At 42.4% G+C, this 281,987-nt stretch overlaps 1 protein-coding gene and 1 non-coding gene across 5 annotated transcripts; one reads left to right on the top strand and one right to left on the bottom strand.

The window, feature by feature from the left end:
- The first annotated feature begins 68,287 nt into the window (after positions 1–68,287).
- LOC132503340 (U6 spliceosomal RNA) lies at positions 68,288–68,394 on the top strand. Its single transcript, XR_009534588.1, has one exon. It is a non-coding gene; the product is annotated as a U6 spliceosomal RNA (small nuclear RNA).
- Positions 68,395–120,106: 51,712 nt separating this feature from the next.
- On the bottom strand, positions 120,107–218,970 carry SMAD2 (SMAD family member 2). 4 transcript variants are annotated; one of them, XM_060118111.1, is made up of 11 exons: positions 218,620–218,970; positions 190,928–191,211; positions 158,009–158,098; positions 156,764–156,957; positions 155,840–155,974; positions 153,147–153,221; positions 129,576–129,629; positions 128,164–128,376; positions 124,821–124,958; positions 124,493–124,637; positions 120,107–121,206 (listed from the first exon to the last, which is right to left on the bottom strand). In XM_060118111.1, exons 2-11 carry the CDS (start codon positions 191,161–191,163, stop codon positions 121,083–121,085), a joined length of 1,404 nt encoding a protein of 467 aa, XP_059974094.1. In that variant the 5' UTR covers positions 191,164–191,211; positions 218,620–218,970; the 3' UTR covers positions 120,107–121,082. The 4 variants fall into 4 exon arrangements, with proteins under 4 accessions (XP_059974094.1, XP_059974091.1, XP_059974092.1 ...); XM_060118108.1 differs by having other exon boundaries at positions 190,928–191,216; XM_060118109.1 differs by having other exon boundaries at positions 190,928–191,216; positions 218,565–218,970.
- Positions 218,971–281,987: the final 63,017 nt, after the last annotated feature.

Raw genomic sequence — 281,987 nt, forward strand, 5'->3', positions numbered from 1 at the left:
TTGCCTTGGGGGAGGACCAGAAGATTAATGAGAAAAAGAAAAATAAATGGAAACCACCACTACCACCCCATTTTCTATCCTGCAGGATCCTCCTCCCTAGTCCATTAACCAGAAAGAAAGAGTTTTTCTTGGAGCTTTTTCTGTCTGTGCCATTTGGGGATTAAGGCTCCACCAGAATATGTGCCAAGATCCTATGAGAGAATAAAAGGTGGAGAATTTTCTGTGGTATGGATCATTCTTTGGGTTTTTATTTCGCTCTTCAGCTCACCTACTATTATTTACTTTTCAAAGGCCTCTGATAGTTTTATGTATTCTGTCCAGAGTTTTTCATCACATTTTGTGGGAGATGTAGGGTGGAGTGTGCTTACTTCATCTTAGTTGGATCCAGAAGTGCCCAATCTGTTTCTTTGGAAGGAGAAGCGAAGGCTTTTCTAGAAACTCAAGAGAACAAGCAAAATCTCTTTAGCATGATTATGTCTCATGCTCCTGGACACCCTTGGCTGGCAGGAGGCTAGAGAGAGGGAAGTTGAAGTTGGATCAGCCAACAACAGAGCCAGCTTCACACAGTGATGTCTTGTCCAAGTGCTTGGGCACAATTCTCATTCTGGCTGATTGTCTACCTCTGCTTTCTGAGTCTCCCTCTCAGAAAACAAGTGTCTAGGTGAGGTCAGTGATTTGTACTTGATATTTACAATGGCAAACTTTATCAGGTCTGTGTAATGAAATGGCTGGGCTGTTTATAGAAGGATGGAGGACTAAGATGGGGAAAGGAGAAGGTGAGAAACGGTTGCTAATTGCAGCTTGTTCATATTACTAAACTAAAATTTCTTTTAATTTTAACCTTTGGTGCTGAAATTTTTTTAAGTGTTTGTGTCCACTTCTTGGCTTTGGTAATGACAAAAAAATAAAATAGACTCTAAAGACATCTCTCCTGTCTGAGAAGTATGGAGCCTGTGGTGGCTAATTTTATGTGTCAGCTTGGCTAGGCTATGGTGCCCAGTTGTTTGGTCAATCACCAGTCCAGATGTTACTGTGAAAGTGTTTTTAAAATCTGATTAACATTTAAATCAGTTTACTTCAAGCATATTACCCTTCATAATATGGGTGGATCTCATCCTATCAGTTGAAGAACTTAAGATAAAAGACTAAGTTCCCTGAGAAGGAAGAAATTCTCTGGAGAACCCTGACTAATAAAGAGCCCAGAACCCCAGGTCAGTTCTCAGTGTCCAGGCTGGAGGTAGAGATTAGTTTGAACAGGTATTCATTCCTGATGTGCCTAGAAAATTATCAGGTTATTTTTAGTTGTGTTTGTAATAAACACCTAATTATTTTCCAGTTTGTGGTTTGATTTGTCTATTCCTCCCCCAAATGATATAGGGGATATCATTAGAGATAAGAGCTAACTACAATCTGGTTACTTGAAGGTTCCATTTAGTGAAGTTTTATTGGTAAAATAATATTCAATATTACAGACACCTGCTAGGTACTTTGGTTGATTGGTTATAGGTATTTCATGGAATAAAGAGATTTTTGCCCAGTCTAAGATAATTGAAGCATTCCTCTACTGAAAGTACTCAGAACTTCCTTACCTGAGATATAGAGTGGGGCTGGGAGAAGGAGGAAGGTTTTTAGTTATGGATATTTTGGTCCAAACAGACTTCTGCTTGTCCATGGCCTTGTGCAGCCTTGAATGGCAGTGAGCAGAGAGCTTGGGGCTTCAGCTCATGAGAGCAGGGGAGCCTGGCAACCCTCTATTCTATCCCCAACCCAGAGCCAGGGAGTAAGTTTACCTTCAGATACATCAGTGGTGGCCAGTATTGGAGCCCATTCCTGACACAATTCCAGTCAATAGTGTGTGAGTCTTTTACACCACTGGTACATTGTCAAAGTTGAGAGGACAGGAGCAGAGAGTGTGCATGTGTGTGTACAGAGTTGATGCTGATTAAAGGTTTATGAGAAGCAAGAAAATCTGATAGGATTTGGGCAGAATCTGACCAGTTTTAAGTTTGCCACCCCTAAGCCATTAAGTCTTCACAAGCCATTATTTTTGTCCTTGATATAGAAGGGAGACTAAGTTGGGGAATGTAAATGGAAAGGCCCAGAGTTTTTTGAGATGATTATCAGATTTGTATAAGATTTACTCTGCTCTTTAAAAAAGATTACACTCACACACATACACACACATACACTGGTTTTCTACAACCACAACACACAGATTACATCAGTAAATTCTACTTTCAAGTGTGAATTGTGAGCAGGAGAGCTGGCAGATCTCCACATCTAGGCAAATGAACTGGGTGGTCAGAGAAGAAGCTTCCAGGGGTCTTCCAGACCTCTCAGGGGCAGCCTTGCTCGCGGGAAGTCAAACAGGTCTATCTCTCCAAAGAAAAACCTTCCAGTTCACCTAAAGTTTCACCCCAAATGAAGTTTCATTCAATTGTGTCTGGGGCCTTTGGGTCCTTCAGAGTTAGGTAAAAGGCAAACCCCCATGTGGGTGTACTTCTGAGGATGAGCAGACAGCCTGAAAGCCAGATGGTCATATTAGCTACCATATTTTAGCACTCAGCGGGCCAACTGCTAAATGCTCTCTCCTGTCATTCAGCCTTTCCAGCTATAACCCCAGGTTGCCAGTTCCCTTTCCCAGCAAACCTGTGGGCAAGCTGACTTGTCATCACTATCATCACCCCCTCACCTCACACTATGTCCACAATTCACTTTGCTAGGGGACCAGCTGCACATCACCAAAACCAAAACTTGTTAGTGTCACCAAAAGCTTCAATGTTACAATATACAAGTGTCATTTTTCTACCTCTTGTGCTTAACCTCCCTCCTAGAAGCACTGCAGCCTCTGGCTTCCATGGTAACCCCTGTCCAGGATCTCCTCCTCCTTGCTGTCCGCTCCTACTCACAAGCTCACCCACCCCCTTTACCCTCAATCCCACTCCTAAGTGTTGGCATAACCCAGGGCTCAGACCTGGGTTTCATTCTTTTCTCTGTCTATACATTCTCGTAAGGTGAAACTATACAGTCCCATGGTTTCCACACTATCCATTTACAGATGCCCTCATTTATTTCTCCCATCCTAACTTCCGCCCTGAGCTCTGTACAGTCTCATGCTTCCAGCTGCCTGCCTGACCTCCGCACGTGGATATATTACAGGTGTGAGGGACTTGCCCCAGGTCACACAGTCAGTAAATGGGGGAGGCAGGACCTGAACTTGGGTAGATTTGATCTCAGCGCCTGCATTCTTAACCACTCCTGGACCAGAATCCAAGCAGATGGCTCTAAACCCTCTAAGGGAAGAGCATCTTCATTCCAAAGATTTCCAGTGAAGATTTCCTTCATTCCAACATTTACCTAGGACATAATTATTCCATCATTTCTCACTCTGGGGGTCCACCTCCCCTAAGTCTAACTACACGATTTCAAATAGGACAGATGTGCCAGAGGAAACCTGGGGCCACTGTGGAAGCCTGGCGTGTCTTCCTGGAGCGTGAAATCTACTCAAAGATTGATACAGAATTGTGGGGAGCAAGAGGGGCAGGTGAAATCATTTTCCTACAAAAACAAGATGGATACATCATGAGGAGCCAACAAGATACATCTTTTCATAAGTTGAAAATGAGACTTCAAGGAGACCTCAAACTAGAAGTGGGCAGCTTTGTCCTGCCTCTCCATCCAAAGGGTAAGTCTCAGGAGTACCAGTCACAGACCCCTGGAAAGTGGAAGAGAGGGAACACCCATGAGACTCACAACCTTGACTTCCATAGAGCTCAAGTTCCACTTTCCAGAAGCTTGTTTCTGATATCTGCTCCCATCAGCCTCCCTTTAAACAAGCTGGGCAGTACAAACATTTAACCAGACGGTCAGTGCACTTTGGAAAGGGGCTGATAAGCACAGAGACTTTTGCCAGGTCTCTGATGTCTTCAGCTGAGCAGAATAAATCTGAAAAGAAAAGCAGAAAATTACCCTAAAACTTCATACAGGAAGAAAATAGAAAGCCTCCCAGAGATTCCCGGAGAAAAAATGGCTATTTTCAAAACAAAGTTGGATTAGAAATTTTAAGAAGCTAAAGGTAGTTTTTTGGGGGGGGTTTGTGGGCCTCTCACTGTTGTGGCCTATCCCGTTGCGCAGCACAGGCTCCGGACGCACAGGCTCAGCTGCCATGGCTTACAGGCCCAGCCACTCCACGGCATGTGGGATCTTCCCGGACCGGGGCACGAACCCACGTCCCCTGCATCGGCAGGCGGACTCTCAACCACTGCGCCACCAGGGAAGCCCTAAAGGTAGTTCTGAAAACCAGTGCAGGTGGTCTTAATCAGGCTTAGCAAAGCAGTGATAGGAATGCAAATCTGAGGATGCCCCTGGATAGCTTGGCCAGCAGAATAAAACCTAGAGGCTGAATCAATTTGTTCCCTCAGATTAAAACTGCAGCTTTTCTAGGCTGAAGGCAGAGGCATAAAGTCAAAAGTTCCAGAAATCTTTAGAAAATGACAAGTCAGTCCCTCGCTAAATAATCCAGAGGCAACTTCAGATTCCCATTTCTATCTCTACCTCTCTACGTCTGATGACTTTAACAGGCACTTTCTGATCATGCCCTGATAACTCCAGCCTGCCGGGGCTTTCCATGGATAAGCATAACTTATTAAACCTTCAGACACCATTCCTGTCACCCCCATCATCATGAGTTTCCAAAGCAACTGGAAGGTGAGCACCCTTAGCCCTCCCACAGTCCACGTTCTATGCATAGTCTTATAGCATCGACTACCATCCTCCATGAGTTATGCTATGTTAGGAAGGGGATTCTGCTGTCAGTCCTCCTGGACCTGAGTCCTTGCTCCTCTACGTACTAGCTGAGTCATCTTGGGCAAGTTATTTATTCTCTCTGAGCCTCTGTTTCCTCATTTGTAAAAGGGTAATAATAATGCTACCTACCTGATTAAGGTTGCTGAGAGGATGAACTGAGAGCAGGAAGTTATTAGCACAGTGTCCGGGGCACAGAAAGTATTCAATAAACAGACGCCATTATTGTTACTAGAGGTGTCTGACCCAGTCATAGTAATCTTTTTAATCCATGATGTTTCCTTCATGCCTCATATGTACAAACTGTTGGCCAGGAAATATTGAATGATGTCTGTACATTTACAGTCCTCACCTGTACCCTCTTAAATTGCTGGCATCCCTACCCACCCCCCTGACTTCCTGCTCAGAGAGAAGAGCAGGTCCTTCCTCCAGAGGCTGGGGAATCGTGACACCTTCAAAGAACCCAGAGCTAGAAACTGGGGTCTCAGATTCTAGACCAGGTGGCGAATTATGGCCCAGGGGCCAAATCCCTCGGCCACCCATTTCTGTAAATGTTTCTGTAAAAGTTTCATTGGAACATTTACATCCAGTTGTCAATGGCTGCTTTCATGCTACGAGGGCAGAACTGAATAGTTGCTTCAGAGACTGTATGACCTGCAAAGCCTAAAATATTTACTATCTGGCCCTTTACGGAAAATGTTTGCCAACCCCAGCTCTAGACCCACCTCCTGAGCCGTAGCATCACACTCCTTGTGGAAGGCCCCTTCCTACATCTTCTGGCATAGAAGTGGTTGCTGAGAAAGGCTACTTACCTTCTGAGTAAAGATGTGGTGTACCAATGACAAGGACAGTTTAATCTGTTCCTCCACCATCCTCCCCTGTTTCTTGTATAGATAGCTGATCTCAAGTTAGACTTATAGGACTGACCGACTGTGACGTCTTAGCTGACTTTCTCAGTGTGCCATCTTGAACCTCCTTCATCAGAATCACCTGGGATGCTTGTTATACATGCAGATTCCCAGTCCCGTCCCAGACTTTCAGAATCTAACCCCCTAAAATGGGGCTCAGGAAACTCTGTTAAAATGAAAACAGTAATAATACTCACCGGGTGGATCTTAAATCCATTTAAGTTTGAGAATCTCTGTTCTTGAGTTCTGAGATTAGATCATTCAAATATAAATCCTCGTACACAATGTCTGACACCCAGTAAGTGTTCAAGAGACATCTGCTTGTTAAATTTTGAAAAAGCTTTTACTGAACATGTGCTCTTGCAGTATGGGTGCAAACCAGAGCTGGTAAATGGAGCCCACTTTGCCCCCTTGGCTTATATTATTGTATCAGAGATGCTTTGTTTTTGTTTTCATTGATTTCCCATGGTCAGTGGCTCCTAACTCTTCAGTTTTATGTTTTCTGTCTCTGAGACTTTAGTCAATTGCTGATTATCTATAAAAACATTCACTTGAAAGGCTCTTCTGTACAATGAACAGTTCCCTTCCAATCTGTCACTTGAATTAAAGAGGGCTTTTTCTACATGGGGGTCCCTGAAAGCACGAACTACTTAAGGCAATGGGCCTTGATGACAAGGATCTGAAATGAGACCTTCAGCCACATTCAAGTCCTCGTTCAGGTCCAGCCCCACTTTGCTCAGGACCACCTCCCTCTTGGATCATGAGACCCCTCACACAGTGACCCAGAGAAAGGACATTACTTGGCCAAGGTCACCTGAGGAATTTCAAAGTCAGAACATGAATAGAAGTCCAGGCATTTCTGGGGCTCGGCCCCCTTAGTCACCCATATCTAGCCTTCCAGGAAGCCCCATGTTCTCCAGAAAACCTTGTTAGTTTGCTTGTACCATCAGGCCTCATAGCTCAATTTTTTACTTGGAATTCATGGTCACATGGTTCTGGGCAAAGAAAGTGTGAAATTCTCTAATTCACCAGCATCCCTGACCCCTGAGAGCTCGAACACACGCATGAACCCCTGCATCCACACACAGTCTTACCTAAGACTCACCTCTAAGAAAGAGGAACTCTTCTCTCTTCTAAGACCCATCCATCCATTTGTGTTCTGGACACCGATAGGAACCAGGTCTTTTATTTTCTGTATTCTGATGCCTTGACACCTGGGGCTTTGCTGACTACTCTTCCCACAAGGGTTAGCCAATCCCTAAAGATAATAAACAAGTCACCCATGAGCACCTTTTCAAATACAAACCAGCCAATCCAGGCCATCAGTCCCCTGCCCTAACCACTCCAGGGCCATGTTGCAGATAAATAAGGACAACCCTCCTCCCAGGGCCAGCAGAAAACTTTCAAACTAATCAATCCTAAGTCCTCTACCTGGCCTCACCTGTTCCTTCCCATGAAAACTACAATAAAGGCTCTTGCCCATGTCTTCCCCTCACTCCTTCTGCCTCCTGACTGACCCTGGTGCTTCCTTGTGCTTCCCCCATGGCCTGGTGTGACCCTCCTCTTGGGAACTGTGAGAAACCATATAATTTTGTTACATTAACATTTGTTAAGTGGAGCACAGGTTGCAGGATGATGAGTCCCCCGGTTCAGCAACAGACCACAGATGAATCAAAATAAGTTTATTATTCACAGGTCCTGGAGGAAGTACATGGCATACTTCAAGGGGCCACATGGGGAGGCCAAGGCAAGGTGCAGACGGAGAGAAAGGCAGAACTGGAGTATGTATCTTTATTAGGGTCTGTGGGTGGAGTGCTTTGGGGTTCCTGGGTTTTTGGGTTTCAGACCAAAAGAGTGGGGCTTGGTGAGCCCCACAGGGTCTTCGTTAAGGGGTGCATAAGGCCTACAGGCACTGGAGGCAGGGGAGATTGTTGGGAAAGTCATACCGGGAACTCACATGTGCTTGTGACTCTGTGGCTGCCACCTAGGGCTGTGCTTGCATGAGGGGGCTAGTGTCAGTTTAAGGTCCTTGGAAGCAACTTACCCAAACAAACTGCATGTCGAGACTGCAGTGCCATGGAATAGTTTAGCTAAAACTCTTGAATATAAAAAATTATAGTTTCAATGACAATTGTCTTCTGATCTGTTGGCCTTACGATACCTCAAATCGTCTGTTAATGTACTACATGAATAGTTTAAAACAATACCATCCCTCCTCATCTACCAGACACCTTCATCCAAGAAGTATCTTCTCTCAGTGTGTACCCTCCACTCTCCCCCCACTGGTTCTTTCCCCTCAGGGCACAAACATGCTCAAGTTGCTCTTGTACGTTCAGGAGGTGAAAACTCCTCCTCTCTCCTCCCATGCTTTCCAATCAAGTTTCTCACAGGTCTGTGTGTGTTCTCCTCCTTTCTCCCTCCACTCAGTCACCCAGCCCTTCCAATCTCCACCCAACTAGAACCAATCTGGCAAGCGTCACCAATCCTTCATGACTAAACCCTGTGGGCCAGTGTCCATTTGCTGGACCACGCTGCTGCATGGTCTCACTTTCCTCCATCCCCCTTCCATTGCTGCTCTTTCCCTGTTCCTACTTCCTCACTCCCCCTAGCCACCTGCAGGGCCTCCACCTCTGCCTCCTCTTCCTCAGAAATGTCACTGTTCCCAGGACTCTTTCTTTGGCCCTCTTGCCTCTTAAATGCCCATAGACCATTTGGAAAATCTGTTGAGAGCTGAGGAAATTTCCCCAGAAAAATATACTAAACACATTCAAACAAATGTTTCTATAAATTTTGAGGGATTCATCAGTCCCCTCAGGTTCATCCTTTGACCTTTAGGGGAACCAAGAACACCTGGCCTATACCAGCCCAAACTCCTCTCTTAATCTCCAAATGTGCACATCCTACAATTCACTGGACAGCATCACCCAGTTCCCCCGCAGGCACCTAAGTTTACAATATCCAAGGCTGAAGCGATCAACCTCCCCACAAAACCTGCTCTTTTTCTGGAATCTTTCCTCATAACGTACCATTACTTACTTGTCACCCAAGACAAACACCTGGGAATTTTTCTCAATTTCTCCTCGCTCAGCCCCTACACTTGGTCAATCCCCAGCCCTTAATCCACCCTACTTCCTCAGCGCCTCGCAGTCTGCCCCCCTTTCCCATCTCCACTCCACTGCCCAGCTTCACACACTAATCACCGCTCACTGGATTACTGTTCATTTATATCTCTCTAATTAACCACCCGCCAATAGTGCAATCATTCCAGCATCCAGAGGTTGGTTACCAGCAGAATGATAGATGGATAGATACCAGGTGACAAAAACAAAAACAGAAATGCATTACAGAAAGATTTTTGGCAAGGAGTGACTTTGTTATTTGCTTTGTAATTAAGACAAACCATCAAACAACCCCACACTGTTGTGGCAATGGGGAGAGTGGGTGGGGACGTACTGCAAACAGGAAGAACAGTAAGAGGCTACTGAAGTGACAAGATGAGAAGCTAGGTGCAGTGGACTGAAGAGAAATGATACTTAGAAGTAGAAACCAATAGAACACAGAGACCTACACGTGGAGGCTTACAAGAGTAGTGTCAGTCAAGAGGAGGAGAGATGAATTCTGTTTAGGTAATGTGGAGTTTGAGAGGTTCAAGGAAACTGCCTGTGGAAAGATCCAGAAATTGGTTGTATAAATTGGGTCTGGAGCTCAGGAGAGTGACATGAGCTGAAGATACAGATTTGGGGGTCATGAGGACGTAAAGCTAAAGATGTACATAGGCTCTCCCAGGCAGACAGTGTGGAGGACAGGAAAAAGGGCTGATTCAAAACCACTGTGTTGAGGACCAGCCTAAGGAGTGAGCAGAGGAAAGGAGCCAAAGTGGAGGAGAGGCCTGAGTGGTAGGAAACCAAGAGAAATGAAGTCATGGAAGCCCAGGGAAGAGAGGGCTACAGGAAGGGGTCAAGGTCAGCAGGACCAGATGTTGCCAAGAGGTCAAGAAAGATATATTGAAAACGGGCTCATTGGATGTATTCATGAGGAGGTCACCTTATCCTTGGGAAAAGCAGTTCCAATGAGGTGAAGGGTGAATTGAAGAATGAGTGGGAAATGGGGTTAGTTTTCTCAGAAGCTGAGTTCTGAAGAGAAGAGAAACACGGCAGAGACTGGTGAGGGAGGTCGGGTATATTGTGTTCAAGACAGGAGGCTGGGCACGTCTGAGGATGCTTGTTCTCCTTTGTAGAGCTGAGAAGTGCGGGAGGCTTGGATGCCCTGCCTCTAAATTATCTTCAGCAGCATCTCCTTCTTCTCCCTTTACTCTTATGGGGGGAAAAAAAGATCAAAACAGGAAAAATAATGTTTAGAGGTCATTCTAATCCAATGCTTTGTTTCTACAGATGAGAAAACTGGGTCCGAAGTGATTAAACAACTTGTTCAAGGTTTCATTGCAAATTAGTTGTAGAACCTGGGACTTCTGACTTCTGGGTCAGAGCTTGTCCATTGTCTCTCATTCTCCATGTGTGCCCAAGACGCCCTCACACAGGACCCCACCTGCCCAGCTTGGCCTTTGGCTTGGACGAGCCTGTTCTAGCTGGATTCCTCCAGATACTCATTCTGCATCTTGACCCCTTAAGGCCCTGTTCACTACAAAATTAATGAATTCTGTGCCAGTGAATCCCAGGGCCTACTGCATTGTAACCGCACCTTCAGTGATTTGACCATTAATCTGAGGATGTTTTCTAAGGGCAGGAACTTCAGCTCTGGGTGAAACAGACATTTGGGGGAAAGCAAGGCACTTTAGTGCTGGGAGGGTCGTGTCTGTGTGTGTGTGTGTGTGTGCGTGCGTGTTTGTGTGTGTATACACATTAGGTGTTGTGTTTGGTAAGAACAGGGTGTTCAAAGCCATATCTCAAACAAGAGTATATTTCATCATTCAGAGGGGTTCCCTACCTGTGGAATGCTCAGGCACTCGCCACACCAGCTTTCAAAGCAGATGGGTATTTATGGCGCACAAATGTTACATTGACTTTGGAATGTTGTCACATGTGCTCTTGTAGATTAATGAGCTCCTAATATTGTGAATAATCATTTTCCATAAATATGCATAGTCAGCTTTTAAAAGTGTCACAGTGTGGTAATTATTAGCTATCTGGGTGCTAATCACTTGGGGAAAATATTCACTTGCATTTGAAAGGGAACCTGTGTTTGTTTTGTTAAATGCACTGCCTTGCAGCAAGCCCAGAGCAATTACCAGCGCGATTTAAAGGGACTTGGAGGCCAGGGAACCAGGATTGAGGGATGGGTCTCTGCCAGATATCTGGAGCCTTATCCAGCTTCAAAACCTCATTCATGAGGATTTGTGAAGTGTTTGGCTAGATTTAGTTTAATAAAAATATTCTGAGGACCTACTATGTGTAAGGTATTTTAGAAAGAGCACCAACTTTGAAGCTAGATAGAATGAGTTTAAGTCCTAGCGCTTTGTGACTTTGGGTAAGTTATTTAACTTCTCTGTACCTCAGTTTTCTCACCTAGAAAATGGGATAACATTCACCTCCTAAGGTTGTTAGGAAGGATTAAATAACATACATGAAACATCTAACGCAAAGCCTGACACACCTTAGGCCTTCAGCAAATGTTAGATCTTTCTCTCTTCTCATACACACACCATGGGGGACACGAGGATAACAAACACACAGGTCCCACCCTTCTGGATGCTTCCAAGTCAAATGCCCATAGGACTGAATCCAAAGAGAGCTTGATGAAAGCTGTTCCACTGATTGGTGGGATATATCATTACTTAGGGGAAAATCAAGGGTGGGTTCAAGTCTACCAGGGGACCTGGCCTTGCCCACCTACAGAGGAAGCGGCATGATTTGAGGAGGCATCTACATCCTCATTATCTTTCTCACTGGTGCCTGAAAATTTCACCTTTATCCACTCACTTCTGTGAAATATTACACTTTCCTTGCATACCCCCCAGGGTAGTGAGACAATAAGGCCTTACTACTTCAGGGTGAATAAATGCCTCCCAGTTATAGGGCAAAAGATAAAGAGGGCTGGGATTCATGAAAAGGGGATTAAAAGGCATCAAAAAGGACGGTGAGGGGAAGAAAGACCATCTTTTTGTCTTGACTGTCCCCACTTTTCCTTTCCCTATCTTCCTGGACTGGAAGGGGGACTCTATGTCCTACAGACCACAGCAAACCCAAGGCCTCTTCCTGCTTTGCTAACCCTGGGGGTTAACAAACAGGCTAAAACAACACATGTCCACACCCATCCCTTGGAAGTCTGTGACCAACAGACAGTGATAAGATAGCCCATGCTCAGCCATGCTCAGGAAATGGTACAAGTAAGATTGCATGGGGTAGGCTTACCTGACCCACGAAAATGAAGTACTTTGAAGCACATTAAAAGCCTTCATTTACCTGCAAAAAAATGCATAGATGGTCTTTCCAAATTATTCTGGTTTCTAGAAATTTGCATTATGGCAAATCCCCAAAGAATCTGAACACTTTATTAGTTATTTGACCTAATGTGTACTTGAAAATAGTCCTACTGTATTTTCTTCCAACTTATTTTCTAATTCAAATTGTCCCTTATCCAGACCATTTCCTCCACTTGCCATGAACTCTAGCCCCAAGAGATCAGGCTTCCAGATAGAAAGCAGAGGTATGACCCCAACCATTCAACCCCTTGGGCGTCCGTCTTCTTCTCATCGGTAAAGCAAAAGGTTTGGTGCATTACTCAGGCTCTTTTGGTTACAAGAAACAGACCCCCCCTCAGTTACCTCACACAAGAATATATTTTGCTGGGCTTCCCTGGTGGTGCAGTGGTTGAGAGTCCGCCTGCCGATGCAGGGGACATGGGTTCGTGCCCTGGTCCGGGAAGATCCCACATGCCGCGGAGCGGCTAAGCCCATGAGCCATGGCCACTGAGCCTGCGCGTCTGGAGCCTGTGCTCCGCAATGGGAGAGGCCACAATAGTAAGAGGCCTGCGTACCGCAAAAAAAAAAAATAATAATAATAATATATTTTGCTTCTGATTCAGATGGCAGCCTGAGCACATATATTCATTTTCCTGCCCTCCTGCAATCTCACTGAAATTAAAGTATGAAAAATAAAAAGAAACAAACCTATAACATTGAAGAAACTGGTAGTGGGGTAGGGGTGGGGTGACAAATTAATGAGAAAGTTCAATAGATTTCTAGAAGACAGAAAGTAGATGGAAACTTGTTGTTGGAGGAAAGAGGCCGAGAAAGCTATGAAGACGCTGCAGGAGTAGATTTCAGTCGGCCTGGGGAAACATCTTCCAGGCCTCTCCATGTCCCTCTGATGATGGTGATGGCAGGAGCAAGAAATGGGACTGAAAACGAGGAGATTAGCTGAAGGTCTCCATCTTGAACAATGTACCGTGTGGCATCCCATCTCTGCATATTCCCCACCCACCTCCATTTACCTCCTGAGTGTGGATGCCCAGCATCCCTATGCTAAAAGATGTCAGGGCTCAGTTATCAAAGAAATGCAAATCAAAACCACAACATTCAGAATAGCCTTCATCAAAAAGCCTACAAATAATAAATGCTGGAGAGGGTGTGGAGAAAAGGGACCCTCCTGCACTGTTGGTGGGAATGTAAATTGGTGCAGCCACTATGGAGAACAGTATGGAGGTTCCTTAAAAAACTACAAGTAGAGCTACCATAGGACCCAGTAATCTCATTCCTGGGCATATATCCAGAAAAGATGAAAACTCGAATTCAAAAAGATACATGCACCCCAATGTTAATAGTAGTGCTATTTATAATAGCCAAGACATGAAAACAACTCAAATGCCCATCAATAGACGATTGGTTTAAGAATATGTGGTACATATATAACCGGAGTATTATCCAGCCATAAAAAAGAATGAAATTTTGCCATTTGTAGCAACATGGATGGACTTAGAGATTATCATATTAAGAGATGTAAGTCAGACAAAGACAAATACTATATGATATCATTTATATGTGGAATCTAAAAAATAATACAAATGAATCTATATACAAAACAGAAACAGACTCACAGGTATAGAAAACAAACTTATAGTTACCAAAGGGGAAGGGAGGGGGGAGGGTAAAATTAGACATTTGGGATTAACAGGTACAAACTACTATACATAAAATAGATAAGCAACAAGGATTTACTGTATAGCACAGGAAAATGTATTCAATATCTTTAATAACCTATAATAAAAATAATCTGAAAAAAAATAGATATATAACTGAATCACTTTGCTGTACACCTGAAAATAACTTAATATTGTAAATCAACTTTACTTCCAAAAAAAACAATGTGGCAAATCTTTTCTGTGGAAATTGAATGAACTGATGGGAAACTACCAAGGTTTCAGGGAGGCCTATGGGGACCATAGAGTAAGATCATTCTGCCACTATGTGTGCATCTGTGTGGGTACTGAGGATGAGGTGGCCTGATTGATGTGTTTTAGCTCATGCATTTTAAATTAAAATGTGCCAGCCAAGCAGACACACTGAGGAGCTCCAAGTCATACTCCCCTCTCAAGGGAGACTCTTGGAGGGTGAGGAGAAAAGACCTACTCCTAGCAGGGGAAACTCTGACCAGCCTTCCTTCCTTATGAATGGACTGCCCAGAGGCAACCGGTGCATGTGGACGATGAGCAGTGTGGAGGAGGAGAGCAAGCAGAAACACTGACTCCCTGGGAAAATCACAATGATTCAGAAAACCCTTAACTTTTTCAAATTAAAAAATCATCACAGAGACTTCAGAGCACATTTTATCAACTTGAAAAGAACAGAGTGCTATGAAAAAGGAAGGATTTTTTTAATCATAAAGGAAGGAGCTCTTAGAAATGTAAATTGTAACATTTCTTTTTTTTTTAACAGAAAGACACACAAAAAATAAAGTTAAGGAAATTTCTCAGAATATAGACCACCCCCAAACAAACTAGAGAGAGAGGAATTATGAGTGAAATGATAGCAGACTTAGAGGACTGAGCCAGGAGGTACAACATTGGACTAGTAGGTTCCCAGAAAGACAGAACAGAGAATATGGAGGAGAGGAAATATCAGAGACATAATACAAGATGACTTCCAGAGCTGAAGCAGGACACTGGTGTTCAGACCACAGGTTCCACAAAATGAATGAAAAAACTCCCACCTAGATACACCCTCTTGGAATTTCAGAACACCAAGGACAAGAAAAGATACTGAAAGCTTACAAAAAAAGAACAAATGAAGGTAAAAAGCTCAGGCACCACTGTACACTGAGGGACAGTAGAGCAAAACAGCAAAGCTCTGAAAGAAAATTAGTCAGAATCTAAAGTTCTGTATGCAAACATCTATCATTCCATAGTTAGGGTAGAATAAAGACATTTTCAGCCAAGTAAGGACTCAGAAAACCTGCCTCCCAAATATTCTTCCTAAAGAGGTTACTCGAAAAAGGAAAAGCTATAGCTTGAAGTTGAAATAAAAAGAGAAAAACATGGGGTCCAGGAAAAAGTGACTGGAACTCTTTAGATGATGGCTAAATAGCAGCTGATAGGACATCTCAGAGCAGGGGATGGTCGTGGGAGGGAAACCTGGGAAGTGGAGGTGGAGAAATAGATTGCAATAGATTATGTAATTAAGAATATTTTTAAGAATATTACACCAATTTCAACATCAATATTCCAATCCAATTAAGAATAAGTTGAGGCTATAGTAAAGCTATATTTTACAAGAAAAAATAAAGGTAGCAATTAGAAATTTCAGGGGGCCAGAGGGAAGCTGTACAAGAGAGTAATCCTCCAAATGAGATGTAATCTAACCTGTAGCACAATTTTAATGCATTGATGGAGAATCCATGTGAGTTCCATGCCAGCCAGGAGAGATGTAATCCTGGCCCTTCTTTGGCCCAGCAGAGTGCATGATCATAATTATGTAAATGCTGTTTTCCATGTTAGTGCCAGTTGGGTCTGCAGGGCAGGGTAGAAATGTAAACACCCTTGATTTTGTGTATTAGTCAGATAGCCTAATCATTTTATTAAACAACCCTCAAATCTTGGTGTCTTATCACCATAGGGTTGATTTCTTGCTCACGTCACAGTGAATGAGGCAAGTGGTAATAAGGAAGTGAAGATGGGGTTTCTGCTCTATGACATGACCCAAGGACCCAGGGTCCTTCCCTCTAATAATGATACTTTCATTTTAAGGTCTCCAAGTCCTCCACCAAATTGTCCACACCATCCTGCAGACTAGAAAAAAGAATGTGCCGAGGACCACACAGGAAGTTTTAGAGGCCAGGCCCGGAAGTGACACACACACTTCTCCCTACCTTCCATTGGCCAGGCTCAACCACTTGGCTTCAACAGACTATAGGGAGGATGGAAAATGCAGTTTATTGTGTACCCAGGAGGAAAAGGAAATGGGAGTTTCATCTCACATTGCCACATGATGCCAAAGAACAAGTGCCAGAGAGAGAGAGAATTGGAGGAAAGAGTAGAGGCCTAATTCCAGATCTTCCAAAGTGCAGAGTCAAAAGACTCTGATGAACGAACACCAGAGGAACAAGAAATAGGCGTCTAACTATACTATTTAAAGTCCTAAGGACTGCTAACTCTAGAACCAGAAGTAGCCCTGTAACTTCAGAGATCGGTCAACAAAGGCCCTTGTTATGGGTTGCATTGTGCACTCCAGAAAGATATGGTACCTGTGAATGTGACCTTCTTTGGAAGTAGGGTTTTTGTAGATGTAATCAAGTTAAGATGAGGTATTAGGGTGGGCCCCATTCCAACATGACTGGTGGGTGCTTATAAGAAGAAAAGAAGTCAGAGACACACAGGAAAATGATGGTATGAGACAATGGAGGCAGAGATTGGAGTGTTACACCAACAATCCAGAGAACGCCTGCGACTGCTAGTCCACACCAAAGAAGGGATTCTCCCTACAGATTTCAGAGGGAGTGTGGGCCTTGCTGACACCTTGATTTCAGACTGCTGGCCTCCAGAACTGGGAGACAATACATTTCTGTTGTGTTAAGCTACCCAGTTTGTACGACTTTCTCAGGGCAACCTCAGGACACTAATCCAGGCCCATTCTCACCTGCCCAGAGTTGGGGTGAGTTGGTAGGAATGGAGACCAGGAAAGCTCCTGGACTGGGCAGAGCAGGATGGGGTAATGGTTGGGGTCTTTGGAAAAATATATTAAATGGGGAATAGGGAGCTGGCCAAGGAGAGATTTGAACTTGATCTCGTCCTCAGTGTGGGACCACCAGAAGGCTCTTCCCAAGACAGACAGAGTATCTACCCCAGCCCATGCCTCTCCCACCTGTTTCCATGTAACCTGGGGAGCTCCCCAACCTGATCTTGACTTTAAAGGGGGTCTTGACATTAAAGACTTAAAGAGACAAGAGTTGACTCTTTCTTCTCTGGCATTCAACAGCCAGCATTGCTGACTTCTAGAAAATAGAGGAGCCCCAGGGAAATCTAATAACAGCCCTACTTAAGAGCACACGACAGTTATTACCTCCAACTGTGAGGGAGGCTGAGTAATTAAAAAGGGTTCTTTATTTTGATTAAAAAGATTCCTCTTAGTGTTTCTGAATCTTTAGTGAAAGCCCAGAACTCTATTTTTAGACACAAAACAAGCTACGTGGCCAGGGGCAGGGGTGTAATTTAAAACATGGGATGAGCATTTGTAACCTGAAAAATGAGCACGCGCCCCCAGTGGCCCCCAGCTCGAGCCCATCCCCACCCAATGGCTTTCAAGTGACAGAGGAGCACGGCAGACCCAACCCCGCTGCCTGGATTAACAGGAGGCCCAAATGAATTGGTTTTAATCACTATAAATTTCCTTCCCAATAAAATTTCAAGAATTTCCAATCATGCTGATTTATATGAGTAATTAGGAATCCACTCACAGATGTCACACTGCTAGGTGGTGGGTCATAGAAGCCCCGGCTTAACTCCAGCATGAGGCCAGAGCCATGAAAAATGGTGGAGAACTTGGCGGGAAGCTGGGGGAGGGAGCATGCCCATGCCCCTGGGAGCTCCACACCCAAGGTCACATGGTGGGGTACTGACTACCAAGCATAGATATTTCCTTCTCCAACCCCCATCCCTTCTCTGCCCCAGAAACCCTGAGACTAGGCTGGAGCAGACTGAGGGGCTTGGCATGCACCAAACAGACAGGCCCTACTGAATTAACCACACTGGGTGAAACTACACCACAGCACCCAGGCCTGCTTCTGCCCAGAGCCACAGGAAGAGGGGACTCAGCCTGTCAACTTCCCACATCCACCAGGCAGATTAGTGCCCTTGCAAATTGTCCACATTTCAGATTATCCAAAGGCAGGCTTGTCTGCAGAAGAGGCCAGTGTGCTGGCTGGACTTTCAACCTCCTCTGCTGCTCTCCTCCCTCTGTAAATGGCCCAGTGTCACAGCGGGAAATAGTAGCAGAAAAGAAAGGACAGCAAAGGCCACATTTCAGGTCCTGAGAGAATTGCAAATCAGCAACCAAAGAGTTGCAACCCTTTCCATACAGTGACTAGAATGAACAGGAAAGTCTATGGATGCAGAAAGGTGCGCAAAGAGTTTTATGTCAGGACTTTAAAAGTATCAAGACTGGGTGGGGAGAAGAAAGGAAAGGGAGGTGGAAACCGAGGCTCAGAACGGCCCAATGGCTTTTCAAGGTCACTCAGCGAAGAAAAGGGCAGGGAAGGAAATTAACATTTATCCAAAGGCTATGATGTACCAGGTGCTCTGTGTGGACTATCCTCACTAGAATCCTAGTGAATCCTAGAATCAGAAAGGGACCAAAAAATGAAACTCAGATAAGTTACATATGAAATCTTTTGCTCACAGCCACACAGCTGGTTAGAGGTAGAGCGGTGGGTGCCCCTACCCGTGCCAGAATGGATGCCGGCTCCAGTCCCAGCACCCGCCTCCCCAGCACCCAGCTTCAGGAGCTAAGAGTCATGAAGGCCGTCAGTACGCTGGGGAGGCTTTGTAAGTGTGGGGCAATGGAAGGGACCTTTGGGGTTGCAGCAGTCTGTGCTGCTGGGCCGTGAGCAGCCTGAGGGCAGGGACTGCATCTTCTGCATCTCTCTTCTCCCCACCCACTGCCCGGCACAGGGCTGAACATGGAGTCATTTCATCAGCTTAGCCCTGAGTTCAGGGTCCAGGGGAAGGGGCAAGAAAGTGTTGGGTGTTTTGAGTGTGTAAGAAAATTCGAGGCCCTAGCAGGGAAGATGTAAGAGGGCATTCAGTAGGAGCTGGAGTATTAGACCCTTGGTAGGTATAACGAGATCAAGGGGTTAATAAGAAACCCCCTCCTCTTCCACTCAATTTCTACATCAACTGAGAAATAAGATCCGGGGGTCAGGCAGAGGGAATCCAAAATCACGGGCGTCCTTTGTAAGCGGGTTTGGAAATATGACCTGAACCACTATCTCCCAGATGCTTGACTCCTGAATTAGACAGTGTCCTCTCATCCCAGGATAGCAATGGGCCTCTCCCCGGCCCAGGCTGGACCTGCCTCTATAAACCGACCACAGGGAGGAGAGGGTCCCTAACCCTAACCACCAGGACATGACAGAGCTGGAAAGAGAACTGTGCCAACCTTCCCCCCATGGAGGCTGCTCTCTGCAATATTCTGGATGCTGGGGGCCCCTATTCTCTGGGCCCAAGTGGGATCTCTGGAATGGCTCCCCCTACAAGGTGGACAGCACATTGACAAAAGTGAAGAGGGCGTTGGTGACACTGAGGTCAGACCTTGCCTCCTGCCCGGACCTAACCCTGTCCGCTGTCCATGAAGAGCCCCAGGCTCTCCGGAGTTCACAGAGAAGCCACCTGGGCGTCAGCATGCTAGCTCTGTACTACTCCCCACCCCAGCCCTCCCCAGACAACACAGACACACTCAGAATTATGTTCAACAGTGATCTGTCCTAGAAAGTGACTGGTCAGTTTGCCTGCTCAGCCCACCTCCCGGCAAAGAGAGAAGAAAATCATCTTTGCTACAGCCTGATCCTTTAATGCGCTTGAAAGCTGCTGCTCTGGTCTAAAGCAGACCCCAGGCCCCGAGCGGGGAATAGGTGGAGAGGTCTTAATGGGGAGATTAGTGTCTGCTGGGCAATACCAGAGTGGGGTCCTAAGAGGAGATTTTAGAGGTTGGGCAATTTTTAAGGGCTTAAATGTTTGATAATGTAGGCTCAGCTGCGTTTATGCATGTTGGGGCCTCAGCAGCAATGTACCATCCAGGGCATAATGGATGTTGCAAGATTTGATTTTAGTAGTTTAAAAATATCCAAGTAGTCTGCAGGCTAATGGCCATTGGACAGACTCATTAGTATATCAATAATCATTCGGCATTCTAAAATCCTTTTAATGCTCCGGGGCAGCAAGGAGCCGGGCTAAAGGAGGGGAGGAAGGTCATGGGGGGACTTGGGGGCCAGTTAAACAAGTAAAGACGATGAATGACCCGGGCATGTTCTCTGCCGCCACCCCCCCTCCCCCGTCCCCTGCGATAGCCTGGTTTAAACAGTGTGTCCAATGGGGCCTCATTGTAACTGATGGGGGAAGGGAGGTTTCTGGAAAAGCTTGAACAAAGTCCCCTGAAGCCCCTGACAGACCACAGTAGAAACAGATTCTGCCTAAACCTTGCTCCAGCCAACCCACTGTCCACAGCCCTGTGGCTTATACATTCTCTCCTCCTCGCCTTGGCTCATGACCTTGCCTGGTGGAGTAATGGCCTCCAAGTAGCTGACTTCCGATCCATTCTTCAAGTCCCCACCTCTGCCGAAGCCTTCCCCTGCTCCCCAGACCACGTCTCGCCTCAGAGGCATCACCCCCACTGAACTGTGAGCTCCTAGAGAGGAGCGGTACCTGCCGCATGGTAGATACTCCGTTAGGCTTGAGATGACCGTTCTCCATCTCTGTTGTTGCTTTGGCCGCTAAAACCCTTTGAGTGATGGGCAAAACTCTGGACCATTGCACATGCGCACAGAAGCCCACAGACTGACAGTGCTGCACACAGGGTCAGAGGATGTACCCATCCATGGTCCCTTCCCAGAGCCCCCGGGATCAAGTTTTGGAAGGTGGCGGAAGCCTTTGCAGCCTGGGTGGTTAGTCATAAAGCTCTGCCATTTGAACGGGAGACAGCAAGTTGCTGGGGCTAATAAGCCCCGCCCCCAAGAACAGTGCATGTGGTCAGTTTCTGATTTTGTACCATAGGGACCCACGGAACAGCCTTAGGAAGGAAGGAGCTTTGAATGTCCTTGCAGATGGAATGCTCAATGGTCAAAGATGCTCTCAAATTCCTTTTGGAGCAAAGCCCTCTCTCCATGGAGCACTGAGGGGTAGGAACCAGCAAGGTCTAGGCTGTGGCCAGAAGGCAACCGTTTCTTCCCCTCTGCATCCTGCTCATTGCCACCCAGGTGGCAGCCTAGGTGGGGTCAAGGCTCTCAGAGCACCTGGGTGGGCCATGGCGGAGAGAGGAAGGCCCAGGAGGGAGCAGGGAGGTGCTCTGGACAGATTCCCTGGCCCAGCAGCTTTGCTGGGGAGAGGATTGCAGAAGCGTCCGAGCACTAGTCAGCCTTGTCCACTTGGCCCCCACCGCATTGCCCGCTGGGTCATCACTGTGCCAGAAGGACAACCTTCCAGCCTCCCGTCCCTGCATCTCATCACCCCTTCTGACGGCCGGTCGTGCTCCCTACTTCAGTGCCACGGTAACCCTGCTGGGCCTGCAGGTCTGAGAGCTCACGCTCTGCGGGTCAGGAAACCGAGGCACTGGCCAAGGACAGAAAGCAGTCAAGAAGCCCACCTGCAACCCCATTATGGCTCTGAGGGAAATGGTGCATTAGCTGGATTGCCTGATTTCCCCTCTTGTAAGCCTTGCCCCATTCCTCCCTTAAAACCTGACCAAACGTCCTCCTGGGGAAGTTTGGGGAGGGGGGGTCCACCGAGACAGGGATGTCTCAGGGAGGCTTTCTGGAGGAGGTGACACCTGAGCTGAGTCTTCAAGGATGGACTGCAGTTCCCCGAGCATAATGGCTGGACATAGGGAGAGTGGCAGAAGGATTTCCAGGCAGAGGAAGCAGTACAAGAGCAAAGGCAGGATGACGGGGAACACCATGGGCTATGGGGGGTCCACTGGCTGGGGCTTGGCCTTCTAGGCAGAGAATGATGAGAGCTGAGACTGAGGTAGAAAGCAGGGTCAGATGCTTTCTGCACTCAATTTGTCAAGTATTCTACAAATATATACTGAGCCAGGCCTCATTCTAGGTACCAAGGCTGCAGCAGTGCCCAAGACACATAGTGCCCGCCCTCCTAGAAACTTGATTCTAGCGGATAGAAGAAGTTCATTAAAACACACACACAGATAAATACACAACATGTCAGGGGGCAGCACATTTAGAGCTGTCAGTGCAGGAGTCTTCTAGATGAGCATTTTCAATACATTACTCTAGGGTTCGGCCTGCTGTCCTCACTGAGCTGGTAAGATGAGGACAGGGCCAGCCATCTCCAGCCCCACGTTCAGAGGGTGCTCCTTGCTTTTAAGGGAGGGGGAAAGGATTGCTACCTTCTTTCTTCCAGCTGACACCACACCTCTCTCTGAGCAGCTCCCACTGCAGGAAAACTAATAAGGCCAGCATTTTATGATCCCCAACCTCCGATGACAAGAGGCAATTTGAAGTCAATAAAAGGTGTGCTGCACAAGGGTGTTTTATGGCTCATCAATCCATAAAACTCCATGGCCATGTGACTACAGTGCCAGAAAGTGGCCATGGAGTGGATTCATCAGCCTTCCTTGGAAGTGCAGGAGGGCTTCCAAGTTAAGACAGCAATTGATCAATTGCAACTTGCGGGGAGCTCTGTGAAGCAGCCCTCCTGAACATGCTGGCCCCTGGGCCCAAGCTTTGAGTGGTGCCCCAACAGATAGAACCCTCCAGGTTTGACTATAAGAGCCCCTGGAAACCTCTCCCCACATACCCTTGCCCCAAAGCACTACTCATCCTACCCTGGGGATATTTAAAATCTCTTTCCCATGGGTCCAGCTTTCCAGCCACACTGAGGCCTGTGGCCTAAGGCAGTAGCTGCCTTTTGGTCTAAAACATTCCCACCACCCACTGACTCTGTGACCTTTAGCAAATCACTCATCTTGTCACAGCTCAGTTTTCTCCTTTTACAAACAGGAATAATGATGTCTACATGGCTGGCTTTTAGAAGGGCCGGCACTGAGAAAATGCTCAAGACTGAAAATCTGTTAGGAGAGAGGCACAACTTCTCCTAAGAGAGAGAACTCAAGCCCTTATATCCATACCCATGGTGTCAACAACCCTCAGGACATTTTCTGAGACTACCCATCCATCCATTCATCCATCCACCCACCCACCCATCCACCCATCCATCCACCCACCCACCCATCCACCTATCCATCCACCCACCCACCCATCCACCCATCCATCCACCCATCCATCCACCCACCCACCCATCCACCCATCCATCCACCCACCCATCCACCCATCCATCCACCCATCCATCCACTCACCCACCCATCCACTCATCCATCCATTCATCCATCCACCCACCCACCCACCCACCCATCCATCCATTCATCCACCCACCCACCCATCCACCCATCCATCCACCCATCCATCCACCCATCCATCCACCCACCCACCCATCCACCCATCCATCCACCCACCCATCCACCCATCCATCCACCCATCCATCCACTCACCCACCCATCCACTCATCCATCCATTCATCCATCCACCCACCCACCCACCCACCCATCCATCCATTCATCCACCCACCCACCCATCCACCCATCCATCCACCCATCCATCCACCCATCCATCCACCCATCCATCCACTCACCCACCCATCCACCCATCCATCCATTCATCCATCCACCCACCCACCCACCCACCCACCCATCCACCCATCCATCCATTCATCCATCCACCCACCCACCCATCCACCCATCCATCCACCCATCCATCCACCCACCCACCCATCCACCCATCCATCCACCCATCCACCCATCCATCCACCCATCCATCCACCCATCCACCCACCCATCCATCCACCCACCCACCCATCCACCCACCCATCCATCCACCCACCCACCCATCCACCCACCCACCCACCCACCCATCCATCCATTCATCCACCCACCCACCCATCCACCCATCCATCCACCCATCCATCCACCCATCCATCCACTCACCCACCCATCCACCCATCCATCCATTCATCCATCCACCCATCCACCCACCCACCCACCTATCCATCCATTCATCCACCCACCCATCCACCCACCCATCCATCCACCCACCCACCCATCCACCCACCCATCCACCCATCCATCCACCCACCCATCCACCCATCCATCCACTCACCCACCCATCCACTCATCCATCCATTCATCCATCCACCCACCCACCCATCCACCCATCCATCCACCCATCCACCCACCCACCCATCCACCCATCCATCCACCCATCCATCCACCCATCCATCCACTCACCCACCCATCCACCCATCCATCCATTCATCCATCCACCCACCCACCCACCCACCCACCCATCCACCCATCCATCCATTCATCCATCCACCCACCCACCCATCCACCCATCCATCCATTCATCCATCCCCCCACCCACCCACCCACCCATCCACCCATCCACCCATCCATCCACCCACCCATCCACCCACCCACCCATCCACCCAACCATCCACCCATCCATCCACCCACCCATCCACCCATCCATCCACTCACCCACCCATCCACTCATCCATCCATTCATCCATCCACCCACCCACCCACCCACCCACCCATCCACCCATCCATCCATTCATCCATCCACCCACCCACCCATCCACCCATCCATCCATTCATCCATCCCCCCCCACCCACCCACCCATCCACCCATCCACCCATCCATCCACCCACCCATCCACCCACCCACCCATCCACCCAACCATCCACCCATCCATCCACCCACCCATCCACCCATCCATCCACTCACCCACCCATCCACTCATCCATCCATTCATCCATCCACCCAGCCACCCACCCACCCACCCATCCATCCATTCATCCACCCACCCATCCACCCACCCATCCATCCACCCACCCACCCATCCACCCACCCATCCATCCACCCACCCACCCATCCACCCACCCACCCATCCACCCAACCATCCACCCATCCATCCACCCACCCACCCATCCACTCATCCATCCACCCATCCATCCACTCATTCACCAATATACATTGGGGCCCCCTCTGTGCCAGGCACTGTGCAGGAGCACAATGCTGAGCCCCTGCCTGATGGAGCTGAAAAAGGTATATCATGTGTAAGGTGGGAATAAGTGCTGTGAAGGAAGATATAGCAGAGTCAGAATAGCATGATGAGGACATCCTGCTTTCAAGGGACTTGCCTGCTAATGACAAGAAATAGACAATAAATGACAACCAGATCAAATATGTGTGTGAGGGGTATAAATAGGGTGCCTTGACAGAGAATAGAATGAGAATGTCACTTAGATGGCAGTGACATTTAGGCCTAGGACTGAAGATTAAGAAGGAGCCAGATATACAAACAGTCAAGGGAGAGATGTCTCAGGCAACAGCAGGCCCTTGCAGCAGGGAGAGTTCCAAAGATCAGAGGCACTGAGGAGGGTCCCGGATGTCTGGAGAGGGTGAGGAATGGCCTGAGATGATAGTGCAGAGGTGGGAGGGAGCCAGGATGACCGTGCCCAAACAGCACTGTGCTCCCACCTGAGCTTTGCGGTTGTATCCGTTTCCTGTTGCTGTTGTAACAAATACCAGGAACTTAGTGGTTTAAAACAACACAAATTTATTCTCTTATAGTTCTGGAGGTCAGAAGTCCAAAATGAGTCATAAGGGGCTAAAATCAAAGTATTGGCATGGCTGCTTCCTCCTGGAAATGCCAGGAGAGAACTCCTTCCAGCTTCTAGAGGCTGCCAGCCTTACTTGGTTCCTGGCCACAGCCCTCCAATCCGTGCTTCCCTCGTGACATTGGGCTCTCTGATCCTGACCTTTCTGCCTTCCTCTGATAAGGGCCCTTGTGATGACATTGGGCCCACCCGGATAATCCAGAATAATATTCCATGTAAAGAGCCTTAACTGAATCTTGTCACACGGTCCCTCTTACCATGTAAGGTAACATATCCACAGGTTCTGGAGATGAAGACATGGGTGTCTTTGGAGGCCATTATTCTTTCTGTCATGGTGGTGTCTGTGGCCCACATGTGGCTGGCAGGGGCTGAGAAGGGCCCTCTGAAATAACATTATAGCTTCATACCTCTTTTACCAGGGGTGTTGTTCCCACCTTGACTGAAGTCCCCTGCTCAGCTGTGGAGCAAAGAATTCTCCTGCCTGGACCTGTCACTCTCCCACCCCCGACACCCTCCACCATCACAACCCCAGCTGTTTCCCCCTCAAGGCCCCCGCCTCTACCTCATGACAGAGGGAGCCTCCCTCAGGCCGTCTGACCCCGTTGTTGCCTGACTCGGGCCTGTAGGAGATTCCCCAGCTCCCCAGGGAGCACGTCTGGCCCTGGCTCGGGGGCAGCCCTCTCACAGTCCCCCACCAGGCACAGCTCTCCTCAGGGCCTCACTTAGCTGCCTCACCCTCCACTCCTCACCCATGCCTTGCGTCCTCCGGGTGCCCGTCCTCACCATTTGCATATTTAATCCATAAGGATGTACAGTGGCAGGACGCAGGGACCCGGGGCTCAGAGCTGAGGACTTCCCATCGTAGGGGAGGAGCGGGTGGGTAGCAGGCAGTTTTGCAGGGAAGGATATGGAGGGGCGGTGGTAGTCCAGAGGAGGTTCACACAGCTGGACCATGGACTGGGAAGCATTTCAGGGGAAGGGAGCAGCTGGGGTGAGGGTGAATCCAGCCCCCAGTGACCCTCGCTCCTGACCATACGGGCTACACCTGGTGAGATCCTCCTGTCCCCTGTCAACAGTCCACACAAGCAGGAACTTTGAAGGAGGAGTCCTGGGCATCACTTCTACCACACAGGGCAGGGCGCAGAACAGGTGCCTGCCCAACCTCATTACCTGCCTGCTCAGAGCCAGAAAGGTCTGGAATGACAGATGTAGAGAGGCAGAGAGGGGCGGGCAAGGAGCCAGTTGGGCTACTCCCTTGGCTACATTTGACCCCTCGTCCCCTCCCGTCCTCACTGGTTTTGTAATCGCCAGTGCCCCTGGCTCCTTTTCATCCCCCCTATGTAAGCCGGGGCTAAGCTCAATCGGGCGTTAGGTATGGGCATCAGCTGCCTGATGGCTCCACGGGGAATGCTCATGCACCTGTTCTTCCTGAAGCCAGCTCCCCGGGCCCTCCTGTACCACCCCCCTGACGCTACCCCCGCACCAGGCCCCTGTTGCTGAGTGAATACCTGAAATGATGGTCCATTCCATCTCTCCTGCTCCCCACTTTGCAAAGGCTAGGACACATGTCCATGCAGCTGCCCTAACCTTTCCCGTGGGTGGGTCAGAATCAGTGGTGGCGGTAAACATTTAACAACTGGCTCTCTGGGAGGAAAAGCTCTGGTTTATAGTGTTTGCCAATTTCCATGGTGTAAATACCCCTTGCCCCATGGTTGATTGCATGTTACCAGTTGACTAAATGCAGCGCTGGGAGGAGATGTCATAGGAACCAGCTCCAGCGCAGCCCTGACCACAGAGTGTTGCAGTGACCAGCTGCCCCCTCAGCCTGGCACTGTGCTCTCCATCAGAGTCACTCCTGCCCATGAAGGCGGACCCCTCTCTGAAGCCCAGGTGAGCTGTTAGGGTTATGGCCTTGAGTCAATCTGATCTCGGGGTATCCCTCAGCTCAGCTGTTTAATAAGGTGGATGGATTTGGGCAAGTTGCTTAAACCTTGTTGGGCCTTAGCTTCCTTATCAGTACAGAAAGGTTAATATCACTCATATCAGAGACGTGGGGATTACATGAGATCCTGTATGTAAGTCACTTAGCACAGTGCCTGCATAATAAGCACTCAACAAACACAGCCAGTATTGGGCAGTGAGACCCAAGAGCAGGCTGCTGTTTGAGGATTCTACAAGCAAGCCCTGAAGGAGACCCAGCACCTGGCATATTGTCCCCATACATACCTCTTGAGAATTAGACTGGGGCTGGCCCTTTGTCTTACGATCAGAAAGATGTTACTGCTAGATGTCTAGGTGTCTAATCTGTAAACAAAGATCACTCCCAAATAAAGACTGTGTCTCCTACACCTTGTAGTTTCAAGGGCACCAAGAATATCTCCTGTCCCAAATAATTCCTTTCACACCTGCCCAATGACACCTAAAATTCTGCCATTGCAGCTACATTGTAAAGCTGAGTTGTCCTCTTGCACTAATTCTCTGGGGTGTGTGAGCATCAAGATGAAAGCATTAGATCAAAGATCCTGGGGTCTCCTGAGGTGTGCTGGCCAGAGGAGGGCACCAGGTGTAGGGGATAGTGTGCCGAGAAAAGTGAGGCCAGGGAGGAGGGGGCCTCTAGAACAGTGTCCCAGTTTTGCTCAGAAAAGCCCAGTCTGGAGGGATAGCAGCAACTCCCGGCACCTCTGTTATTCTGGGGAGTACTCAGTCCGGGGCGGTAGAGGGCGGGGGATCTGAAGACAGAGACCCACACAGCTGGGAACAAGCTCATGGCCAGCGTGGGCTGTGCGGCGACCCAGGTTGACTGAGAATTTGCTAAAAATACAAAAGTTTAGTTTGAATTTCTTAAACCCACCCCATCACTTCCAAGATCCTTTCAGTGCCATCTGTGGGGCCTGGGAGAGGAGAGGGGGAAGTGACAACTGAGAATAAAAGCATCACTGAGGGCTTCCCTGGTGGCGCAGTGGTTGAGAGTCTGCCTGCCGATGCAGGGGACACGGGTTCGTGCCCCTGTCCGGGAAGATCCCACATGCCGTGGAGCGGCTGGGCCCGTGGGCCGTGACCGCTGAGCCTGCGCGTCTGGAGCCTGTGCTCCGCAACGGGAGAGGCCACAACAGTGAGAGGACTGCGTACCGCAAAAAAAAAAAAAAAAAAAAATCACTGAAGTAGTTTGGTTTGAAATAAAAATCTTACCCACATAACACATGGGCCAGGAGGGGCCAAGGTGTGACAAGGAGAAGGGCCCTGAGTTAGAGAAAATACTGGACAGGCAGAGAGAGGGAGGGAGAGGGAGAGGAAGGAAGGAGTGGGAATGGAGGAAAATAGAGAAAGACAAAGGAAGCAATCGACTAAACGAGAGGAAAGGGAAGAAAAGAGGCAGGAGAAGGGGCGCAAAGTGGGGGGAGGAGGAGGAGAGGGTGGAATCAAGGGAGAGGGAGGAAGGTGAGCCCAGGAGGGTGAGGGACAGAGGAGGAAGAGAGGAGAGAGAAGACGGAAGACCTTGAGAGTCTTACATCTTGATCAAGGCATGACTGATAACATTCCAGCGGACCATCCTTCAGCCCCCTTGTTTGATGACAAAGCTCATCCCCCCGTCCACCATCCATTATCGGCTCTCCCTCCCCGAGGCGAGAGCATCAATAATGCTCCCTCTTCGAGATGCTGCCCCTCCCCCACGCCGCACACAGGCCCGGCCATCGCTGGTGGGCATTCCTGGGCCGCACATCATTACCACCCTCCCATTCTTCCCTCACCTGCGGGGCAGCTGACCACCTCCCCCAGTGCCCCACTCCCACAGCGGGGCCCCCCTTCAGAGGGCTGGGCCCCGACACCCCGACAGGCTTTCACAGTCTCTACCATTGCCGGTGGATGATTCCTGACATCTTGGTACCAGGGCTTGATTTTTTAAAATGATTGTTTAGTCTTGTTTTGCTTTAATTGAGAGGGAGACCGAACCTCCCCATTCTGGTTGGCTCTTCCAAGAGACCTAACAGTTTGAATTTGAATGCAAACATCTTCAAACATCTGTTGCCGTAATTTGGTTGGATTAACTGTCTAGTTTGCTGGGCCATCTGCTGCTCTCCCCAAACCCCTTCACCACCTCTTCCCTGCCTGGGCCAGCAACTCACCTGGTGGAAGAAGAGTCCCAGAAGGTTATCCCAGGTCAAAGCCACAGGTCTTCTCCCAGGAAAACCTGGCAACAGACTGGCCACACCCCACCGGATTCCAAATGCCAACAGGAGGAACCTGAGTGAGGAAAGAGTATGTGTCTGGACAGCTGGTGAGGTTACCCTGCGAGCTGTATGCCCTAAAAGAGGCCTTTCCTCTGGGACTACAGGAGCCCTCCTCTCCCAGCCGTGAAGGTCTCCCCCAGGCTGTGCAAGGTTACCAGGATTGCCCCAACACTGCTCCAGGGGTGCTGTTCTACATGAAAGGTCTCTCTGCAGTTGGGCAGTAGATACCTGTGCAGTCCCTGCAGGACATTCCCTCCCTTTGCTGCTCACTCCTCTATAGGACAAAGGCGGGCGAGTCAAGGATAACTGGGATTTTTCCTCCGGTCAAGCCAACATGACAAGTGCCTCCACCCAAGAGACGCTCTCCCAGCTCCTGCCCACATACACCCACCCTGCCCTGGAAATGTTTTACTGTGCTGACCTGCCATCAGCTCCTGCAGCTCCCCAAACCTTCTCTGGTTCCGCAGGGGACACAGCCCAGGACGCCAGAGCTCCCAGCCACCTGCAGACAGGGCTGCTTTCGAAACAGGATTCCAAAGGCACCAGTGTGGAGAGCCCTGGGTTCTGCTTCAGAGGATTAGCTTGGGGACTCATGTGTTCCTGAGTGTGACCCCACAGAATCCACCACTTGGCCATGCCCAAGTAGGGCAGGACAGCAGAATAAGCAGAAAAGAGCAGGTATTGGGAGCTCTGGACTCACTCTGCCTCTACAGCCTCCCTATCAAACCTGTCTTCCTCTCTTTCCCCCATATATCCCTTCACCTAGCTCACTGTCCCCTCACTGTCCCCTAGGCTGGGTTCATCTTGTGGCTGATCATTTTCTGACCCCGCATGCCTCACTCCATCTATGCCCATCTTCTAATGTGCAGCTCAGGTGCCTCCTCCTCCATGGAGGCCCCCAGAAACAATCCTTCTGTTTCAAACTCCCATGACATTTTTTGGTGCCACATGAGTGACAATGTTATCTACTTCCTTATATTAATTACTTACCTGTTTTCCAACACTGTGAAAATGACTATACTACCCAAAGCAATCTACAGATTCAATGCAATCCCTATCAAACTACCAATGGCATTTTTCACAGAACTAGAACAAAAAAATTCACAATTTGTATGAAAACATAAAAGACCCTGAACAGCCACAGCAATCTTGAGAAAGAAATACGGAGGAGGAGGAATCAGGCGTCCTGACTTCAGACTATACTACAAAGCTACAGTAATCAAGACAGTATGGTACTGGCACAAAAATAGAAATATAGATCAATGGAACAGGATAGAAAGCCCAGAGATAAACCCACGCACATATGGTTACCTTACCTTTGATAAAGGAGGCAAGAATATACAGTGGAGAAAAGACAGCCTCTTCAATAAGTGGTGCTGGGAAAACTGCACAACTACATGGAAAAGAATGAAATTAGAACACTCCCTAACACCATACACAAAAATAAACTCAAAATGGATTAAAGACCTAAATGTAAGGCCAGACACTCTAAAACTCTTAAGAGAAATCAAAGGCAGAATACTCTATGACATAAATCACAGCAAGATCCTTTTTGACCCACCTCCTAGAGAAAGGGAAATAAAAACAAAAATTTAAAAAATGAGACCGAATGAGACTTAAAAGCTTTTGCACAGGGCTTCCCTGGTGGCGCAGTGGTTGAGAGTCCGCATGCAGGGAGTCTGCATGCTGATGCAGGGGACATGGGTTCATGCCCCGGTCCGGGAAGATCCTACATGTCGCGGAGCAGCTGGGCCCATGAGCCATGACCGCTGAGCCTGCGTGTCCAGAGCCTGTGCTCCGCAACGGTAGAGGCCACAACAGTGAGAAGCCTGCGTACCGCAAAAAAAAAAAAAAGTAAAAGCTTTTGCACAGCAAAGGAAACCATAAACAAGTTGAAAAGACAGCTCTCAGAATGGGAGAAAATATTTGCAAACGAAGCAACTGACAAAGGATTAATCTCCAAAATAGACAAGCAGCTCATGCAGCTCAACATCAAAAAAACAAACAACCCAATCCAAAAATGGGCAGAAGACCTAAATAGACATTTCTCTAAAGAAGATATACAGATTGCCAACAAAAACGTGAAAGGATGCTCAATATCACTAATCATTAGAGAAATGCAAATCAAAACTACAATGAGGTATCACCTCACACCGGTCAGAATAGCCATCATCAAAAAATCTACAAACAGGGCTTCCCTGGTGGCGCAGTGGTTGGGAATCCGCCTGCCGATGCAAGGGACGCAGGTTCATGCCCCGGTCCGGGAAGATCCCGCATGCCGCGGAGCAGCTGGGCCCGTGAGCCATGGCCGTTGAGCCTGCGCGTCCGGAGCCTGTGCTCCACAATGGGAGAGGCCATAACAGTGAGAGGCCTGCGTACTGCAAAAAAAAAAAAAAAAAATCTACAAACAATAAATGATGGAGAGGGTGTGGAAAAAAGGGAACCCTCTTGCACTGTTGTGGGAATGTAAAGTGATACCACCACTATGGAGAAGAGTATGGAGGGCCCTTAAAAAACTAAAAATAGAACTACCATATGACCCAGCAATCCCACTACTGGGCAATATACCCTGAGATAACCATAATTCAAAAAGAGTCGTGTACCACAATGTTCATTGCAGCACTATTTACGATAGCCAGGACATGGAAGCAACCTAAGTGTCCATTGACAGATGAATGGATAAAGAAGATGTGGCACATATATACAATGGAATATTACTCAGCCATGAAAAGAAACGAAATTGAGTTATTTGTAATGAGGTGGCTGGATCTAGAGTCTGTAATACAGAGTGAAGTAAGTCATAAAGATACAAACAAATACTGTATGCTAACAAGTATATATGGAATCTAAAAACAAAAAGAAAAGGTTCTGATGAACCTAGGGGCAGGACAGGAATAAAGACGCAGACATAGAGAATGGACTTGAGGGCACGGGGAGGGGTAAGTGTAAGCTGGGACGAAATGAGAGAGGCACTACCAGATGTAAAATAGATAGCTAGTGGGAAGCAGATGCATAGCACAGGGAGATCAACTTGGTGCTTTCTGACCACCTAGAGCGGTGAGATAGGGAGGGTGGGAGGGAGACGCAAGGGGTAGGCGATATGGGGATATATGTATACATGTAGCTGATTCTCTTTGTTATACAGCAGAAACGAACACATCATAAAGCAATTATACCCCAATAAAGATGTTAAAAGAAAAAAGCAAAAAAATTACTTACCTGTTTTCATCTATACGCACTCATGCTCATGCAGTATTTGTAAGCACACATGGTTGAATGAATGAATGAAACCATCTGCTCTCAACATTATAACTAAGGTCCCAGTACCCGTGCAAAAACTGTGTGCAGGTTCATCATACAGATGTAAGACCTACAACCCCTTAACACCTGGCACTGACTCCAGGGTGTGCAGGGATTGGCGGATGTCACTGAGAAAGTGGTCCATTTCACTGGTAGCTGCGAACAAAGTCGGCCAGTTAATAGAAACCTATTTCTAATTGCTGCCATATAATAGATACACCCCCAACCAGCTGAGACCACCGAATCCCATTCAAAGCCCTGCTTCCCGGCTTACACCTAAGCCTTTCATGTTTTATTAGAGCTCTGCACATTTCATTTCCTTTTATGTGGGGAAGAAAACCGACCCTTGGTTCTAGGAGGGGACATTCACAGGCATCTTTTACTTGTCGAAGGGCATCTTTGTAGAAAACAAACCCTGGGCCTCAGGTTTGTGAATTCAGGTTCAGCTAAAGTAGCGAAGACAGGTGTCACTCTCCATTCCCCAATGTCACCCGGAAGCAGGAAGAACCCAATCACCCGCAGCCCAGGGTCAGACCCTGTGAGACAGAACAGTGCACCCTGCTCCCCAGGCTCATATACAAGAGCATAGCAGCATCACCAACACAGCCCAGTATCTCAGCAGGACGGGGAAATCAGCAAATGCAGCCACACACCAGCACTCCTGGGGGCCCCCACCTACTCCAGCCCCTCCCAGCCTGGACACTGAGCCCACTCACAGCTACACTGGCAAAATCCCAGCCACCGTGACCCCAGCAGCCGTCAGAGGCCTGGAACCTATCGTCCTGCTGACGCCAGGGCATTTGCTGTGAATGGGCCTCAGCCCCCGAGGGACCAAGGGTGGCAGGATCCCCAGCCTGTACCTGTCCCCCTCCATGCAGAGCAGCATGAAGGGCTTGTGTGCCCTGCTCCTTGCCATGTCTCCCGTCTTTGTTGGACCAGAGCCTGGCATGGTGCCTGGTAGCCCAGGCCCAGCTACTGTCCTGCCACCCCAAACCATACTCCTACTCACAACCACCCTCCGGCTTCCTGCCACAGATAGCTCACTCCTCAAAACTTGGCTTGAGAATCGTCTCTGACATGAACCTTCTCCCCCTCTGCAAGCGGGGGCTCCTCAGAGGAGAACTGCCAGGATGCTGGGACACCAGCAGGTGGCTCCGCGTGGCCTGGCTTGGGCCCTCGGCCTCCCACCCCCTGTACTGGGACCAGAGATGGCAAAGTCCTCGGTCAAATCTCCACGTGTTGGCAGTGATGAAGCCATTTAACGTTTATTTAACCACGCGTGATTGCCATGTTCTGCTTTTATTCGTATCACCTATGATCAGTTTCAAGAGCCTCTGAAGCTCACCCTTGACTCTCCTGCACAGTACATCATCTGTCCCAATCATATGGTCACCACGTGGCCAAGGAGAGATTTGAACCCTGGTGTCTAAAGCCAGGGCTCTTTCCGGGTTGCCTCGAATGCGAGGAGGGGGACCTCACAGGACTGTGTTATCAGCCCCAGTGACCTCCCCACTGTCCCCCAGGCCTCACTGCTCCATGTTGGTGCCTCCGGAAGCCAAGAGAGCGGACAAAGCAATGGCCTTCCCCGACCAACAGGGTTGTGTTCCCATAAAGGGTAAATGAAGAACTGGACTTGTCTGAGAGAACCTCCAAAAATAACAACTGCAGCTAAAGCGTTTTAGAGACAGGGGACAAGGATAAGTGTAGGAGTGGACCCAGATCAAGGGCAGCACCCCTGGTTCTAGGGAGAAGCCAGAGAGGGTGGCGAGCTCTCACCCCTCGCTTCAGGCAGAGTGAGCTTGCGGGACGCAAAGTGGGTCCCATCGTCTGCCTGCTCTGCCAGGGCTCTTAGGATAAAGACCAAAACCCTGGTTGGCCTTGTCCTGCCCCCTCCAGCCTCCTCATGCACCACGGACCCCAGCTCAGTGCATTCCAGCCCCACCCAGCATCCTCTAGCTCCTCCCACACCAGCTCTGTCTGGGCCCCCAGTTTCCCCCACCCTCTGATCTTGAGCAGCCCCTTAACTTTCATCCTGCACATCACAGCTCTGGTCTATGTCCCTGGGGGAAGCCTTCTCTGAGCCCCAGAATAGATCGGACCCCTCCTGCACGCTCTCATAGGACCTCCTGCTTCTCCCTTGTAACCATCACAACCACTGTAATCTGACTGTTTTTTTGGTTATTTGGTTCAGTCTGCCCTCCTATGGACTGTAAACCCCATGAGGACAAGTGCTGTGTGTTTCCCTCCTCACGTTACCCTCAGCATCTAGCACAGTGCCTGACACATGACAGAGGCTCAAACTCTGTTGTATGAGTGAATGAATCTGAGAAGCTTCATTAAAAAGAAAGGTTCAGGAACTGATGAAATGATGGGGTGGGGTAGACACTGCCTGGCAAACTGGTGGGGTGGAGTAGCGTGGCTTTGGAAACGTGGCTCCCACACTCAAAATCTCCAACCAGGCTTCCCTGGTGGTGCAGTGGTTGAGAGTCCACCTGCCGATGCAGGGGACACGAGTTCGTGCCCCAGTCCGGGAAGATCCCACATGCCGCAGAGCGGCTGGGCCCGTGAGTCATGGCCGCTGAGCCTGCGCATCCGGAGCCTGCGCTCCGCAACGGGAGAGGCCACGACAGTGAGAGACCCGCGTACCGCAAAAAAAAAAAAAAAAATCTCCGACCTATTCCAGCACTGCCCTAACTGCACATTTCTGTAGTTTACAGCCCTCATATCTGACAAAGCACCCTCAGGTACAACACCTCAGTCCCACGGAGGCAGACCTTATCAAATAGTATCATTTTTCAGACTAGAAAATGCAGGCTTGGGGAGGACAACTGACAAACATAGTGAACACGGTGCTAAGCGGCAAAGTCAGATATAAGCCGAGGGCTTCTCCTCGCCCATCTGGGCTGTTTCCACGGGTGAAGAGGACAGACAGGGCTGCCCGGTTGCACAGGGAGGGGAGGCATCCTAGAGATTCCAACTATTTTTAAACAGACTTTCCACCCATCCCCTGTTTGCAGCCTCATTCCTCATTCTCACCTTTTGGGGGTAACCTGGATCTCTGCATGGGCCCCTCCGAGGTCCTTCGGGACCTGCTCACTTCTTCCAGACCTTCTCCTCTGCAGACTCCTAGGTTATGACACCCTCCACTCCAGTATCTGAAGCACATGCCTTAGTCTGCTTTCCACCCCGCATCCCCGCACATATCATTAAAACCCTCTGTGCACTGTTGTCCCCTCTCTTGTTTCTCGTGTACTTGGGACTTAACATCCTTCTATATTTCTCTACTAACATCACAGTGAATATTTTAAGGTAGAGGACATAAATGTTTTATTGAAAAAAATATTTTATTGAATAAAGCCCAAAACTTGGATTCTGCTAAGATCTTCCACTCTAATTGATAACTAGTTGGTAACTGTCAGGTTATTATCACCATCAGTTCTATCCTATTATAACTCCAGCTTCTGGATGAATACTTCCACCTGACATATGACAAAAAGCAGAGGGTCCTGTAATCTTTCTGTTCTTGGTCTACAGCTCCACTGTTTTCCAAGATTCTCCACCTTAAAAGATGTGAAGCCCTTTTACCCATCTCCATTGTCCTGTCAGTGATCATATTGGGTTGAACAGTGGCAAGCCCTCATCAGTGGCTTGTGTCCTTACAAGAAGAGGGAGAATTTGGACACAGAGACACACGCACAGAGAGAAGGCCATGTGATGGTGGAGACAGAGATTGGAGGACTGCCAAGAATTGCCAGGAACAACCAGAAACTCGAGGAAGCAAGGAAGGATCCTGCTCTAGAGCCTTCAGAGGGGGCATGGCCCTACCAACACCTTGATTTTGGACTTCCTGCTTTCAGAACTGTGAAAGGATAAATTCCCATTGTTTTAAGGCACTTAGTTAGTGGTAGTTTTTTACCACGACCCTAGGAAATTACTACAGTGACCATGTGCATTTTTTTTCTTTGAAATGTTTCTTGGGTTTTATCCATTTTTTTTCCTAATCATTATTGAGTTCCTACTATATGCAAAACATGGGGCCAGACCCTGGAGAAGCAAAGATGACCAAGGTCAGTAAGTACAAATCAACATCCCCAAGAAGTTTAGGATTTAGTCTAACTAGAAACTACATATGAAAATGGCCTAAGTACAAAACAACATGTAATAAGGGACAAAATATTTGCTAGGAGAGTTCAGAGGATGAGGGAGTCCTTCTAAGAAGAGGGTCATGTTCTGGGATGGAGGGAGATTGAAGGCGGGTCTTTAAGGATGGAATTGATCTTGCTGAGTAAAGCTGAGAAGGACATTCTACATAGCTACAGAAGCATCACATTTTGGGAATATTTGGGGAATGCCAGACTGGCTGGGGTGGTGAGTAGTGTCAGAGAAGGTTGAACAGATGGACTGAGCCTGGACATTGTGAATCCCTGCGATCTGGGACCCTACTGGAGATCAATCAAAACAAGGAGAAAAGAGCTCTGTGTCACTGTGAAAATGTGATTCCAGTGACCAAAATGCAATTTGTACCTCACTTTTATCTAGCACATGGCTCCAGGGGAGCTGAATTGATGGACTTCAGAGAACACTGTCCTTCCAGGCACGAGGACAAACCCCGAGCAGCCAAAGCACCCTCTCATTTGGCTTTTGCACAAGTTCAGCACTGGTGTTTAACTTTTTTCCTTTTTTTCTTCCTCCCTGTTATTTAAATGGTTTTAAACATGAAACTAGGCCAGGAAAAGGGGGTAGCATTGTTTTAATAATTAGCAATTATGATCGCTGCAATATTAATTGCATATTTCCATAGCAAACACCTCCCCAGAGAGCGGAAGGGAGTGGTGGTTAGAGACTGCCAGAGCCTAAAACTGGAATTCCTAAGAACAGAAAAAGGAGAGAAAATCAACTTCTTCCATTTAAGCAAATTACCACGGGGACTGCAGGCCCCTCTAATTAGCCCAGCTCGCAGTAGCTGGTGAGCGGGCGGGTGCAAAGTCTCACTCAGTACTGCTGGGCCTGCCGGTACAGCCCCTTTCCCCGTGATGTCTTTTATTTTTGTCATTTGGGCAAGACAGCAGCTTATTTCCAGGGGGCTGCGGGCTGGGCTGGAAGATGACACTCCAGATCTTAGTGCCCCGGGCCCCCAAGCTGGGGCCAGGGGTTCATTTGTGCAAATCCTGACCCCAGAAGGGCAAAATGGGACAGGACCGTAGGCAATTCCACGTGGTGGCACTCGGGGGAGGCCGCGGCGGGAGAGGACACTGAGCTGCCTTCCCAACTCTGTGACACAGATTAAGGGGTTCAGGGTGGAGTTAGGGGAATGAAAAAGCAGGGGTGGGGGAGAAGCAGGAAAGAAGGGAGGAGGGAAGGGGAGAAAGGAGGGAAAACCCAAGAGAAGGTAGTGGTATAGAGAGAAGAAGAAGCAAATAGAGTACGGAGAGGAGGAAATGAACCAGAAGGCAGAGGGAAGAAATCAGGGGGAAGAGGGTGAGGACTAAAAAGAAAAGGCCATGGCACCATCAAGGCAAAGGAGGGATCAATCAGAGAGGACTTCCTGGAAGTGGGGTCCTTTGTGACTGTTTTGCACTCAGCCCAGAAAGAATTTTTACGAGAACACAGCACTCCCACTGCAGCCCCAGATTCAAGGATGCTAACAGGCTCACATAGGAGTCCCCAGATGAGTCTGGAAAAGCAGGACATTGACAAAACCAACCAATCTTTCCCTCGGCACTCTCTGTCAGGGGAGGGAAGAAATGAAAAGACAGTAACCTCAGAGCCCAAAGAGTATCTTGTGTTTACAGATCTCATGCCTGGCACATACAATATTTCATTTCATCTTTATAGCAACAATTAAGGTAGGAATTACTATACCCATTTTACAGGTGGGAGGACTGAGGAAACCAGTCCAAGGTCACATAGAAAGAGACAGAGGCTGAGCTCTTTCCAACACATCTCACTATCTCCCCATCATCACTTTTCATTAGCCTCTGAGTCCTTGAAAGCAAGCTTCCTAACAGAAGCAAGCCTCCCTGGCTGCACCCGTGGCCGGGACAATCTTACTGCATTTGGAAACGTCTCATCCACGGTGCTACTGGTTGGCTTTGCCCAGGACCAATTGCCGCCATTTTAAAATAACTTGCTAAGCAAAATTCCAAATTCCTGAATAGAGACATTACAGGGCAATAATTCTCATTGTAAAAAGGGTTCCCCCTAAGGTGCCTTTAAATGGGGGTGCTCCCCTGTGCGTGGAAGCGTTTGTTTACAGATCATCGACTCCTAGATGGAGAAGCTGGGAGGCTTGACAGAGAAACTTACAAAATGTCTCTAGCTGCTTCCAGTGGAAAAAGATAAACAATGAAAATAAAGGGAATGTGCTCGGAGAGAAGGGAATCCAATTGTGCAAGGATAATGAGGACGATCATACTTTACACACACAAGCACCCGCCATCTCCCTGTGCTCTCCACCCCTCCCACTCCCGCCCCAGCCCCTTGTCAGGACAGCCAAGATGCCGTTATCTTATACATGGGCAACTCCATAAGCAAGGGCAGAAAGTATCATCCCTGATGGGCGGGTGAGGAAAATGAGACCCAGAAGGTCCCAGTGCCTGTCCAAGGTCACCCTGCTTGTGCATAACTCTGAACCTCTCCCTGCCCTTGATGTCTCTGCGACTGTTTTAATGCTCTCCTGCCCCCCTGGGGATGAGGGAGGAATTCCTGCCCTAGGGTTATGGGGATGACCAGGTACCCAACAGCCAACACTGGACAGGTGAGATAGGCAGCAGTTTCTTATAGTCCTGGATGTTCAAAGCCCAGGGGAGGAAGACAGGGCACACCCCACAGAGCCACTTGGGGGGTGCACTCAGGAACAGAGTGAACGAGCAGGGCTGGGGAGTGGCAGGCTGTAGTAGCAAGAGGGTGAGATGGCCTCTGGTTCCCACAGGAAGATGTGATCGGCTTGGATGAATAATTCTGAGGTTGATGGGGGACTGAAACCCACACACAGGAATAAGCAGAAACTGCAGGACACCCCCCCCCCCCGATGAGGGTTGTTTGGGTGGGAAAAACCCTATCTGTGTGAGCAGAGTGGAGGAAGGGAACACTCATCAGGGCATTTGGGGGCCTCCCAAGTTCACAGCTGTCAAGGCAGCATGTGGTGTCAGACCCTAATATCAGACCTTACACCACAGAGGTCCCCTTGCTGGTGAGGACGGGTTTCCACAGCTCCAAAGAATCCATTTTCAGTAACATGGCCACGGGCTTCTAAGAAACAATACCAGCTGACAACAAAAACCAGGTCAGGAAGGGACGTGTCCTGAAGGAGGCCCAAGGCCAGCAGCTCCCTCCCAGAGCAGCTTGCCCCACTCCCGGCTGGGGTGAGGGCTGGCTGATGGCCGATAAAATGCGCTCTCCCATCTTTCCCATTAACAAGTTTGTGAAGGCTTTGTTCGCTCTGTGTGTGTACAAATATTACCCACTGTATTTTTTTATCTTACTTATCCCTGGGAATCTATCTCAAAGCCGCCTTTGGAAACTCCTAAGTAGGATGTAATGCGTGGATTTCAGCCTCTGCTAGATAGTTTGCGATGTAGTTATTCCCCAAGCCTCAGCAAGTGGGAAGAAACAGCCAAAACAGAAATATGTTTAACCAAACAGCAGACCTGTGGGGGGAGAGATGGGGAGGAGGGGAGGGACAAAGGGAGATGCAGAGAGGGGAGACCCAGGGCAGCCCCCGTACCCGCTTCTTCCAAGAGTTTTGCTGAATAATCTCTACCCACACATCTCCATCCAATTTCCGCATCTTCGCAGGGACGCCGGACACTGCAGCGGGAGGAAAGGGTGTCGAAAAATGCTCTTGACACAACATTTAAAAGGTATTTCAAAGAGAACATAAAACTTGGTTTACAACTATAACTTCAAAGGGTGAGCATGAATAAGAGCAAAAATTAAATGACACCCTAGAAAAATGAAAGCAGTTAGTAATAATTGTATTGTGGGTGGGACTGTTTGATTTTTTTCCTTTTGAAAGTAAATCAATTATAATAATAGTGTTTGGATAATTGTAATATTTTGGTGTAACTATAAATAGTTTTGGGGTAACTGCAAAGAATCGGGAAAGATAAAATGATGTGGTATCACCCTCTGGGAACTACCGATCCAGTTAAGACACGACGTGAAGCCATCCCACAAATATCTCTTGATTGAAAGAAGATGAAGGCAATGCTGGGTAGGCTTGAAATTCAGGATTGGCCTGGAAGCTGGGGCGGCTGCCGGACAGAAGAAGTGCTGGAAATAGACATGGACACACAGAACCTCCTCCAACTCACCTTCTAACCAGGTCAAGTCTCCAGAGATGATGGGCTTGTTCCCAGTGTCTTTTCTTCCTTAGTGGAAGACCACCCACCCCCATCACTGAAGAACCAGAACTTGCATCACCGGGTCCCAAGTATCCCAGGCAGGACCCCACAGGAGGACACGTGAAGGTGAGGAGGACCAACGAACTGCAACCAAGGGCCTCCCAAGTGGCTCTGGGAACCCTGAGCGATAGAAACAAGGCTCAGAGTGCTCTCTGCTGAGCTTGGCTGTCTCAGCACATTTCTCCAAACACACCCACACCTTGTCACCGCATGGCAAGGTTTCCAGAGAACACAGGATGTGGGAGAAGTGGTAGCTGCAGGAAGCTCCAGGGTTGTCTCCATCCCTGTTCTCATGCCTCAGGTGATGCCCCAGGGAGAGCAATCAGTGTTTACCGACCAGAGCTGGGAGGGCGTGGCACTGGGGTCTGGAGTGTTTTGTGGCTCAGCAACTTAGCACAGATGCAAGGACAGGTTGTGCTGGTCCCACAGCTCTAACCCCTGAGGTCCTATCCAGTTTCTCATAAGCCTCCCACCCAGCTTCCGTGACACGACTCAACACCACTTCCCTGCCCAGCCCCCTTCCCCAAGGCCTACCACTTCCTGCCTTGTGATTATTAGGTATCAGCACACATTAGGGCTTCCCAGGAGTAGCTGCTGCATGTTGCATCTGGGTGGAGTATTTTATACTAATGTAATGTTATGTTATGTTATGTTATGTTATATTTTCCAATATCAGATTCTCCAATATTATTATCACCAATATTATCTCTATTAGCATTATTATCTCTAATACTGTTATTATTTCTATTATTATTATCTTCTCCAATATTACGATGCTCTCCAACATTATTTTTACTATCTGCAATATTATTATCATTTTCAATATCATAATTATCTCCAATATTATTATTATTACCTACAATGAGTGGGGTAGTTGCCATTATAAAAGTAGATTTCTGGGTGTACATAGGCCACAAAGGTCAACCAAGAACACGTCCATGCTTGAGGGGACAAGTACATCTGGATGGACGGGTAAAGGTCAGGGAAGGTCAGGGGTGAGTGAGGGCTGGGAAGCTGTGAGCCGCGGGCAGGAATCAGCAATGGGGCTTGATAAGCACAGAGACTCCGGGCAGGAGTGCATTGCAGGGACATGAGCAGGCCTGGATGAGGGGACAGTTGAGGCCCATGGCTGTCATTGCCACTGCCTCCCAGTGCCAGTCCCACTGTGATACTGGGAGACACCGTGTGCCGTGGGAAAGGGAAGAGTGTTGGAGTTGGGTAACCGCCTCAAATTGTTCTGGGAACTAGGATAAGTAGAAATAAGTAAATAAACAGGCAAAATAAAAGTAAGTTTTCTTTTTTTTTTTTTTTTTTTGGCGGTACGCGGGCCTCTCACTGCTGTGGCCTCTCCCGTTGCAGAGCACAGGCTCCGGACGCGCAGGCTCAGTGGCCATGGCTCACGGGCCCAGCCACTCCACGGCATGTGGGATCTTCCCGGACCGGGGCACAAACCCGTGTGCCCTGCATCGGCAGACGGACTCTCAACCACTGCGCCACCAGGGAAGCCCTAAAGTAAATTTTAAAAACAGAAATGTCAGAGCTGGGAAGGAATATTAGATTGTTCCGGTTAAGGCTTCAAGTCAACAGACAAGGATTTCAAGCCCCAGGAAGCTGCAGGATTTCCCAAGCTTCATAATGGATCCAGGATTCAAACCAAGGTCTGTGAATCTCCAGACAGTGTCTATCCAGGCCCCTCCAGTTGGTGCTCCTCCAGTGGAATGGAATCCAATGGGTGGAATGGCATGGAAAAGAATGGGTGAAAAGGATGGATTAGAGGGAATGGAATGGAATAGAGTTAGCAGAGCTGGAATTAGGATTCTGGGGCCTTAACTCCCACATAATGATACAGGCAAAAAAGAACCCCAAACTCCCTCTCCTGTCCTCCCACCTGAGGGATGCACCACCTCTGTCTCCAGCCAACCAATCTCTACCCCAAGCAAGTAAGGACAGCATCTCTGACACAGGTTGGGGTGCAGGGAAGAAGGAGCCAGTCCCTCACCTTTGGGCTGGAGGACAGAGAACTGAAGTCCACATCCTTCACAAGAGCGGCTTTGGGATGTAAGAGGTAGTTGGTTAACCACAGGTGGAGAGACAGACCATGATCCAAGTTGACTCTTTAGCCAGAGTAGCCAAGAGAGCAGAAGGAAGGCTCAGGAAACAGAGCTGAGGGCCATTCCCTGAGACCATGACGCAAAGACTGTCATGGGTTCCCAGCTGTGCTGTAGATGCAGAGAGACCTGCAAAGATCCTGGGCAGGTTTGGGTGCTATCTCTCCTGTTCACTAACCTCTCTTCCAATCCACCAATCCCACACTATCTACAAGACAGGCTGGAGGAAACTGGTTCCTTGGGTTTGCAAGTAGTTCAAGTGAAGCGTGGGAACATTCACAGCAACACCATAGTAAAAGCCCTTGGACTCCCCTGCGCTAGTAGCAAGACACATCTTCACAACACTCACATGCTGGACCACTGTATTCTCCCTGACACTGGGGGGCTGCATCTCTGACCACTTCCACTCCCGCCCCCATCACGATCCGCCCTGACTCCAATCCCACAGTCACCATTCACAAGCCGTTAAGGCTTTATTGTCTTGAACCTGCTTCCACTTGCAGAGCCCAGGCTAAGCATGACCTCGAAATGACTCTTGCCAGTGACAGAATTCAGGCAGAGACTTTGAGGCTGAGATGGAGATGAGCTCATTGTCTTCTCTTGTAGGCAGTTGTGGGGACTGCCTGCCCTTACTTCAGGAGTCTGTGCATTCCCTGCCCTTCACGTGCCTTGCCTCACATTGTCCCTAAGTCTCTATCCCATTCATCTCTCCCTTATGTCCACTTGCACCAGCACCCACCACCATCACATCACTCCCAAGAAACCCTGTGATCTCTCATTGCTGTGTGTCCGCTGATCCCATCAGTCCTCCTGGGCTTCAGAGCACCTGCCCATAACTTGGCTGTTTGCCTCCAGGTCCTTGTCCCTCTGGCCTTGCTCCCAGCCTTGCCTCAACTCCGCCAGCTCTGACTCCCCAGCCAGTTGCCCACATAGCCCTCCATCCAATATGACACCCCTCTGCCACCCAGCCTGGGAACCGGAAACTAGCCTGCCATCTTCCACCTGCTCCAGCAGGGATGGGGAGTAGGGAGAAAAAGAGCCAGCAGAATGGGCTATTGACTACGATTTCTATTTCTCCTCCCAGCTCTGGCTATTTAAACAGTTAGAAGACAAGCTTTGTTGACTATGTGTGTGTACACATATTAGCTACACTGTTTCCTAGCCTACTTATCCTAGGGAATTTGTTTCAAAGCCACCTTTTGGAAACTCCTAAGTAGGATGTAATTCAGAGGATTTTATGTTCTGCTCGCTGTCTGGCAAAATAGTTTATTCCACAAACCCCTGGCATACCAGAGATAAAGAAGATGCATGAAAAACAGGGCTGCTCTCTGCCCACACCGTCCCAGCCTCGGCTGAGGAAGGCTCCTTGCCTAGGCAGAGTCTGTGTAAAGTTTCTTAACGTCTAAACTTTACGTTCTCAACTTGGGTTGTTAGTATGGAAGAAGCAGTCTGTAAATGGCATTTAAAAGCAAATTGGATTTTCTTCCCCCAGCTGATACAGCCCTCTGTTCTGCTTGCCAGAGGACGCAGTTTACTTCCCATCTGAAGCAGCCATTTGTCATGTGTCAGAGGATCTGAAATAAAATTCCTTTGTGTACGACTGTCTAATAAAGAGGTTCTTAACGTTAATAATTTACTTTAAATGCCATTCACACATTGTCTCTCTCTTACCTTCAGTCTGAGTCATCAAACCTGGAAGGTGTATGAGGATTTCCAAAGATCCCGAATATGTGTTCTGGAATAACATTCACCCCAAACGCCCACCTTCTTGCTATGCGAGGCCAGTGGCTCTGCTTGCAGATGTTAATGTGGGTCAGAAAAGCTTCTCGCTTGGCAGGAGGAAGCCTAAATCCTTGGGACCTAGGAAGGGAGAGAGCAGCAGGAGGCTTGGTCTGCAACAGCAGAAGGAAGGGCAGGAAAGGGACACTCGACACTAAGCAGTGTCTATTGGCGGACGTCATGTGCCAGGCCCTCTGCTTAGCAGTGGAGCCACAGGCAAAATCCCAATGGCTGCTTCACCTTCAAGACCTTTCTGGAATGAAATGGGGCACAAATTGATAAATTAATTAAGAAATGTAGACAGACATATTTAACTTTGTAAACACGGTTTATGTGTCACCTGTCCTGGCCCTCCCCATCCCCATGGATCCCTTTCCCCTGGTTTCCTTTGCTCCTTGGGCACATTTCCTTTAGTGGGTGTCTTGGTTTTGGTGGCTATAACAAACTACCATAGCCTGGCTGACTTAGACAACAAACGCAGTTCCAGAGACTGGGAAGTCCAAGATCAAGGTGCTGGCAGTGTCTGGTGAGAGCCTGCTTCCTGGTTCATGGCTTTCTCATTACATCCTCACAGGGCAAGAACAGAGAGATGAAGAGCAAGCTCCCGTGTCTCTCCTTATGAGGGCACTAATCCCATTCACCAGGGCTCCATCTTCATGACCTTATCACCTCCCAAAAGTCCACTTCTTAATACCATCAGAGTGGAGAGTAGGATTTCAACATGTGAATTTTGGGGACCCAGGCATTCAGCCATAACAGACTGGACAATTCAAGGTCAAGGACTTATCTTTTTGTCTCTGCATCCCCAAGGTCTAGCACAGTGCTTGTCAACTAGTTGTTGAGTAAACGAAAGACCCAGCCCCTGCTCTCAGGTCTGATGCAGGAGGCAGAAACAAATGGGAGATCACAGAGCAGGAGGGCGTGTGCTCTATCAGTCAGCTCAGGCTAAGGAAGCTGCAGTGATAAGTGACCCCAAACCTCAGGTGCTTCCAGCAGCAAAGCTTTACCTCTTACCCACATTCATGAGCATCACAGGCTGGATGTGACCTTCTTCACTTCATCACCAAGGTGGAAGGAGCAGCCACCGTTCTAGACATGAAGGGCCCATGGCAGGGAGAAAAGAGAAATAACAGAGCAACAAGAGGGTTTTGGAAGCCTCTGCTCTGAAGTGACACATGCCACTTCTACCCTCATTTCATTCTGCCAGGCATATGGTCTGGCCCAACCTGTTATCAGGCCGCCAGAAATGTCCTCCTCTCATTCCTGGTTCATGGCTGTCTTCTCATTACATCCTCACAGGGCAAGAGCAGAGAGATGGAGAGCAAGCTCCCGTGTCTCTCCTTATGAGGGCATTGATCCCATTCACAAGGGCTCCATCTTCATGACCTTATCACCTCCCAAAGGTCCCAGGATGGCCTGGGAGGGAGGGAGCAAACATTGAACCACAGAACGAACATCCCCAGACACTGTGATAGCAGAACACCATGGGCCCTGGTGATCTGTCAGGGGCACAGCACTTCGGCTAAGTGGAGTATGAGGGGTGACTTACTTCAGAACCCAAAAGTGTGCTTTTAGGTGACAACCGCCTGTGCTGGGTCCTGACCACAGGGAGGAGTCCCCAGAGGCCTTGTAGAGGGCTATGCATTTTCCACATGTCCAAGGAGGGAAGAAGCAGCAGCTGCACCCAGTCAGACGCTAGGGAGTCTCTCGCTCCACCCCAGCCCAAGGAGGCCTAGTCTCAGAGGATGAGGCAGGGCTTTGTCACTCGGTACTCACATTCTGAGAGGTTCAGAGCTCACACCCCTTTCCCAGGGGTTGGGAGGGGACAGCCAAGGCTGGAATCAAACAAGGAGGCAGAGACCCAGACCCTGTGAATGACTTGCCGGGGAGGCTGTGGCCATGTTCCCAGGCTAGCACATCAGCCTATACCAGACACGTCCGTCACACTGGACACCTCCACGCCTGCTTCCAAGAACTGACCAGAGCAGAGCCCCTGCTGCCCACACTGCCTGCTCTGTGCTGTGGGACCCCTGGTCCTGCCTGACTGAACCCGTGGTGGGCACCCAGCTTGAGGGCAGACCTGCCCTGAGGGGGATAGTGACCTGTGAAGGCCTGGTGTGAGGAGGTGAGAGGAGCCCTCTCTTAAGGTTTTAAACCAGAGACTAGTGAGAGGCAGCCCGTGAGGGAGGTGGAGTGAGTCAGAACCACGTTCAACCATGAACATGCATGATGTGGAAGGCTGTTGGCAGAGGGAGAAGACTGCAGAGGGCTTAGAGGTGCAGAGAGAGAAAGATGGGAGACCGTTCCTGCCCGGGTCCTGACAGCTTGCTGTTCCCAATCCAGTTCAACCGGGACCTGACAAAGACCTTTGGTTCCTGAGTCAGGCTCTGTCTCTGACAACCAAAAGAGTCTAGCGTGGATACACCCACCAAACAAACATCCATGGTGCGAGTCAATTGGGAGTAAGACAGCATCATAAGAGGTGCCAGGTGACACGTGACTTCTCCACAATGGATGAAACCACGGGGGGAGAGGGGACCTTTAAAAGAAGAAGAATTAAAGCTCTGACATATGTACAACATACAACACCACCCTTTATCAATCTAAAGATACATAAGTAAGGAACATTAATGTGGACTGTGGAAGTTTACTAATAAAGTAACCACTTTATGAATGTATTTATAGCATACTTGTAGACACGAAAAAGCTGAGGGTGGGAGTGGAAATATTAATGTGAACATTTTTTTGCAAACGTGAACATTTTTTTGCATATCATAATTTATTTTTCTATCTTCCTTTTGTTGTAATTAGACACATTTTTAGTTCCTACTGTTGCTTATTTTTATCAATTCTTGTTTTTCATCAACCTTGGAAAAGGATTGTCTATTATAATGGTCTTTAAAAAAGAAAATAAGCTTTTGATTTTATGAATTAACTCTGCTCTGTTTTCTATTCAATTCACTTGAGATTTCATGTTTATTAATTCCTTCGTTTATTGTCTTTGGTTTTCTATTGTTGCTCTTTATCAAATTTCTGCAGTTGAAATCTCAAATTATTTACTTTCAGACTTGGTGTTTTCTAATTAATGGATCTAAGGCTTTAAATTATCTTCTGAATACCCACACCCTATGTATTTTCACATATTGTGTTCTTGTATTTATTCTAACAATGTGTAATTCCCATTGTGATCAACCTTTTAACATGATAATTATTTAGAGGACTATGTTATTTAAATGACAGATGCACAGATTATATGTTTGCTATCATTTTGTTGATGATTTCTCATTTTATTGCATTATGATTAGTGAATGTGACCTTTAGTTATCATAGTCATATTATAAAATGTATTGATATTTTATTTGTGACCTAGCACATGGACAATTATGTGAATGTTTCATATATGTTTGAAAGGGATTTGTATTCTCTATTTGTTCAGTATACATCGTACATTTTATATTTCATCCACCTTGCTACTCATATTATTTGTATCCTCTATATCTTTACTTGATTGTCTTCTTGGTCTGTCTTGTTGATCTGTTGAGAAGTTAGTCTCTATGATATTGTATTTATTTCTTCTATCAGTACTATCTGTTTTTGCTTTATATATTTTCAAGTTTTTTGTTATGTGCATGATGGTTCATCATTGTTATATATCATCTTAACAAGGAGTTCCTTACAACAACATAAAATATTTCTCTTTATTTTGTTTGCTGTTTTAGTTTTAATAAATCATTTATTTTATTTATTTATTTTTGGCTGCATCGGGTCTTCGTTGTTGTGCGTGAGCTTTCTCCAGTTGCAGAGAGTGGGGGCTACTTTTTGCTGCAGTGTGTGGGCTTCTCTTGTTGCTGAGCATGGGCTCTAGATGTGTGGGCTTCAGTAGTTGTGGCATGCAGGCTCAGTAGTTGTGGCTCACGGGCTCTAGAGCGCAGGCTCAGTAGTTGTGGCGCATGGACTTAGTTGCTCCGCGGCATGTGGGATCTTCCCAGAACAGGGCTCAAACCCACGTCCCCTGCATTGGCAGGTGAATTCTTAAACACTGCACCACCAGGGAAGCCCTTGTTTGCTGTTAATGTTGCTTTTTCTGTTTCCATTTTATGAGTCTTCCCTGATATACATCTTTACACCTTTCCTTTTGTTTTTAATTTTTCCATTAGCTTTATATGTGTATCTTGCTGGAAAACTTCATGACATTGGATTTTTAAACACTCACTTTGAGAAGAATATAACTCATTCACAAGTATTGTGACTACTGATACATTTAGAGTTATTCTAACAATGCTGTGTGTGCGTGTCTTGGGGTATATTCTATTTATCATGCTTTCTGATTTGGTTTTTACCTATTTTTCTGCCTTTTGGTAATTTGTTTGAGCTGTCTTCATTTGATTCCATTTTTTTCTAATATTTAAAAAGTTATACCCTATATTTCTAACTTTCTAGTGCCTACCCTTAAAATTTTGTCAGCAATCCCTTGCATTTCTATAATACCTACAAATGTTCAGTATCTATATTCATCCCGTAACTCACACTAAGAACAGACTAACTGCCTGCCACTCCCTCCTTCCCTCATCACCTTCACCCTGGTATCTCCCATGTTTGATAGTATCTGAAATTTTTGTTCTGGTTTTTACTTTTTAAGCAGTTTTTAGAATAAGCCACAAGTTTTACTACTTTCACTTTTTTGTGTCTTCCCTATAGATTCATTATTTGGTATTTGATTGCATGTGAGATATTCAGTTGTATGAGGCCCATCTCAATTTCATTCAGATATATTTTGAGGGAAAATAATTACACACTTTTATCCTACACACATTGAGAGTTATTTGAAAGTGTTTAAAAAGTGATTTCATGAAGGAAAATATATTATTTTGTTCATTTTATCATTTAGGGGTAAGTTTGGCTTAGTTTAACCAAAAATCCACAAAAACATTGAAATGTATTTTCCTCTCAAGTAAAAGAAAGCCCAGAGGGAATCAGTCCAGGTCTAATGTGGTCACTGCATGGTGTCAGGAACTTAGCCTTTTTGTATCTTGTTGCTTCACAGAACATGGCTTCTGTCCCCAAAGCTACGTCATGGTTCAGTATGGCTGCTAGGACTCCAGCCATTACATCTCCATCAAGGCAGCAGGAAAGAAGAAGGCAGAAAATGTAGGGCACCCCATCCTTTCAAGGAGACACTCCAGAACACAATAACTCTATTTATGTTTATAAGTTATGCCCAGCTGCCAAGGAGGTTAAGAAATGAGGTGTTGTTTTATTTTTTTAACTGGATGACTATGTGTCTACATTAGGGCACATTATAGTGAAATTTAAGAATAGCAGGAATCAATAGAAAATCCTAAAAAGTTGCAGAGAGTAGAAAAAGATCACATTAAAAATAAAGGGTCACATTCAAATGACTTGGAATTAAATATGTACAGCAATAGGGGCTTCCCTGGTGGCACAGTGGTTAAGAATCTGCCTGCCAATGCAGGGGACACGGGGTCGAGCCCTGGTCTGGGAAGATCCCACATGCCGTGGAGCAACTAAGCCCGTGCGCCACAACTACTGAGCCTGTGCTCCAGGGCCTGCGAGCCACAACTCCTGAAGCCCAGGTGCCTAGAGCCTGTGCTCTGCAACAAGAGAAGCCACCGCAATGAGAAGCCCGCACACTGCAACAAAGAGTAGCCCCTGCTCACCGCAACTAGAGAAAACCCGCGGACAGCAACAAAGACCCAACGCAAACAAAAATAAATAAATAAAATTAATTAATTAATTTAAAAAATATGTATAGCAATACTGGAAGTTAAAAGACAACAGAGCAATACTGTTAAAAGTCTGGGGGGGCAAGGACCTAATGTACAGCACAGGGAATTATATTCAGTATCTTATAATAACCTATGATGGAAAAGAATCTGAAAAGAATGTATATATATATATATATATATATATATATATATATATATCTGAATCACTTTGCTGTACACCTGAAACTAACAGAACATTGTAAATCAACTATACTTCAATTTGAAAAAACAAGTCTGTGGGAAAATGTTCTCCAGCTGAGAATTCTTTATCCAATCATACCCTCCAGTGAGAGGGTTTTTTTTTTTCGTCATTCACAGGAGACCACTGAACGATGCAGTTCACCAAAATGAAGAAGTAAACCAAGAAAAAGAAAGACATGGGATCCAAGAAACAGGAACCCAACCTAGCAAAGAGGTGAAGAAAAATTCCAGGGTATTAGCTGATACAATAGTTACCACATTTGAACATACTGAGAAGAGAGAGATTTTCTTGTCTGTAGCACAATATGAGCATGGGTTAGCACTTCTGTACCGACAGGTATATAAACTAAGCAAATAGAAATGAAAACCAGTACTAATCCAGAGGGAAGAAAAAAGAATTATAATCATAACACCCTACATGACTTAGCTGTGAACAATATTATAATAATCACGCTAACATAAGCACCCAATAGTGATTTTAACGAAAACTTGTGATAGAGCTATATTGGAGGATGGGGGAAGGACAAGTCCATGTGTTTGGTGAGGGAGAAAATGGGCAGAGAGAGCTAAAATCTAATTTTCCATATTGAAAGTCAATAGGTAATTCTCAAAACTGAGAAATCAAGAAATAGCTACATACACAAGAAACTGAGAAATAGAGAAGTAAATAGCAGAAGGAATAGCCAGAACCACTGAGAGTTTTATTGCTTTGGGGAGTAAAAATTTAGAATGGAGAGAGACAGGGTAGCAAACTGCTCTTTTACCCCTAGCAATACTTTTTGTCTATATGAATGTGACAGTTTGCTAGACAATATAAATCAAATCTATTTAGATAAATATATTAACGCCAGGCCTTTAGGGTTACTTTTTCTTTCTTGGCAGGGGAGGTGATGGGGAAGGGAAGGCATCTTACATGCTAGCCAAATACAATAATTCTTCCAAAGAAGAATTGGAAGGCTGGTAAATGTTCTGAGTCCGTACTTGTCTGATATGGCTTCATTTTACCTCACACTTGAATGATAATTTATGTTCAAAGCCATTTCCCCTCAGAGCTTGGAAAATATTGCTTCATTATTTTCTTGTATCCAATTTTGCTGATGAGGAGTATGATATCAATCCAACTCTTGTTCCTATGCATAGTGGGTTGAATAGTGTCCCCCCGCCAACACTATGGGTGTCGTAACCCCCAGCACCTACGAATGTGACCTTATTTGTAAAGAGAGTGTATGCAGATATAATTAGGGATCTTGAGATGAGATCCTTCAGGGTGGACCTACCCATAGTCTAGCATCCTTATAAGAAGAAGAGAGCACACAGAGAAGAAAGCCACGTGAAGACGGAGGCAGCTGCAAGCCGAGAACGCCAAGCATCTCCAGGAGCCAGGAGACGGGCACGGAAGGGATTCTCCCACAGAGCCTCCAAAAGGAACGAACCCTGCCAACGCCTTGCCTTCCACCTTCTGGCCTCCGGAACTGTGATAATTACACTTCCATTGTTTTAAGCCACTCAGGATGTGAGACTTTGTTATAGCAGCCCTAGGAAACGAATACACACGTATGTCACTCTTTTTCTCTCTGAAGGTTTTTTGGAGTTCCCCTGCATCTTCAGTGTTCTAAAATCTCACTATAATGTGGCTATGTTTGTGGGTTTAAAATTTTTGCTGGCCATGCACCAGCCCTTTAAATCTTAGGACTTGTGTCTTTCTTTGGTTCTGGAAAAATTTTCTTCTTTTCTTTGAGAATTGCCTCTCCCCCATTATGTCTATCTTTTTTTCCTTTTCGTACTCCTTTCTCACTTATGTGTCCTGTGTGTTGATGAGCTTTTCTTTTATACTTTCTATCTCCTTACCTTTTGCACTGCATCCCTGGAAAACTCCTTGCCTTGATGTTTCAGCAATTATTCTTCCTTCTTCTGTGCTCAGTTTGAAATTCAGTCCAACAATTTTGAGATTTTTAAAATTTCAGCTAACAAAATTTTAATTTCCGTGATCTCTAGTTTTCTGATTATATAAATCCAAAAGCCTCTACATCTTTTAGATAATATTTTTGGTTGGAAGAAAGTTATAGTGTGTCCTCAGAATGCCATCATCTGGTACCTTCTTTAGGCCTTCATATTTCTAATCAGGAGAAGAGTCCAGAACTTATCTTCTGATTCTGATATTTGCTGCCGTTAACTGCACCCTTGCAAGGAACCAAGGAATTTGCTGAGCACATAATCATCTTATTTAATATTCACAGAAACCCATAAGGATGGAAATATTAATATCCCCGTTTAATAGATGTGCAAACTAAGGCAGGTAGGGGTTACTTGCCTCTGATCTCAGTCGACCTAGTCAGTAGTCAGATGGAATTTGAATCTAGGTATGGTTGACTCCATAATCCAAGCACTTGGCCACTCTATTATTTTGCCTTAAATTATGTTTCATATGTCACATCCCATCTCTAGATATCAGTCTGGCGTTTGTTAAAGGAGGTTAGTGTAGAGCAGTAGTTCTCAACCGGGAATGACTTTGGTCCCCAGGGGATACTTGACAATGTCTGGAGACATTACTGATTTTCACAACGGGGGACGAGAGGAAGGTGCTTCTGGCACCTTATGTGTAGAGGGCAGGAGTGCAGCTAAACATCCTACAATGTTCAGCACAGCCCACACCAGAGAATGATCTGGGCCCAAGTGTCAGTAAAGCCAAGGTGGAGGCACCCTGGCATAGAGCCCTGTGAGCCCGCGGGTGACTAGTTCAAAATGTCAGTGGTAGGTGAAGAGCTGAGTGGGCCCAGGCTCACCACTGTCATGAGAGGAGAGACATTAAAGGTGACAGACTTGTCCCTCCCGTGCCAGAGAGCTGCGGTGGCACAAGATTCTGTCCCCAGAGGTCCCTAACCTCCACACAACCAGCACCAAGCTGACACTCACTGTGTAAAGCCCTGTCAGACATAACACAGACCCTGACTACAGGTTGGGGTTTCTCCCTTTGTTTCTTCTTTCTCTCCATTTCAAACAGGTAGCCATGCCCTAGTCTGCTCAGGGACACTGAGGCTAACCGGTTCCCAGTCGGAGCCCCATCCTCCGAATCAAATCCGCAGGAGGGTGCCTTAACTCTGGTGGGCCTCGCTCCGTGCAGAGACAAACGGGGGATGAAATCTCAGCTTATCAGACCCTTTTTTTTCAAACTCAAATCCCATTTCCCTATTGACCCACAGGAACACCTTGGAGATCGTTCATCTTCATTTCTGATTGGTTTTCTGTCAATATTTCCCTGCCTCGCCCCACCCCAGCCTTTTCCATCAAGTGGTTTAATGAACTGTAAACAAACACTTGGATGCAGGAGGGGGGTAGTTTTCCAAGAAGCCTTTTGAATAGTGGATCAAACACACAGACACACAAATAGCAGCCTCTGGTTCTGCGATAGGTGCATGTGTGTGTTTAGTGTCTCTCACTTGGGGTCCGAAAGGCTAATGACGTGAGGGAAGCCCCTCCCCTTGCCGAGGGGAGGTAAGTAGCAGCTACCCAACTTGAAGGCAGTGCACCCAATAAGCCTGACATCTCTCTCCTTTGCCTCTCACCACCCCATAGCTGCTTCTCCTGGTTAAGCGTTCCAGAGGAGCAACTGTACAGGAGGAGGTGGCCGAACCCAGGAGCACAGTGTAGGCACGTTTGCCTCCTGGCGCCCGGGTTTAGCTGGGACCGAGCCTAGGAAAGTTCCAACCTGCCCTTCCCCTGTGGGAGGGGAGGTCTGGGTGGGGCACCTCGGCGGTGTCCCGGGTACCAGAGGGGCCTGGCTTTGGAAGCACCCAAAGATGACAGTGGACTGGAGAAGACAAGCCTGACTCCACAATCTGGCCTCGTGTCACCCTGGGGATGTCACCCAAGACGCCTCACTGCGGGGTCTCAGTTTTCTCACCCATCAGAAGGGGTGAATCATTCCTTCCCCGCCTACCTCCTAGGCGGGTTCTGAGGATCCGGGAACACAAGGCTTGGGAAAAGACTAGAGGTGTCACAGATGTCAGAGAGGTGACCATCCTTCCCTCGCCCAGTCCCTCCGGCCCCAACGCCCCCGGGGTCCCCGTGCGTCCTCCCCACACGCCAAAGCCCAGGAGTTCTTCTGCTGCCCGCCTGAATGTTAACACGCAGGGAAAACTTCAAGGAAAACATACAGCTGATAAAAATTTAATGCTATATGTAACAAAGCAGAATGAATATTTAATCCGTGCTTTTATGCGAAACCACATAACCAACCGGCCTCACGCGGCGGCGAGGGCGGTGCTGCCCCTCCCCGCTCTCGGCGCCCGGCGCCGGCAGCGAAGCAGTTAAGCTGCTGGCAACAAGCAGCTCCTAATAAACACTCGGCTAATTCTGTAGGAGAAGCGCTAATTAGAAAAGCAATAATAATCGGTGTAATTGCTCTAAATTACCCTCCTAACAGAGAACTGCGCTCGGAGCCGGGAACGCAGCTGCCACCGCCCAGCCAGCGCCCCGCGCCCCGCGCCCCGCGCCCTCGACTCCGCGTTCTGCTGCCCCCTGGTGGCCACCGCGCGCCGCGCCAGCCTGGCCGGAAGGAGCGGCCACGCGAACCCCGGCGCTCGGGCGCCCCCTGGTGTCCGAGTTGCCGCGCTGACCTGCGGACGGGCCGGAGGCTCGAGAACCCGAAGACGGCTCCTGGGCCTTCACCTCCGCCCGCCCTCCGCTCTCCCATTGGACGTCTGACAAGGAACCAATATCACCTTGGCTGCACTCAAGGAAGAGAGAACGAAGTCAAAATAATGATGGAATGAAGGGACCTCTAAAGAGTTCTTCGGATAGTGCGAATTTGGGGGATTGCTTTGGGAATGGGATTGGAACAGACAAGTCCAAAGAAGGGGGGCCTTCCTCAAGGTGGGAGCTCGGGATTACAGGGAAGTTGGACTGCTCAGGGGAGAGGGCCAGGACAGCTTCTGAGAGCCCAGCCCCACGTGAGCATTTGGAGAACCTTGGATGGGCGGGACTGCTTCTGATCTGGCCTGAAATTAACAAGAGTGCAGCGTCATTCCCGTGGGTTTATGGAGCCCGGACAGGCTCCCTCAGAGATCGTGCTCTTCCCTGCCTAAAGCGCTCCTGTGGTCAATATAGTTTTCCAAGTGAGCTGGGACCTCAGCCTGTGTGTGTCTCCCAGCCCTCCTCAGACCAAACCACAGGCCCTGTTGTGTGGTCAGGCTCTCTGCTCGGTCCCCTGGTCGCCCCACACACACTGGGGCTGCTGGAGGGCAGGCTCACCGCTGTGTGCACAGAGCCTGCGGTACGCTCTCAGTGACGCTCCGTGAACAGGCTGCACGCCAGCGTGGAGGGGAAGAGTGGGCCTTCCGGTATAAACCTGTAACCAAGGTTTCCGGCAAGAAGCAGGGGAGGGGTCTCCAAAGCTCATGGGACTGAGGACCCTGACAGCTGGGGGTCAGGAAGACCTCGGGATGAGCGGGCAGCTGATGCTAGAGGTGGACAGTAAGGACCCAGGGGTTCCGCCAGTTTCTGGTACCGGCTTCCCCCTCAACACGGGGAACAGGAGGGGTGTGCACCAAAGAAACCCAGAATACCGCTCCCCTGTCCCCAGCCCTAACTTAGCACCAGAACCATCCCGACGTCTTCTGTTTTTAAAGCTGGCCGAGGGGGAGGCAGCGTGAAGGGGGGCCATCCCTCCCACTTCGGCTGATGCCACAGACGCTCTGCACGCTGCCCCCTCCCACCTGTCCCGGCACCAACCGCTGGTCCCCGAGGGTCTTCCCCTCCGGCCTCCTTCCCTCAAGCTTGGCACCTGCGGTACTTCAGTCTTGAAGGAAACCTGAGGACCAAGGAGAGACGGTGCCCCCCTGCCGGCCTCCGCTCACCGGCTCACCTCCAGGCCTTGCACCTGCTGTTCGCTGCCTGATACACCGTCCCGCTCCTCTGCCCAGCGACCTCCTACTTGTCCGTTGTCTCACTTTGACAGTTCCCACCTGCGGGAAGCTTCCTCTTCCTGCTCCAGACAGAGGCAGTCTGCCCCTCCTCCCCAGGCTCCCGGCTCACTTTAAATAACACTCTCATCCCCATCGTCGTTTGTCCCAGTCACCTGTTTCCTTGTCTCTCCTGCAGGAGTCACAGGCACCGGGAGAGCACAGGGCTCTCCCTCGCCTCTCCCACACCTGGCCTAGTTCTGTTCATGTACTGATTTTGCAGATGAGGAAACTGAGGCTCGGAGCAAAGGGCTAGAAACAGCCAGTGAGTCAGAGCCAGAGGAGGAGCCAGGCCCTGGGCTCCCAGGCTGGCTCTGTGCCGTCTCCTCTCAAAGGGCCTCACCGTCTCAATTCCAGGGCAGGCTTGGGGGCAGCCGGATGGTGGCATCTCCACCTGGAGATTGCTGACAAGGGCCTCTGATGAGGGACCCCTGTACACACACACAGACTCACACAGACAATGACATTTCTGAGGGGGTCTGTGGGCACATCTAAGCTCTGGACAACTGCAGAAGCTTCCCTGTTCCCATCTGTGCCCCCTCTCCTAGCCCATCCCCCACAGAGCATCCAGTATCCTGGTAAAACATGAGTTACATCACGTCACTCCTCAATCAAAATCCCAACGGTCCATCTCGCTCAGAGTTAAAGCCAGGTCCTCCCAGTGGCTCCCAAGGCACTGCACGCTTGGACCCCAGCCTCTTCCCCTCCCTTTCCCACTCACTTTGTTCCAGCCGCGTTGGCCCACTCGATATTCACAGACACCAAGCACAGTCCTACCTGGGCCCTCCCCTCTGCCTGCAATACCCTTTCCCCAATAGCCACTGGGCTGACTCCATCCCAGCTTTTCGATGGCTACTCAAATGCCCCTCCTCAGAGAGGCCTGTCCTGACCACTGTATCTAAGAGAACATCCCCATCATGCATCATCCACTTACCCATCTTGGTTTCCTTCATAGGACTATGTCGCCTGACATAATACATATCTATTTATTTTTGTCTCCCTCACTGGACTGGAGGATCCATAAAAGCAGGTATTTTGCCTTTTGTTCACTCATGTAGCCTCACATCTGAAATACTGCCTGCCATAAAGGGTGAGTTTAGTTAATGCTTGGTAAATGCTAAATTAATTAAACAGTCATAAAATCACAAAGAAATGAATTTCTAATGGTGTCATTTCAGACAGTACATGAAAGCTATTGGACACAACATAGTACGGGGCACATAGCAGGTGCTTGAAACAATCTGTAGAATAATGTGCCTTCTTGATGTCTCTGTAAGCACCCTTTGTCTCCATCTTAAGGCAAGTGGTTGGCTTATCCCCTCATTAGGAAAGCATTCAATATACAATTACCATTTTTTGTTGTTGTTGGATGGTTTGTTTGGTTGTTTGGTTGGTTGACTTTCTGACAATGAGTACCTGTGGGGCACTCCCTGTTTTCTTCCCCATGTGAGGTTCAAGGAAGCACACACAGTTGACACCATCCCTCCTCCCAATGGACTCTCCTGACTTTAGGTGCCTGGACAAGTCAAACGGAAAATTTAATTTCCAACTAATTAGCCCTGAATTTGGTGCCCCTCATCAAGTTACAGGACTGCCCCACTCCCAAGAGAGGTGGGTTCCCCACCCACAAGTGGCCAACATTTGACCCTGCTGCTGTAGGGATGGAGACAAAGGCCCCCCAGCCCCACTATTGTCTCTGCTCGGAGCTCACAGGCAGGCAGACACAAAAGCCTGATGAATTCTTCATGACCCTCTGAAAGGGCGGTTCCCCCAGGCCCCTCCTATCACTGGCCACAGGTGGGCCCTTGAATGGAGAAGGACATTATCTTCCAACCAACCAGTTTCCTTCCTTGAATCTTGAACAGGTCTCCCTGAATCTCCTCCCCTTAGAGATGCCAACCCTGCAGTTTGGCTGAAACCAGAATCCCCACCATCAAGTCAAGGCAAGGTCACCCCAGCATCCAGAGGAGCTCGCCTTCCTTCCACACACAACACTTGATGCTGAGCAAGGCTTCTGCGGTTTGCAGGGGGAGACCCTGGGTCTTGGCAGGGCTGTTCCCTCCCCTGCTCCAGAAAGGGTCTCCAGAAGAGATCCGTCCCTCCTTCCACAGGAAAGGCCTGGAGAGGAAGCACACCCCCCCACACCCCCATACCCCCCACAACCCCCACACCCCCAAGCTTCCTCTTCATCCCCCAGAAGTCCTGCAGGACGGGGCCTGAGCTGAAAGGGGCGGCTCTGCCCCGTGGCGCCCTCTGCTGGTGGATCCCAGGAGGTGTGAGGACTGCAGGTTTCATGCCCTGTCCTGACTGACGGTCCAAACCACACTGTCTTCTGCCCTCAAGTTTCTCCCTCACCCAAGAAGTCCTTGAAGGAGAGAGGCAGCTGTTCTCTGGCCAAGTCCCTTCTCCAGAAATAAGTGAAGGGAGGAAGGATGAGGCCTGGGGGAGGGGCTGGATTTGAATTAATGAGCTATGTACTTTCCTTACCCTATAACCACGGCATTTGATGAAGCAGCCAATTTAACTTAGCTGTGGGATAATTTGTCATGAGGTTGTTAGGATGGAGAAACTAGGGTGGGATGAGGAAGAGGGGGGCAAGGCAGGGACAGACAGAATAGGGGGCTTTCCCAAGTCCCCCCCTAGAAATCCTCCCAGGGAAGGCCCACGCCATGTACCAGGAGCCTGAGGGAGAGAGTGTGGACAGGGCAGGGCTCCTCAGGGGCAGAGCTGGAAAGGATCAGGGAGGGGGACAAGGCCCAACCAGTGCACAAGAGAGCCCCGGCCAGGCAGAGGGAGCCGTACCTCTCCTCTGAGGACAGGGGTGTGCCTGTGTAACTCTCCAAGGACCAGGACCCGGGGTGCTTCATATGGGTTTATTGGATCTGTATAGTCCGGGAATCAATGGATGGATGGATGGATGGATGGATGGATGGATGGATGGATTGGAACCAGGGATCAATGAGTGAGCTCCACCCAAAACTTCTATGCATCTCACAGTGTGACAGAACCAGGACATCTGGCCTTATTTCTGTGTCCCAGCCTCATGCTTCCGTTATAGCCAAACATCAGATGACTCAGAGTAAGATGGTCCTTAGAAGGAAACTCATTTTCAGATATGATAGGTGATCACAGGTCCTGCTTTTCCCAGCTAGCTGTCCCAGTTTCCCCCTGTTGTCCCAGGGTAATTGTTAATAATACTCCCTTTTACTTGTCCTGGTGTGGACAGTACACTGTATGGTCGCCTGCAGAAGAGGAGACAGGAGAGAGGCAGTCACCACCCACAGTGTCATCCGTGGTCGCGCTCGGGTCTCCTGAAGTCCTAGGTTCTTCCTGCTAAACTGAACCGTCCAAGCACCAAGGCCTGGCACTCAGCTCCACAGAATCAGACCTCATCTGCCCACTGGGACCTTCCTCCTCCAGGAAGACCTCTCTGACCCGGACAGCCCACATCTGAGCTCTGCCATCCCAGTCCTGGGCACTGACTGTGTTTCTCCACCAAAACATGACTGGGAAGGCCCTCTCTACTAAGAGCTCTGTACACTGCTCTTCTGATAGCCTGTGACCCTGATGCATTTCCACCCCACTCGCTGGTGAACCCCTTCTTCTGACTGCCTGCTTCCTGGCAGGCAGCATCAGGCACCAGCTAGGGTGATGGATTCTCTCTCCTCCCTTCTCTCCTCAGCAGGTGTGGAGTCCCCCCTTCTCACCTGCCCCAGCCTCCCTACTTCTGAACTTTCCCACTCAGGAGCTGCAGGAAGCTTGCCTCTTGCAAGCTGAACTGGACACAGCCTCCGTCCACTCTCTGGAATGTAGCACCACCTAGCGGCAGCCTGCTGTATGACAGTGCCACAGCGAAAATTTGGAGTCAACTAGTCTTCATGGAAAGTCAACCATATAAAGGCATTATGCCAGGCCATCGGGGGTGGGCAGAAGATCAAAAAGAGAAGCAAAGACATGCATATAAACAAACAGCTAAGCCATGCTTCCTGCACCTCAAAGTGCTTGCCTCGCAGTGGGGAACTGAGCCTAACACACAGTGCAGTAAAAGCAGTACAGTGTGATGGTTCTGAGGGCAAGCTTCTGAGTAAGACATCAGGGCTTCAAAGCCTGGCTCCAGCACTTACTAGCTGTGCTGCCCTGGGCATATTGTTTAACTCCTGTAAGCCCCAACTTCCTCTTTTGTAACGGGAGTAATAAAAGTCTCTCGAGGGCTTCCCTGGTGGCGCAGTGGTTGAGAGTCCGCCTGCCGATGCAGGGGACACAGGTTCGTGCCCCGGTCCAGGAGGATACCACATGCCGCGGAGCGGCTGGGCCCGTGAGCCATGGCTGCTGAGCCTGCGCGTCCGGAGCCTGTGCTCCGCAACGGGAGAGGCCACGACAGTGAGAGGCCCGCGTACCACAAAAAAAAAAAAAAAAAAAAAAAAAAAAAAAAAGTCTCTCTCTCAAAGGGATGTTGTAAAGAACTGAGTTGAAGGATGAAAGCACTTAGCACAGTGCTTGGCAGACAGTAAATGACTTTTTAAGTGGATGCTATTTTTATTGAGATGATAAAATGATTAATTCAGGCTAAGTGTTGTAAGAATTCAGGGAAAGGTCAACCCAATTATGAACTGGAATTATGACAGAGAACTTAATGGACGAGATAGAGCATTGAATCAGCCTTCAGGAAATGCAGGGTCTGCGGCCATGAGCAAGTCAGTAAACTTCTTTCAACCTCATCTTCAAGTGGGGATAAGACAAGTACCTGGAGGTAGAGAACTCAAGCAGACAATTCTTGGGGTAACATCTTTCAGCAATTAACACAGATGGCACAGCTACTATGTGCCAGGTTTGGGGAGTTCCGAGATGAAAAGATAGTCACTCACTTCAAAATCGCAATCTGGTTCACGTCACAGAGAGAAGAGGTGGTGGGCTTCCTCACACCATATCCTCTAATCCCACCCCAAGACCCACACCAAATTCGGAAGGCCAGGGTGAGGGCCTTTGTTAGTACTATGTCCTCAGCAGGCAGAACTTCCAGGGTCCCACCCCCCAAAAAGTGCCAGCTGTTTTGGGAAATCAGATAGCAGCTCATCATCAGGTCACAGGCCCAGCTCCTTCCTCTCAGGCTGCTCCCCTGCAGGGCCTCCCCAGCCTGGTGCCCTCCCCTCCCTGCTCTGGTCCAGAAACTATGCCTGGAATGTAAAGTTCCAACTTGTTCACCAGTGGGGCAGGCACAGAATTCAGCGCCTGGTATATATTGTGTTCAAAGATATTTGTCAAGTGGATGAATGAATTAATTAAAGCTTTAAGAAAATAACTCATGGTAGGACCTGTTTTCTTAGGCCTGGCGAGGGCACACAAGGCCTTTCACAACAATTGCAACCCTTTAGAGTCTTCATCTAGAAAGCAAAGTACATCAGAAGCTGTGTTTCATTATTAGCCTCCAGCTGCATACTTTTAATATGCCCCACTAATCATTTAATCTGTGTCCTTTTGTCCCCCAGGTTAGATGATAAGTTCCTTGATGGGCAGGAACTTTCTCTTGTATGCTGAATTTACAGTTCATGGACTTCCCACCATGACTGCACCATCCCTGGATACCATGCTATACTTATTTTTCAGAGCTTGTGTCAGAAGAGAATAAAGGTGATGGTTCTTTGAGTCAGGGTCCTTTCTCCAGACTTCCTGACCTACTTATACGATAATGGGTCAAGTGAAGATTGCAAAATACCTGAAAATTTTAGAATGATGAGCAAAAACTAATAACAGAAATGTAAAATACTAAATATATGTTTAATATGCTTTATATTCAGAACATTAACAGTGTAAGTGCAATGTGATAGAGAACACAGTTGCCAGTAAATTATGGGAAAGACAAGAATGCTTTCATTGTACAATAAGGTAAAGACAAGATTTAGGACATCAGGAGAAAAAAACTGAAAAATATTTAAAATTTTTAAAATAAAAATTCTAGAAATGAAAAGTAAAATAACCCAAATTAAGAATTCAATGGATGGCTTTAACAGCTGATAAAGATAAAAGTGAAAAAAGAATTAGTAAAAAGAAAGAAACATCAGAAAAATTAATCAGAATGAATCATGGAGAGACAAAAAGGATGGAATACACATAAGAGTATAAGAGAAATAAGAGATACAATGAGGATGTCAATCACACATGCAAGTGGAATCCCAGAAAAAAGAGGATAAAGCAGAAGCAATATTTGAAATCTCAAATGATTGAGATTTTTCAAAAGCCAATGAAAGATTTAAAGCCATGTAGTAAAACTGGTGAAAAAAAACACCAAAGATAAAATCTTTAAAAGGAGCCAGAAAGAAGAGGAAGATTATCTTTGAAGGACCTCTTGATAGAAAGATGGCAGCCAGAAGACTATGGGAAGATATCTTCTAAGTGTTGAAAGAAACAGCTGCCAGCCTAGAATTCTATACCCAGCAGAAGATAACCTTCAAGAATTAAAGTGAAATATTATGTTTTTATTTCATACATTCTAAAATTTAAATGGAAAGGCAAAGGACCTAGAATTGCTCAATCAATTTTTAAAAAGAAGAATAAAATGGGAGTAATTACTCCAGCCAAAGTAAGGTTTACTGTATTTCTACAGTAATCAAGAAAGTGTGCTAGTTGTGGAGGGATAGACACACGGATCAATGGAACACAACAGAGAACCCAGAAATTGACCCACATAAATATGCCCAACTGATTTTTAACAAATGTGCCAAATCAAATGGAGGAAGGATGGTCTTTTTAACAAATGGTGCTTGAGCAATTGGACAGCCATAGGCCACACACAAACAAAAATAGCCTCAAACTAAACCTCATACTTCATATAAAAATTAATTTTAAATGGACTGTGGCCACAAAGCAACTAAGCCCGTGCACCACAACTGCTGAGCCTTCTCTCTGGAGCCCACGAGCTACAACTACTAAGCCCGTGTGCCACAACTACTGAAGCCTTCACGCCTAGAGCCCATGCTCCGCAAGAAGAGAAGCCACTGCAATGAGAAGCCCGCGCACTGCAACGAAGAGTAGCCTCCGCTCACCGCAACTAGAGAAAGTCCGCACACAGCAAAAATACCCAACACAGCCATAAATAAATTATTTATTTTAAAAAATAGATTGTGGACTTAGTTGTAAAATGTAAAACTCTTATAGGAAAACATAGGAGAAAATCTTCAGGACCTAGGACTAGGAGAAGAGTCCTTAGACTTGACATCAAAGCATGTTTCATAAAAGAAAAAAGTTGATAAATTGGATTTCATCAAAATTAAAACCTTTCCTATGTGAAAGACTCAGTTAAGAGGCTGAAAAGACATGTGTCAGGCTGGGAGAAAATATTTGCAAACCACATATCTAACAAAAGGTGTACAAAAACTCTCAAAACTCAACATTAGGGTGGGAAAAATGAGTGAAGGGAGTCAAAAGATACAAACTTCCAGTTATAAAATAAGTAAGCCATGGGGATGTAATGTACAACATGGCAACCATAGTTAATAGTATTGTATTGCATATTTGAAAGTCGCTAAGAGAGTAGATCTTAAACTTTCTCATCACAAGGGGGAAAGAATTATGTAACCATGTATGGTGATGGACATTAACTAGACTTATCTGGGTGATCATTTCATAATATATACAAATATCAAATCATTATATGGTAAACCTGAAACTAACATAATATATGTCAATTACACCTCAACATTTTTTAAAAATCCAATTAGAAATTTGCAAAAAAAAATGAGGAAATTTCACTGAAGAGGTCATATGGGTGGCAAATAAGCACATGAAAGGATGTTCAACATCATTAACTGTTAGGGAAATGAAAATTAAAACCTCAATAAGTTATCATCACATACCTATCAGGATGGCTAATGTAACAGTGACAGCAGAGATACTGGATCTCTCATACCTTGCTGGTGGAGATGTAAAATGGTACAGCCACTCCAGAACAACTAAAATTGAATAGACTGACATGGGACAAAACATGTAGCCACTGGAATTCTTTAACCTATCTGGTGAGCCTGTAAAGTGATGCAATTACTTTGGAAAACAGTTTAGCAGTTTCTTATAAAGCTAAGTATACACCTATACTATGAACAAGGGACTCCATTCATGGTTATATATCCAAGAGAAATAGAAACATGTATCTACAAAAAGACCTGTACAAGAATTTTCATTTTGCTATTCATAATAGCCAAAAACTGGAAATAATCTAAATGTCCATCAAAGGAAAAGGGATAGAAAAACTGTGGTATACAGTGACGTATTACTCAGCAATACAAACAGAAGAAACACATAATAGCATGGATGAATCTCAAAACTGTTAGGTTGTGTGAAAAAAGCCAGATGCAGAAGAATGTGTACTATGTGAAATCATTCATATAAAATTATAGAACAGACAAAATTAGATGCTGGTGATAGATATTGAAACAGTAGTTGCCTTGAGCAGAGGGCGGGTGGGATGGAGATGGATTGATTGGAAAGGAGCATGAAGGTTTCATTGAGGTGATGGAAATGTTCTATATCTTAATTGCATTACCAGTCATACGGGAGTATACTTTTGCCCAAACTCATCAAACTATTGTATGTAAATTACAACTCAATTTTAAAAAGAAAACCAAATTATGCTGAGTATGTTTCTAACCACAATTAACTTAAGCTAGGAATGAATAATAAAAATATAACTGAATAGTCCCCATGTGCATGGAAATTAAAGAAATACATCTCTAAAACACCCATGAGTCAAAGAAAATAATTACAGTGGAAACTTGGTAATATTTTTAACTGAGTAATAATAAAATGCTTAACACCAGAACTTGGTGGATGCTGCTAAAACACCAGAGGGAAATTTAATAGGCTTAAATGCATATATTATCACCAAAAAAAGAAAAGCTAAAGAAAAATCCATCTCAAAAATTTAGAAAAGAAATAACAAAGAAAATCCAAAAACAAGAATTAGAGTTTAATAATAAAAGAGCAGAAATTAATTTAATAAAAATCATATACAGTATAGATGATACAGCTAAAAATTGGTTCTTTAGAAAGAAAAATTAAACTGATAACCCTTGGGTGAGACTAATTAAGAAAAAAGAGAGAAGGAACAAATAACCAATATAAGGAATGAATACATCACTACAGATTCTACCCATATGAAAAAGGTCAAAAGAATGTACCGGAAAACTTTATGACAATATATTTTAAAGTTTACAGGAAATAAATTCCTAGCAGCATACGACTACTAAAATTGACTCAGGAAGAAATAGGAAATCTGAGTAGTCCTATGACTATTGTAATAACTCAATCTATAATTTAGAACTTTTACACAAAGGAAATAACAGGTTCAAGTGGATTTACCAGCAAATTTAAGTAAAACATTGGAAAAATTATTATACATATATGTATTGGTTTTCTATTGCTGTATAGTGTAACAAATTACCACAAACATAGCAACTTAGCACCCATTCATTATTTCACTATTTCCAGGGGTCAGGAGTCCAGGCATGGGTCCTGATCATGGGTCCTATGATCAGGGTCTCACAAGACTGCAGTCCAGGTGTCAGAGAAGGCAGCCTCATCATATGCTTGACTGGGAAAAATGGGCTTCTGGGCTCCTTCCGGTTGTCAACAGAATTCACCCCCTCAAAGCTATAGAACTGAGGTCCCCATTTTCCTGCTGTCTCTCAGCATTTAGAGTTTTCCCACCATTCCCTGCCACACGGCCCTATCTGTAGATGTGAACACACATGATTTTTTGCTTCTTCAAGACTGGCAGGAAGTTCTTTCTCTTCAGTCTGCTAGGACAGAGTCCTATATAAAGAAACATACTCATGGAAGTGACATGCCATCATCTTTGCCATATTCTTTGGATTAGAAGCAAGTCACAGGTCTCACTCATACTCTAGAAGAGAGGATTATACAAGAATATGGGATGTGTCTGCCACAGTAAGTCAGACAGGAAGTGATTGGGGTTAAATCTATGGGCCTTGAACAGGAGAGTAAAGATACCGATTAGCTTTTAATTTTATTAGATTAAGTACACTTATCAAGGTTTCTAGGGCAACCAGTAGAATGCTAGAACTAAGATTTGTAACTCCAAAATATTGGTGGGAGGCAGGGGAGTCCTCAGTACACAAGAAAACAAGAAAGACGAAAAAAGAAATGAAGAAAATTGGGGAATTGAAAATGCAAAATAAGATAATATAAATAAATCTACAGTAATCAGAACAAACATAACTGGATTAATTAACTTACCAGTTAAAAATGTTCATATAACTGAATTTTTAAATAATCTAGCTATAAGCTATCTACAAGAGACATTCCTAAAACATAAAGACCAAGGATGAAAGTAAAAGGATGAAAAATATATAAATATATATATACCATCAAACTATTATTCAGAAGAACGGAGAATGGATGAATGTATTGTGATTTGGTCATAAAATGGAATATCATCCAACAGTGCACATGAGTGTACCACAGCTGCATTTACCAACACGGAAAAAAGCTACAAAAATGTTGAGTAAAAAAGAAAATCAAGTCATAAAAGAATGTGTGCAATATGATTCCACTTAAATAAATTTCAAAAACATTCAAAACTAAATAATATATTATTTCTGATACATACATATGGGATAAATTATAAAGGAAAAAAGGAAACTATAAACCTAAACTTTTCCCTGGAGATGGGAAAGGAATTTGGAAGGAATGCACAGGAAGTTTCAAAGTTATTACAATGGAAATTTGATAATATTTTGAATAAAATAGTAAGTGCAATATGTAAAAACAATTTCTTAATCTTACTGCACAGTAGATATATATTCATTTTATTTTTTTATCTTTTATATGTTCATATGTGTATTCTTTCAAATGAATTTAAAATCCAATAACTATTTAAAATTTACTTTGCTCGCTTCAGCAGCACATATACTAAAATTGGAATGATACAGAGAAGATTAGCATGGCCCCTGGGCAAGGATGACACACAAATTCGTGAAGCGTTCCATATTAAAAAAAATAATAATAGGGCTTTCTTGGTGGCGCAGTGGTTGAGAGTCCGCCTGCCGATGCAGGGGACACGGGTTCGTGCCCCGGTCCAGGAAGATCCCACATGCCGCGGAGTGGCTGGGCCCGTGAGCCATGGCCGCTGAGCCTGCGCGTCTGGAGCCTGTGCTCCGCAATGGGAGAGGCCACAACAGTGAGAGGCCCACGTACCGCAAAAAATAAATAAATAAATAATAATAATAATAATAATAATATAATAAAATGTACTGAAAACCTGATAGCTTACTGTTTTCTTGACCCAAAGAAAAGGTACCGCAATGGCACCATGATAAGAGAGGTCTTCCCGTGGGATTGCCATGAACTTCACTAACACCAACTTGTAGCATCCTACAAGGTCAAGTCTCTACGGACACAGCCTGACAAAGGCACAGAACTGCTAATGACCATTGCAGCCAGGAGACCTGCTCATGCCAGTGACTTAAGACGAGACCAAGACCTTGCTCCTTTTTTGCCATTTCAGTGACCCTGACAGATGTCAGCTCCACTGTGATCATCTCAGAATTTTTGTCCAGGTAAGAAACTTCCCCACAATCCTATGTGATACTATATGACTGAGTCACTTCCTCATTTAATACATTTTTTTGGTAACACCTCCCATGTGCCAGACCATGGACTAACGGCTAGGGATACCAACATGGTATCCTAGTATCACGGGACCAACACGGTCCCACCCTCAGATGCTGAGAGCCTGAAAGGGCTGCAGACAAGCAAAAGGGCAAGTGCAATAGAGAATGTCCAATGCAATGATGATGTGAGCTCTGTGCATGAGAAGAGAAGATGGAAGAAGTTTTCTGGACTCAGTGGAGATCAGGGACCCCGGCCAAAGGAAGTGACCTCTAAGTTGAGGAAGCAGAGGGTTCTGTGATGCCCTCCTCCCAGCTTCAACCTGACTTCGCTTCAGTGACATTTCATGGCTCTGCCACCCAAGGATGAAGCCTTTCCTGGCTCCTGTTGTATATTCAACCTGGGGTGATAAACCCTGTTGTTTTATACCGTGTTGTAGGGTTGTCCTACCACACAGAGGATTATGCCCTGCTTTGGATTGTCCTAAAGCAGCCAGCTTCCAGGCTGAGGAAGGACAGCTGGGCTGCTGAGCTGGGCCACAGGGAGGCTGGGAAAGCAGAGGTGCTTGTCTCCAGTGGGGAGACTAGCTCCACAGCTGTCTGTGTGGTCTTTGGCAAATCATGTCATCCTCTGGGCTGCAGTTTCCTTGCCTGTGGAGTGGATATAAACAGTGCCTGCCTTTCAGGATAGAGTGGAGTGAAAGAGTTGGTTCAAGTGAAGTCCTCTGAAAGACGCAAAGCTCAGCCTTTATTCTCAAGCCTGGCCAGGGTTCCTCAGCCCTTCTATCCCCACTTAAGCCGGAAGCTCCTCCCTTCCCACCCAAGGCCACTCTTGGCATACCCTCCACCCAGACCAGTCTCAGGATCACTTGGTTCCCGACTCTGGACTCCCAAGATGTCTCCCAAGGGGGCTCGGAGGAAGCTGAGTGCAGAGTGGGTGGAGAGGAGGTGATCCGGCCACCCAGCCCTTCCCTTCCAGCTTTGGGCCAGCACTGTTCTCATTCCTTTGCGGGAGAAGGCAGCTGCACCCAGATTCCAAAACCTCCTTCTGGACCCTTTCCTAGGACTTGTCCAGCAGGAAGCCGGCCCAGGCTTCTTCTATTGCCCAAAGGATGCTATGCACCCCAGCACCACCAGGTGGCCCCAGGAAATCAGCCGCCGCCTTTATCTCCCCTCCTGGGGCTCCTGAGACAGCTTCTTATTTCAAAAGTGCAGAAGCCTAAAGCAGAAGGGACCTCAAGAGAGAGAATCCAGGCCAGGCTTCTTAACTTCTTAGGGGCCACAGACCTCTTAAAGAAACTGATGAAAACCACTGACCAATCCCCAGGAAAATGCCCCAGCACATATACTCCGTATTGTCATACGGCTTCAGAACACCCTTGGACCACACCCCACCCTGATCACATCCATGGATCTAGTAGAATTTCTTGTAACTCAGCCTAGGATTCCTGCCCCAATCTCGGCCACCTCCCTCATGATCTAGGTGATAAATGAGTCCCACTGACCCCTCTTCCTGTGATCAGACCCATGCCCATGTTTATCCTGGTGAGACCTACGTAAACTGCTCCACCAATGGAGCCTGAAAAGAAAGTCACCAAAGCTTAGCCTATTTGAAAGTAGGGGCTTATAAAAATGAGGAGGGGCTTTGTGGTTTGAGGAATTATGGACTAATTGGTTGTCCATGAGCCCCAGGCATGAATTTTTTTTTTTAATCAATAACTGACACTCCTTTTCCCAAGAGAAATCATGGCCTCATTACCACCTGCATATTAGGGCACAGAGATGCGGGGAGGGGGAGGGGGGCAGTGATTGGAGAGGGAGGGAGGAGACGAGGCCGAGCTTAGGACATGGGAGAGACTCCCCCTTTCTGGTATCTTGAGGTCCCAAGGAGGTGGCACACTAAGAGAACAGTCCCTAAATGCATCAAGTCCTCGGAGACACACCACCACCCCAGGTTGGCTGGTTTATCCCTAAAGAAACTGTAAACCGACAAAGAGTCCAGGAGAAGGGGAAAAGCAAAACAAAAATGAAACACTGGAGCATGATAGATGACACAAGTGAAGGAAGACCAGTAGAAACAGAGGTCCCAGTCACCTACCTTCCTTCTCCTTGGCACCTTCTATGGCAGGTAGCCTGGTCCAGGAGTCAGCTCATGAGCAAGCAGGCCCTCAGTGCTGCCGTGTGTCAGGGACGCTGTCTGGTCCTTCAAGAGCTCCCAGCCGAGCAGGGAAGCCAGATGCTTGTAAAGAAATGCAGTGTGGGCTTCCCTGGTGGCACAGTGGTTGAGAGTCCGCCTGCCAATGCAGGGGACACGGGTTTGTGCCCCGGTCCGGGAAGATCCCACATGCTGCGGAGCGGCTGGGCCCGTGAGCCACGGCCGCTGAGCCTGCGCGTCCAGAGCCTGTGCTCCGCAACGAGAGAGGCCACAACAGTGAGAGGCCCGCGTACTGCAAAAACAAACAAACAAACAAACAAAAAATATATATAGTGAGAAAGACACTCCAGAAAATAATTATATCCATAATTAATTACAGTTGGGACACAGAGGCCAAGGAATATGGTATTCTGGGAATATATAAAGGTGATCCAAAGGAAAGGGGAGGAAAAAAGGCTTTTTTGAGGAAGTGATGTTTAAGCTGAGATCAGAGGGGGAGAGTAGGAGGAAGCAGGTGGAGAAAAGGGGAAGGACAGAGCTTTCAGGCAGAAGGAACAGCAAATGTGACATAGGCTGGAGCAGCGGCCCCATAAACAGTGGTCATCAGTCTGCACTCTTTCAGAGGTACCCTCAAGGTATTATCGGCATTAGGGACCAGGTAGAAAAGCACTACCACCTGTTCTTGGAAGAGATGGACAGATATCTGCCCTGTCAAACCCCAGAGAGACACCAACTACTCATGGAGTGGTCTCCAATGTGGGTAGCTGGCAACAGGACTCACCTGGGTTAAGAGAACCATATTCTGTCAGGTTTCTGCTATTCAGAACCACTACAGACCCACAGAATAATAGTCCCGAAGAACCCCAAAGAGTTCATCTAGGGCAGGGTTTATGATCCCAGCTGCTCAACTGAATCACCTGAGACACTTGTAAAAACACCTGTGCTCAAACCCTATCCCAGACCGGAGGTAAATCAGGATATCTGAGCACAGGACTCTGTCATGGGGACTTTGAAAAGCTCCTAGATTCTAATTTCTGATGAGTAGCAGGGGTTGAGAATCACTATCCTAGTGCAATCCTTTTTAAAAAACAAATGGAATAACTAAGACCCTTCTCCACAATTATTTATCTTAGAAATGTACCCATATTCACATTACACACATGTAGAGAGTAAAGAAGTAGCAGTGGTCATAGAAATCTCATGTTTAAAATAAGGTTGAACTTAGGTGCAAGCCGATACCACTTTCTCTTGCTTGGTCCAGGAAAGCAGTATATAAAAAGTAGATTTATAAGTTTTATCATTTAAAAAAATAATGTTATGTATTACCACAAGCAAAAGAATGAAGTTAAATCCCTTCCTTACACATACACAAAAATTCACTCAAAATGGATCAAACACTTAAATGTAAGAGAAAAACAATAAAACTCTTAAAAAAAATAGGAGTAAGTCTTCATGGCCTTGGGGCCTTGGGCTGAACAAAACCTTCTTAGATATGACAAGTAACAAAAGAAAAAAAGCACAAGTAACAAAAGAAAAAAACCGATTAAATAGACTTCATGAAAATTACTAACTTTGTGATGCAAACAAGACCATTGAGAAAATGGAAAAAACAACTCACAGGATAGGAGAAAATATTTGCAAATTGTATATCTGATAAGAAACTTGTGTCCCGAATATATAGAGAACACTTACAACTCAACAATTAAAAGACAAATAACCCAAATAAAAAGTGAGCAAAGATCTGAATAGACATTTCTTCAAAGATTTATAAACAGCCAATAAGCACAGGAAAAGATGCTCAACATCATCAGCCATCAGGGAAATGCAAATAAAAACCAAAATGAGGGGCTTCCCTGGTGGTGCAGTGGTTGGGAGTCCGCCTGCCGATGCAGGGGACACGGGTTTGTGCCCTGGTCTGGGAGGATCCCACATGCTGCGGAGCGGCTGGGCCCCTTGAGCCATGGCCGCTGAGCCTGCCCATCCGGAGCCTGTGCTCCGCAACGAGAGAGGTCACAACAGTGAGGGGCCCGCATATCACACAAAAAATAAAAAATAAAAAAATAAAATAAAAGATGTGAACAAGCTGGAGCCTTCATACATTGCTGGCTGGAATGTAAAATGGTGCAGTCACTCTGGAAAACAATTTATCAGCTTCTCAAAATGTTAAATATAGAGTTACCATATGACCCAGCCATTCTACTCTTAGTTATAGATCCAAGAGAAAAGAAAGCATAAAAAAATGTATATGAAGGTTTATATCAGCGTATTCATAACAGCCAAGAAATAGAAACAACCCAAATGCCCATCAACTGATGAATGGCTAAGTAAAATGTGGTATATCCATACAATGAAACATTATTCAGCCATAAAAAGGAATGAAGGATTGATACATGCTACAACGTGAACAAATCGTGAAATCATTATGCTAAGTGAAAGAAGCCAGTCACAAAAGACCACATATTGTATGATTTCATTTATATGAAGTATCTAGAACAGGCAAATCTATAGAAATAGAAAGTAGATTAGCGGCAGCCTACGGCTGAGAGGGTGGAGAAGGATGGAGGGTGACAGCTAAAGGGTACAAGATTTCTTTGGGGGATGATGAAAATATTCTGAAATTGACTGTGGTGATAGTTGCACAACTGTGACCATACTAAAAAACATTGAACTTAAACAAGTGAATAGTGTGGTATGCAAATTATATCTCACTAAATCTGTTTTTTAAAAACAGCATTAATCCTCACTTGCTTATTCTGGGTAGGATTGGGTCGTTGCTTTCTTACATTTCATGTTTTCCATTCTTTTCCTCTTTCCATACTTTTATCCCACTCATCTTTCTGGATTTATGTCTCTTATCTCTGATCTTCTCCCTCTCTTTTTCTCTCTCTCCTCCTTCTCTTAGCTCCCCCCCCCCACTTCATTTCTCTCTCCTCAAGAATCAAGAAAATTCTCAGAAGTGCTGCCTCTGCAGATTTGCTCATGCAGAGATCCTGTAAGTCACCGAGCTAGTGGCTTTCCACTGAGCCAGTGAACTTCACAGTTTTCCCCTTGTCACAGTTATGAGTTACCTAAGTATATATATATATATTTTTTATTAGTTTCTGCTTTATAACAAATTGAATTAGTTATACATACACATCTGTTCCCATATCCCTTCCCTCTTGCCCTAAGTATATTTTTGCACATCACATAGACTGTGTCTTCAAAGGAAAAAAAAAAGTAGGGGTTGAAGTCAGGGGGAGCCCCCTAAGGCAGATAGAGCCTCTGACCAAGTTGATTCCCTGGGAAGTGGAACAGTTTAGGAAACAGACTTTTCTGAAATCTCTTACCCAGCTACACTATCCTCTAAAGGGGACCAACTAGAGTAAGGCAAATACCGACAGAGGGGAGACCTGACAAAAACAGGAAGAATGAGTTCCCCAAGGGTGGAAGTTTGCATTTTCCAAAAATGTCTACAGCAATTGTTCTGATCCCGCATGCTCGTCCAAATTCTTGGACAATCCTCTGAAAAAAGATAGAGTCTGATTCCCCTCCCTTTGAATGTTGCTTAGCTTCAGAATCTTTCTTCTAATGAACTGAATCCAGAGGAAGTCATGCTGTTTGATTCCTGATGCTAGGGTTAGAAAAGGTGAGAAGGCTTCCATCTCTCTCTCTCTCTCTCTCTCTCTCTCTCTCTCTCTCTCTCTCTCTCTCTCTCTCTCTCTCCTTGGAACCCAGCCTCCTGTTATGAGGAATCCCAGGCCTCATGGAGAGGCCACATGCGTGTTTCAGCCAACAAAGAACTGAGGTCTCAGCCCCAAGCCAGCATGGATTGCTACACAAGTGAAGGGGGGACGGAGGGAGGAGGGAGCCTTCACCTGATTTCAGTTCCCAGCTTCCACACCCAACCAGTTGACAAGTGGAAGAGGGATGATCTGTCCCCACAAAGTCCTCCTCAAATTGCAGATTCCTGATGTATTAGGGATCTATTACTACAAAACAAATTACCCCGTAACTTTGTGGCTTGAAACATTTATTTTCCCACAGCGTCTGTAGATCAGGAATTTGGGCATGGCTTGGCTGGGTTCTGTGTGTCAGTCTTTCAAGAGCTGTAATCAAGGTGTCGGCTGAGACTTTAATCATCTCCAGGTGCCACTGGGGAGTCTCTACATCCAACCTCATTCACAGGGTTGCTGGCAAGACTCGGTTCCTTAAAGCCTGTTGAATGATCGCCTTCAGTTCCTTGTCACGTGGGCCTCATGTCACATGGTGGCTTACTTCACTCAGGCCAAGAAGGCAACCGAGTGAAAATAGAGCAAGATGGAACTCACCGTCTTACCACCTAATCACACAAGCGACAGCCCATCACAATTGTCATATTCTGTTTATTAGAAGCAAGTCACTAGGACCAGCCACATAAGGGGAGAGGATTACACAGGGGAGAGAATACCAGGAGCCATATCAGAAAAGCCTTTCACACTGAGCAAAATTAATGTCTTGTTATTTTAATCCACTAAGCCTTGGGATGGTTTGTTATGCAGTGTTAGATAACTAGAAAACACCAAAACACAGGGAGAGGGGAGGGCTGGGTAGGAAAACTGTATTTATTGAATATTTACCATGTACCAGGATCATTTGGCAAAATTTAAACTTAGAGAGGTTTAGGGACTTGCCAAAGCTATTAGTGGCAGAATGAGGATGAAACAACTTCTATCAGATTCCACAGCCCACAACCTTTTCACTTTTCCACTCTACTTCCTGTTCTTTGAAGAGAAACAATCCCAAGCCATTTGAATATCAAATAGGGTTTTACTAATGGCCTTTAAGTTTTCCAAATTCCTAAATTTAACCAGCAGAGGTTATTTCTAGGTATACTTCCCCTCCCCCACCCCTTCAAGTCTCAGTTATGAAGGACTTTCCTCTTAATCTGTATTTTCCTCAAATTCTGTATTTTATAAAGCTGGCAGGACCAGCCCACCATGCTTAGCTGGATTTTCCTCCATAAAAACAAGCTTTCTGGAATACTGTTCCTTGCCCATGGTGAGGACATAGATTCCAGGAAGTTGGTTTCAAATGCTAAAAAAAGAACATGAGGCAGACATCTGCCTGAACAGGGAAGAATGTAAAATCCAACTGCTCCTCCTGCTGGTGTCTCTGTCAGTACCCACAACCTCCACCAGTCCCTCAAGAGGCAGTTCAGGCTGAACACATACAAACTTCATGCTGATTGATTCAAGGATCCAGGATAGGAGGGAGGCTGGCTTTTCACTGTAAATCTTTCTGCACAGTATTTAAATAAATATATATATATATTTAAAATCTGTTTAAAAACTAATCTCAGATAAGAGATTTCTATTAAGGAAAACTGAGGCATTTGTCAGGATGGATTCAGTAATCACTATACCCTCCCAGGGGCTGATTCTGCGCTACCCCACATGTGGTTAGGACTGTGCTCTAAGCATCCAAGGTGAGCTCAGGCCTGGGAACTCAGGGGAGATAGAAAGAGCATAGAGATGCTCTCCTTAGCCAAACCCTGGATGCTCAAGGGTTGAATGATAATCTGAAAGATGAGTCAAATCAAAGAATGACTCCACTTTTCTGCAGTCTAAGTCATAGTGATGTTAGTGAGAATTACTATTATGAGTGCTTAGTTTGCTGACATTTAAATTAACGATATGATTGGAATTAAGTCTACCATTTTATTATTTGTTATCTGTTTCTTGTTTTTTTGTTTGTTTGTTTTTCTGCGGTACGCAGGCCTCTCACTGTTGTGGCCTCTCCCGTTGCGGAGCACAGGCTCCGGACACGCAGGCTCCGTGGCCATTGCTCACGGGCCCAGCCGCTCCATGGCATGTGGGATATTCCTGGACTAGGGCATGAACCCGTGTCCCCTGCATTGGCAGGCGGACTCTCAACCACTGCGCCACCAGGGAAGCCCTGTTTCTTGTTTTTTTTTGTTCCTCTGTTCCCCTCTCCTTCCTAATTTAGACTATTTAAATATATTTTAGAATTCTTTAATGTACATACTGGCCCTTTAACTAGAACTATTTGCATCATTTTTTAAAGGTTACACTAGGGATTATACTACACACCCTTGATAGTTCATGAAGTTAATATTGTACCCTTTCATATAAAATATAGAAAATTTACAGTTGTATTGTCCCATTTATCCCTAATACTACCCTACTCACAGTACTCTTTATGCTGTAATTGCCATGTGTATTACATCTATATCTGCAAGAAGTATTATAATTTCTTTTTAAAATAGTCATATGTATTTTAAAGAAATTGAGAGGAAAAAATAGTTTTATATATTACCCAGATATTTACCATTGCTAATGTTCTTTATTCCTTCCAGGCGGTTCAAATTTCCCTCTGGTATAACTTCCTTTCAGCCTGAAGAAATTGCTTTGCCTTTCTTCCAGTGAAGTTCTGCAGGCAATGTAAAAGAATATTTACTTTGCCTTCTTTTTTGAAGAATAAATGTACTGGATATAGAATTCTAAACTGATAACTCTTTCTCTTGACCCTTTAAAGATGTTGTTCCACTATTTTCTAGCCTCTATGTTTTCTCTTAAGAACTTGGTGAATGTTAAAATTATTGTTGTCCAGTATGTCATGTGCTGTTTTCCTCTGGCTGCTTTCAAATATTCTCTTTATGTCTAGTTTACAGTGTTTTGACTATAATGAACCTAGATGCGATTTTCTTTGCCTTTATCTTACTTTTTATACTCTAGTTTTCTTGAATCTATACATATTTATGTCTTTCACTAAATTTAGAAAAATATCAGTCATTATTTCTTTGACTATTTTTTTCTGATCCATCCTTTCTTTCCTCTTCCTCTGAGACTTTAATTATATTTATATGAGAACTTTTGATATTGTTCTACAGGTGTTAGAGGCTTTGTTCATTTTTTAAAATATTTTTTTCTCTTTTTCTTCAGATTGGATAATTTCTATTGATGTACCTTTACATTCACTGATTTTTTTTCCTGTCATCCCCTTTTGATATTAATCCTGAGAGTCAGGCTTTTCACTATTGTAGAAAGAAGTTACAAATAAGCAAGAGAGGAAGGCTAGAATGAACCCCCATTGCATTGGATTAGTGTTGGAGATCAGTAGAAACTCATTTATTATGATGATGAGAAAGAGAGAGACAGAGAGACAGAGAGAGAGAGAGAAGTAGATGGGTTCACATGAGTTAGTGTACATACATATATTCCTAACTCTATTCATTGAGAGGATTTAGAAACAATGACACTCCCACACCAATGAGCGCACCTAGTGCCCAGATCTTGGTTTCTAAATACCATTCTCTAATGAAAGGAACAGGGGTCCTTGGAGAAATGGTTGATCCCAGGGCTAGGGCAGAGGAAATAAAAGATGAATTTTGAGCATCTTGTGGTATCAAAAGTAAGGAAGTGCTCAAAAATAATTATGGGGGCTTAACAAAGGACACAAGCCACTGTGAAAGGGCTCCTAATACATTAGTATTGAATTATATCCCAAATAATATAATAAATATTTATTGTTCCATACTGATATAAATTAATTGTTGGCTAAATAAGTAAATGGGGTGGGGGATGAGACAACTCCTCCTTCATAAGAATTCCAACTAATCAATGTAGAACAAAAGAAGGAAATAGAAAACCACCATGAGAACATCACAGTAACAATGGTTGCAGGCAAGATTCACCAATGAATGCTAAAAGTTGTGGGTGAAAGTCTAAGACAAAACAGAGTATAGTTTCAAAATATCTTCCTCAAATACTTATTAATTCCTGTGGTGGAATATGTTCACAAATTCTTAGACACTTCTCCCTCTAGGAAGGAGACTTTAATTTTTCTCTCTGTGAGTGTGGGCTGGATTTAGACCTTCATCTAATAAATAGAGTATAAAAAGAGAAAAATACTAACTGTATAGTGGAGACACCTGGCAGGCACCCCCGAACCAATTGCTCAAGGTTAACATCACCAGTAGTAAGACATTGACACCATGTACCCTCTGATATGATGTAATGAGGACAAGTCACCTCGGTAGTATTCCTCCCCAAGATCATCACTTTAATTGTGAGAAAGCATTAGACTAGTCCAAATTGCAGGATATTCTGCAAAATATCAGACCAGTACTCCTAAAAAGTGTCAAGGTTATGAAAGGCAAGGAAAGAATAAGGAGCTATTACAGATTGGAGGTAACTAAGGTAAATGTGAAGATTAATGCAACATGGTGTCTTTTTTTTTTTTTTTTTTTGCGGTACGCGGGCCTCTCACTGTTGTGGCCTCTCCCGTTGCGGAGCACAGGCTCCGGATGTGCAGGCTCAGCGGCCTTGGTTTACGGGGCCAGCCGCTCCGCGGCATGTGGGATCTTCCCAGACTGGGGCACGAACCCGTGTCCCCTGCATCGGCAGGCAGACTCTCAACCACTGCGCCACCAGGGAAGCCCAACGTGGTGTCTTAAATTGGATCCTAGAACAGAAAAAGACATTAATAGGAAAAACTGATATAAACCTTCCCTTTAAAATGTAAACCTTCTTGAGCATCGGGACAGAGTTATTCAACTCCCAAGGACTTAATATAAAGCTTTCAACACTGACTTCTTGATGTGTTCAAGCCAGATATAACAGTAGTAATAACAGCAGCCATTTATTGCATCTTAATGTAGGCCAGATACTCAGCTCAGGATTTTACATACAATGTGTCATTTAATCCTCCCAATAACATCATCAACTCCATTTTACAGGTGAGATGTTGAACACAGAGAATTACAGTAATTTGCCCAAGGTCACACAGTTGGTAATTGCAGGAGCCAAGAACTGAACCCAGGGAATTTGACTTCAGCACTCAGACTCTTTAACTACTATGCACGGTCTGTGGGAGTGTTTACTAAATTATTGTCTTGAGGAATTAGGAAACCCCATTACAAGAATACTTTGAATCATCCAAAATGAAAACCAAAAAATACTGGAGGGGGCTTCCCTGGTGGCGCAGTGGTTGAGAGTCCACCTGCCGATGCAGGGGACACGGGTTCATGCCCCGGTCCGGGAGGATCCCACGTGCCGCAGAGCGGCTAGGCCCGTGAACCATGGCCGCTGAGCCTGTGCGTCCGGAGCCTGTGCTCCGCAATGGGAGAGGCCACAACAGTAAGAGGCCCGCATACCACAAAAAAAAAAAAAAAAATACTGGAGGAGGAAATGTTTATATAATTCTTTCTGAAGCAGCAAAATCTATACCCTTGTTTTCCAAACTTTAGTCATCCTCCAGCTATCTCCTTGATTTCTGCCATGGCTGATATAACCTGCACTCTTAGTCACTTAATACCTTTTAAATCGACTCAATTGTTTTTGCTTAAGTAAATTATTTAAAAAGGAAAGTGACCTCATGTCACTATTGTAAATGAAAAAGCAGTGTCCTTTACCTTAATTAAATGGTAACCTAAAAATAAATACCATAGAAACAAAACAATGTCAATAGATTACATTTAGATGCTGGTGCCTGCCAAGGGCCTGAGCCTGAATGAGTTCTGTTCTCTCTTTGCTAAAACAGGGAAAATGCAGCAAAGGTTGGAAAGCTATCCATGACAGAGGCATCAAGAGGCAAGCAGAAGAATTACCAAAAAACTGAAAAAAAGTAGTCTTCTTTGTAATTTTGGGATTCGGTGACAGAGACTCCACAGGAACCGTGGCTTAAACAAAGTAGAAACTATTTCTATCTAACACAAAAGTCCACAGGTAGGAGGACTGGTTGGTATGACACCCCACAGTGCTGTGAGGTGGCACCTATCTTGTGGTCCCATTAGTACAGCTTACATGGTCACTTCAAAGCCCAAGATTGCTGCTCCAACACCAGCCAACACTTCTGCTCTCCAGAAAACAAAAAAAGAAAAAAGGAAGCAAAAGGAATACCTCTTCTCTTTGAGAACACTTCTCCACTTTGGCTTGCATCTCATTGGCTAGAACTTATTCACATAGCCAGGGAGACAGGGAAATATAGTTTTTATGTTGGGCAGCCAAGTGCCTAGCTTAAAAAAAGGAAGGGGGGATTCTGTTATTAGAGGAAAATGGATAGACAATAGCAATCTCTGTGGTTTTACAATTCTCCATGCCCCACCCATCTTCTTCCAAGAGTCACCTTAGGTGAACCACCTAAGTCATTCCAATACCAGGCCTTGAGCTGACCTTTCCACCTGCCTCTGAAGTTGGCCTTGACCTTGCAGCTCCTCTGCACACCTTCTGAGCTAAGGAAAGCTCTTTCCTCTCCCTACTAAGGTTACATCTTGTTATTAGGGCCCTTAAACCTGCCCTGCCCCCTGAGTCCATCCCTTACAGGACCCCCCGTGCTAAGTGGACTGTGGAGTGGCACAGCACTGCTATAGAGGAGGGAGCATTGCTTGGGGAGGCATCAGACCTGGGTGGGCTTCCCAACTCTGTCCCTTTCTTATAAGATGTGAAACTCCTCAAACTTCAAGACAGAGTTATCAGAGCCCATAACTCAATCTGGGGCCATGGATTCTTCCATCCCATGGCCGGGACCTCTGCCTTTGGCATGGCGGTGTCAGGTTCAATGAGGAAGAGTCTCTGAGAGTGAACCAGTGATGGCCAGCACTCCATTACTTGTCTGTTAGACTTGAAATAGAAAGAACTGATGCTAAAATAATTCAGTCTCCCCCATGGTTTGGGGTGGGTGGACAGAGGGTTGTGATTTCCTGTTGCCACATATAAATAAGATCTGGTCACCCTGTGGGAAGTAGCCTATTTCCACATAGGATGAGGGTCGCCAGCCCCCTGAGCTGCCCCTGCTCACCTGGCCAGCTGCCTGGTCACCCTCTCCTCCACCCATGCTCCCTCCATCCTACAGCACAAAGAATCAGAGTAACTCATCCAAGGCCCCTCAGTCAAGTGGAAGAGGCAGCCCTCAGACCCAGGTAGTCTGGCTCCTAAACACCATGTTTCCTCACGTCAGGCTGAAGTTGGGCCACTACCCAGACCAAAGGCTCGGATGTATGATGCGGTGTTGAGGACAGGACTCTGGGAGAGAAGCTTGGCCTGGGGGAAGGGTAGAATTTTCCACATTGTGCTTTAGAGTTTTCCACCTAAGTGCCTTGAAGAAGGGAGAACAGTGCTGGGAGCAAAGGCTCAACCGTGGGACAGGTGAACCATTTGGAGTGGGAGGGAGCCTTCATGCCCTCTTCCCCTGGGGAGGCCTAAGTAGCTTTTTTCATTAATTGATTGATTCTATTGGAAAACATACCAAATGTACAGACAAGGATAGAAAAGAAAAATGTACCTACTACCTGGCTTTATCAAACTTAATGCTGAGCCATCTTTCCTCCAGATTTTCACTTTTAAGAAATGGAACAAGGCTTCCCTGGTGGCGCAGTGGTTGAGAGTCCGCCTGCCGATGCGGGGAACGTGGGTTCGTGCCCCGGTCCGGGAAGATCCCACATGCCGCGGAACGGCTGGGCCCGTGAGCCATGGCCACTGGGCGTGCACGTCCGGAGCCTGTGCTCCGCAACGGGAGAGGCCACAACAGTGAGAGGCCCACGTATCACAAAAAAAAAAAAAAAAAGAAAAGAAAAGAAATGGAACAACAGATGAGCTGAAGTTTCCTGCATATCATTCCCCTTTCCCCAGAAGAAACCACTATCATGAAACTGATGTTATCATTCCCATGAGCATTTTGATACTTTTAATACACATGTCTGCATCCATACACATCTTACAATGCTGATTTTCATGTCCTATAACTTTGTTCCAATGCAATCACACTGGACATTCCTCGTACACTTGTTTTTTCCACTCAACATTTTGCCTTTGTTTGTATCTATGTTGATACATGTGAACTGCAGTTCATTTGTTTTAACTTCTATATAAATAGGCCACAATTTAAAAATTTTATTTTCTGGTTGTTTTGTATTTTTTAATGTTAGAAATGACCGTGTAAGAAGATTCTTGTACCAGCGAGGCTCTCACACTTCTCTGCAGTACTAGACTTAGAAGTGGGGTGCCTGAGTCATGGGGCAGGAGCATCTTCAATTCTTCAGACTGTTGCCAAACTTCTTTCCAAAGTGGTTCTACCGATTTATACTCCCACCTGTAGAACTTTGAACTCTCCACATAGTTGCCTGCACTTGGTATTACCAGCCTTTAAGTTTTTGCCAAGCAAAACGAAATGGTGTCTCTCTGAGATTTTAATTTGCATTTTCCTTTATTAGCAGTGAGACTGAGCATCTTTCATGGCTTTATTTTATGGGCCTGAGTCTTTAGGTGTCTCCCGCAGTGAGATTCAAGGGGAAGTGCAGAATAGCCAGACCTCAGATCTTAGTCCTGGAGCTCATTAATTCCAGAAGCTCTCCTAACTCCTGGGTAAGAAATTCACTGTTGCCTGAATAGACTGGAGGAGTTGATCTCGTGGAGGCTGAAGAGAGAGAGTAACAGGCGGGGAGAGAGTAACAGGTGGGAAGAGGCCTGTTCTACCCTATCCATCCACCAAACAATTGGAGTCGGGCACAGTACCCCTGGTGGTGACCAGTGGCATGACTGCTGCAAGGCCGGTCCTGGATGGCAGGAGCCCTCTTCCCTGCAGAAGCCTCTGGAGAGGATGTGAGCAAGAGAAAAGGTAAGATCAGGAGACAACTGCCCTCTTGGGCCAAAGCCACAGGAAACTTCTGCCTGACATATTTTAAGAAAACTCTATCGAAATATAACAGATAGATAGAAAAGTACACAAATTGTAAGAACCCAGCCCAGTTGAATTTTCACAAAGTGAACATACTTATGTAACCACCACCAGATCTAGAGCAGAATATTACCAACACCCCAAAAGTTCCTCTCATCTCCCCTCCCAGTCACTACTCCTCCACCTCAAAGGCAAGTTCACATTTTTTTAAAAATATATTATCTTGGCTGTTGAAGAGTATGAGAGCAGAAGTTCTCTGGACTTTTCCCTTGACTGTCATGAGGGAAGTTACCTGAAGTCTTAGGTCATCACAATACCATGTGAATTTTTAAGTATTTGAGTACATAGACCCAAATTATAGCAAGGTCTCTGAGGCCCCTTGCTTGGCCAGGCTTGGTTTAGTGGATGGACAGAGGGAGGGCGTAGGGTGCGGGGGGTGTGGGGGGTGGAGCTCTGGTGTGGGGAGTGGCCAAGAAGAGTGATTATTTACTAACTGGAAGGAAAGTATTCTGATATTTTACTGTCCGGCGCAGACTTGCTCTTGTGCAGCTGAGTGTCAGCGGAGGTGCAAGTGAGAGACACAAACCTGTTACGAGGCTCTTGCAGTGCAGGCAAGAGCAGGTGGTGGCTTGGTTTGGCTGTGGAGATAGAAAGAAGTGGATTGTCCACATATTTTAAGTATATTTGGGTGGAAGAAGTCACAGGACCTGGAGCTGGATTGGAGGAGGGCGTGAGGGTGAAGAACAATGAAGGCATCTGGGCGGACACCGAAGCTATCGACCAAGATAGGGTCTCCCAGAGCAGGGGCTGGGTTAGGGTAGAAATCATGAGTTCTGTTTTGGACACGTTAAATCTGAGATGCTTCTGAGCCCAGCATGTGGAAATGTCAAGCAGAGAATTAGAAGTGGGATTTTAGAGCTGAAAGAGAGGTCTAGATTGAAGATTTAAGCCTGGGAGTCTTTGGCCTGCAGAGGCTATTTAAGCCCATGGTGTCAATGAGATTTCTAAAGAGACAGAACCAAAAAGGACTAACCAGTTATAGTTACCCAGCCTTTAAGTGTGTTAATGATATCAAGGCTATGTTTTTAAAGGGGTCCTTGTCTTTTAAATATACTGAAATGTTTACATATAAAATAATACGAAGTGTGGAATTTGCCTAAAAATAAACCAGGGGAGAGGAGTGAATATTTACAAATGTTATGAATATTTAGGCTATAATTTGGTAAGTGTTGAAAATGGGTGAGTACATAGGGGTTCATTAGACTATTCTTTCTATTTTTAACGTATGTTTGAAATGTTCTATACTAAAAGGATTTAAAGGAAAACAAGGACGCAACACAGAGCCCAGAAGACCTCTAGCCTTTAGTGGTCAGATGGAGGAGGTAGGAACACCTGCAAAGGAAACAGAAGTGGCCAGAGGGGCAGCGAAGGAGGATGACCAGCAGATCGGGGTCTCTGGACAAGAGAGAGGGGCTGACGGAGGAGTGAGATGGTAACTGGCCTGTTAGGGACTCGGAGGGCAAGGCCGATGAATGTTTAATTGCACCCAATGGATCTGGCAACGTGGAGGTCCTTGGAGATCTCCATAAGGCAGTGCTGAGGGAGCAGGTTCAGTGTCAGAAATCTGCCCGGAGTGAACTGAGGGAGTGCGGAAGGCTATGTAGACTCCTCTTTTGACAAGCTTGACTGTGAATGAGAGCAGAAGGGCAAAGAGCTGAGGGAGGGTTTTCTTCCGCAAAGGGAGAGACAACGCATTGAGATCCGAGAGAGAGAGAGAGAGAGAGAGAGAGAGAGAGAGAGAGAGAGAGAGAAGTGCAAGGGCAGGGAGGGCCGTGAACCCCTGGAATGAGGCTCCGAGCAACCCACCATCCACTGTCATAGGAGGGAGGGGGGAAGCTGGTGCAGATGAGGCTGGAAGGCTTGGAAGCCAGTGCCCATCTGACGGCTGTTCCTCCCTCTTCTTGGGGCAGGACACTTGGTCATCAGATGCCCGGGAGGGGAGGTCATGTAGGAAAGTTGAGGAGACTGAAGCTGGCTTGAAAGAGTCGTGGGGAATGGGAGGGTGAGCTTGTTAAAGACTGTCACCTCCCCGTCACCACTTCGTGGACACATGTTCTAATACTATTTTTAACTCTGCAGTCCTGACTGTTCTTTGATGCTGCAGGAGAGCTCCAGATGAGGAAACCATGAAGTAAGGCATCCCTGGGCTCAACTTGGAAGTCCCTGAGACACTGAAGAGAGGGGACCCATCTCCCTCAGAGCTGGAGGCCATCTCTGAATAAGAGTCAGGGTCAGAAGGACCCGAGACAAGGACCCAGGAGTGTGTGAAAATGCCTTCATTCTGCAGAGAAGACACTGAACAGTAAAGTACCAATGATGATAGGCTTGATTCAATAGTTCAGTGATTTGCTTTCTGTTAATTTCACAAATAAACATTTTTACTATATTCTCTTTTTCCATCAAGTGAGGATTTATATAATATTGGCAGAAGAAAAAAAGGTGGCTGATAGTTTTTGGTTAACTACTAGTACTTATCTCCTGATTTTTCTTTATTGCTTAAGAAAATTAACCTTAACTTAAATATTTTTCATTACCTATCCTTTTAAAGGTTTCTCAACCCCTCACCGGCTGTCTGTCCCCAGGCTAGCATTGCCCAGAGAAGCACAGGGCTACAATGTTAACAGTAAAAATAGCCACCAGCTTGATCTGCAGAGTATCTGCCATGTATCTGCCCTGCCCTTTCTAAGCCATGTCTCCAGTCTGCCTAACTGGAGCTTCATACAGGCTCCTGCTCTGTGAGGTTGGCAAGACAGAGTGGTGGTTTTCAAATTTTTTTCCTTTTAATCCCCATTTAACAGGCAAAGAAGCTGGGGGTCCTGGAGGAGATGTGATCTGCAAAGACTACCCAGCTTGTTAAAGGCAGAGTTTCAACTAGAGCCCATCATCTCTGGCTCCCAGTGTTGGGGTCCGAGGGATGAGAGGCTGGGGACTCTGGCGGTGACGGACAGGACACCAGGATGAGAGTTGTCTCCAGGGCACACAGGCGACTCCTTGGGCGCCCTCTCCTGGTGTCCGGTGTATGAACAGGATGTCTTCTCCAAAGACAGCAGCCCTCTCAGGGCAGAAAACTGCGGAAAGCACCTCTGATGCCAGAGAAAACTAGAGGCCTGCCAAGCTCGGGCCTCTGCTTAGACGGCCCCAGGCCAGAACAGAGCTTGGCTTTTACTGAGCCATGAGCAAAGGGCCAAAGAAAACAATTAGGGCACCCCCACCCCTAGAAGCCAGCCCCCTGCCCCCAGCCCCTCTGCAGATGGCTCTAGTGACTCACTCCTCCCCAGGGTGCGGCCTTGGAGGAAACGGCCCAGGAGCGCACGGGAGGAGCTCTGTATCGACGGACTTCAGGCAGGTCCTGGTCTCCAGGAAGGAAAAACACCATTGACATCATCACGGTTGGCAACGGTGCTGCTCCCCAGGGTCCGGGGGCACCTGGTGAGTGGTGTGTAGGAAGGACAGGCTCGGCTGCACTGGGGAGCCAGCTTCCCAGCCATGTCTGCACGAGGACAGAGCTGGACCCAAAGGGGCCTGTCTGCTGCTACAAGCACAGGCTCGTGGACCATCGACCACCACAGGCCAGGAGTATTGAACCTATCACATCCACAGGTGTGGTACCGTGGAGACAATCGTTAGATTTTGCCTGCCCCAGGCTAACATGTTTAAGGACTGTCATTTTGGACTTCTTACCTAGAGAAAAGTCTGAGGCCTGACTCTCCTCTGTATGAAATGCCATCTTTGCTGCAAATAACACACAACGTAATGATGCAAACAAGGAAACAATGAGGACATGCAAACCCATGCCCTCTGATTGCCAGAGCCCACCAAACCTGTCCCAGACCCTCAAAATGTTACCTAAACGCACGTTTTGCCTCTCGCTGTTGGCACAGCCAGGAAAGAAGAACAAGGTGCCAGCAGGGCGGGCTCCCTAGAGGCTTCCAGGTGATCCGTTTCCGGCTTGAGGGATGGGAGTCCAGGGATGGAGCTCTTGGGACGCAGAGCGCTGTGGCTGGAACTTAAGGCTCTGTCCACATTTACTGGGGCAGCTGGGGACAGACTCTCTACAGTGCCCAGCACAGGTCCAGGAATTCACTCACTTCTCCCTTGGTTCACGCATTCATTCATCTGCCGTCCTGCAGGCATGTGCCAATGGCCCTCTTGTGCCCAATACAGAGCTGGGCTCCTGGGTAGATTCAGAGAGTGATGAGACAGTCCTTGCCTTGAGTAACTACACTTGTGGCAACACAATGCAATACAGGTCACAGAGCTGTGCTGTGGGAACACACGGAGCATCTCCCGCCCCTGGCCTCCAGGCCACTCTGCCAGAATATCTGCTCCCTCACTTCATTCAGGCCTCTGATCAAATTCCTCTGTCCTGGAGGCCTTCCCTGGCCGCACCCCAATCCCTCTCTGTCCCCTGACCCAGCCTTATGTTTCTTCAAGGCGCTTACCTCCTCCTGATCTCACATGTATCAATTGTCTTGCCCAGAATGTCAATTTCATGGAGGCAGAGACCTTGTCCTGCTCTCTTCGGAGTTCTCAGCTCCTATACAGGGCTTGGCACAGACGCTGCGAAGTAAATATTTGCCGAGAGAAGGAAAGGAAGGAAGGAGGGAAACTGCTGTGACTCACCAAACGTGAGAGATCTGAGAGGGCTTCCAGGTGGAGGTGGCCAGGACTTACAGTAGGATTTTCCCCAGGTCGAAAAGAGAGGTTGAGGCAACCAGGCAAAGGGAGTGGCACCTACAGAGTTAAGGAGGCTGGAAGGAGGGGAGGCCAGAGAGGTAGCTGGGGACAAATCCTAAAGGGCCTTGAGGCCGCAAAGGGGTCAGGGCCTTGACCTTGGGCTGCAGGGAATGGTCCAGGATAGTTAAACAGAGGACAAGGAAGGGCAGGGTGTGCTGTGCTGGAGCCGGGAGAAATGGAGGACAGCTTGACGGCCAGGGACTACTTGACTCGGCAGCTTTCAGACTGTGCCAGCAGAGCAGGGAGGCAAGTTCCGGGGGGCCAGAGGGTCCCCAAGTGCAGCCCGGGTGGGTCCTGGGAGGCTTCATGGAGGAGGTAAGCCCTGTGCAGGGGCTCTGGAGGCCACACCAGGGAGGCAGGAAGGGGGAAGAGAGGGCAGGGTGCCAGGGCCTGCTCTCAGCGGCTGACAGCGCCCACTCCGCCCACCTCTGCCTCCCCCCGTGAATACCAACATGCTCGTCCAAACAGCCTGGGTGGACTTAGGCTAATTATCCAGCCAGGAGACGCTTACGTGGACAAGGCCAAGTCTCCCAACAGCCCCCATCTCCCACCTGGGGCGGCCTTGAGTGTCCTCTACCCACCCTCGTCTCCTGGTGCCAGCCCAGGGCCGGGGACTCGCCCCAGACACCTCTCAGCCCCTCACCCTGCTCTGGACCTCCTTGGCTCCACCCTGCACCCCTGCAAACCCCCCCCTCCCCCCTGCATCCCCGCCCCACCCTTGGAGGAGGCTTGGGTTTTGGGTCTCTCTGGGATAAGGCGGCCTGGGGGTAAGGGGTGCCGGGGCTGGGTCTCCTCCCGGCTTCTGTCTTTCGTGGGCCCCCTGGGCTCCACTGCCCTCTCCACCCCTCCTTCCCACCCACACACAGGGGAGGAGGGCAAGATGCACCCCACACAGGAGTCCCCTCAGGACCCACCAGCAAGCCCACGCCAGGCCTTGAGGAGGGAGACAAACTGAAAATCAGCACGTCCAGAGATGCCCCCCACCCTGCCTGGGGGTAGGGGAGACATATCATACTTTCACAGCACTTCTCGTTGTAGCTCTCAAGTCACTTTCTGGTGCAAAAACATAAAAAATGTATTATGTATGACTTGGTATCACGTTTGATATATTTAGGTAATTTTTCAGAAAAGAAAACTAGCAAAACCTCTCTGGGAAAAGAAATCCCCATTTCCCCCAAACTTTCAAGTTATTTTTGTGCCTTCCTGGCTCTGCTCTGGGGAGGGAGAGGTGACGACTCCGCACCCACCGGGAGCCCACCACCGGGACAGGCGAGCGTGCAGCCACCTCTTCCCGGGGTGCGCAGCCCACCAGGGGTGTCAAATTGATTAACTTCCTCATGGTAGTGAGCTCCCTCATGTTTTCCTTTGCAGTGTCTCGGCTCTAAACGATCGTGACCCAAGGCAATTTGCAGTTACTTTCATTTTTTTTTTAATGAAGTCTGATTTAATCGTCGGAATGGTTAATGGCCTCGTCTGTCACACATAATAAAACAGAGCCTAATTGTATTTTAAAAAGGCCCTTTTGGTATGAACAGAAGCAACAACTTGATTGCCGTGTGAGAGAGGGCTTTGCTGGGCACTAAGATGGCTTCCCAAGGGCACCAATTTCTCCCTGGGTCGCCATTTCGCCCTCCCCCACTGTTCTTTCTTCTAAAGGAATTCCCTAATTCCTCAGCCAGTTAAAACCCTTGGCTGTCCTGCCAGCAGCCTCAGGCTGCCCCGTCCTCAGGCTCCCAGGGTTTTACACATCCCTGCGTGATTACAGCCCTCCAGGCCCTCCCATGGAAGCAAATTGCCTGACACCCATTTTATACCTGGGAAAACTGAGGCTGGCTTGCCCTACTTGCCCAGCGCCCCAGGGTGGTGAGTCAGTGCCTCTCTGGTAGGCAGTGTCGCTGCCACCGCCAACCACTGACCCTCCTCACCCAGCCAGACAGCCCACAATGTGCTCCACCCCTGTGGCAGGATAGAGCCCCTGTTAACAGGCCTGTGTCCTGTCCTCTCAGAGTCACTGTGCTTGAGCACTGAATCCAAAACCCAGGGGGAAACTGAGGCAAGGACCAGTGATTCACCCAAGAGCCCAGAGCTTGTTCAAAGGGACCTGAGGTTAAATTTTGGTCATTGAGCAAATAACACACTTGCCTCCTATAAAATATGAAAGTTGGGCCCTTCCTATAGGAGACCTGGGAAAGCCTACAGAAGCCTGGCTGGGGCCGGCCCCCTCCCGTGCCCTGACTCTCCTGCTCTCCTCTCCTCCCCAGCCTCTGTCCAGGGCACCACCTACCCCTGCCCCAGGGCTCCTTCAGCAAGCCCACCCCGGAGCCTTCAGCAAGGTTTACCAGTTGGCCTAGTAGGTGTCACAGGGGAGGCTCAGGTGGCCTGGCTAACACCAGACTGAAGGCCTAGTAGTCCTCCCCCTGGGAGGGAGGGAGATCTAAAACAGAACCATGGCCGTGGTGTCATGAGCCATGTGACCTTGAGAGTGGGCTCCCTCTGTGGAACACATCCTCACTTACCATGTGGGGGCATCTCCATGCCCCTTCCTTCAGGGGGCGCTTTGCTGAGGGCAGATGGGGGTGCCAGGAAGGCCCACAGAGCCCACCTGGAGGGAGGCCAGAGTCCTGTGGAAGAAGTGCCCAGCCAGGGGCGTGGCTCGGCCCAGCCAAGCTGTGCACCCTGCAAGCTTGGGAAACGGGGCCTGTCTGCACGGTCCTGCCCTTCGTCATGCAGCCTCTTTTAAGTGCCAGTGCCTGAGCGGAGGCTGGGAAGCAGAGAGCGTGCGGGCTCTTGGCCAGCGTCTTGGGCTGGAGGGGGGCAGCTGGGAGAGGCATCCAGTCGTAACTGCTGCTTCCTTCCTGAGCTCAGCCGGGAAGGGGGCCCGCAGGCTGGGGCCAGAACTTGCATATCGTCTCTGGGGGCAGAGCCCATGGCTGTGCAGGCCCACTTGGCTTCTCTAACAAGGAAAAGGAGGTTGTGGGAATGGGGAGCCTTCTAGCCCCTTGCAGTACGGTACAGGGAGAGGTGGGCTTAGAGTCGAAGGACCAGGTTCCAGCCTGCCCAGATTCCAAAATGTGTGATTTGATCCCCGTCCCTGTCTGGAATAGACAGCCAGTGATCAGGACCTGGAGGGTGTGGGCAGACCGCATAGGACCATACTCACCCAAGCACACGGAGAATCTGTAAGAAGCAGAAAGCCTACCCTCCCAAAGGGCAAAATGGGGAGGGAACTTGTGTTCTTATTCTCTCTCTCTCTCCCTCCAGTCGGCTTCAACCTGAAAAGGACAATACAAAAGCAGGTACCTAGAATAGCTGTGGCAGAGGCTCTGCTGGAAAGAAAAATTAAAATGAGCCCTTGTAGAAAGAAAACTCAGTGGCTCTCATTGTTCTCAGAAGCTCCGCCTGGACACGGGGGCACGTTCTCCCCAGGGATCTGAGAGGAAGCATTTTGTCCTGACTGCCTCTGGCCACCCTCTCGTAACTATCAGGGGAGGACCCTCAGCATGAATCTAGCATCTCCCTTACCTCCCTCCTTGTCCAGCTCAGACTTCATTAAACACACACTCAACGTCCTGTCCCTTGATCCCTCTGTCATGCCCCTCTAGCAAAACCCCAATGCTTGTTAAACCAAGAGTCCATTCTCTCTGGACCTGAAAGGGAATATAGTTGGAGAAAATATAGTTGGAGAAAAGCATGCTGTATCAGTCAGCATAGGTTATGCTGCAGTAACAAACAACCCCAGGTCTCGGGGCACCACTCCAAGGTCAACAGAGAGGAGGTTCACTGCAAGTCGGTGTGGCTCTGATCGCCAGCAGCATGTGACACAGACAATCATTCTGTCCTCCCTGAAATTTGCTCTCAGGGACAATGTTTTTCCTTTGTTCTCCTCCTACTTCACTGGTCATTTCCTGTCAATCTCCTTACTACTTTCAACTCATCTTTCCAACCCTTAAACTTTGGAGGATCTGGGGATTAATCCTGATACCTCCTTCCTGCCCACACCCACTGCCTCAGTGGGCTCATCAGGCACACAGCATTCAGCACCACCTGTGTCCCAATGTCTCCGCTTACATCTTTGCCCAATCATTGCCCCCTAAATTTCAGATTTGTACATTCAGCTGCCAAATCAACAGCTCCACTTGCACAAGTAAAAGGTGTCCAAAACTAAACTCTTGAGTTTAACGCCCAAACCTACGACCCCTGACCCCCAGTCTCCCGTCCCAGTTACTGGCAACTCCGTTCTTCGGGTCATTCAAGTCAAAGACCTTGAATATGCCTTGACTCCACACCCATTCATCAGCAAACCCTGTTCACCCCCGCTTCCACATACACACAGAATCTGGAAGTCTCTCATCATTTCTCCTACCACCCCAGGACAACCACCCTCTCTCACCTGGACGAGTATTGCCAGAGCCCTCTAACTGGGCTCTCTGCTCCCGCCCCTACCCTCTTCCAGGATGGAGTGGTTCTTTAAGGCTAAGTTGAATCAAGGCACTCCTCTTCTCAAAATCCTCCAAGAGCTTCCATTGCAGAGTAAACTCCAGTGTGCTCACCATGGACTACGAAGGCCTGCGTGACCCGGCCCACTGCTGCTACCTCTGTGTCCTCATCTCCCTCCATGCCTGTGTCCCCAGACTCACCAAGCAACTTCCACATCAGGCCTTTGTACTCTCTCTTCCCTCCACCTGGAATGTTCTTCTCCCAGAGACCCCCATGGTTTGCTTCCACGGGTCTCTGCTCAAATGTCATTTATCAGAGAGGTCTTCTTTGACCTTCTAAATAAAATAGGATCCGATTTCTGACTTTACATTCCCTTGTCCAGCTTGATTTATTTTCGTATTATTAATCATCATGTGCCCTTTTTTGTCTCTTTCTCCAAAATAGAATGTAAATACCAAGAGAAGCGATTTTATTTGTTTTGTTCATTGATGTAGCTCCAGCCCCTAGAGCAGTGCCTGGCATGAAGCAGGCACCCAATACATATTTGCTGAATGAATGAATGTGTGACTGAACTAAAGGGGGAGATAGCAGAGCAGAGGCAGGAAGTAACTCACTCCCTTGCAACACAGGGAAAACACTATTTTAGACATGTATTTTGTGAGACATTAAGCTTCTTCACTATTTAGGCTATTTTCAATTGAGTTTCTGTTCTTTTCAGACAAGGGTATCCTAAATGAATCATTGCCATTCAGGCTAATTGGCCGGGAGCAAGAGTGCACAGGCCCCAGTAGGAGACTCCTGCCAGCTGTCCTTCCACAGCAGCATGGGGTCAGGGAGCTGCCCCTTTTGATCCAGCTTCCCGGGCCTCTCCCCCAGGTTTACATCTAATGTGGTGGGACAGTGCCTCAGAATATACCACCAAGCTGGCAGTGCACCACAAAACCTATGGCCACCCGTGCCTCTGGGTCCCTGGGTAAGGAGCTCAGAGAGAGGGAAAAGGTCACAATAGAACTCTGGTACTTTCCCCTGAACATCTAAGAGCAGGCCCCTCAGCCCTGCCTATTCTATTGTAGGGGCCAGGTCAGTGCCAGCCTCCCCTGGAGAAAGATGGAGGAAGAACCCGGTAGTAACGTGCCATTGTTATGAGCCAAGCATACTACGTGCATTTTACCTAGAAGGGGGGCTGCCATAGAGTGCTGTTTATCTCCTAACATCTATCCCTCTTTTTTTCCATTGTTAAGCTTCTCTTAAATTCACTCTGATTAGCCTTTCACCCCCATTGCTTCACTAAATCAGCTCCTGTTGCCATTATCAATGACCTCCAGGATGCCAAACCCAGCAATGACTTCTCAGGCCTCCTCCAACTTGGCCTATCAGCATCAGCAGTATGTGACAGTCTGACCCTTCCCCAAAACACCACCTGGCTTTCCTTCTTCCTCTCTGGCTGTTCCCCCTCAGTCTCCTTTGTTGGCTCCTCCCCACTTTCCTAATCTCTTGATATAGGAGTACCCAGAAGCAATTCTGTCTCTGTCCATAACCACTTCCTTGGAGATCTCATCCCATGACCTTATATTTACTCACTGCTATGGATTGATGTTCCCCCCACCAAATCCACATGTTGAAGCCCTAATCCCCAATGTGATGGTATCTGGAGGTGGGACCTTTGGAAGGTGATTAGGTCATGAGGGTGGAGCCCTCAAGATGGGATTCGTGCTCTTATAAGAAGAGGAAGAGACCAGAGCCCTCTCTCACTCTACCTTTTGAGGATAGAACAAGAAGGTGGCCATCTGCAAGCCAGGGAGAGAGCTCTCACTAGAACCTAATCCTTCTGGCATCTTGGTCTTGGACTTTGCAGCCTCCAGATCTGTGCAAAATAAATTTCTGTTGTTTAAGCCACCAAGATTATGGCATTTTTGTTACAGCAGCCCAAGCTGACTAAGACACCCTCACACGTACCAGTTCCAATGTTCTTCATCCCTTTGTACCTGGTATCATTTCCTTTCAGCCTGAAGAACTTCCTTGAGCATCTTTTCTTGTGTGAGTCTGCTGGAAACAAATTCACTAGGCTTTTGTTTATCTGAAAATGTCTTTATTTCACATTTGGTTTTGATATATATTTTTGCAGGATATAGAATTCTATGTTGACATCTTTTTTCTTTCAGCACTTCAGAGATTTACTTATTGTCCATTTACTTTTATTTTTCTGAGGAGTCGGCCATCATTCTCACTATTTTGCCCCTATATGTAAGTCTTTTTCCTCTTGCTGCTTTTAATATTTTTAAATATTTTTTCTTTGTCTTTGGTATGCTGGTTTAGCAGTTTAACTATGTGTAATTAGTACTGAATTTCTTTGTATTTATCCTGCTTAGGATTCACTGATATCCCTGGACCTGTGGGTTGCTGTTTTTTAGGAAACTTGGAAATTTTTGGCTAATATTTCTTCAGATATTTTTCTCTCCTATTCTCCCTCTTTTTCTTCTGGAATTCCAGTTACATGCAGGCCACAATTTCTGATACAAGTCATTGAGGCTCTATCCATTTTTTCCCCAATATCTTTTCCTCTGGGTGCTTCATTTGGATGATGACTTGTCTTCAGGTTCACTGATGCAATCTTTGGTTGTAACCAATCCTCTGAATTTTTTTATGTACTGTATCCTCCAGTTCTAGGGTTCCCATTTAGTTCTTTTTTAGAGTTTCCATATTTCTCCTGAACTGTCCTATCTTTTTACCAATTAATCCATCATTCCTATTGATTCTTTAAAAGACCTTATCAAATTTATTTTAGAGTTCTCTTCTGCTGATTGCAACATCTGTGTTATCTGTGTCTGCTTCTGTTGACTGATTTTTCTTTGACTATGATCTGCATCTTCCTGTTTCTTTGAATTTTTTTTGTAAGTTTGGACTGTATATAGGATATTATAGATGATTTCTTATAGACACTCTAGATTCTGTTATCTTCCTCTGAAGGGTATTGTGTGTTGCTCTGACAAACTGTTAAATAACTGACAGATCCTCTTAATCCTGAGATGGCTTAATTTTAGGTTCTGTTATGGTGAATCTCTTTCAGTTTTTTCCTTAGTTGTAGGGTGAGTCCCTGAGTCCTGGGATGTGTCTTTACTTATGGAGTGTGGGCTTTCTGGAGTTTCAGTGGGAAGCCTGACACCAAGCCCCTGTATGTTGGAAGCACTGGAGATGCAGTGGGAAGCTGCAACCTCTGCTCAGTTCTATCAGCCTTCCAGTTGCTTTTTTCCTCTGGGCACCTTGGAGTTTTGACCCCCACATGGCTAGTTAAGGAGTTAAGCAAGGATTCAAGAAGAGTTTATACACAGATTATGGGGATGGGCCAAGCCTGGTGCATTTGAGAAAGAACCAGAGGGCCTGGAAGACTAGAGCAGAGTGAGTCGGAAGAGAGAAGTGGGAGATAAAGTAGAAAAGGTAGCAGGGCCAGATCTGGAGTACCTACTGGGCCATGCTCCAAGAGTTGGGATTCAAAGAATGATGAGAAAACAGTGATGGTCTTGAGCACAGGAGTGACATAATCTGATTTACCTTTTTAAAAGATCAAATCCTCTTACTATTTTTCACCTTCCAGATGGAAAAGTTTGAACAAGTTTGATTAATACATTGGGTTGATGAGGGTATGTGGCAAAAGGCACGTTCTCATTCATACCTCGTGGTAGTGTACACTGATAAAAACGTTATAGAAGGTAACTGCAATAAATCAAAATTGCAAATGGAATTAGATTCAGCAAGTCTCCCACTGAGAATTTATCATACAGATATACTGTATTTGTGTAAAATGACATAAGTACAATGTTACTCATTGTAACATAGTGTAAAACACTAGCAACAATCTAAATGCTTACCAGTGGGCATTAAATATATTATAGTGTATCCATACAGTGGAATATTATGCAGTTGTCAAAAAAGAAATGAGACTGTTCTTTGCTAATATGGAATAATTTCCAAGAAATAATAAGTGACAAGATTAATTTACAGAGCAGTGGATCTAGTATATTTACATTTAAAATGGGAACTATAGGTGATCATGAACTGTACCTTAGGAGGATATAAAAGAAGCTGGTAATACTGACTACCTCTTAGGAAGAAGAGAGAAACTTCAATGTCCACCCTGTTAGACTTTTTCAATTTTATACGATATCAATCTATTTCCTATTCAAAAAGAAAATGAAAATAAGAAGACCATTCTGGCTTCTACTGGAAAAGAACAGAAACTGAGAGACCAGTTGGTGGGTGGGGGGCTGTGTGGTCCTTCACAGAGAACTGGTGGTGCCTGGGCTCAGGTGGCAGTGGGGGAGCTAGCACATCTTCCAGGCCATTAAAGTCCCTTTTTTCCCAGAACCTCTGTGTGTTACTTTCTCTCAGAGGGTTTTTCTGAAGAAGAAATCTTCCCAGTAAAATCCCCTCGTCAGGCCCAGAGAAGAGAAGGGCCTTGCCCAGACCACATAACTAGGTGGTGGTGAGTAGATATGAGATCTTAGGTCTTTTGAGTCCCAACCCAGTGCTGACTCCGTTCTAATTACTAGAGTCTTGAAACCAAACCCCACCTGCCTCCCGCCCCGCTCTCAAGCCACCACCTTTTCCATGCCCCGCCTGTGAACCCACCTACCTCCTGCCCCGCTCTCAAGCCACCACCTTTTCCATGCCCCACCTGTGAACCCACCTGCCTCCTGCCCCGCTCTCAAGCCACCACCTTTTCCGTGCCCAGCAGCACAGGTTCTGTGGCTTCTGGGGTCTTGTCTCTCTTTAGCCTTCCTTCTTGCCTGATGCCACCTCTGCCTTGGAATTCAGTTATCCTCACCCTCCTACTCTCCCTGAGGCCCCCACTACACACACACGTGCACACTCGTGGGGCTAAGCTGTTTCAAGGACCACCACTGCAGTTCCCATCCCAGGACAACCCTTCAGACCTCTGGCTTCTCTCGCATACACCCACCAGCATCCTCTCCCACCCATCAGGCTCAAAACTTACCCGTCCTATGTTCCCGCCCATTTGAATCCTTTTTCTAACTGATCTAATTAATAACTATTCTACCTGCCATTGGTAACAGTGTGTTTCTTTCATCACTGCCCTGGGTGAGAGGCCTAAGGGGCAGGCATTTCAGGCTGCTTCCGTTCAGATCCACTGAGCACAGGGATAGGGTGCTCCCTACCACACCACCACGACCCCTCCGTGTGCCCAGGACGGGACCCAGGCCCCTAAATCCTGTGCTGGCTTTATGCTCCCCATTCTACTCCTTCTTATTCTAACATTCAAACTGAGAAGTCAATGGATTAATCCTGCACCGGTTCATAAACATCTGCATGTGAGCCAGAGACTCTGGGAGCCACTAACGAGAACAACTAAACATGGGAATGACAGCCACTTGGCAGGCAGACTCGGGTATTTTTCTGGGATAGGCCTTCACCTAATTCCAAAGAGACCGGACATAACATCTCTCCATTCTTTTCCTGGAACGTTGCTGGGCTTTAGGGGGTCTCTGGCTTTGTCCTCTGGAAGCCTTCCTGTACAGACCCTGTGTTGTTCATGTACGGTCAGCCCTTTGGCTCCATGACACCACACAGCAACTATGAAGAAAATAGAGTGGACAGGCTTCAGTATAGGCAAGTAGGAAGCCACAGACCTCAAAGTGGAAATAACTCCCGTGTGCTCCCAGGGACCTGGCTCTGGGTGCTAATGCCAGCTTCCCCTGTTCAGAGCTTTACACAGTGTGCCCACAAAGTGACATAGGCAACTGTACGTCATAAATACTTTACTGATAATTCAACACACACTGTGCTCAGTGCCATTCCCTGATATGTTTTTGTTTTTTTTTTTTACATCTTTATTGGAGTACAATTGCCCCACAATGGAGTGTTAGTTTCTGCTTTACAACAAAGTGAATCAGTTATACACATACACATGCCCCCACATCTCCTCCCTCCTGTGTCTCACTCCCTCCCACCCTCCCCATCCCACCCCTCCATGCGGTCACAAAGCACCGAGTTGTGCCTATCATTATCAATGCATGGTTCAATGGGCTGTGCAAAATCACAACCAACCCGGTGCACTAATGCGACATTTCCATCCAGCCCTCATGATGAGTCTGGGATACATAATCTCACACACCTTTCTCTGGTTTTCACTGAATAAATCTGTGCCTATAGCACACTCAGAAGAGGTAATCTCAAGAGGGCTCAATCGGGAAAAATAAATGAATGAATGAAAAAATGAATGAATGAATAACATTATCTACATTTTAAAACTTTATGGCCCCTCTCTAGTTTGTGAAGCACTTTTGCCATCATTGTTTGTTACCCACAGCTTTCTTCTCCTATCAGTTACAGCCCGGGAAGAGAATCTAAGAGTCACAGAGACAGTGCCCTGAAGACATCAAAGAGCATCAAAGACCCCAAAGGGCCCTTCAGTCCAAAAAGACTAGAAACCATTGCTTCTTCTTCCTCTGTACAAAATCATGTGCCCTCCACCCCGAACCTGGAGGCTGCTCTGATCACTACCTACCCCACCTCCTCAAGGGAGATGGAACCACAGAGCAGCAGAAGGCTCAGCAGAGAAGTGGACATAACTAAGGAGACGGGGGAAGGGGCTGCTACAGGAGGATGGCTTGGAAAACTCAGATTCTGACCCTCCTTCTTTCCCATGGCAAACAGGAATCAAACTACCACAGATGGTGTTGAAGAGGGTAAGCAGAGCCAGGCAGCTTCTGGTTCAAATCCCAGGTCTAAAAGTAAGTGACCTCGGGTGAGTTAGCTGGGCTGGGCTTCTGTTTCCTCACTGGGAAAACAAGGACAACCTTGTGTGCTACAGCACCCTTTACATTTGAGTGCACAGCTCTGTAGAGACGCAAATTAGAAGACAGAGCCCCTGCCCTCATGGAGCGCTGGAAATGTGACTATAAGATAGTCCCCCCTTATCAGCAGGGGATACATTCCAAGAACCCCAGTGGATGCTTGGAACAGCATCTAGTACCGAACCCCATATACACTAAATTTTTTCCTATACAAACATACCCATGATAAAGTTTGATTTATGAATTAGGTACAGTAAGAGAATTGCTAGCATCACTACTCTTGTGCTTTGGGGCCATTAAGTAAAATAAGCGTTACTTAAACACAAGCCCTGCCATACTGCAACAGTTGATCTGATAATCTAACCCGCTACTAAGTGACTAAACAATGGGATACACTGAATATGCCCAGTAGGATGGAGCTGGACAGTGCGAGATTTCATCAAGCTACTCAGAACAGGTGTAATTGAAAACTTATGAATTGCTTATTTCCGGAATTTTCCATTTAATCTTTTTGGACCACGGCTGACATGGTCAATTGAAACCATAGTAAGCAAAACTGCAGAAAAGGGAGGACCACTGTAACGTAAATATTCTTAAATCAGTGGATCTGTTACGTTCCGATGAGAGATGCCTTTTAAAGTAGAGAGAGGCAACTCGGCATCACAGTTAAGAGCTCAGGCTCTGGCTCCAGAGGCCTGGACTCAAATCCCACCCAACCACTCACCAGCTGAGTGGCCTGGGCAAGACACTGACCTGTGTGTGCTTCAGTTTTGCCATCTGTGAAATGGGGATGTTACTAGGAGGGTTGTAAGGATTTCTGTGAGCCTTGCTTTGCTGGAAATATTTCTGGACTTGAAGAATTGATATCAGAGTTAATTTACAAACAGCAGAGAAAAGCACTCCCATTGCTTCTGTTCCACCTTTATTGTTTAACAGCCCCTCACCTGGTAATCAACTGGATAATTTGGGTTGCTTCCAACAATTTGCCCACTGACCTCACCATAGTAAAGAACTACTAAAGGTGTCGCAGGCAGAGCTCAAGGAAATATTCTCAGTAAAGTTCTCAACAATAGCATTACAGGAAAAAGTCTGTCCTCTGGCATCTTTGTGAGAGTTGGTGGTCAGTGGGAGGGAGAAGCTCTGTGCTGTCATGGAAACAGGCAGTCTCTACACTGCAGGTCAGGCCTGAAGCTTCTCTAGTCAACTCCCACCCACCCCTTCCTTTTATTCAGTTCCCTAAAGCATACGGCAGATGTCAGCTGGTGTAAAGGGATGTCAGTTTTCCAGGCCAGAAGCAGGCAGTGTCAGGGGGTGGGGGATGGGAGGGACACTCTTCAGTCTGGAAACTGAACCAGGAAGAGGTTAAGAAACCCACAGGGGATTTTAAAGTAAACTAGCCAGTCTAGATATGTGCTCTTATGAAGAATGGCCCATACCTGGCCCCCCCTTCCCAGGGGGCTAAAGAGGACCCAGAACCAGAAAGATAATTAAGCACTCTTGAGTCTGTGCCAGGTCTCCCAGACCTCCAGGTCTAGGTCAGAGCTCAAAAATGGGGCAGTGACTCCAATCTTTTAAGAGCTTTGTTGGATGACATCCAACGTTCAGCCCTGTCTGTCTATAACTCTCTTTAAATCTTCTGAGGTTTCCCCACACCAAGCACTCCTCTGCCTCTCTCCTTACCTGATGATTAAGTAGTGAGGGAGATGTCATTTTTTCCCACCACCTACCTGTTATTTGGGTGGAGTTTTCTTCTTAATTCTCAACCCAAAAGAACAAACTCCCTACTTCCTTTTGCTTCCTGGTCTGAAACGTACTTGGATGTGGAGTGAAGTGGAGTTGATACAGAAAACCTTTTAAAGAGGAGACTGGGTATAATTTTTTTTACTGAAGTATAGTTGATTTATAATGTTGTGTTAATTTCTGCTGTACAGCAAAATGACTCAGTTATACACATATACACATTTTTTTAAATATTCTTTTCCATTATGGTTTATCACAGGATATTGAATATTGTTCCCTGGGCTATAAAGTAGGATCTTGTTGTGTATCCATCCTATATGTAATAGTTTGCATCTACTAACCCCAAACTCCCAGTCCATCCCTCCCCCACCCACCTTCCCCCCTTGGCAACCACAGGTCTGTTCTCTGAGTCTGTGAGTCTGATCATTTAAATGCATGATAGATTTCTACTCCATTTGCCAAAAGCCATTCTAAAAGAGGGCTGATAAAAGTCTGTTACATGCTGGTAATTATACAGTGGAAACAGGTACCCTTGCAGACATGAAGTCAGAGGGCTCCTACCATCCTGGCTGCCTAGACAGCTCATCTGAGTGTGGTCACTGAGGAGCCATAGCCAGGTACGTGGGGCCCATGGAATGGCTTCTCATCCTAGGAAGGAGTAACCTGACCCAGGAATTCTAGGAACCAAGCAAATTCAAAATTGTACACATATGAAAATAAACTAAATGGCCACCAATCAAGTCATTTCCCTGCTCTAGGCCCTCCTGAACTTTCCCTTTGTCCGCTCCTCTACCGCTCGTCCCCTGCACGTCCCTTCCTCCACACTCACCATCCCCACTGTGCCTCTGCTCAGGCTATGTTCTCAAAGGCAAATGCTACCCACCCTCTCCTCGCCACCTTGGCCCACCCTCATTGCTCCCTCTGGGACCCTGCAGCACTTTATGCCACAGACTGTGCTTTGGATCTGGTTCCATACTGCTTTATAATCAGAATTGGTTACATCCATGACAGCACATCAAGATTCTCCCAGATAGGTGGTGTTTCTCCTACAGCACCCACAGTGCGAGGCACAAAAAAAGACTGGTTGATCCATCAACATATTTGATTTAGAAATGTAAATAAAATAGCCCCATGCATCCTCAGGCGCAGCCATGGCTGAACGCTCACACTCTTGCACTGTCTTCCGGATTCAGCATCTTCCTCATTCCCTTGATTTGGGGGGTGCCAATCCTGGTTTTCTCATGTCAAAACAACTTCTGTGCCTGTCTAGTTCTCTAAAGACATAGTTATTGCCTTAGAGGTTTTTCTGTTGGAATGAGCACCACTGTCCCCCAAGGATTGGAGTGCCATGGGGTGCTCATTAGGACCACACTGCAGTATCTACACTGCAGTAGATAAACTGCCGTATCTACAGCTTCAACTGAGACCAGTCTAACTCATAGCCCCCAGCCCCTAATGGAGGGTAAGGACTAAGTCAAGTCCACTTGGCTTCCAGGGACAGGATGAGAACCACAAGGCTCATGGCCTCCAGTGTTTTGAAAAAAGCTACCCCTGAAACTCAGAGAAGTGCTTTAGCACCTCCAGTTACCATTTACTTCTATGAGTTGGATTGGGTTGGTCCCCAATCCCAACTCTCCCCCTGCTCCCACCCCAAGCTCACACTCATTTCAGGGCTTGCCAAAACCTGTGATCACAAAAGAGAAAATGAGAGCAGCTGATCAAGGTGGGACCCCGTGGAAGGCAAAAAAAAAAAAAAAAAAAAAAAAGGTGGAGGGAGGAAAGAAGCATACCAAGCATTTCAAGGAAAACAACTTAAAAATTAATGAGCTGTCAGAAAAGGAAGACATCACAAGAGGATCAATCAGGGAAGTTTTTCTGAGCACCTGTCAGTTGATCAAGAAACATTTACTGCATGTCCACTATGCATAAGGCACTGCTGGAAATGTCGAAGTGGATACAAAGATGTAGCATATATAAAAAAGAAATGTTTGGGAAAAACTGATTTTAGCCTCTGACGTCAAGGAGCTTATAATCTAAGTGGCGTTCATTAAATCTAAACCACTCTTCCTGAAGGCCCCGATACTTACAAACTGGCTGTCGAGGTTTCTTTCATGAGTGCCTGTGTCACTCTCTCCCAGGGCTTCCATATGAGATTTTGTGTAGATACCTCTCACGGGCTTCCAAGTGCTGCTGCCAGTTATTGCTATGGGGGGAGGGAATTTTCAATAGTGGTGGTTAGGGAAGACTTTGCAGAGGAGATCAAATTTAAACTGGGTCAAGAAGAATGGATAAATTTGGAAGTGCAGGGTGAAAGCTGGAGAGCTTTCCAAGGCAGAAAGGAGCTCAGGATTTAGCAAGGAAGTTAAGTGTACATAGGCCTAATTATAACATGATAAATGCCCTCCCACCAGTATAAACAAATGACAAAGGAAATGCTCAGAAGGGACAAAGAAGTTTGGAGAGAATAAAGAGAGGTCCTTGGTGGGGGTGATATCTGAACTGGGCTTTGAGGGATGACTAATGTTATATCAGGCTGAAGAGACAAGGACATTCAAGGTACTAGGACCAAAACAGGCAAACACTGAAGCCAGAAAGAGCAAGTCTGGGGTAAGAATGTCTATGTAGAGCCAATACTTTGATAATATTAAAGATTCCATCTTCCTCACCAGTTTTCCTCCTGCAGTCTTTCCAATAAAGCAAGGCCATGATGCTTAATAATGGCAGGACAGAAAAGGCTATGTACTAGAGTAGTAGCATTGTAACTATTCAGCTGTGACATTTAGAGTCTTTATTTTATTATTTTATTATTCTTTGACATCTCTAGGATGAAGATAAGGAGTCTTGAAAGTCGGGTTTTATTGAGAATGAAAAGGGAGTTCTAAATTCTAAGAACTCCATTCACATACCAAAAGCAAACTTGGACAACTGAACGTGGAGATTCACTCTAAGCCATAGATACAGGGAACTTGGGGTATGAGGTAAGGAGAGTCGTTTCATTAGGGAGAAAGTAGAAAGACTCCTAGCATACGGAGAGAGAAGGATTCAGAAAGGAAGAGTAGGTTGTAAAGAAGTAAGAACATCTGTGACTTCACTTTCCTTCCTCTCAGGGTCAATACCCGTGTGTGTGTGTGTGTGTGTGTGTGTGTGTGTGTGTGTGTGTGTAGGGGGAAAGATGGGGATGGAGGGTGAGACAGAAATTGCATGATGGGTAAATGGACCACTTTCCTAGGCATAGCCTGGGGAAGATTGCGAGCCACTCAGGGAAGTCCTTCTTGTGACTCAGAGGCATATGCAATACGGCTTAGGGGCACTAGCTCATGATTGGTAGAGGGAGCTGACCAGCTAGTCTGAGAAGACTCTGTTGGCTTCCCAAAGCTTGAGCAAGATGCTCAGGACATCCCAACATTCCAACCTCCTCCTTTTCCAAGAGTCAGCAGATAAAGAGTCCTAAAGCTGGAAAATGAAGGCTGTTGAAAGGGGAGACCTTGAAACCACGGGCAATGGCAGAGTTGTGGTCAGCAGCGGGACATGCCAACATGTGAACAAAAGCCAAGGAGTCACTCACATGCACCAGCAGATTCAGTAAGGACAGCAGCCACTGAACAGAGACAGCAGGATGGAACAGCAGAAGCAAGACTGCCCAAGGACCTGAGCACAGTCACTGGAGAACCGCTTCCCCCGTCACCCAGAGGTGACTTCTACTCCGCCATCCACTAGAGCCATCTCGGGGAGGAAGATTGGAAGACAGTTTGAAAAGCTGAGCATTTATTCCAAAGAGGCGATTTGAAGCCCAAGATAAACTGTTGGAATAAGAGAATGAGTTATCTCTGACTGGAAAATTTAAGGTCACCTACCTCTTCCCACACCCTCCTAAATAACGCCAGATGGGGCTGACGAGGAATTTTAAATTAATCAGATGAAATAAAGAAAGTGCAACTTTCTTTTGCACGGTCTAAGTTGCAATGTGTGGGAGGTGGGAAAATGGAATAGCACTGACAGGGCAAGGTCTGAAAGCTCACAGGGAAATGCGGTCTAAAGCAGGGGTTTGCTGGCTGACAGTCACTTTGGGCTTTCTAAAAATGCAGCTCTCACTGCTCCTTTCCAGACCTGCTAAATCAGAATCCCTCAGGGGAGGCCAGGGAAGCTGCATTTTAAAAGCTCTCCCTGTGACTCCATTTTGGAAAACAGTTATCTAAGCACTGGTACAAGAATTAGCCTTGGACGGGACGTCACTTCCTCCCAGTCTGAGGGAAAAGACAAGTGCAGCACCCAACGGCAAGTGCAGTAATTGGAGAAGTGACTTCAGCCAGTAAGGTGGTAGGATAGAAAATCGAGATGGCTGGTACAAACTGGTCTCAACATGCTTGGCTGTGAACAGCAGGACAGCAAGTTGTTATGGGGTTGCAAGGAAGTTTGTCTTCATTTTCCTGTTGTCTTTTAAAGTGGGAGTTACTGAGGATGTATAGGCTGTAGGAAGGGGCAAGTGGCCACTGAGAACTGAAAATCTGAGAAGGAATAACTGATTAGAAACCTTCTAGAGGAGCCACGCAGAACCAGCTGGGCTCAGAGTCCATGGCTTAGTCCTGACACAACTTTTTCTCTGCCACTGGGCTGAGGAGGGGAGAAAGAGGCACTGGTGGTGAGGAGAATGAAAGTTCTGGAGAGTCACCGTGGGACTAGCGGGGGGGGGGGGTCACCTAAGGGTCGATAAAGATACATCTCACCGTGGGGCCTCTTAGAACCTGGAGATAAGATCAACTTTCCTTGCAAATTTTAGCTCCCAGTCCACATTTAGCAAAGACAAAAATACCCAAAGGCTTTCTTCAGGGAGGGCTGTGGAAGTGGATTGGAATGGAAGGAAATTCTTTTTTTTTTTTTTTTTTTTTTTAACTATATCTATGTATTGTTCAGAAGTTTTGGTTTTCATGCAAAAATGTTCTTATATAACCATGTAGCTTTAAAAAAAAAATACCAAAGCGCACTATGACATTTTTGGATTGTATGTAAAATGCATAATACTTTTGGATAATATATTTATAATTTGGAAAATAAGAAAAGATAGAACTTCATATAATGACTGCCTAAACAATTTACCAAAACATGAATAAGGAAGTAATCACGAATGGTTTAATGTAATATTATTAATTGATTAACTTGGCATGTTTAATACTATGTATGTCCAATACATTTTCTATGCTCGTTATATCCAAACACAATGCTAGCTGATCAATAAAACTCTTTGGTTCCACTGCACACTTTTATTTTAGGACACTTGCAACAGACATGACAAAGAAACGTTTAGTTTCAAATACACTAATGAAAGTATATAGTCAATTTAAGGCACATAAAAAAATCATGCATGAAAAGAATGTCTAAAATGTTTATATTTATTTCAAACACCAAATTTGTGTGTTGCTCAAAGCAAGTTAAAAAAAATTGTCCATTATGGCTTGCTGAATGGCTTAATTTTAGAGATTTTTCTTATGATTTGTAATAGCTTTCTCTAACTTAATGTGCTGCTGGAGATGCTTCAAACATTTCCCGTTAAAAATACATATACATCCAAAGCAAGGAGGAGAAGAAAAAATTACACCACCTAACAGTGGTTTTCTCTGGTTGTTGTAATCTGGATAATTTTTTTGCTGGTGCTTTAGTATTTTACAAAAATAATGGGTATAGTATAAAGTTAAATATAAAGAGTTTCATCCACTGTGCCGCCCGTAAAAGACCACAGAATATTTTTGTGTATTTACATGAATGTGATAAATAAAAGGAGTTGTGTGACCATTAAAGAGGAATATGGGGAAGGGGAGCTCATTTAAACATATATTCGAGGAGAAATATACTCAGTTCTCTGAAAAATGTGGTAAGGAAACATTGGGCACCTAAAAGTTGAAGGTTGAAGTCAATTCCACTTTCCAAGGCTACCAAGCCTAGCCATATCACCAAAGAAACGCTCGCTTCCCAACTTCAACAGCAGAGACTCAGACCCTCCAGACAATTTTTTTTTTTTTTTTTCTTCTTCGGTACGCGGGCCTCTCACTGTTGTGGCCTCTCCCCTTGCAGAGCACAGGCTCCGGACGCGCAGGCTCAGCGGCCATGGCTCACGGACGGGCCCAGCCGCTCCGCGGCACGTGGGATCCTCCTGGACCGGGGCACAAACCCGTGTCCCCTGCATCGGCAGGCGGACTCTCAACCACTGCACCACCAGGGAAGCCCACTCCAGACAATTTTGATACTTGTAATAAACAGGACACAGATAATTGTGGTGTTTCCTTTTTTAAAATGTGTGTCAGAGTTACTACATACCGTGATCCATCATTATTATTGGTGAATCTTTCCTAAAGCACTTCAGTCCTCCAGAAAGGTCCAGCGTAAGGTACAGCAGGCATACAGCTTCCTTGCACGTAAGAAGTCCCAGAAAGGTTTTGGAAGTGGCATTAATGAATGTAAAGTTCATCATTAAGAGCAAAGGTTTCTCTGAATCAAAGGCTTCTTTTTACCTCATTTGTGAGGTGGAGTCTCCTAGTTCTGTACAAGCCAGGCTCAAAGTTTAGAGGGTGCTAATTCCGGTCATATGATAATGGCCAGGGGCAACCGCAAGGAAGAACCTAGAGTAGACAGAAAATACACTGCTTTGGTCTTAACTCACTTTCATGGCGTATGTTAGAAGAGGCTTCTACTTAATGCTCCATGGAATGAAAACCCTTGAACCAAATATATCCCACCCTGGGATGTCCTCAGCTTCCCCACATTTCCCACTCTTCACTGGCAAACAAGTACAACGGTGAGACAACAGGAAGCGTGGGCACGGTGGATTGATTGCTGGTAGGGCCCCAAGTCTTCACCCTCTTGGTACCCTCCTCCTCTGCCATTTCACTGTGTGGTGCCTTTCCACTCTGAGCTTTGCTTGGGGCTTGCTTCTGGGGAATGCCGATCGGTCAGCAGGGAGGGGCTTGAAAGGGGCTTCTGGGACTGGGCTCGGTTGCTGTTCCCTCCTGCCACCTCATGGAAACATGCCTGGGGCAGCTGCAGGAGGATGAGACACAGAAAAGGGCCGAGTCAAGGCCACCTCCCCAGCGGGCCAGGCCAAACTAGAACTACCCAGAGACGCCCCACCTAAATCACTGACCTAACTCGTAAACTAAATGGATGTTTACAATTGCACGCCACTGGGCTTTTATGGTGGTTATGCATGACTTCTGTGGCAACGGATGACTACTCCCGTAGGTTTTCATTTACTTGACATCTCTCAGTGTGGTGTCTCTTGCCGCTTTTCTGAGGCAGGTTTGGTAGCAAAGACCTTCTTTGCTGCCACCACCTCCTGACAGTCCCTCGACTGTGGATTCAGTCCTCCAGCGCTGAGCTTCTGCTCTGTAAAGTGTTCTCATATAATCCTCATAACCGCCCTGAAAAGCAACTTCCTCATTTTGGGGAATTGGAGGAAATGAGGAACTTGAAGCAGCAGACTGTTGAAATTATCTATCTAAAGTCACCATAAATTGGCAGAATCAGGGCCCAAACGGAAGACCTCTGATTCTGAGTTCAGCTGTATTTTCCATTACATCAGAAATGATAACCAAGGCTTAAAACTAGCAGAATGTGATTCTGTCCAAAGTCATTAAAGACAGAAAAAGTTTGTTTTAAAAAGGCAACTGAGTTTTATTCCATTATCCAAGATCACTGAAGTAGTTGACCATTACAGGGCTCTTTTCTTCAAGCATTCCACTCTTAGCATTTTTGTTGCTTAAATGTCCTTTAAGACATGGCTATTCCCAGTTGAGAAACAGCCAGACAACCAAGAGACTAAATTATATAAATCTTCCCCCATTTCTCAGTTTTATCTAAGATTTTATGTTCAATACCCCTTTTCAGCCAATCACTAATTATGTAAATTGTAAATTTGAAGATTAGTTGTTCCTTGGTGGCAATACTCAATAGAATAAAAGTACACCCACAAAACTAGAAATTAAGAGAGGATACACAAAATATGCACCCATTTTAAAGGTGATTTTCTGAAGGATGTAATAACAAGCCAGATTCTTATCCCTTTTGTGATTTTGGCTCTTAAAAAACATAGAAACAAATCAATTAAATATTCTAAGATAAGGCAGTTTTCTAAGGGTTAATTTAATTGCAGGAGGTTATAGGGGTAGGATGGAAATAGGGGGAAGCAGAACACAGAGAATTAAGTAACATTTTGCTGAATGAAAATCACACCATATGAGATGTCATATAGACACTGCTAGAAACTTTACTCCAAATTTAGTTTACCAAGTCTAGCTTGATTTTATTAACATATTTGATTTTATACTTATGTTAATTTAAGCACCTAGATACTGGAATGATAAAAGACAGGAAAACAACTGTTTAGTTAAAAAGTAGTTAAACTTTTAGAGGATAACATTTTGTCAGTGGTTGTTGCTTTAGAATTTAAAAACTGAATTTTACTTTGCATCTTCCTTTATGCATGTAACTTGGAGCAGAAAATTCCCCCTTTAACAACTTCAGAGCAAAGCAAGAAACCACAGTGGTTTGCAGGCCACTAATTCTGTTACAGATGAAAGCATTCAATTATCTCTATAAAATTCAATTCCTTAGAAAATGTGTTTATGATTGACTAAGTACATTTTTAAAATGTGGTGATACCACATGCTATTATTCAAGATTTTGATTTAAAAGTTGGAACGAAGTAACTTGTGGTTCTTGGGTAAAACAAAGACACTAATCTGTTTTTTCAATATAAAAATATTTTCATTATAAAAAGGCAACCTAGAATACTTTTATTCCAGATGTTAGGCTAGGCTTGTGTAAATCTTCATTTTTTCCCACTACACCCCAAACATACTTAAAAACTGCAACCATTTAAAAGTGGGATCAAATACTGCCAATAACAAGTTAAAATAGCTTAGAGATAAGATTTCTCATGGAAAAAACCTTAACAAGATCTAAAATCAGAGTTAATTCTAGCTTAAGTTCAAGATGGGTGGTCTGAATGGAATCACTGTTGGGCAGTGGTTAAGGCCTCTCTGATGATTGCTACTTCTCACCACAAAAGTCTACAAATACACAAAATTCTGCATAAAATTTCAGAGGGTTCTCTCATCATCTCCAGCTGTGAGCAGAAAGTTAAATTTCACTTAATACACACACACATATATGTACATGTTTAAACTCCCCCCGCCCCAACAAGCAGTCCATCCTCGGCTGGGGTTATGGCTGGTGTCCTCATGTCCTCTGCCCCAGCCAGCCAGCTCAGTAGCACAATCTCTGTGTAGATTACAAGACCCATGGTGCAGAGTTATGTATAGCTTTTACCTCCTGGCTATCTAGGTGCTATTATTAGATGTGGGCTTCAGAGTAGCACCTACCTAGCTTGTGGTTGTCAGTTTTCTGCTCACCATACATAGCAGCTCAGTAAAGTTGTCCAGCTTTCAGGCACGTTCAGATCCACAAGTTCTGTTCCAAGACCTCATTTTGACTGGCCCCAAAAGTCCTCTCCATCTATCCAAATTCAATGCATCCTTGAACACTGCTTAAATCGTATCTTGTCCTTCCTCGTCCTGCACCACTGTTCAGAAGCAACTTCTCCTTCCTCTGGGATCTTATCTTTCCTGAACTACTTTCTAAACTTTTTAAACAAACTTATTGCTGCACAGCACTAAAGTAGGTACAAAAAATTGAAGATTATAAAAACTATGGCAAATCCCTCTCTCAAATAAGGTCATGTAGCTTGGATTGGAGCACAGTAACACACTCTATTCTCTCATAGCTTCCTGAAGATCGTGTTGGCTCATCACAGAACTTGCTACCCATGAGTCTGATTCAATGTTCTTGCCCTCAGTTAATGTGGTCCGCTTTAAGAATGTAATTAAGTCTGTGCAAACTAGCATCAGATCAATTCTACAAGTATTTTCATATCTATTCATTGCAGCAGAAAACAGCTTTTATGTACGCCTTTCGCTTTTTCTTTTGGATTCCTACATGTGCAAACTTTTTTTAGGTTGGGCTCGTCTTGTATTATTTTGATGAAAAGGATGAGTCTGTTAAAAAGAAGCTGGATAACTGCATGGTGCAAATATATTCTTGAGCAGCAGATGAAGATGATCTTCACCCTAGTTCTTGGGCACACCTCATGCTGAGAATGAGGGCACTGGAGTACATCTGTTTGATATTAATAGTCATGCTTCCCACACTAGGACTTTCAATTTATTTTGAAGCAAGTGGGGAAAAAAGGATTTGCCAACTGGAGAGAAAGCCCAAACATACAAATAATACTTCTCTCCTACCCTTCAGACCCTTGAATATGCACAATTATGCACACTGGGGTTACTATAAAAATCTTCCGGCGCAGATAACCAGTGTCACTAACAGCAGGGTAACAAGCAGGAAAGTTCCCAGGGTGAAGTGACGATGGAAAAGGATCTCTTCTAGTCGTCTGTCAACTGAAGTGATGTTGCAGTTCAATGCTGGAAGGCTCCTTTTAGATTGTTAATAAAGAGTTGTATGGTGTAGCAATTTAAGTAGGATTTGTTTAAGTAGGTTTCCTACCAACCCAAAATTGTTAACGAAATCAAGCTAGTCCCTGGGCTGTTCAATGCCAAGTAGCATAGTGTATTTTAGATTTTGAGGTCCCTTTTGTTGCATCCTAACGTAGGTGTCTTAAATAGTCTAATGAAAGCAGTCTGCTAACGAGAGAAGTACTGATTCATCCTAGGAACTGAGTTCCTGCAAGGCACAAAGAAAGTCTGGTTGATCTAAAAAGTTTGTTTTTCAATTATTTCATGATGATATTAATTATGAGTACACCTTAGGTATTATTTTTCAATGAAATCTTTAAAAGAATACCATTTGCTGTTTTTGCTAAGAGTACATTTTGAGGGTAAATGTGAATTTCACTTTCTAGTCCGTTTACAGCACATATCTTGAGTATTAGATCATTATTTGGTACAGGCAAGCTCTGAAGTAAACTAAAATGCCTAATCTACTAGCACAATGAGGTGTGTTTTGTGAGTGTACACTAAGCAGTGCATTATCTGTCTGCCAGGGGAGTGGGATGATCTTTTTATATAACACCAAACTTAATAAAAAGATGCACTCAATAGCATAATTCCATTATGTGAAAATACACACAACAAATTTTTTTTGTTTCTGTACAATTTAGAGTGTGGTCAGCAAAATATAATCCCTTCTAAAAAAGGATCAGTTTAAATCAAAATCAATGAAAACGATTAAAAATTAGTCCCATAATAACATGGTAAACTCAAATCGCTTTTTTTTTTAATGCTAGGAAAAATGTTCACCTTTCAATGGTGACAGTACTATTAACACAGGTAGAGAGCCAACAAGGTAAAAAGTGAAAGCACATACACAGACACACACAAATATATATAAAATTGACCAGAAATCACAGGACATTTAAGCAACGTTTTCTTAACTTTTTTTTCCTTTTGTACTTTAAATAGACTAAAATATTTGGTGTGGGTGGTGGGAAGGAAATCAGTATTTCACAATTTTAACTTGAAAACCAGCTGAAATAAAGCCTCAGCTCACTGTTTAATTTAAAAAAAAAGGAAACACATCATATTTTGACAATCATAGGATTAAAGCTTACAAAGAACACATCTACCATCTACATCACAGTGCACAGAGGATGCAGTCTGAGGACTACCACAGGGAAACAATAACAGACTCTGCATCCATCATATTGCATTACAAAATTAATGCCGTCTTAGAAAAATCTCACCTCCCGTGGTCGGTGTTGTAGCTGGTAAGCACCTGAGGGGTAGGAGGCTATCAGAACTTAGGGCGCTGCCCAGTCTGGACCAGGACACCCAATTCCTTCACCTGCCATTGGCTGATGCATTTAATAATCTCAATACAACATTCACTGAGAATAAACATAATAATGCCACATTCTGGCTTCTTGAGCAGGATAGTCTGGGGAATGTAGTAGAGGATAGAGCATCAAAGGCCATATTTTCCCTCAAGAGAGAAGAAATCCACAGCATTACTCAGTTTTCTTTTACTGTGAAAATTTAAATTTCAGATTAAATTGAACCCCATAAAGACATGATCTGTACTTACATAGACACACAGGTTCTGAAGAACTTTGCTATCTAGTTGCCTCTTGTTTCATTAAACCACCAGTTATCTTCCCTGGATTACTGTGTTAGTCTCACTACCACGTTGGTGCCATTAGCTATTATTGGTATAAATCTCACATTCCATACACAATAGTAAGTGATTGGAGGACACCTATGCTGTAGGGCAGCTGAATTTAATCGCAACTATTACAATGTTTAAGGTGAGGGTAAGTCCCAAGAACACTTAAGGCTATCAGCTCCTCCTTGGTGCGCCTGGGGCTTTCCCGGGTTTAGCACTCAGAGTCCTGCATCCAGGGGGCTGCCTCAGTCCCAGGCGCACCAGGGCGGTTGGTCACCCTAAGAACACTCCTCACTCCTCCCTTAGTATCGCTAGAGAAAGGGTAAGAATTTCCAAGAGTAAATAGGGCTACTTACAAGGGAATTGGCTCAAAAATATTTTTAGGACATTTGCTAATCATTAGTTCCTAGAAGTATCTTATTTAACAGTCACTTTTAAGAAGAGTTGGTAGAACGTAAGCAAATTGGTGAGCAGTGGATAGAAGTTCATCCTTGAAACCTGTTTTCCCACAAATCCTCTATAGGTTCTTCTGGTTTTGCCCAGTTATATAGCATTTTACCGTATCTTTTTGAGATTTTGAGAGCTAAATGAATAATAGTTTTATATCTTTTCATATTCTTTTTAGGTGAAAACACGCTTTGCCAACTATTCCCTACATTCTTGTTTCATATATTAACATGAAGACTGCCAACTGGGGTTATTTCCCTCAGATTACAAAGGCCCAGAATTATGTTACTTTTAACTGTGCTCTACCAGAAGGTCTGGCCTTGGGAAAAGATGGCCAAAAAAAAATAAAAAATTCTCAGATATGAATGTTTTTATTTTGCCTACAAATGCTGTGATCTAGCTCAACAACCACACAACTGCTTTCATCTTAATCTTTATAGTTTTTCTTGTTTTGCTGTCTTGTATAGAAATGGTTAGTGTCACAGTTTCACTATCACTAATAAAAAGATATAAATATTTATGCCTTAAAGGCCAGGGTCAAAACAGCAAAAATGAAGCCTGAGGTAAAGTTGGTCTAAGAAATGACCATTTTGGGTTCTACATTTTGCCAAAAAATAGGGTGTTTTTAAAAAATGTAAAAGCCATGCATGTTACCTACTTGCTATGTATGTGATAATTCTTTCTCCTGATTAAAATTAATCTGTGTGTATATTAGTTACATAAAACCAACAAATGACTACATTCTTAATGCAGGTACATACATTCATAGGAAAAGGACCCTAATAGTTTTCACCAACATTTTTTTTTGCTGTTTGAACAATCCAAGAACGTGAATAAAGAGAGTGACAAACAAGTATTTTCTTAGGAACTTACTGAGAAAGGAAAATCTCTTTGGAAGAAAAAGACTTGAGTAAGACTTCTATTCCGACAGACAAATGCTGAGAACTAACTTTATGCCACAGCATTGTAATCGGTAGGACTAACAGAACCAGAAATATGGCAAGTTACCTAGTGACTAACGCTGTAAAACAGCCAAAAGCTTTAAAGCCACAGGGAGAAAGAACAGTCAAGTGTGAAATGAAAAATATGTAATAGTTAAGTACTTTTACAACTCTAAAACTTCACTTTTGTCCTTAAATCAATATATTATGGATTTCATGGTTCAATAAATTAGCATCTTTAATTAGAAAGAGAAAGTAAATCCCTACCCCCCCCACCCAAAAGAGCAAACTGGAAATTCCATAGAAAGTAAGAGCTTTTTTTTTTTTTTTTTTTAAAGAGGGTAGAAGAATATAATTTGGGGGGAAATTCGTTGGAGAAACATCTAAAAGTCCTTTGTGTGGAGTTAATGAATCCTCACTTCACTCCTAACATCAGTGGTACTATTCTTTGAAAGGGCCCTTACATCTCAATCAATGGTGAAATTTTGGGTCTATTATGGATCTCATGGCAGCAAACCAATTGACACTGAAGTTAGCTCAGGCTAATATACTCTGGTCAGATCCTCTGTGAATCAGAAATGGCCCAAAGAACTTTGGAAGATCCATTTCTGTTGAGCACAGCTAAGAAAGTCATCTTGAGGCTACCCTTCAATACAGGAAAACTTGACTTGGTAGTGGTGCTTCCCAGGGTATCTTAAGCAGCAGTCTTATGCCAGGGGGAAAGAGCAGGTGTGGCGGACACACAATCTAACATTATTTTTTTTAAAAAAAGGTAACCTTAAGCAAGTACCTTCCAGAGACCACTCAGAGCTTTTTTTTTTGATGTTCCAGTTATGATTCTTAATTGTCAAGCTGCCTAAAAATGGCATTCTAACTGAACCACAAAATTAGGACCCTGGCAGAATAAAAAATTTACCCTGATGGTCTGTCCATGAAAGGAAAATGTCTGCAAGAAACTTAAGAATTTTTTACTGATATGAGATTTAAACAATAGATCATTGAACACTGTTAAAATGTATGCAAATGACCCCTACTGTTAAGATTTTTCTGTGAGTGTATATGTATATATAAATCCATACATACACATAATTTATTTCCTACTAAAAAGGTTTAAGGCAGTTATGCTATATATAAAGTTAGCTATAATATCCAAGATAAAACAGCTCCTACTCAAGAAATTATATGAACACATTAGACAAGTTCTCATCATAAAAGCTATCATGAGGCTATCTATATCTAGTATAGCTCACATTTCCTGGTTGAGGCTTCAAACATAGGAATTCCACTCCAAGAGATAATTTGTCCCTCAATCCCCACACACAAAAGGTAGTCTGAACAGACAAAATATTTATGAAAACTTGAAAAGGAAGATATAAAAGGAATTCAATAGGACTCTGACAACCTCTAGACACCACACACTATCATTATTACTCTTGATTGTACTAAATACATCAACCCAATATGCCCCAAGGTAGAAACAGGGCTAGTATTATGAGGAAATCATTGGCTGCAACTACCGGAAAAGTTCATAATCCTGAACATAATTTACAACAGAATCTGACAATGTACACTATCATCACAAAAACATTTAACCAGATAGAATTTCTGAGCCATTTGTAAGATTTAAGTGACTGACCAATCTGAACAATGTCAACCTTCGTGGTGAAGAAATTAGGACCCTGGGATTGAACAGCACCGTCCTTTTTGGTCTTTAGTAAAGTTCAAAGGAGAGAAACATTCCGATGTATGCAGATACAACACGGCTGGCAAGGAAGAGGGCAACTAGCAAAACCACTAGGGATACATGTTGTCAAGAGAAGGGAAGGAAGAATAAAATTCAGTTGATGAACATAAAGGACTTAGCAAAATAAAGTTCACGAAGGAAAGAAAATGGGCAATAATGTGTTATGTCTAAATCTCAATGTGTTGCACCAGAGTAAGAGACAAGATCACGGGTTGCTTATGTCCAGTCTACTGAGTTATCTAAAGAGATACTGGGGAATGGTGGAGGGGTGACACACTGTGAAGCTGGAATGTTTAGCTATGAAAGTAAAGACTGTACATAAAGACAGACGCTAAGTACAGTGAGGATTGTCTTGCGTTACATCACATCCCACCATCAACCGGACCAGGAGGGCACTGATTATTGAGTAAATGCTCAAAAGTATTTAGTTATTTAAAAAAAAGAAAGATGTTAAAGGTATATTTGGACAATTTTTGGAAGAGGTAGAGAAACCAACTGGGTATATATACTCTTCTGATTTCAACTAGCAAGAGACTAGACTGATTGTTTTTCAAGTTCAAAATCTTAGTCTTGATGAAACTGACAATAAAGGCACAAATAAAGTGAAATTATCAATAAAATAATTTTAACAAAGGAGAATATCTGGCAATGTTTAAAGGACAGATAAACCAAGCAAAACTAGATATGATGTGAGGTTTAAAAAAACCCCAGGTATTAAAAATTTGCAAATATATACTTAGAATACAGAATAAGAATACAGAGTAAGAATATATAGCTTTCAAGAAAAATTAGGCAGATTTTCTTCTGGCAAAGTGACAGGTCCTGAGAGAGAAAGTAACCCCACACGACTAAGATGGCTTGAGAGTCAGTACCAAATCCCAGTTATCTTTTTATTACTCAACATCTATCACACTGGGTAGGTAAAGAACAGGCATCAATAAATGTTTATTGAATGAATGTATATCATAATGTACAATTAGCACACTAACTGGTATAGTTCAAACTTAGTCAGGAAAATCAAACTTTTTTTTAAGCAGTAAAACTTTTTTAAGAAAGAAATCATTCTATTGGAGTTCCTACGTGGAACTCCAACACAGAATAAAAATGAAGCTGCCACTGGCCAGGCCAAAGTCAATGGGAATGTCACCAGCGTCCAATTCCCTAAACCAGCCCTAAGGTGTATGTAATCCACTGTGAAAACCACCATTCATCTTAGAAATGTGATAGAAAGCATGATCATTCAGTTCTCATGTTGTTAAACTGAGGAAATTACCAGCACTGTGTAGAAGAAATTCTAAATGATGTTGCTAATCTAAATAAAGACAAAATTCTACAGAGAGGAGATCTTATCACTTAGAAGAATGAAAACAAACCCTATAAAGGGAAAAAACAATCAGCAAAAATTAGGCCACAGTGGCCAAAACAGAATGCAAAACCAGCATCGCATTAAAAAGAAAGGAAGACCATTGAACATACTCATACAAATGTAACCACCACCACCACAAAGTCAACTGCTTGACAGGTCTAACCGCTGAATACATGGGTGCTTCCAAATGAGTCCCAGTTTCATACTGTACAGAAGAATGCCACCAGAACTGTAGAGATGTGATCCACTACTGAAATGCTACAGATGGCACTGCTTTGCTTAACATATCAATGCAAGAGCAACTGCCAGGATGTTCTACCACTTTCAAAGTTGTTCTTTACCCCCAGACAAAGAACAGTGTTCCCTAACATCACTACAAGTCCTCTAGTAAGTAAACACTTCCAAAGGGCAGAGCCTCCACATTTCCAACAGGTCTGACGGTGGTAATACCTGGGACATTTACTCTATCCACAGGATGGACTGTAGAAGTAATAATTATCGGGCAGCAGGACATCTGGAAGCAAGCAGCCAGTCACTACAATGGTGAAAATTTGCCCAAGGCAGAACTGAAGAAAGGGTTGTTCAATTAAATGGTACTGACCTGTTGTAAACTTTTTACAGTAAGGATTTGAGGAAGAGGAAATATTAGTGAGAATGACACATGAAGCAATCTATCACAAAGTAAGGCCACCTTCAACTATTATGAACTGTAGAACCAATCTGATCCTCAAGTTTTGGACCTGTGTAGAGGTTTTTGTATAAAGCATGAACACCTAGTAAATTATAAGTTTCCTTTAAAATAAGCCTTTGCATTTGATGCCATTTTCTTTGCCAGGAATGCCTATTTTTCTCTCCACATGGTTTGCCCCTTTCTCACCGAAGTGTTAGCTCAAGCATCACTACCTTTCAGAAGCATTCCCCCTGCTATGCTTTATCACAGTACCCTGTTTTATCTCCTTCATAGACAAATAAGCTAATTAAGCATTATAGAAACTGCTATCTCAGCAAAGGCAAGGGCCTTATCTGTCTTGTTCACCTTTACCCAAAGGCTAAGAAAGTTCCTGGCACACGTAACAGGTGGACAATAAATATTTCTTGAATGAATAAAAAATTACTATACCAAGTTTACATAAACACATACATGCATACACAAATATAGAAAAATGGGGAATGTCTAATAGAAAACAACCAATGCTGAAAGTATTGAAAATAACACCTGTAGATAAAGGTGAATATGGTTTCAAAAAACAAGTACCAAAGATAATCTGTCTTTAAAAATATGAAAACTTACTAGAAGGGGACCAGGAGTGGTTACTTTCCATTTCTACTGAGATGCAAACAAGAAATGTTTAAACTGCAATGAGTTAACAATAAACATAAGGATTATCTGCTGCAGGGTGGACTTCCAACAGAGTTTGTGACATCTCCTGTCACTGTAGAGCATAATGCATGGTTGGTTCTAACAGTCACCACATATTCAAGATTAGTTGAAAACAGCTCAGAGTGTAGGTAATTATAAGCTAAAAAACTTGCTAAGCTGCTTCTCCCCCAAATTTTAAAATTTAGAATTCATAATTATGTAAAATAACATAGATTGTATAAATTTAATACAACATACCTTAAAAACAGATGGCCTTTACCTGATGATCATACCTCAGCATTACTTTTCTAGGTATTTTGCTGAAGCAATTACATTTACAAAAGGTCCATTTCATAATACAATCTGGTAACTAAATCAAATGAAACTCAACTCAAAGAGCACTAGGTTTGCTATTGAAATATTTTAAAATACCTTTTTAAAGAGTGTTTATAGATTGAATTTTTAAAAAGGATAAATATATTGAAATAATTGTAGCATATCCCTGAAAATAATTATACTGTCACCTGTGCATTTTTTATGAGGTGTAAAGATAAATCAAAAGACTGCTAGGTTACACAAGTCTATTATCATCTGCTGAAACTGAAATTTGGTGTAAGACAAAGGGACTTACTCCATATGATTTGTTACCGTACCCCAGAATTAACTGGTGCTGGCGGTATCAGTACAACCATTATTGGTGATGGATGTCACGCTACACTGTTTTGGTATCAGGACAAAAGTGGAAACGGAGGAGAGGTTTGGAAAGATTTCCGTAAGGTTTTAGCAGTAAGTAAACAAACACAAAAAGAATGAATATTTAAGACCCACTGAACACATTAAGGTCAAGGATTTCAAAAGTTAATCCACTTTTCTTCCCCCAAGAGTTTATTTTTGGTAAAAGGCAGAAAAATTAGTTTTTCTACAAGGGAAATCTGCTTCTAAATGATAATTTGAAAATCTTGATATATATTATATATTAAAAAAGACACACAAAAATAACAAAGAAGTGGGAATAACAGATTAGGTACTGTAACTTTATAAAGGCTTGCCTAAATCAAGAAGCAGCACACACACACCTAATTTATGCAAACTAAAAATGTATATAAACAGCACAATACTGTGATACTGGATCATGATACATTACCTGTACACATAACTACTACTGTTATTAATAAACCTTTGGGACACTCAGTTTTATGCCCAACAAGACATCAGTAAGTCTTTAAAATCTTCTCTTCCTCCTTTATGGGAGGGTATTTCTAGACACTAATTTTCCCATCTAATATTCAAACATAGGAAACCGATTCCACAAGGTGCTTTAATTGATGAGACCTCAAGTGCTGTTTTCTCTTGAATTTTTGGATAGTAAACAGTCCACGGGGACCACACACAAATACTAGGACAGAAGAGTTGGTACATTAAGTCTTTTGATGGGACTTGACTGGTGACAAAGCTTTATGACATGCTTGAGCAACGCACTGAAGGGGATCCCATCTGAGTTAATACTTTGTCCAACCACTGTAGAGGTCCATTCAGATGAAGTTCAATCCAGCAAGGAGTGCTTGTTACTGTCTGCCTTCTGTTAAAGGAATGCAAGAAAATAATTATGAAATTAAAAGAATAACATGGCTATGGAAGAACTTAGATACATCAAAAGGTTGTATCAATATATACTAAAACCTAGATTCTTTTCTGACCGAGTATCAAGTTTGCATATCTACTATTTTGAAAACTGTTTAATCCTCAAAGTACTTATGTGACTTTTTTTCTTTTAAAGAGAAAAAAAACACTGTTTTCCCCTCAAATTAAAATTAGTAAACTTATATTTACTGTCCAAAATGGGACACCTTTAAGAGAGAATGTAGTTACTATAAATAATCACTGCCAGGGCAAGAGACATAAACCAGCACTGTCCCAAGCAAACCAGAATATATAAAGTCACCTACTTATTAATCATCCACAGAATAGAAGATACTCAAATAGCAAATGAAGTCCAAATGGAATAGGATGCAAATTTAAAGTATATCAAAACAAAAGAGAATTCTGACCCAAGCTTATCACAGAATGTTAAGAGCTGGGGTTCAACTTTCCCTGACAAAGCCAACAACCAACATCCCTTTTAGCAAAATCATGCAGGCTTTTAATAAGAAACACCTTTAGTACTTCAAACAAAATGAGCTACCCTCTGGGAATCGCAAATTGTTCAATGACATCCTGTCACTTCCACAAACTGATTTTAGTTCTTATTTATTATATACAATAAGGCAGTAAGTCTGCTTGCTTCTTCAACGTGACAGCCCTTCAAACATGAGAAAAGGCCATTATCAACTCTTCACCTCCATGTGACACATGCTCAATATAATTTAAAACTGTATTTCAAAGGATGTGGTTTTCTGTAGCAGATGGTGTCAGTGCCCCACTATACCCTTCAGATTTTCAGTGTTCTCTAGCCAATTTCCAGTTGCAGGCATCTGTATTTCTGTGCCTGAGAACTTCTCTGCTCTGTCCACATATACAGCAGATCAGAAGTGCCAGGAAATCAACATCCCCAGGAACAGACCTCAAGCAATGACACAGGAATTGGCATTTAAACGTCCAGTTTCCCTTCCCTCTGGGTGGGATAATTCTGTGTGTTCTTTACTGTTTTCCAAAGTTTTCCTAAGGGAATAGCTCTAGTGACCCACCCACTAGAGTAGATGGGTTAAGAATGGTACTGGCTGCCTTTCCTCCCTACCTCTCTTCCCTCCTTCCTCCTTCCTTACCAGTGTTCCCTCCATTTCCTGAATAAACTTCTTGCATGCAAACCCTTGTCTCAGGGTCTGAGACACACATTATGTGTCCACCACCGTTTATTCGTTTCAGTACTAATTCACTTAACTGAGACATATTTCTCAATTAACTATGAATTCTTTACACATCTGTATTTCCTGCTTACTACATTTCCTGATTTTTACGCTAAGCAATCAAGCGGGCACTAAAGAAACTAAAAGATAGTTTTAGAAAGCCAACCATTAGATCTATCTCCTCAGCACCAGTGTCATTAAGGATAAAAGGTTCCACAGTTCACAGATATATGAGTATTTGATTTATTTTGATCTGTAAATGTTAAAGGAAACTACTTTATTATCCAAAGTAGATGTACCTGACTCCATTATCCATGAAAACATACTGTATATTACTGCTTCTCATATAGATGTTAAATTAGCTCTGGGTTAAAGAACAGCAGAGTCCACAGTGAATGAAGGGCAGTATCTCTCTCTACCAATCAAAACTGGTCTTAACAGGAGACCCACAGATACACGTGGAATTCTCCCCAACCTATGCAATTCGTATTTAATTCCACTGAATTTCTACCATGTTCTTCAACATTATGATCTTTTGAAGAGAAAAAAAAATGTCTGACCTAATAAACTGGTATCAGATGGTACTATCTGAATCTAATTTTAATATCAACTATCAATCTAATTTAATATCAATAAGATCTAATTTTATTATCAATTTGATAATTTTTTATCAAAGGGAAAAAGAAACTCAGCATTCTTTAAAGTTATCACATCTCAAAGGGGAAATGATGAAAACAAAAGAGAGCTACAGCAAAGTCAAAAAGTGAATTCTTCTACTAACATAACTTGGACAAAATAGTGACAAGTCTTCATTCTAGGATATACATATATAACACATAATATATTTTTATAAAAGTATTCAAACCAGTAGATCTCATATCTCACCATCACAAAAGTCATACACCTCACAAAACTTAAGACAGGGAATCAAGTTCAAATGAAATGAAATAAATTCTGAAGAAGGGTCCAAACTGCTGAATGAAACAGGAATACTATTACTATTCTATATGAATATCTTCTTAAGCAGACATTCAGACAGTAAGCAATGTGAACTGAAGAAAGACTAAGTATTTTACTTATACTTTCATTCTTTAACATGCTGATGAAGTATTCCCTATCTTTGCTGTGGAATCCAATCAATTGTTTAATTTATCAATAGCGTAATCTATCTTACCCCTTGATGACAGATTAGCTTTGGTAAAACTCAATTAGGTAACTGCTAAGGATAGTTCCTTAGAGAAGAGGTTAAGAGTCAAGGAGAGCTTTCCTCAAGTCTCGTCTCTACCACTTAGAATGTGTCCTTGGGCAAACTATCAAATCTTTTCTAAGCCTATTTCCAAATAAGTATTAGTTTGGACCATTTTTTACCTTAGAAAGATTGTAACCTTATAAAGAAAGGATAAAAACAGCAACAGTAATTCTTAGCCATGTTGAAAGGCGTGAGATACTGCACCTAAAACACAGCACAGTGCCTGGCACCTAACAAGTACTCCCTTCTATTACTGAATGAAGTTCCACCTTTTAACCTTACACTGAAGTTGTCTCAACTTCTCTGTCCAGCCTTATTCTTCTTTACTTTCTATACTCCAGTCCAACTGAACTGTACTCTACTCCAGGATCATCACTTTCCACCCCACAAACCTGTGACTACTGAAATCCTAGGCATCTTTCAGAACCCAGACCCTGTATCATCACCACCTCCCCCAGCCCCAGCAAAACATCTCTCCTGCCATGAACTGACATAACCCTTCCAATATGCCATTTATGGAATTTAACACTCTGCATTCTATTACAGTACCCATCCATACACGTTTTAATTCTTTGTTCCATAATGCCAGCACAGGAATTTGCAATAGTTTTGAATCCAGAGGCCTCCAACTTTCTTTTGTTATTTTACGTAAAGATCTGCTGACTCTATAAACCTCAAGGAAAATAAATACACATGAACTTCAGAAGATACAAAGAATGAAAGAAAAAAGAATTACGTTGTGGAAATTTAAGAACCGAATATGTATTTCATACCGGTATTCTGCTCCCCACCCTTTCACAAAACTCATTCTTATGGTGCACATTCTAGTTAGCTGATACACGGCTTCAAAACCCTGATTAACAGACTGAGCCAGAAGAGCAGCAAATTCCTGGTTGTTGAAGATCTTCAGGTTACAGCCTACGATTGAGAAAAAGATTAAAAAATTATGTAAAAAGAATATTACTATTAGAAAATCATTTTAAAAGGGCTACAGATATTAGAATATGAGCATGCAAATCATCTCCTGATTCCTAAAAGTAATAGCAAAGAAAAGCTCAGCAAGTTGATACAATAGGTTTATTTACATTGTTGTATCCATACCTGGTGGAATTTTACACACTGTTGCAGGGTGCCAGCCGTATCTCTGATTACAATTGGGGCTCTGCACAAATATTGCACTATCACTTAGGCACTCAGCAAAAACTTCTCCACCTATGTAATATAAGCGCACTCCTCTTCCTAAAACAAAATATATATGGAATTAGTTTTACAACATTTACTATTTCAGCATGACTTTCAAAGGGTCTTCTCAGAGGATAGTAAAATGACATAAAGTATTTTGATGACTTTTTCCATAGCTATGCTTTTCTGAAATCTAACTTTGAAACATACCACTGTACATTTTTCCAAGTATTTTTTAAAATTATTTTATTGATTTGTAAAGATAATACATGCTTATCAAAAATACTTAAGCAACACAGAAAAGTGAATGGATAGCAAAATAATTTCATACAAATTATAGTTATTTCTAAATAAATAAAATAATTCATTTGAAGGAATTAACTAATGTCTGGATTAATATGCCTTCATTATAATAAACAGTATTTCTTTAAAGAGCCACTATGGTTAAGAAAAAAGGTAATAAAAATTATCAAGAGGTTAGTCATGTGCCCCTTTTTTTTTTTTTTTCTTTTTGTGGTACGCGGGCCTCTCACTGTTGTGGCCTCTCCCGTTGCGGAGCACAGGCTCCGGACGCACAGGCCCAGCGGCCATGGCTCACGGGCCCAGCCGCTCCGCGGCATATGGGATCCTCCCAGACCGGGGCACGAACCCGTATCCCCTGCATCGGCAGGCGGACTCTCAACCACTGCGCCACCAGGGAGGCCCCCGTGTGCCCCTTTTAAAACTATATATATTATGGGGGCAACCAGGTCCCTATTTATATAAGCAGAATTAGATAAGAAAAAATTATATTGGGAGATTTTAATATACCTTTCAGAATTTGACAGATCAAATATACATAAAATATTAGCAGATCAAATATACATAAAATATTAGCAATACAAGGATTAAAGAAAAAATTGTGAAAAGCAGAATTCTAAGATAGCACTTAAGATTCTCACCCCAGTGTATTTATCTTCTCAATTATTCAATCAAACACTAATCTACATACTGCTTAAAGGGATTTTTCAGATGTAATTAAGTTCTCAAATCAACTGGCCATAAGAAACTAAGACTACCTTTGGTGGGCCTGACTTAATCAGGTGACAGCCCTTAAAAGGGACTGGGCTGGTCCTGGTGAAAGTGATTCAAAGTGTGAGCAACAGGAATTCAACACAACAGTCTTCACTGCTGACTGTGAAGATGGAGGGGGCCACCTGCGTGGCCTCTAGTTGCTGATAGCAGCCTCTAGCTTACAATCTGCAGGAAATGAGGATCTCAGTGCCACAACTTCAAGGAAGTGAACTCTGCAATAATCACCTGTGAGCTTGAAAAGGACCTCAAGCTTCAGATGAGAACACAGCCCAGCTAACCCTTTGATTTCCCTCTGTGAGACCCCGAGGAGACTCCTAACCCATAAAAACTGTGACACAGTAAATCTGTGTGGTTTTAGGCTGGTAAATGTGTGGTAATATGTTATGCAGCAAAAGAAAATAAAAACCAACAAGCCAGATTTACTACATAAATATGGAACCTGGTGCCCTGTTCTCTTAATGATTACAGAATACTTATATAAAAAATAAAGTTGTTCACTTGACCATTAGGAAAACATTAAGTCCAAAAAGTAGAGATTTTTCAGGCTATAGTTTCTGATCAAAAGCACCCAATAAACTATAAATCAAAAGTAAAAAAAGATGATCCAATAATTACAGCACTCTAAAATTTTGTACAGAAGTAAATAAGGTAGGGTAAACCTTTTGTTAAATTTTTAAGCAGAGCCCTAATTAGAACATGGAAAAATCAAAACAGTTTTAGTTAAAAGAGGGCAGATATTCAGAGGCCTTCCTCACCTATAAGATACCTGAGTACCTTAGGAAAATTATATAAAATTTATACATCAAGCAAGATTTGAGAAATTCCACATGGAGCCAACTAACAGACCTCTGAAGTCACTAGCACTTTGCAATATCACGCTCACTCTTTAGTGATCAGCATTATTTCTCATAGGAGGTGATGGTTAATTAAATGAACAGAAGCAAATTATTATTAAAAGAAGTTACTTGAAGGTGATGAGAACTATGTTCAGTTATCTTTGTGGCGCTCAAACTATTTTTTACCTCATTGTCAAAAAAATACTGACGACCCAAAGAGTTGTTGTTTATGTGTATTACATCTATGCAAACTTACCATATTATGTGTGAAAACTGAGATTCAAAAAAATTAATTCATTTGAAAATCAAAATAATAAACCCACTACATATTAACATAAACAAGTTTATGAAAAATAACTATTTTGCAAACCAAAGAAAAAATTAGTGAGAAGAGTAGCAATGTTTTATATTTTTGCAAATATCCTTAATGTCTGGCTTAAGAGAAGCCAGTAGAATTCTCATCAGAGTCTACATTTAATTCCTTACAAAATCGTAAGCCTTGTAAGCCTCTGGAATACTTCACTGTACAGTCAAGAGAGAATGAGAGTGAAAATGGCAAACAGCATCTTAGTACCACTGTGAAAATTGTTTTTACCTCACCAACTTGCTGAAAGGGTGTCTGGGATCACCACATTTTGAGATTCTATGAATTATTTTTGAACAAATTAAATGGTAGTTTTTGTTTTAGATATTCTGCTTCAGATTAATAGTGTGCAGAGCTGATACATGAATTCACTGAAAGGGGGAGAAAACTAGGAGACGTAAACAAACTGAAAAAAAAATTCATGATTTGTTAAAATTACATCCCTAAAATCTGAACATGACAATTTTATGACTGGTAGAGGCTCAGCAGAGTAAAGTTATTTATTTTTTATTTTTTATTTTTTTGCGGTACGCGGGCCTCTTACTGTTGTGGCCTCTCCCGTTGTGGAGCACAGGCTCCGGACGCACAGGCTCAGCGGCCATGGCTCACGGGCCCAGCCGCTCCGCAGCATGTGGGATCTTCCCAGACCGGGGCACGAACCCGTGTCCCCTGCATCGGCAGGCAGACTCTCAACCACTGCGCCACCAGGGAAGCCCATGAGTAAAGTTATTTTAACACGTATTTATTGAAGGACTTCCCAGTATCGAAGGTGCCAAATTAACAGAAGCTCAAGATAAAAAGTTCTCAGATGGAAGGATCACCAGGATCTACTAAAAGCTGTGAAGCTGTGCACTTAAACATGACTGTCCTTAAGGTGAGAGAGAGAAGGCAGGCTTTTTTGCACACAATCTCTTGATGTGGTAAACCACATAATGCTCACATTATGAGTATATGGCATTGGTTTTTCACATAAGGAAAAAAAACATACCTATATGTCTTCTTGTCATTTCTACTGTAGCATTTCTGTTGACATTAGAGAGTAAACCTAGGCAGAACCTCTCTGAATTTGATGGATCTGTGAAGCCGTCTACGGTGAGTGAGGGCTGTGATGCATGGAAGGTCTCTCCAACCCTCTGGTTTAATTCATAATACGCTATTGAACACCAAAATGCAGGTTCTGAGTAAGTAACAGGCTGCAAATCTGGGGCAGAAGAAACAAACACATAAAAGAAATGTGTGTGAATAATTCAAGCCACCTCAAGCCAAGAATAGACTGAATATCATCACCTTTACATGTTCTATGCCAGCCTACACTGGCAACAGCCCAGGAAACAGACTTAACATCTACATCACGAACTCCAGATTCCAAAGAGCACTCCAGATTTTCAATTTCTCAAATTTCCCCTATCTCATTAAGTCATTCTAATCTTCAAACGGCTTTCTTAGACTTTATGGTGGACCATTTATTCTAACAGTAGTTTTACCCTGCTTGTGCCACAGTCAATTTGCATTATAAAATTAATTTTGGGTAGGACAGAGTAGGACAAAGCTGAAGCGAAGATTAATGAGTCAAAAGCCACAGGGGAAAAAAAATGTCATGATAGGATACAAAATATGACATAGTTTTGACATTTGTCTATTTTAACATGAGATTCTCACTGAGTTACCCTAGTTACAAAAATAGAAAACCCAAATATACACAAGAAACAGAAAGTAATAAAACATACACACACAAAAAAGAAAACATACAGTATGCAAGTGGAAACAGAAAATAAATCAAAAGAATCTATATATTTCATGGGAAAACGAGGATCACATGTATTTAAGTGCTGTAATTTTGATTAAAATGCATCATAAGCAATATCATGGGGAAAAAATGACAATTTTGTAGAACAAATTCCAATGTGTAGAAACTGAAAAGAAATTGTGAAATAGTGAGGTAAAATGGAGACCAAGAATAAACTACAGACCGTATACACACATATATACATATGTATTAGCTATCACATATATATATATAATCTCCCATACTACATGTACGTATGAGTGATATATGTCTATATATATTTATACACACATCTCGTATGAATAACTGCTATTATAAAATACATCAGAAACTAAATATATACATAAAAATCTAGCCATATAAGAAAAATTTTCATGAATAATGAATATGATTTCCATGAATAAAAAATTATTAACTTCTTATATATGCCAGGAGAAAAGAGTTTTAGTAATATTGAGGCACATCATCAGTATCATTTTTAGAAAGCACTAAGTTGAACAATCATTTGATTATTCACTGGGATCTCTTTCTCATATATATGGAAAATAATTACCAGAAAGGACATTTAATTAAAAAGGTATAAAAACAGTAGGGGAAAAGTATTTGCAACTTACCCAAACTATGATTAACAGGGGAAAGAGTAGTAGGAGATAGTTCTGCTGGAGATCCTGAAACAAAAGATTCAATTTTAAAACAGCTGTAAAAGTATTTCCATAAGTTCTGACCAAATAATAATAGAATTGATTGTATCTGGTTGTAATGGTCACAGATAATACACAGATAATTTACATACCAAGGATTCAAAATATACAACTGCTTAATGAACTGCTTAATGGAAGTTTAATTTTGGAAGCTTCAATACATAAAAGATACAAAAAGTCCTGGCTTCAAGCTACCCTCTTCCAAAGGCATCCAATGTTGCCAGTTCTTTGTGTACCCTTCCAGAAATATTCTTCAAACCATATAAGCAAATATATTGTGTTCTGTGCCTCCTGCTTTTTATGTACAAATGGTAACACAGTTCTGAACTTTGCTTTTATATTACTTATTCTATCAGAGATGTTGATATGTTTCCCTTTTACATATGTATCTATTTATCCATCCATCCATCCATTCATCTATTAGCTGCATAACATTACATTATGGAATACTGTGATCCCATTTTGATGGATATTCAGGTTATCTTCAATCTTTTGCTTTAAGAACCAAGATTCCAATAACTAATCTCGCACATTATGCATATTCTCAATTGTATCTGAAGGGTAGGCTCTAAAAGAGAAACTGCCAAATCAAAGGGTTGTCCATCTGTAATTTGATAAATGTTGCCAAAATTGTCATCTATAGAGGTTGTACCAGTTTACATTCCCAGAAACAACATAAATAGGGGAGGCTCATGTGCTATTGTTGATAAGTAAGAACAAGGTCTTAACAAGTATAGTTTTAATTTGTATTTCTCTTATAAATGACATTGAGCAATTGTATACTTGTTTATATTTTATTTCCTTCCTGTGAATAGTCTGTTCTTTTCTTTTGCTCAATTTTCTATTGTGGTGTTGATCACTTTTCTCACTGATTTACAGAAGGCTCTTTATGTTTTAGTGATATTGGTCCTTTCATGGTATGGGATGCAAATATTTGGTCATCTGGCTTATGATTCTTCATCCCAATTTTGATTAAGCAGTATTAAAAAAAACTTTTATGTGATATAATTTACCAATCATTTGGGGGTATGTCACATTTTGATAAAACAGTGGTGATACCAGAAATTCTTGGCTTATTCTTAACTTTAAGGAACTATTTCTAGTATTTGCCCATTAAGTATGATGCTGGCTGTGAGGATGAGAGAGAGAAAATTCTTTAGGAATTCTGCATCAATAATTGTACGCAATACTGGTCTGTAGATTTATGTTGCAAGCACAAATGTTACGCTGTCTCATAAAGACAAGCTAGAAGATGTAAGTCTTTTCTATGCTCTGTAACAGTTTATTTAAACTACTTAGCATTGGAATAACATATTCTTTAATATTTCAGTAGAATTCCCGTGTGAAATTCTTTGCAGTTAAAATTTTTCTAGGGTTTATTCTAAGACACTTCTCTATTTCTTCTATGAAGCTCTATTTCCTGGAGTCAGTTTCAGTAAATTATATTTATTAGAAAAGTATTCATTTCTTCCAGTTTTAGGTAAACTGGCTAAATCTAATCAAGAAAATAAGGGAGGAGGGGGCACAAACACATAAAATAAGAAAAAGGAAGAACCACAGACACAAGAAAAAACAGTGACCGAGAGATTACTTCACTCAACTTCATGCAACTAAATTTTAAAACATTTGTTGTAAACTGTTGTTAAATAATCATATTATAATTGTAGGATAAATTTTGTTTTCTTATCATTATTCTCTACATATTTTGAGAATGCTACCCAAAAAAGCATGACTTACAGCACCCAAGCTTTTAAAATATAGCAATGGCATAGATGTAGAATAAGGTCAGATGCCCCCTGTGGACCTCTCCCCTCTCCACACTATAACCATGACCTAAAATACCAGGCAACACAGGTGAAACAGCAATTCCCACACAAACAAATGAATCAAAAATAAAGAACAGGTGATAATGATTTTTGACAAGACAGAACAGCCTTCCATAACAAAGTTCTTATGTTCTTTTTTTATTCCTCAGTTTGAAAAATCTGTTGGCAAGTCACAACAGGTACAGCTATGAAAGGTCAAAATATATTTAGAACAATGAACTAAAACTCACTGCTGCTTCCTGAAGCTGAGATAAAATAAACAAAGCCACTATTAGAAATGAAGGAAACTGCCCCATTTTTCATCTTTTAACTGTTTACTCCCTCTATTAAATACTTATAAGAAGTGACCAGTAGAGTCACAGTTCATTAATTTAGACTAAGAGGAGTCCAGTCAGATGTGATAAAAGTTAGAACTATATATTATGAAAAGAAAAGTTGATTAAAATCATGTATAAAATTTTTAGAAGTTAAATTAAGCTAAAAATTTATTAGAAACTTTTTTTCTTAAACAAAGCCAGGTTAAATGACGATTAACCTATTAGTTATTCGTATATACATGCTTCTGCTGAAGTCTGGAACTTCCAGTTATGAGAAGTAATGATTTCACTATTTAAAGCTAGTTTCTATTACTTGCAGCTAAAACATCTAGAGAAATCCTCGTGCACATAACCTTGCATACATGTTCGCAGATATTTGTAGGATACATTTTTTCAACAAGGAAATGTTAGATCAAAAGGAATGTGAGGTTAAACTTTTATAAGTACCAAAGTACCCTCCCCAAATGTTTAGACCCACCAACAATTTATGAGCTAGTGTTTCTTCATGCCATGTTACCACCTTCTGACATATAACAATTTGAAAGGTTTAAATGGGGCAACTCTGATTTTTAAAAATTTTACTTATTCTTATTTTGTTATAAATAGTACACTCATGTTCTTTATGTCCCTTTTCTATTAACTACTGTCTTTTTCCTCTTTATTTGTAGGTTTTAAATTTAGAAATCAGTTATTAGGCTTGTCATACATTTACAAACATTTCCCCAAGTTTTTTGGTTTGTTTTTGTAGGTCTTTCAAGGTAAAAAAAAAATTTTATAACATTATTTTTTAGAGTTTTAGGTTCACAGCAAAATTGAGCATAATGTACAAGAGTTCCCATATACCCATGTACACATACATGTATAACCTCGCCTGCCATCAGAGTCGTGTGCCACAACGTACATTTATTGTAACTGAGGAACCTACACAGACATCATTGTCACTCAAAGCCCATAATTTACATTAGAGTTCATCCTTGGTTCTGCACACTCCACAAATTTTGACAAATGTATAATGACATGTATTCACCACTATAGTATCATACCAAATAGTTACACTTCCCTAAAAATCTTCTGTGCTTACCTGTTCATCCCTCCCTGCCCTCTAGCCCCTAGCAATCACTGATCTTTTTACTGTCTCTATAGTTGTTTGTGCCTTTTCTGGAACATCACATAGCTGGAATCATAAAGTATGTAGCCTTCTCAGATTGGCTTCTTTGACTTGAAATATGCATTTAATGTTCCATGTATTTTCATGCCTTTATTTAGCAGTTTTCATTTTAGCACTGAATAACATTTCCATTGTCTGGATATGCCACAGTTTATTTATTCATTCACTTACTGAAGGATATCTTGGTTGCTTCCAACTTTTGGCAATTATGAATAAAGCCACTAAAAACATCCATGTGCAAGTTTCTGTGTGTACATAAATTTTCAACTATTTTAGGTGAATACGAAGGAGCATGACTGCTGATCGCATGGTAAGAGTATGTTTAGTTTTGTAAGAGTCTGCCAATCTGTCTTCCAAAGTGGCTGTACCATTCATTTTGCATTCCCATCAGCAATGATCTTGTTGCTCCACATCCTTGCCAGAATTCAGATTTTGATCATTCTAACAGGTGTGTAGTGGTAACGTTTTAAAGTTTAAATAGTCAAATTTATCAACCTTTTCTTCTATGGTTTATATGTTGCATAGTTCTTGCTCAGATTATTTAAAAAATTCTTCAATGCCATGTCCTAGAAATTAGTCTCATTTTTTAATTTAAGCATTTTCTCTAAATGGAATTCATTTTGGTATGAGATAAGTTACATGTTTAGTATCTATTTTATAACTTTTTGAGAAATATTAAAATTACTTTGAATTTCTTGAGCAAAATTGACGGCAAAGAAATGTATATTTTACAAGTTTCAGTGTGTTAACTAACTGTAAGTTATTATCATTCAAATAAGAAAATAAAAATAGACTTATTCTTTCAAAAGGCATATATGGAAGGACAGGAAAGTTAAAGGCCTTAAAATCATTTAGTTTTATCTTCTTTGCATTCATATTACAGAGATAATCCTGAAGAACTAAAATTATCTACGATTTTGTTTTTATACCAAAAAAGGCTTAAACATATGCTTTAAAAGATCTCATTTACTGAATACACAGATCAATCACATTCACAAACCCTTCAAAAAACTGAGAATCGTGATGGATTATTCCTTCAACCATATCCCTACCTAATCACCAAACAAGTCTTACCTCAGCAATATATTGCAAAAGCAGGCATTTCTCCCCATGTCATCTCAAATGAGCCAGAGGAAGTCTACTGCAGTAGTTAAGAACAGAATTCCTAGAATCTGAGATCCTAGGTGCAAATTCCTCTGTAACTTTCTACCTATCTTTCTATGATGTTCACTGCAGTACTGTTTTTTATGAATTACATATGTTTAAATTTTCTTGTTTTACCTGTTTATTAATTTTTTATAATGAACATTCACTTGTTGCATAATTCAAAATGTTGTATTATAATTTTAACCTGTAAAATACTGTTTAACTTTTATTTGACATAGAATGGAAAAAATATGAGATTAAGCAAAAATAAAAGAAATAGGTACTATGTCAAGTCCAGTTTAAAAATACATACTTCCTTCATGTTTATTAGGTTCTATGTATTTCCAAATTTTCTACAAGCATGAATTATGTTCATAATGAGAATACGGTTGCTCTTCTTTTGTTTTTATTAGTACTTTCTATAGGGTTCCCCTTATGGTTAGAATGTAGAAGACTGTTGGAAAAAACCTTGCTCCTACAATAAGAAAATATCAGAAACACTAAAAAAATATATATTTTTAACCAAAAACTGACCCCAAAACTGTAGATCCATTTAAGTCTAAGTGAAGTAGTTTAGAGAAGGATGAGCTCTTCCTATTTAAGTAGAGAGTGGTAACCATTTTCATTGCTGGGAGTATCTGCCAAGTTAGGACATAGACACATGTAGGACTGTACTTGCCAAAGGAGAAACCAGCTGAAATTTTAATGGCCACACACTGGCAACTGGAATCTGAGAAGCCCAACCACAGATACAGTCTTCTTCATTAGCCAATTCTAACCCTCATGTCTTTAGCTGAGTAGTACATGGTAGCACAGGAAGTTTCAGGCAAAGGCTGCAAAGCAGTGAGAGATCCTACAGTCTCACCATACTCACATCTGAAAGACCTGCTGAGGTAGGGGACTGCCCCTCCTTCAAACCTGAGGTGATTTGATGTTAAGGATTAAATCATCACCTATTCAACTCAACTCCTAATATATGGAAGACATTAGATCCCCAACTTAGCATCCAGAGAAAGAAAAGGGTGAGTCTTTCATAAGGAAAATATTATCTGTATTACACTCTAGTATTATTTTATATATAATATCCAACATCCAACTAAAAAAAACATGAGACATGCAAAGAAGTAGGAATAACTGACCCATAATCAAGACTTTAAAGTTAACACAAGCAAAATTACATATAAAGTTAGAGTAACACTACAACTGAACAACATTTTTTAAACTATAAATGGAACTCTCATCAAGATAAATAAGCCATGTTGTAGCATAAAATAATTTTTAGTAAATTTCAAAGGACTGAAATCATACATAGTTTATTTGAATCATAATGGAATTAAGTGAGAAGTCAATGAACTATCTAGAAACCCCCCATACTTCTAAAAGACCAAACTTCTAAATAATCATGGATCAAAGAAGAAATTGCAAGAGGAATTCGAAAATATTTAAATGATAATAATAATTAAAAAACAATGAAAGGGGGGCACCTTCAAGATGGGGGAGGAGTAAAACATGGAGATCACCTTCCTCCCAACAAATACATCAAAACTACATCTACATGTGGAACAACAGCTCCTACAGAACACCTACTGAATGCTGGCAGAAGACCTCAGACTTCCCAAAAGGCAAGAAACTCCCCACATACCTGGATAGGGCAAAAGAAAAAAGAAAAAACAGACAAAAGAATAGGGATAGGACCTGCACCTCTGGAAGGGAGCTATGGAGGAGGAAAAGTTTCCACACACTAGGAAGCCCCGTCACTGGCAGAGACAGAGGGTAGCAGTGGAGGGGGGGAAGCTTCGGCGCCACAGAGGAGAGCGCAGAAACAGGGGTGCAGAGGGCCAAGCGCAGAGATTCCCGCACAGAGGATGGGTGCCGACCAGCACTCACCAGCCTGACAGGCTTCTCTGTTCAGCTGCCAGGGCGGGTGAGGGCTGGGAGCTGAGGCTCGGGCTTCGGAGGTCAGGTCCCAGGGAGAGAGGACTGGGGTGGGCTGCGTGAACACAGCCTGAAGGGGGCTAGTGCACCAGAGCTAGCTGAGAGTGAGTCGGGGAAAAAGTCTGGAACTGCCTAAGAGGCAAGAGACCATTGTTTCAGGGTGCGTGAGGAGAGGGGATTCAGAGAAATGCCTAAACGAGCTCCAGAGATAGGCCCGAGCCGCGGCTATCAACGCGGACCCCAGAGACAGGGATGAGACACTAAGGCTGCTGCTGCAGCTACCAAGAAGCCTGTGTGCAAGCACAGGTCACTATCCACACCTCCCCACCCAGGAGCCTGTGCAGCCCACCACACCCAGGGTCCCATGATCCAGGGACAACGTCCCCGGGAGAACACATGGTGCGCCTCAAGTTGGTGCAACGTCACGCCAGCCTCTGCCACCACAGGCTTGCCCCTCATTCTGTACCCCTCCCTCCCCCGAGCCTGAGTGAGAAAGAGCTCCCTAATCGGCCGCTCCTTTAACCCTCTCCTGTCTGGGCGGGGAACAGACGCACTCAGGCAACCTACACGCAGAGGCGGAGCCAAATCCAAAGCTGAACGCCAGGAGCTGTGCGAACAAAGAAGAGAAAGGGAAATCTCTCCCAGCAGCCTCAGGGGCAGCGGATTAAATCTCCACAATCAACTTGATGTATCCTTCATCTCTGGATTACCTGAATAGACAACAAACAATCCCAAACTTGAGGCGATGGACTTTGGGAGCAACTACAGACTTGGGGTTTGCTTTCTGCATCTAATTTGTTCCTGGTTTTACATTATTCTTAGTTTACTATTTAGAGTTTATTATCATTGGTAGATCTGTTCATTGATTTGGTTGCTCTCTTCCTTTTTAAAATTTTTATATATATATATTTTTTTCCATTTTTTCCTTTTTCTCATTTTGTGAGTATATGTAAGCTTCTTTGTGTGGTTTTGTCTGTATAGCTTTGCTTATGCCATTTGTCCTAAGGTTCTGACTATCCTTTTCTTTTTCTTTTTTAATATAGTTTTTAGCACTTGGTTATCATTGGAGAATTTGTTTTTTGGTTTGGTTGCTCTCTGCTTTCTTTCTCTCTCTTTTTGTCTTTACTTCCTAATTTTTTTTTTATTTTTAATAAGTTTTTTCTATTTTAATAACTTTATTTTATTTTATTTATTTATTTTCCTTCTTTCTAATTTTTTCTTCTCTCCCTTTTCTTCGGAGCTGTGTGGCTGACAGGGTCTTGGTGCGCTGGCCGGGTGTCAGGCCTGAGCCTGTGAGGTGGGAGAGCCAAGTTCAGGACACTGGTCCACCAGAGACCTCCTGGCCCCACGCAATATCAAACAGGGAAAGCTTTCCCAGGATCTCCACCTCAGCTGCACTCAACAACCAGCAGCCTACAGTGCTGGACACCCTATGCCAAACAACTAGCGAGACAGGAACACAAAACCACCAATTAGCAGAGAGGCTGCCTAAAATCATAAGTTCACAAACACCCCAAAACACACCACTGGATGTGGTCCTGCCCACCAGAAAGACAACATCCAGCCTCATCCACCAGAACATGGGCACCAGTCCCCTCTACCAGGAAGCCTACACAACCCACTGAACCAACCTTACCCACTGGGAGCAGACACCAAAAACAACGGGAACTACGAACCTGCAGCCTGCGAAACGTAGACCCCAAACACAGTTAAGTTAAGCAAAATGAGAAGACAGAGAAATACACAGCAGATGAAGGAGCAAGGGGAAAACCCACCAGACCAAACAAATGAAGAGGAAACAGGCAGTCTACCTGAAAAACACTTCAGAGTAATGATAGTAAAGATGCTCCAAAATCTTGGAAACAGAATGGAGAATGTACAAGAAATATTTAACAAGGACCTAGAAGGACTAAAGAACACACAAACAATGATGAACAACACAATAAATGAAATTAAAAACTCTCTAGAAGGAATCAATAGCAGAATAACTGAGGAAGAAGAACGGGTAAGTGACCTGGAAGAAAAAATACTGGAAATAACTACCGCAGAGCAGAATAAAGGAAAAAGAATGAAAAGAACCGAGGACAATCTCAGAGACCTCTGGGACAACATTAAACACACCAACATTCAAATTACTGGGGTCCCAGAAAAAGAGATTAAAAAAAGGGACTGAGAAAACATTTGAAGAGATTATAGTTGGAAACTTCCCTAATATGGGAAAGAAAATAGTCAATCAAGGTCAGGAAGCACAGAGAGTCCCATACAGGATAAATCCAAGGAGGACCACGCCAAGACACATATTAATCAAACTATCAAAAATTAAATACAAAGAAAAAAATCTTAAAAGCAGCAAGGGAAAAGCAACAATTAACATACAAGGGAATCCCCATAAGGTTACCAGTTGAACTTTCAGCAGAAACTCTGCAAGCCAGAAGGGAGTGGCAGGACATATTTAAAGTGATGAAAGAGAAAAACCTACAACCTAGATTACTCTACCCAGCAAGGATCTCACGCAGATTCGATGGAGAAATTAAAACCCTTAGAGATAAGCAAAAGCTAAAAGAATTCAGCACCAGCAAACCAGCTGTACAACAAATGCTAAAGGAACTTCTCTAGGCAGGAAACACAAGAGAAGGAAAATTCCTACAATAACAAACCTAAAACAATTAAGAAAATGGTAACAGGAACATACATATAGATAGCTACCTTAAACGTAAATGGATTAAATGCTGCATCCAAAAGATATAGACTGGCTGGATGGATAAAAAAAGAAGACCCGTGTATATGCTGTCTACAAGAGACCCACTTCAGACCTAGGGACACATACACACTGAAAGTGACAGGACTGAAAAAGATATTCCACGTAAATGGAAATCAAAAGAAAACTGGAGTAGTAAATCTCATCAGACAAAACAGACTTTGAAATAAAGACTATTACAAAAGACAAGGAAGGACACTACATAATGATCAAGGGATCAATCCAAGAAGAAGATATAACAATTGTAAATATATATGCACCCAACATAGGAGCACCTCAATACATAAGGCAAATGCTAACAGCCATAAACGGGGAAATCGAAGGTAACAAAATCACAGTAGGGGACTTTAAGACCCCACTTTCACCAATGGACTGATCATGCAAAATGAAAATAAATAAGGAAACACAAGCTTTAAATGATACATTAAACAAGATGGACTTAATTGATATTTATAGGACATTCCATTCAAAAACAGCAGATTACGCTTTCTTCTCAAGTGCTCATGGAACATTCTCCAGGATAGACCATATCGTGGGTCACAAGTAAACCCTTGGTAAACTTAAGAAAACTGAAATCATATCAAGTATCTTATCTGACCACAACACTATGAGACTAGATATCAGTAACAGGAAAAAATGTGTAAGAAATACAAACACATGGAGGCTAAACAATACACTAATAAATAACCAAGAGATCACTGAAGAAATCAAAGAGGAAATCAAAAAATACCTAGAGACAAATGACAATGAAAACACAATGATCCAAAACCTATGGGATGAAATAAAAGCAGTTCTAAGAGGGAAGTTTATAGATATACAAGCCTACCTCAAGAAACAAGAAAAATCTCAAATAAACAATCTAAACTTACACATAAAGGCACTAGAGAAAGAAGAACTAACAAAATGCAAAGTTAGCAGAAGGAAAGAAATCATACAGATCAGATCAGAAATAAATGAAAAAGAAATGAAGGAAATGATAGCAAAGATCAATAAAACTAAAAGCTGGTTCTTTGAGAAGATAAACAGAATTGATAAACCATTAGCCAGACTCATCAAGAAAAAAAGGGAGAAGACTCAAATGAATAGAATTAAAAATGAAAAAGGAGAAGTAACAACTGACACTGCAGAAATACAAAGGATCAGGAGAGATTACTACAAGCAACTCTATGCCAATAAAATGGACAACCTGGAAGAAATGGACAAACTCTCAGAAATGCACAACCTTCCCAGACTGAACCAGGAAGAAAGAGAAAATATAAACAGACTAATCACAAGCACTGAAATTGAGACTGTGATTAAAAATTTTCAAACAAACAAAAGCCCAGGACCAGAAAGCTTCACAGGCAAATTCTATCAAACATTTAGAGAAGAGCTAACACCAATCCTTCTCAAACTCTTCCAAAAATTTGCAGAGGAAGGAACACTCCCAAACTCATTCTACGAGGCCACCATCATCCTGATACCAAAACCAGACAAACATGCCTCAAAAAAAGAAAACTACATGCCAACATCACTGATGAACACAGATGCAAAAATCCTCAATAAAATACTAGCAAACAGAATCCAACAGCACATTAAAAGGATCACACACCATGATCAAGTGGCGTTTATCCCAAGAATGCAAAGATTCTTCAATATACACAAACCAATCAATGTGATAAGCCAAATTAACAAACTGAAGGAGAAAAACCTTATTATCATCTCAATAGATGCAGAAAAAGCTTCTGACAATACTCAACACTCATTTATCATAAAAACCCTCCAGAGGGCCTCCCTGGTGGCGCGAGTGGTTGAGAGTCCGCCTGCCGATGCAGGGGATACGGGTTCTTGCCCCGGTCTGGGAGGATCCCATATGCCGCGGAGCGGCTGGGCCCGTGAGCCGTGGCCGCTGGGCCTGCGCATCCGGAGCCTGTGCTCCGCAACGGGAGAGGCCACAACAGTGAGAGGCCCACATACCGCAAAAAAAAAAAAAAAAAAAAAAAGAAAGAAAGAAAAAAAAACCCTCCAGAAAGTAGGCACAGAGGGAACTTACCTCAACATAATAAAGGGCATATATGACAAACCCACAGACAACATCATTCTCAATGGTGAAAAACAGAAACCATTTCCTCTAAGATCGGGAACAAGACAAGGAGGTCCACTCTCGCCACTATTATTCAACCTAGTTTTGGAAGTTTTAGCCACAGCAACCAGAGAAGAAAGAGAAATAAAATGAATCCAAATCGGAAAAGAAGAATTAAAGCTGTCACTGTTTGCCGATGGCATGATACTACACATAGAGAATCCTAAAGATGCCACCAGAAAGATACTAGAGCTAATCAATGAATTTGGTAAAGTAGCAGGATACAAAATTAATGCACAGAAATCTCTTGCATTCCAATAGAGTAATGATGAGAAACCTGAAAGAAAAATTAAGGAAACACTCTCATTTATCACTGCAACAAAAAGAATAAAATACCTAGGAATAAACCTACCTAAGGAGACAAAAGACCTGTATGCAGAAAACTATAAGACACTGATGAAAGAAATGAAAGATGATACAAACAGATGGAGAGATATACCACGTTCTTGGATTGGAAGAATCAATATTGTGAAAATGACTATACTACCCAAAGCAATCTAGAGATTCAATGCAATCCCTATCAAACTACCAACAGCATTTTTCACAGAACTACAACAAAAAAAATTCACAATTTGTATGAAAACACCAAAGACCCAGATTAGCCAAAGCAATCTTGAGAAAGAAAAACAGAGCTGGAGGAATCAGGATCCCGGACTTCAGATTATACTAAAAAGGTACAGTAATCAAGACAGTATGGTACTGGCAAAAAACCAGAAATACAGATCAATAGAACAGGATAGAAAGCCCAGAGATAAACCCATGCTCACATGGTCACCTTATCTTTGATAAAGGAGGTAAGAATATAAGATAAACCCATGCACATATGGTCACCTTATCTTTGATAAAGGAGGTTAAGAATATACAATGGAGAAAAGCCATCCTCTTCAATAAGTGGTGCTGGGAAAACTGGACAGCTACATGGAAAAGAATGAAATTAGAACACTCCCTAACTCCATACACAAAAATAAACTCAAAGTGGTTTAAAGACCTAGCTGTGAGGGCAGACACTATAAAACTCTCAGAGGACAACATAGGCAGGACACTCTATGACATAAATCAAAGCAAGGTCCTTTTTGACCCACCTCCTAGAGAAATGGAAATAAAAATAAAAATAAACAAATGGGACATAATGAAATTTAAAAGCTTTTGCACAGCAAAGGAAACCATAAACAAGATGAAAAGACAACCCTCAGAATGGGAGAAAATATTTGCAAATTGAGCAATTGACAAAGGATTAATCTCCAAAATATATACACAGCACATGCAGCTCAATATCAATACAACAAACAACCCAATCCAAAAATGGGCAGAAAACCTAAACAGAAATTTCTCCAAAGAAAATATACAGATTGCCAACAAACACATGAAAGGATTCTCAACATCACTAATTATTAGAGAAATGCAAATCAAAACTACAATGAGTTATCACCTCACACTGGTCAGAATGGCCATCATCAAAAATATCTACAAACAATAAATGCTGGAGAGGGTGTGGAGAAAAGGGAACCCTCTTGCACTGTTGGTGGGAATGTAAACTGATACAGCCACTACGGAAAACAGTATGGAGGTTCCTCAAAAAACTCAAAATAGGACTACCATACGACAGAGCAATCCCCTACTGGACATATACCCTGAGAAAACCATAACTCAAAAAGAGTCATGTACCACAATGTTCAGTGCAGCTTTATTTACAATAGCCAGGACATGGAACCAACCAAAGTGTCCAATTTAGTGTCAACCTAAGATGAATGGATAAAGAAGATGTGGCACATATATATAACGGAATATTACTCAGCCATAAAAAGAAACGAAATTGAGTTATTTGTACCGAGGTGGATAGACTCAAACAGAGTGAAGTAAGTCAGGAAGAGAAAAACAAATACCGTATGCTAACACATATATATTGAATCTTAGAGAAAAAAAAAAGGTTCTGAGGAACCTTTGGGCTAGACAGGAATAAAGATGTAGACATAGAGAATGGACTTCAGGACATGGGGAGGGAGAAGGGTAGGCTGGGAGGAAGTGAGAGAGTGGCATGGACATATATACACTACCAAATGTAAAACAGATAGCTATTGGGAAGCAGCCGCATAGCACAGGGAGATCAGCTCGTTGCTCTTTGCCCACCAAGAGGGGTGGGATAGGGAGGGTAAGAGGGAGACGTGAGAGAGGCCATATGAGGATATATGTATATGTATAGCTGATTCACTTTGTTATACAGCAGAAACTAACACACCATTATGAAGCAATTATACTCCAATAAAGATGTTGAATAATAATAATAATAATAATGAAAAATAACTTATTAAAACCTTTGGTATGAAGTTAAAGTAAGGCTTAGAGGGAAATTTAGTTTTAAATGCTTACATTAGAAAAGAAAGTCACTCCCATCAGGAAACTTGCACAAGCCTCTTAGATAGCCTCATCCACCAGAGGGCAGACAGCAAAGCAAGAAGAACTGCAATCCTGCAGCCTGTGGAACAAAAACCACATTCACAGAAAGGTAGACAAGATGAAAAGGCAGAGGGCTATATACCAGATGAAGGAACAAGATAAAACCCCAGAAAAACAACTAAATGAAGTGGAGATAAGCCAGTTTCAAGAAAAAGAATTTAGAATAATGATAGTGAAGATGATACAGAACCTCGGAAAAAGAATGGAGGCAAAGATCGAGAAGATGCAAGAAATGTTTAATAAAGACCTAGAAGAATTAAAGAACAAACAAACAGAGATGAACAATATAATAACTGAAATGACAAACACACTACGAGGAATCAACAGCAGAATAACTGAGGCAGAAGAACGGATAAGTGACCAGGGAGACAGAATGGTGGAATTCACTGCTGCAGAACAGAATAAAGAAAAAAGAATGAAAAGAAATGAAGACAGCCTAAGAGATCTCTGGGACAACATTAAATGCAACAACATTCGCATTATAGGGGTCTCAGAAGGAGAAGAGAGAGAGAAAGGACCCAAGAAAATATATGAAGAGATTATAGTCTAAAATTTCCCTAACACGGGAGAGGAAATAGCCACCCAAGTCCAGGAAGCGCAGACAGTCCCATGCAGGATAAGCCCAAGGAGAAACACACCAAGACACACAGTAATCAAACTAGCAAAAATTAAATACAAAGAAAAATTATTGAAAGCAACAAGGGAAAAATGACAAATAACATATAAGGGAGCTCCCATAAGGTTAACAGCTGATTTCTCAGCAGAAACTCTACAAGCCAGAAGGGAGTGGCATAACATATTTAAAGTGATGAAAGGGAAGAACCCACAACCAAGATTACTCTACCCGGCAAGGATGTCATTCAGATTTGATGGAGAAATCAAAAGCTTTACAGACAAGCAAAAGTTAAAAGAATTCAGCACCAACAAACCAGCTCTACAACAAATGTTTAGGAACTTCTCTAAGTGGGAAACAAAAGAGAAGAAAAGGACCTACAAAAACAAACCCCAAACAATTAAGAAAATGGTCATAGGAACATACATACAGATAATTACCTTAAACGTGAATGGATTAAATGCTCCAACCAAAAGGCACAGGCTTGCTGAATGAATACAAAAACAAGACCCACATATATGCTGTCTACAAGAGACCCACTTCAGACCTAGGGACACATACAGACTGAAAGTGAGGGGATGGAAAAAGATATTCCATGCAAATGGAAATCAAATGAAAGCTGGAGTAGCAATAATCACATCAGATAAAACAGACCTTAAAATAAAGAATGTTACAAGAGACAAGGAAGGACATGACATAATAATCAAGGGATCAATCCAAGAAGGAGATATAACAATTATAAATATATATGCACCCAACATTGGAGCACATCAATACATAAAGCAAGTGCTAAAAACTATAAAAGAGGAAATCAACAGTAACATAATAATAGTGGGGGGAAAACTATAAAAGAGGAAATCAACAGTAACATAATAATAGTGGGGGACTTTAACACCTCACACCAATGGACAGATCATCCAGACAATTAATAAGGAAACACAAGCTTTAAATGACACAATAGACCAGACAGATCTAATTGATACTTATAGGACACTGCATCCAAAAACTGCAGATTACACTTTCTTCTCAAGTGCAAATGGAACATTCTCCATGATGGATCATATTTTAGGTCACAAATGAAGCCTCAGTAAGTTTAAGAAATTGAAATCGTATCAAGCATCTTTTCTGACCACAACACTATGAGATTAGAAATCAATTACAGGGGAAAAAAAAAACGTAAAAAAACACAAGCACATAGAGGCTAAACAATACATTACTAAATAACCAAGAGATCACTGAAGAAATCAAAGAGGAAATCAAAAAATACCTAGAGACAAATGACAATGAAAACATGATGATCCAAAAGCTACGGGATGCAGCAAAAGCAGTTCTAAGAGGGAAGTTTATAGCAATACAATCCTACCTAAAGAAACAACAAACATCTCAAATAAACAACCTAACCTAACACCTAAAGGAACTAGAGAAAGAAGAACAACCAAAACCCATAGTTAGTAGAAGGAAAGAAATCATAAAGATCAGAGTAGAAATAAATGAAATAGAGACAAAGAAAACAATGGCAAAGATCAATAAAACTAAAAGCTGGTTCTTTGAGAAGATAAACAAAATTGATAAACCATTAGCCAGACTCATCAAGAAAAAGAGGGAGAGGGCTCAAATCAATAAAATTCTAAATGAAAAAGAAGAAGTTAAAACAGACATCGCAGAAATACAAAGCAGCCTAAGAGAATACTACAAGCAACTCTATGCCAATAAAATGGACAACCTGGAAGAAGTGGACAAATTCTGAAAAAGGTATAACCTTCCAAGACTGAACAAGGAAGAAACAGAAAATATGAACAGACCAATCACAAGTAATGAAATTAAAACTGTGATTAAAAATCTTCCAACAAACAAAAGTTCAGGACCAGATGGCTTCACAGGTAAATTCTATCAAACATTTAGAGAAGAGCTAACACCCATCCTTCTCAAACTCTTCCAAAAATTTGCAGAGGAAGGAACACTCCCAAACTCATTCTACGAGTCCACCATCACCCTGATACCAAAACCAAACATACTACAAAAAAAGAAAACTACAGACCAATATCACTGATGAATATAGATGCAGAAATCTGCAACCAAATACTAGCAAACAGCATCCAACAACACATTAAAAGGATCATACACCACGATCAAGTGGGATTTATCCCAGGAATGCAAGGATTCTTCAATATACGCAAATCAATCAATGTGATACACCATATTAACAAACTGAAGAATTAAAACCATATAATCATCTCAATAGATGCAGAAAAAGCTTTTGACAAAATTCAACACCCATTTATGATAAAAACTCTCCAGAAAGTGGGCATAGAAGGAACCTACCTCAACATAATAAAGGCCATATATGACAAACCCACAGGAAATATCATTCTTAATGGTGAAAAACTGAAAGCATTTCCTCTAATATCAGGACCACAACATGGATGTGCACTCTCGCCACTATTATTCAACATAGTTTTGGAAGTCCTAGCCACAGCAATCAGAGAAGAAAAAGAAATGAAAGGAATACAAATTGGAAAAGAAGTAAAACTGTCACTGTTTGCAGATGACATGATACTACACATAGAGAATCCTAAAGATGCCACCAGAAAGATACTAGAGCTAATCAATGAATTTGGTAAAGTTGCAGGATACAAAATTAATGCACAGAAATCTCTTGCATTCCTATACACTAATGATGAAAAATCTGAAAGAGAAATTAAGGAAACACTCCCATTTACCACTGCAACAAAAAGAATAAAATACCTAGGAATAAACCTACCTAGGGAGACAAAAGACCTGTATGTAGAAGACTATAAGACACTGATGAAAGAAATGAAGGATGATACAAACAGATGGAGAGCATGTTCTTGGACTGGAAGAATCAATATTGTGAAAATGACTATACTACCCAAAGTAATCTGCAGATTCAACGCAATCCCTATCAAATTACCAATGGAATTTTTCCAGAACTAGAACAAAAAATCTTAAAATTTTTATGGAGACACAAAAGACCCCGAATAACCAAAGCAGTCTTGAGGGAAAAAAAACAGAGCTGTAGGAATCAGACTCCCTGACTTCAGACTATACTACAAAACTACAATAATCAAGACAATATGGTACTGGCACAAAAACAGAAATATAGATCAATGGAACAGGATAGAAAGCCCAGAGATAAACCCATGCACCTATGGTCAACTAATCTATGACAAAGGAGGCAAGGATATACAATGGAGAAAAGACAGTGTCTTCAATAGTGGTGCTGGGGAAACTGGACAGCTACATGTAAAAGAACGAAATTCGAACACTCCCTAACACCATACACAAAAATAAACTCAAAATGGATTCGAGACCTAAATATAAGACTGGACACTATAAAACTCTTAGAGGAAAACACAGGAAGAACACTCTTTGACATAAATCACAGCAAGATCTTTCTAGATCCATCTCCTAGAGTAATGGAAATAAAAACAAAAATAAATAAATGGGACCTAATGAAACTTAAATGCTTTTGCAAAGCAAAGGAAACTACAAAGAAGACGAAAGAAAACCCCCAGAATGGGAGAAAATATTTGCAAACGAATCAACAAACAAAGATTAATCTCCAAAATATGTAAACAGCTCATGCAGCTCAATATTAAAGAAACAAACAACCCATCCAAAAATGGGCAGAAGACCTAAATAGACATTTCTCTGAAGAAGACATATAGATGGTGAAGAAGCACATGAAAAGCTGCTCAACATCACTAATTATTAGAGAAATGCAAATCAAAACTACAATGAGGTTTCACCTCACACCAGTTAGAATGGGCATCACCAGAAAATCTCCAAACAAGAAATGCCAGAGAGGGTGTGGAGAAAAGGGAACCCTCTTGCACTGTTGCTGGGAATGTAAATGGATAGAGCCACTATGGAGAACAGTATGGAGCTTCTTTAAAAAAACTAAAAATAGAATTACCATATGACCCAGCAATCCCACTACTGGGCATGTACCCAGAGAAAACCATAATTCAAAAAGACACATGCACCCCAATGTTCACTGCATTATTTACAATAGCCAAGACATGGAAGCAACCTAAATGCCCATCGACAGACGAATGGATAAAGAAGATGTGATACATATATACAATGGAATATTACTCAGCCATAAAAAGGAAGGAAATTGAGTCATTTGTAGAGACGTGGATGTATCTAGAGACTGTCATATACAGTGAAGTCAGTCAGAAAGAGAAAAACAAATATCGTATATTAACGCATATATGTGGAACCTAGAAAAATGGTACAGATGAACTGGTTTGCAGGGCAGAAACGGAGACACAGATGTAGAAAACAAACGTATGGACACCAAGGGGTGAAAGTGGCTGGGGGGCGGGAGGGGGTGATGAATTGGGAGATTGGGATTGACATATATACACTAATATGTATGTATAAAATGGATAACTCATAAGACACTGCTGTGTAAAAAAAAAAAAATTAAATTAAATAAATAATGTATAGAGGCTCAGACAAGAAAAAAAGAATCAATGGAAAAAAATACACAAGAATCAATGACCTAAATTTAAGCTACAAGGGTCTAAAATGACAAAATTAAATGGGAAGTACGTAGAAGAAAATAATGCAGAATAGAAAGAAAGCAAGCAGTAAAAAGGCAAACACAAGAGAAAAGTTTAAGAAGCAAAAAAATGGTTCTTTAAAAATATTAACTGATAAAGCCCCTGCAAGACTTATCAAGAATAAAAGAGAAAAGTCAAACTATCAACATTTTAAGTAAAAAATGGGTCATCAAGATTTACTTGATATTGCAGACAAGAGGATAACAGAATATTAGAAATAACTTTATAGCAATAAAATCTACCATTCAGATGAAATGAACAAAATATCTTGTAAGACACCAGTTAGCACACCAACACAAAAAATTGAAAATCTAAATAACTCTCAATTTAAAAAACCCTTCGCTATAAAAGATGGCTTCTCTGGTAGAAGCTATCAAGTGTTTAAGGAAGAATTAATTCCAATCCTATGCAAATTCTTTCAGAAAATATTAGAAAACCTCATCCAATATATTTTGATCCCAGCATAATTATGATATTGAAACTACAGAAAAACATTAGAAGAAAACTAAAGACCAAAATCTCTCATAAACATAGGTGTGAAAATCCTCTTAAGAACATTAGCAAATCAAATCCATAAATATTTTAAAAGTATAATTTATCATAACCAAATAAGGTCAAAATTCGTTTGTTATTAGAAAAATCATTTAGTGGAATTCACTCAACAAGACTAAAACTGTATTATCCTCTCAATAGATGCAGAAAAAGTATGGGCAAAATTCCACAGCCACTCACTACAAACACTCAGAACACTAGGAACAGATGGAAAATCCTCAATCTGATAATCTATTAAAAATCTATAATTAACATCTTACTTATTGGGGGAATTATTAAATGTATTCCCCCTATGATCAAGAACAATGCAAAAATATCCATTCTTAGTATTTCTATTCAATAGCTTACTGTAGGTCTTAGCCAGAACAGAAAAAGAAGAAAGCATAAAGATTAGAAAGCAAGAAGTAAAACTGTCTTTATTTAAGAGATGGCAAGGTAGTATATATAGAAAATCTTAGGAATCTATATAGAACACTAGATACAAAAAGTGATTTTAGCAAAGTTCAGGAAAAAAGACCAACATACAAAAATCAAATTTTATTCTATATCCTAGGAAAAACAATTAAAAATAAAGTTGAAAAATAAACGTTTACAATAGCACGAAAAGGTTAAAACAGTGAAGAGTGCATCTAATGACAGAAATGCTATATACCTATGCTAAAAACTGTAAAACACTGCACAGATGGCATAGCCAATAAGACCACTACCTTAAAGTTCTCAAACCTGACCCTCTGTTCTTGACAAATAACCTTATTTTCCTATTTAGAAGATCGTAATCATGAAGATGAAACTGCTTCTGCTTCTGGATCTCAGTCCCTCAATTTACTTCTAATTTTCATGCAATCAAGTTTCTTCCTTTTTCTTAATGGTTAATTCATCCTTTTATATTGTCTTTAAATATACTCACATAGTATTTACTGTAAGTTAGGAACATTTAACTTCTTTACAAAAATTAACTATTAACAACCCTATGGGTTTGGTACTATAATTATTCCTAATTTACAGATAAGGAAACTGTGTGCCTCGGTCATCTAGCTAGTATATAGTAGAGGGACAATTCAAACTCAGGTAGTCTAGTTCAGAGTCCAACCATACTATCCTGCCGCCATGCATTTGGTTAGAGAAGCTGTCTCCTAAGTGGGGTATGTGAACCTTGTCTAGGGGTATACAAAATGACTGGCTTGCAAGAAAAAAAAAATTAGAACTAAATCAAACTTATATCTCTTGTGATGTTCAGCCTGATCCTTAATGTCCACAAACTTTAAAGAATGAAGGCTTGACCAGAGAAATTTAAAAAAAAAGAAAAAGCAAAGCGAAAAATAACAGGTACTTGTTCATACAGCTCTGTATTCTGCATTATTTGTCCTATGGTTACTTTTTTGTTTGTTTGTTTATATTTATTTATTTATTTATTTATTTATTTTTGGGGGGGGTCACACAGCTGGATCTTAGTTCCCCGACCAGGGATTGAACCCATGCTTCCTGCAGTAGAAGCGGAGTTCTAACTACTGGACTGCCAGAGAATTCTCCTCTGGTTACCCTTTTAAAAAATATTAACTCCTTCTATTCCAGAAGAGCTTGAAAGATCAATTTAATTATGTCCTTCCCTCAGGGAAGGTATGGACCAGAGTTTAAAAACAGGTTAATTTTGTTCCAAATTGGAACCCTGCATCAGTCAGAAAATTCTTCCCATGGCACTGAGAGAACAATAGATAGCAGGTAGAAGACTGGTATTTAAACCAACTTTTAGCATCTCATGAATCAAATATTCACACTGTCACTCATTACAGTAAATAATTTTAAATGTGTCATTTTGCAAAAGACAGTAACATTTCCCCCACTGAAACAGAATTAGAAATATTAGGTTACGTTCAAAGCTAGCCCCAAAACATTGAATTCATTTTAGTTGATTCAGCTTATTATCCACTTTTATTTTTTTTTTTTTTTTTTTTTTTTTTTTTTGCTGTACGCGGGCCTCTCACTGCTGTGGCCTCTCCCGTTGCGGAGCACAGGCTCCGGACACACAGGCTCCGCGGCCATGGCTCGCGGGCCCAGCCGCTCCGCGGCATGTGGGATCTTCCGGGATCGGGGCACGAACCCGTGTCCCCTGCATCGGCAGGCGGACTCTCAACCACTGCGCCACCAGGGAAGCCCTATCCACTTTTAGATTTTGACCATTATCACAACCAATGATTATATTCATCTTATTGTTCTTCCCGTGTTTCAGCTATATTATAGAATAGGCATTTGTGCGCTCGTTGGAATCCTTATGGCCTTTTGCGCCTGGCTTCTTTCACCTAATATAATGCTTTCAAGGTCCATCAATGTTGTAGCATGCATCAGTACTTCATTCCTTTATATGGCTGAATAATATTCCAATGTCTGGATATAACTCATTTAATTAATTTATCCATTAACCATTTGATAGACAGTTTGGGTTGTTTCCAATTTTGGGCTACTATGAATAATGCTTACATGAACATTTGTTTACAAGTTTAATGTGGACATGTGTTCAGTTTTCTTGGGTGAAATTGCTGGGTCATATTGTTATACTATATTTAACTTTGAGGAATAGCAAATCTTTCCAAGGTAACTGAACCATTTTACATTCCCATTAGCAACATATGAAGACTCCAACTTCTCCGATCTTCATTGAGACTTCCTCCTTTTTTGATTATAGCCGTTCTAGAGGGTGTGAAGTGATATGTCATTATGGTTTTGATTTGCATTTCCCTGATGATTAATGATGTCATTAGGGCATATTTTTATTGGCATTCACTTCTAAGTGTCACAGTAGCAACTGTCCATCATGGGGCAAAAAGGAACATGATTTAGGAATACAGTTCTTTGACACACATGCATTTCTTAGGAAGATATATTCAGAAATCCAAATGTCATTTGCAGTAAGGTATTTGCATTAAGATGTATAATATGGGGAATTCCCTGGAGGTCCAGTGGTTAGGACTCTGCGCTTTCACTGCTGAGGGCAGGGAACTAAGATCCCACAAGCTGCACGGCCAAAAAAAAATTTTTTTTTAAAACATATGATATGTTATTTCCAATGATCATCATTTACTTTTCTTGGTTATCTACTATTTTGAAAAGCTATAAGTATGATTAGCTATAGCAGAAACTTCTTCACTTGGAAGTCTAAATAATGGAAGAATTTAAACAACATTATTGTAAAAGCCAACCACCCCAGCCCCCCACCATGTAAAAAATAACTTAGATTATCATAACTGCAGAATGCTTTAGTATAAACTGTGTAGAAAAGCGGATGCTATAATTTGGGAGGTTGTGATATTAAGGTGTCCAATCCTTAAGATATAACCAGGGTGGAATAGATCAAAACATACAATGACATCACAGCTATTTCACTGGTAACCTATTAGTTCTGATGGGTTATATGCATTTTATTATATAACAACTGTTTTAAAGCTTTGATGTGTGTAATATCTATTACATGTCAATTTTTCTTCTATGTGTTTGAAGTTGATAGCTAAATATTAGAAATTAATTGCATTAGGTCAGGTACAATATACAAGGTATTTTGTGTAAACAATCTACTATAATTCAGAACTCACTAGTAAGTTAAAAGAGTACTGAAAAGCTGATCCATCTCTTCCAAGTTCCTCTGAAAGCCTGTTATTGAGCTAATTAATTAGAATCTTTCATCACAAAGACATTGATTCATAGAGTACCTAAAACTTTAAACAGAAGCACAGAATATCAATATTTTAAAAAGAAAAGTGAGTGTTCTCTGCTTTTTATTTGTTTATTCTAATAAGAGAAAATTCTAACAATTATTCTGCAGAGTAGCATATGTTAATCTTTCACTGACTCCTCTCTCTGATGATTCAAATATGATTAAATCAAGATGATTCTTTTTTTTGATATGTCCCAACTTCTCTAAATGTAAGGGTTATGAATAACTCTAGTGAGTTTCCAACAAGGCAAAAATGTGTATCTAATTACTGAGGAATTTTGAAAAATATTTTTACCTGTATCCATACTTTGGTTCAACTGTTGATCACTTGTTTCTCCATCTTCACTGATATATCCAGGAGGTGGCGTTTCTGAAAAAGTTTAGAACAAATCACATACAGGTTCAATTTAATCTCATCGCCTTTTCTCCCAGCTACCAAAGATAACCAACAAATCGCTCCAAATAACATATGAATGTTATATAACATCTCTATAAAAAGCAATATTGGATACTGAGGGCTTATGATTCAGGTTCTGAGCTAAACCTTATAGGTGAATCCTTAAAATTTACTTGTAATATACTTGAGCTCTCGGTGCATATTTTCTTAGCTATTATTTACATATCTGGCTCATTGTCATATGTGTATTTTCTGGGGCAAGAGCCAAAAATATAACTTCAAAGATGCCTCGGTTCTGATCGGTATGTTTCAAAGAAACTAGTACCCATAATTGTTATTTTTTTTAACCTAATGGCCATCATGGATGGGTACTTAGAGATGATTAAAGGACACACAACACAGGCACACAAGATTTTGGATTACAAAATAATACAGGCTTACATCTTACATTAGGTTCTATAGGGCAAAATATGGTAATATAGTTCAGGAATGGTCTAACTTGAATTCTACCTAAAAAGTGTATTGCTCCATGATTGCTAACCAGTAAATCCTGAATGCCTGAGGCAGAAAATTAAATTCAAATACAGACTACTACACAAAACTGAGGCAAACTACTTCCTGAAAATACTTAAGATTCTAATGTGTCATTTCCAATATGGTTTATGAACAAAATGTTTATATTCAGGAAGCATCTGAATATCTGAATAAACTTCATGTAAAATAAAAACATTTATACAATTTTACCAATTATAATTTCAAGGAGGAAAAAGTAAGTTTAAATGATGTGGGTTAAAGGCTTCCTTCATAAACTTTTTACAATCTCTCTTCAATAAGCTAACTATAAATTTTAACTTAAGTATCAAACTTTTCATTTTAAGTGTCAGTGCCCCCAAATTTTTAATGTAAGAATAAAATAAATTCCTCCATACACTCGAACAACAAAGAATAGAAAAGTAAGAATAATACATACCATTACATGCTATTTTAAAAGTTAAAGCAAATTTTAAAAAAGAGCTAAGCTTTGCCAGTTTAACCACTCATGTCTCAAAGGTCTAAAGAGGAAGAAATACTGAACTGATAAATATGTTATATTTTTTCATTTTTCTCCATTATTAGCTATCTATAAAATAATAAACAACAAAGGTACTAGTGTTTTGGAGGAAATGTTAAAATTTCTTTCACAATGGAATAAAAAGTGAATCCCAAGGTTTTGCTGTCAGTCGGAGCTGGGTAAAGCCCCACTGTCCAGAAAAGCAGATAGGTGTAATCCACTTGTGATTTTCTACTTTGTAAAATGCCCAAATCTAAACAATTAAAGATGACAGGGAAAATAAGCCCAAACATCTCCACAAGTGAAAGTCACTAAACATTCTAACACCCTCCAAATAATTATTGGGTAGGTGTCTTACAAGAGTGTATGCTTACACCTCAGTTTCCTAAGTATTGTTGAATTATACTAATTCCCACATCAGAGACTTAAGTACTCCCTCACCCAAAACACTACCCACAGGTAACCACTTCTAGTCAAATTCTTCTCCCTACAAAATGGCCTTTGTTCATCCTCCTTCCCCTCACCCTGGCCTCCACTCCACAATGTCTTTGCCCTGTCCTCCTAACTTCTCAAAATGTTTGTTTCCCAGCTACCCAAAAAACAGCTTTAAATCCTCTTTTGGAACAAAACAGTAATGAAAGAAAAAAGCATTAAAATAATCAGAAAACACTTTCTAACCTTAAAATTAGCTATTTTTAAAAATCCTTCCTGGGCCTCCCTGGTGGCACAAGTGGTTGAGAGTCTGCCTGCCGATGCAGGGGATACGGGTTCGTGCCCCGGTCTGGGAGGATCCCATATGCCGCGGGGCGGCTGGGCCCGTGAGCCATGGCCGCTGAGCCTGCGCGTCCGGAGCCTGCGCGTCCGGAGCCTGTGCTCCGCAATGGGGGAGGCCACAACAGTGAGAGGCCAGCATACCACAAAAAAAAAAAAAAAAAAAAAAAAATCCTTCCTTTTCCTTATGTTCTCAAAATTATCTCCAATGAACAAGCATTATTTCCATGATGAGACAAAGCAATTTTTTCAATGTAGTTGAAACTCCAAGTTCCTTACATATTTTCAGTTATATAAAATAAACATGAGTGGAATAGATAAATATTACACAAGGAGAAAAAAGACACTAAAAAAATCCTATGTATAGCTAAATGCTCAGTCTTATACCTTTAGTTTGTGCTAGGAAAAAAAAAAAAAAAAAAAACAACAAAAAAGGAAACAGACAAAAAAGGAAGAAATTATTAGCTGTTCTCCTAACAAACAGTGAAAACTAAAAGAGTAGTTTCCATATTATGGAATATTACTGGACATATAATATAATAGAGCAGAATTTGAGAATCATGCAGTTCATTTATTTATCAGCATTACTGAGTCCCAGATGAAAAAGAACTAAAATAGAGGTTTTCTGATTTTCAGCACAACATACGTGTTGCTATGTCTGTAGAACTAAAAATTTTAAAAAGCCAAACCATAATTTATTAATACTTGAACGTTTATGAACAAAATTTGTATCTATCCCAAATTTTAGGAGATTCTGAGGCAAAAATACCTGGGATATAATTACTCTGTGGCTCAATTCCCGCTGGGAAATTAGTGTTTTCTGGAATGGAGTGGGTATAATCATCCAGAGGTGGTAGTTCTGTTAAGATCTCAGTATGCCGTGGCACTAACACTGGAGGCAAAACTAAAAGAGTAAAAGAAATCCAAGTCAATGGCAGAGCAAAGGGGAAGGTGACACCTGTATTAAAAGTTTTCATTAATTTTTGAAGTTTAGGATCCACCTACTTGGTATTATTTGGCTATTGAGAAACTGACAAACCTGATTATGATTTTAACTTGTCATGTAGTCCACAATCTAAATCTCCAAGTCCCAATTTATCTTGTACTTTTGGGGACAAAGTGATCCTGGTAATATTATATTACCACAGAAGTTCATAAATCCTCATCGGAAAGGTTGCAGAAAGATTTGTTAAATCAGATTTGGGGTATTTTTTGAAAATATAGCTGTATTCTTTTAGAAAGTTTCAAGTATACAGCTAAGTAAATTGAAAGTCCTGCTATGAGTTTTACCCAACTGCTTAGATGCAAATGATGTCATTAGAGTACATCAAAAAAACAAAGAGCAAAATTACTGAAAACAGGTAGTGCAGCAGACAAGTACTAAGACATATCATTCAGTTCCAAGCAGACTGTGTATCTATGGGATTAGAATTTCCTAGATATGTACTTTGATGTGAAATGCTTGCTATTCCAAGAAACTAAGGCATCTTTCCCTCTAAGATATATTTTCCCATAACATGTGTTAAAAAACTTTGAAGTATTTTTAATTACTGTCAAAAAATATACTGAATTTAAGGTAACTTATTAGAGTTTTATACCAAAATTTCCCTGGGTCAATTAAGTATAAGAGTACCTAATACACTTAAGTTCCAGCATTTAATTAAAACAAGGGGAAAAAATCTACTTTTCCTACCTGGTGTCTCAACTCTCTGGTAGTGGTAAGGGTTTACACATACTTCATCCTTTTTAAGATTAAAAGCATATTCGCAGTTTTCAATTGCCTTGAGTTCATGATGACTGTGAAGATCAGGCCAACGCCATAATCGGCAATATATTACATGCGGCAGTCCTTTCCGATGAGATACCTGAAGACGACCATCAAGAGACCTATTGGGAAGGAAGGGAAAAGAAAGGTGGGAACTTTAAAAAAAAATAAATGTTCTCGATTGAGATAAATTAGTACAATAAGAGCATAAGGAAAGGAATGACAGACGTTTAGTTAGTTTTAGTGAGTACAAGGAAGAAAAATGTGTTATCTAATGGATCTCATATAAAAGTAAGCAGCAACAGTAGGGTATGTTTCTTATAAATATGCTACATTAATGACTCAAATGTCAATGAACGGGTAACCGCTTGGGGAAAAAGTGATTTTTTTAAAAAAAGTATCATATAGCTATACTTGAAAAACTTTTGTCAACAACTTTCATCTTCAGTGAATCAAACTCTTATTTAGGGAGGCTTTTAAGGGCATTATTTCTGTAGGTGACAGAATTATCAAAAAAAGGAACTAGTGTGAAGAATGATAAATACCAACAATGATGTAAAAGTAACTTACTAAAACTAATGTAACTCATTACCCAGTTGTGATTGTTTTGAGTACTGAGGTATATTTCTATATAGCTCACACATAAATGCAGATGGTGATGAATATGATGAGATGAAATGGACCAATACCAATATGCTCAAAAAAGAGAATAAGGTGATAAAAAAAAAGGTAACATAAAAACGAGTTAGCCTGGCATTAATTGTGATATAAGGGGTTCAGTAAATAAGTATGTACTTATTAGTATACAGATGAGATTTAGATGACAGCAAGAAATTTAGCAAAAACTGGTTATGTATCTACTTAAAAATTAGGCCAACAACAGATTATAATCTAACCTCACACTAAAATGAGAATATAGTTATCAAAGTTTCTATTCTTTAGGGGATGCAATAATTTAAAAAAGATTCAAAACTAGAATTTCATTGATAAAACATCAGCTGAAACATTTAATATATTTTTAATACTGGCAAGCAGTTATTTTAAATGCCATGCCTTATTTTACATTAAGGAAACATCCAAGGCAAAATTATACTAAGCAACCCACTATAGGTCTTCCAAAACACCCTCCCTCCCACAAGATCTCTAGGATTCGATAGAGGGCAGAATATTCACCTGGTTTGTTCAGAGAAGCTGTAAAGGCCTGTTGTATCCCACTGATCTATCGTATTTGGTGTACTCAGTCCCCAAATTTCAGAGCAAGTGCTGTGCATAAATTGAAAAACAAAAAATTGATGTGAACATGGAAGCATGGTTATTCAAATTACCATGATGTAAAACATGGAAAATGTACAGAATACTTCCTTCACCCAGAAAATATACATTGCTTCATTTTTTCACAGGCATTTAGTGCTGGTTTCTATATTTTCTATATGAAGGAAGCCAATAAAATGGAACATGTGACTCCAGATAAGTTATGATTATGTTTTTAAAATGTGAACACCAATGCTCTCTAGCTTAATGAAATCATACCTATGCCTTTTCCAATTTCTTCTACTCACAACAAAGGATCCTATGCCATTAGCCTTACTAACAGTGCTTCATTTTATAACCCAGTTTTTTAAAAAAAACTTATCTAAAAATGGATGTCAACTAGTATTTTTAATATAGGTAAAATTCCAATTGAAATAGACATATACCCATAGTTAAGATTTCCAGGTTATTTGTTTGAGATACATATATATTCAGTTTTACTGAAAATTATTATTGCTCTCTTATTACTGTAAAGGACAAGGAAATGGATTTTGAAGTCATTCTAGCGCAGCATACTACCTTAAAAGTTTTAAGAAATTGGTATGAGGACTAAAGATACGTGAAAGGACAAAATTCATAAAAGATAGTATGAATGTGACAAAGTTGCTATATCCAGTTTTTCTCATTAATACACCTGAAAGGCATACACCAGAAAGACCTCAAAATTTTTCTTCCACATTTCTTTCCAGAACAAGGGCAGCCCAGAGATAAGTCTGCCTATTTTCCCTGCCACCACTTCATCTGTGGGAGAAGAGAAGAAAAGGAGAAAAGAACAGGAGCTTAAAAACAGTCTGGAATGGAACTAATGACAGCCAAAGGGGTCTCAGTTATAAGTCATACTTCTAAAATTAGAGTCAAAAGATAATTTCGGAAACTCTATTCCATTTCTTACATATTACAAAATCATCAAAATTTAAAGGAAGAGAAAGATATTTCAAAACAACTTTTGAAAATCAAATTAAACAACTGGTTAAATTCCAGGTGTATACTTTGCTAATGAGCTAACTCAATCAGCATTTCAAAGGGCACTGGTGAAAAGTGCTGTCTTCCTGTGGCTGGACAACACATCAAGTGGGCTGCCGGGCTTCAGGGCTTCAGGGCTTCAGGGCTTCAGAGCTTCAGGGCTTCAGGGCTTCAGCGCTACAGGGCCTTTTGCACAGTCACTGGGCTGCAGAAACATTTCACGCCATGCTTTGGAGGCTACAGTAAGTATAATACTGGATGGTTTTTAAAAATACATTTTCAGACACTTTCCAGCAGCTTTCTGAGACATTTTACAGATTCCCTTGGTTTTTAGGCTTCTAACTTCCACTTCTCAGACTACAAAAGTCAGAAAAAAACCAAACTGGAGGATAATTCAGACCTTTCCTTTTTTCCCAAAGATGTACTGACTAAACAACCATCACATAAATGGTCCTTTAATTCGGATATTTATCAAATATCTACTGGAAACATACAGCATCATGTAGTTTAAAACACAATAAAATCAACTAAATTCTAGAGTCACATGAATCCGAATTTAAACCTCAGAAGGAACAGTATGCATCTTACTCTTCTCTCTTTGAAAATAATTTGAGGAAAATGATTGATAAAAGAGTAGATAATGAAGCTATTCTACTCTTATGAGACTAAAATGAACATTTCACTCAAGTAACTCTGGAACTGACATGAGAACCAGAATGTAATAGGGTATGAAGAGCTTAAGTTGTGCTTTATTCAAGCCTTGAAATATATCAGAGAACAATAAGCAGTAGTTGTTAAAAAACAGGCAACCGATTTAGAGGCAGAAAGACCTAAATCCCAACTCAAACTCGGCCACTTTCCCACTGCCATCACAGGGTGTATTTAAGCCTCAGTTCTATTGATCATTATAATCTCTCTCACACAAATTGGAAGGTTTATTTGAAAATAATAAATTTGCTTCTATAAAGTAAAATTTTTCCTTGTTTATATATGAATTTTTTAAAGAATCAATTTATAACAAAATATACAAAGCACCTAGAATAAATGTAATTATAAATGTGTCAAAACTACACCAAGAAACATTTTAATTATTACTAAAGAACACAAAAATCAACTGAGCAAAGAGAAAAACATACATCTTCCTAGACAGGAAGATAACATCATAGCGATATCAGTTCTGCCAAATTTATATATTTGATGCAGTCAATAAAAATTTTTAAAAATTGTTTAAGACCCTGATAAAATTACCTGAAATATAATGTATCAAAATAAACAAGAATGACCAGGAAAACTCTGACAAAGAAGAAACTGGCCGTTACCAGATCCTGAAACACATTATAAATCCTAAGTAATGGAAATAGTATGCAATTAACAAAAGAATACACAAACAAAACAGAATAGAGGTTCTGCCAGTAGAGTAGCCTCAATTAGGCAAATCTTCCTTTGGATAAAAATGAGAGCCTCTGAACAAAATATAATAAAATTAACTATTTGAAAATATAATAAAATCAACTATTTGATAACAGTGGAGAGAGACCAAAAACAGATACAAATTGAAGGGAAGTCAGCCTTTGTAAGGGGGGAACTGTACTGGATGAGAGCTGCATTTGTGTGGCTCTATATCCAAAGGCACCCCACAGTGTAAGCTACACAGGGCAACTAGACCTTAATCAGAAAACAGCAGTTTTAAGGACCTGCAGAATCAGAGGGTGGATTTGGGGCTGCCGGAAAGGCTGGAAAGAGGAGAGGGGAAATCCCATAATGAAGGAAGCCACGAAGGGAAAAAAAAATCTGAATAGGAGTATGAACTCTGCCCAGACCCTTAAACTATGCATGTGGGAGAGACTGCGGAGGCCTGCTGAAAACCAGTGCTTGAAAGCCTGAAAGAACTAAGCTGAGATTTCAGCTGTTCTTTTTCTCAGGGGCAGTTTGCACTCTGAGGTCACCCAAAACTATCTGTTAGAACAAAAATCAACATTCTTCAGAGAAAGATAAGAGAATTTAGTCTCTAAAATATTTTGTCCCAAATATCCAGTATAAAAATCACAAAATACTAAACATGTGAAGAAGAAAATGTTACCCCCAGTAAAAACAGACCCCCAAGGGGCCTCCCTGGTGGCGCAGTGGTTGAGAGTCCGCCTGCCGATGCAGGGGATACGGGTTCGTGCCCCGGTCTGGGAGGATCCCATATGCCGCGGAGCGGCTGGGCCCGTGAGCCATGGCCGCTGAGCCTGCGCATCCGGAGCCTGTGCTCCGCAACGGGAGAGGCCACAACAGTGAGAGGCCCGCATACCGCAAAAAGAAAAAAAAAAAAAAAAAAAAACCAGACCCCCAAGATGAATTAACAGACAAGAATTTTAAAGTAACTATTATGAATATGTTCGTGGACTTAATGAACAGATGGGAATCTCAGCTGAGTAATGGAAACTATAAAAACAAATTAAATGAAAACTCTAGAACTGAAAATTACAAAATCAGAAAATAAAAATTAACCTGATGGTTGGAGAAGACAGAAGAGTTGGTGAATTTGAAGATGGATCAATAGAAATTATCTAATCAGAACTGAAATAAAAGACTGAATAACAAAATAAACAGTCTCAGTAACATGTGCAGTCCCAGAAAGAGGGGAAGCAAGAACAAACAAGAAAAAAATTTTGAAATAATAATGGCTGAAAAATCTTCAACTTCAGTGAAAAACTAACCTTAAATTTCCAAGAAACTCAGTGAATACCAAGCAGTTTAAATACAAAACAACCAACCAAAAACATATTGGGAATATCACTGTCAAACTCCTAAAAACAAAAAATGAAAAGAAAATCTTTAAGCTGGTGAGAAGCATAAAAACTTGGCACAAAGGACTCCATCCAAACCCCTGCAGTTAGAGACTTGACCAAACTCTAACATGGCTTCTAGCAACGTTAAGGCCTCGTCCCTGGTGTGACCCAGACCCTACTGAGTTCCTGCCTGGAAAAGCGCAAGGCTGCCAAAAGAATTTACCATTTGTTCCAGCCAATACTGGTCCATAGGCCCCTGACCTCCTTTTCCTAGCGCATCTATTTAAAAAGCTTACAACTTGTAAATCCTTCCTGTCTCTTTGAAATGTATACATGACTCCTACAACTCAGGAGTGGAGGACCTGAAAACCATTCCTTTGAAATGTAACCAATCACCAGGAAAAATGGGGTCTCCATCTTCCAGTCTGTCCTCTGAGGGAAGGCAGAAGTCTAACTTCCGATAAATGCCATTTAGCAGACGCAGGTGGCCTAAATCACATGGACACTGACCAAACTTCGTACCCACTTTTTGGGTAATTTTTCACTTCCCTGACTCTGTTCCAGACCCCACTCATTAACCCCTTGCTGCTCCCTCATTCTCCCAGTCACCTCTGTGCAAATTGGAATTGGGCTCAGATCTTACCCCTGCTGGAATGGTTACTGAATAAAATCTGTTTTTACCACTTTTAACCAACAACGTGCAGTTTTGTTTAACTTTGACAGCAGCCAAAGCAGAGCAATTTATACATGTAAAGGCATAAAGACGTGAATAACAATCTCTCATCAGAAACAATGGAAGCCAGAAGATAATGGAACAGCAGCTTTAAGGAGCTGCAAGGAAAAAACAAACAAACAAAAAACCCTCAACCTAAAATCTATAATCAACAAAAATATCCTTCATAAAAGAAGTCAAAACAAAAATGTGTTCAGATAAACAAAAACTGAGAGACTTCTAGCGGACTTTGCACAAAGAAATGCTTAAAGGAAAATTCTTCAGGATAAAGAGAAATGACAACAGATGGAAACTCTAAATCAGGGGGAAATTTTTTAAAAAAACTAGAAAGTATAGGTATGTAAGTAAATATAAAAGACAATATTCTGTTCATCTCTTAATTTCTACAAAAAGGAGATGACCAACTACAGAAAAAAACTGTAACTCTACAAGCATGTAGTGTAATTTATGACAATGGCAGCAGAAGCAACAGGTGTTTAAAAAAACCACTACATTATTGCAAAGCTAAAGATGCATATTGTCGCTGTGAAAGCAACTCCCCCCCCCCACACACAAAGGGCGAAAGAGAGTAACTAAAGAGCATATAGAAAACTAAAATGAAATACTAAAAAATAAGCCCAAAGGAAAGAAAGAAGAAAATAACAAAAAATAGATAACCGAAAACAGAGTAAAGAGTAAAACAAAGAGTAAGTCCAACCCATCAACGATAACGTTATACATAAATACACCACATACTCCAATAAGCCGGAGACTTGTCAGAATGAATACAGGACGCAAAATGTCTACAAAAAAAGATGTATTTTAAATATAATATATGGATGGGCTGAAAATACAAGAGTGGAAATACATAGTTCATACAAGCAATAAGTTTAATAAAGCATAGTACCAGAAATAATAAGACTTCAAGTCTAAGAATATTACCAAAGTAGAAAGAGACATTAAGAGGGACAATTCATCAGAAGACATTAACAATCCTGTAAGCATTTAAAAATACAGTTTCAAAATACATGAAGCAAAAACTGACAGATCTAAAGGAAGAAATGAACAAATAAGCCATCAGAGTAATCTCAGTAACTCTTTGGACAGTCACACTACCAAAAAAAAAAAAAAACCGGGCCTCCCTGGTGGCGCAGTGGTTAAGAGTCCGCCTGCCGATGCAGGGGATACGGGTTCGTGCCCCGGTCTGGGAGGATCCCATATGCCGCGGAGCGGCTGGGCCCGTGAGCCATGGCCGCTGGGCCTGCGCATCCGGAGCCTGTGCTCCGCAACGGGAGAGGCCACAACAGTGAGAGGCCCGCATACCGCAAAAAGAAAAAAAAAAAAAAAAAAAAAAAAAAACCTATGTATCATAGAAGAGCTGCACAATACTACCAACCACCTTCTAACTGACATTTATAGAATCCTCTTCAAGTGCACATGGAATATTTAAAAGAGAGCAAAACAGTGCCTGACAATCAGCTGGTGGGTGGGTGGGTGGGTGCCTGGTTCTTTAGAAGAGGCTAGAAAACTGCCTAAATTTTTCTAGAAATGCTAATTTCTTCCCAGAAATGGCTTTCAAATTACATCACTCAAAAAACCAGACCAAACTTAGGACAATTTTCTCTTCCCTTCTAGTCTCTGTGTATGGGGACATGTAGTTCAAGACCTCCCAAGGGAACTCTATCAGTTTTCATCATTATGTATTTAAAAAAGAATGGCATGTAATGAGAAGTCATCCATGGATCCTATGGTATAGTCAGTGTTTTTTGAACAAAGTCAAAGGACAAGATAGGATCTAGCACAATAACAGTGACTCAAAAAATACTTGATAAATGAGTGAACTTTATGGGGAATTCCTTTATATAAAACAGATAAAAGTAGAAAGGTTCCATGCTTACTGTAGGCATTAAACAGAAGCACAGAGTAAGAGTGAGACAAGAGTACTACTGCCTTTGCCTTCCCTTTAGGCCTGAGGCACCTCTATTTAACACTGGGAGCCAAGAGAAACTGATCAATAATTATCTGGAGTCAAAGGCAATGATCTAAGATCAATGAACTATTTCAGAGAAATGGTTTGCATTATTAGGTATCAACTGAACGTTAAATGAATGAATAATCTACAGAGATCTAAACTGAGTTTACTTCTGAGTTACATGTTGTGACGTCCTTGGTTAAAAAAATACAAGAGAGACCACATGCTGAGGACAGTTAATTCTAAAACTTTGAAATCCTATAGATTATGTTCTTTGGCCATAAGTGAATTAAATTAAAAATCAATGATTGAAAGATACTTAGGAAAGTCCCAAATATTTGGAAATTAACAACATACATCTAAGTAACCCATGGGTTAAAGAAGAAATGACAAAATAAAGTAGAAAATACTTTATATGATAAGGACTCCACAATATAAAAAATTGGGGAAAGGGGGCTAAAGGAGAATTTATTGCTTAAATGTTTATATTAGAAAGAAGAAATATTTTAAATTAATGACTTAATTTTAGTCAACAATGATATAGTTCTAATTAACACTGTACTGGAGGTCGTAGCCAGTGGCGAGAAAAAGAAAGAATATTAGAAAGGGAAGAAATAAAACTGCTTTTTTACAGCCAAACTCAAAGAAATACAGAGTAGAATGGTGGTTGCCAGGGGTATGGGGGAAACGGGGAGATGTAGGTCAAAAGATGAACTAAAAGTTCTGGGGATCTAACGTACAACATGGTGACTATAATTAACGATACAGGCATACCTCATTTTATTGTGCTTCATAGATGTTGTGTATTTGTTTTTGCTTTTGTTTTTTTTTACAAATTGAAGATTTGCCCTGAGCCGAGCAAAATCTACTGGTGCCATTTTTCCAACAGAATCTGATCACTTCATGCTTCTATGTCACATTTTGGTAATTCTCACAATATTTCAAACTTTTTCATTATTATTATATTTTTATGGTCATCTGTGATCTTTGATGTTACTATTGCAGTTGTTTGGGGGAACCATGAATCACACCCATCTAAGATGCTGTATGTGTTCTTACTGCTCCACCTTCCAGCCATCTCTACCCCCACCACCTCCCTATCCCCTGAGACAAAACAATATTGAAATTAGGCTAATTAATAAACCAATAATGGCCTCTGAGTGTTCTAGTGAAAGGAAGATTCGTACATTTCTCACTTTAAATCAAAAGTTAGAAATGATTAAGCTTAATCAAGAATGTTATGTTGCAATCCCAGATAGGCCGAAAGCTAGGCCACTTGCACCAAACAGTAAGCCAAATTGTGGATGCAAAAGAAAAGTTCTTGAAGGAAACTAAAAGTGCTACTCCTGTGAACACAAAAATGATTAAAAAAAAAAAAAAAAAGCAAAAACAGCCTTACTGCTGATACGAATCACCAGCCACAACACTCCCTTAAGCCAAAGCCTAATCCAAAACAAGGCTCTTTCTTCAACTCTGTGAAGGCTAAAGGAGGTGATAAAATAGCAGAAGAAAAGTTTGAAGCTAGCAGAGGTTCGTTCATGAGGTTTAAGGAAAGAGATGAGTCATCTCTGTAACATCAAAGTGCAAGGTGAAGGTGCTGCTGTAGAAGTGACACCAAGGTATCTAGAAGGTAAGGTAACTAATGAATGTGGCTACACTAAACAACAGACTTTCAATGTAGACAAAACAGCCTTATATGGGAAAAAGATGCCATCTAGGACTTCACAGCTAGAGAGAAGTCAATGCCTGGCTTCAAAGCTTTAAAGGATAGGCTGACTCTCCTAATGACTCTCTCATTAGGGACTAATGCAGTTGGTGACTTTAAAGCCAATGCTCATTTACCATTCTAGGGTCCTAGGGTCCTTAAGAATTATGCTAAATCAACTCTGCCTGTGCTCTATAAATGGAACAACAATGCCTGGATGACAAAGCCTGGAGTACAACATAGTTTACTGAATAACTTAAGACCACTGTTGAGACTTACTGCTCAGAAAAAAGATTCCTTTCAAATTTTTACTGCTCACTGACAATGCACCTGGTCACCCAAGAGCAATGATGGAGAGGTACAAGGATATTAATGTTGTTTTCATGCCTGCTAACACAACATCCATTCTGCAGCCCATGGATCAAGGGGTAATTTTGACTTTGAAGTCTCATCATTTGCGGAATACATTTCGTAAGGCTGTAGCTGCCATAGATAGTGATTCCTCTGATGATCTGGGCAAAGTCCATCGAAAACCTTCTGGAAAGAATTCACCATTCTAGCTACCATTAAGAACATTCACAGGAGTTTGGAAGAATTTGATTCCAACCCTCGTGGATGACTTTGAGGGGTTCAAGACTCCAGTGGAGGAAGTAACTGCAGATGTGGTGGAAACAGCCAGAAGTGAAGCCTGAAGACATGACTGAATTGTTGCCATCTCCTAAGACTTTCAAGGATTTGCTTCTGATGGATGAGAAAAAAAGTGGTTTCCTGAGATGGAATCTACTCCCGGTGAAGATATGGTGAAGGTTGTTGAAATGACAACAAAGGATTTAGAATATGACATAAACTTAGTTGATAAAGCAGCAGCAGGGCTTGAGAGGACTGACTCCAATTTTGAAAGAAGTTCTACTGTGGGTAAAATGCTATTAAACAGCATTGCATGCTACAGAGAAACTGTTCGTGAAAAGAAGAGTCGACCGATGTGGCAAACTGCAGTGTTGTCCTATTTTAAGAAATTGCCACAGCTGCTCCAAGCTTCAGGACCACCACTCTAATCAGTCAGAAGCCAGGAACATCGAGGTAAGACTCTCCATCAGCAAAAAGACTACCATTCACTAAAGGCTAAGATGATGGCTAGCATTTTTTTTTTTAGCGATAAAGTATTTTTAAATTAAGGTATGTACACTGTTTTTATTTTTTAAGATATAATACTATTGCACACTTAACAGACTACAGCATAGCATAAACATAACTTTTTGTATAGACTGGAAAGCTAGAAAATTCTAGTGATTCACTTTATTGAGATATTTGTCCTATTGTGAGGTCTGGAACAAGCCCACAGTATCTCCAAGGTATGGCTGTACTGTATCATATATATGAAAGTTAAGAAAGTAGATCTTAAAAGTTACCACCACACACACAAAAAGGTAATTATGTGAGGGGATGGACGTGTTAACTAACTTAATTGTGGTAATCATTCTGCTATATGTGTATCAAATCATCACATTGTATACCTTAAACTTATATTTTTCATATGCAATAATCTCAATAAAGCAGGAATAAAAACCCTTTTTCTGAACAATGACATAATGGTTTACAGAGAAAGTCTCTGAAGCAACATCTAGAACTCATTAGTGAATTTAGCAATGTTGTAGGATTTAATGACAACTTATAAAAATCCATTATATTTCTATTACAGCAATAAACTATTTGAAAATTAAAATTCCATTTACAATGGTGTCAAAAACATAAAATACTTAGACAAAAGATTTAATGCAAGATGTGTAAGACCTGTTTACTAACAACTAAAAATCTTGCTGAAAGATATTAAATAAACCTAAGTATATAAAGGAATACAATATATTAGATTAAATGACTCAAGATGTCCATTTTCCCTAATTCCCTAATAATATTTGCTCTATTTTTTCAAATCCATTGCAATCATGATTTCAGCAAGGTATTTTTATAGCAACTGACAAGCTGATCTAACACGTATATGGAAATGCAAAAGATCTTGAAAAGCAAAACATCTGGAAAAAAAAGAACACACAACATGGATGAATCTCAGAAATATTTAGCTGACCAAGAGAAGCTGAACATGAAAGACTAGATACTGAATGATTCCATTTACATAAAGTTCTAGAAGGGGCAAAACAAACTGGAAGTGAAGAAAATTGCAACAGTGGTTGCCTCTAGGGGGAAAGAGGATGAAAGAACTTTCTGGGTGATTGAAATGTTCTGTATCTTGATACACTGTATATGCATTTGTCAGATCTAATCCTACTAAGCATTGTGATTTGTGTACTTTACTATTTGAAAATTTTACCTAAAAATACAAACAAGGAAAAAGAAGAACTTCAGACAATGAAATAATAATCAAAATGGAAAGTAGCAACAAAAAAATTTGGATGTTTATTTAGTATATGATAAAGTTCCCTAAGAATTGATAAGGAAAGATCTCTAAAATATAAATTAAGTGAAAAAAAATGTACAATATTTTAGTAAGCTATTCTGTGTAAAAAAGGACAATTAAAACTTTAAGTATTTGCACATGCATATGGGAAAGACACACACACACACACACACCCCCCGTGAACAGGAGTTACTTGAGGTGGGGAGAGGGAGGGAAGGGTAAATTTTTCGATGGTTGTTTGCTCTGTTTTTATGTATGCATGTACACATAAAACATACACAGATTTTTAAACCATGTGAATGTATTGCCTTTTATCAAATTAAACAAATCAAACAAAAGAATACTGCCACAGAATAAAATGTAAGTCAAGTCGTCTTGACATTTCTATTAAAAGATATGCTTCTAACCTTAGATAACTAAGAAGTACAGACTGTTATTTCCTATTCTGCGTCATTTCAGCTCACTCTGGGCATTACTAAAGGAGATAATAAAATGCCAGCCTGAGCCCTGTTTATTCTCTTCTAGCAAAATGTCCTCTCTATGTAACATGGGCCTTTGGTACCCATTTTCTTCCACATGCATTTATGTCAACAGCCCCTTCCTAGCCACCTTTTGACTTAACTACTAATTCTTTTATAGGTATACCTAGCAAACCAGGTCAATTTTTAAGACTTAGTAGTCTAGGGGATTTTTTTTTTTTGCGGTACGTGGGCCTCTTACTGTTGTGGCCTCTCCCGTTGCGGAGCACAAGCTCCGGACGTGCAGGCTCAGTGGCCATGGCTCACGGGCCCAGCCGCTCCGTGGCATGTGGGATCTTCCCGGACCAGGGCTCGAACCCATGTCCCCTGCATCGGCAGGCGGACTCTCAACCACTGCGCCACCAGGGAAGCCCAGTCTAGGGGATTTAAATCAGGTGGTTTTAATCATTCCCTCTTCCTTAAAGATTCTTACTAACCAAAGTTTTTATTTATGGGGAAAATAATCCCCATAAGACCTTGAGCTCCCAAAGGTCTTTGTATACCTACCACCTAGCAAGCAAGGTATCTGGTGACTAAATTAATATTTTTATAGCATTAAAAACTGGACCACAACGTTCCTAGGCACACTAAATCATAATACTTTAAATAACAGTGGGGAAAATGGATCTCTCAGGTTTTCAGTTTGTTCACAAGGAGTGGCAAGTTACAACTGCAAGTATGTACAGTTCCTAAAAGATATTAAAAGAAACAAACACAGGAAAAATGTTAGAGAAATAGCACTGATTGTAACTATTTTATAAAAGTCTTTTGCACATTCCTTATTTCAATAAATCTAAAATGCAACATTATCTTGTGTTAAACTTAAAAGGAAAAACTTCCAAATTTATTTATATGATGTATCCCACAGTGAAAAAATGTGCATCTTAAAACCAATGAAATATGTAATAGCAATTACCTTCATAAGTTAGCTGCTACATGTCAGGTACTATGTAAGACTTTAAATATATTATGGACCTTATAATCACCTGCAGGCTGTGCATTATTATCTCACTTTAAATTTGAGGAAACTGAGCCTCTGAGGGATAGTAAAACAATCTCACCAAGGTCAGATTCCTAACAAGTGGCAGGGCCAGGATTCCAGCCCACTCTTGTCCAACAATGCTTTCCACCCCACCAAGAGCTTTCTTTTCTGAGCTTCTACTTTCTCACCACCTACATCAGCATTTCTGTGACTAAAACCTGGGGATCCCTGGGCACCTCAAATATAGTACTGGCAAGGGTCTGTTTGGTTCCTACAATAATTTTTTAAGTTACATTTTTATTCTGAGTAAATAGTAACTTTACATAAATCTTCTAAACACATATTCTGGATAACCTGGTAAGCACTAGTCTTGTTCGGCTGCATCATCTGGGTGTCTGGGTTTGGATCTGGGTTTGACAATCACCTCAGCACCAAAGGTAAGTAGAGAGATTGACTTAACATGTAAATGATGAGATCACTCCAAAAAGGCCAAATGATATCAGGATGTGCTAAATAAATTATGTTTCATAGTAGGCTTAGAGAAAAGAGGTAGAGAACTTAGCAACACAGGGCACATGGTAGTATGCTGGCCTCAAAAGAACCTTAGTCATTCAGCAGCAAAATCACAATGGAAACAGAAAATCAATATTAACAAATTATTAACTTGATGTTAAAATTTTCTTGGTTATAGAACTCAGTATAAATCAACCTTTTGATAAGCATAAGTTTACACTAAATTATGTTTCTAAACATTTAAACAGGGCTTCCCTGGTGGCACAGTGGTTAAGAATCCGCCTGCCAATGCAGGGGACACGGGTTCAAGCCCTGGTCCAGGAAGATCCCACATGCCGTAGAGCAACTAAGCCCGTGAGCCCCAACTAATGAGCCTGCACTTTAGAGCCCGCAAACCACAACTACTGAGCCCGCGTGCCACAACTACTGAAGCCCGTGCGCCTACCGCAACAAGAGAAGCCACCGCGATAAGAAGCCCACGCAACGCAACTAAGAGTAGCCCCCGCTCGCCACAACTAGAGAAGGCCCGTGCGCAGCAATGAAGACCCAACACAACCAAAAATACATAAATAAATGTATAAGCATTTAAACAACATTAAGAGAAGTCCACAAAAATGTCTATACATTACTTGAACGTGAAACGTATCAACCTGCACAACACCAAGCTATTGACAAGTAGTAAGGAAGAGGAGGATGGGTCTGAAAACATTAAACTCATAAAAATACCTGCTAGGTGAAATCCACATATCCTAAAGAAAGTATTACATTTTATTAATTACAAAATTAACTACAGGGCCTCCCTGGTGGCGCAAGTGGTTGAGAGTCCGCCTGCCGATGCAGGGGATACGGGTTCGTGCCCCGGTCTGGGAGGATCCCATATGCCGCGGAGCGGCTGGGCCCGTGAGCCATGGCCGCTGAGCCTGCGCGTCTGGAGCCTGTGCTCCGCAACGGGGGAGGCCACAACAGTGAGAGGCCCGCATACCGCAAAAAAAAAAAAAAAAAAAAAAAAAAAAATTAACTACAGTGATAGCACTATCCCATACACATTAGCTCAACATCTCCTAAATTTGACTATCTGACTTCAGGACAGTCTAAAAACTCTTTAGTTTTAAAAAAATACCATGCTAATTGGTTAAAAACAAAAATTGGTCTCAGATAAATTCTACCTGCCTGATCAAAATTTGATATTGTTCACCAATGCAATTAACATAGATTATAAATTTATGCTGAAATAAAATGTAATAGACCGTAAGTCATCTATGATGCTGTCCCTGCATCAATTCACAGATAAGCAAGCATGTCCATGTTAGAATCTCAGCAAAGTCCTGCAATCCTTTGTATGAAACACAATTTCTTTTTTTTAAATTTTTTAAAATTTCATTTTATTATTTTATGTATTTATTTTTGGCTGCATTGGGTCTTCATTGCTGCCCGTGGGCTTTCTCTAGTTGCGGCGAGCAAAACACAATTTCTTAAAGGCAGATTATCAACTGTGAAACTTTCTTGCTTACACAGACTGAATTTTAAAAATCTGGGAAAAAGAGGCTGGAACAGCTATTAAAATCATCAGGACACTAAACTGCCAAAAAAAAAAAAAAAAAAAAAAAACTCTATGGCATATAGTATATTAGTTGACCACTGGACTAACCAGATGACTTTGTAGTAAACCAGGAAGAAATCCTTATAGAATTGCCCTATAATCACTTTTACAATAATTATCAGTAAAACCAATACATTAAAGCTTTTTTTCATCTAAGAATAAACCTTTGAAAACTGAAGATAAAATTTAAAATCTAGTGTACAATTTACCAACTATATATGTGTATAGGCATTTTATACACAAATCTACATTAACATTTTGAACTTTGGTTCAAACAGACGTTGTTTGTTAATTAATATACTTTTTGAATTAAGGACGTATATTTATTTGTATACTTGTTATCAGGAGATAGAAGTAATGTGAACTAAGCTCAAGAAAATAACACTGACTTTGAAGGCTCATACCACAGAAGCATATAAACCATTAAACAAGTTGTACTGTCCCTACAGTATCTGCACAATTTACTGCAGCAGTTTACTGCAACTACCGGTGTCAAAAGTAATAAGCCTCATTATGTTTTATTAATTCATTATTTTTCACGAACTTCTTGTCTAAAGAGTATATTTCTTCTACAAATCAAAAGGAGTAGGATCTAGACTGTCACTGGGGAAACCCATATAAGCAATGCTGAACACTGAGTAAAATGAAAGGGTTCAACAAAAGAAACTTCACTTGAGGCTCCAGCTCGATTACTGATGTACTCATGAAATACGGACTGCTAAGGAATAATCTGTAACCACCCATTCAAAATATTTTTTTTTCTAAAGCATTCCTGTTTTTACTTATTTTTTTTTTAATGTATTTATTTATTTATTTTTGGCTGCTTTGGGTCTTCGTTGCTGTGTGCGGGCTTCCTCTAGTTGCGGCAAACAGGGGCTACTCTGCGTTGCGGTGCGCGGGCTTCTCACTGCGGTGGCTTCTCGTGTTGCCGAGCACAGGCTCCAGGCACGTGGGCCTCAGCAGTTGTGGCATGTGGGCTCAGTAGTTGTGGCCCACAGGCCCAGCTGCTCCATGGCATGTGGGATCCTCCCGGGCCAGGGATCGAACCTGTATCCCCTGCATTGGCAGGTAGATTCTTAACCACTGTGCCACAAGGAAAGCCCCACCCATGCAAAATTATTTCTACTTATAACAGATCAGTCCTTCCATTTTGTATATGATTAGCAAGACTAAAAGTTTATATCACCTCAGGAATCAAGAGCTGATAGCTGTAATAAAAAAATAAAGTCTCTGTAAGTATATGTACTACATGTGTCTGCATACTTCACTTCATCACCATTATACAGCTGAGGGATGGGCAATGGAAAAAAAGAAAATGCCTACCTCCAGATAGTTTTTAACCTTCACTCCATCACCAAGAAAGGAGCTTTAGGTACAACCTTGTTCTTAACAAATTAGCAAAGGATACAAGTGAACAATTAAGAAATTTTCATTGGCTACAGAAAACTTAAGCAAATTGCCAACATTTATTTTAAGCATCTGCTATGTACCTGGCACTATTCAAAGTGCTTCATATGTATTATCTAATTTATACTCATATCAACCCTATAAAGTGAATTAACATGACCATTATTTTCATATAAAGAAATAAATGTGAGCAGTTAAATAACTCAAAAAGTCACAAAGCTATTGAGGTAACAGCCAGGATTTACATCCACTTCTGGCTGGCTTAAAAGCCTAAATTTTTCAAGGTATACTTCTGCAGAATGATGGTTTAAAATCTGTAGTTTCAAACTTTTATAGGAACATGTATTAACTATGTTTTCTTATTTTCTGTATCCTTGATACTCTGGCATTTGGAGCCTTGATCCTGGAGAGACCACCCCTCCCAGGTCTAGAGGTGTCAAGAGACTCCCTTGAGAGCTCACCTTTGAAACACAAACCAACCGATCCAGAGCTCACACCCCTACCTATTTAATCAAACTCTGACACACACCAAGCCAATATTCTTCCTGCCCTAAATCACCCTAGGGCTAGGTACTGGACAACTAGAAACCACCCCTACAGTCCAGAGACTGGCCAAAATTACTAAAACTATCTAATCCTAAACTTAACTCAGCGTATCTACCCAGCACTGTCATTCCTTCCCTGGAAAACTCCAATAAAGGCTCTGAGCCATGCTGTCCTTGCCCCAATATCTATTTATCAATCCATCTTATTTTTTGATGCGTTCAAAATTAAGTCGTAGATACTTCAAATCTAGACCTTAAAGAATGCGTATATTGTTAACTAGAGCTCACTGCTCACTCTTTTTTTGAGGTAACATTTACATAGTGTCAAACAAATCTTAATGGTACCATTTTGTTAGTTTTAGCAAATACATAAATTGGGTAACCCTCCGTCCTACCAAGAATTCCCTCCTACCCCTTTTCTCAGTTAATCCCTGTAATCCCCTCCCCCACCCCCAAAGGCAACCACTGATGTGGTTTTTTTTTCCCACTATAGGCCATTCTGGTGGTTGTGCAGTGGTATTTCACTGTTTCACAATTTGTGTTTTCCTGATGACTAACAATACTGCACACTTTCCATTTGCTCAGTGGCCCTTTCTATATCTTCTTTTGTGATGGAAATTGGCAATCTTTTGCCCATTTTTAAAATCAGGCTATTCCTCTTCTCACTACTGAGTTACAGAAATTCTTTATAAAGTGTGGATACAATCCTCTTGTCAGAAATATATTTTGCAAATATTTTCTTCCACTCCATGACTTGTTTATTCATTTCTTAATGGTTTTTGATGAAATACTTTTTAATATTGATGAAGTCTAACTTAACAACTTCCTCTTATTGCTTTCCATATGCTTTAAAAAAAAAAACCCTTTGCCTACCTCCAAGTCACAAACGTCTTCTCCTATACAAGCTTGATAGTTTTAACTTTTAGATGAGAACTATGATCCATTTGGAATTAATTCTTTTGAATGGTTTAAGGTGGGGCCAAGGTTCATTCTTCCAGATGGAGAATCCAGTTCTCCCAGTATTATTTATTGCAGACTTTCCTGTCCCTACTGGATTGCTTTGGCAAATCTGTCAAAAATCAAACAACCATACAAGTATCTCTTTTAAGGTTCCCTATTTTATCCCATTTATCTATTTGTTTGTTTTTATGCCAGAAACACAATGTATGATTACTGTGGCTTCACAGAAAGTCTTGAAGTCAGATAATTTAAGTCTTCTAACTTCGTTGATCTTTTTTAAGATTGCTTTGGACATTCTAGGTCCTAAATTTTAGGATAAGTTTATATATTCTATGAAAAACATTTATATTTTTAGGGTTTGATGGAGATTAATTTGATTCAGATTAAACTGGGAGAGAACTAACTTAATACTACTGAGTGCTCCAATTCACAAACATGGTATGTCTGTCAATTTACTGTATGGTAGTTCCAACATGAAGGCTGTCTCAGGGTTGGTCTCCATTGGTCTCCTCCTGAGAAAGAATCACATTTTCTTTGCTCTTCATGCGTTGAGTAACTTAAAGTCTGTATGCTGGACACTGTGAACATTACATGATGGAGATGCTAGATTCTGTTACATTCCTCTAAGTGTTAACTGTTCTTGTTTTGGCAGGCAATTAACTTGTTCGCACTCAAACTCTGTCTGAACAATTCCAATTAGTTTTTCACCAGCCTAGTGATCTCAGCAAAGTTTTTAAGGAAAATCTGGGGCTCCCCTTCTGTGGCTCTCTCCATGCCAGAATTCTCCTCTCACTCTTCAACAACTGTGGTTGTCCTAAACTCTGATCTCTAATTCTTCAGGACAGAAAAGGCAGGTTTCATATTGAAATTGTAGCTACCCTGCACATTCTGCATGGATAAAAGCTATAAGAACAGAAAATTCACCTCATGTCATTTGCTTCTTCCAAGGGTCAAATCTCCTCAAAATGTCTATTTTGTTTGTTCATTCTCTAGTGCCTTTTTTTTTTTATTTTGTGCAGAGTTTATAATTGTTATCTAAGGGAGTCTAAGTCTGATAAAAGCATATCTGGCTATATGAGAAGAATTCTCTCCCCATTTGTTTAGTCTTCTTTAATTTTTCTCATTAAGGTTTTGAAATTTCAGTGTACAGATCTTGTGTTTAAAAAAATGTATTCCTGGGGCTTCCCTGGTGGCGCAGTGGTTGAGAGTCCGCCTGCTGATGCAGGGGACGTGGGTTCGTGCCCCGGTCCAGGAAGATCCCACGTGCCGTGGAGTGGCTGGGCCCATGAGCCATGGCCGCTGAGCCTGCGTGTCCAGAGCCTGTGCTCCGCAACGGGAGAGGCCACAACAGTGAGAGGTCCGCATACCGCAAAAAAAAAAAAAAAAAAAAAAAGTATTCCTAGGTATTTTAATTTTATTGGTGCTACTATTCATAGAATTGTTTTCTTAATATTACTTCCATTTGTCTGCTGTTAATATTTATGAAAATACAACTGATCTTGTAACATGAAGCCTTGCTAAATTTACTTGTTTGCTTTAGTGACTGTTTTTGTAGATTCCTTAAGGTTTCTTACATAATCATATCATCTACAAAAAGCAAGAGTTTTGACCCATTCTTTCAGATCTTTATGCCTCTTATATTACATTTTCCTGCCTCATTGCACTGGCTAGGTCCTCTACTAAAATAATGAATTGAAGAAGACACAAGAATGGACATCCCTGTCCTACTTCTGATCTTAGGGAAAACATATTATTTTGTGAGTAAGTATATTCTTAAGCCGTCAGTTTTTCTTAAATGTCCTTTATCAGACTGAGGAACCGTCTTTACATTTCTCATTAGCTGGGAGTGTTTGTCATGAATGGATAAATTTTTGTTAAATGCTTCTGACCAAGTAAAGTGATCAACACTGTTTTTCTCCTTTGTTAGTGCTGTGCATTACACTGATTAATTTTTGAATATTATAAACTAACCTTGCATTGTTGAGCTAAATCTCACTCAGTCATGGTGTGCTCTTTGTACACTGCTGGAGTATATGTTTTGGTAACAATTTTTTAAACCTATGTTCATGACAAGTATTAATCTCTACGTTTTCTCCTTTTGGTGCCATCTTTGTCAGGTTTTGCTATCAGGGTTATACCGACCTCATAAAATAACTCTGTTTTTCTGAGTTTCTATGAGACTGATGTTATGTCTTGTTCAAATGCTTGAATTTACCAGTAAAACCAACTGGACCTTGAGGGTTTTTTTTGTGGGAAAGATTTTGATTGTGAATTTAATTTCTTTAATTGATTGTAGGGCTATCCAAATCTGCCACTTCCTCTTGCACCAGCCAGGGTAACATGTTTTTAAAGAAATTTGACTATTACAAATTATTGACATAAAGTTGCTTAAAATATATCCATAGTATGCTTCTAATGTCTGTAGGATCTAGCATGATAATATCTCTTTCATTTCATACATAGCTAATTTATGGTTATGGGTGCTCTCTTCTTTTTCTCCATCAGCATTATAGGAGTTATTCAATTTTATTGATCTTTCTAAATAATCAGCTTTTGGAATTATCATCTCTGTTGTCTCTTTTCTAATCATTGATTTTCTGCTCTTATTTTTATTATTTCTTCCTTCTACTTACTTTCCATTTTCTTCAACCTTTTTTCCTAGTTCCCTAGGTGACGTCTTAGATAACTTTTCTTTTCTAGTATAATTATTTAAAGCTGTAAATTTCCCTTTAAGCACTGTTTTAGCTGCATCCCACTTATTTGATATGGTATAACTTGATTATCATTTAGTTTGATATATATTCTAATTTTGCTCATGACCCATGGGTCAAAGAATTATGATAATTTCCATTTTTAATATGCCTTGCTGGTATTAATTTCTAATTTTGTTCTACTGTTGGCAGAGAACATACTCTGTTGATTTCAATCTTTTAAAATTTATTGAGACTTGTGCCCTGCAAATAGTCTTTCCTGGTGATGTTACCAAGAGCACCTGAAAAGACTGTTACTATACTGATTTTAGATTTAGATCTTCTATGCCTTTACTTACTTTTTTGGTCTAACTGAACTCTCCAACTATTACCACAAATTTGTCATTTTGACCCATTAATTCTATCCAGTTTCACTCATGTATTCTGAAGCTTTTTTTATTAAGTAGATACACATTTATGGTTACGGCTCCTCAGAGATATCATTTTATAATCTTCTGACCCTCTCGCTTCTGCGTAAGGTCACCTGTCCTTCACATCATCGTTCCCTGGTATATAACATGTCATTGCTCATGGCTGCTTTCAAGACTTTCTCTTTCATGGGTTTGACTATGATGCACCTAGGTGTGGTTTACTTTTCATTTATCCTTATTGAGTTTAATGAGGAATCTGACTCCATTCTTGATATATGACTGTTAAGAGTTTCGAGTCCCATCATGTCCTCATCCCCTCTGCCTCAAATCTGAGCAAGCTGATAAGGAAGCCCTTGGGGCTGGTGAGAATTTTAAACCAGGCAAGTCTGGGCCCACACAGGAGTGCAAGAATTATCACCCCAGCCCCATGTCTCCTGTCACTCCTTTCTCAAGTAATTTTTGGACCAGTTTGGGAGCCTGCCCTGCTTTCCCCAGAAAGCCTCATCATATGAGCAATAATCTTTTTCATGACCTTTCAGTACATGTTTGGCTTCATCAGTCTCACATCAAAATCAAACTTGGGGAGGGATCCACCCCACATATAGTTTACACTGATTAAGCACTTACTATATTTCAAGCATAGCACTAAGTCCTTACACATACTGAATTACTTAATCTTCCAACAACCCACAATTTAGGCAGTTACCCCATTTGACAAATGAGATAATGGAAGCACAGAGATAAAGTGACATGTCTAAGGTCATACAGCTAGCAAGTGGCGGGGAGAGAGGCTGCATTCTTAATTACCAACACTATTCTGTCTTTTATATAGTTTACTAAAAATAAAAACATAGCAAGACAAAATTAAAACAATAACTTTGGTATACAATCTCTGATAAGTAAAGCATTATAGAATGTGCTTAATTATAAAAACTAGAGATTTCACTGTAAGAGTTATAATTTCTCAGGAAAAACAAACTCTTTGGACAAGGAAATTAGTAGAGCTACTCCCAAATTAAAATAGGGGGAGACAATAAAATTTCCATAGAGTCCAATAAGATAAAACTGATACTCTTCTTCTTTGGTTTGGAACAGCTCTTTTTAGAAGCAGAAGAAAGGACCAAGTGATGATTGAAAAAATTTTTTACCTTTCCCTTTAAAGTTATGTTGAAAACACTACTTTGAGATCTTGCTAGATGTTTCTACTGCCTTTGAAAAATAACAAAATATCTCCCACACAAGTAAAATAGTCCCTATCATTGAAAAGATTTAAATATCAATTCTAAAAATAATAGTTGCTCAAAATATTTCAAGCCCTTCCAAAACAACAAACTTTTACTTAAGAAGAAGAAAAAAAGCTAACACCAAAATAGGCTCAGGAGCATTTATTTTAATAATATAGCTGATGGATTTTCTAAATTTATTTTAATATATATTCTCTGTTTTTAACAATTAAATAGTATCCTAAAAGACAAAAGAAATCCTAAGAGAAAATGTAAGTACATGGTCATTCCAATTTCTTAAATTAAGTGCATAAAACATAAAACAAGGATGGCACTACAGAACAGAGTTCTGTAAAAACTCAACTTATTAATCACACATTTTTATGATGTTGTAGTTGGTTGTAAAGAAAGGTGTTTGGTTTTTTTTTAACATCTTTATTGGATGTTAAATTGCTTTATTGGATGTAAAACATCTAATTGCTTTACAATGGTGTGTTAGTTTCTGCTTTATAAAGGAAAGGTTTTTTAATCTGACAATTTTAATATTAGCACCCTACAAAATAAAAATTAACTCACATTTGTATAGCACTTTGAAGTTGACAGTGTGCTTTCCCATGAAGAAGTTAAAATGTTTTATACAGTTAATGCAAATTATATAAGCCATCACATAATAACTATGGGGAAAAATTATTTTAAGTTACTTAAATTACTTTTCATTATAAATTTTTGTTCAGTATCTGACTCTGAACTTTTACAGCATCCTTAACACAAATATAGCCTCCCTTTAACCTCCTCTTCCCCACTGGCTTAGCAAACATGGAGTAAACCAAGTTAGGGAAAAACTATAACCTCTTCTTACATAAGTTAAAAAGCCAGAAAGATAAGCAAAGTTCATAAAAGAAAAAGGTCTGGGATGCGGGAGTGAATCAAAAATCTTATATACTTCAGTTCTAATTTAAGCACTATTCATGATCATAGTTTCATAAGAGTCTCAAGACAACCGTTTCACAGTGCTTCCCATAATAACCCAAAAGCAAAGCTACAGTAATGTTGGATTTTGAGAACAGAGATTAAACTAACAGTTCAAGGGAAAAAAAATGTGATGGTAATAGAAGAAAACTCTAGTTGTAATAAAATTGTCTCTTTGGAAATAAAGCATCATTGGATAATTTAACAGGTATATGGTCAGATAGTTTCTGTTTAGAAAAAAAGTTCTGTTAAAATGCTACATACTTCACGCAGATGTATGTAACATTCCTCCATTCTCCCCATATAGTCTACCTGTCCCCAGCACCATTAAATTTGGATTCCCAAGTTTTCAAAAGGAGAATATAGACAGCTTATTTTAAAAGCTGGATTTGTTGAGTCTTCCCATATCATTACCCTCAAGCAAGCTCCTGTCAAACTGTTTTCCTCCTTTCTGTGTAAAATTTCAAAAAGATCCCATGGCTGTTCTAGTCACACCCAAATAGATTATATATATAAAACACAATAAACCTCTTTGCAGAAATTAAAATTTTACTACCCTGATCCAAATCAAAACTTTATTCTCTCATTCAATTTTGCTAATTTCACCTCTTCCAGAACTCTCTAGCTATTACTTTTAAGGGCCCTGTAGGTTCTGGAACATCAAGAAGAGGGGGTTTTAGGGGAAGAGGGAAAGAGGGAACAGCCTTATAAGGTCAGAAGCCAAAATGCAGCCTCTTCCCTGTAGTTAGTTCCTGTTGCAGGAATTTCTCTGGCTGTTTGGCTTGGGTCACTCTGACTTTCCAAGTTGAGCCTCTTGATCTGTTCAAGACAAGTCAACTTCAACTACCTTAGTAAAAGTCCACCTGGCCCATGGGAAAATGCTTGCACCTTTGTTGCACTGCGCGCTGAACGTGCAGACCATTCCAACAGTGCCCTTCCTTCATTCTACTGATACTGGAGCAGCTCCAGCTGCTCTCTCACTTTTTAGCCTTTTTCAGGTGACAGTCAGGTACCAGTCTATTTATCTCCCAAACCTCATGTCAAACTGAGAAGTTCCCTGAAGCCCCTCAATTTGGATGAAGAAAGGGGAAATGCCACAGCATACCCTACTCTCTCTCAAGTTTTCACATGGGATCCCTTCCACAAACTCTTGTATTTTATTTACATGGCTCAGAGGTCAGTGATGGGTTAACTGTAGCAATACTTATCTCAGCTAATCCTTTCTGCAAGTCCTGCATGAATGGTATAGCACCTCAATTCTCAGTGTAGGTTACTTGCAATCAGTTCTCAGATTCCAGGTCTCTGAATAAATATCAGAAGAGTCCCACTTTCAAAAGCTGTTACAGGGGCTTCCCTGGTGGCGCAGTGGTTGAGAGTCCGCCTGCCGATGCAGGGGACACGGGTTTGTGCCCTGGTCTGGGAGGATCCCACATGCCGCGGAGCGGCTGGGCCCGTGAGCCATGGCCGCTGGGCCTGCACGTCCGGAGCCTGTGCTCCGTAACGGGAGAGGCCACAACAGTGAGAGGCCCGTGTACCGCAAAAAAAAAAAAAAAAAAAAAAAAAAAAAAAAGCTGTTACAATTTTGCTTCCAGGTAAGATATAAGCAGGTCATAGCAGGCTAATGTTCCCTATTGCAACAACTAGGGGGGAAAAAATAACAAAAAATACTTATTCAAAGACAATGGAGAGCTATTAAAGTAATGAGATCCAAATGAACAAAGACTGTGAGAAGAGAGAACACTTTCTGGTGAACTGACAACTGTCTGTCATTTCCTTCCCTGGGGTCACCTGCAGATTCTAGGTACAGGCTGAGCATCAGGCTCCGTCTGGGAAGAAAAACTCTATTGAAGAAAATAACACAGTCAAACTTTTGACAATCACAAGATTCTCCTTCCTCAAAGACATCTGCCTGATTTTAAAAATGCAAACATCAGGACGCTCAAGAGCCAAACTCATACTATGGAAGACGAGTAGAAGTGAATCTCCCACAGTGTTTGAGGGAGTGGATGACAGAGACCTGCCAGGCTTTTAAGCAAAATCCCAGGAGAATCTTATTTGCAGAAAAGGTACGTGCCAGTGTAGACTAAATCAAATTAAAATGGCAACCAAGCCTCAACCCAGCTCAACCCCTGAGAAGATTAAGGTGGTCAGCCTATCTACCTGACAGGGGAAAGCATCATTTGCAGCATCTATAATTCTCTTGTATGCAATATATGGCATACAATCAAAATTACACAGCACGTGAAGAGGCAGGAAAATGTGATGATAATCAAAAGAATGAACAGACAATAACAGAAGCAGACCTAAAGATGATCCAGATATTAGAGATGACAGGGACTATAAAATAACTACTATAAATATATTAAAGAAAATTCAGGAAAATAGAAAAAACAGGTGAAGAATTTCAATAGAGATTCAGAATCTATAATATCAAAGGAACATACTAAAAATGAAAAATATAGTATTTTAAATTAAGAACTTATCGGATATGTTTAACAGAACACTGAACATAGCAGAAAATAGGAGCAGTAAACTCAAACTTAGGTCAATAGAAAATATCCGAACTGAAAGAGGAAAAACAAAAAGAATGTAAAGAACAGAGTATAAGAGACATGTGGGACCCAGTCATTTCAGTCCAATTACCAGGTAAGATTTAACACAAGATTGAAGAATATCCTAAACTGGTGTTTTACTACTATTTTCCATCTTCACAGTCTATGTGTGGTACTGTCAATTTCAGGTCCCTTAGATCAGTGGTCCCCAACCTTTTTGGCACCAGGGACCACCGTGTGGAAGACAATTTTGCTACAGACCGGGGTGGGGGGGTGGGGGAGGTATTTTCTGGATGATTCAAGCACATTAGGTTTATCGTGCACTTTATTTCTATTACTGTTACACTGTAATATAAAATGAAATAATTATACAACTCACCATAATGCAGAATCAGTGGGAGCCCTGAGCTTGTTTTCACTTGACACTCACTGACAGGGTTTTGATATGAGTCTGCAAGCAGTTGATTTATTATGGTCTCTGTGCAGTCAAACCTCTCTGCTAATGATAATCTGTATTTGCAGCCGCTCCCCAGCACCGCCTCAGCCCCACCTCAGATCATCAGGCATTAGATTCTCTTAAGGAGCGCACAACGTAGATACCTTATAGGCGCAGTTCACAGTAGGGTTCACGCTCCTAAAAGAATCTAATGCCGCCGCTGATCTGACAGGAGGCGGAGCTCAGGCGGTAACACGAGCGACGGGGAGCAGCTGTAAATACAGATGAAGCTTCGCTCACTCGACCGCCGCTCACCTCCTGCTGTGCGGCCGCGTTCCTAACAGGCCATGGACCAGTACCAGTCCGTGGCCTGGGGGTTGGGGACCCCTGCCTTAGATGGTAGTGGTACATTTACTTGTATCACCAGCAGGGACGACATAGGCCTGGAAACACTTTACTACAAGACAGGCAGGAGAAGGAGCAAACAATATAGTTAAATGTTGTCCCCAATAATAATGATTTTCCTAGAATGTGGTTAGTCACATAGTCTGGGCAAACTGGAATGGTTCCAGATAAGACTGGAAAGAGACCAAAGATGCTGAGAAAATAAAAGATGGTCATAATTTTTTAAATGCTTATTATTTTAGCTAGGTTGATTCTAAGTTGAGAAATGAATTCTTTAAAGCCAATACATTACGTGAATGGGACAAGAAAAGTGGGGATGACGCTTGTTGCATCGAGAGCTAAATTTAAAATTATAGATGTTAAATAATCTGGGTAATAATCCTATAATTTTATAAAGAAACCTAGGTCCTAGGGCAGTTGGATGTTTTCCCTGATAAGGTAAATGATAAAAATGCCCTATGGAAGAATATATCATATACACAAAAGGGCTCTGAATACCAGGGTCCTAGAGCATGAGCTCCCTCAAAAAAAAAAGAACTGTAAATGTAGGCACCAGATAAAGGTTAAGGGTCTTAGCAAAGTGTCTTTCAAACTGTGTTTCACAGGACCATAGGTGAAGTGCTCATTACAAGCACCTTCACAACTTATACACAGAACGTATAGAAAGAAAATGACAAGTTGGATGCTGAGGCTGATTATCTCAAAGTTCTAGTTTGCATTTATAAAACGTTTCATTGTTTTGATGAATTGATTTTATAAATAAATGTTATACTAAATTATGATAGCTGTCTGGCAGAAATGTTTACTAAGGAAAGATAGACAATACAATTTAATGTGAGTTCTTTTAGAAAACCTGGAAGGAAAATGAAGACATGGAATATCTGTGAATATTTCAAACAAATCATATTCATGGCTGTAGTGCTTTATAGCTTACAAACTAAACTTAACATTATTTCAAAGGACCCAAAAATAGTACTGTGAAAGAACCCAGATAGGACCACTCGTTTCACAGATGAAGAAACAGTCAAAAGTATAATCACATGCCTCAGGATTCACATTCATCAGTACTGACGAAGCTGACTCAAAAACAAGTCATCAAACTTCAGAGTTCTTTCTGTCATAGTATTCCATATTATTATCTCATACACACACACCCCACACACACACACAGTCTATATCTATGTGTGACCAAGGGAGAGAGAATTATTCTCTTCTGAAATAACAAAAAAGCACTAATTTAAGAAGAACTGAAGGATACTACAGTTTGGTTTTTTTGTTTTTTTTTTTTAATTTTTTTGCAGTACGTGGGCCTCTCACTGCTGTGGCCTCCCCCGTTGCGGAGCACAGGCTCTGGACGCGCAGGCCCAGCAGCCATGGCTCACGGGCCCAGCCGCTCCGCGGCACGTGGGATCCTCCCAGACCGGGGCACGAACCCATGTCCCCTGCATCGGCAGGCAGACTCTCAACCACTAGCGCCACCAGGGAAGCCCTACAGTTTGGTTTTAAAAGACTTCTCTTTAATTCTTCCTGGGTTATCCAGAGAAGTAAAAGGGTAGTAATACAAAATCAAAAGTAAAAGTTGACAATCTGCATAAAGTTTATTTCAATTACTCTGATATTTAAAAATTTAGAAGATGGAAAACAAAATCCAAATGTTAGCAACAGCATTAACAAGAAACATATCCTGTAAGGATATATAAGACACTAGTAATACAACTGGGTGAGGAGATGGGTGACAACAGGAGTGGGAGGGACACATTTTTCCACTGTATAATCTGTGTTTGAATTTGGAATCATGTACACATACTACTTTGTTTTAAGGAACATACTTTTTGAAGGAAAAAATATAAATACATTTATTAGAACGTTAAGAAAATGAAAATATAATTGCCCTTTAACAGAAAAATTGACTTAATTTAAAGGGTAAAAAAAAGCGAAGCCAAGAATAGTCTAAGTATTGCCCAAAAGTTCTTTTTAAACATTTAATTGGCTTCCCTGCTGGTGCAGTGGTTAAGAATCTGCCTGCCAATGCAAGGGACACAGGTTCGAGCCCTGGTCCGGGAAGATCCCACATGCCACGGAGCAACTAAGCCTGTGAACCGCAACTACTGAAGCCTGCACGCCTAGAGCCCGTGCTCCGCAACAAGAGAAGCCACCGCAACGAGAAGCCCACACACCGCGACGAAGAGTAGCCCCGGCTCGCCACAACTAGAGAAAGCCCGCGCGCAGCAACAAAGACCCAACGTAGCCAAAGAATAAATAAAAATAAATTTTTCTTTTTTCTTTTTTTTTTTTTTGCGGTATGTGGGCCTCTCACTGTTGTGGCCTCTCCCGTTACGGAGCACAGGCTCCGGACGTGCAGGCCCAGCGGCCATGGCTCACGGGCCCAGCCGCTCCGCGGCATATGGGATCCTCCCAGACCGGGGCACGAACCCGTATCCCCTGCATCGGCAGGCGGACTCTTAACCACTGCGCCACCAGGGAGGCCCCAAAAATAAATTTTTAAAAATTATTACAAAAATAATAAAGTAAAACAAACCATAAAAACATTCAATTATGCTGACTGCAAAAGTAAAACATACTTTCATAGATAAATATTAGGGAAAAATTACAAGACATTTCTTTTTTTAGGTAATCCATAAATAATCACTATTAACAATTTGACGTATTTCCCTCTAAAGTTTCAAGATTAAGTGTTAACATTTTTGGAAGTATTGCTTTATCAAGTTAAGAAAATTCCTATTTCTAATTTGTTAACATGAATACTGAATTTTACAGAAAGCTCTTTCTAGATCCACCAAGATCAGAGTGTTCATAAATATGAATACAGAGTATCTTATATTAATGGATTTCCTATAGGTGAATCATACTAGCATTCCTGCAATAAACCTTACCTAGTCATGATTTTGTGGTTTTGTTTTTATAATTCAAGCTTTTTCATTTATAATTTTTGCATTTGCTTTTATGAGTAAGATTGATATAAACTTTACTTTTACCATTCATTTTCAATTCTGGTATAAAATGAGTTGGGTAAATTTCCTTTATTATTAGAGTTAAGGAAACTGTGGGTTAGGATTGGGTTTCTCTAATTCTTTGCTATTATAAACAATGCTGAAATGAACACCAGAAATCTTGGACCATATTCCTGATTATTTCCTTAAGATGAAAGATCAAAATGTAATTATATGGTCAAAGTGCCACCTTAGGAAAGCCCTTATAATTTGTTTATGAAAATAAATTCTTCATTCCTACACATTTATGTACAATGGATATTATCAAATTGGCATTTCAGACCTCACAGCCACTTGTTTTAAACTTTACAAGCTCTCCATCCCCACTGCTGTTTGGATTTTGCTTTACTGTAGATTAAATGCACTGAAAGTCACTTTTTTTTCTTCTGACTGATTCATTACCTAAATATCAATTGCCATTCTGATTTTATGACTGAGTTGTCCTCCATTTGTCAGTCTCAAAAAATTGAGATGGAAAAGCTTCGTGAAACTTTATACTATTCAGCTCATTGTAGCTTAGTAGGTTAAGATCTACCCATGAATCACTTTGTGTCACCACATAAAACAGTAGGAAAGAAGCAGTGACACACATGGGTAATAGCTTCTATCCCTTCAGAGACAAAGCAATGAAGGCAGAGTTAATTATGTGAGGGGGATGGGAGGGACATAAAGTCAGGACTACGTTTCTATCCGCAACTTAGTCCCACTCTAACATTAGAAGATGGGGGTTGGAGGAAAGGAAACTGTTAAGAAGAGTCAATGAAACAGGGTTTTTTTTTTAACAGAAAACATTTGTCATTTTAAAAAATTAAGTAATTTATGTTTCATGTTCATTAATACATGATGAATACATCAATACCTTAAGGTATTTTATTGACAACTTATTTGCAATTTTAAGTTAATGAGCTTACAGTAAATCCACCATGAATTACATTTTAAATAATTCTGCTTAAGCTAGGGTTTGGATTCCTCCATAATGGACCCTTTCCACACCCATTCCCCACCTTTTACAGTCTATATAATTAAGAGTTGATTGAATGTTTAAATACATTTAGTAGTTAAGAGATGACTAATAATCTGACACAATATAACTGTTCTATTATTAAAAACAAACTTTATAAAATATATGGCTCCAGAATATAGTGCAAGAAACTTAAGTTTTTTGATAAACCGCCAATATTAACAAATCTACATTTCTTGAAATATTAAAAAAAAAAAAAGACCACCAAATTAGACAAGCAAGTTTCTAAGCTTCAAAGGAACTTTTAAAGAGTGAAAAACAAGACACTGGACAAGCGCCACTTCACTTTCATTACTCAGGTAAAAGTGCGGGGTAAAAAATCTTTAAATGATGAAAAAGCCCTAGAATATGAAAAAAAAAAATCTCTAAAAAAACTAGACTGTAAAACAAAGACTGGAAAATAAGAAAAAGAAATTCGACTAAAGGGACTTCCACAGTTTAAACAGAAGGTCTGTACATTTCAATCATGAGGCTGCTTCCTACTGTACCTCTTTAAGACACAGGACTGCATGACTCTCCTCTCAGTTCTGTTCTGCCAACAACCTCACCGCACTGGCACCGGAGCCTTAGATGAAGCTGTGCAAAAGCATGGCCCCCTGTCTTCCTGGATCACACAGCTCCCTTGGATAAGGAGACGACATACTAACTGGTCTCCCTGCCTCCACTCTTGACAGTCTCACAACCATTTTCCTCACTTCTTTACCTAAGACTCTTTGACAACTTCCCCCATCACCCAATCACACTCATGTTCAGTGTGAACCCCCCAGCGCGTAGGATGTGGTGCTTCCTCACTACCACACAGCCTCTGAGTCCTGCCATATCCCACCTCCCACCTGACACTCCCAGGACCCCCATCACCAGTCCTCTCAACACCCCAGGGCCACTCTGGATGAACGGAGCTTCTCCTGACTAAATTCCTCCTTAACCTCCACCCAACTCAGGCACCGATCTTTTTCCAGGAGGAAACTTTCCACGAGCCGCAGAGGAGGGAAGGGTCCCCACTTTGGACACAGCTCCCTAAGCATCCATCTTTCAGAACACCTCCTGCACATTATGAAATTATCTTTCTTATTTTTTAAAGTTTACCTCCCTTACTAGGAAGTAAGCAACTCAAGGGCAAAGACTGTATGTTTATAAATGTTTACTGAACTGAAATACCAGGCACTATACAATGAAAAATGAACACAAAAAACTTGACTTATTCTCAACCAATTCATTAGCAAGTCCTGTCAGTTCAATTTCCAACCAAATCCATCCACATCCAGTGGCAGTGCATCCTCCATGCCAGCCCAACCTCTGGCATCTCTATTTTGGACTGCTTCAATAGCCTCCTGATTTCCCCGCTTGCAGATCACGATACGACACCAGTCTACTACACACACACGTGCACACACACACCACTACACCACTACCCACCCCCAGCCCCAACCACCTGTGTCCGGCAGCCAGAATGATCTTTGTAAAAATATAAATGTAAAAAATTATTTAAAAATGGATTAAAATCTGAAAATCCACTTAAAAATCTTTATTTGCTTTCTATTACATTGACACTAAAATTCAAACTGCCCTACGATGCCCTCTATGATCTGACCCTTTCCAAGTTTTGTACTCATTTTGTATCACTCCATCTCTACTGCGATACAGTAAGTCCTCCAATACAGTAAGCTATGTCCTGACTTGGCATCTTTACACTCACTCCTTCCTCTGCCTAGAAGACCTCCCTCAGCTAGCTGCTACTTCTCAAAGCTCAGCTTAAGTGTCACAATCCAATCGAAAGCAGTTTTACCCCTCAGTCGTTGTTTTCTCTGTACTCATTACCATCTCAAATTAGATTAATTTGCCCACTTGTTTACTGTGTACATCTATCCCTGAGGAGGGCAGGAACTTTGAGTTTTGTTCATACTGTATCTATCCCACGTGCCTAAAACCAGTGCCTTGTACACAGCAGGCATTCATAAACACTTCTGAAATGAAAGAATAAACCAGGAAAAGTGACTCTTATTTAAGAAATACATGAAACAAGTGAGGTAAAAGAAATGGATAATTAACCTACCAAACAAGGGAGGAAACATTCTACTGTTAGTATTTGCAAGCAGACAGGCTGGTGTTATTAGGATCTATTATCAACAAGCATCCAGAGTGTATGTCCCAAAACTCATTAGAAACGTGTCAAGTAGAATGGTTTTACGTGCCGTATGCTAGCCTATGTGTATGACACTGAAAACAATCATTTTTAGAAAATGCTATAAACTGACACTCCCGCAAACCCTGTAATGTGCACAACTATAGTAGTACACATTAAAACACTTAAAAACCACTTGCTACTTTATGTTAAAAAACAGTATTTCTGACAGTGGTACTGATCTGTAAATGATTAAATTTACACTAATAAAACTTCAACCTCTTAAATAATAGGCCCTTCTAATACAAGAGGTAGGTCTTCAAGACAGGTTCTGACCACCTATGACACCTAGGAAGCTGTCTCACATACTGTTCTCTGTTAGAAGTAATGCTGCAGCTCAAGCAAAAACTATATAAAATTCACCACGATGTTAGCAGCCTCTGTTCACTCCTTACGGAAGTTTTGACCAAGGGAGGAGAAAACTGTCAGTCATTACCGCACTAGTGAAGAAAAATCTTTGAATCTTTATTCAAATGTCATTCAATCACAGAAATTAGGATAACATACAATGAAGCATTTAGGCAATGAAGGTAAATGAAGACAGAAGATAAAAATACAATCTAAGTATTTTATTTTGCTTGATTAAACCTCACTGTTCAAGAAAATGCTTTGTAAAATAAACAAGTCTTAATGAGTCAAACAAAATTAATACGACAGGTTAAAAATAGCTGTCATATTTTAATAATCACTATTGACAGGTCACTTGAAAGTAACAAAATTTCAATAACTTCCCTTCAGATTCCTTTAAACAATTTTCAACAGCATGGCCATTAAATTTCTAATCTAACAACACTTACCTTGGTATGGTAACACATTTAGTATTACAATTTTGAGTGGTGATGGCTTTCTCAAGCTCATCTAATCGTCCTGTTTTCTTTAGCTTCTTCACCAAACTTTTAACTGCTTTCTCACACCACTTTTCTTCCTGTCCATTCTGCTCTCCACCACCTGCTCCTCCAGATCCACCCGCTGATTTCTTCCATCCCAGCAGTCTCTTCACAACTGGTGGAGTGAATGGCAAGATGGACGACATGTTCTTACCAAAGGCAGCGATCCACTCTAAGAAAATATCCTCCTTAATCTAACCTAGAAAAGATATGGAAAGGATAATTTAGAGGCTAACTTTACAATCAACTACTAGTTTCAACACAGTATCAAAAGCAAATTACAGAATGCAATAGAAATTCAAATTATTTCTTTCGCAACAGACGTTCAGAAGTTATCTTTTTCACCCCTGAAAATGACTTTACTAATTTAAATGAACTGTGGAAACAAATCCTTCTAAAAACAAGACAGTGTTGTAAGTGGACAAATATAATAACTTTGCAAGTAAAATCTTTTATCTTTATCAACACTGGACAAGTTTATCACTACCCATACTACTTTATTTTTAACTTAGTATCAATAAAATATCTTCACCAAAAGAAAGTTTTCCTCACATTTTAGAATTTCAATGTATTCTCAAAACACGTAACAAAAATATTTTTAAAAATTTACAAGCTCAATATCCCCAAAGTTTTAAACTTTCATAACCAAGTATCATAAAGTAAAATGTGAAGTTATAACAAGGGAAAAGGCATGAAGTGTGAAGTAAACAAGAAGAATAAAGACATAGGGACTTGCCCGGTGGTGCAGTGGTTAAGAATCCGCCTGCAAATGCAGGGGACACGGGTTCGAGCCCTGGTCTGGGAAGATCCCACATGCCGCGGAGCAACTAAACCCGTGCGCCACAACTACTGAAGCTTGCGCACCTAGAGCCCGTGCTCCGCAACAAGAGAAGCCACCATACTGAGAAGCCCGTACACCGCAACGAAGAGTAGTCCCCGCTCACCACAACTAGAGAAAGCCCGTGTGCAGCAACGAAGACCCAAAGCAGCCAAAGAAAAAAAAAAGTTAAAAAATATAAAAATAAAGAAATAAAGGCAAAGAGAGTCTGTGAAAAAAAGATTTGGTTCACTTTTACCACCCCTTGAGAAGACTTTTAATTAAGCCTCTTTTAAAAAATATTTTCATTTATATCTAAGTAACAACATGCATAGTGAGTAAAGTCAAATATAGCTCCTCTTCTCACACCAAGAGAATCTTTTAACTTTTATTCTTGCTATTTATACCTCAGTAATGGTATCCCTTGAAATAGCAAGTTTAGATATAGCTATCGATTTTTCTACAGAAAATGAGGATTTACACCACAACCACTTGCTTTCCTCCAAGCTTAAAGATAATTATCTCCCAGGTAGTTTTGTACCTGATGAGATTAGTAGTTAACTACTGTATAATCATGTTTCCCTTTTTGTACAACTCTTTCCTTTCCCCAGAACTAATTATGTTAGTTTTTCATTTGCCTAGTTTTCTAAGCACCTACTACAAATTCTTCCCACACTTTCCACCAGCCCAATTAAAATTTAATGTCAATGGCTTTAATCTCAAAGTAAGAGATAAGATAATTTACCACTTGAGGACAGAACTGGAGAGTTCAGATTTGAGAAGAATGGAAAACATTTCGAAACCTAGCTCTGAGAAATACGGTAGAAAATCAACTAGGGTGAAGTGAAATAACAAACTTTATCAGGTATTTGCCAGATTATATATCAAAGTATTCCATGAAGGAGTTCCTCTTCTAATCAGGAGGTACAGAGTCACAACAGACCATCACTTTCACCCTAACAATCAAAACAAGACAGAAAAGCTATAAAATCATGTTTTTTCTGAACCCATCAGAAAGTTTAAGATGCAAAGTAACCTAAGTGAAACTAAATTCCAGAAAGTGTTGAGTCTTGATAGAAGAGGGGCCCACAGATGGTCTCTTTCCTGGTGGGAGTGGCTAAGGAGGAATAATCCCACCACAGTGAAGGTAAGGAGAAATCAGCCTAAATTTTAGTATATTTTAACAGTAACATGTAGGCTGACAAGACATATTAGAATTCCAAGGATTCTACAGAGCAAGTCTGCGCCACTCAACCACTCAGTCCCACAGGTCTGCACCAAGAGTTGGCCAAAATATGGCAAAGGTTGGAAGACAGGGCAGGAAAGCTAAGAGATACCCTAAGAAGCTTAGGGTCTTCCTCAAATGCCCTGGGGAGGTGGCGGGGGGCGGGGAGGTGGTGAGATGTGAGAGAAATCAATCCAAGAGACTCCAGACATTCAGCTGCCAAGGGCTAAGATGGGACAAGAGAGCTGAGACAGAAACTTCCATGCAGATACTCTGGAAATTGAACTACCAAGGCTGGGGTAGGAAAGGATTGCTGAGAGAAAGCACTGGAAGGTATTACTCGTACAGAGAGATCTCACTAGGCACAAAAGCCTGCAGTAAGACTAGAGAGCAAAAAGAACTCCAGAATGACCAGGAAATCAGCAGCTAGGCTGTAAAGCAGAGAAGTCACCCACAGTTCAGAAAGCTGATGGCTCAGATACAAAGTATAAAGAGATAACTGAAATTACACTAAGACAACAAATCTTACAGAAAGTAAAGTCTTAATCCTACTCTCAAAACACTTGAACTAATCAAAATAAAGTTGCAAATAAGCCCAGAACTAGCTGACTATGCACACATCTTGTTGGCTTAGCCCCACAAGAAATGATGGGCCATTTTGGGGAAGTAGATAATATATACTTCAACCTGTACTGATTTTACACAAACATTCAGCATTCAATCAAAAATTACAGGACAGAGAGAGTAGCAAACCAAAGTCAAAAGATGAAAGTCTTAATATAATCAGATCAGAGAGGGCCTAGATTTTGGGATTATCAGACATACTATACTTTAAAATAACTATGATGAAAACTGATGGAAGAGATAGACAACATGAATAATGAAATGGAGAATTTAAACACAGACACTGAAGCTATACAAAAAAGATCACAGGGAAACATTAAAAATGAAAAATACAATATCAGAAATTAAAGATTTCTTTAGATGGATTCAAAAACAGACAGAAATAAGCTGTGAATTTGAAGACAGGCCAAATTAAAATGCCCAGATTGAAACATGAAGAGAAAAAAAAAAAAGTGTGGAAAAAATCCCAGATCATCCAAGACCAAATGTCAATTGGGGTTTAAGTGGAGTGTAATTGGGGTCCCAGAAGGAGATGAAAAGAGAGAATGGGGCAGAAAAAGCTTAAAAAGAGATAATGGCCAAAAACATTTCAAAAATGATGGCAGATATCAACCCACAGATGGAAAGGAAACATACAGTAGTCAATCTGCTGAATATTAAAGATAAAAATAAAGATAATGGCTGAGTGTCAGCTAGGATGGCAGTGAAAACCCAGACGAAGGGGGAATCTGCACTCATTCACAAGCTCTTTTCAAAGGCTCTCAACTGAGTTCTCTTGAAAACGAATGTCATGGGGCAAGAGAAGGGAGAGAGCTCCTCCCCTTTAAGTGGCACCTAACATGAAGCAAAAGCCTTCAACCAGGAGGGGAGATGCAGGAAAGCCTCCCACACCCAGGGCCCAAGGGAAGTTCCCCTGCCTGAAAGAGAAGAGTAAAGCAAAAGCTGTGCACTATTTGGGAGGGTGGGGGGAGCAGAACCTATTTGCCCACCTCCCACATACAAACAAGCCTTTCACCATGTAACATAACCACAGTCTACCCCTAGAGGAAGACAGGAAACACTGCCACCACCAGTGGCAGACAAACATACCCTGATGCTAAGGAATGAATAGAAAGCAAAGCTATCGATATGACAATGGGCCAGGAGCAAGAAACTGTCTTTGGCCCAAGATCCTGCACTAATACAAAGCAAAGGTCTGCTACTACTAGAAGGAAAAATCCTTAACAAAATATTAGCAAATCACACCCAGTAACATATATAGAAAAAGTAATCATCATCACCAAGTGGGGTTTATCCCAAGGAGCAAAACTGGTTTAACAGTTAAAAAAAAAAAAAATCAAGCACCTCATTTACAGTATACAGGAGAAAAATCCTTATGATTCTCTTAACTGATGCAGGAAAAAAAAAAGGCATTTGACAATGTTAATTTAATATCTATCCATGATTAAAAAACCTCAGAGAACTAGAAATAGAAAAGGGGAAGAAGTTCTTCATTCTGGAAAACGACATCTATGAAAAACCTAAAGCTAGCAACATATCTAATGATGAAACATTAAGTCCCTTTCCCTTATAACTGAGGATAAGACAAGGATGTCCACTGTCACCACTTCTGTTCAATAATGTACTGAATGTTCCAGCCAGCACAATAAGGCAAGAAAGAAATAAAAGGCATAAAGATTGGAAAGAAAGAAGTATATTCTCTGGTGATATGACTGTCTTCATTGGAAACTGCACAGAACCTACAAAAACACTAGTAAAATTAGGAAGTGAATTTAGCAAGGTTTCATGATAGAAGATCAACATACAAAATTAAGTGTATCTCTACATACAAACAAAGAACAAATGGAAAATGAAATTTAAAGAAATACCAGTTATAACTGCAACAACAACAACAAAAACCTATAGGTCAATCTAAAGAAAGATACTCAAGACCTCTATACTAAGAACTGCAAAATATTGCTAAGGTAAATGAAAGAAGACTGAAATTAAGAGAGACCATGTTCATAGACTGGAAGACTCAATATTATTTAAATGTCCATTCTTCCCAGCTTGATATATAAATGTAATCCCTGTTGAAATTCCAGCAGGATTTTTTAAAAAGAAACTGATATGCTGATGCTAAAATTCCTATGGAAACAAAAGAGATCTAGAATAATAAAACAAATCTTGAAAAACGAAAAAGGATTTTTGAGGACTTATACCACCTTATTTCAAGACTCACTGAAAAAGCCTTAGTAATCAAGAGTATAGAGTGGGCATAAGAAAAATAAAGATAGTGAAATAGAAGAGCGTCCAGAAATAGACCCATACATATACAGTCAACTCATTTTCTACCAAGGCGCCAAGTCAATCTATTTTCAACATTTTTTCAACAGCTTTTCAAAAATATGGAAAATAGTAAGCCTCAAGCACTATCTTATACCATCCTCAATAGGAAAGCAAAATCTTAACTCTTAGAGGAAAACACAAAATACTTTTATGTCCTTAAGACATAAAAAGCACTAACCACAAAAGAAATATAAATAACACAAACCTCATCAAAACTTAAAATGCCTGCTTACCAAAAGACACCATTAAAGAATGAGTAAGTCACAGACTAGAGAAAAAATATTTGCTATAAATATTGGAGATAAAGGGCTACCATATAGAATATATAAAGAACTGCAAGTCAAAGAAAAAAGTGCACTCCATTTTTTAAAAAATAGGCAAAGGACAAATTACAGATATTGCATGAAAGAGGATACAAGAATGGCCAATGAGCACATTAGGAGGTGTTTAATATCAACAATCTTCAGGAAAATGCAAATTAAAACCACAATGCATTTCACACCATCTAGAATGGTTTAAAAATATTCTGACACTGTCAAATGTTGGTGAAGATGTAGAATATATCAGTTTCCTATTCCTGTTGTAACAAATTATCACAAACTCAGTGCTTTAAACCACCACAGATTTACCAAAATGAGTTTTAATGAATTAAAGAAAGTCAAAGTATACTCAGGACTGTTTCCTTCCAGAGGGTCTGACCGGAGAATTTGCTTCCTTGCCTTTTTCAGCTTTTAGTGGCCTCCCGTATTCCTTGGCTTATGCCCCATTCCTCCATCTTCAAAGCACATCACTCCAATCTCTGCTGCATTGTCATACTGCCTTCTCCATCTCAGGTCAAACCTCCCTCTATCTGCCCACTTATAAGGACACTTGTGATTACATTTAGGGCTCACCCAGATATTACACAATAATCTCCCCATCTCAAGATCCTTAACCACATCTGGAAAGTCCCTTTTGCCATATAAATAATATTCACTGGTTCTGGGGACTAGGACCTGGATGTCTTTGAGGACCATTATTCAGCCTGACATATGTAGCAACTGGAAATGCTCATACCCTGTTGATGTGAGTGTAAAATGAATGGTACAGTGCCTTTGGAAAACTGGCAAGTTCCTAAAAAGTTAAACATACATCTACCCTATATCACAACAATTCCACTCCTAGACATATTCAAGAAAAATGAAAACTTAAGTTCACAAAAAAAGACTTATACAAGAATATTCATAGTAGCCATACTCATGATGGCCCCAAACTGGAAAGAGCCCAAATCTCAAGAAAACTGACAAAAATAAAACAAACAACTGTAGTATATTCATACAATGGAATACTGCTCAGGAACAAAAATGAGTGGGCTACTTATACACTTCACAACATGGATGAATCTCAAAAGTATCATGCTGGTCGGTGCTTTGTGACCACCTAGAGTGGTGGGATAGGGAGGGTGGGAAGGAGGGAGACGCAAGAGGGAGGAGATATGGGGATATATGTATACGTATGGCTGATTCACTTTGTTATACAGCAGAAACTAACACACCATTGTAAAGCAATTATACTCCAATAAAGATGTTAAAAAAAATCATGCTGGGAAAAAGACACAAAAGATATACTGATTCCACTTATGACTTGCAACAACTGGGGAAACTAATACAGTGACAGAAGTCAAATGACTGTCTCAGGAAAGGGGAGGAACACACAGAGAAATGCTTGGTCCGATGCACAAATACCTTTCTGAGGTGATAAGACTGTTTTCTATTTTATTTTGAGAAGTAATTACATGTGAGTACACAATTATCAAAACTCACAGAACTGAAAATTTAAAGTTTGCGCATTTATCAATGTAAATTACAATTCAAAAAACTTAAAAAAGCATCTAAACAAATACATTAAGAAGTTTCAAACAAGCAAAGTTAAATGGACTTCTTTATTTAAGAACTTATCAGACCTTCAATATGCCAACGCATACTGTAAATTTCAGAAGGGAGGAGGTGGCAATTGACCAAGGATGTTAAGTAAGCCAACAAGTGTCTGCCCACAACTTGGAGGTGAGCCTCTGCAAGCACATCTAGGTATATGTTGGGGAACAGGGCCGGGGATGTGGGAGGGATTTTTTTTTTATTATTATTTGAGAACAAACAGTGAGAGCCCAAATGACATCCAATCACAAACTTATCTGGGGCAGCGGTGGCAAGGTTGCTGCAACAGAGGTATACATTTACTTAAAAAAAAAAGTTAGTGTAATTCTCAAAAAAGGACTTTGAATTCTCAAAAGACCAGTCTCAAAAATGGTCTTCCAAACTGAAGATACCTTGGTACAGGTACAGTTGCTAGAAAATAATGGTCACAACCTAATTAATAATCATATTCATTCCCCTCAAAAGGGAAAAACAATTAACAGGTCCCAACCTCAATTCAGGAGACTGTCCCAAGGGTCTCGCACAAGAGGTAATATAGCATGCCAAATTTCACAAATTTATTTGGCCATGGTAACCCTTTTATAGGGACATCTCTGGAATTCCACATAACAATGCTGCCCTGGCACCCCTGATAGCCCAACTGTGGTTTAGATGCTAAAAATCTGAAAGGAGCCAAAAAGCAGGATTATGTGACTTTCTTTATCAATACAGCAGAAATGGTGGGAAAGTGAGGTTTTCCCAGTTAGGGAACTGTAAGGTAAGTAAAGAACAGCAACGAGAACTTGACAGTAGGTAGCACCACTAAGCTGTCTAGAGTGGGAGATGCTGTAATAACACACATAAATAAGTATATATAAGAATGCCATATATTATAGTATACTATGGTAAATACTATAATTTAAAAATACTATAGTATATGAAACTACAACTTGAAAAATAAAGCAAACACAAAAAACTACATCAAACACATGTAATAATCCACCAAAGTAGACATTTGCAACTACCAGGCAGCAAAAAGTGTATTTGGCTACCTTTGGACCTCTGCTGAATTCCTACTCTGTGTCACAAAGCACGCTCTAGTGGAGCCAGCTATATAAACCTCAATACCATGTGACAGTCTTATCCAAGCACAGGGAACATGCTTATTAATTCAACCTTTGGAAGGGAGAGGTATCACAAAAGCAACACACAGCATAAGTGCGAATAGAGAAAGAGAAAGAGAGAGAGAGAATACCAGGCAGAAAGTTCAGCAGGTTTTCAAGAGACAGGAAACGTTTTAGGAGTTACCCAAAAAAATGTAGGTATTACTAGAACTCAGAGTACAAGGAAGCAACGTGGTAGGAGAGAGGGGAGAGTGAGGCAGCCCAGTTTAAAAAACTGAATACAAGTTAGTGCTAATGTTAGTATTACTTCAGTGATTTCAGAAACAATTCACATATGTTATTGGCCAAGTGGATGTGGACAGTTTAGGGAAAAGGAGGATTTGAGGATAACGGCCACTAACCAATGTAACTGAGCAGTGTGGAATGATGCACTAATCCCTATTCAGAACACAGAAACAGAAGCAAATCTGAAGGCTAAGGTTACAGGGTCAGTATTAATACATGGCTTTACGTAAGTAATTGTGTTCATCACATAACTAGGGTGCAGCAGCAAATACAGCAGAGGCTCAGGAGAGAGGGTAGTCAGGGCAAGAGAGCACGCCCAAGCAAGGCAGAGCTAGTCCTGCAGAGAAGGCTTGGATTCTGAGGGCTCCGCGGGCACTGTGTCAGCCCCACACCGATTTTATCCTTAGAACAAAACTCTTCCTGCGTTACACGAGGGATCCCTGTTCCTTGAGAAAAACTGACAGAACATGCAAATATAACAAGACTCTATCTAAAAGTGCCTATAACTTTAGTTTAATTAATCCATCCATGAGAATTCAGCCTAGGAAAATGAATAAAAATTAAACTTTTATATATGCAGCAAAAATGAAAGGGATTCCCAGTGTTAGGAAGAATCTGAGGAAACAGGTTCTCTGTCACACTTCTGTTAGAAATGTTTCTTGTGAGTTAAGATGTATTCTTGGGGATCTGAAAACTTTCTGTAAAATCCTAAAAATTTCTTTTCTTCATGGAAATGAAAACATGAAAAGTTTACGCCTATCCTGGGTCATCTGAATAACCTCATGACCTAGTATTGCCACATGATTTCAATGTCCCATGTCTTAGAAGAGCAGTTATGACCACTTTGGAACTATGTGTTCATTTAAAGTTACCAGCCTTAACTTGTCACGTTTTAGTAATCATGGCTGGCTGACTCCTGGCTAATTATCTCTGGAGAATTTTTCAATTATGCAATAAAATAATATTTTTCAGTAATGCTGATAATACACTTTAATTAGTTGAGCATTTTAAATAGCTAAGGTATCATATTTAGCCACTAGTTTTGAAATGTAAACAGACTGAGTTTAGGTTTTTTACAAGGTATAGATTTCTCCATGTTCCAAGTTGAAGACAAAATGGGAGTAAGAAAATAAGAAAATTAGATTTATGATCAAGTTATCAAGATGTGAGTCATTTACATAATATACAGATTTCCTTCAATAGTGTGGCAGCAAGCTCTCTACTAAAGTTAGAAATGTTTTCCCAACATCTGCAAGAATTGAAAAATAAGTTCAGATACTAACTCTGTTCCTAATTCCAGCTATAACTAACTGATACTTATACAATGCAAGTTTCAACAGAATAGGAAGACTATCTTTACAGCTAAGTAAGAAAGCTTATCAAGTGATACCTTAGTAAAACTGGGATTCCAAGATTACTCACTGGAAAGTTTCAGTTAAGTAAGAGGTCTGATTATCCTGAACTAGCAAATAAAACCTTCAAATTATTAATAACTGTAAAATAGTTTTGCAAATAGCATTCTCTACATGTCTTATTAAACTACGGTTCATTTTCTTTGCAGAGTCTTCAACTTGCTGTCCTTTGTGTACTGTTTTTATTCTGATATAAACCCTATCACTGAATATGTATTACAAAAAAAATCTCCAAATCCTTAGAATGCTTTTTCATTTTCTTACATTGTCTTTTAGTATATACAAATCTATATTTTAATCTAAAATCTTTTATGACACAACTTTGTTTCTTTTTAAAGAAATCCCTTTCTGCACCCAAATACAGTAGGAAATATTTATTGAGTGCTTACTCAATGAATGACACATTAGTGTAACAGTCTGGTAAGCATTAACTCATTAAATTCTCATAAGAATCCAGTGGGGTGGGTACTATTATTTACCAATGAGGAATCTGAGACACAAAGAGATACCCTGGTTTTATAAAGATATTGCCCGCTCCAGATATTCCTGTAGATACTTTAGATTTGCCTTTCACATTTAGGTGCCTAACTTATCAGGAATTTCTTTTTAAGGGTTGAGATGATCTAAATATCTCCTGTAAGGACAGCTTATTTTATCAGCACCATTTATTAAATAGTTTATCTTTCCTTCACTAATTCAAAATGCCACTCCTGTCACATACCAAATCCCTATAAATAAATGTCTGATTGTGGACTTTATATTCTGTTCATTGGTATGCTTGTTCGGATCTATACTACTACTACTACTACTACTACTACTACTACTACTACTACTACTACTACTACTTTCAAGCAAGTTTTGATACCAACAAGGTGAGCCCTCCCTCATTTTTCAAATTTATGTTAGTTATTTTAATTTGAGCTTGTCAAATTCCACCAAAACCCTATAGCACTTTGGAAGTGTGATGAATTTAGATTCATTTATGATATTGAGTATTCCTATTTATGAAAATGAGATATTTCCATTTATTTTGGACTTAATACCCATCAATAAGTTGTCTAATTTTCTGCACATCTCATTAAATTTGCTTATTCCTCCATCTTGGGTTTTATTGTGGCTGGAACATTTAAAAAATATATTTCAGTCATACAAAAAAAATCAATATATTGAAACACCCTTGGATCTCCCACCCAGGTCTGTCAACTCTCAGCACTTTGCAATATTTGATCAGATGTAAGAAATAAGACATGACAGATGGATATAGCTGAAGTCCCCTATGAACACCTTTATGATCCCACTCTCCTCCCTCTTGTTTCTCAGGGAGAGTCACTATCTTGACTCTCCCCCATGGTCATTAAAGGGTTTTGATACATATGGTATCCATACAATAAAGTTTTGCACATTTTATAAATTTGTGTCAAACTTTTAAACACTGCTCATGTAACTTTGCTTTTTTCACTCAGTATTATAACTATCCATGCTGATAGTTATATAATACAGCATATATTATACATATATAATCCTCAACTCTAATGCATTCATTTAGCTGTCATATACCACTCCATTATATGACTCTATCACAGTTCACTGTCTAGTCTCCTTTTGGTTTCCAATTTTCCACTCTTACAAGCTGCCATGAGTAGTCTGGCATATATCTTCTCATTTGTATGAGAGCTCTTTAAGGACAGAAATTTCTGAACTTCTTGATCAAAAAAGAAGCTCCACAGCGAGAAATACAATTTTACACTGCAACCTCACACTCACACACACACACACACACACACACACTCTTAAAAGAGACATTCTACCATATGTTATCCTCTGCCATTTCTCTAAATTGAGGGTTGTGAACCATTAATATGAAATCAACTTAGTTGATCCTGAGAAGTATCTTTTTTAAAAGAACAGAAAAAAAAAATAGAAAACAGAATACAGTAGAAAACAGAGCATACTCAATTATTTCAAAAATTTTAATTCAGTCTGTGTCTCATGTAAAATATATTTCCCACCATAGGTCTGTAAAACAACATATGAAAACCACTGCCTTGGGACAGATACCAAGGAGTTGAAATGCTGCACAGTAGGACATGCACATATACAACTTTACCAAATACTATCAACATGGTTACACTAATTGTCATTCCCACCAGGGAAATATGAGTTCCTATTTTACCCAGTATCACTAACACATTATCTGGTCCCTCAAACTTTTGTCAAAAGGATGGGGTGCAACACAGAGGGCTGTCGATGTTTAGCACTTCCCCAACTACTAAGAAGTTTGAGAACATTTTCATGTTTACTGACTTTTCAGGATGCTATTCCTTTGAATCATTTGTTCACATTCACCATCTTTTTCTTAATTCACAGGAATTACTTATATATTCTGGATAATAATCTTTTGTTAATGTCACATGTATCTTCACCTAGCAAGTGACTTTTGATGGCCTTTTTTATACTTAAGTAGTTCACTTTAATGTGCTCAAAGTTATCAGTATTTTAAATCATACGTATACATCTGTACCTTCTTAAAAGATCCTTCCATATGCTGTCACCTCTTAAAAGTCAAAGTGTAAAGTTTTGCTTTTCACACTTGTAATTTTTTTGTGTGTATGGTGTGAGGTAGGTATCTTCCCCTCCTCAACAGAAATAATCAAGTACACCAGCACCATATACTGAATCTTTTCCCTAGTGATTACAAATGCTATTTGTGTTTCTAGGCTTTTTTTCTTTCCTTCCATTAGTCTATATCTGAGACAAATACCATCATGTCTTAACCATTAAAGCTATACAATATGTCTTGAAATCTGATAAAGTGAATTCTTTCACCTGCGATTTTAATTAGAATGACACAATTTATAAATTAGTGGAGGAAAATTGACACATGATACTGGCTTCTATTCATAAACACAAGTATATCTTCTTGTAATTGAATATTATATGGGTCTTATAATTTTTTCCATTAAGGTCCCACGTGTTTTTATTTTTTCCTAGGTATTTTGTAGTTTGTGTTGCCATTTTTTTTTTTTTTTTTTTTTGCAGTACGCGGGCCTCTCACTCTTGTGGCCTCTCCCGTTGCGGAGCACAGGCTCCGGACGCGCAGGCTCAGCGGCCATGGGTCACGGGCCCAGCCGCTCCGCGGCATGTGGGATCTTCCCGGACCAGTGCACGAACCCGTGTCCCCTGCATCGGCAGGCGGACTCTCAACCACTGTGCCACCAGAGAAGGCCCCTGTGTTGCCATTTTAAAGGGTGGCTTTTTAAAATTTAGATTTTGTTTGTTGCTGGCATACACTGGTTTTTATATACAGTTGACCCTTGAACAATGAGGAGGTTAGAGGTGCTGACCCCCCATGCAGTCAAAAATTCGCATATAACTTTACAGTTAGCCCTCTGTATCACAGTTCTGCAAGTGAGGATTCAACCAACCATGAATAGTGTAGTACATAGTTATTGAAAAAAAAAATCCACATAGAAGTGGACTGGCACAGACAGTTCAAACCCATGCAGTTCAAGAGTCAACTGTATTCTTTTTAAAGTCAACTTTATTGAGGCACAGCTTACATACAATAAAATGCACAGATGTTAAACATATAATTCAATGAGTCCTGGTAAATATATACCTCCATATAACCACCATCCCAGTCAAGATACAGAATATTTTCATCATCTCAAAAAGATTCCTTGGGTCCCTTTTAAGTCAATCTACCCTTCACACCCATGATTTCTATCAAAGTAATTTTACCTGTTCTGGAAATTCATATAGTTGGAATCATGCCATAGGTACACTTCTATTTTTTAAACCAACACCATTTACTCAAATTAGGCAAGTTCCCTAATTCCTAATTTTCTAAGAATTTTTGTCAAGAATAAGTACTAAATTTTATCATATGCTTTCCTTCACCCACTGAGGTTATCATACGGTTTTTCTCTTTTGATGTGTTAATGTGATGAATTTCATTTACAGGTTTTCTAATGTTTAATCATTTTTACATTCCTGAGACAAACCCTAAATAGTCACAGTGTCTTTTTTGTTTTGAGCAAATACTAACATTTTTACCTAAAGTTTTACTGCCATGTTCATTAGTGAGATGTAGCCTACATGTTCCCCTTCTGGTACTACACTTGTCTCGATGGCTGGGAGGGTACCAAGATTACAGTTGCCTAGCAAAATGACTTTTTCTATGACATTTTGTATAACACTAGAATTACTGGTTCTTCCTAAGTTTTATAGAACTTGCCCATCTGGAATTTTCACTTGGGGTTTGGGTTTTTTGTTTGGGGATTTTCATTTAATTTCATCTTGGTGTGATATCTAACTATGAATTTAAATTTTAACATTATAATCTAATCAAGTTTAATCAAGTTTCTTATTCTTAAGCCAATTTTGGTAATTTATTTTGCTAGAAATTTCCATTCTACCTGTTTTCCAATCTGAAAGCAAAAAACTGCTCAGTGTTCTTAGTTTTGAAATCTCAATTTGGCCGCAGTCCTATCCCTTTTTCATTTCTAACACATTTGTGCCTTCTCTTCCTCCTCTATCAAACTTAAGTCTTTTCAACTTAGCACCTTAGGTTTAGTTGTTCCAGTTATATCTATTTTCCCCTATTAATATTTCTCAACTTTATTTCCTTCCTTTTTCTAACTCATTACACTGTATAGTTAACTTATTTTTCTTTACTAAGTAAACATTCTTAATTCTTTAATATACATTTAAGGTTGTAAGTTTCCCAGATAGGCAAATGAACTTTTGTTGTATCCCAGTTTTGATAGTATTTTCATCATCCTAAACATTTCCTAATTTTTATGAGTTGCCCTTAAATTTAGAAGTATGTTTTTTTCAGCATACAACTATGGATTTGGGAGCTGTTGCTGCTATCCTCCTGTTATGTTTCTAACTTAACTGCACTAGGGTCCAGGGACATGATTTTTAAGGTACAAATTCTTAGGAATTTGTCAACATTTGCTCTGAGGTCTAGTACATAACCAAGTTTTGTAAAATTCCATGTGTACCGGAAAAGAATATAATTGTAATTGTTGCATGCTTGCTAACTGCACATTTCCAGTGCTGTATAACCTTATTTTTTACCTATCTCTTCTTAAATTACTGTGAGGTATGTTAAAATCTCCTACAATGATTATTACACATTTGTTGACTTATCCTTGTAATTCTGCTAATGTTACCATATAGACTGCTATAGACAGTCCCTACCACACCTGCCCTGCCCTGCACCCAAATTCACATGTTGAAACCTAATTCCCAATGTGATCGTATCTGGGGGTGGGGCCTTTGGGAAGTGATTAGGTCATCAGAGTGGAGCCCCCATGAATGGGATTAATGCCCTTATAAAAGAGACCCCAGGGAATTCCCTTGCCCCCTTCTGCCATATGAGGTTACAGCAAAAAGATAGCTGTCTATGAAGTAGGAAGTGAGCCCTCACCAGACACCAAATCTGCTGGCACCTAGAACTTGGAATTCCCAGCCTCCAGAATTGTGAGAAATAGATTTCTGTTGTTTATAAGGCACCCGGTCTATGGAATTCTGTTACAGCAGCCCAAATGGAGTTTATGCCTAGTATATCTTTTTGCATCTTTTTCCTTTACTTTAGAACTGTGTCATCATAGTTTCAACTGTATCTACTAATAAAAAGCATTTAGTTAATTTTTAATTTTTCATTCTCCATTAACCAGCAAGCTTAATCTGAAATTATGTATTGGTTTATGGAGATATTTAAGCTTATTTTCTATCATCTTATTTTGTTTTCTAATTCCTAAGCAATTTCTTTGCTTCTTTTTTCTCCTTTCCTGCCTTCTAGTTGAATGATCACATATTCTTTATTTCCACTGTCTCATCCCCACTGATTTGGAGTTATACATTCTATTCCAGTTCTTTCAGAGGGTTATCCTTAAAAATTTTTGATGGAAAACTTTAATCAGTGGGTTGCAGGTGACGACAGCAAACTAAAAACAAACTCAACAACACACAATAAAGGAATTTAAAAAGAAAAAAGAAAAGACAATTTCATGAGGATAGGGAGAAGAGTAAGAAGAAAACAAGCAAAAGTTTGATAACTGGAAAATGGATGGATGAGTAATAACTGTGAACAGATCAGAGACTGCTTACTAACTCTAGCCTACCTGTGGAGAAACATCCTGATTTACACAGCAGAATTTTCAAAAGGCTAAGTAGCAGACACCACCAGTCATAGCAGGAACTGAGGGCCAGAAAGAGGAAGGAGATAAAATAGGCAGGATTGGGTGAGGGATATTTGAGAAGCAATCAGATACTTAGATCCACTTCCCCACTCTATGCCACTGGGTACAGAAGACTAAATGTTTATTCTTGGCAGAGAGTAAAAGAGTCTACCTGTACTAGGAGATGGCCTGGGTCCCGTTAGGAGAAGAGAGGGAGTAAATGAACATAAACATGCTAAAAGCAGACACTCCCAACCTCTTCCTCCACTGAGTTCTGGCTCCCAAGATACCAGCAGCCAGACCTTTACCCATTTAGTCAGATCAAGACTCCTCTCCAGGTTACCTGACCAACCCAGGAGGAAAAACATACAGATACTAATATTGAGGGTTTACCAACAAATGGTCCACTCAGATCACTCTACAGTGAAACTGAAACAAGACCCACATGCTTAGTTTCCAATCGGCTTTTTAGACCCCACCTTCTTAATCAAGGATTACTTGGTTTATCTGAGGAAAAAGGCAAGCAAAAACAGAAAAATGCAACTTTCAAGAAGTTTGAGACTATACAGAGAAAGAAAACATCGTCAAAATCATCACTACACCCAGAGAAACAAGAGAGAATATAGCAACCCTAAAGCAAGAGCAGCATGTTCTACAAAGGAAACATACTTTACAAAGGGAACATTCAAAGTGTAAAAGAAGAGCTCTTAGATGACTTGATAGCAGAAACGGAGGGGGGGGCGGAGGGGGTACAATAGAAGTGTGGGAAGATACAGTATAGGAAATCTCCCAGAAAGCAGAACAAGAAGAAAGATGGAAAATAGTGGAGAAAAATGAAGAAAATTAGAGGACCAGTTCAGGAGGTCGAATGTCCAAACAGAACTTCCAGAAAGACATCAGAGCTGATTGGGGGGGCGGGGGGGGGATTATCAAAGAAGTCAAGAAATATCCCCTGAACTGAAAGATGGGAGTTTCCAGATTGACAAGGCCCATCAAGACCCCAGGACAATGGATGAAACACATCCACATCAAGGTTGGTGGCTATGAAACTTCTGAATGCTAAAAAGAGCCAAAAGTGTCCAGGGATAAATTTTTTGAAAGGTCATACAGACAGAAAAGAATCAAAATGGATTTGATTTTCACAACAGTAACACTAAGTGAAGTCAACAGAGCAATGCCCTCATGATTCTGAAAAACAATTATTTTTAACCTAGAATTCTATTACCCACCCAGGATCGAATAAAGGTATTTTCAGACATGTAACATCTCCAAATATTTTCCACACACACTCTCTCAAAGGAAGTCCTGAAGGATATGTTTCATCAAAAGAAAGGAGAGCAAAAGAACAGGAGATCTAACAAAGGAGAAAGGCTAAGGAATCCCATAAAATGACAGCGAACCCCATAAAATGACAGTGAAGAGGGATCCGAGGACAACTGCTGTGTACTAGGTGTAGGCAACCAGTGTAGATTGGGGCAGGTTCAAAAACATGTAGCAAAAGTAATATCAGGGGACTTCCCTGGTGGCACAGTGATTAAGAATCTGCCTGCCAATGCAGGGGACATGGGTTCAATCCCTGGTCTGGGAAGATCCCACACGCCACGGAGCAACTAAGCCCGTGCTCCACAACTATTGAGCCTGTACTCTAGAGCCCGCGAGCCACAACTAATGAGCCCACATGCTGCAACTACTGAAGCCCGTGCGCCTAGAGCCCATGATCCGTAACAAGAGAAGTCCGTGCACCGCAACGAAGAGTAGCCCCCGCTCGCCGCAACTAGAGAAAGACCATGCACAGCAATGAAGACTCAACGCAGCCAAAGATAAATAAGTTAATTTTTTTTAAAAAAAGAGTAATATCAGGCTTCTCTCTAAAGTGGACAAACATTGTAAAAGTCAATGGAAGCATGACTTTCACTGTTGAGACCCAGTATGATCATGGTAAATGTTGAGAGTAAATGTGACAGTAAAGAACCGCCTGGTATGTTTTAACCAACGTCGAGATTTCTGATGCTACAGATTATAACGCAAAGGGAAAAAAAAAACGGCCTGATAAGAGGAATTCTCATGCATTCAGACTGGTTTATATATATATGGAATTTCTTTAAGCCAGAGCCATTCAACAGAAATAGAATACAAACCACACATGTGATTGTAAATTTTCTATTAGCTACATTAAAAAATTAAAAATAGTTAAAAGTAATCATTTTAATAATTTAATTTTATTAATATAACCTACCATATCTCTAAAATATTCTTTCAATGTGTAATCAGTATTAAAAATGGAGATATTTTACACTCTATTTTTTAATTAATTATTAAAAATCTAGTGTGTATTTTACAAATGCAGCCCATCTCAATTTGGACTAGCTACAGTTCAAGTGTTCAAGAGCCACATGTGGCTAGTGGCTATCTACTGAACAGAGCAGCTCTAGAAGGATATGGAACTGGGGAGCAGGAGTTAAGAGATCTAAGGGAGAGTTACTTTCATTATTTACTATTTTGTCCCTTTCGAATTTTGCACCATGTGCTCTTACTACCTATTCAAAAAATGAATAAAGTACATTCCCTAAAATAAAAAATACAAATGTAGATATCTTCTGACCTACTTCTAGAAATCTATCCTATGTATGTGTATAATGATGTATAAACAAAGTTATTTATTATAGCACTATTTTTAATACCACAAGACTGGAAATAAATGTCCATCAACAGAGGACTGATGAAATATATTATAGACACCCATACAGAAGAATACTGTGCAACCAAAAGAAAAAGTTAAAAAGTACTCATTATGTACTGACATGGAATAATCTACAAGATGCATTATTAAGCAAAATACAGGACCAGTTTTTGTACTAAAAGTTAATATATGCACAAAGTTGCTCACATATGCATAAAATCTTTGGAGCAATACAAGAAAACCTAGCAATGCTACTTGACTTTGGAAAGGCAACTGGGTGGAAGGGACAGGCTGGCAAAGAGACCTTTCACTGTATATCTTTAGTATCTTTTGAATTTCGAATTTTGAATTTGAATACAATAATGTATTACCTATTTAAAAACCCCACTATTCTACATCTAGCTAGAGTCTGCTTTTTATTTACCCTGCTTGGCCTTCATGTGATATTTAAGTCCCTCTACAAAAACACTACAAACTAGTATTTTTCTAGTTTTTCCATAGAGAAGCTTGAGGCTTGTTTTTCTCAGAGGCCACAGAAGTTTCAATGATATCAGAACAGAGATATAGATATATATATTTTAGTATACAGTTCCCAGAATTTTATCTCCTTTCCCCAAATGGCATTACAACCCCAGCCCCAGCTACTGAATTATTTATCTAATAAATGCCCCAAGGCCAGCTTTTCCTTGACACTAACTGATTTTCTAAGTTTCTGGTACCTGGGGACTTTTCTCTTCCTCTCACCCCTCCCTCTTTAGATCAGCTGTATATATATATATATATAAATATATATATGACCAAAAATGTTTTACATTTTATCAAACATTTGCAGCAGGAGGAATGGGCCTAATCTGTGTCTCTTTGTGTGATTTTTTAGAAATCTAGATAAAGAGAGTATAGTCAATGATGCAAACACTGAAGAAAGTAGTATGACAATGGAGAAAAGACTGCTAAACTTGGCCGTTCAGAATCCAGTGATGACTTCTAAAAGGGCAGCAGGTAGGCGAATATGAAAAAGAGTGGCAAAAAACACTTCACAAGGTTCAAGTTTAGAACAAAGGAAGTCATTAAGTATAGAAAGTAAATGCAGATTTCAAGTATCTTCAGATGGCAAATACAAAACATTCTCCAAATACCTATAGAAATATTTATTTCAAAAGGAAATCAAGTTCGATATTTCGCATAAAATACTTGAAATGTGACGGTGCTGCCTCATAAAGAACACCTAAGTTCCTGCTGAAATGGTATAAAACCACTATTAGATTTTTGGCAATCCACATTCAAACAGGTATCACACGTTTACTAATGACCTGGATTTTTACAATTGTTTTAGTCAGAGAAACCAGGACAATAGAAAGCATTAAAAAAAAAAAAAAAAGTAAAAACTAGTTTTAAGAACAACCAAAAAAAAAAAACGAAATTTCTCAATTCTCACTGTAACTATGCTTTTTTTCCAAAGTTGTACACTAGTAACGAAAGACACTGCCAATTGGAAACCTAAGATTTTTAGGTTTCGCCCCATGGAGAGCGATGGGTAATGTGCCTTTTAAAAGCAAAGAGAAAACATTCATGTGTTCAGTTTTATGGACTGTTAAAACGTAATGTTAGAGCTTGAATTTAACCCTAAAAGCAGGTCATTACTTCAGTGAAAGTCCCCATTATATGGGGACTGCTGTGTAAAGAGACTCTATCTGTTCTTTACTTGAGTTACATTCCTTTCACCTTTAATGAGTTGTGGAATCCATAGGTCTATATTCAGCTTGCAAACATAAAATTACATACTAGTTTATCATCCCTGGACTGTGAAAAAGGATCCAACTATTAAGAGACTACACAAGTCCAGACTCAAATCAGCACAAATATTCAGTACTCCAATCTCCCTTCAAACTCCCAGAGTCTGTATTAACCTTCTGCTGAAGCAACAACTTACACCCACATCAACTGGGTGCAAGTCCTCAGGGTGTAAAAGTGCATTAAAGCAAAGCCTAGAGTAGCACTGCCCAACACAACTTTCAATTAAATTAAAATTAATTAAAATTAAATTCAATATTCATTTCCTCAGTCACAGAAGCCATATTTCAAGTGCTAAATAGCCACATGTGGCTGGTGTCTACTATATTGAATGGTGTGGGTCTACAGAAAGTTTCTTCTCTACGATCTTTTACTCCTCTAGAACTTCAAAGGCTTCCTGGGGGCCAAAGAATGAGAGGAAAACTGAGCAGGCAGGGCTTCAGCAACTGTCCCTTTCCTTACATTTTGAGATTCTGCATAATGCTGTTGCTGTTGCTGGTAGGAGCCTTCTCTCTGGTTGCTGTTGTGTGCATACAGGTATGTGTGTGCATTAGGTTTGAAAACTAGTTTAGAGCAAATATGGCCAATGCACAAACCTCAGGCCAAAGTTGAACCCTCCTGATACTTAAAACATTTTATAAAGAAAAGTTTAATTAGCCGGCTTACATGAACTACAGCCTAACCACCTGTCTACAAAGTAAAAGGTTGGTCTAAACATGAAAAATTTGCATTCACTGCCATAGATAGAGCGCCTCTAGTCAACAAAAAAGTTTCCATAGTTCATTCAAATCAAGGAAGAAAGCCCATGGGCCCAGCTTCCGTTGCACCATTTATCAGGAGTTTATTCTGTGAACTCTGAAAACCAGAATCACCTCCCCACATTTTATAATGAAGGATGATTAAGACGGAGCATTTCCTTAATATTTACAAGTCCATAACCATTATCATGTTACATAATTTTTGGAAAAGCTGAAGCAGCATATACAAATGTACTTTATCTTCAACGGGCAAACTACAAGATCACGGATTTACTATGATACTTCCTCAGATCGAGTTTTTGAACTGAAAGACTCAAGGTAATAAATCTGATGAACTTCCAGTGGCTCCTCCCAGTTATTCTTCCTCACAAGCTGAATACATTAAACCTGAAGCTATGCCCTCCCGCTAAAAGAGAAGGGAGGTCACAGTAGGGCACTACAGGTTTTCAGATGCAAACTGGACATGTGTACTGAACAGATCAAAACTAAAGTCTGCACTCACTTTCCACTGTTCTAGTCTTGAGGCCAAAGTAATTCTGAGATTTTGAAAATTACAGAACTATCTGGAAGAATTCGTGACAAGTTGACAGTAAACTCACAAATTTTAATGAGAATGAATCACTTCAGGATTTGGTTTTTTTGTGTTTTTTTTTTTGCGGTACACGGGCCTCTCTCTCACTGTTGTGGCCTCTCCCATTGCGGAGCACAGGCTCCGGACGCGCAGGCTCAGCAGCCATGGCTCACGGGCCCAGCCGCTCCGCGGCATGTGGGATCTTCCCGGACCGGGGCACCACGTCCCCTGCATCGGCAGGCGGACTCTCACCACTGCGCCACCAGGGAAGCCCAGGATTTGTTTTCTTAAAACCACAAACTTAAAAGATCTAAATTACCAGGCATCTGTCCTGTCAGTGTGGCTCACTTATATCTAAGAAGAACGCGTACACACTCTAGAATGTAAGGCACATATGTGAGCCACAATTACCTTAACTACCTTAATATTTCTGGCTAACTAGCCAAACCAGAGGCAGGGTCTAAATCCATCTGGCTTGGCAAAATTACATTCTCCCTACTTGAAATTACTGAAATTGAAGCTCAGAGCTATCCTTGAGATGTCTACCTATAATCAGCACTGAAATATGTCTTAATTGAACACATCACAATTATATCAACCTGGAGTAATGATCAAAATTGATCAGAGAGGGCCTCCCTGGTGGGGCAATGGTTAAGAATCCACCTGCCAATGCAGGGGACACAGGTTCAAGCCCTGGTCTGGGAAGATCCCACATGCTGCAGAGCAACTAAGCCAATGTGCCACAACTACTGAGCCTGTGCTCTAGAGCCTGCGAGTCACAACTACTGATCCCACATGCTGCCAACTACTGAAGCCCGCGCGCCTAGAGCCCGTGCTCTGCAACAAGAGAAGCCACCACAACGGGAAGCCCGCACACCGCAACGAAGAGTAGCCCCTGCTCGCTGCAACTAGAGAAAGCCCGTGCGCAGCAAAGAAGACCCAACACAGCCAAAAATAAATAAAATGAAATAAATTTTAAAAACTGATCAGAGATAAGCAATAAGCCTCAAACTGTGCATTTTTAAACAAAAAAGGCTGGCTAACTTTTGTACTACTGGTTTAAAAACAAAAGGCCCTTTTTTTCCCCCAAATAGCTAAGGCTATAAATTACAAGGTCACCAATTAATATTTGATGGAGTAGATGGTTTAGAAAGTAACCCTGAGATAGGAAAGAGGAGGATCCAAAAAAATTACCAAGGCTAATATTGGATAGAAGTCACATAAAAGAAGCATGAAGCCCTCAACAGACAGACTAGCCAACTGTCCACACATGTTCAGTCCCAGAAATCTCTAGCATACTTTATCCTAAAACCTGAGTGAAAAGTTGTACACGACACCCCTGCAGACTGACAAAAAAATGACTTACTCCGAAGAAAAGGTGTGACCTGGGGTGCAACACCATTTAGATCACCTTTCTTTACTACTGGCCTAGCATGAAAGATTTTTCAGTCTGGAATCACATTACTCTGAATGGCAAAACAAATGAAAAGCACCTTGGTCAGAGCAGGTACTTTGGATCTGTCATAAAGTAAGTCATTAGAACCATGTTCTACCCCTTTAAGAACAATTGTTAATCATCCCAAATGACAATCTAAAGTATATTATGTAGATTACCGCTCTCTTTAAATAGATTTTCCCAAATATGATTTAATCTAATTGATGAACTTTCATTACTATGTTTTCAGGTCTGGTCCTGCACTGAATGGTTCCAGACATGCTAGTTAGGCTCTGAGCATTCGTTTTTGTGTCTTGTAGATTATCTCCATTATCCTCACCAGACTGTTATGTATTTTCTTAAAATAGACAGTAGGCTAACAGTTCCCCATCCTCCTACCCCACCCCTCACTAGACTCCCCTCAACCTCCCACATGACCCACAATCTACTTGTCTCTAATCTACTGTGGGTTTAGAAGCAAGATAACTTTGCTTGTTAGAAACATTTGAAATAAATGCCAACAGGTTCTAATTAAGGGTCACAATGGCTCTCCTATGACTAGAATTGAAAGGTATGGACTTGGACAATTTGCCTACCTTAGGCCTTTTCGCTAAGTGTCTGTTTCTCAAATGTATTTTATAATAGATCAAGGAGAAGAGTGTAGGAAAATCATCTGAATTAGAAAACAAGTGAAAGCTACAACCAGAAGAGAACAAAGATCTTCTGAGAAGACCCTTAGTCTGAGGCACTGTTCTTAGGTACCTTCATCACCATCACTTACTCTTTGAATGTAATAACCTTAAGAGGTAGGTGTTATTACCTCCATTTTCAATCAGAAAACCAAGGCTCAGGAGTTAAGTAATTTGCCCAATACAGTGACTGAGAAACTGACTATACGCCTAGGTCTCTCTGACGCCAAAACCCAGGGCCTTTCCACTACACAAGGTTGCAGCCCAATCCTTTTTCTTGGTTTAGCTAATTGTTTTTATACTTTATTTCTGATACTTCCGTTAGAACCTGACCGATTCAGGTTTGCTTTCTTTCCCTAACCAGTTTCTATAAAAGGCAATGGATAATCAAACTAAGGCCAAATTAGGCTTAGCTCTACAAGTGTTCACCTGCTCAGCAACAAATATATTTCTGAAAGACTAGTCATATCTTTAATTTGTAGAGATGGTGCAAAAATGGTGACAAGTTCCCCCACCCCCAAAAAATACACTACCTGTTCCCGGTGACAATATGAGTTAACATGTGACACCTTCCCTAGTGCTGTCCACTACACTCAAAAGAAAGCCATGCAAGCAGACTTTAGGAATTGGCTCAGTCCTGAATTTGTACATTAACATGATCTTCCTACTCTAAACACTGGAGGACAGGACAAAGAGATATGAAGATTTTCCACTTTTCTAATCCCATTAAGGAACAGGGATACACTTGTTCCCTGTTACTTCACTGCCTAGTTCAGGGCCTGACACACAGCAAAAGGCTGTTTTATTGTTTAATAAATGAATAAATGTTACCTGTTCAATAAATGCAAGTTAGTTGTTGAATAAACGCATAACCTCTCCTGAACTGGTTTTGACACCTTTTGATTTCACATTTCCTGCCGTACCTTTACCATACTTAGTGGGAAACATCTTTCCTCTTACAGATAAAAATGGCCCCTCTACTCCCATCAGAAGACATGCCCCTCGCCATCCTCTAAAAATGACTCTTGTCCCAAGAATAAGAATGAGACTCCATCTTCCAGACTGCACTAAATACGACGACTTTTATATGCATTACAAAAACACCTGTATAAAAAAGCTGCTACAAAACGAGAAGTCCTAAAGTACAAAACGAACAAAATCAAAACCAAACAAGAATAAGGAGGGCTTTCACACCTTTAGAAAAGCCAAAGCTGAAAATATTTGCAAAATGTAAAAATTCAATAGGTCTTTGATCAGCAGGTTACGTAACTAAACTATTTTTCACTCACGGATTTTCCCCCAATGTGAAGTAACAAAATTTTAGCAACATGTTTGTAATATTTACAATATGAAAATGAAAAGGGGACCTTTTGCCATCTTGAAGTAGAAACAACCTTTGTTCTTACTAAAGAGAATTTCTGCTGAAATATACAAAACTATCCCCAAATTCCTACTTAAGAGTTAAAGCACACACCAAGCCTGACAAGCCACAAACAACAGGAAATTACTCTGCACAGTTTCTTACAAGATTCTTATTTCATGAACCTTACAGATTCTGTGTGTAGAGATTTGACCATTTATGACTAGGCACAGGTTAACTTACAACCTTGAAAAACCAAACTCTGTTGAACTCCTATAATGTGAAATCACTGTACAAGGTATAGCTACAAAGTATAAAAACCAAGTTCTAACAGCAATTTCTTACTAAAACAAGTCAGGAAATGGATGTTACCAATCACATTACATTAATTAAAACAGACCAATGAACTACTTTAAACTCAATTTTAACATTAAGAGTGTAAGTGGGTAATCACCTTAGATATGCCCATGGACTTGAACTATTCTTTCTTACTACCACAGCTAATTTTATGGCAAAAAAACAAAACAAAAAACTAAGGAACTTTAAAAATAAAATCAGTGTTACTTCCTGAATTTAATATAAATGTTTTCTAAATGACCTTTTGGTGGAGAAAATTCTATCAATACCCTGTATGTTTTTTTTTAAGGCAAATGAAAAAAAAATCCTCCAACCATGATACATTTATGAAATCCATTTTACATTATTTCTCCCATCTCTGTGTATATTTGCTTCACTTATTTATTTATTCACATCAAAACTTACCACATTTAACTATTTACCTTACACATGTATGTGAGGAAAACTTTTTTTTTAAAGGGGATCAAAACTAGAAAAATAGCTAATGTATTTTCAGAATAATAGAAAATGTATTATCTTATTAGTCTCAAGGAAAGCACCCTTACAATCAGTGGTGAAGGTTCAATTCACATGAAATCAGAAGAAAAGGAACTAATCATTCAGAATTCTGGAAATTAATTCAAATTTCAGGGACCATTTTTGGAAAAATGGAGTTTGCGTGATCACTTGTTTATTTATTGACAATTACTTTACCTGCGTCGTTTTAAAAGTTTAAAACACCAAAATTTAGGATACTCCAAACTGTAACAAACATGCCAGGACTTAGATGGAAAATGCTACTTCATTTTCGTTTTACCTGGAAATTTTTTTCTTTTTAAATAAAGGTTTAGTTGACAACAAACCGGTAGTATTTAGCTTTTAAAGGGTCAGGAGGAAGAAATAACAAAACCAACCTAAGTACTGTCTTTCTTTTGTTTAGGATCAAAAGGAAACCATAACCACAAAACGGTTAAGTAAGTAAAAGACAAAAGTACTCAACCCAAGGGCAGTATCCCCCAGGAGAGAACAAAGTTGCAGATTTGAAAACCAAGTTTGAAATACGTGAAATCAATCAGCGTGCTCTCTAAAGGCGTGTGATAAAAACAAATAGGCTCCGCTCACAGAGCAACTTTCACAAGCGAGTAGAGAAGAATCTGGACAGAGTATCAGCCGTGTGCGTGTTTGTGTGAGAGCACACACAAGCGATTCTGAACCCCGAGACCAGAATGGTTAACAAAGGTTACAGCACCAAAAAAAAAAAAAAAAAGTGGAAGCAAAGTATCGCACGCTCCTAACTCGGCTTCCCAACAACTCCCGAAACCAGAGCTCTGTCCCTCCGGGCTTTGCAAATCACAACCACAAACTACCGAGTGTGTTCGCGGCGCAGGGGACGGGCCACAGCCGGCCCCCGCCCCGGGCCGCGGGCGGGCGGCAGCTCCGAGCGCCAACCCCTTCCCTCCAGCTGCCGACCCCGTCCCTCCGGCTGCCGACCCCGTCCCTCAGGCTGCCCCGCCCTGCGCTCCCGCACCCCGAGGGCCCGGCGCCCCGCGGCCCCGACCTCGCCACACCCCAGCCCCCGGCCCCCGAGGCCAGGTGACGCGGCGAGCCTCACCGACCCGAGCCCCACATTGACACACCCCAGCCCCGTGGGCCCGCCGGGCGCCGCGGCGTTACCTGGACCGAGGCTCCGGGTCCCGCCCCGTCAGAGCCGGGGGTCCGGGACCTTTTGTTCCTTCCTCTTACGAATGGGATGAGGGGCTGGGAGGGGAGAGGGGAATGGGCGATTGGAGGCGGGACTGAAACCACTCTCGCGGCCGCCCGGCCACCCGCCCCGCCCCCCAGCCGGAGCCCGGCAGTCGACCCCGGCGCGCGAGGAGGGGGCGCGGGCCCGGCCGCCGCCCGCGGGAAGGAGGGGGTGGGGACGCGCGTCCCGCCACCGCCCCTCCTCCCCGCGGGCGCGCGCCCGCCTCGCCCCCACCCCGGGCGGCCGGGGCGGCCGAGTCCTCCCCCGCTGCGCCCGCCGGCCCACCTCCGCTTCCGCCCTGCGCCCTCCGCTGCCGGCCGCAGCGGCGCGGCGCACCCACCTCCGGGCGGCTCGCTCGGCGCTCGCTGGATGCTGGCTGGGAGCTGCTCCTCCGCCGCCGCGGCCGAGCGGTAGACCCGCCTCCCACCCCGGGCCGCGAGCCCCGCCGATTCGCCGGCGCAGCCCCGGGGCTGGCACCCTGCCGCCCGCTGATTGGCGCCCCCGGCCGCCCGTTAGGGCGCGAGGCACGCCGGCCGAGCGCAGCGCTCGGCGCGTACGGAAGAACGGAGGAGGGAAAGAAGGAGGCCGAGCGCCCGGGAAAGGCCGGGGCGCGAGCGGGTCTCAGAGAGTCGCGGGCCACTACCTCCCCACCTCCTTTCCCTTCGGCCGCCCCGCCCTCCCGGCCGGACCGGCGGCGCGTACAGCCAATCAGCGCACGGAGTGCTCGGGGTGTGAGCCGCGCGTCGGGGGCCTCGAATCGGAAGGGAGACGTCGCTCGCTGATTGGTCCCGCCTCCCCCGTAGAGCGTGAGGCGAGGCGTGGCCGGCGGGCGGCGGGGCGGTGGAGGAGTAGCCAGGGTGTGATGCCCGCGGTTTCGGTTGGCTTAGTCTCCTGCGCGGTCCCACGAGAGGCTCTGGGAAGGGGAGGGGAAGGCACGTAACCTGCTGCGCTAGCGACCACCCGTCCCTCACTACCTCGGCCCTGATCTCCCTCCCGGTCTCTCGCCAGCGCCACTGGGTGGGGCCTGTCGGGGGCCGCCTGGCCCACCTTCAGTAGTCAAGCCGGGAGTGGATACGCTCATCCCCGGGGAAGCCCAGAGGACGGGACGAGCCACGGGCAGAAGAGGGTTCTGCAGAAGCTCGGGTACCGGACCCACACTGGGCTCGCCCTTCTGCGAATGAGTGGGCGGGGCCCTCGTGGTGGTAAACGGGGGCGGGGTCCGAGATGTAAATAAGCCCAGGGCTGAGATCTTTTCTGGGATGTAGGGCCTGGGAAAGGGGATGCCAGGTATTTTTCTTTAACCGGAACCATCGTTCTGTCTTCGTTAAAAATGGTGCTAATAATGCATGCTCTGAATGGTCTTGTGAAGTCTAGAACGTAAGTGCCTGGCACGATGCCCCTCAATTGCTGAGTTATCTTCCCTTCCCCTTCATTTCTGCACTGTTCAGGCGCTGTTCTTAGGCCCCATCCTCGCTCATCTGCACGACAAGCCGCTAAGCCGCTGGCTTCCCAAAGCTAGTGGAGTCATAACCCCAGTCGGGTAACTTTGTCACTTTTACCTTACAGACACCCGAGCCTCTGCCGAAATATTGAACCCAACCAATCACATCAAGCATTTATTAAGCGCCTACTGTGTTAGGCAGAGAGCACCGTAGAACTGAAGGTGAAAAGAAACTTAGATCTCACTTAGGTAGTTGGTGGCAGAGACAAGACTAGAACACGGTTTTCTTGGTTCCCTGAATGGCCCTCACTCTCATGTACTCTCCTTGCTTCGTGGATTTAACCTGCGACTCAAGTAAAGCGGCACTAGCAATGCAAATCAGTAAGCAGGAAGTACCAAGTGACCACTTCAAACAGTAAGACTTATTGAAATATATTCTTTTCCGAAATGAAGGCTTCCCTGAGGAGGGTACCTTCAGTTGAATCTGGAGAGATATTTGGTCATCCTCTGAGTCTTACAGGTTTTCCAAATATCCTTTAAAAATCTCCTGCATTTCCTCCCTCTCCTCAAACATGGAAGTACTTTTCTCATCGAAAGTTTGTGATGAAGAGCATGCTCCAAATATGTGACCTTTGGCAAGTGAAACTCAACCTGCAATGATGGCTACTTAAATATAGTTGTGTGATGATTAAATAAAGTAATAATTATGAAAGTGACTAGCACAGGGCTAAGTTAAAAGAAAACCGATAATCATTATCCTTTCTTCCCTTCTGTTGCCTGTAACACATATGCTAAGATGAACCCATTCAGCAGAAATTCTACCTTCAAAAGTTTACCTCCAGGGTGGTGTCTCCCACTGTCAGTTTAGAGGCAGCTCTACTCACCCCTTTTTAAAAACAGCTTGTGAAGGGGATCTAGGAAGCCAATTGGTGGAGCTGTTCCACCTCCTAATACTTCTCTTTCCGCTTCCCAGAGCCACCAGGGAGGATGTTCTAGGGCAAAGGCTATTCGACTTAGAAGTAGGAGGGCTGTTTATGGTTTTTGGTCCTTCTCCCTACTAACACAAGCCAACAGTTTTTATATGAAATGGCCTATAAAAAGCTACCCTGGGTCACACAAGTATTTTCTCCTATGTGACCAGGGTGTGCATTTGGGTGTCTATGTGGGTGAGTAGAAATAGAAACAGAAGCAGATCTGGCTGGAATTCCAGAAGAATGTGTTCCCAGTACAGGAGTTAGGTACTTTGAGGGGCACATTAATTCAATGGATAATATGCTTGAGGTCTAAGACCATCTCTCCAAAGTGTCAGACTTTGGATCCCTAACTCTTTCATTTAGGAAGCCTTCCAGGATTTGTAGGATTGAGGAAAGGGGAGGAGGGGCAATCTGGCTACCAATGCAGTCCCCAAAAGGCTTAGAAAAGGAGCATCCCTTCTCAGCTAGAAATGCATCTAAGCCAAAGTGGGTCAAGATAGAAACTGAAGGCAGATGGAGCAGGGATTGCCGTGGCAACAATCAACTTGGAAATCCACTAGGGTATCTCAAGACCTACCAGTAGGTCCCTATTGTATAAATTATATTGAGTAAGTCTTAGGTTTATATGGATAGACACCTTGTTTAACCTTTTGTTGTGCATGATACTGAAAAATCAAAATCAATTCAGAATCTATTTAAAAGTAGTAAAATGTACTGGAAAGACATATAAGGAAAATGGTAATGGTGGTTGCTTCTAGAAAGAGAACCTTGAAGTCATGAGTGGAAAACTTAAATTTTATCATTAATTCTTCTGTAGAGTTTTAAAGGAGATATATATGTGTATTTATGTATACATACACATATATATGTACACATATATATATCCATGTATTGATTTTTCAAAAGCTAGAACTCATATTCAAAAGCTAGAACTCTCTGCTAAATTTGTAAAGCTTTTCCTGGTTACTCCAGCCCAAAGGATATCACTCACCTATAAATTTTCTCTCATGGTCAGAATGATTTACATACCATGACTTTGCTTTGAGTAATGTCTTGATCTGTTAGTTTAGTCTTGAGCGGGTTTTTAACTTCTCATGTGAGTGTTTTGTCTCACCATTTAGATTGCAGATTCCTGAAGGACAAGGACGGCAAGCATCTTGCTCTCAGTTGTTTCCCCACAACCTAAGATAAAAAATACCGCGTAATTGAAGAAGTGTGAAATACAGCATTTGTATGGCAGAAAAAGGCTGTATGTGTGTCAAAGGTCTGCAAGCATTCTACGTAGCTTTGCCCCATCCTTCCAGTTTGTAGTTACACTCAGTACAACTATTGAGTATCTTGTCAACATCCAATCTCTATATATGCTCATCCTCATGGGACTAAGTTGCAGTGAGTATTACTACATCTTACAGAAGGATCCAGTTATTTGCAACTGATTAAATGAGATAACCTAAGTACAAAATATAAAGAACAAACGTGTGGGGTTACTTTTGTTGTAAATGAAGAAACCCAACACCAGCTGGATTTTTATCTCAATACAATGAAATTTGATATTTTAAATGAATTTATGTTGAAGATGTGTCCACCTGCCTCTACACACACACACACACACACACACACACACACACACACACAGAGTCCTCATTCACATGGTAATTTTTATTAAGATAAAAAATATTTAATATCTGATGGGAAATGCTGGAGACAAGAATATAGCATATACAAGAAAAAAGAATTAATTTCAGCAAATATTTATCAGGTACCTGTTACGTGCCTATCATAAAAGCATTGGTTTTTCATGGTGGAAAGTCCTCATTCCATGGCCAAAATCACTCAAGAAAATAAAACGTACAAATAGGTTTTTTAGTTTAAAGATAATGACATTGGGAGAGAAGCTGGCTCTGGTTGAGAGAAAAACATTTGGAGAAAACAAATTATATTTCTCATCGTTCTCCAGGCATCTGATAATTAATATTATATTTCTTGTCTGTACATTTAAAAGCATAAAGAATTACTGGATAATTTATCATTGGATAGTTAATCCAATGATTGTTCAAATACTACTTGGAAAATTATGCAGTGCAATGAGCACTCCCATAAAGGCATTTAAGTGGTATCTGAGATCTTCATATTTTGGAAAAAACTAAACAGGGACCAATGTCTAAACCCTGGAAGAACAATGGACAAATTATTTAAAGTTCTATTGTGAGAGGGATAACTTGGTAGTCAGATGTCAACAGTAGGGCCTTATGCCTTGATTATAATTGTCTGTGTGTGACAATATTGACTGAGCCAGGCGGCTGCTAGGCAGGATAAGTGTATGAAGGTATAATACTCTTAGAAAATTTCAACCTTATTAGCATAATTGCTCTGATGAAGACTGAAGAGCTTATTTAACATAACTGACTAGAGTAGACAATAGATGCATAATCAGTGTCCTAATGATTGAATTAATGAGCCCCAATTGTTTGTCCTTACTGTAAGGAGTCCTCAGCTATGAAAAAGACATTTTGCTGAAAGAGTCTGACAATTGTGTTAGCTGATGAGTGGCCAGAATGTAATTAATGATGGGAGAGAGACAATTACTACTGGGTTCTAAAGACTTCAATGGTGGCTTTCAAGGGGTGAATTACATAGCTATATAGAAGTTTCATATCAGCTCCTCCTTGCCTTCATACAGTAATGGAGCCTGATCAATGCTCTTATTTTGCAGCTAAAGAAACCGAGGCCCAGGCTTTTCCAAAGACCCATGACCACTTTGTGTCAGGGGTTATACACATAGTGTCCTACCTTTCCTGCTCTGATACTGCCCACTGACTCTTTGACCTGTCCCTGATCTACAGCCTCACCTATGCCTTTGCCACTCTCTTCAATCTCCCTTTTACCTTCTATGCATATGTCCTGACCAACTATTTCACAGTTAAAATGGGGCAAATTTCCTCTCTCCACCTAAACCCCAACACTAGGCAAATATGTCTATCTCCACATCTATTCTCCCAGCCACTTCCTGTGGCAGACCAGCTCCTCCTTCTGGAAAAGGCTGTTTCGTCTACCTAGTCTCTGTTCCCTTGACCACCCGGTCTAGATTAGAACCGCCCGCTCCACACACACATTCCAGTCACTGTCATATCACCTTTTAAAATTTTTCTTTAAAACTCTTCATCATTATCTAGAATTATCATATCCACTATTTCTGTACTGTGACTTATTATTTGTCACTTCTCCCTGCTGAATGTAAGCTCTTTAAGAGCAGGAAACATGTCTGTTTTGTTCACCAGAATATTCCTACTGAAGCATGTCTATTTCGTTCACCATATTATCCCTACTTCAAGCATACCTGGAGGTACTCAATACATATTTTTGAATGGATTGATAATTTTCCCTCAAACTCAAAGCATGTGAAAAATAAACTCATCATCTTCTGTTTTCCTTTCTGGGTGTGTTTTAGCCCAGTTCCCTAGAAAACAAACCCTGATGCAAGGATGCTGATCCTTTCTTTAGGAGATATTATCCCAGGGCAGGAACAGGGAAAAGGCAAGGAAGAATGAAGAGCTATGCACAGGGATGCATTACTGTGCTGAACACTGCTTCATGGAAAGACTTGAGGAGATACAGCCAATCTCTTGACAGGTGCAACCACTTGGCCAGACAGACAATATGGAGGACTCATGCCTTGGAACAATTCAAGGAAGAGAGGAATTTTATCTTTGTCTCCTGTCTCTCTGTCATTGGTCAAAGCTTGTCCCACAGGGAGCTAACTTTCCCATACTTCCCAGTTGTGTTATCCATATTCTTTGATAGTCACTCAGAAAGCAGGTCCCTGCCCTGGAGTTCAGAAGTGGTGGGAAGAAACTGTTGGTATGTGGCTGGTCATCCTTGGGCTGTCAAACCACAAGGGACTTAACTAAGTTGCTCATGGTGGCAGCTGAGACAGGAGCAAGAGGCCCAAAAAGTCTGAGAAGACACATAAACGGAGCCTAATGTAGAATACTTGTTACCACAACAATGGTAGGAACAGGTCTGTTTCATTCACTGCATTGTATCAGCACCTCCCACAATAAGTGAGGATTAAATGTTTGTTGAAGGAATGCGTGCACAAATGGCATCACCATCTCTTGATTTATTTAAGCCAAAATCTTAGAATCAGGGCTTCCCTGGTGGCGCAGTGGTTGAGAGTCCGCCTGCCGATGCAGGGGACACGGGTTCATGCCCCGATCCCGGAAGATCCCACGTGCCGCGGAGCGGCTGGGCCCGCGAGCCATGGCCGCGGAGCCTGTGTGTCCGGAGCCTGTGCTCCACAACGGGAGAGGCCACAGCAGTGAGAGGCCCGCGTACAGCAAAAAAAAAAAAAAAAAAAAAAAATCTTAGAATCATCCGTGATGTTCCTTCTTAATTCCTATATTGAGGACAAAAATTCCTCTACCTCCTTAATATATCTCAGATCTAATGCCTCTTGTTCAAGCTCACTGCCTTGATTCAGAACTTCAGCATCTTTCATTGTAATGCTTGCTATAGCTCCTTAACTGGTCTTCCCATCTCTGGTCTTCCTCTCCTCCAATTCTTTCTCTTTCCTGCCAGAATTTTCTAAAAATTATAGTGTGTTTTCTGAATGCAAATCTGATGATGTCGCTATGTTGATCAAACTGATAGTTTGTTTAAAAGGATCAAATCAAGACTCTTTAACGTAACCCAAAAGATCCTTCACAATCTGTCCTAGGCTAGTCTCTTTAGCTTTACACCTCACCACTCCCCACCTTGTCCTAATATCCCAGCCAGACTGAAATCCTGGAGTTTTTCCCAAAACACCATGCTCTCCCATTCCTCAGTGCCTACGCTGTGCTCTTTGTTCTGCCTGGAATACATTTGTGCCTGAAGAACCTCTACTCATACTTCAGAACACTGTTTCCAGGTAGCTGCCTTCATCCACTGATCAATCCATCCCCCACCCACTCACCCATGCAAGATTCACTGTAACTTTCAAGTTTCTTAGTTGCAAGCAGCAGAAGAAACTGACATTGCTGACTTAAGGAGAAAGGCAATTTGTGAAAGGATATTGGGCGGCTGACAAAATTGCTGGGAAGTCTGCAGAAACAGGCTCAGATGGTAAGCAAGAACAAGGAAGTCTGGGCAGCAGCTAGGATCACAACCAACATCACAGCACAACACATTGAAGGAGGTGACCACCACCACTCAAAACAGGATACCTCAGCTTACACATCCAGTTCAGTAGCACTGGACACAGGTACCATCCACCACTGGCACTACCAGCACTATTGCTCCTGGAAACCAGATGTCACTGCAGTGCCTGTTATTGCCCCCAGAATGGATTCTCCACCAAACCTACTTTGTTTTACTAGGGCTCCCTCTTTGAAGCCTGTGGCAGATCCATTAGGTTTACTAAGCTTAACATACGTTGCTCTAAATTGTAGTCAGGTCTGGGAAAGTAAGGAGCTGACATTTTTTGAGACCTCTATTGTAAATGGGATCTGCTTCACTCCAATAATCATTAGATTACCCCCCAGAAAGGAAAGGGGGTCAGATTTTGGGAAACCCCAAATGACAATTGTTCTCAAATTCACTCAACACATAAATTGGCATCCGCCTGTACTGGATCCTCTTTGAAGCACTAAGGATACAAAATTGACTGAGGTGCCTCTACCCACTGGGATGTACAGTCAACAAGACAAAAAATAACAAGTGTTGGCAAAGATGTAGATAAATTGATGGGAGGAATGTAAAATAGTGGACTTCGGAAAACAGTCCGGCAGTTCCTCAAAAGATTAAACAGAGTAACTATATGACCCAACAATTCCACTCCTAGGTGTATACCCAAGGGACATGGCACCATATACTCACTTAAAAACATACACAATTGTTCACAGCAGCGTTATTCATAAGAACCAAAAAGTGGAAACAAATCAAAGGCCTGTCAACTGATGAATGGACAAAGTGTGGCATACCCAGGCAATGGAATATTATTTGGCCATGAAAAGGAATGAACCACAGGGGTGAACCTTTAAAGCATTATGCTACGTGAAAGAAGCCAGTCACAAAGGGTCACATACTGTATGATTCCATCTGTATGAAACATCCAGCATAGGCAAATCTGAAAGGACAGAGAGTAGATTAGTGGTTGGCTAAGTCTGAGAGCAGAGGTGGATAGGATAGGGATTAACTGCTAATGGGTACAGAGTTTCTTGCTGGAGTAACAAAATGTTCTAAAATAGATTATGATGTTGACTGTACAAATCTGTGAATATACTAAAAACTATTGAATTGTATCCTTTAAATGGATGAATTGTGTGGTGTGTCTCAGTAAAGTTGTTTTTGAAAAAATGACTAAGATAGAAAAGGCTCTCTTTCCTCAAGGAGCTGAAATGCTTGTGGGACAGCAAACAAGCAGGAAACAATACAACTTACCGGTCAGCCTCTTCCTCACTCCTACCTCTTCTTTCTTTATTCCTCAGCAGGGAATAGAGCCCCTCCTCCCTGTCACAGGACTTATTATATTTTTTATCCTCTTTCTCTGAAAAGTGAGATCCTTGAGGTAGGATATGTGTCTTTGAACTTTAAGTCAACAGGGCTAGACGCAGTGCCTGGCATATAGTGGGCTTTTAATAATTGCTTGTTGAATGATGAATAAATGACATAGCCAGGACTAGAATGAGGGTGTCCTAAGTCCCAGATCAGCACTCCTTCCAGTTACATTGGCACCTGAAATGAAGACTCCCTAAATCGTACAGCCAGCCAGGAGAAGTCTACACAAAAACAATAGTGCTTTTGCAAGCTGTCAGTTTGCACGTATGCGTTTACCTTTTCCTCTGTACACGTAATTTTGCTGTTTTCTTCCTCATTAGGCTTACAGCTTTCTCCCTTGAGTTCATCACGCTGTAGCAGTTCGGTTGGCATCTTTAGCATCATATAGTTGTGACTCCTCCACAGTGAGTGGGGCTCCCTGGGTTATGCACACAAGGGTTCAAAGGCCCAGATTTTAGAGATCTGGTTTTTCACTTACCAGGAAGCACCAAGTAGAACTCTTACAAGTAAAGGTTATTTAGAAAAATATTTTTTTACAGCCTACTCAGGTGTAACTTTGCAACAAATGCTCTCTACAATTTTTCCAAAACAGCTTTATTGATATTTAATTCACATACCATGCAATTTGCCCATTTAAACTGTACACTTCAACGGTTTTTAGTATGTTCACAGAGCTATGCAGTGATCATCACAATCAAAGTTTAGAACATTTTGTCACCCTCAAAATCAACCTCATACCATTAGCATTCACTCCCCTTCCTCCCTTCCCTTACCCCAGCCCTAGCCAACCACTAATCTAGTCTTCTCTTTTATATATTTGCTTATTGTGGTTGTCTCATGTAAATGGACTCATACAGTATATGGCCTCTTGTGACTGGCTTCTTTCACTTAACATAAGTTTTCAAGGTTCATCGATGTGGTAGCCTGCCTCAGAACTTCATTCCTTTTCATGGCCAAATAATATTCCATTGTGTGGACATGCCACATTTTATTTATCCATTCATCAGTTGATGGGCATTTGGGTTGTTTCTACTTTTCGACTCTCCTGAATAATGCTGCCATGAACATTCTTATATAAATTTTTATACTACTCTCTAGATCATAACTTTATTCTAAAATTTCCTCTCCCCTTCTGACCAGCTCTAAATATACTGTCCATCAGTCTACAAGATTCTGCCAGGCTTTTTATAAAGGATTATTCATGGATATTGAAAGCTTGGCAAACGTACAGCCTTGCTGCTATTGGAATTGGCTGCCAATATATAAAATATTTCACTGAACTAATGAAACAATTGTCTCTCCAGTGACATTTTGTGACTTCTGTTCAACAATGCCAAGGAGCCAAGTTTTCCATTCATTCAACAGAGATATGTGTTCCTGGAAAATCAGCCCTGTGTTAGGGACTGTGCACCATGCTGGGAAGAGAAGGAACAGGACACAGTCCTTGCCCCGCAGGATCTGTTAATATTCTGTGGAGGAGGCGGCTTACTGGGTTTGGTCAGGGTAAGCTTCCCAGAAGAAGAGGCAACTATAGCTAAGATGATACTGACAGGAGTTAGTCAGGCAAGGAGTCAAGAAAGTGAAGGAAAGCAGATGTGCAGAGGCCCGGATGTGAGAGGAGCATGTCTGGATGGGAAGGAGGAAGGAAAAGAGAGAGAGAGGAGAGGGCATGAGGAGGTAGGGAAAGAGGTGACACTGAACAAGAATGCCAAGTAAAGAAAAGATCACCACTTGAAGGAGAAGGGTTCAAAATTCAGCAGAAGTAAGTAGTCAATGTTTGACCCTCTTAAAAAAAAAACAAATACAAGAGCTTGTTGAAAAACATACACTATGAAAAAGAATTCATGATTTGTTATTTTTCAATCTTCTTATTAGAAGCAAATATGTTTCCTTTTAATCAAAATTTTCAAATTTGGTACCAACTTGTAGTAACAGTAATGTTTTAAATTGTTATATTTTATCATTTAATAAATATGGATTTACACCCTCCTATATACAAGAGATTACTCTGATCTCTGCGGCTATAAAATGTTTCCTAATGCTTGGTTCTTCACTTGCAGGCATTAAATGGTAAATCAAGTAAGACATGAAGAAAGTGCAAAAAACCACAAAGATATTTTATATATCATATATATTTAATGAATTACTTATTTAGAACAGCAAGCACTACAAAGTAATTCAAAAGAGTCTCAGTACTAATCTCTCTCCTTAGCACAATTATAATTAATACAATTTTTTAAAAAGAGCCCTATACCAAGAGGCCTTCAACTAAGAGTCTCTCAAATAATTTTGCTTTGGAAATCTTTGTATCCTCTGGTGCAGTTCAGGGTGGAACAATGGGAGTGTAATAAATACACATTTATTAAACATTACAGGCAAAGCACTATCCTGTGAAGGAAACACACCTGCTGGAGTAGGGGTGGAGGGCTGTTTGCAGTCTTCAGTAACATAGGAGCTGAGACTTGTGGGAAGTGAAGGAGCCAGCCATGTGGAGATATGGGGAAGGAGCCTCTCAGGCAGTGGGAAGGGTGAGTGCAATGGCCCTGGGGCAGGAGCATGCCAGGCAGGCCAGTTAAGGCACAACAAGGAGGGGCAGAGTGAGCAGGGAGAGAGTGGGGAAAGGGTGGGGGTGAGGGGGTCAGGTAGGGGCTGTTTTAGGGACTGTGACTCTTAATCCGAGTAAGATGAGGATTTCTGGCATATGCAGCTGTGAGGTTGCAGGTGTGGAATAAAGGGAGAGTAGGATTAGCCAGGGTTGGGCTTTTGCCACATGAAAATAAAGAATTGGGAGAGGGGCAAAGGAATGAGGAGTAATTACAATGCTGAATTCTTCCACTTATCATGGTTGTGTAACCAGCCACCTCAAAACACAGCGCATGAAACAACCGCAGGTTCTGTGCGTCAGGAATTGGGGCAGGACACAGTGGGGATGGCTTTCCTGTATTCTACCACATCTGGGGTCTCAGCTGGGAAACCCGAGGGTCAGAGGGCGGGCTGATCCCTCTCATGCTGGCATCGTGTGGACGTATCTTCACTCCCATGTCTGGCGGGTCACGCTGACTGCTGGCCAGCACACCTACACACATGGTCTCTTCATGAGGCCCAGCTTCCTCACAGCCCAGCAGCCTAAATGGTCTCTCAAGGCTCCCAAGGTGAATGTCCTGAGAGAAAGTGGAAGCTGCCAGTGTCTTAAGACCTGAGCCTGGAAATTGGCACAATGTCACTCCCACCATGTTCTACTGGTCAAGTAGTCACAGAGCCCAGATTCAAGGAGAGGAGACATAGGCCCCATCTCTTGATGGGAGAAGTGGCAAAGAAGAATCATGTTTAAAATACAGGACCAGCTGAACTCATTTAAAGAGAGAGAGTGGTTATAGGGCAAGAAAAGGCCATAGGAACATACTTGGAGAATACTCTATCATTTGGAAGTAAGAAATATGAAGAGAATCTGGTCAAGGAGAGTATGATGGTAGTAGAAAAACCAGGAGAATGTGATGATTGTTTCAAGAAAAAAGTAATGATCCACCGAGCCTAGTGTTGCTGATAGGTCAGAAAGATAAGCCTGAGAAATGACCTTGGACACGGCAAGGTGGCGAATATTGATATTGTGACTATGGCAGGTTTAGTAAAGCTATGGGGGTGAAAGTCTGATTAGAATGGGTTAAAGATGGAATAGGGCAGAGAAAGTAAGGACAGCAAATATAAGACATGTCGTTTGAGTTATTTTGTAAAGAGTAATAGAAAAATAGGACAGACCGGTGAAGGGAGATGCAGGTTAAAGGAGAATAAGATGGAACATATAAGATTTTATAGGCTGAAGTGAATGATCTAGTAGAAATGGGGATATAATGGTACAGGACAGAGAGGATACTGGTGGGACTGATGTCCTTGAGTTGGTGAGAGTGGATGGGACCTGGTGCACAGTGGAGGGTTTAGCCTAAAATGGCAGCATGGATGGTCCACCTGATGCATACATTCTCCATGGGTGCGAACATTGGTTCTTACTCTCTTTATGTCTAAAGCTCAGACATACATATAGTACATAAACAGATATACAGTATATCTGTGGGATTAATATTTCATTGGGGGGCACAGTTAGGGGAAAATATATGTAAAAAAAACTCCTTAAGGAGCATGGTGTTAAAAAAAAAGATTGAGAAATACTGATCTATTATAACTGAAAAGAAGACAGAGCACATGAATAGATAGTAGGTGTTCAGATGCCATGGTAAGAAACGTGGAAGCTCTCTCTGATAACATCTATATTCTTAGTGAAGTAGGAACAAGAAGAATCAAATATGAGGAGATAAAAGGGAGTTTTGCAGGTTTGACAGGAGATGAAAAAGTTTGAAACTGATGTTTTGGAAGTTAGAAGGAATTAACTAATGATTCACTTTATGTTGGTGGACATTTTAATGTGCGACCCATTGGCGCATTTGTATGCTTTTCTCCAGCCACATTCAGCAGCTCAGTTCAATCAGAGATTGGGCACGGGCGTATCCAAAAGAGTGATTATAACCATCATCGATGTCCCATCCAATCCCAGTGGTCCCCATAACTGAATGTTATTAGGTTTTATACCAAGCACCTGCAACTCTCCATCTGAGAACTTCCTGTTGGCCTGTGTTCCAGGCAGGCCAGAAGTGCTGGGAAGCCAGTGCCCCCAGGAGGCATCTTCAGCCAGTGTTGGATGGGAAGCCCCCAGTTTCCTTGCCCCTGGGTGGGATAAGGGAGAATAACCCCTGACGAGTGCTCTGGACACCTGCTCAAAAAATGCCATTTATTCAGTTCCTTCCCTTCTGTTTCTGACGTCCCTATACCCCTACTAATGCTTTCTGAGATCACTTCCCAAATATACTACTCACACTCAAATCCTTACATGAGGGTCAGCTTCTGAGAGAACCAAACCAGGACAATGACAAACCATAGTTTTTAAGCCAGGTAATGAGAGAATTAAGGACATGATGTAGGGGGTGGGGGAAAAAGGGTTGAAAGACAGTGAAAGGTAATAGGACCAATGGCTTTCAGGACCCAATGAGATCAAAGAATGTTGGAGTCAGGGTACCAGACATAGTGATGATGAGATTATGAAGTTATTGGTGAAGACAGAGTTTAAGGTATGACCATGGGGATGTGTGACTTGGTGGGGTGGAGAGTAAGACCATTGCAGGTAAAGGATCAAGGAACTGAGAGGCCAAAGACTAGGCAAAATCACATATGGAAGAATGATTATCTTTTACTTGCCTTTTGCCTGTCCCATAGAGTTATTCTGAAGATTAAATAATATAATCCACCTAAAGACATTAGTATAGGGTTTGGCACATGGTAAGTGCTTAATAAATGTCAGTAGAGGCCCACAGACGGGCACGTGATCCAAACCACACCAGTCAGTCCTTCCCAAGGAGTGTTACAACTCAATCCATTGAAGAAGTGCTCTCTTTCCTCTTTGGTTGTGAGGTTGGAAAGTTGCAGCTGCCTATGGCAACCTACACTGCCCCACTGAGAGAAAGAAGGAGTTAGCATAACACAAAGACTGAAGCAGAAAGAACATGGAGAGAAGATCCTGGCCGTTTGATTCCCAAGAGTCAGTTCTCTCTACAGCTAGATTTACCCTCTCTTCTTTACAATGATTGCTTGGTTTCAATAAAACTTTTGTAAAAACCTTCATTTTGGGAAGCAACCTAAGTGTCCATCGACAGATGAATGGATAAAGAAGATGTGGCACATATATACAATGGAATATTACTCAGCCATAAAAAGAAATGAAATTGAGTTATTTGTAATGAAGTGGATGGACCTAGACTCTGTCATACAGAGTGAAGTAAGTCAGAAAGAGAAAAACAAATACTGTATGCTAATGCATATATATGGAATCTAAAAAAAAAACAAACCATGGTTCTGATGAACCTAGGGGCAGGACAGGAATAAACACGCAGACGTAGAGAATGGACTTGAGGACACGGGAAGGGGAAGGGGAAGCTGGGACAAAGTGAGAGAGTGGCATGGACATATATACACTACCAAATGTAAAATAGATAGCTAGTGGGAAGCAGCCGCATAGCACAGGGAGATCAGCTCGGTGCTTTGTGACCACCTAGAGGGGTGGGATAGGGAGGGTGGGAGGGAGATGCAAGAGGGAGGAGATATAGAGATATACGTATATGTATAGCTGATTCACTTTGTTATAAAGCAGAAATTAACACATCATTGTAAAGCAATTATACTCCCATAAAGATGGTAAAAAATAAATAAATTAATTAAATTAAATTAATGACCAAAAAAACCACTTTCATTTTGGACTTCCCCGGTGGTCCAGTGGTTAAGACTCCACGCTTCCAATGCAGAGGGCTTGGGTTCGATCCCTGGTCAGGGAACTAAGATACCACATGCGGTAGAGTGGCTAAAAAAGAAAAAGAAAAGAAAAAAACATTCATTTTGTTTTGCTTCAACTAGTTCGAATCGAGTTTCTATTGTCTGCAACAATAATAAAAGAATAAAATAATAAGGGAATTCGCCTCTTGCCTCATGCTGGCCAAAGTGATCTGATGTATCGTTCATATATGGAGATCTTTCAGAGCCCAGTGAGGAGGAAGTATGGTGAGATTTGAAGAACATCTGACTAAGACTCATACCTGAGTTTGTCTCAACTCTGCCATTTGCTAGCTGAGTGAGCATCATGCCTTGGGATTTCATTGAGAAACTGTCTAAGAGTCAGCCTTGCTAATTTAGGTTGTAGCCAAGTTGTTGGCTGCATCATCTACCTCAACTCACACAGGAGATGATGCACACGGAAGAAATTTATTTTAGAATTTGTTGCTAGAAAAAACTTTACTTCTCTCAAAGAATTGACAAGGGTTTTCTTCATGGAAAGAGAAAACTACGTAATCAATGGTTTGTTCACGTTGGCTCTCCTGGAAGCTCAGAGTCAAAAAGACAGCTCAACATGTATGACCTTATAACCTGCATGTGTGAATATGTGAATTTTATATTTTCCTCCTAATCCTAATATTCTATTCTAGTCTATATTTTCCTTAAACCTTATTTATATTTTACTATTTTATATGTGTTATATAAAAATTCCTCAACTTATTTATGGAATAAAGTATAAATAAATAAGTACACACACTAGCATTCAATCTGTGGAATATCCCTTCCCCTCCTTACTGTAAAATAATGGAGTTAAAATTTCCAGTGGAGATGGCAAATTCTGAAGCACCCATTTTACTCCAAAGTATAGCAGTAATAGTTGACTATAAAAAATAAAACGAAAATAACACAACCAGGTTCAAAAACAAGATAAAAATCTCCATGACCCAGAAACAAAATAGAAACATCAAGCAATAAAAAGGGCTGAAGCCACAACTTGATGGGCTTCTGGTCTAGAGGCAGTAGCCATGGCTAGGGTTTCAACTCCTGTAGAATAATGAGGACCAAATGTGCTCCACATGAGATGGAGTATTGAAGTCAGGAACACTTACCTGACCGTGAAGAGAAGCTGGAAAAGAAACCTGTGTTGACTAATGTGTGAGCTTATAGCTTTTATAAAGGCCGGAGGGAAGTCTAGGGAGGTAGGAGACAGAAACACAGGCCCACAACCAGGAACTAAAACAAGCTGCTCACTGGCCTGGTGACTGGATCTGAAGCATCCTCAGTATCATAATAGGGCAGGAAACCCAACTGCATATATATAAGACCCACATTTTCAAGACCTAGATTGAAATACTGGGGTTAGGGTGGGGGAAAACATAAGAAGCAATCACAAACCTACTAAATAAGGAAGGGAGAAAAAGAAACAAATATCCCTCTCAAAATGAGTTTACAAACTAAAATTACTGCAAGGCATCTGAAGAAATTTAAGACTAAGAAGACTACAATCATAATCAGTAATGAAAATACAAATTTGCTCCATTAGAAATACATTTTAGAGGCTATTTTGAAAAAGACTTAAACATAAGTATTTTAACATGCTAAAATCACATCCATAAAAAGAAAGACGGAAAAACAAACAAGCAAAAACAAGAACAGCTATACATGGCAAGAAGAATTGATTTAAAAATCTGAAATAAAAATATAGACTTTGAAATTAAAACCTTAATAGTCCACTTGGTACTTTTAAAGAACGAATTAGTAAATTTGATGAGAGTATCACAAAATTCTCTCAGAATGCAGCACAGAACACATAAAAAGTTTTAAAGAATAGTTAAGAAATGTGGAGAATAAATTGAGAAACTACACAATACATCTAATAAAATTTCCAGAAGAGAAGAACACAGGGAATGAAGGAGAAACAATAACTGAAGAAGTGGTAGCTGAAAATTTATCAGAATTAAGGTATGATACATGTTCTTGGTTTGCAAGTACGGAATATCAAGAAAGAGAAATAAAATTAAATCCACACTTAGATACTTTAAGTAAAACTTCAAAATATCAAAAAAATGAAAAAAATTTAAGAATTGTTAGAGATAAAGATAGATCACCTAAAAATAAATGACAATTAGACTAATAGCACTCTTCCTGCTGGCAACAATACAGGCCAAAAAACAATGGAATAATATCCTCAAAATGCAAGAAACTATATTTGGTGAGCCTGAATTTTATGCTTAGCTAAACTGTCATTCACGATGCACAAAATATAAACACACCCACATAATCTGAGAGAGTTTACCATCTACAAATCCTACTAAAAGAGGATATTTAAACTTTAATTTAAGGAAGTAAAAAATGAAGATGAGAAAGAAAAAAGGAAGAAAATATTAAAAGAAGGAGAAGCAAAGGCATGGAATACAGGCATACCTTGGAGATGTTATGGATTCAGTTCAAGACTGATAAATAAAGAGGAGATCACAATTAAGTGAGTCACACAAATTTTTTGGTTTCCCAGTGCATTTAAAAGTTATGTTTACACTATACTGTAGTCTATTATGTGTGCAATAGCACTATATCTAAAAATAACAGTGTACATACCTTAATTTAAACATCCATTATTGCTAAAAAAATGCTAACCATCATCTGAGCCCTCAATGAGTGGTAGTAGCAACATCGAAGATCACTGATCACAGGTCACCATAACAAATATGGTAATGATGAAAAAATTGGAAATAGTGCAAGAATTACCAAAATGTGACACAGACACAAAGTGAGCAAATGCCGTTGGAAAAATGGCACTGATAGACTTGCCAATAGAATTATTCTGTACATGGTTGCCACAGACCTTCAATTTGTAAAAATTTGTAAAAATTACAAAGTACACAATTTGTAAAAATTGTGCTGTGAAGCACAATAAAATGAAGTGCAACAAAATGAAGTGTGCCTATGCAAGAAAAAATGGTGAGTACAGAATGAGAATGCATGTTTGCATAAATTTAAGTAATACTGACTGTAATAAGAATAAAAATAACTGATTATATACATTTACAAAGGGAGGGTAAATTAATATTCTAAACAATAATTAGAAGATTACAGGCACAGTGTGCAATAGCTAAAGTGTATTCATGTTATCATGATTTTTAAAGAAGGGTAGAAATATTACATAATTAGTTAAATACATACAAATTAAATATTTAGAGTAATCACTTTAACAAATAAAAATAATATCTATAGCTTCTCAAAAAGGGGATTTAAGAATGGGAATATAGAAAATTTTATCTATATACAGAAGTCTGGAATGGAGATGAAGAAATAAAGAATATGGTAAACAGAAAACACAAATTAAGATGGTAGAAAGAAATGTATTAACAATTTTAATATATAGAAAAGGATTAAATTCACATAATAAAAGGCAGATTATCAGATTGGATTTAAAGATCCATCTAAATGTTGCTTATAAGACATACCTAAACAAAACCATATAGAAAAGTTAATAAAAGGATGGAAAAAATATACCATGCAAATACTATCCAAAAGAAAATAAGGATAGTAGTAATCTAAAAAGAGTATATAATATTCATAAACTTGTGTTCACCTAACCATATAACGTTTAAATATACAAAATAAAAACTGATACATTTATGGGGGAAATTGACAAATCTACAATCACAAGGTAGAACAGTAACCCGCCACTTTTAGAAATTGTTATGTCAAGCAGACAAAAAATTAGAAAGGATATAGAGATTTTGAATAACAATAGTAAGAAATATGACCCAATAGATTGTTTAGAAAACCCTGCTGGTTGGGAGGTTGGCTAACAGGCTCTTTGGGAGAAGATTAGAGCAAAAACTCATAGGCTTGAGGTCTGGGACATGGGGGCATCCTTAACCAGCAAGCCCGGGCCTACAAATTTTGAATTCAAGGGCAGGGTCCCAGAGGTGCCCTTTGTAGGACAGGGATTTAGTAGAGGGGGGAAAGCTCAAGACATGGGCTCTTACCTTGACTGGGCCACTTTGGGCAAATCACTTTGAGCTTTCTACTTCAGTTCCACAAAACAGAGATAATAATAAAGCATACATCTCTGGGTTTTGTAATGAGGATCAAGTTAATGCCTATAAAGAACTTAACAAAGTTCCTGGCACATACTAAGTGCCTGCTATGTGCAAAGCATGATGATAGTTGTAAAAATTACAAAGGCAGTGACATAGAACCTACCTTTAAATGTGCAAGATGACGATGTCCAGCAACAATTTACCAGGGATTTTGCTTCATCACTTAGCCAGACAAGCACGTACTTTGGTATCAGACACACCCAGCTCCATAATTTTCTATGTGCCCTTTTTCTGACTCTGTTAAACCGACGTAATAATGGTGCTTATCAAATTGGATTTTGGGGAGAAATAATCGGAATAATACATTAAGCATAGTGTTGGACACATCAAAAATATTCAGTAGGTAGATACTAATATTACCTGTAGGAGTCAGTAAATAACTATTGCCACTAATAAGATTAAGAAGTAGAAAATGGGGCCTCCCTGGTGGCGCAAGTGGTTGAGAGTCCGCCTGCCGATGCAGGGGATACGGGTTCGTGCCCCGGTCTGGGAGGATCCCATATGCCGCGGAGCGGCTGGGCCCGTGAGCCATGGCCGCTGAGCCTGCGCGTCCGGAGCCTGTGCTCCGCAACGGGGGAGGCCACAACAGTGAGAGGCCCGCATACCGCAAAAAAAAAAAAAAGAAGTAGAAAATGATGCAGAGTTAAGATAAATGAAGTTGAAGAAAAGACAAAAGAATTTAGCTGGAAAATGTACTTCAATGTCCCCAAGTCCAGGATGACAGCAGGAAAAATATGAGCTGGTCCTAGAAAAATACTTATCTCCCCTTAGGCTAACATTTTGATGTGATATAGGATTATCAAATTTAATCAGTCATTGTTTTTAATTCCTCCTTAACAATGGCCACATCATAGTTCTCTTCCAAGAGCCAACTGATAGAAGTATAAAAGCCTGTAATTAAGGATCTTACTTGGATTGCAAAATCAATGAGAAGAACCTGTCATTTTCTGATGAGGGAAGTCAGATACCAAATAATGCCTGAAGATTAATCTTAATTTTCTAGCACAGATTATCGCATTTCCTATGTTACCAATGTTTTCACATTATTAATTTTTGTCTTTTGGTTTTACAACACCTTTCTAAAATAGGTCTGGATACATAGCATTTTCCCTATTTTTTAGAAAAATAGACAGAGATAAAGAGAGTTCAAATATCCTCCTAAGGCAACTATCTAGTTAGAATCTTTTTTTTTTAAACATCTTTATTGGAGTATAATTGCTTTACATTGTTGGGTTAGTTTCTGCTGTATAACAAAGTGAATCAGCTTTACGTATACTTATATCCCCATATCCTCTCCCTCTTGTGTCTCCCTCCCACCATCCCTATCCCACCCTCTAGGTGGTCACAAAGCACCGAGCTGATCTCCCTGTGCCATGTGGCTGCTTCCCACTAGCTATCTATTTTACATTTCGTAGTGTATATATGTCCATGCCACTCTCTCACTTCGTCCCAGCTTACCCTTCCCCCTCCCCGTGTCCTTAAGTCCACTCTCTACGTCTGCGTCTTTATTCCTGTCCTGCCCCTAGGTTCTTCAGAACCTTCTTTTTTTTTTTTTAGATTCCATATATACGTGTTAGCATATGGTATTTGTTTTTTCTTTTTTTGACTTACTTCACTCTGTATGACAGATTCTAGGTCCATCCACCTCACTACAAATATCTAGTTAGAATCTTATATGATAATATAGAAGCCAAAGAAAATAGGTCGATCAATTCAATGAAGATGCTGCATATGCAGACTAACCATCTAATAAATGAATTGATGTATGTATTCTTTTAACAAATAGTATTTGCCTTGGTTCTGGGAACATATGGAGCCTCAGTCATTGCCCTATCAGAATCATTGCCCTATCAGGGTAAAGAAGGAGAACAGGAGAAAGAAATTTTTTCAAAGGAGAGAGAAAACGTACAGTAGGCTTAGCGGTATAGCAGACAATTAATATTTTGCCTGCCCAGAACGTTCCTTTCTTTTTTTTTTTCTAATTTATTTAATTAATTTATTTTTTGGCTGCACTGCGTCTTTGTTGCTGCATTGCGGTGCGCGGGCTTCTCATTGTGGTGGCTTCTCTTGTTGCAGAGCACGGGCTCTAGGCATGCGGGCTTCTGTAGTTGTGTCATGCGGGCTCAGTAGTTGTGGCTCACGGACTCTAGAGCGCAGGCTCAATAGTTGTGGCGCACGGGCTTAGTTGTTCCGCGGCATGTGGGGTCTTCCCGGACCAGGGCTCGAACCCGTGTCCCTTGCATTGGCAGGCAGATTCTTAACCACTGTGCCACCAGGGAAGTCCTCCTTTCTTCAGGGAACTGTATCTCCCTTCTCTATAAACTGCTCCTCTTCCACTTATAAGTATCCCACAAGGGCTGCCATGTTCTTAGATGACCACAGTTGATCAGCTCGGGAGTAGGGGGATATTGACTTAATCTGTGCCAGTCAGAACCCTACCTAGGACCACTACCAGCCCATATGGCACCTTTGTGGAAATTAGACAAGATGTCCCTTCCTCAGGACACCTTCTGGCCGTCTGTGAGGAAATTGTTGAAATCTACATGTTTATGGTATGAACAGTGCCCCTGAGTTTGTTCAGTGACTTCCTCCAGCAGGATTTTTGAACTTCAAACTAAAAACAATATGACAGGCAGTGTCTCTCCAAGAGCAGAGATGATAACAGTCAGGAACCAAGGACAGACATCCACTCTGACACGTGGAGGAGGCTGGTCTGCAGTGAGACAGAGTGAAGTCAGTTGGTGGAAAGAAACCAAATGCAGAACAGAGGGGGGTGGTTCTAGTCATTTGGGGGCCATGATTCCAATTTTTCCTGGAGGCTCCACTGCATCCCTGCCTCTCCCATTGTTTGGATGTTCAACTCTTTCTATTTTTCCGCAACCAAAACCTTCCTCTTTTCTGCTTATGTAAGATCAAATAGAATTTTTTGTTACTTGCAACTAATGCAGCTGTGAATTTAATTTCACTAATTTCCACATCCTTCAATTTTAAAAGCTAATGCGAGAGGGCACATTAGCTTTAATCTCGACTTGATCAACTATGATTTTTACACAAAGGGAAACAGCTCTGTCTGTATCTATTCCAACCCAGTAAGTAGTTTCTCATTCTCTGTCCATGCCTAAACAGAAAATTACATGTTGGCTGCCCACTTTAATTGTTTGTAATCACTGAAATTTGCAATCCTATCCTGCGGTGCATTATGAGACCTCTCCTCATGGGGCATTCTTTCAGTGTGTTTTGTTGGCAGTAGCTGTAGCAAATAGAAAATTGGGAAACGTATAAAATCCAGAGGAATATCAATTTTGGCATTTCTTTTCTTCAGTCAGCGTTTTGTTAGACATGTGTAGGGCCCTAGAAAAAATTAAATAGAACTATGGGTTTTACTACTGACATACAGAGCTCATGCTGTTCCAAGAATCCCTCGCTATCCCCATTGGTGAATTCAAATCTAGGAGGATCAGGGTCCAGTGAGTCTCTTCCCAGAGGGAGAGATGAGGACCACTTACTGTTTAGAGGCCAGTATCTTTAGAAGGCCATCTTCCTCCCAAGTGCACATGACTCTTTCTTATGCTTCTCCTTGTCAGATTGGACTTTAATTTATAGTCACAGCCTACTATGCAAACCAGGAAGATTGAACCTTATTTGTGTACATGCATACACACATCTAATCAAATGCAACTATAAAGTCATAAGACTAATTTTAAAACAAACATAGAAGAGCTGAGGTCCATCCTTTTCCCCATCTTCAATGTGCTTCAAAGGTGTGTTTTCTCTTTGGAACAGGAAGGAGTTATTTGGAACCACATTATCTGGCAAATCAAGCTGCAGTATGCAATTTTAGGTTTAAAAAATATTATTAAGTTATAAGACTGATTTTCTATGTGGCTCAAAAGCTGCTTCCAAAAAAATTTCCAAAGGAAATCGGCAAAAACTTTCCAGCAACAAAAGCATCCTTAAAATAGTTATGAAATCTTCTAAAGTGATTACTCAGAAGGGGAACCACTCATTTGGATATAAGAGGATGTATACGCTTGCCATTTAAAAGAAGTTAAGTGATGAGGGCTTCCCTGGTGGCGCAGTGGTTGAGAGTCTGCCTGTCGATGGAGGGGACATGGGTTCGTGCCCTGGTCTGGGAGGATCCCACATGCCGCGGAGCGGCTGGGCCCATGAGCCGTGGCCACTGGGCCTGCGCGTCTGGAGCCTGTGCTCCATAACGGGAGAGGCCACAACAGTGAGAGGCCCGCGTACCGCAAAAAAAAAAAAAAAAAAGGTTAAGTGATGAAAAGCATAAACTAATGCATCTGTACCAAATGCAGCAACATAAATATTTATGTTTTTAGAATATTCATCAAATGATTCTGGAAAAATTGGCAATTCAGAGGTAGTCAAGTTAGATCTTCACCTTACACTATATCCTAAAATAAATTCACAATATATTAAAGTGAAAAAGTAAAATCATACAAATTTTAGTGATTAAAAATGTGAATGAAATATAAGTGAATATTTTAAATGGTCTTGGGACAGATTTTCTAAGCATAAAATTATGAAAGAAATATAAATGCAAGAATGATATATCTGGCAACATAAAACATAAGACCAAAATACCTTCTGTAGAAACATTGTACATTAAATAAAGAATTAATATACTTAATATTATATACAGAGCTATTCTAAAGCAATAAGAAAATATTTTAAATTTATATAAACGAGATACATTTTTAAAAATGCTCAGCCTTCCTAGTCTCCAAAAAAATTGCACATTAAAAATTTAGTAACTGGAGTAATATTTCTAAGTATCTGATTATGTGGGGTCTGTGGTGGTTTTTGTTTGTTTGTTGTTGTTTTGCTTAATGATTCGATGCATTTGCCTTTCACCAGCCTATGAAATCCATCTGTGTTGGGCTAAGGGGAAGGAGAGGAGCTGGGAAGGGCAGATAGAGTTCTTACTATAAGAAGAAGGAAGAGTTAATAATTTGCTTTTGATATCCAAAATAGGTTTGTATAGCATGGAAAAAGTCTTGAGAGACAGACTTTGTCAGAAGAAACAGGATTTCTAAATTCCTGTAGCTCCTATTTAACCGGACTAAGGACTAAACCAGGAAGGCTCAGAGCATGCAATTTCTTCCCCTGTGGAAGAAACTTCCATTTCTGCCCATGATGACTAAACTCTGAGATGGGATGGCTTTAGGACAAGGAGGATATGATATCAAGACAGCAAGGAGTACAAAGACAGTCCTTTCCTGCTCAAAAGGGAAGGACACAGGAGAAAGACTGATTTTTTTCCTCTCCACTTATGCCAGGTAGACACTTAAAAACATCCAAATAAATTTGGGGGAGCCCAAGGACATTGGGGCTAGCAGTTCACTTGCCCGGATGCGACGTAGAAAAACCCTACTTGCGGCTACTTCAAGCGCAGAGAGAGGCTGAGGCAGCATGAGCAGGAGATGCACAGTTAGACAAATCGTGTTCTCCTGGTTCTCCACTGCCGGCTTGCAGCAAGCAAAGGATCCACGTGAAGCCATTCCCTTGGCAGGGGATGCAGCAGTGCTGACAGGGTCAGGGGACTGCAGAAACAAACTCAAAGACCCCAGCAAAGGATGCTAACACATCATCCCAAGAGGCCAGGTGGGGGCAGTTGCCCTTCAGCAGTACCAGGTTCAGGTAGCAGATCACTCCAACCCCTGAGCACCTGCTGCCTAATGGGAATTGGCTTCTGAAAAGTCTGATTTTGTCAACTGAAAATACGTGTTTAACCAGAGGACACGGGAATATTGTTCACTGGCAAGTCTTAAGGGCTCCCACCATTCAGGGGTGAGGCGCTTACAAGGTCTATCAGAGCACTTTCAAAGCACAATGAAACTACAACTTCTTAACAAGGATAAGTGTAACCTGAGTAATCGGCCACCCAGCTAACATAGCACCTATGTTTTTCTTTCTTGAGTTTTATTTTTTCTATTATATATTTCGGTATTTTCCAATTTATTCTATAAAATCATACATTGCCTTTGAAATAAATACAATAAACATTTTTTAAAGATATGTTTTTATTTTAAACAGGAAGAGAAATCTAACAGAGCTGAAGAGAATTAAGCAGAAGAAAATCTAGGCTGGTACTTTAGCTAAAATTAATTTCTCTAAAGTTATGTACAGTTGGCTCTCGGTATCTTCGTGCTCCACATCCGCGGTAGGTTGAATCCACCGATGCGGAACCCGCAGATACGGAAGGCTGACTGTCCGATGCCTTGTATATAAGGGGCTTGAACAGCCCCGGATTTTGCTGTCTGCGGGGGTCCTGGAATCAGTCCGAGGCGGATACCAAGGGACGGCTGGATCCAATAAAAATTCAAAGGTTAACAAAATTGGCCTCCTTAATTTAGTCCCACCTTACTCATATGGGTATCTTCTTTTTTTTTTTTAATTTCAAGATGAAAACGAGTCACCTCCTGAACTGATTTTAATCATCTGTATCGTGGAAGTCCAGTACATCCCTGCCTAATTAAGCATATGCTTACTAGGATTAGCTCTGGAGAAGAGATTTACCGCCTCGAGAGGCTTGCGAGGCTCCAAGCGCCATCTGTGCAGTGAGCTGTGCCTGGAGGAAGAAGAGGGACAGAGATCTGGTGATTGACAGGACCTGTTAAAGAGGCCGGTGAGACTAACAGAAAACAGGTTATTCTCTCGAGGCTTAGCCCAACTCCCCTGTGGTTTCCTTGATATGCTCTCTGATTTCCCAAGACCAACCTTCGGTTTTTATTGCTCTTGCAGTGGTTTTTCCACACACACCCTAGTTCAGACAGAGTGAATTAGGTAATGAACTTGTGAGCTCCTTACTTCTCCAGGCGGCCGAGAGGAACAGAGGGTCTTGCCCAAGGTCACATCATTGGCTGCTGGCAGAATGAGGACCCCACCCAGTTGTCACGACTGCTTATCCAGGAGTACAAGAATTCGAGGAAAATGCTCACAACCCACGGGGACACCACTTGTTTACTTATCAGCACTCATGAAACCCTTTACATTTTTATGATCCATTTGAGGACGGCTTAAATTCAGACTAATCTGATCTCACCCGGAATTCACCACAGATGATTTCTAAACTTGGGCAGGGATGAATTGTATTAAAATAAGAGCCATTCACCTCCCTGGGACCCCCAAAGGCTGCCCTTTTCAGAGCCCCCTGCACCTGCCACTAACTGGGGTTTCTCAGTAGAGCAGCTAAAGTTTATTTTTGTTATTATTATTATTTTGATAGGTAATACAAGCATATTGCACAGAAGTAAAAAAAATCCTGCCCACCCTGCCCAAATCCAGTGGAAAGTAATTCTCTTTCACACCCTCAGCCTCTCAGTTTTCCCCAGACACAACTGCTGTTATCAGATTTTTGGGTATCTTTACAGAGCTATTCCATGGATACACAAGTATATATATAATTTTATATTATATATAGATAATATATATTTTATATTATGTATGTATTTTTATACATTATATTTATAAAATTTTAAAAATGGTTGGAGGTATGCTACTTACACTGTTGCCCCTTGCTTTCTTTGTTTTCACTTGATATTTCTTGACTGTTGCTCCATGTTAGCACATATGTAACAAGGCAGCTCTATTTTCAATGCCAAATATACCTAGTGCTTAAAGATCTACCTCTAAAACCATGCTATTCTGTGTTCATTTACATTCAACCAAAACTTTTCTTTCTGTTCCTTTCAAGATTACAATTGGGAGGATTTTTAACAGTGAATGGTCAGGATATACAAACACACACACACATGCAAGTGTTGGATACTTTCCACATACAAGTCCGATAAACTGCCATAGTATCAAGCCATAGAATCTAGCACCTCAGTGTTGGAAGTCTTATGGTCTGATGTTTTGCCCAGTAAAAGAATTCCTTCCACATTCTTCCTGACAGTGTCACACAACTTCTGTTTGAGGTAAGCTCCACATTTCCTCCCCAAATAAGCCATTCTACCTCCAGAGTATCTAAGGTCTTCTTACATCAGGGTGATACTTGACTTCTTATTGGTCCTTTCAGGAATCAGATGGCTGCTGCCATGGTACCTCAAGCCTTATCTTCAGACTGCGTTTCTCTGGGACCTTCCACTGCTCCAGGACTGCCCTCCTCCATGGCAGGCACCTTGCTGCCATTTGTCTGAAAGGGAGGCACTCAGATCAGGGCAAAGCTGCAAAGCAGGGGCCTGGCCAACACAGACCAAAGGCACAGAGTCGTGCCTAGGGACAAGAGGATATTGCTTGTGACCTTGCTCACCTTTTTCAAATATTTCCCTACTTTCCTTGAAAACACCCAGAACAAGTGTTATCCCATGGGATTAGTAGCCATATTTTCTAGGCCAAAAAGTACATGCATCGGCCAGCAGCCAAATGCTTGCCTGCTCTGTGGGGAAGACATGCCCACTGTGCAGAAAGGAGCAGGCACAAGCATAGGTAGGCTGGTACTCAGCCCAAGGGCTCCCTCTTGTTCTTGGAAGTTTATGGAGAAGTGTGGCCACCATTCGAAGTTGTGTTGTTCTGTGAAGAATATGAATTTATGATATCAACTTGGGAAGAGCTAAAGTGATGATTATCTATGTTTGCTTGTCTTTGGTTCATAGGGATATCAGTGATACATCCCCTGATTTTGTGGATGAGCCTGGATAACATTCATTCCCTGAAAGTGAAAATGGTACTAATCAATGCATGATAGATGAGAATTAACAACTACAGAAGTCTCTCCACCAGGCTATAGCTATTTGTATTTATATAATTATATAATATATTATAATATATAATTATATATTTTATGTTTTTATGATTATATAAATACACAAAATATATAACTGTTATACATTTTATGTATTTATGATTATATAAATACATAAAATATACAACAATTATACATTTTATGTATTTATGATGATATAAATATACAAAATATATAATTGTATATAAATTACATAAAATAAATAATATAATATATTTATAGCTAAGTAATTACTGAGATGACAAGGGACACACCTACATCAGACCTGCCCAGATGACCAGTGGATAGCCTTATACTCAGATCACAGCGTGAGGAGGGCCATAGCCTAGGCAGCCCTAAGGGGCTCTGTATGAACAAAGACTTAGGGACCAGAGTTGAGAGATGTGCACACAGCCAGACAAAGGGAGGCGGAAGGGGATTCATCTGCACCCCACTCTGGAAAAAGCACACCAATCTAAGCAGGAGCGCTCATTCTGGTGCTGGTCTCATCAAACAATCTTCTGACTATGGACTTGGTTTCCCAGTTACCTGGATACAAGGTAAAGGGGACCAAGAAGAACAGATGTAATTCTGAGTGTGCCGAACCAAGAAAAGGCATATTTCCCACTAAGTCAATAGGCACATGGCTTTCTAGGTTCAACTTTATTAATCATGAGAGTGGTGTTTGTTCCTGAGCCCCTGGCCCACTATGGATAAATGGAAACAAACTGTCATCACCAGGACAAGACCGTCTGGTGAGACCCTCTCTGGGGGCTGGCTATTACTCTCTGTAAATGCACCACTCGTCCTCCTCCATTGCACCCATTTCTCAGCTCCTAGATAACTCTTTAGCACTTCATTCTCGTTCTTTCCCTCCACACTGCCATCATCCTAGTAACTTTGAACATTCATGCCAACGACCTGACGAATGTGTTGACTTCGGCCTCCTCAGCTCCGTGGACCTCTTCTCCACTCCATAGAGCTGCCCTTTCACCCTCACCATCTCATTCAGGGCTTTGCTGAACCTGTCCTTAGACCGCCCTTTCTGCCTTCTGGCTCATCCTACAATTGTCAGCAAATGACCCTCTTTGGTGCAAACCTTTGGCCTCTGAGATGCAATACTTTTCTGGTTCTCATCTTAGCTATCTGACTTTCCTTTTCTTTCCCTGGTTTGCTAACCCGCTGTATCAGCTAGGAATGACATTTAGCCTCACATAAGAGTAACCTTACTACAGTGGCATAAGAAATAAGGATTGTCTTCCTTATATCTCAAGTGCAGAGGTAAACAGTCCAGGACTGATGCAGTGGCCCTACAATGTTCCCGGTCTCCCAAGTGACTTCTTTCTGCTCTCCCATCCTTAGCTTGTAGCTTTCATTTCATGGTTCGCCACGGTGCACAGTGGCTGTTCGATCTCTTGCCTCTTGTTCTCTGTTCAGGCAGAATAAAGAAAAAGTAAGCCAGGCTGCTTGTTGTAGCCGCGGCTGGAAGATGGTGGGGAATGACTGCGGCGCGCTGCTGGACCAAGAACTCCACTCCTTCTTCAACTGTCTCGCCGACACGCAGGCTGCGGGTCCCGCTGTCCTCAGTCTCCTCGTCCAGAACAAGGGAGAGCACGTTCTCCCATGGGCCCCTGGATGCCAGCAGCGACACCTCATGGTGGGACTATGAGGGTAAAACAGGATAACACGTGTTTACAGAGCGTAGCTCAGGGTCTGCCACCATGAGTGCTCCTGTTTGCTCTCCCAGCCAGGATTTCTACCTCTGCTTTGCTGTTTGCTTCTTAGCTCTTTCTACTCTCCATCCTGTTCTCTGGCCATACCCTTGTCCTCCCTGGGTTCCTGTGAGGACTTGTGTGAGGTGATGGGTGTAAAGTGCAAGGGCAGTGACAAGCAGAGGGGCAGATGGGGTGACTTAGGTCAGGAGGTCCCCATGGAGGCCTCTGAGTGTCTTTCTGCTGATTCGAGCCTAACTCACCCACTAAGGCCTCTCTCTAGATGGCTCTCCCGCTTTCCCAGGCCCCAGCCTTCTCTTCTGTCCTGAGGAAGAATTCCAAGGCTCTCAAGAATAGAAGAGATTTTAGAGGCCATCTCATCCAACATCCTCCCGGGCGGGGCTTGGATTTCCCAGCGGCTCATTGTGCACACAGGACAGGGTGCTTGCTGTCTCTGGAGGCCCCCTGTTTTGCTTGGGGGACAGTGTTGGGGACATGTGGGTGTTGAGCTGAATCTGTAACTTCTACCCTCTGGCTTTCCACGTGGACTCTCCCTCGAACCTCTTCAGGTCCCTTCAGAGAGGTGAACTGGCCCCTGTTCTCTCCCTCTCCCCTTCCCTGGCCCTGCAGTTCCCAACCTGGTTTCCTGGGGGAGCCACCGTGGAGTGAGAGCTTTGCTATGGCCCCTGGGTCCTGGGGTGACTCTTGAACTTTTCTGGTTTTTTTCCAATGAAATTTGTAACTGGCTTTGGCTCTCAAGTTGAATGAAAGGCATCCAACACTAAAAAAAAAAAAAAAAAAAAAAGAAAGAAAGAAAGAAGGAAGGAAGGAAGGAAGGAAGAAAAAGGAAGCCACAAGGAAGAAAGGCTGTCATCTAGATGAGCAGGAATAAAAACCTTCCCAGAAATCCCCAACACACTTCTGCTTAGGTGTCATAGCTAGAAACAGTCACATGTTTATCTCTAACTGTGAGGGAGCTGGGAATGTATTTTTGGGGCAGATACAGTGCTGATCAGGGTTAAGTCCTTAAAGAAAATCAGATGGATCCTGGGTAGGCAACTACCACATTTTATTTATCCATTCATTAGTTGATGGGCTTTTAAGTTGTTTCCACTTTGGGGCTCTTATGAATAATGCTGCTGTGAACATTCATGTACAAGTTTTTATGTGAGCATATGTTTTCATTTCTATTGGGTCCTCCATTACTTTCTTCTAAAACAGGGGTTAGCAAGTTTTTCCAGCAAAGTACCAGATAGTAAACATTCTAGGCTTTATGCGACAGACAATCTCTACAGAAGTGACTCAACTTTGCCATTGCAGTCAAAAAGCAGCCATAGATAATATGCAAACAAGTAAGTATGGCAGTGTTCCAATAAGACTTTATTTACGGACATTGAAATTTGAATTTCATATAATTTTCACATCATGAAATAGTATTCATCTTTTGATTTTTTTCTCCAACCATTTAAAGTGTAAGAATCATTCTTAAAGTGTAAGAATCATTCTTAACTCACAAACCATGTAAAAAAGGAGCAGGCTGAATTTGGTCCATGGATCATATTTTGCCAGCTCTTGCTATGAAACATCATCATGTTTATTTCCTTCAAAACATTTATCCCAAACCATGTATGGCTATCTGTTTACTTATTTACTGTGCAGTTCTTCCCACAAGAATGCAAGCTTCATCCGATGGCAGGCAATCAACATTTTGTTGAATTAATATATGTACTCTAATTTGTTTGATTGATCCCATATAAATAGATGTTTGAGCTGTTTTCAGTTTTGTGAAGCTACAAATGATGACGCCAGGAATGATTTTTCCAATAGGTATAAATATTTTAAGTTTTACCAGACTTGACAAATTCTCCTAAAAAGTTATATTGGCCAACATATGAGTGTACCCATTTTCCCATACCCCAGCCAACACTGGGCAAACAAAGAAATCCCATTCTTGTTTTATCTGTATTTCTCTATGTATTCGTGATGTTGTATACTTTTTCTTAATTATTGGGTCTTGATTTGCAAGAGCTCTCATGGATTTTTTTTTTTTTTTTTTTTTTTGCGGTACACGTGCCTCTCTCTGTTGTGGCCTCTCCCATTGCAGAGCACAGGCTCCGGACACGCAGGCTCAGTGGCCATGGCTCACGGGCCTAGCCGCTCCACGGCATGTGGGATCTTCCCGGACCGGGGCATGAACCCGTGTCCCCTGCATCGGCAGGCAGACTCTCAACCACTGCGCCACCAGGGAAGACATCATGGACTTTTATGTAAAGGAAATTAGCCCCTTATCTGTCAGAAGTGTTGTAAATAAGTTTTTGCAGTTTTTTGTTTCGATTTTTTTGACTTTTGACTTTATTAGAATGTCCTTTATTTCCCATACAAAATATTCACGTTTTCAAAGTGGTCAAATTTATCAAATGTTTCCTTTATTGCTTGTGGTTTTCATATCATGCTTAGAAAAGCCTTTCTCATTCCAAGATTATAAAAATAATTCATTCCTACTTTCTTCTAGTAATCTTATGTTCTCTTTTTCTCTTTAATGTTTTAATCTTTGAATTAAGGAATACTAGGAGAGGTGAGGCAGGGAACCAGTTTTATTTTCTTCTAAATAATGAAGCAGATATCTGTATAAGCCATATTTTCCCCCATTGATTTGAAATACCATTTTTAGAGGATACCTAATTTCCAAAAATCCTTGATATATTCAGAGACGATATTCAAAATATTTGAAAAACAGCTACAACACAGACCCCCGGTAATTTTGAACAGGACATCAGCATGTCAACACCCAGGGTGGGCACAGTACACAGTGCAGTGTGGGCCACACAGGTGAACTTCCAATGTTGGTTCTGGATCATTGATTCACTATTACCTGTCAACCTCCACCTCTGACACCACCACCTCTGGGGCTGTGGTCCCTGAGGGCCTCATTAAATGTCTGACCCAATAACGAAAATAGGTACCCCTAGACTTCTGTTAGTTTTGATAATAATTGTCCTGGTATTTAAGCCACTTTTACTCAAGGATTCTATTACTTGCAGCTCAAAACATCTCATTTGATACATAGGTTGTATGTGTGCACAGGTAAGCACAGGCACCTGCCACATTCATCAGCTTTTAACATCACTGTAATGCTGGATTTGTGGGGGGGGAAGGGAAGCAGGAAGTTTTCCTTATTTTGTGGTGCCCTGGAATCTTTGAATAGTGTCAAAATTAACCTGTTCCTTGATGTGTTCACCCATAAAACTCTCCAGCCTAGCATTTTGACAACTTTCTTTCTCAGTGCATCCCCTTGTTTTTGTCCTTGTTCTTGTTCAGTTGAATTTACCTTCTTTTTATTAATTCATTTTGAATAATTTATATTTCCTTAGAAAAGAGTCCATTTCAGTCAGATTTTAAAATTTATTAGCATAGAGTAGTGAAAAATTATTCTCTAAGAATTACTACTTATCCTATTTCATTGCAGTCTGACAATGTAGCCAATAGAGCTTCTTCCTCTTGGAATTTATTTAGGTTTTCATTGTGGTCTATTCGATAAAAGATTTTCAAACATTTCAGGCAGCATAGCATAGAGGCGAAGAGTAAACTATCTGGGTTGAAGCCCCATTCCCCCACTAACCAGTGATCTTGAGACAGTTGTTTATGTTCTTGTATGTAATACAGGGATGATAACAGTATTGATGTGAGTTTTAAATGACTAATACATGTAAAACACTAAGAACTGTGTCTGGCACATAACAAACATTCCATAGATGTTAGCTTTTATTATTATTATTATTTATTTTTTTTTTTTTTAGCTTTTATTATTATCATCCTGTAGTATTATCTCTTTTTGAACATGTTTTATAAAGTTTATAAAGCATGTTTATAAAATTATAAAACTTTTTGGTTTTAATACTACAGAGAAGTTTTATTTAAAAATGTGTTGTTTACTGGAGTAATTCTTTTCTTACTCTTTATCTAATTTGTACTTGATATATTCCTTCTAATGTCTTCCTCTTTTCTCTTTGTAGTATCAATGCATGGGAGGTGGGGGAGGGGAGCAGGCAGGCATATTTTTCATCTTCAGACATTCCATTCCAGCTTACAATTTGCCTGAGAATCCTGTTTATGGATTACCCTTAATGTTCTCCCCTTTTTTCCTAAGTGATGTTTTAAGAGTACTTAGAATCTGAGTGGGAAGGTGAGTCTGATGGAGTCTCTGAGGGGGACCTCTACCTGCAGGGAGGAGTGGGGAGTGAGAGAAGTAGAAAGGAGCCTAAATGGGCTGTCTCTGTCTCCTCTTGTTGGCAAGTAGTTCATTGCATGAAAGAGAAGCTCTCTTTTGGTTTGGGCTGTTCCCTCACTTTGGGACCAGCTGGTCATCCTGAAAGGGTGTTCTCAGTTAAGATATTCAATGAGGGCTTCCCTGGTGGCACAGTGGTTAAGAATCCACCTGCCACGCAGGGGACACGGGTTCAAGCCCTGGTCCAGGAAGATCCCACATGCCACGGAGCAACTAAGCCCGTGCGCCACAACTACTGAGCCTGCGAGCCACAACTACTGAAGCCCGCGTGCCTAGAGCCCGTGCTCCGCAACAAGAGAAGCCACTGCAATGAGAAGCCCACGCACGGCAATGAAGAGCAGCCCCCGCTCGCCGCAACTAGAGAAAGCCCGCACGCAGCAACGAAGACCCAACGCAACCAAAGATAAATAATAAAATAAATCTATTTAAAAAAATTTTTTTAAGGATTATTAAAAAAAAAAAGAAAGAAATTATTGAATGTGACTGCAGGACCACAGCATTGGGAGCTCTTCAGCCCCACCTACCTGGCCTTGCTTTGTCATGAAAATGGGCCCACGAGCAACAGATTCCCTTTTCCTTCTGGGTCCTGCTCATTGCCCCTTATTCTGTATCCATGGTAGGGAACCCTCTAACATTATGGAGCAGTCGTCCACAATACTACCCTCACTTCAATAATCAGAACATCAACTGCAGGTTTGGGAGTACCCAAGACCACACTTAGGTTCAATAATTCATTAGAAGGACTTGCAGAACTCACTGAGAGCTGTTGTACTTAGGATTATGTTTGTTGTCTTTGTGTGTGTGTGTGTGTGTGTGTGTGTGTGTGTGTGGTACACGAGCCTCTCACTGTTGTGGCCTCTCCCGTTGCGGAGCACAGGCTCCGGACGCACAGGCTCAGCGGCCATGGCTCACGGGCCCAGCCGTTCCGCGGCATGTGGGATCTTCCCGGACCGGGGCACGAACCCGTGTCCCCTGCATCGGCAGGCGGACTCTCAACCACTGCGCCACCAGGGAAGCCCCTAGGATTATGGGTTTTTACCACAAAGGAATACAGATTAAGGTCAGCCAAGGGAAGAGGTGCACGAGGCGGCGGTCCAGCAGAGTTCCAGGCGCGGATCCTCTAGCTGTCCTCTTCCAGTGGTGTTGGGGACAGGGCTGCTCTTTCTAGTCATCCTGTGTGACATACACACAGAGTACTGCCAGTCAGCGCAGCACACCCAAGCCTCAGCGTCCAGAGTTTTCTTAGGGGCCTGTCACATGGGCACGGTTGACTCCTGTGTGACGAATCTCAGCCTCCAGCCCCTCTGGAGGTTAAGTCGATACCGCGTGACCCAAATTCCCCACCTTCAATCACATTGTTAGACTATCTGAAGTGACCCAAGGCCCCCAGACAAACAAAAACATTCCTATCAGGCATGACATTCCAACAGCTTTAGAGATTACCTCCCAGAAGCTGAGGGCAAAGACTAGACCTCTCCTTGGGCAAGATTAAATTCTTTATTACACAGTCCCTGTGAACACTCTTATTTATATTTCTTAATCTGTACATGTTTCAAATTAGAAGAAAAAGGTGTCAGATCTTGGTGCTCTCCTTTCTCTGGGCTCAGTTTTCTTTATATCTGGCTGCTAGAGCTCCCGGCATCTGGAACACTGCTGGCACCTCAGAGGCACTCATAAATATGTGTTGAATGGATGAAGAATGAATGAATATTTTTTGAAGCAGTGTTGTGAGATTGTGCTCATAACCTAGTAATTATCATGGTTGAAGTTTTTTTCTTTGTTTTGACCTTTGTTCCTTCTGAGTTTCAGAGAGAGTGTTGATACAAATGTGTTTTGCCATCTCTCTGGAAAGGAACCCTTTCACTTTACAGAAGAGGAAGCTAATATCCAGAAAGGCTGAGTCACGTGTCCATTGATGAGGGACAGAGATGGGGTCAGCACACAGGTTTCACAACTTTAAAAATTTCTCTTAGCCAAGCGCTTTACTTCCCGTTTTCCTTACAAAATCGACAACATAACTCTTTCTTTCTAATGAGTTTGTGACTAAACAGTGAAATTCCCTCCTTTGGGGTAGACTTCAGTCACTCAGCCTGCCCTGTGGTGATGGCGTTAATGAGTCAGAAATTCATTAGTCCCAGGGCTGGAATAGAATAAAACCATTAAGGACATGGACACTGATTCCAACTCGAACAACTGAAAATTCACTGTTTGCATTTACTTTGAGGATTGATTATCCAGCTGCATCCCTCAACTGTTCCATATTATCATGGTTTAAAACGTTCTCTCCCAGGGATGCTTGGGGCCTGGGCCAGTAGCCAAGCTCTTGGAGAGTATACATTTTTCAAAAATACTTTTCAAAGGTAACGTCTGATCTGATAATTGACTATAATGAAGACAGTAGCAGCAAGGTCAGAAGCCCAGAAGAGAAGGCACTAAAATGATGTTTCTTATATGGGGTTGCTTCCCTGGAATCATCAGCATCTTCTGAGGTTCCTGCCCCATTTTTGACCCAGGTGTAACCGCAAGATGGACATCTACTGAGTACTTACTATGTGTCAAACATTTCTCACAATGATCTATGAGGTACTGTCATTATCATCATCCTTGCTGGGGAAACTGAGGCACAGAGAGGTTAAGTAACTTGCTCATGCTCACCCAGCTCATGAGTGGTTCTAGGATTCAAATACCAGCAGATTAGCTTGAACCTGATATATATAACCTCTCTCTTCCCCACCATGCCCACACTTATGATCATAATACCAGTTAAATTAAATAAAAGTGAGCTTTTAGGATGTATTAGTTTTCTATCACTGCATGACAAGTGATCACACATCCAGTAGCTTACCACCATACAAATTTATTATCTCACAGTTTCCATTGGTCAGGGGTCTGGAGGTGGTTTAGCCCAGGTCCTCTCCTCAAAGTGTCACCAGGTTCAAGTTGCTGCTGGGGCTGTGATCTCAGCCGAAAACTGGAGTTCTCTTCCAAACTCACCGGTTGTTGGCAGGACTGAGTTCCTTGTGGTTGTTGGACTAAGGCCCTAGATAGCCTAAAGGCCACCTGCCATTCTGCTCAGTGGTCCTCTACAAATACAGCAGCTGCTTCTTCAAGGCCAACAGAAGAGCCTCTCTGCTGCTTTGAATCTCTCTGACTTCAATACCCTCTTTTAAAGGGCCCACCCAGGATAATCTCTTTTTTAAAAATTTTATTTTATTGGAGTATAGTTGATGTGTAATGTTGTGTTAATTTCTACTGTACAGCAAAGTGACTCAGTTATACATACATACATATATATATACATATACATTCTGATAATCTCTTTTTTGATTAACTTAAAGTCAACTGATTAGCAGACTTCGCTACACTAAGGAAATGCCGTCCCTAACAACCCATACTCAAAGGGAGGAGATTATTCAGGGCGTATATACCAGGGGGCAGGAATCTTGAGGGCCAGCTTAGAATTCTGCCTCCCGCAAAGGATGACATTTAAGAGGAAATGTCACGAAAGGGTGGGGGTGGAGGGAGGGAGAGGAGGGCAAAGGAGCAACCCCCGCGTGTAGGTCACTGTTTAAGCATCAGCTGGTAGAGGCAGTTTCTCTCTCGCCCTCACCATCGCACGATGACTGCTAACCAGTCACCATCAACACTCCTGGATGTGCCACGTGCTGGCTTGTTTTAGAAAACCCTTGCCGTCTCCTCTCCCAATTCCTTCTGTTCTGCCTCAATTCTGCCAGGAGTATAGTTGTATAGCCAAGTTGTATAGCCTTCCCCATCCAGACCACCAGGGCTGAAACTATCCTTGTCATCTCGGAAGTCCCTTAGAGGTATGGGTGTCACTGAGAGCTGGTTAAATGCAGTAAGGTATTAGCTGTGATATCATCAAGAGGAAACTAAGAAAAAAGGAAGAGGAAGCGTACTGGTTTATGTCCTTTCTGCCCAGTCTGAGGCATTCTCATGTCTCCAGCAGAAGCCTGAGCCTCTCATAATGATATTCTTAGATAGTCAAATTCCTATCACAGAAGCTCTTAATCAAACAGGTTTTCTCTTACTAATTCTTTTGACTCCTTCCCACTACTTCTTTCACCCCCTTTCCAGTGTTTGCCAGACAGTGTTCCTGCAAATCTGAGGGTGGGAGAAAAGCGTGCTGGGGCTGAGGGTACAAGACAGCTCCCCCATGTCACGGGACCAAGTCCCAGGTAAGCGCTCTTAGGAGATAAAACCTCACAGTGATGGACGTTTGCTCGGTGGCCGTGGAGCCAGGGGCTGTGGAAGAGCTGTTTGTTTGTTCTTTAAGAGACAGAGGGTCCCTTCTGTTATTTGATAAGACCAGAGAGCTAAAATTAAAGCCAGGGAGTGATACCATAAGAGTGGTCAGAACTCCTCTTTACGCAAAAATACCCGCCCCCGCCCCCCGCCCCCCCGCCACTGAAGCATCCTGATGGAGAGTGTAGGTAGACTTTGCACATGATTTAGAGTCAAGAATGGTGTCATTGACCTCTACGTCTACCCCCAGGACGTAGTCCAGCACCGTCCCTGTGGAGTCTGCATAAAGAGTCATTTCCGTCTAGCGCTTCCATGGCCTTTTGCTCTAGAGAGTAATTTTAGCCACTGGTGAGCAGGGGAGCTTACCAATGCCCTTCATTCATTCATTCTTTTATTCACTTAACCAATATTTATTTATACTGGAAAGAGAATTATTTCTGTTCTGGGACACTGACAATAGACAAGTTTCTACCTTGATCGTGGTGAGTAAAGCAGAAAGCAAACAAATAATTATATAATGTCATGTAATATAATATGTATATAATGCAGAGTAGCAATAAGTTTCCTTGTGAGAGTGTGACGAAAACTATGGCTCTTTTCTTAAAAAAAGAAAGTCAGATTCCATGTTGCCCATCATTTCCAGAAGTTCATGGACCCTCTGAGCCCCTCCATGGAGCTGCTCTCCAGCAGTGGTTCCCAGGCCCACAGCTAGTCTTTTTTTTTTTTTTTTTTGCGGTATGCGGGCCTCTCACTGTTGTGGCCTCTACCGTTGCGGAGCACAGGCTCCGGACGCACAGGCTCAGTGGCCATGGCTCACGGGCCCAGCCGCTCCGCGGCATGTGGGATCCTCCCGGACCGGGGCACGAACCCGTGTCCCCTGCATCAGCAGGCAGACTCTCAACCACTGTGCCACCAGGGAAGCCCCCACAGCTAGTCTTGATTTAGCAGGGTGCATATGAGAGTCTTTTTCAAAGTTCCACTGGTGATTCTGCTGCACAGGGTTCAGAACCATTGTTTTAATGGATCTGATTTTAATCCACATTATATCAAGGAAAAAAAATATATTAATGACAATTTACAGAAGGCCTGCAAATAAAGACAAGCAAACCTACAAGATACCTGGCCGAGGCCTGCACTGGGAGAGGTGAGCGCTCCAGCATTTGTTGTCCAGTTACCTATCCTGAAAGGTCTCCAGCCTGGGGAGCCACAGTTTGGCCAACATCTTTATTTGCACAGTGCTTAGGCCAACCCTTTAATCTGGCACTTGCCCCTGACTCTTTTTTGTTGTTGCATGTGTGACACGTGGGATCTTAGTGCTCACCAGGGATTGAACCTGTGTCCCCTGCAGTGGAAACACAGAGTTTCAACTACTGGACCGCCAGGGAAGTTCCCCCGCCTGCCGCCGCCCACCCCCCCCACCGAACTCTTTTTTTTTTTTTAAAACTCATACTCCCTTTGGATCAAAATTTAAATCACATCTTTCCCTGGAAATTCTGAAATAAAGTCCTAGTGGGGTGTAATCCTTAAGGAAGGATTGTATTTTCATAAAGCAAGACATTGTCCAGCCCTGTTTTCTAAAACGTGAAGGACATAATTCATGTCTTTCCCTGTCCCTCCTCACTCCTTTTTTTTTTTTTTTTTTTTTTTTTTTTTTGCTGTATGCGAGCCTCTCACTGTTGTGGCCTCTCCCGTTGCGGGGCACAGGCTCCGGACGCTCAGGCCCAGTGGCCATGGCTCACGGGCCCAGCCGCTCCGCGGCATGTGGGATCTACCCGGACCGGGGCAAGAACCCGTGTCCCCTGCATCGACAGGCAGACTCTCCACCACTGCGCCAACAGGGAAGCCCCTCACTCCTTTTTTGATACTCCCACTAAATGTAATGCTTTACAGCTTACAAAAAGGTTAGGCATTTCTTTGTTCTCACTGTCGTAATTTATAGGTAGGAGAATGAACAGATGGGAGAAGGAAGGGGGAATTTGAAAGGCAGGGAGCTTTGTGTAAAGATGCACACACCTGATTTCATTCCCTACTGAAACCCCATTAAAATGCCAGTAAAGAGGGCCTCCCTGGTGGCGCAGTGGTTGAGAGTCCGCCTGCCGATGCAGGGGATATGGGTTCGTGCCCCGGTCCAGGAGGATCCCATATGCCGTGGAGCGGCTGGGCCCGTGAGCCATGGCCGCTGAGACTGCGCATCCGGAGCCTGTACTCCGCAACAGGAGAGACCACAACAGTGAGAGGCCCGCGTACCGCAAAAAAAATAAAAAAATAAAAAAATAAATAAAATAAAATGCCAGTAAAGAGATGTTTTTAATGCACAGACCGACATGAATGGGGGAAATGGGAGAGTAGGAGATGGCAGCAAGATCTAAGACCTGAAAAGCGCTAGATAAGGGCTAATTTACGTAGCAGACCCAAGACAACGGAGAGGAAGCTGAATCCTAAGCCAGCAGTACAGAAGGTGGAAAAGCAGCTCAATGTGTAAGCTAGAATTCCCCAAAGTTCCTGGCAGTACCATGTATTTCTGGAAGTAGAAGTGGGGCTGAATGGGTGCTAAAATTAGGAGAACTGGTGGAAGGTCTGTTTATGAAGCAGTCACACCTCCAGATTCCTTTGCCATGTCCACACAGCCAGGCAACTGCTATTTCCTCATTCTGGAAAAAAGGTAGAAGAGGGCAATGCCAAGAGCCTCTGGCCCTGGAGAGGCAGGCACTGCTGAGGACAGGGGATGCTGGAGTTCCCAGCCACAGTTTTCCCCTCAGCTCCCAGAAGTCAGGCAACCAGACCTTCACTCTTTAGACAGGAGCTTGGTAGAGTCTCCTCTGATAATCTGACCAGCCCCAAAGGAAATACTTAAAGATCCTGATAGGGCAGTTCCACAAGGAAAAGGCTCAGACACACCAAGGTGAAGTTTACTGTTGACAAGTTCACCGATAGTCCAGAGCTTCTGATAAGATTCCTTGTCCCCTGGCCCCCAATATGAACGACTCTCCATAAAATGGGAATAACAATATCCCCACCTCGTAGGACTGGTGTAAGGATGAAATGAGGTGGTACTTGTGAAATCCTTAGAGCAGTGCCTGGCAAATAGCAGAGCATATATAAGCTATCTATCATTATAGATAGATATACAGACAGATTAGCCAAGGATTATGAGAACTCTAAAAAAAATCCTCTAATATGAACATTAGAGACCAAAACAAATAGAAAATAAAGTCACTTGGAGACTCTACTACTTAGAACAAGAACAAACACCCACTACCCCCAACACATTGTTTATTTAATATAGCTATAACAGCTACATTTATGTGGAAACACATATATAGACATAATAGATTAAATATATTTTATGTATATACACATACCATATACACAATGAATTCTTGAAAATTGGAAATAGGAGAAGTTAAAATTGAGGAAATCTCCCACAAAGCAAAGGAAAAGAGATGAAAACTTGGACAGAAAAGAGAAGATAATTAAACCACTTCAGGAGTTCTGACAACCAAGTATAGAAGCTCTAGAGGGAGAGAGAGAGAAAGGAGAAAAGAAGGAGAGAAAAAAATCAAAGAAATAATTCAAAAAATTTCCCAGACCTGAGACATTTTCTGGATCGGAAAGGTCATGAGTGCCCAGATGAACTGACATAGGGTTACACGATTGGAAATTTCCAAACACTGGATTAAAATGACTCCCGCTATTTCCAAGGAGAAGAAAATTCAGGTATAAAGTAGTTAAGAATCAGGTGGTAGGAGATTTCCCAATAGCTACACTGGAAACAAGAGGCCAACCAAGCAAAATCTTTAAAATTCTACAGGGAAATTTTTCTAAGTTAGAATCCTATGCCCAAAGAGCCAATCAAGACATTCTCTGTGTTAACTAACCTTACTGTGGTAATCATTTTCACAATATATATGTATATTAAATCATCACATTGTACACCTTAAATGTACATAGTAAGTCAAATATATCTCAATAAAGCTTGGGGGGAGGGAATTCCCTGGTGGCACAGTGGTTAAGAATCCGCCTGCCAATGCAGAGGACATGGGTTCGAGCCCTGGTCCGGAAGATCCCACATGCCGCAGAGCAACTAAGCCCGTGTGCCACAACTACTGAGCCTGCACTCTAGAGCCCACGAGCCACAGGTACTGAGCCCGCATGCCACAACTACTGAAGCCCACACACCTAGAGCCTGTGCTCTGCAACAAGAGAAGCCACCACAATGAGAAGCCCGTGCACCGCAATGAAGAGCAGCCCCCACTCGCCGCAACTAGAGAAAGCCTGCGTGAAGCAACAAAGACCCAACGCAGCCAAAAATAAATAACTAAATAAATTTATTTTAAAAAAAAGCTTGGGGCCTCCCTGGTGGCGCAGTGGTTAAGAGTCCGCCTGCCGATGCAGGGGATACGGGTTCGTGCCCCGGTCTGGGAGGATCCCATATGCCGCGGAGCGGCTGGGCCCGTGAGCCATGGCCGCTGGGCCTGCGCATCCGGAGCCTGTGCTCTGCAACGGGAGAGGCCACAACAGTGAGAGGCCCACATACCGCAAAAAGAAAAAAATAAAATAAAATATAAATAAATAAATAAATAAATAAAAAGCTTGGGGGGAAAGCATGTAAACTAAAAGAAGAAGTGAAATGAAATAATAGAAACATTCAGTAATTGGATAATAGAACAAAAATATTTTGTTGAATATGTATTTTTTCAAACACATATTTGGAGAAATAGGGGCTTATCTGGAAAATATTAATCATGGATATTCAAAAGTAAAACATTAAATGTGAAAGAAAGAGCAGACATTCTCGCATAGTCAAAGTCTGAAGATTTTATTTCCCATGCCCTGTTTTCTGAAAACTGATAGAGGATGTGCTCCACCAAAATGAGGGAGTAAACCTATAGGAAGATGTAGGAAACCTGAGAGCCAACTCAAAGGATGGAGAAGCGAAGCCCCAGATGATGGGGAAGGGAGATGCCAGGAGGAGAGATGAACACCAATGGTAGAGAGCAGCACTATATACACTAATAGATAACTAATAAGAACCTGCTGTATAAAAAATAAATAAAATAAAATTTTAAAAAAAAGAAAGAAGCTTTAGAAAAAGTTTTACACGTATCAAGTAGGTAATAACTGTATCTCTTCCTTTCACATCTAAGTGGAGTGGAACAGCCATGGAAACACCCGGATTAGCTTTGTTGTAAATGTTGTTGTAATTTTTTTTTTTTTTTTTGGCTTACATATACTAAAACCAAACTCCTGTGTGACCTTTCAGGCCTGACCATAGGCAATTACAAAGGCTCTAGAAACCTGGCCTTCCCAGAGCACACTTGGAGCATGGTCTGAAAGAAATTACAGTCAAGGATTGCAGCCCTGTGGAGTAGGTAGCCCCCAAATGATTACCCTTTTTTAAAATTTCTGAGGTGTTTTCAATGCTCTGCTTCCTGTATTATCTTTATCCCCCTATTGACTTTGGCGCCTATGAACTCCAGTCTCAGATGAAGGTGTGCCCCAGGCACATGCAAGAGTGCACATCCTGACACTTTCCCTTTCCTTCTTAGGCTCTCAGCATGTGCATCCAGAAGGGACTGGACTAAAGCATGTCCAGGGCCCCTGATGCATCTAGAAAGTTACTAACAATTACAGCTCCTTTCCTGAACTCTTGCAGCACTGGGATCACCTGTCCCCAACAATTCAGCACTCAGTTACATCCTCTCCCCAAAGATTAGCTGGGGTTTTTTGGTTGTTTGCTTGTTCTGTTTTTTGTGTTTGTGGTTTTGGCTTATATCCTCCAAGTAGATGGAAAGTTCCCAGAGGACAAAGGCCCACCTTGCACTTCTGTGCCCCTCACACGTAGTACAGAGCTGGATATCCGGTTGAGAATCAGTGAAAATTCCCTAAAGGAATAATGATGTACGACTTTCTATGGGATAGGACAGAATTGATGCTGACCCTTGGTTTTGTTCATTGCCATGTCCCCAGCACCTGGAACAGTGCCTGGCACACAGTAGATGCTCAAAAACAATTCACTGGATAGATGAACGAATGCACCTAAGAGAAAGGCTGGAATGGAATTTAGTGGTTAGAAATACTAAAGCATCCTGGGGTCCTGGAAAAAGCCCCCCAGTAAGGGACTTGGGTGAAAAGCAGGAAGAGGAATGCAACCCTCTACCTTCTTCTGGACAAGATTCTCCAGGGCAGAATGTAAATAGTCAGACTCTCTGGAGGATGGCTGAACTAAATATCTAAAGCCTTACAAATATGCATTACCAACTATCTCCTGTCTAAGAACGCTTTCCCTAAAGAAATATAGCAGAGATAGTTAGGCACAAGGTGGATGAACAAGGGCTTTTATTTCAGCAGTATTTGTAACAGAGAAAATGGGAAACAACCTAAATGCTTAACAATAAGGAACTTGTCACAGGAAAATGTTTATTCTATGTTGCTTAATGAAGAAAGTAAGACAAAATTATATGTGCCTTTCTTTTGTGATGAAAAACATATATTTATATGTGTGTATATGGGTATATACATATGTACAAATAGGCAAATATTGCAGAGATACATAGGAAATGATTACAGTATGAGAGAATTAAAGTTTGTTTTTTGTTTCTAAGTTGGCCTTGCTTTTGTATTTAGGGAAACTACATTTTTATTTCTTTAAATGACACTATTTATATCCAAGTTTATATAGGCAACAATATTTGCAAAAATACGAAATTCATGTTACTCAGTCGACATCAGGAAATCAGGGAGAGTCATGGTCTGCTACTTCCCAATCTGAGAGACGCGGAGGTTTATTCTGAATATACATAAGAGCTAAAGAAGTGTGAGTCCAAATGATGGGCCAGTTAAAGAATCTAACTCATCCATCAGGGGATACCAATCTTAAGTGATGGGTGAAAAAACAGAGCCTGTTTTTAATGGTGGGCGGACTGGACTGGAGGGGAGGGTCTTAGGCAGGGAGAAACTAGTAGAAGACTGAGCCAAGTGGCTTGAGACAGGTCATAAAGCTTCCCCTGTGGGGAGCTTCCCTGGTGGCGCACGTGGCCTGCTGATGCAGGGGACACGGGTTCGTGCCCCTGTTTGGGAAGATGCCACATGCCGCGGAGCGGCTGGGCCTGTGAGCCATGGCCGCTGAGCCTGCGCGTCCGGAGCCTGTGCTCCGCAACGGGAGAGGCCACAACAGTGAGAGGCCTGCGTACCACAAAAAAAAAAAAAAAAATTCCACTGTGCACGCCCCACTCTGTGGCGGGGCTCTCAGAGATATTAGAGAAGCTAAAAAACTAGTTTAGAGTCTAATTAGAAAGACAAAGGCTAGACTGGATTGTTTACAATTAGTGCCAAACAGTGAGATTCGGATGAGGGCTTTGTTTGTTTGTTTGTTTGTTTGTGGTACACGGGCCTCTCACTGCTGTGGCCTCTCCCGCTGCGGAGCACAGGCTCCGGACGCGCAGGCTCAGCGGCCATGGCTCACGGGCCCAGCGGCTCCGCGGCATGTGGGATCTTCCCGGACCAGGGCACGAACCTGCGTCCCCTGCATCGGCAGGCGGACTCTCAACCACTGCGCCACCAGGGAAGCCCCGGATGAGTGCTTTGACAGTGGTCTAGATTTTTAATATTTTTTGATGCTTCTTTTTTTTTTTTTTTTTTTTTTTTTTTTCTTTTTGCGGTATGCGGGCCTCTCACTGTTGTGGCCTCTCCCGTTGCGGAGCACAGGCTCCGGATGCGCAGGCCCAGCGGCCATGGCTCACGGGCCCAGCCGCTCCGCGGCATATGGGATCCTCCCAGACCGGGGCACGAACCCGTATCCCCTGCATCGGCAGGCGGACTCTCAACCACTGCGCCACCAGGGAGGCCCCAAGATGCTTTTGATATGCATGTATATACTTAAACGTTCTCATTAAGAATTCACATAGGCTAGGGCTTCCCTGGTGGCGCAGTGGTTGAGAGTCCACCTGCCGATGCAGGGGATACGGGTTCGTGCCCCGGTCTGGGAAGATCCCACATGCCGCGGAGAGGCTGGGCCCGTGAGCCATGGCCGCTGGGCCTGTGCGTCCGGAGCCTGTGCTCCGCAATGGGGGAGGCCACAGCAGTGAGAGGCCCGCGTACAGCAAAAAAAAAAAAAAAAAGAATTCACATAGGCTAAAAATAAGCAAGGACTGAACATTAGAGTAAGATTACAAATTTTGGTGTCTATATGATTTTATATATAACCCTTTGGTATGAATGTCCCAAGAGATAAGTGTCTTGGGCAGGAAAGATGCTGGAGCGCTTAAGTTTGTAAGGCGAGTAGATAGTGGTGCTGGGGGCCCTCTCTCCCAAGAAAGGCTTGATGGACAGAAGAGATGTATAAAGTCTAAGGACTCAGGGTACAGAGGCTCTTAATGGATTTAGAGGGGAAGGGAGAAAAAGAATATAGAACTTTAAGGGGATTGGATGTGACAGTAATAGGTACATGAAGGTAAGGGCATATGACTGGAAGGTGTTGCAAAGTCTGGGGACCTTGGACCCGGATAGGGGTGCTGGCAGGGAGTTCATGCTTCTTAGTATCCCCCCATCTCTACTCTGTCCATTTCCTGAGCCTGATCCAGCAATAAAGCCACCATTTGCTCAGAAATTAGAAAATGTAGAATTAGGATTTTTTTCCCCCCGATGCCAAAGTAATACCTGTTCATGAGATAATTTAGCCAATAGAGAAAGAGAAAGAGTCAAAGGAGGAAATAAAAATCACCTGTAATCCACCTGCAGCTAGGGTTGCCAGATGTAGCAAAGAAAAATGGAAATGCAGTATTTGAGACATACATGTACTAAAAATTGTTCGTAGTTTATCTGTAATTCAAATTTAATTGGGCGCCCCGTACGTTATCTGGCAACCGTTATCATCAAAGCAGACCACAATGGCTGGCTTCACTCGCCAACCCCCCACCTCAACCCATTTCTGAATCCCCTTTATCGTCGGAGCTTTTCCTTTACCACATTGGATTCTATGCCTTAAGCCAAATCTCTCTAAACCCTCCCGAAAGTTCTGGGCTTTCCAATGCTTCTCTCAGAAGACGTTCCACATCACAGCCTATTTGTCCTGGGCCCTGCCCCTCTGCAGGCAACCCGAGAAAGCAGGCCTGCCGGGGCCTGCAACAGCATCTGAAGGTCCCTGCTTCCAGGCGAAATGCCCCGGCACTGATGCCAGCCAGGTCAATACCATCATCCTGGGAAGAAGCCGGAGGCCTGACCCAGCGCAACCCCACTAGGCTGACCCAGCCTCCAACCTGTGCTCAGCCCGGTGCGCTATTCAGTAACTTTCAACATTACCAGCCTCCTGCACAGTCAAACCCAGGGAACACAAAAAGGAATCAGACCAATCCTGAGCCTGCCCTTGGCCCTACATGCCCTATATCCAATCCCCCAGTCTGGGTCCCCGGGCCGGGCTCCTGCTGTTACATCCCTTTAGGAACACCCTCCATCTCCTCATCCTCCCTGCAGGACCCACAGATCTCCTTTCCCTCAGGCGGCAAATCTCTGAAGCCCAGGGCCCTCCCTGGGGCTCTCACAGTTCCCCTCAGGTGTGCAGGGCCCTCCAAACTCTCTTTTTCCAAACCCTGTCTCAGGAGGGGCACGGTTGAGGGCTAATGGGCTACTCAGATGGTAGGTGTGGTGCGAGAGTAGAGGGGAGGGGGTGACCTCAGGCTTCTTTTCTTCCTTCCCTTTGCTCCTAGAGGACGCAAGGCCTATTTCTTCTGCTTCTACCAAAGCGTTTGGGGGAGTTCCAATTCCTTGCCACGTTCCTCCTTATAACCTCTCTCTATTTTGCATATCACCACAGGGTTTTGCATCTCCCTTACCTATATTTGAACAGAGTGTTTTGGTTTTCCTCGCTTTCTCTTTCTTTCAGTGAATGGCTGTGCGCCAGGGAAATATATTTCAGAGGATCATTTCCTGTTTCCAACTTTAGAAAAGACAGGAGAACATTGCTGGAAACAAGTTAATCAATAGAGTTAGAAAAAAACCAAACCCACCCAAGGCCTTTACTAAAGCAATCCCTGTCAATTCTGCATTCAAATATATTGACACATACAAGTGCTTAGTAAACCAGAAGCTGCTGTCCCACTGAATTAAGCGGGTACTCACTAAAATAATGACGATTTCACAGGAACATTAATTGATTAACCCCAATCCCAAATTCAACTCTGTTAGACGGGTAGGCATTCGATTAAGTATTCCTAAATGTAATCCTTTAATCCCCCTTAACCTCCACCCCCACCCACCTCATTTGGCTGCTGAAATGGAAAAGTCCATTAGGACTACAGCTCATAGGCCAATCCTAACAGGCACTTCAGTCTTCCTGGGGAGGGTTAATTGGCAGAGAAGGGGGTTCCAAACAGGCCCAATGTTGAATTCATTTGCTTCTGATGGATTCAGCGTGTAGCACCACCGACAGAAACAAAATGAAAATAAGCAAAAGAGCAAACAGCTTGGTACAAATAATTATTTCTCTTTACAAATTATTTCTTTTGTTTATTTTTTCTTGTTTTTAAAACATTAAAATGATGCACCTGGTCTTTGTTTAAAAAAAAAAAAAACACCTCAATCATACAAAAAAAAAAAGTATAAGTAAAAGGTAGTCGGGCTTCCCTGGTGGCGCAGTGGTTGAGAGTCCGCCTGCCGATGCAGGGGACACGGGTTCGTGCCCTGGTCCGGGAAGATCCCACATGCCGCGGAGCGGCTGGGCCCGTGAGCCGTGGTCGCTGAGCCTGCGCGTCTAGAGCCTGTGCTCCGCAACGGGAGAGGCCACAACAGTGAGAGGCCCACATACCGCAAAAAAAAAAAAAAAAAAAAAAAAGAAACCATAGTTTTTCAATTGAAAATTAAAAAAAAAAAAACAAAAGCAGCCGCTTTTTGTAGTGTACAGGTATACTGAGACCCCTGGTTTTCAAACTGCAACGGACTCCTGCTGATGCCCAGACGTACGGATTGGAAGGTAAGAAATAGGGCTTTGAGCCTCGTGGAGGAAGGTGAGCAGCGGCCCTGACATTCCTTCATACGTTTGTTGCTGTTTCCAAGTAGAAATACATATCAGGGTTTTTGAAGACATCTGGAGGAGGCAAAGGTGAGGGGAGCTGCAGCTGCTATTCAAGGCCAAAGCCAAGGAGTTTCTTGATAAACACAGACTGTGAAGAGTTCTCTCACTCAAGCTCCCCACTCCGCCCTCCCCATCTACCCAGCTGTGGGAACCTCCCTACGAGCATCCAGACAATGCCTTCTTGTCTTGCCTCCAAACCCTTACCTTCTGGTTGGAGACTCAGCACAGGGTATTTCACTTTTTGGTCCTCAGCTTCACTGTGCCAAGTAGAGAGGATAAATATTTTATATTCCTGCAGGCAGGGGACTTACGGTAAGAATGCACGCAAGGGGCCCAGCCTTATGCTGGCCCTTGAGAGAGAAGAGAAGGAAACAGGCATCAGAATGCAGAGGAAATTCAAGACCTATTCTTAGAGGTATCTGATGACACTGCTCCTTGCTGTAAAATGCCTCACTGCCCCCTGTCGCTGCAGGATGGAATCTTGGACCCTTTACAACTCCTTCCCCACTGTTAATCCAGACAGATCTCCCCTAGACACTCAAGCAATACGTGAGCTTCTTATAGCTTCTCTTCCAGGACCTGCTGTTTGTACCTCCATTTAGATTTGGAGCTTTTCTTGAAAAGTCGGCCAGCCTGGTGGCAGCTGGCTACGCTTCTGGGTACTAACAGCAGGCTGGAGGGTTTTTTTTGGTTTTGGTTCTTTTTTTTTTTTTGCGGTACGCGGGCCTCTCACTGCTGTGGCCTCTCCCGTTGCGGAGCACAGGCTCCGGACACGCAGGCTCAGCCGCCATGGCTCACGGGCCCAGCCGCTCCGCGGCATGTGGGATCTTCCTGGACCGGGGCACGAACCCATGTCCCCTGCATCGGCAGGCGGACTCTCAACCACTCCGCCACCAGGGAAGCCCAAGGCTGGAGTTTGATGGCTGCTGTGTGGTCTAGACAGGACCTGCATCTCCAATTCACACAACCCCCAGGAGACGACGTCTGCACTGTTGTCTCCACTCAGCCTGTGCTCCTCTCTTACGTTATCTCCTCGAACCCTCAAGACCTTGGAGTTTGCAGTCACTGATCATCCTACCCCATGCCAGACACATGGACCAAACTCAACACCCACACCTGCTGAAATGAGACAGGCCTCTCACCAAGGGCCACACCAAGCCTTTCACCTCTGGACTCCAGCCTCAGAAGCCAGAAGAGCAATGTCCCCACTGGACAGTGACGATGGTCTTCTGAACACTCCAGGCCTGGACCCCATATTTCCCAGCATCTCTCTCCCCAACTCCCCTTCCTGTCCTCCTTTGCCTCTCTCCCAGCAGAATCCAGACAGCACATCGCAATGAATCCCCAAATTGACCTTCCATCAAATGTGCCAGAAGCTGGGGTCAGGCTGCATTTCCATGAATGCCTCCTCTCCATCATGGTCCTGCCTGATAGGAGCTGAGAGCTTGCTATTTCAGAGCTGTCACAGACCAGCTGAAGCTTTGGCCCTTTTCAGCACCTCTTTCCCCAGATTGCCTTTTTTCTTCTTCTGGGCTGTTCCCTGACTCCTCCTCCTGTTTCCCCAATTCCTACATCTAATCGAAGGCTAGAGAGGTATCATTCCAATGACTCTGAAGATGCTGCCAGCTCTCAAGACCACCCACTTCCCTCCTCTTGGAAGGCAGCAGCCATGGCCGTGATCGAGAGTGGTTTACTGCGCTGGAACCCTCTCAGCTCTGCTATGAGGAGGGCACAAAACTGCGACCTCAGGAGTGTGGTCCTCAAAGTTGAGTGCGCACACCTGGAAGGCTTGTTAAAACACAGAATCCTGGGTCCCACCTGCAGAGCTTTGGAGTCCAGGGGGTCTGGGGTGGAGCCTGAGAATCTGCATTTCTAACAAGTTCCCAAGCCATGTTGATGCTGTTGGTCCAGGGACCACACTTTGAGAACCAGCACTCTCATTGCCCTGCAGAAGAAGTCGAGGCTGAGGGGGTCTTCTTCAGGGACTGCCCACCCTGTGGAGGAGAGGGCTTCCCTGCAGGAAGGTTAGGGTCCTTGGCAGCTGCTGGCTAATCCACAAGGGAGAACCTCGGCTCTCTTGCCTCCCGTCCCTTCCCCCTCATCTCTCATTATTTTTCTGTCTTTTCCACCTCATTTACTGTCTCTCCTGACTATGGCTTTGTGTCTCCATCTCTGGGCCTCTGCGCACGTGCGCGCACACACACACACACACACACGTGCGCACGCACACACACACTTCCTTAGTGATGAGTTGGCATCGGATTTGTAGAGTGAGCTCACAGCCATCTGGAGACGCTGGGCCGCCCTGACTGACATATGCTAAAATACAGGCGGTGGAAAGACTCTGGGCAAAGAGACCAATTTGTTAATTTAATTGAGTTGCAAACAACCAGGAAGCCAACAGGGTGTGTCTGAAACCTATTAGGTGTTCTCAGATATGCACAAGGCTGGTCCGGAGGGAGGCTGGCTCTGGGGGGGCCCCAGGGCTGCTTCCCACTGTGCAGGAAAGGGCAGGGAGATGCTGAAGGGGCTTGTCTGGGTTGGGACACCGTTAGTGAGCCCCCACCCCTTTCCTCTGCTGGTGTACCATCCCCCCTTCTCTAGAGCCTGGCCCTTAGGGGGAGTGCCACCCTGCCCAGGAGATTTGCTCCTCTCCTGCTCCGTAGCAGCCCAGAGCCCAGGACTTACTGATTTGGAATATAAAAGTGGGACTCTTACGGTGAGTGTTTGCCCAGAACTGAAGGGTTTCCTAGGATGAACGACTTTCATTGCTAATACTGAAACAGTCCCAAGCAACAGAATAGTTGGTCACCCTAACTTTACTTCAGTCAGAGCTAATTTTGCCCTGCATGTGCTCCAGGGCTCCCCCTGTAACCAGGCTGGGACTAGACTCCACTGGAAACTCCATCCTTCCTTGCTGAGCTTCTTCGCAGACAGTCTTGCTTACCTCACTCCTGAGAGCACTCCCCCGATCAGTCAATCGTGCACGCCAAATCCTTGTCTCAGGCTCTGCTTCTAGTGAACCCAGCTTAGACATCCATCTTCCACACCCATTGCCACTGTAAACAAACTACAGATGAGGGTATTCTTCAGCACTTCTGATGGTTGTGGTGATAAGGAAGGCTCAGGGCAGTCATAATAATAATAATAATAGCTATTATTATTATTATTGATTGCCAGGGGATCTCTTAGCTTTACTCGGATGCCCCTTAACTCTAGCTAGTTGTCAAAGAATTTATGCCTTAGTTGCACAGAAAGCAGAGGCTTGAGGCTAGGAACAATTCCTCTTTCTCTACTTTTATGTTAGGTACTTACAGTGTAGTCAACACTGCTCTAAGCTCTGTGAGGGAAAGAGAAATGAGTGAGACACAGGCCCTGCCTTCCTGTGTAGCTGTGTTGATAAGACAGTTTCACAGGCAACATCTTGGAAGGGCACAAGTTGGGGCTTGCTGAGGGGGTGAGGGGTCAGGAGTACACAGGAAGGATTGCACAGAGTTGGGGGGTTACCAGGCAGACTTCCCAGAGGAAGGGCTACAGCTGGGCTCTGAATGGGTAAAGAGTCACAGCAGGTGAAAGGAGACAGAAGAGATGTCCCAGGAGGCCATGGTCTGAGGCAGGGAGACCTAGGGTGTACTTGGGAGTCTGAGAGGGGATGCTTTTCTGGAGGGAAGGCTTGCATAAGGAAGGAGGAGCTGGGGTCTGGGGATCTTCCTCAATGATGAGGAGTTAGTGCTCTGGTCTGTGGGCAGATGGATGGTTCCCAGCAAACTGGTTTTTCTGGGGAGAAAACAGATTGGGCCAAACCTCCTCTGATGGCTGAGAACATCACCTCCCTGAAGGATGTGGGTTCTTGATCGGGAGGTTTGCTCAATCACACGGGGAGTTGGAGGCCTGGGCAGGCCTGGTCTCTTCCTTCCTCTCCTCCAGGGCAACCATAGAAAAAATGTAAGAACACTCACAAAGAAACCTGAGCAGGAGATGCTCCCCCCTTCCCTGCTCCCTCTAGAAAACCCTCTTGTTCCCTTCTCCTCAGCCCTGCATTACTGCTGACTCCAGTACCCCGCCTCCCCCACCCTTCCAGACAGGTTGCACATGACTCTTCCTGAAACACCACTTCCCGCGTGTCACTCTCCAAGTAGAGGACATTAGTGTCTAACCACTGCCCACGGGATAAGATCTGCACGCCTCAGATTAGCCTTCAAAGCCCTTTACACTCCATCCGCTCCCTTTGCCCCCCACCCCACCAGTTTAGTTTCCTTTCCGCAAGCCTTAGAGCCAGTCAAGTGGGCATGCCCCGAGGTATCTCATGGGACCTTGCTTTGCGTCTTTGTTAAAACCTCACTCCTTTTCTGGGCCTCTCCAATTCTTCCCTTTCTTCTCAGAGCCTCCAAGATGTCTCTTCTTATGATGTCTGGCCACACTGGGCTTGCCCTCTCTACATTTCTATAGCCTTTGTGTGGTAGGTTGTCTGCAGAAGGATGCCCACAGGTGCCCTGTCCTGCATGGAGGTGCGGCTGCCCCCATCAAAAACTGTAGCCTAAGAGTTTGGGGTTTTTGAACATTAGCTGCCCTGGACTCCTTGTCTGGTGCCTTACAATGAACATTGCACTTTCCTTCACCACAAGCCAGTGTCAATAGATTGGCTTTACTGCGAGTGGATGAGTTGACCCAAGTTTGGTTTGGTAACAATTTGGTGGTTTCCACTTATATCTCACTGGCCAGAACCATGTCATGTACCCTCTTGTAGCTGCAAGTGATCATGGGAAATGAATTAAAAAAAAAAAAAAAAAAGCTGTAGCCTATTTGCCCTCCACTGGGAACCGAGGTGGCCTTGTGACTTGCTTTGACCAACAGAACATAATAGAAGCAATCCTGTGACAATCCAGGATTAGGCCTTAAGAGACCTGGCACTTCTGCTTTCAGAGTCTTAGAGCCGTGAAAAATCGCGTATAGAAGTCTGACTACCCTGCTGGAGAGAGAGACCCAGCCAATTTAGCTACAGAGTCAACTGGATCCTCTAGCCCCAGTCAAGCTGCCCCAACTGACATGGGTGGAGCAGGGACAAGCCTTCCGGCTGAGCCCTGTCTACTTTGCAGAGTCAAGAGCAAATGAATGGCTTCTGTTTTGGGGTGTTTGCAGTCAGCTCTCACTCTGGACTGAATCCTGGCTCTGCTGTTTAACAAGAACTGGTTGCTTGTAGAAAGTGCTCTCTGGCATCGGGCTTTGTGCTAAGTACCTTACACATATTATCTCATGGAGAGGGTACCATGATTATCCCCATCCCATGAGGAGTTAAGTGATTTGTCAAGGTCCGCACCTGGTAAGTGACAGATCTGGATCACCCCCCAAGCCTGGAGTACAGAGTCCAGATTCTAACAGTAGCTTATAGTTATATGAGTTACATGACCATGAGCAAGTATTTTTCTCTAGAACTCCTTCTCTCAACTATGAATTGCAGAGAGAAATACAGAAGGGCCTGCGGATGGTGGTTTATGAAGATTAAATGAGGTAGTTCACACATGGGCTGGGCACTGAGCAATTGCTCATGAAATACTGGTTCCCTTTTTCCTGGTGTGAAGTAGAAACAATCTCCCAGTCTCCTCCCCAGTGTTTCAAACAAACACTGTTTGAAATCCTGAAACCTCAAGTCCTAACTTATAAATAACCTTGCTAGGCTAGCCCATAAAAACTTGCTTGGACCATAATGCACCAGAAACCCTGTACATATTTATAGGAATAAAATTGTTAGTAGAAAATAATATTGATAACTAAACAGAGTAAGAGGGGGGTTTTGATTTATCTCAGTAATGGCATCAACTTACAGGGGGTGGGGTGATGAGGAAGGGCCATACTAGCTTTGACCTCGAGCTTGAGGAAACCTCAAACATTGCCTACTTTGGGGGCAAATGTTGCTGGCTGTTCTGAAGCAGGGAAGGGAACTGATCACAAATGTGAATTCCAGCCTTGGACTCCATCCCCTGCATCTTTCTGCCTCTTACAGATTGGCTGTCAGGGTTTGCTGTTAGGAGTGCTAGCAGCCACTACAGCTTAGCGTGACTGTGAATGGTTCCCTTATATCTGCTTCTGAGCCTGTGAGAGCCCCTGCTCAGAGAGTTCCCTAAGGAATTCCTCATGAGTGCCCACCATGCTGGGCCTGGTGCATAAAGATTACGGTTTAAAAGCTGCATGATCGGGTTTCCCTGGTGGCGCAGTGGTTGGGAGTCCACCTGCCAATCCAGGGGACACGGGGTCGTGCCCCGGTCCGGGAAGATCCCACATGCTGCCGAGCGGCTGGGCCCGTGAGCCATGGCCGCTGAGCCTGCGCGTCCGGAGCCTGTGCTCCGCAACGGGAGAGGCCACAACAGTGAGAGGCCTGCGTACCACACACACACAAAAAAATGCTGCATGATCTATAGTACTACTGCACTGGCTGCTGAATTGCTTCTTTACCAGAACTTATCATGGTTTTGCATTTGTTCATTTGTGGCTTACTTCAAAATAAGCTGTCTCTAATTTTTTCACATGTTTTTGGTTAGTTTTAAACCTGGTTCAGGTCAACAGTATTTTACACTCAACTGATCCATGTGTTGATAGATCAGAGTTTATCTTCTTTTCTATTGGTTTTATACCAGTATTTTCAGATGCGTGTATAACCTTTGAACAGCCTCCCCTATTTTTGTGTCTACTTAAAAAGTGAACATAGGTCAGTGGCACACCATGTTTTCTGAATTTAGGTCATCTTTTTCATGCTGAAAGTTTATTAACAGTAGAATGAATAAATCACGTGCGGTTGATTCATGTAACAGAATAGTGTACAACAAAAAGGAACAAACCACAGCTGCACTTGACAATGTAGATGAATCTCACAAATATAATGTTGAATGAAAGGAAGTCAGTAATGGTAAGTATCTAGTGATGTCTTCTTGTGTGGGAAAGTTAGAAGAAACCTGAGGAAGAGATTACCATGGGAGTCATGGGGACAGACTCGGGAGCTTCTGGGCCACTGGCAATGTCATTTCTTGACCTGAAGGTAGGTGTGTATGTGTCTACTTTAGCACACAAATGTATGCTTTTGACAATGTAAAGGGGTCAAAATAATTGCTGCATATACTGAATCGAGGAGGAATTCAGGCTTTACAAATTCTATTCCATTTGCCAATTATAAGCTTCCTGATTTATCATTTCATTGTTTGCCTCTGAATTTGCCAGTTAAGCTTAACTGAAATCCATCCAACCACCAGATAAATCTGAGGATGGGGACTTCAAAATCTGCAAGCTGCAGAGTCCTGCTAGGTATTTGCTATATAATAGGCATCTAGCTAGGTGGGTGTATTAGGGTTCACCAGCGGAACAGAGACAGCAGGATGCATATACACATAGAAAGAGCTTTATTATAAGGAATTGGCTCACGTGATTATGGAGGTTGGCAAGTCCAAAATCTATAGGGCAGGCTGGCAGGCTGGCAGCCTGGAGACCCAGAAGAGCCGATGTTCCTGTTTGAGTCCGAAGGCTGTCTGCTGTAGAACTAGGAAGAGAAGATGTCACAGATGATGTTCAAAGGCGTCTGCTGGAGAATCCCCTCTTGCTTGGGGGAGGCCAGTCCTTTTGTATTATTCAGGCTTTCACCTGACTGGCTGAGGCCCACCCACATTCTGAGGGCAATCGTTTTACTCCAAGTCCACTGATTTAAATGTTAATCACAGGGACTTCCCTGGTGGTGCAGTGGTTAGGAATCTGCCTACCAATGCAGAGGACATGGGCTCGAGCCCTGGTCCGGGAAGATCCCACATGCTGCGGAGCAACTAAGCCCATGTGCCACAACTACTGAGCCCGCGCACCACAACTACTGAAGCTCGCGCACTTAGAGCCTGTGCTCCGCAACAAGAGAAGCCACCACAATGAGAAGCCCGCACACCACAACGAAGAGCAGCCCCCGCTCGCCGCAACTAGAGAAAGCCCGCGCGCAGCAACGAAGACCTAACGCAACCAAAAATAAATAAGTAAATAAATGTATAAAAAGTTTTTTAAAAATCTCCAATGTTTAAAAACAGATGTTAATCACATCTTTGAAAAAACCCTCATGGGAACACCCATATAATGTTTGACAAACATCTGAGCACCATGACCCAGCCAAGTTGACACATAAAATTAACTATCACAGTGGGTGTCACATGTTACCTGGTTTACTCCTCACACAGCCTCATGAGCTGGTTATTTTGAACCCCATTTTGCACAGAGCATGTAAGCACCCTGTTTGAAGTTGCACACCTGGTAAGCAGCAGAGGCAGGAGGTAAATCGAAGTCGTTCTGACACCAAATACTACCGGTGAGCAAACTTTATGTATTTATTTATTTTTGCATGAGAACCAATCCAAGAAAAATTAAAATGTTTATAGGCTGCATATTGTCATCTCGAAGGAAGATAACCTGATTGAATCTCATGGGGAAAAATGTATTTTAAAATATAATTATCCAACTTACTAATGGGGTATTGCCTCTGCTTTCTAGTCACTAAAATGTCATATCTGGGCATACATGAGAGGGAGTAGCTTCCTATTATTTTACCTGTTAGAGAAGTGAAGTAGATTGTGTTCATTCCTGCACTGTGGTACATACCAGAAAGGTGACGAAGGACAAGCAGGCTTAATTTTAGATGGAAGAGGATGCGACTGAGCAGATATGTTGGAGGAAACTTCAGGGTACCATCCAAGGCTTCCATGGTTGATGGCTCTGGCTTTTTATCATGTTTAATCTCACTTGCCCTAGAGGTAGAGCGTTATTAGTAAGCACTTAACTTTATCAACCTTGACCTGAATGCTCTTTGGAGGTTACATGTGCGATGAACTAAGAAAGACAGCAAGCAGAAGTGGAAGGGGTGGAGCGGAGGATGGGGAGAGAGAGAGGAAAGAAGGGAGAGGGGAGAAGAGACCGGATAGATGTTTTCTGAGAAAAATGGAAGAGAATGGGGAGAAAGAAGTTGGTTAAGGATGTCTGAGTTTTGAGAAAGGGACTGTGGTGGGGTTAACAGGGCCAACGAGGGGTGAAAGTCAGGGGGCAGGATGAGGGAATCAAGACTGACAAGGGTACGTACAATTCCCCTGAAGAAGGAAGAAATATGGCGCCCACAGAGATAGAGTTGGGCATTTTGGGGACCACAGAAGCATCAGAGAAGTGTGGTTGGTGAGGGTAGTGGGGGTTGTCTTGGAGATACGGCCAAGGAAATGAGGAAGCATCCTGATGTGTATGGTTCTTTTTCTTCTCTACAAGTTGTATGCCAGAGGAAAGAGTATGGGCTTTAGAATGGGTTCCAAAAAATAATTCAAAATTGAACTTAATGTTACTACACAGTATCAGTATTAATGCCAATTGATATTCATATGCTATTGTAATAAGTGATGTTGGTAAAAAGAGAATATTATTTATCTTTCTCATAAGTTTGCAGGAGAATTAAATAGGAGAATAAGTAAGAAGTTACTTGGTTAGTTCCTTCTTTCTTCTCTCCCTCCCTCCATTTCTTCTTTCTTTCTTTTTCTCTTTCTTCATCTTAGGCGTTTCTAGCTTGGCACTTTTCATGGTGTTAGCCACTGTTTTACATCTGTAATTTTCTCTCTTGAGTGAGCTGGAAGCATCTGAGGGCAGGGAATGGGCACAGTGGAGGAGAGCAGAAAGAGAGGGGTCTGGGAATCAGAGTGGGAGAAATCATGGTGCTCCCACTCAGTGACTGTGACCTTGGACAAGCTGTTGACCTCTCAGGGCTCCATTTTCCTCTCACGTTTTTGCAACACCCACCCTGTAGGGTTGTTGTGAGCATTGGGAAAAATAGATGTGCAATGCCTAAGTGGGCTCTAAACAAATGAGTTCCCGAGAGTTAAGCCTAGAGTAAGTGCTCAATAAATAACTGTGTAACTGAATTCCATGAAGCCCAGTCCCCAGGTGAGTTGGATTTCCAGCACTTGCCAAGGAAAATCCCCCTTGGGTTGAGTAAACTAAGAGCTGAAATTCTGAGCGAGAGGTGCCCCAGCAGCAGAGCACATAGCCCACAATCGCCATCCTCTGCCCCAGGGAGAGGCCTGTGGGCCCCGACTGGTCAGGGGCCAAGCGGCTGGTCCCTAGGGCACAGCAGCCCTCCACTCTGCGAGTCACAGAGACCTTTCTCCATTCTCTTTTCCTCTGACTTTGAAATGCTGAGATCTGGAGGGAAATTAAAACCCTCCAGATCTTTGTCAGATTCCTCGGAGATGAAAAGGACTCTGGGGTAGGTATGTTAGCACTGTGATTAGCACTCACCAGGCAGTGGGGACAACTGCTCCCAGACCAAGTCCTCTGGTCCTCGGACTTGGGAACCATAGACTTCCCGGGGTGGCCGGGCTGGGAGAGTCCCACGTTTCAAGGAGAGAGGTTCCAGGCCCTTGGAAAGACTCCTGGCTGGGCTGCTCTCATCCTGCTCATGGCCTCTGCGTGGGTAGGACTCTCTCTTCCCCAACATAAAGGCGTCTAACCAGGGACACACTTGGCTCTACCTTCAATTACACCTCACCCGAAGTCCCGCTTCTCTGCCTATCTGGACCCTGACCAGTGCACTGTTCCGAGTGTGCGAACAAGTCCTTAGGCCAAGCCAAATACTTTCCAAATCTTCAAAGGTGTTCAAGTCCCCCTCCTCCATGCAGCCTTACCTGACCACTCCAGCTCTGGCCCATCAGTCTCTCCTCCGACTCCTAGCTCCTCAGAGGTATCCAGTTTAGGATATGGTTATATACACATGCCGTTTGATTCTTTTCCACACAGGGGGCTCTGGTCTTCTGAGCTAGTGAGTAAGCCTCAGGGGTCTTTTCATTCTCATCCCTGCCTTCAACCTGCCGTTAACTTGGTCCCAGTCAGCATCCTCTGGGCCCTGCGCCCCTGCAGAAACCTTCTAAATGTCTTGCTGCGTCTGCTCACCACCGGTTCACCAGGACAGAGGGCTCCCTTCAAAAAGCAGCGCTGATGATCTCAACCTCACCCACGCTGCCCCCCCACCCCCAAAGCCTTCAGTGACTCTGCACAAGCCCTCCAGGATCTCATGATAGCCAAGCAAACGTGGCACTAATTATCTGGTAGTGCCAGTCTTCCCAGATAGATTATAAGCCCTGCAAAGCCCTGACCGTGGCAGGCTTGGTTACCACTCCAAGTCCAGGGCCTGGCATGTCAATACGTTTTTGTTGAATGAGTGAATAAATGGTTGAGGGAATGCCCATGTGCAGCCTTGAGATTTTCATCAAGCAGTGGTGTATTTAGTGTCTATTCTAGGTGTGGGTTGTTTGGCATTGGATCCCTGGAAAGAGGATTGGTGTATACATGGCTTACTCAGGAAGGGCACCCGTGGGAAACTGGTAAGGGAGTTGAGGGGAGTCAAGGGTGAGTAGAATAAAAATATGTTTTGTCTTTGTCTGCCCTGCCCCCCAACACACCGGCACAGAGCTCCTAAAACTCATGGAATTTCCTGAGTGACCGGAGTGTGTTTTGTTATTTATAAGGAACTCCTTTCCGCCACACCTGAGTTTAGGCTAACGAAGGGAGTCTTGGAGAGCCTCTAGTTAGCTGTCAGGACAGGGGCTGGTCACCTGAGGAACCAACCACATGGTTAGAATTTCCAGCCTCATCCCCTGCCTCCAGAGAAGAGAGAGGGGCTGGAGATTGGATTCAGTCACAGATGGCCAATGATTTAATCAATCATGTCTAGGTAATGAAACTTGGATGAAACCCTTTGAACAATGAGGTTCCTGGTTGGTAAACATACAGATGTACTGGGAGAGTGTTGTACCCTGACTCCATGGGGACAGAGGCTAATGCTCTCTGGACCCTTCAAGACCTTGCCTTACGTGCCTCTTTACCTAGCTATTCACTTGTATCCTCTATAATGAACTATAATCATAAATACAGTTATTTGAGTTGTTCTAATGAATTACTGAACCTGGGGAAGGGGATGGTTATGAGAATCCCTGACTTTGCAGTCTGCTGGGCAGAAGTGTGGGTCACTTGGGGACCCACTACTTGCAACTGGTTCAGTCTTGTGAGACTGAACCCTTAACCTGTGGGGTCTGTGCTAACTCCCGGCAGCTAGTGTCAGCATTGAACTGACTTGTTGGACTCCCAGTTGGTGTCAGAGAACTGGAGAGTTATCCATCGTTGTTAAAATGAGGCACTAAGTAAGGCAAAGTCCCAAGCTTCAGCCTGAACCAGCTAAAGGGATGTCTCAGGGATGTCCCCACTGAGGCCGGAAGCCTGGGGCCTTTATAGACCCTCACCCATCTGGCAGTCATTGGTTAGAAGCTGCCACAAGGAATTTTCAGGTAGTACCCACTCTGAGTATGGGCAGAGCAGACTCTTAAGGTAAGGGCAGGGACTTCCCTGGTGGTCCAGTGGTTAAGAATCCACGTTTCCACTGCTGGGGACGCGGGTTTGATCCCTGGTCAGGGAACTAAGATCCTGCATGCCTTGCCGTGTGGCCAAAAAAAAAAGGTAAGGGCAGCTCTCAGAGAAAGAGCCAGGGGTGAGAGCTATTAAAGCCAAAAGCATGCAAAAGAGGGGTGGTACACGAACCGTAAGAAGGGATGCCAGGGCACCTGGGCGGAGCGCCAGTCTTGTCTGCCACAGGCTCCTCACCCTGGGGACACGGTGAGAAGGAAGACACTCCTCCAGTCCATTGGGCCTTTGGGTCATTATCTTCCCAATGTGAATTGAGCAACTACCTTGTGCTCCGCCCAGAGGGCTCCAAAGACACAGGACATGGTCTCTGTCCTTTTGCAGTTAGTTCCCTCACCTTGGCATGGTGACCCTCTGATATTTCATTGGCAGAGAGGAAGCATCTTGCAAATAGTTTGTTATTAATAATAAAATTCTGAAGTGTGAAGATCATTTTCTTTTTAAAAATAAACTACAGCACATTATCGCAAAATAATGCCTCTCTCCCTTACTTCTGTGCTGAAATTTTTCCTTGAGCCATGGAAAGAGGCACCAATGGGCTGAAACTCCCAAGTCCCTGCCCGCGACTGTGTGGCATGGCTGTGAGCACCATCTGAGAACCGCTGCAGCTGTGGGGGACAGGCTGATCTTTGCGAGCTCTGGCCTCCCCTCGCGCCAGGCACGCTGACAGCAGTGATCGCCGAGAACTGTCAGGAGAAGGGTGATGCTCTGGTCCTGGGCTGTGTGCGGGGTGGCAGTTATAGGGAGGCCGCCGCAGACCGTAATGTCCTGCTTCAGCTGAGCCAGCCCTTTGCAGTCATAGGGCACAATTCCAGTTGCTGACTGCCCTCAGTTTTCTGCTGGTGACAAATCATTCAAGCCAGGCTCCGTCCCTGCTCCCTGCCACCTCGTTTTAATATTAATTGCAGCCAAAGCAAATTAGAAGAGCAAATCTGCTATTCCTGAAACATGCCATGCATAACAGAGCCAAATGTAAGTGATTTTATTCGTATGTGAGTTATTCATGGGACTGCTCTCTTCTGCGAGTGTGGATGGAAGGAAGACTGCCTTTGAAATAAGAGGTGATGGGTGATGGCTAGCCGGCCAGGAGGTGACTGCTGGAGACTAAATAAATCCCAAGATGGTCTGGCTGTGCCTACGCTTTGGAGGGGAGAGAGGGGGAAGAAAATGCCTTCATCCTGATTGGCCAGGGCCAGGGTTTGCTCTGTGACTGCCCACCCATCCAGGACATCGGTCAAATGCATGTCCCAAAGATCCATCCATCCTGTGACATGTGTCAGATCAAGGCTAGAACTATCTCTCTCATTCTTGGGAGCCCTCAGTGGTTCCCCAGGGCAAGTGACTGGTGTCACAACGGTCCCTTTGTCCTCACCACTCCTTGGAATATGCAGAAAGGATGTGACTGGGACACAGGAGCTGCCAAGGTTTGCTTGGGAAGCCTCAGATGAAAATTTCTGCCACTTCTTTGTGGTAGTTCCGTGCTGGGTTGATTAGCTAAGAGAACAACAAAGCATTTACGTAGGGAGACAGCAAAGCAGGGTGAAAAAAAAGTGGAGAATTATTAAACTTTTGGTATTTGATAATTCCCTCAGTGTTGAAAAATCTGAACACTGGTCGACTTCCTTTTGTATCATTTTAATTTAGATGTATGTGTGGGAGTGGGCTGTGGCATACAATCTTCTCAAGATTTAGGGCTCTAATGCTCTTAGACACCCTCTTCTCCACAGAAAGGTGGAGAATGG

Source organism: Mesoplodon densirostris, chromosome 15 (genome assembly GCF_025265405.1).
Source record: "Mesoplodon densirostris isolate mMesDen1 chromosome 15, mMesDen1 primary haplotype, whole genome shotgun sequence".
In the NCBI taxonomy this organism is placed as follows: domain Eukaryota; kingdom Metazoa; phylum Chordata; class Mammalia; order Artiodactyla; family Ziphiidae; genus Mesoplodon; species Mesoplodon densirostris.

Excerpts from the sequence above, each read along its gene's own strand:
- SMAD2 (XM_060118111.1), bottom strand. The coding sequence starts at position 191,163 with ATGTCGTCCATCTTGCCATTCACTCCACCAGTTGTGAAGAGACTGCTG. Across the intron at positions 156,958-158,008 it reads AGCTTCTCTGAACAAACCAG|GTCTCTTGATGGTCGTCTTC; the intron begins GTGAATATTCTG and ends CCTTCCCAATAG. Across the intron at positions 155,975-156,763 it reads CCAGAGAGTTGAGACACCAG|TTTTGCCTCCAGTGTTAGTG; the intron begins GTAGGAAAAGTA and ends TTACTCTTTTAG.